At 47.3% G+C, this 267469-nt stretch overlaps 6 protein-coding genes and 1 long non-coding RNA gene across 23 annotated transcripts; 3 read left to right on the top strand and 4 right to left on the bottom strand.

The window, feature by feature from the left end:
- Positions 1–13743: 13743 nt before the first annotated feature.
- LOC114011851 (uncharacterized) lies at positions 13744–18425 on the bottom strand. The gene is made up of 4 exons (XR_008745482.1): positions 17522–18425; positions 16866–17014; positions 16476–16582; positions 13744–13933 (listed from the first exon to the last, which is right to left on the bottom strand). It is a non-coding gene; the product is annotated as an uncharacterized LOC114011851 (long non-coding RNA).
- Positions 18426–40782: 22357 nt separating this feature from the next.
- PHF21A (PHD finger protein 21A) lies at positions 40783–173660 on the top strand. 10 transcript variants are annotated; one of them, XM_055792524.1, is made up of 20 exons: positions 40785–41720; positions 53655–53784; positions 53862–54072; positions 73809–73849; positions 77903–78038; positions 82602–82634; positions 84756–84842; positions 145901–146101; positions 149766–150020; positions 151787–151873; positions 154087–154383; positions 156164–156262; positions 156968–157019; positions 157830–157909; positions 158369–158429; positions 160861–161024; positions 167771–167926; positions 169568–169643; positions 169956–170059; positions 172018–173660. In XM_055792524.1, the coding sequence occupies exons 5-20, from the start codon at positions 77985–77987 to the stop codon at positions 172270–172272; spliced, it is 2061 nt and encodes a 686-aa protein (XP_055648499.1). In that variant the 5' UTR covers positions 40785–41720; positions 53655–53784; positions 53862–54072; positions 73809–73849; positions 77903–77984; the 3' UTR covers positions 172273–173660. The 10 variants fall into 10 exon arrangements, with proteins under 10 accessions (XP_055648528.1, XP_055648534.1, XP_055648541.1 ...); XM_055792533.1 differs by having other exon boundaries at positions 53862–54081; XM_055792544.1 differs by having other exon boundaries at positions 40787–41720; positions 53862–54081; positions 84777–84842.
- An 8519-nt stretch (positions 173661–182179) lies between these two features.
- LARGE2 (LARGE xylosyl- and glucuronyltransferase 2) lies at positions 182180–207155 on the bottom strand. 5 transcript variants are annotated; one of them, XM_055792482.1, is made up of 18 exons: positions 207060–207119; positions 205537–205656; positions 201274–201440; positions 197930–198028; positions 188848–189021; positions 188292–188548; positions 187801–187883; positions 187402–187525; positions 186732–186903; positions 186472–186576; positions 186097–186209; positions 185856–185981; positions 185551–185706; positions 185280–185443; positions 184735–185013; positions 184252–184398; positions 183898–184093; positions 182180–183796 (listed from the first exon to the last, which is right to left on the bottom strand). In XM_055792482.1, the coding sequence occupies exons 5-18, from the start codon at positions 188945–188947 to the stop codon at positions 183599–183601; spliced, it is 2220 nt and encodes a 739-aa protein (XP_055648457.1). In that variant the 5' UTR covers positions 188948–189021; positions 197930–198028; positions 201274–201440; positions 205537–205656; positions 207060–207119; the 3' UTR covers positions 182180–183598. The 5 variants fall into 5 exon arrangements, with proteins under 5 accessions (XP_055648457.1, XP_055648440.1, XP_055648447.1 ...); XM_055792465.1 differs by lacking the exon at positions 197930–198028; XM_055792472.1 differs by lacking the exons at positions 197930–198028; positions 205537–205656 and having other exon boundaries at positions 207060–207155.
- PEX16 (peroxisomal biogenesis factor 16) lies at positions 192726–213609 on the top strand. The gene is made up of 14 exons (XM_055793671.1): positions 192726–192781; positions 203913–204031; positions 204469–204609; positions 207021–207374; positions 207516–207551; positions 207808–207884; positions 209156–209289; positions 209595–209701; positions 210191–210271; positions 210738–210887; positions 211207–211279; positions 211578–211697; positions 211908–211972; positions 213086–213609. The coding sequence occupies exons 1-14, from the start codon at positions 192726–192728 to the stop codon at positions 213142–213144; spliced, it is 1572 nt and encodes a 523-aa protein (XP_055649646.1). The 3' UTR covers positions 213145–213609.
- Positions 213556–216081, top strand: FREY1 (Frey regulator of sperm-oocyte fusion 1). Of its 3 annotated transcripts, none has more exons than XM_027785117.2 (5): positions 213556–213668; positions 214266–214473; positions 215078–215151; positions 215265–215476; positions 216039–216081. In XM_027785117.2, exons 1-4 carry the CDS (start codon positions 213638–213640, stop codon positions 215399–215401), a joined length of 450 nt encoding a protein of 149 aa, XP_027640918.1. In that variant the 5' UTR covers positions 213556–213637; the 3' UTR covers positions 215402–215476; positions 216039–216081. The 3 variants fall into 3 exon arrangements, with proteins under 3 accessions (XP_027640918.1, XP_055648552.1, XP_055648549.1); XM_055792577.1 differs by lacking the exon at positions 213556–213668 and adding an exon at positions 214752–214866 and having other exon boundaries at positions 213747–214473; XM_055792574.1 differs by lacking the exon at positions 213556–213668 and having other exon boundaries at positions 213747–214473.
- MAPK8IP1 (mitogen-activated protein kinase 8 interacting protein 1) lies at positions 215726–239989 on the bottom strand. Of its 2 annotated transcripts, none has more exons than XM_055792500.1 (12): positions 239885–239989; positions 232450–232555; positions 225696–225920; positions 222290–222371; positions 221190–222065; positions 220504–220579; positions 219301–219473; positions 218912–219021; positions 218656–218775; positions 217617–217687; positions 217164–217262; positions 215726–216739 (listed from the first exon to the last, which is right to left on the bottom strand). In XM_055792500.1, exons 1-12 carry the CDS (start codon positions 239968–239970, stop codon positions 216667–216669), a joined length of 2097 nt encoding a protein of 698 aa, XP_055648475.1. In that variant the 5' UTR covers positions 239971–239989; the 3' UTR covers positions 215726–216666. The 2 variants fall into 2 exon arrangements, with proteins under 2 accessions (XP_055648475.1, XP_055648481.1); XM_055792506.1 differs by lacking the exon at positions 239885–239989 and adding an exon at positions 234490–234607.
- A 4253-nt stretch (positions 239990–244242) lies between these two features.
- CRY2 (cryptochrome circadian regulator 2) lies at positions 244243–266958 on the bottom strand. The gene is made up of 12 exons (XM_055804525.1): positions 266716–266958; positions 263779–263887; positions 260149–260291; positions 252967–253151; positions 251560–251648; positions 250382–250522; positions 249573–249884; positions 248335–248486; positions 247982–248184; positions 247424–247513; positions 246767–246908; positions 244243–246277 (listed from the first exon to the last, which is right to left on the bottom strand). Exons 1-11 carry the CDS (start codon positions 266913–266915, stop codon positions 246769–246771), a joined length of 1764 nt encoding a protein of 587 aa, XP_055660500.1. The 5' UTR covers positions 266916–266958; the 3' UTR covers positions 244243–246277; positions 246767–246768.
- Positions 266959–267469: the final 511 nt, after the last annotated feature.

Genomic DNA, 267469 nt, shown 5'->3' with positions numbered 1-267469 from the left:
AACCTGGCTGCAGGTTGCCAGCCGTGAGGGTCCTGGTGGCGAAACGCTGAGTTGAGGCTGGCTGGAGCCTGTGTTTGAACCAAACACTGGGCTTCCATCCCTCCCTCCCTCCTGGCTCTCGCTCTGCTCCCCCCGGGTCTCAGGACTTAACTGCACAACCCAAGGTGGTCCTTGGCTACTTGTTGCACAAGCAGCCGCGTGCTGCCTCCTGCACACAAAAGCCTTTATACCCGCACGCACAATGGGCTCTTTCAGTTACATTTACTTTTACTTTACGTTTCAGTCAAGTGTAAAGAGCCTTTGGGTAAAAGGTCAGAGACATAAATTCAGCCAGGACAGAGCTGTGCTGAGAAAATGCTGTTCCTCCTCCTTTAATGATAAAGAAACCTCTTTGGCAGTGTGGGTGCCAGTGGGTTTAAAGGGGGACACACACAGCGAAACCTTTGCCACTGCATGATGGGGAGAAGAAATATGTCCAGCCCCTTCAGCAAGAAGCAAACCTTCATCTGCAAGCAAGGGGAAAGACGTCTTTCCTTAACGCCCCAGCCAGCAGGGTCCTCAGCTGCGAGGGCTGGGAGGACCGAGCCCTTCGATAGCAGCAGGGTGATGGACACCCGGCCCAGGGTCACGGAGCATGGGCAGAGCTGCAGCAGGGGCAGCATCACCTGCTGCAACCACATGCGGGTATCGCTTCCCTGACTACAATGAAACCAAGTGAAACCAAGAGTTCCTGGTTCAGTGCCTCACGCAAGTTAACACAAGGAATCATCTTCTCAGGCCACATGCTGCACTCATCCTCAGCGCCAGGCCAAGGAAGCTCAGGTGGTGTCAGCTCCAGCGACTGTTTGCGCAGCATGGGTGGCAGTGTCATCAGAAGAGGTCAAGCAAAGCAAACCTTCAAATTTGTCTGCGCTCTGAAGGAAAAATGCTTTGGCACATTCAGATAGGGATTGTGAAGTCCATTTGGAAGATTAAAACATCTTGGAAAAAATGAAATTGCCTGCTCTGAGACCCTGTTTCTATTTAATACTTTTAGTACTGAGCAGAACTGCCCGGACACAGCTCCCTTGTCTATCGCTGCTCACCTCTGCAGGCAAGGAAGGATTAGAACACGCCCTCCTCCTCAGTATTGCGCTGCAAAGCTGCTCTGTCCCATCTTGGAGAGCTCTGATGGGACCCCCATCCCCAGAACTTGTGTAGAGCTTAGAAACGGACATTTTGCCCACATCAGGCACGAGTGCAGTCCATTAAAGGCGACGCAAGTGTTACCTCTGCATTCAGAGAGTGTCACTGCTGACCATCTGCAGCCAAAAAGGAGAGGTATTTCTGCAGGCGAGCAGTTTTGTGCTCCAAAAGAGACCTGGGGACAGGGAAAGTGTTGATGGTGTGAGGGAAGTTAATTGCAGTTCAGAAAGTCTTGGACATGCTGCTGCAGCTGGCAGGGAGTGCCCACAGTGGGGGGATAGGACAGGCTGAGCGGCACGGCTGCAGCAGAGACCTGGCAACTATGGTATTTTTCCTGAAAAAAACATTTTTCTCTCTTCTTTTTAAGAAAAAATCTTGAAAAGAAAAAAATTACAGTTTTTTTACGTTAGAAACACTTGAGCATCACATGGCTGTGAAAAAGGCAAATGCCATGCTGGGATATAGATGTAGGAATCCTCCTGGGAAACCTTTACGACATGAAGTTCCCCTTCTGCTCTGCAGAGGACCAGCGCAGGACATGGCGTCAGCTCAAACACCATGCCTACCCCGTCACCCCTCGAGCAAGGCAGGGACTCACTGGGCTGGGTCCAGAGGAGGGCAGAGGGAGCAGCTGGAGAAAAAGTGAACCCTGAAAAGGGACCGAGGGAACTGGGCTTCTTGGGTCTAAAGAGATGACTCACGCCAACAGCCTAGGCACTCAAAGAGCTGCAGGCACAAATTGCTCTTCTGTTGCCACACTGGAGGGGACAAGCAGTAAGAGACGAGCGCCTGGGAAGCGGCAATGTCACCCTCACCGGAGCATCTTTAAAAAAATTGGGAAAAAAATTTCTTTTAAAAAATAAATCTTTAAAAGTTCTGCAGCCATCTCTTGGGACATAGCTATGGCAGATCAGGAGGTGACCGTGGGGCAGGGGCTGAATCACATGATCGCTCAAATTCAGCCCTATTTTCTCTGATTTTATATTTAGATTTATTTTCAATCTGATCACAGCAGGAGACTGAAACAGCAACCATGTTTAGATTGCACAAGTCTCAAACTGAGAGCAGATAAGCTATCCCGGCCTCGCAACGTTTGATACTGCAAATGCACATATACAACCAAGCTCATTTTATCAGTGCTGAAAAGTGAATCAGCAGCCCAGTTCTCATAAGAAGGGGCTCCTGCTCTCCTGTGCTCCATCCTGCCTTGCCTTCCCGACACTGCCTGCGTTTATACCCACGGAGGGAGAACCGCAAGCCTCTCATCATACCATTTTCCATTTTCTTTGCCTTCACCCTGCACTGTTGTGACCAACACATGCAAGACAAGGGAAGCAGCCCCTGGCCTTGGACATGCCGACAGCAATCCAGGCCGTTTTGCAGGCTGCAAAGCTGAGGCTTTCTGTTCCCCCACCCCAGACCAAGCCAGGAGGTTTCACAAACTCATCGAGGATGAGTGTTTCTTGAGGAATGTGGGGCGAGTTGCCTATGTCAGTGACTTTTGTTTGGCTGCGTGCAGGCCCCGTTGTTACAGGAGAGGTCGCCTGCCTGGGGTTCACCCTGATCTGCAGCCTGGAGAGCGGTACGGGAAGGACTCACGCTGTCAGCGCTGCTTGCTTTGGGGGTCAGGCTGCCTCCAAGGCTGCCACCACAGCAGAGCTTTTACTTCGAGTCTGGTGAAAGATACCATTTGTCCTGTTTATTTTTCCAGCTTTGGCGTTCATAGGGATGGAATAGCTGGTTTCTGCCACAAGCCATCTTCCTAGCCACAAAGGCTTTCTGGAGCCGTGCAGGCTCCACGCTTTGGCTCTTCAGTAGCTCTTTATAGCAGCCTTGCCTTTATTTCTCTCCATTTTTTCTCTGGATTCAAATTACCTCTCACTATGTTGTTTGGGGGTGGTTTTGCTCACCATTTTGTGCAACACAGACAGAGGGAGCAACTGCTGCGTTGTAGGTCCCCTCTGCTCCTGAAGTCCCACTGAGAACAAGGTGAGGATGGAAACGGGACTTTCAACCCGTCAAAGAAGAGGCACTGCAGTCCCCTGACAGCCCCGTAAGAGACAGGCCATGTGTGATGGCACGAGTAGTTGCATATCCAACCCTCAGGCTGTGATTTCTTCCTTTAGGTTTTGTGGGAACAATTCAAAACCCATGAAAAAGTCAAGACAGGAAAGGAGGAATCCAGCAGAACGTTCTCTAGCAAAAGGTAACTTTCGAGGAAGGACTCGCAGGCTCTGAAGCCTTTCTCTGCCCTCTGCTCCGCCTCATCTGGGAAATCCGGCTCCCTTTGATTTCCTTCCAGATGCTGGTTTAAACTCTCTTTCACACACGTCTCCCTCCAGCCAGCTTCAGCTGCTTTGCAGTTCCTCCTTTCTCCTGGGTGCTGCCTCCCAGCCAGGTGCCCAGCGCACCTGCTCCCACCACCAGCGAGCAGCAGCAGGGCAGGGAGGGCAGCCAGCGAGGAGATCACACCTAGCCCAGCTCCCTGCTAAAGCCGGGGGTGGGGGGGCACCTGTAAAACCAGAGCGTTCATAAATCCGCTGCCCCAGCTGAAGGAGGACACGAGTTGTGTTCTGCAGGTTGCTTCGCGTGCAGCTACACAGAACTGGTGCTGCATCAAGTTAAACGCCTGCTTGCAAGCAGACATGTTTCGTCGGTAACCAGCGAGCCCAGCTAGGTGTGAGCCATGCCGGAGCACTCAGGCGAGGTGCAGGCACACACACCTGTGCGTGTGCTGAGGGAACGTACACTGCGACTTGTGCTTCTTTCCTCCCTCTTGTAGAGGGGAAAGTGAAGAGCGTATTAATTGCATGTTTGCATATGGCAAGGATCCATGAATGCTGTGGTTTCAGTGAGCACCCTAATGCTATGTGGGGAATGAAAGGGAAGCCGCAAAGCTCAGCGCTGCAATTATTATTCTTTCTGGGGTGAACTTAAGGCCCTTGGATAGATTTAAATTGGCCTTGCAAACAGGAGTGAGTGACAGGCAGGGAAGCAGGGAATGCAAGACCTGGGGAAAGGAAAGCCTTGAATAGAAGACACCAGACCCTAGGAACATCCCTCCACGGAACTCCTTCAGCCTCCTGGGGATGCAGTTGAGCTGCCTGCAGCAGGATTAGGTATGTCAGAAAACAAAGCCTCCAAACTGTAAATGGGCACTACAACACAAGCTGAGAACTGAAAACTCACCACTTTGAAGGTAACTGATAAAGGAGGAGAAATCTCTTTGTACCTCCTTCACTTCTTCATGGCGGGCTAAGAATGTTGCCTTGCCTTGTCACACACAGTCTGCCCTCTCTGCTCTACACCTCAGAAAGAGCAGAGGCTCCCTGCACCCCCCCAACCCCCATCCCCCTTTTTTTGTTTTTCTGGCAATCTCCCTGGAGAACCAGACAACTTTCAGGGTGACTAATAATGAAGAGTAACTTCAGTATGAGGGCATCTCCTTCCAGCAGTCTGCTGCTAGCATTTGAAGATGCTGTGAATAACTCTCCTTTGGGAAACCTGGAAAAATGGGAAGCTGCAGGACAGCAGGGGAGGGTGGCTGCCTCAGCTTCCCATGCTTTAATTTTTATTTACCCTACCAGGCTTCTAGACTGCACGGTTGCACAGCCAGCTTGCAAAAGGGACCCAGGCAGCCTTCGTAGGGTTGCACACAACCTGCAGAGCCATTCTGAGGGGGTTGTACTGCCTCATTTCTCTTAACTGTTTCCTACATCTCAAACCTTTTCCTAAGGATGAGGGGTACAGCTGCACACCCTGTTTGACTGAATTTTGCCCCAAGAAAATACCTCGCATCAAGGAGCAGGAGACAGACAGCTTTGGTGTAGATGGGAGCTGAAGAGCCAATTCCAAACCCCCAGTTACCCGCATGATGACTAAGGGGGCAATCCCCGCTGATCTGTGCCACTTGACCCCTCGGGCACAGGGGAGAAGCCAGACAACAGGATCTGCCCCCATTGGAGCCAAGCAGATGTGGGCACAGGCAGGCTGGTTGGGGGAGTGGGGGGGACAGTGTTCCCTGCCCTGGCAAGGGTTAAAAGCAAGGTCTGCATCCACAAGCAGTCCTGCGAGGAGAAGAGCACAACCCAGCAATTCAGGCATGTCTCACCACTGTTTAAATGACATTGTTTCGGTGCTGTCTGCCTCGCCCCTCGCTGGTAATTACAGACTTTCACTACGGGGGAAAGAGAGACACCGAGGAGGAAACCTTCATTACAGACTTATCTCCTAGAGCAAAAGCAACCCCAGTGTAATGTCTGGGGCACGCTGCCAGGATCAGCCACTAAAGCGAAACACTTACATTTAGGACAAAAATAAAAGGGGAGAAGTGTTAAGTGATTTGGGAAGATCAGAAGCCCACCAGGTTGGCTGCTGTACAGTGCTGGGTGGGGGGAGAACTTCGGAGGAACTGGAAAGCCGCCCTGGTTTTAAGCGGTGCGGTTTGCATCTTAACATTCTTCCTTCCTTCCTCCTTCTCCATGTGCTTGTGTCCCCTGATGTCTGCATGTGTCCCTTTGTCACCCCTGGCAAACACCAGTGGGCTGGGAAGGGATGGTTTCCCTAGGCGTCCCAGCTTGATGCTCCCCAACAGAGCAGATAAAGCTGTACATGTCCTTGGCTGACCCCTCTCCCCTCTGCACACCTGACTTAGGATCTACATTGAAGAACAGGCTTCTTGTCTCCAAAGCTGGGGGCTTCTTCGCACCTTGTCTATGTTACGGGGGCCAAAGTCTGAGCTGTGTTAGAAAGGCTGCAGGAAGGCTGCAGGAGGGTTTCCCTTCCCAGAAGGACACTCCTCTGCTACAGCCCACAACCATTTCCCATCGCCATGGTGCATCTCTCAGGGCTGGCGTTGACTTGCCCACAGGTGGCTGACACCTCTGGTGAACATGATCTGATTCCCACTACTTTTTTCCTCATCCCAACTTTATGTCGGCTGGTGATGTAGGTACAAGCTAAGTCGCTCTTCTTACCCCTGTGCATTCACACGAGTGAAACTGGGACCCGCTATCGCGGCACGGATAGCTCAGTGCTTGTGGGAGAGCTTACTTCAGCCACAGAGCTTTCCTGCAGAGCCCATTTTTGCTGCCGGTGGTGACACCTAGTTCTTGAAGGATCTGGGGTTTGATGCTGCATTAGAAAGATCCTTCAGACCAACAGGCCTTGTCCCCAGCAGCTAATGGCAGGGATGGGAGAGGGCCTGGAGGAGAAAAGCATTCAATCAGATTGCTATTAAGATGTGTCTAGGGAACTGGCTGAATTTTAATTGTTCTTTCCTACTCGGTGAGTGAGCACAGGAAAAGATTTACCTTCTGGCCTTTCCATTTGGGCATGTTGACATTTCCAGGCGGCACTTTCCTCTGATGGAGAGGTTTGACGTCAGGTGGGCTGATTAAAGCCTGCAGTGCCTCTGACTCATGTGGCTACGGCCTGCGCAAGGGGATTTGTAATGTGTCTCTTCTCTTTCTATCCCTCGTTATGGTCGGGTTTAAATAAATAAAGCTAAGCTCAATTCACAACTTCAGGGAAGATGCAGCTTGGCTCAGGCTCAAATACGCATTGCCATGGCAACAGATGCTGTCAGGCGCACGCAGATGTGTCACTCCCGGCAGCGAACTCCCCTGGCCCCCTGGCTGGCTCTCCCTGCCCAGGCGGCCCGTGGGGCTGGGGCTGGCTGTGGGAGCGAAGCTGGCACTGCCCACACTGCTTGGGCACGCAGCCGCTCCCGGCAGCAGCCCGGTGCTGGCCTTGCTGCCCTCCTGGCCTCCACCTGTGCCAGCCAGCTGCCCCTTCTGAGCAAGAACCTCCTGCGGGGGAACCCCCAGTAAGTGGGGTTTGCAGAGCTCCCCGCTTGACCGGCATCTCCAGCCTGAAAAGCCCTAGACTGGCTTTGTCAACCTGCAAAAAGGAAAAGAGGGACTTCCAGGGTCAACAAGTCTCATACAGCTGCAGCCAAGCATGTAATGCAACCCTCTTCATGCACTGGCCGAGCTCTGAAATAAAGAGATAAAAATTATCAGCTGCTTTTCAGAAGACGCACTGAGCAACCCCCTCTCACTTGCTATCTAGATGCCCAGCAAGGAAACAGAGACGCAGAGATGTGGTTTCTCCAGCTGACCAGGGGGTAGATAGGCAAGGCAAGGTGAGGCAGTAGAGTCCCTGGCTCCTCTGTCCCAGAGTACCTGTCACCTCGGCATGCTGCACACGGTCCCTTTGGTGCTGCCGCATCCTGCACAGCTTTTGATTCATTGAGAGCTTGAGTGTGGCAGCAGCCTAAAACGTGAAACACGCCCAAAGGCAGCAGAAGGCTCTTTGAAGTGCTGAAGAACTCATCGCCCGCGGCACTGCGCCTGCGCATGACTAACATCCACTGGTGTACACGGGAAATGAGAGGTTCTGCTTTGAGTGGCAAGCGGGGATAACGGCCTCGCCAGGTCTTTCTTTCTCCAGGCATCTCAGGACATTTAGTACTTTTCTTAAAGCCTGAGCACCTGGAGTCCTGGGAACATGGAAGCTTCTCACCTTCCCTGCTTTTTTCTTAGGTGACTCTGATGGTTGCAGGGAACCAGCTGAAAACGCACGCCCCTAGCGACGGTGCTGGTGGGCAAAGCCAACAAACCACCATTTACTGGTTTCAATCCTATTATTTTTAGGCCACCCCCATTAACTGAGCTCTGAATTATGGTTTTCATTTTGGATCATGGGCAAGCACAACATGCGCGGGGAGGTGCTTGGGTGCTCTCCCGCTGACCTGAGCTGCACCAAGAGGCAGCATATACCCCATTAGACACTTCGGAAGGGGCAGAAAACCACCTGAGCCAAGAATCCAGTCTTCTCACATAGATCACTAGCAGTGGGGAAAGGTTTCTAGGTTAATCCTCATTTTGTAGGTTTAATGCTTCCGCAGCTGCGGTGCCAAGTCATTTTTCTGCCACAGCTGATTTGAAATTAACCTTACCTCCTACAGTCACTGTACCCCGCCACATCAGGGAAGTTAACAGCACGAGAAGAGTTTGAACATGTGAAATGTTTTTATGACTGCATAGATTGAGCCACATTTCCATGACAAATCACCGAAATTTGAGAAATCTAATTTACAACACAAATTCCTTTCTTTTGTGTGTCTTTCCCAACTCAAATTCAAGTCAGAAACTCTCTGGGTTCTGCAGTAACTCTAATCTAGCAAAACTGTGGGTGTAAAAGAGATGAAAAACAATTGCATGAGGTCTCCAGGGCTGGTCCACAATGACTCCAAACCCTAAATTGCTCATCCCTTGAGCATGGTTTATGACTGCAATGGATCCAGGCGGAACTGTGTAACCAGCACTTACATAAAGGGGAGGCAACAAGACCTCCTGAATCAGTGGCATCTGTTCTGGGAAGGGCTGACCCAGAGACAGCCACAGCAAGAAGGTACCGAAACCCACTGTCTCCTCCTAGAAAGAATTGAAGGTCACAGAGTAAAGACCCCTGCAACCAGTGCTGGCTTCTGATTAAAAATAAATCCCTTTCATGCACAGACAGTGGTTTGGGAAGGGGAAACACCGAACTGGTGAAAGATTGGAGAGTTGATGGCTGGGCATCTTAGAATGGAAACACAAGTGGCATCAATTCAGGTACAGCTCTATACCCCCAGCCACTGGCATCCATGTACAGGCGTGTTCCCTCCTATTACCCTTCTTGCACAGTAAAACTGATTTTTATGGTAATTTCATCTGGGAGCAAATGTGAAAGCAACTGAGTCTTGGGAACGACAGAGCTGAAAGGCCACTCGGGGTCCTTCCCATGCCACCTCTGGAGCCAGGAGAATCAGGGTTCTCTGTAGACAGTCGGTGCTTTGCCCCAGTACAAGAATTAGCATCATTATTTTCCAGTGATGGGGGCTGCCACTGTCTCTCACCAGACTGCTAAACAAAACCAGTGCTGTGGTGTGGTCCTCCTACCCACGGTACTGTGCTCTCAGAGCTAGGAGACAGCAGAGCCATTTGGGCACTTCCAAGGCTCACTTCTCCATTTAAAATGCACTACAGAAAATCCTAGTAAAATATGTTATACAATTGGCCCACATAACTTACTGCTGTCAGTTGTAATTGAGAAGGAACTGAGGAAAGGATCCGACATTTATAGGGGTGAAAACATCCTCTGCTACAGCACGCGAGGGAAGGGCATGGCTTGCAGCCCCACAAACCCTTTGAAGAAGACAGGTTTCATCAAGTACCTGAAGCAGGAGACTGAAAATGGGGAACTGTTAAAAAACCTCAGCACACTAAACTCCAGACCAAACCAGAAATGTTCCCCATGAGCAGGTTAATATATAAATAATTTCACATCATCCCAGTATTTCTGCGGAAGACAGTTAAATTCCCAGGAAGCGGCCAGTGCCAGCTCCTGGCAGAGGCAGGGCTCCCGACCCAGGGAAGCTGTGACCCCGAACAGCAGCTCTTATGAACCCATCACAGCCAGGGAAGTCTTGCAGTATCCTACACAAATATGAGTCCCAGTGCCAGCAAGTAGTTTTGCCTGGTCTTTTGCTGTCTGATCAATCCCGTGTAAGTCCCTCTTCCCTCCCTGCCAGCTGCCATCCTCTCCTCCTTGACCAGATACCCAGTGGATTATTTTTGTCTTGAATCACACAGTCCCAATGTTACAATTACACGCTGACCTCAAAGACTTGCTTTTAAAATTACCCCTCTTTAGCAAACCCTCTGTCTAGTGGGTTGGGTGGTTTTCTTATTTTTTATTTTTATATCTAAATGGTTAAATAGTGGGTGTGGTTGAGGAGAGAGGAAAAGAATAAAGAAGCAGACAGAGCACGCAGCGGGGGGGAGGGTTGTGAGGGTCACAAGTGTCCTCCTCAGGATGGGGAAGTCCATGTGCTCCGGAGAGGAGACACTTGGATTCCTCTCTTTCTTCAGCGGCATCTTCTTCTAGAGGGTCAGTTTGCCTTGCCAACACATGTCATTTCACAACGGAGACGGTGGCAGTCCCTCTTCCCCATAGCTACACCCAGGGACTTGCTCTTGCAGCTGCCACCCAAACCCAGAGACCCAACAAACCAGTGTCCTTCAAACACAGCGTGGAAATTGGGACTGCCCTGTAAATGCTCACTGACGTCACAGATTTTCTAAACAGAAGAGACAGAAAAGCAAGTCAGAAGTGCTCCAAAGCACCTAAAGGTGAACAGGCCTAGGAGAGGGATAGGGAGCCATGGCTGTAGAGGTATGCTCATGGTGAAACCCCGTGTAGGATAGGCATCACCCGCCAGTGCTGCTGCTCAGCTGACAGTTCCATCAAATCCCTGCAAAACTTCACAGAATGCACAGAAACCTCTGTGATGAGACGAGAGATGAGCATCTTCTTTGAGGATGGAGAATAGGAGGGAATAGGACACCAGTTCATCCTAGCGAGGCAAAAAGGGAAGCAACTCGCAGGCTGACAGGAGAAACTTCAAATCTGCAGCAACATCGCAGGCCCAGCTTGTGCACACACAATTTTTTCAGTTTGCTACACACCCGAGCTTTCCTTCCATGCTCTAAATAGCATTAAAGCCCAGCTGAAATGGTTTCAAGGCTGACTGGAGCCACAGTGAATCAGCTCCAAATGACACAAGGAGCTCTGGCTGGGCTGGTTGTGAAAGCTGGCCTTTTGACAGCCTTCTGTCACCTGGCCCGGGGCTGCTCTTCCAGCCACCTTGTCCTCATCCCAGTCTCACTCACTTTCAGGCACGCATGTCACTTCCACGCTGTTCTGCACACCTTCTCTTCCCGTAGCCTTTCCTGCGCACTGGCTACGTCTCAGACCTGACAGGGTGAGCTTCCACCGCATCAAACCTCACCAACAAAATGCCCAGTAGTACTCGCAGAGCAGCCCTGCAAACAGTGGCCTGAGCTTCATGCATATGAGAAGGTGGCATCTGTCACTCACCTGAGTAAGCCTGAACCCCTGCTCCCGGTGGGGGTTCAATTGTATTAGAGTGATCTGAACACTGTCACACTGGGAAAGATCTCAGCATTTTTGGTGAAGCCAGTGTTCCAGATATTTGGGAGGGGATGGTCTTCTTCCCTTCGTTCTCCCTGCAGCTCCCCTTGGACACAGGCTTTTCCCCCCTCTCCACAGTAGTGCTGGGTGTTGAGCTGTGCTGTTGCAGAGCTGGCCTCACCCACACCTGCAGCAGCTGCATTTTATGGTTGGTGAACTGATTTTTGGTTTGACAAGGGTTTTTTTTGGTTGATTTTGTGAAATGCTTTTAAAGCCTGTGAAACTGAAATGGATTTGATACCCGCTGGAAGAGACTACAGGCTGGTTAGCGCAGCCCAGGCTGGGGCAGAAAGTAGTGCCAGAGCTCCAGTTAAGTGATACCTGTAAATGCTGGCAAGGGACACAGTGATGACGAACAGGCATCTGAGGACTCACCACTTCTGTCACTCAGATTTAAAAAGCCAAATCCACCTACCAACATTTGCTGAATAGTGTTTGTTTCACTGGTATCAGTCAGCAAGACATCAGTCAAAGGTATTAATCTCTGAAATAAAAAAACCCCAAATTCCAAACTCTGTTCTTTTCATGAGCTCTGGTAAATTTGCTCCCTTTTGCAGTCCTGGGGTCAATCAATTAGTGACTGCCTAGGGAGAAGCTTAATTAGGCTCAGATAACACAACAGAGGTTTCATCCCCTTGCCCTCCCTCTATACACATCCTCCTTTACACATCTGGGTAAAAGCTTCGCTGCAAAGCCTGGAGAGAGCAATCGCTTCAAGCATAGAGTACCCAAGAGCACATCTGAGCTCCCGAAAAGCATTGCAAACTCTTGCATCATGCAGACGCAGGAGAAGCCAGAGCGGCGAGGAAGTGAGAAGATCCACCCTGGCAGCCACTGCCACAGGGATAGTGTGTCACTGGGAACAACAAAAGGTGTTTTTACTGAGGAAACGTGGTGCCACGAGTTGTTAATCTTCTCGCAGAGGCAGAAATCCTAGCGCTGCTCTGATGGGGCTGCTCTTGCAGCAGGAGCGAGCCAGCCATTCAGGACTAGTCTGACAAATCTGGCTCCAGCTGCTCAGCTTTATTAACGACAGAAGCCCTCGAGGGGTGGGATCCAGAGGCATCACAGAGATTTTTTTCCCCTTCCCTAAGCACAAAAGACAGAAGTGGAATGTAGCTGAGGAATGCTTCGCCCTTGGAAGGGATGTAATAAATCTTCTTGGATGTGATATTTGGTTTATTTTGTGGGAGTCATTCAAAAGGAAAATGTAGATTGTGGGGCTTAGAGCTCAGCCTATGCTGGCAAAGGATCCCCGACAAAGAATGTCCATTGGCAGGGAATTTCCTGACTTTGCAAGTGAGCAAACGCCTCTTTTTCAGTTACTCTAAAAGCTGTCTTGCTATTATATAAAAGGTTGCTATAAGGCAGACTGCGATCAGTTCTTCTCCAGATCCACCAGAAGGAGGACAAGTAATAATTAGCCTGATTTGCAGGAGGAAGGATCCGGGCTGTACTCAAGAAAATGCTTTTTTTTTCCAAGGAAGGTCTCCTGGGCCGCAGGGGGCTGCTGGGGAGGCTGCGGCGTCCCCATCGCCAGAAGGATTTCACGCACGCGTCAGGCACTGCTCCTGGGTGACTCCACCTCGGCGAGGGGGGGGATGGCTTCAGACACTTCCTGAAGTCCCTGCCAGCCCTCTGGTGATTATTACTGTACGATTATTATTTAACAGTGGGAGTGCTGCCTTTGGGAAAGGGGCTTAAGAAGGATTCTTCCTGCGCTGAAGGCCACCGGACATGGGGATAGCTTAGCAGGCAGAGGCCAGGAGAACAGAAGGGAGCGGATGTGCGGGTGGACTCAGTTTGCCACAGCAGCATGGCACAGAAAAAGCCCAAAGATGACTGTGGACCTACCGCAGAGCAAGACGAAGCCAGGCTCACTGACAGAGGTGGGCAAGGAGGAGGCAGGGATGCCCTGGAGGTCTCCGGTCTACCACTGAGCTCCTTGGGGAGGCCATGGCAGAGGCCGGCTGGATGGCAGTAAGCCATCTGGGAACCCTAAGCCAGGTTTAAAACGGACCTGGCTGGAAGAGGAGCAGACTGCATGGAGCCAACCACAGCTGCCTGCAGCGGTTCCAGCCTTAAGGGAATCACCACAGTGGAAGGTAGAGGGGGCTACCAGCCGTTAGTGGTAGACACGCTGGTTTTAAATGCATAGAGTTAGTTATTGCCCGTGGTGGGAAAGCCCCAGCTATAAAAAGCCTGAAGCCCTTCCACCTGCAGAGCTGCCACAAGAGCTGCAGGATGCCTGGGAAGAGGTGTAAGTGCGGTCCCTATGCACACTCGGTGAGCCCCGCCGTGAAGCCCAGGCCCTGCCCAGGCCATGCCCTACGGGAAGCAGTGGAACGGCACTGACAGGGCCACAGTTCCGAGGGGTCAGCCACACTAGCCGTCATTGCGCCGCTCTGTCCATCCTCCAGAAACGTCATTTTGCTCACTCCGTCAGGTTACTGGAGTTTCTCCTTTCTTGTGTGGTTGTGAGAACAGATGAAAAAAAAGATCCCATTAACGAGGAGGTGTTTGTTAAGATTTTAATTTCCTAGAAAAGGAAGCATGTTTGCAGTGCTCAGTGGAGGGGCTAAGGCCCCCCCAACAGATTTTAAGCGAATCCTTCGTGTCTTTGCCTGCCATTGTCACCTGCTGGAAATTACATGTTTTCAGTGTTTCCTTCCTTGTCAGGGAACACAAGTATCTTCTGTTCCACACCCTGTGTTTTCACATGGAGAGGAGGTGCCTGTGTTAGTGACCTTATCAAGAAGTTAGCAATCTTGGGTTATTACCAGGGCTGGACTAAGCACTTTGCTGCTGTTATCATCACTATTGATTTTACATTTATAGAGAGCTGCAAATTTACACAGTGCTTAATAAACACAAAGTTTCCTGGACTGCAGCTAGTGATTAGGAGAATTGGGAGGCCTTCATTTTTTTTAAAAAACAACACAATTAAAAAAAAAGAAACAACCAACAATTACATGATATTTCTGTGTTGTTTTTTTCCACTACGGTAAGAGGCTTAAGATTAGAGGAGTTGCTGCCACACTCCTCTATGGCCACACGCATCAGGACACTGTGAGAGCTAACAGATCTAACATCCTCCTGGGCAGAATGGCAATTTTATACCAGTTATCCCACTGATGTCACCTAAAGTTTTGGACAGACAAATCCAAAACCTGCTGGGTAACAAGTGAACCAGCAGAAGTCCTTTGGTTCTGCTCCTCCTGTGCCCCTTAAGAGTACACCCAAGCTCTCCAAAGATGCAGCATTTTCCTCCTGCAAGAGCAGGGCTGTGAGTTTTGGACCAGGATATGGGATATCTCTGGACTGAGGTATCTGCGAGCAGGGAAGTCAAGTAAATGTAAGATAGGCAAATTAATTCACTCAGGGCACAGCACCGTTATCAGCACAAAATATTTTGACTCTGGACAAATTATTTGTTCATCAGCTTAAAAATTAAAATCTTTTGGCTTAAATCTTTGTGGGTGTTTAAAGAATATTTTTTTCTAAAGGGACCTCTGAGAGCAGGATGAACGTTCCCTGTCCCCTCCACTGTACATCCAAAAGTATGGCTTTGTGCAACACCTTGCCACAGAGAGACTCAAAAGAAAAAAAAGGAATGGCAAACAACCATGGGGACAGGGAGGCTGGAAGATGCAAGGAAAGAGTGGAAGTCATTGGCCTTGAAGAAAGGGAAATCTGCTGAATCCAAACAATCTCTGATGAATTAAAGAGGGAGGTTGAACAACTCCTGGAAGAAAGCACTGGGTTAGGCCTCAGGAGATCCGAGTCATCACATATTAGTGCTCAAAGGGGACTAGAAACAGCACCGAGGTTAAGCCCTGTGTTTGGGAAGCACTCAGGAAAGTGGAAACAAATACCTGTAGGCGACTTTTGGGAAAACCAAAACAAAGCAAAAAAGGCTTTAAATGCAGAGATGACATGTGCCAAGGCTGTGCTATGGCAGAAACTATGTCAGGAAAGCCCATGAGATACATGCTCCCTGGAGGTGGCAATATCCTCCAGGAGTTTGGCTCCTCCACTGAGAGTTCTGTCTTCAGCTCCTCACAAGGAGTTAAAAGTTCTGCCATTCTTCACTCAGTGCTTTTGCTCTGGAGATCTGGCTGTAAATCGAGGCACACCGCTCACGCAGTTTACCTTGGCAGGCTATAAACATCCTACCGCTGGCTACAGGGTGTGGCCAAGTGCGCCCAGGCCCTTTCTGCACAGCTTCTCCATAGCCTCTAGAGGCTGGCATGGACAAATGGCCCAGCCTTGGAAAATATTACCACCTCCCAGAGAATGCTGGTTCTGAGCTGTACCCAAAGGAAGCCAGGCTGCACTCGGGGAAAACTTAATGAATGGCTGGGTGAAACTCCCTGGTCTCTACACACGGATAGAAGCAGAAAACTTAGCGTTTGAGACGTTCACCTGAGAATATTCCCTTACACCTTAGCCCCTACTCTATGCTTTCACCGGTACTTGCCTATATGCCACAAATACAGCGTCCCCTGATTTATATTTTTGGAGCGCTGGGCATGTGCGGATGTAGCATATTTACTTGCCTGTCTCTTCCACCAGACTATCCCCAAATACCTGGCAAGGCATTAACGGCTTGAGGCTCCAAGGTCCCGCAGCAGTATTTTCCTACCAAGTACTGCTTCTAACGAGAAGGACCCTGAAGCAGGTTTGAAGCCCCTTGGCCTTACTTCAGGCACACCCAAGCGCAGCTCCGCAAAGCCATCTGCCCAGATAGCTTCCTGAACCTCTCATGCAGAGGCCAAAGGCATTCTGTCCAGTTCTACATCATGATCACACAGGGAATTACATATTGTTCTAAATATTAATTTTTCCTCTGTATGCTACTGCAGATCTTAGCAAAACAATCGTGAGGGCTAAGCCACGGTGATTCTGCTGTGCACAATGTTATTGTGGAGTCCTTGCCAGCAGTCCCCACAGAACATTTCAACTTCACTTTAACCCACCGTTGCTCCATCTGTATCTCTCAATGCATCTGCCACGCACATATAATGTGATTCAATTTGATCTCAGAGTTTTTCTACATGGGCCAGTAGATATCGGAGTCTGAGTATATGAGTTATTTTCAGCTTGTCTGTGACATCCAATTCCACCCACCAGGCTTGCAGAGATATATAAATTATGGAAGTGTCTAAAATAACAGGCCCCGAGGAAACATCTGTCACCTCCAGAAGCTTGTGAGGGAGGCAGATGAAGCATTCAACTCAGCAACTTACTGAATTTTCTTTTAGCTCCAAGAAAGCAGAGAGCAGCAAGTCTTTCTGACACAGCCCAGATGCCTTGGCAGTTAAGATTTTCACATTGCCTTCACACTGCATTTGACCTGTAAACGTAATGCAGAGATGCTCAGCAATTTGGATGACATTTGTGCCGCCTTCACCTTTACCTTCAAAAGGAATGGATTGCTTCAATTTCTTTTTGTTTCTGCCTATTTTTTTTCCAAAAATGACTGGCTGGTCAGCCCTTTGCACCCAGTCTCTTAATCAAAGGAACACAGAACTTGCTGTGCCAGAACCTACTGGTGGCTGCTCAGGTCCTGTATCCTGCCACCTCCTGTGCTAATGAAGCATGTGGGCCAGAGACTTCCATATCCTACAGCTATGCACCTTTTTACATGAAAAATCAGGATGAGAGCAGAGAAGTTAATTTTCATTCTCTCTCTCCTCCCTTTTGAAGTGATCTCATCGTCTCTCATGGGCCCCAACGCCACTCATTCTTTGCTGCTCTTCGTAGTGGAGAAAACAGCAATGGAGCACTGGAAGAAGAAAAGTAAAAAGGCAAATTACACGGTACGGAGTGCTACTTATAGGGCGAACACTGGCAATCGGTGAAGCATGTATGCTTTGGAAAAAGAAAAGCAGAAGACAGATGGTGCTGCTCTCCTTCAGCTGGTAGAGGCAACCACTGGAGGCGAAGCAGGGGCTGGGGGCGAGCAGGATCCACCTTGGCTCGCCACACTCGCCCACCCCTGCCCCAGGCACCCATTCGACCTGCCCCGGACCCACAAACGGGGCAACGGGCAAACCTAGGCCCTTCCCACCCCACCTGCTAAGTATTTACGTTGCGGTGTGTGGAAGTGTGACAGAGCGGGCGGGACACCGGGCTCTGGCCCTGTCAACAGGCCAGACCCCCCAGGCCCGAGCCCTCCCCGCCGGCAGCACCGCCGGCGCCGCCTCGGCTCGGCTCCCGGGGGCCTCCCACCGGCGGGCCGCCCACCGAGGACCCCTGCAGCCGGCCGCAAAGCCAGAGCGCCCCAGCCTACCGCCGGCTCCCTCAGCCCCCGGGCCGCCATGAGGGGACGCACCGCCCCCGCCCGCCCTGACGCCGCCGAGGCGCTGCGCGCGCAGCCCCCGGCCCGGCCCGCGCCGGCGCTGCCCCCTGGCGGCGGGCGGGAGGTACTGCCGCCTCCGTGTCTGTGCCCGTGTCGGTGTCCGTGTTCCTGTCCCTGTCCATTTCCGTGTCCGTGTCTGCGCCGCGGGCGCTGAGCCACCGCCGAGGGTGTTTCGGCAGATGAAGCGAGGGACCCGCTCCCTGCAGGTGAAAGCAGGAGGATTCCCTCCCCCGGCTTATTTCACGGCCCCAGACGCCATCGGTGATTTTTGAGGAAAGTTTGCGCGATTTCTAGTAAAAACCCGCTGGTATTTAACGTCATTTTAGTCAGAAAAAAACCCAAAAAACAAACACCACCAGCCCGGAGCCAACCCCCCCTGGCGCTGCGGTACCCCATCACCGGAGGGCGATGACCACCCCGAGGCGGGGGCCGCCCGCACCCCGCGCAGCCGCCAGGGGGCGCCGCCGCCGCGGCCAAGGCGGAAGAGGGCGGAGCCGCGGCCGCCGCCATCAGCTGGGGCCTGCCGCCTTGCGCGGCCGCGCCTCGGGGCGAGAGGGGCTCGGGTACCATCTTATTTTTACAAATATATAGTTGGGTTTTTTTTATGAGGGGATCGGTCCTGTAAGGGTGCGCCGCCTGCATTAAGGCCGGGATGAGCGGTTTTTCTCCTGAGCGCCCGAGGCGTTCAGCTCGGCGCCTGGGCATTAACCCCGCCGCAGGCCCGGGCCCGCCTGGGCCCCCCCAGCGGGGGAGTGCTGCCCCCCCAGCGGGGATCGCTCCCCCCCCAGCGGGGATCGCTCCCCCCCCCAGCGGGGAGTGCTGCCCCCCCAGCGGGGATCGCTGCCCCCCCAGCGGGGAGTGCTGCCCCCCCAGCGGGGATCGCTCCCCCCCCAGCGGGGAGTGCTGCCCCCCCAGCGGGGATCGCTGCCCCCCCAGCGGGGAGTGCTGCCCCGGCCCCCCCACCCCGGCCCTCCCATCCCTGCCCCTCAGAGCAGCGCCGTGGTAGAGGAGGCCTGGAATGCTTGTCCAGGCCTAGGGACCGACTGCGTCGCCAGCATAACATTTTCTGGTTTTACTAAGCCGTCCAAGAGGGGAGTTTTCCTTGGGGGATGGAGGGCAGAGGTGATGCTAAAGCTGCCTCTTGTAGTGAGGGGCTTTGCATAGATCCTACCTGTCTTCGTCTCACTGCACTGGTACGTGAGCACCAGCCTCATCCAGATGCCAAGACAGGTCCAAGATGTAAATCTGGAGGAAGATCTTGAAGGAAGAGAGAACCGTGGATGGCAATTAGCCATCCAAGCTGGCTGTTCCCTACTGAATAAAGCTGACTCTAACTCAGATGTCACAGCAGTTCATATGGTAGAGCTGGTTTTCACTGACAGCTTGGCTACTGACCGGTATGTTGTGAGCAGCGTGACATTTCATGCCAACTACAAACTCTGAGAGGCTGGGGAAAGACCCGGGCACTGAACCCCCAGTGGCTGTGGCTATACTGGTAGGAGTTGCTAGCTGGCAGCTGGCCCCAGTCTGTCCCCACCACCCTGGCAGCAAGGTGGCTGTGCAGTGAGAAGTGCTCATGCTCACTGTGTGCCAGTATGCTGATGGTGTCATGTCATCTGTTCCCTGCAGGAGCCTGGGGTTGCAGTGCAAAGGGATGGGATAAGCAAGGAATTAATTCTTTCCACTTTTGCAGCCTTCTCACTCATGTTCTGAATTCCATGAAACACCTACCTTTTGCAAAACCACTGAATATTTGAAACAAAATCCAAACAAAGCTAGGAAACAAAGAAGTGCAGGGTTAACCCAGGTTAGCTCCCTGCCCTTGTAAAAACTAGGAATTATAAAGGGGTTCATAGCACTTGGCTAAAGCAAAAAACTCTGTACTCAAGAAGTGATCAAACTTATAACAGGTAGTAGATAATTATGAGAACATGGAAACTTTCACAGACATTAATGTCCTTGCTAACAGCAGACCAAACTGGCAAATATATATATATATTTGGCAAATTGATGTAAATGGTAGCAGATCACCTTAATCGGATAGAAGAAGGAGATGCATAAGGACATCCTTACAGATTCTTCACACGTGCAAGAGCTGATTGCCAGTGCCATTGCTGTGTCAGTATCTTTAATGTTTTATCTTTGATGTTGGCTCAGCACACTCTAGGACCTGCAGTTTCTGCATAGAAGCAGCTCCTTAGGCTGCCTCGGGCTGCCAAGCTGTCTCCAGGTCATGCAGAGGAAGGAACATCCACAGAAACATGAGTGGAAATCAGTGGAAAATCTATAAAGGGATGGTAACTTAGGGAAGGTCTGCTAGAAAAAGGGGTTCAAAATGTGCCAGTGAAGCGAGCATGCTAAGTTTGTGTATTGTATTTGGTAGGAAACTATAAAAGCAAATTGTCTGTGGACCAAAAGGACAGAAATACAAAAGATTATAAAAAGCATGTCAGGGCTGAGCTGTCTGCTTCACAGAGGGCATGGGCAGAGCTTTCCCAGCCACAAGGCACAACAGAGATGGCAGTGAGGTACAGCAAGCTGGGTATCAGACACGGAAGACTTCAGTCTGAAGTCTAAATCACGGGCATGTGAGCTGATGATGTGAAAGAGCGAGCCAGGAAGCTGCTCAGGAGCAGCTTGTCCTGGAGCAGTTCACCAAACATGCTACCCCTTTTAACAGATCTTCAGCAGTCACTTTCTCTCGCACATATAGCACGTGCTTATTTAAAAGGGGAAATATCTGGACAACTGGCCAGTTCTTCAACAGCGGGCAACTAAGTTCAAACAAGTTATATACTAAATAAAGATGTAGATTCCACTGAGCTTCTAGTGACTGCAGATTTTGATTTGGTTAACAAGGAGCCGAATCAGAGTCTGGAGAAATTTAGCACTGGAAGGTTTTTTTTCTGCCTACCACAACACCTGATTACTGTTTCTGATATTACCATCTGCTTTAATAAGCAAATTCCCTCAAACAGCAGTCAGCCCTAATAAATCCTTCTTCTGTTCCCTTCTCCTTGGCCACATATCGCTTACCGTGCTAAGTGTTAAATGGCTCCTGGAAAGTGCGAAGAGGGTGTTGTGAAAGGGCTGAGCCGAGTTTCACAAACAATTTCCTGTACGGAGAAATACTCCCATTGCTAGGGTGGTGCCAGGAGCCCAGCAACAGTCTGGTTGAAGACCCTTGTTTTGACAAGGCTGGAGAACTGAACTTCACAGTTGCCTTCTTAAGATAATTTAAATGAGACATTTTTACCTTGTGGAAGTGAAGTTTTTTTGACTCGAACTGAAATAAACCCACTGGATACTTAGAAATATTTGATGAGATCAGTGTGTTCCTGCTAACCAGGTCAAATTCATCTGCTCTGCCTGCTCCACCAAAAACCACCTCAGCCAGCAATCTCAGTACTCGATAATTCTCAGAAGTGAAGAGCGGTTCCTGGAAGGATAGGGGAGGAAAGCCCCAGGCCCACTGTTCCCGATGTGAACTTGGCTTCTGAAGCCCCAGCCAAAGTCAAGAAGAAACCCAAAGCATCCATCCTGCAAAGAACCGCTGAGGCGCCAATGCCAATTCAAATGTTCCCCAACTAATCACCGTTGTCTGGCCATGGGCAGAGAATAAAACGGACCGAAGTTTTTTATCTTCTCCAACAAATGGCAGCATGTTGGGGCCACCAACAAGCACTAGCCAGTGTATAAACTTCCACCTGCAAGTAGAGGAGAAGCTTCACCATATAAGAAGCTGCTTATTTGCAAGAACATTTCAGGAAGAGTAGACAGGGTCTTTTATGTGAAGCAGTTTCCCCAGGTGAACCAGCTCAGCCCGTGGTTGCAGCTTATTTATCTGCTTAACTGTTGGAAGATCTTGTGCCCATGAATTGGGATCACAAGACACCTCTTTGCCCCCTTAGTCGCTGTCACATGGGAGATGTCTCGTTATGCTGGGCTGTGGCACGTGGATTTCATCCAGTGAGTGCTGGCATGGACTGGCTTCCAGCCTGAGTAAGCAGCCACTCTGTGACTAATGGGTAAAGTTACTTGTTTTAACTCTAACCCAAAAAGTTTGCAAAAAAAGCCCCATCTTCCATTAGTATTTATTTTGTTTCTTTTGTAGGGTGCTTCAGATGCTATGAATTTCTGCATAAAATGGATGAATTATGAACACTGAGGGCTGCTTTGCTAATTGTTTTAATTTTGCAATTAAATTTTTGCAATTAAATTACTGCAGGTTAGATGCTTGCTAATACATTTAAATCAGTCCAATGAATTGTTTTTTTTATACTAACAACACATTTTGAAAGCACATGTTTCCCTTAAGAAGCATAGCATCTGTAACTGTTTTACTGAGCTATTTGTGTTCGGAAATGTGTGTATTACAAAAAAATGCCACAGAGCCTGTTATGTCCTATGTAGTATTTGCCGTGTAAGCTACTTATAAGGCAAGTTATTTATAAGGGAAGTCATTCATAAGGAAAGTTATTTATAAGGAAAAGCCAGGCTCGTTATCTCATTTTACAGTTGGAGCTGTTGTGACACGGGGACAGGTGAAATGGTTTCCCCAGTGTCATGCAGCAAGTCCAGTGAGTCCCAGCTCCCGCTACCTGCCCATCCAGCCCTCTGCCTGCTGAGCCACACGCTCCTCCACAGAGCTATTTGGTCTTCTCCCCCCACTCCACAGCAAGGAGTTCAGTTTTGTTGCATCCTACCAGTTACAGTCAATTGCAGAGGACACAGCTTCCTAAGTAACGATGGATCTCCACAGAGCTTCCCAACTTCCCAACTTTTACTAGAACCCTATGTTCTAGTTTCAAGACCAATATACATCTGTTAATCCCATGTCATCCAAAAGAAAGGAGACATTAGTCACCAGATTTGGCCAGTGGAGGTTAGCAAACCTGTATTTGCCACTCACCATTGGCTATGTTTCCTTCTCCAGGTCAAGAAACGGGGTGAAAAACTCACTGGGTTCCAGAATTGTTCTGCGGTTTTGGTTGGTTTGTTTCCTCAATGAAATTCAAAGCTCTGGTATTTAAAGAAAGTGCAGCCAGCTCTAGGGAGAATTGAAAACGCGGAGGAAAATATTGTCAATTTTTTTCCCCAGTTAAATCACAACAGAGACTAGCAGCGACTGAAACGCAAAATGTCCACATGGATATAAGCAGACAAGCAGAGACTGCCTGCACTGACAAGGGCTTAGGCACTTTATATTGCCTCTGGGAAGCCTCCCGGGATCTCCTCACCAAGATGTTCAGAAACAGCTCAACAGGAGAGGCCAGGAACATAATTCATGGCCTTTTTCCATCAGCTGCCACAGGGTTTCTCTGTAATTTGGCAGGTAGGAGGAAGCTGCTCTGCTTTCACTGTCAAATTAAATGTTGGTATCTGAGGGCTTTACAGCAAAATAAGTCATTTTGTCTTCATATCTGGGGTGGCACAGTTCAGTTGCGGCCACCCTGAGCAGGTGCCTTGAGCTTGTCTCCGTTGGCATCCTACATTTGCTGCCCACTGGCAGGCCTGACCATACCTACAGAATCCCCAGAAGAAGTTGGTCCCAACATGAAGAACACTGTGCACAGCCACCTTAGTAGCTCCACAACTTCGTTCCCTTATGCCTAAATACCAGGGCATCTTCCCAGGGTTTCTGTTTTGAAGCAGAAACCTCTTCTTGTCCCACTCCCAGCAGTCAGTGAGAACATTTCATCTCCACAAGCCAACGGTTACCACATCATTCTCTAGTCTTGCCCTTCTTAAACAAACCGTCTTAACCTTTCTTCACAGGACGTGCTCTCAAAGCCTCTTCTTAGGTTTGCAGCTCCGCTGTGAAACCTTCAGTTGGTGTCTGGCCTTCCCCGTGCCAGGCAGAGCAAACCGGTCACTTGCTGTGTTGTGCACCCAGCTCCCCACAGCAGTTCTGCCTTTTTTCTGGAACAGCACCATACTGTTGACTCCTGTTCAGTTCATGGCTCACACCCCCAGCTGCCTTTCTGCAGTACTGCCGCCTGGCCACTTATTCCCCATTTTCTCTTTGTGCTTTTGATTTCCTCCTCTTAAATGTAGCACTTTGCACTTTTCTTTACTGAGTTCTTGATTTTCTCCAATTTAGCAAGATCATTTTGAATTCTCAGTCCATCCACCAAACTGTTTGCATCCTCTCCCAGCTAGATGATGTCTGCAGATTTTATGAGTACTCTTTATTCCCTCATCACAGGTTGTTAATGAAAATACTGCATAAAATGGATTCCACGCAGATGTTGGAAGGACCCTGTTCAAAAATTCCTCTAAGTCTGACAGAGAACAATTGTTAACTGGTTTTTAAAGCTATTTTTTTAACCAGTCACGCACCTACTTTTTTAGGATTTCATCTAAACTATATTTTCTTTGTTTGCTTAGGAGAATGTCATCTGGAATGGTGTCAAATCCTTGTAAGAATCAAGATATATGACAACTGCTACTTCCTGCTTACCTGCCAGGAAAGGTGTATAAAGCCCACACTGACCTGAGCTGAGAAAGGTATTTTTGTACAGGCTTGAACTGCTTTATCAGTTTCCAATCTTCAGTTCAATCACCACAATTTTGTGTGTAGCCATAGCCTGAGTAATTGTCTCCAGTATCTCAGTGATTAAAGCTCATTCAAAATTCCAGCAAACTTCAATAAAACATTTTCCTCCCTCACTAGGACAATATATAGTTAGAGATCAGGGATTTTTTTGTAATTCCAAATTCAGTGAGGGAGAAGTTGGCACTAATACACATGCAGTCGTGAAAAACTCCTTTGTAAAACCACAAAGATGTAGGTAGGTTATTGAAGATACTTCCTGCTTTGTAAAATCCACATTCAAGGAAGCACAGTGATGCGTGCTAATAGTTGTGTATCCCATCAGTCTAATGATTTTAATTTATGTACTGTTCTGCACTACTATGAAATTCCTGATGCAATCAGTATCATTGCAAGAAAGTAAAGCTGTTCTTACAGATGAGTTACAAATCCTCATTAGCCATCAGATGTTACATTAGACAAGCGTTTGCTATATCCTCAATATATTATGCACTTCTTAGTGCTATTTGTTGGTCACCTCTGTACTTAATATCCTCCCTCACCCCAGTATCTAAGCAACTTGATCCCGCAGACCCTTGTGTGAAATAGTGGCCCACCTCTCAGAGCTGCTTTTCTTTTTAGGGAAACTAGTACTCCATCTGAAGGAATGAATGGTTATGATTCTGTAATATTGAAAGTGACTAATCCGGTGTTGTAAATGGGATAAAGGGAAATGGAATGTATTTTGAGAACAAACAGTAATCATTGACACAGTAATTTGCATCCCTAGATGTTATAATAATGACTAAGTATCACTTCCCCTTGTTTGCATAAGGAAGAGTAGGCAGAGAAATCCAGTGATTTGGCTAGCACACCACCAGCAAGCCACTGAAAAAGAGATCTGAGCATAGATCGCTTGTCTTGCGGCTTGTTTTCCTGCTCTCTGCTGCACGCTTCACATACAGCGTTACAAAAGGTGTGATCCCTTCCAGTACTGAAGCCTCTTTAAGGGCTTCACTAGGTCATGCCAGAAATAGCCAACAAGGGTTGGGCAATACTTGTGGCGGATTTGAGAGAGACGGGGCAGATTTGAGAGAGACGGGGCACAGTCATCGCCTTCGGCAGAGCTGGTGTCAATGGGTGACTTGGGATTCCTGACAATTTACATATTATTAAGTGCCAACAGCCTCAATCTGTGCTGTCTTGCTGATGGAGCTAACATATTTTTGCTGCCTAAGGAAACTTTCTGCTCTTCAGAAATTGATTGCAATTGTACAGACCAGAGTGTATTCAGTGACCCTTCTGCTTCATGACCAACTTATGTGGATTTAAATGGGGAGTACTCGCTACGAGTGGATCCTAAAGGTGTATTTGTACAGTGAGCAGCTCTGCACAAACATTTCTAGACTGGCAGTCCCCAGGAAGTCAGAACCACTGCATCAGAGGGATGGAGTGTTCGCAAGCTGAAAAGCAAATATGTTTAATGTCTTAATTTTTTTAGAAGAAAATTAAGCACCTGAGGTACAATTTGCTTTGTACTAAATAAAAGGAGTGCAAAATACCATCAGTAGGACTGGTGATAGCATTCTAAATTGTCTTTGAATTTCACCCTGGCTGCATACTACAGGACCAGGGCAAATAGCAGTTAATACAACCTTTACTTAGCTTCTCCTGACAAATACAAAGTAAAGGGCGAGGCAGTCTCACACTGACATATGGCCAGATATAGGCAAGACGTACCTAGAAAAGGTAATCAATTTTTATCATAACTATTTATTTTCATGTGGTTGTGAGTCTGAAGAGAAGAGCAAAATGGGTAGATCATACAGACTTCACAGTCCGAGAATATGATAATCATTAATGAGGGTCAGTCTTGCACTTCTTTCTAGTTCACGTACCTAAACACTGAGGTTAGGCTTTTACCAAATATACAAGGTGAGAGTTATCGGGAGCATGCAGGGTTCAGTTATGGGAAGCAAAGGGCAGAGGAGCGGAATATCTGGCTGCTGGACATCTCTCAGGCCAAAGAGGAGTACCAGAGCTGGTGAAAGGCAGGCTCTCCTGCCAGGGGCATCATCCTGGCTCATCTGTGGGCACGCATCTTCATGTGTTCCAGGTTTGGTGAAAGAAAACAAAAACAAAACCCCCAACCAGTTATTAACCCCCCTGCCTGACAACTTTGCAGGTGTGCTGTACCCTCCTACTACTCTTCGCCTTTGCCTTACAGCAAAAGTGCTGCCAGGGTTGTGAGGTCTCTCTGTGCAAATAACCCCGCTGTGCTGTGGGTTGATTGGCACCCCTTGGGCACCACTGCAAGAAAGATGAAGAAATATTTGTTTACATTTGAATAGGAGATCGGAAACTCGGTGATTCTGACTCATTGCCACAGCGCCAGATAACTAGGAACACCCTTATCTTTTCTACTGCGTTTTCCAGCTGTTTGGTCCCGCCCCCCCCCCCCCCCCCCCCCCCCCCATCTGAGTGTTTTTGTGACTTTTATTTCTTCTCTCTAGTTTTGTCTCCCTGGTCTCATTTCCCTCATTTCCCTTCCTTTTCTTTCTTCCTACACACTTTGCTTCCTTTTCAGCTTTCCACATTCTTGTCAAGTTCTCATTGTAAATCCTTCTTTTCAGGCTTGTCTCTCTCACAGGCTATCCCAAGCCTGTCTTCCACAAGGAGGAGAGACGGAGACATTCAGGCTGGAGTGGGGCATCGCAGGAAGGGAAAGCTGGGGGGCAGGGGAGTTGCAAGCGAGCAAGGAAGAGGGTGGAGGGAGAGGAAGGCAGGAAGGGACACTCATCCAGGCAGGAACAAGGAGAGGAAAGAAAAGTGTCAAGGAAGGATGGAGGGAAAGAGATGGGAAGCTAGGGGAGAGGAAGGGGAAGTAGGAGGATGTGAAAGAGAATGTGCATTAGGAGGCAGGAGAGAAGGGAGATTTCATGGAGAGGAGTAATTAAAGGTAGAATTACACTTGCAATGAGGAAAGCACTTAGGGCTGGAAGGGAAAGAAAGCTGGAAGAGAAGGAATGAAAGAAAAAAGAAATTCAAATCCTAAAATAGGTGAGTCTATGAGAAATAAAAGGAGCTAGAAAAAAAAAAAGACAACAGTAATCCTAAAACATAGCATGGAAAAAGGTGAAGACTGTTTGAATCTTGGGGGAAGACAGAAATATGGGAGGAAAGGAGAAAAGCTGTGGAGTATTTCAGAATTCCTCCCTACAACAGCTCTAAACTGAATCTTTATAAAAATATTACAACAATATGAACACACACTTTCTTAAGCATGTAAATGTTTTCAAGCACACTCAGTCACTTTTCCTAGTCCCAGCCCTTACTGCCCTTACTTCAGAGTAAAATCCTTGACCTACTGTAGAGCCCTTCCTTATACAAAGGTCATCATGTAAAGCCAAACACTTGTTACTGAAACAGCAGCAGGGAGGCAAGAAGATCCCTCCATGTGTAAACCCCATTATCCTCCCCATTACTTAACATAATTTGTCCCAGGCAGCAAGTCAAATCCTCCAAATATTCACCGCAGTGAGGGATAGGGAGTGAGGAACTCACTTTTCGGGTGGATTTCAGAGTCTGGTTCTCTCTCTTTGTTCTCACTTTCTCCCTGGTTATGTTGTTTTTCTTTCATCATTCCCTTTCACGTTTTTCAGCCCGATTTTACTTTCTGCCCGCTGTTCTCAAACAACTCCGTTTCAGATTGTATTTTCCTCATTTTCCTCACCCACCCTACTCTGATGCCCTCTGGAGGTACTTTTGCTGCCTATGCCTCCTCTTCATCTCTCTCCCTCTCCCTCTCCAGGTGCCCACCTCTAGAAGCCACCTCCTACCTGCCCCTGCCAATGCATGTGCCCCGCACGTGTCACTGGGACTATGTACTCTCCCTGATAAGCTCATGCAGCTTCCCTGGGTGCCTTCAGTATTTCGTTCCTTCTCATCAAAGGGAAATATCTAAAACATTACAGTTCCTCTCTGAACACCAGTAGAAAGGACTATGCCCCTCCACCATGTGCGGGCCCATCACACATCTATTCTCTACTCACTTTCAACACCTGACCTTATGGTCTTTGGTCCCCTCTGCTTCATATTCAAACAGGCCTAATCTCTTTTGACCTTCTGTTCTGATCCAAATATTTGATCTGAATTAGGAAAAGTTCAGGTTCCTTTTTCTCTTTTTACCCTGTTATGGCTAGCGAGCCTTCCCCCACCCTGGGGTCCCTGCCATGCTTTTGAACTGGGACAACGGTAAAGCTGGAAGACCAGGAGCCAGGCAGGAATGGCAGTGCCTCACCGTGAAACTTTCTGAGCCTCACCAGGCGACTTTCTGAACCTCATCAGGAAACCTTCTGATCCTCACCAGGAAACTTTCTGAACCTCACCAGGAAACCTGTGCCTCACCAGGACACTTTCTGAACCTCACCATAGCTTGCGGTGCAAGCCCCCACCTTGGACTGCAGCAGGGGGACTAATGCATAATGCACAGCGACCACCCTCTTGGTTTTGAACACGGAGGTGCTTGCCATACCCAAGAGTGCTGCTCAGCCCGGTCTTTCCCACCAGACCCTGCCACTAGGTCTGAGCGTGGACATGGGAAGCCTGTATAAATTTGGACTTGGATATTTTCCTACACTCCTCCCATCAACTGCATAAAGGTTGCCAGAAGTACTGTGTGGAGCAGGGGTTTCACAGGAGATGAAGGCACAATGGTATCCTCCCAAATTAAGAAGCCAGTGACGCAGTGGAGATGCTGCTCAGCACCATGTGTGCCTTCCAGCTGAGCTGCCTGGTACCCTCCCAAATCCAAACACCCAGAGACCTCCAGGCTCTGCTCTTCTGACACCCACCATACTCAAGTATCCTGGCACCACCATGGAGGTGCTCTTGGGCAACCTCACCTCCACGAACCGAGGTTCTCTGGTCCCCTCTGTATCCCGCAGTCCTGCACTCAAAAAACTGGTGTGCCTCGAGCTAGCTCCCCATCCAGATGGTTGCATCCTGACCCTCAATATTCATCTATCAAGGCAAATGGACTGAGGTCCAGAGACCTGCCCAAATGCGGAGTGTCCCCTCAGAATCAATGCACGGTGTGAATCCAAGGTGTCAGTGCCAAACTGAGATGTCCCACATCACCCCAAATGGAGGCTTAAGGGATGCTTCTGAACTGTGGCAGTCTGGGGTCTCTTTCTTGACGCATCATTGCCATCATCATATCCCTGGGACTGAGGAAACTCTGCTGGTCTCAAACCAAGCAGCTCAGTCCCCTTGTAATTGAGGCAACCAGTCCTCACCTTAAAATGCTGAGGAGGCAGCCCCCAAATTACTCTCTTCTGAGTCCCATCACATGGGAGCACCCTGGACCACTCCAGATGCAGGTGTAACCCCCAGGCACCCCCCTGCCCCAGCCCACACACTGTTGAGATATCCCCGACCCCCACAGACGAAAGTGTCACAGGGACCTTCCTCACTCCTCCCCACCTGGAGCCTCCTCAGAGTGACACAACCCTAGATGCCCCCGCTGAGGCCAACAGAAAGGAGCTTCCCCGCACGCACTGCGCTGTGGCGGGGGGAACGCAGCAGCCAGCAGTTGTAGGGGATCCTCATTACTGTATTCGGGTTCTGCTTCCAGGGGGAGATAAGGCCCACATCTGAGCCATCCTAAGGTGGCACGCTGTGTTCCGGCACGAGTGTCTCTCCTCTGCAGATGTTCAGCTCAGGGTTAGGGTTAGGGTTGCCACTAGCAGCAAGGCAGGGAACGGCAAAGGGCACCTTTTCTCACCGCATGCAGTTTCAGACTGAGATAAGGGCTGGAGCGTGTTAGCGCCAATGCTGTATATTATGTTTTCAGGGGTGGAAATAGTTTTTTCCTTAACTGCTTGCACAGTGCCCCAAACCCGTGATTCTCATCTGAATCAGGTGTTGGTGCGGCTGTGCCGTGACAAGTGTTGTACAGCTGGGACAATCCCACCTTGCAGTGGAGAATCCCCCTGCTTCCCAGCACAAGCTCCTGTGCCTGTATCATTTCAAAGCACATCAAGGGGGCAGCTGCATCTCGAGCCAGAGGATGCAAAATGACACTATTGTTTATCTATCTAATCACACCATTTTAGCCTCAACACTGAAACAAAGAAGAAGCCTCTGAACTTTTCAGATGCATAGCAAGGGAAGCAGGACAGGCTGGCCTCAGAGGCAGATTCCCCACCAAGCAGTTCACACCAGCAACCAAAGGAAGAGAGACATTGAGGTAGGAAGCCAAAAATCAGCAAAAAAAATCTCTGCTGCTTCTGCAGCTGCCTGATGGTGAAAAAGAGCCATCTCGATGCCAGAAGGAGATAATCCACTGACAGCCGGTTATGCTAGTGAAGATAAATAAACACAAGCTATTCGATCCCCTCTGAGGACTCCACTGTAGAAGGGGTGTACCTTCCTATCCCTTAGCTCTTTACAAATAGCTGAGAAACATTTGTTTCTGGGAAACAATTAATTTTTTTCAGTTCTGGATGAAAGCAGAATTGCTGAGGGGCGTGGCAAGCTGGAAATGGTCTTTTAGCACCTTTATGTATTTTGACATTTTCCTTTAATTTTTCCCTAAATCTGTAGAGGTGGCATTTCTTCTCCATGAGGGTAGGCAGAGTCTGAGGTCTCTCATTTTATCCATCAAGGTTAATATTCCTCATACAGTCTTCTTATCTTTGCCAGGAGGGATTCCCTAAATAATTTTAAACTTTTGAGTGAATTCCCCAGAAACAGCCATTGATATAATTACTCACTGGCCCTGTAAATTCAGTTTTGCTTGTACTGGAGCCCTAGAAAGCAGCAAGCATCCCATGCAAGAGAGGGAAGACATGGTTCACGTGAAACTAGGGAGTTAAAAATACATCTTACAAGTCTCAGTATTATATTTAGTAGTGCTGTCGTTGCCATGGTCTAAGGATAAAGAAGGGCAGTCTTGAAGGTAAGATTATTATGAGATCAATCACTACCTCCAGAAAACACTAACCAGCTTTTAGGCACACAAGCCTTTCTTTAGGTCCAAACTGGAAGCTGCAATCTGCATATAGATATTTGTAAAGAGAACTTGATTATTGTTATAATATGCATAGCTTCCTCTCTGAAGTGCTGTCGCATGGGACATTTCACCTCCCCAGCCTCAGATGTCCCCTCAGGAACAAGGGATCCACTTGCTCCTCTAAGTTCACATGGTGCAGGGAGAAGGGTTTGGGAAGAGGGGTGACTTTTCCATCCCTGCAAGGAACACCTGAGGTGGAAATGAAGCAGCCCCTGCAGTTCCTAGTGGTGATCCCTTTCCTCTAGTGCAGCTCAGCAGAAACAGTAAAACTTCATACACATTTGCCAAGCCGTTTACAAACAGATGTCCTCATGCCTGGAAATAAAACCTCAAGAAGTGTTTAACAAATGCGCAGATGCGGTGCTTAGGGACACGGTTTAGGGGTGGGCTTGGCAGTGCTGGGGTAATGACTGGGCTTGATGATTTTAAAGGTCTTTTCCAACCTCAACGATTCAATAATTCTATGATTCTAAGACTGTGATGCTTTCTGAACTCTTCCCTCTCCTCTTCTTAATTCTCCTTCTCCTTCTCTCTTCTTCTTCTTCTTCTTCTTCCTCCTCCTCCTCTGTGTAGCAGTGGCCCCTACTGGAAGCTGCGGGGTGGATGGACACTGCTCTCCATCTGTCCAGAGAAGAGGCTGACTGGGATGGCAGCGTGCTGGTGGGCAGCAGCAAATACACCGCAGGGGCCCGGCAGAGCCACGCTGGGCACTGGGCTCCACCAGCATCCCCCCGGGCTGTCTCCCAGCCAGCTCCTGCCTGCACCAGCTGCCTGTGAACAGTATTTCAAGTGGCAGAGAGCAAGGATGCTGTTTTGGTTTAGTAGGAATGTGTAGCCCATTTCCTCCACAGCCATCGAGCAGCCCCCTTATGTGATTCCCGTTTGAACAGTGTGTTTTTATTAAAAGATAAACTGCCTCTCATTCCAATAAATGTGATATGAATGACAATGCAAGGCCTGTTTTCATTCTCAGAAGAAAAAAACCCCAACCTACAGTACAAGAAGTTTCACTCTATTCAAATAAAGAGCAAAGTCTATACCATTGGCACATGTGAATTGAGAAGAAGCCTCTTGCACTGATTTTTTTTCCTTCTCCACCAAAATATTTCTACTTCCTTTATTCCTGAACTCATAAAAGTGACAATACTGAAGGAGACCAAAGATGTGTCTTTCTCAGATAATGTCCCAACTCGGGTACTAAAGGAGGACTGTAAGAAATGGGGTCCAACCAGAAGGATTTTCTTGCTGGTAGCCTCTGGCATTCAGTGGTAAAAAGGCTTGCTGAGTCAGATGTTGCACCCTTCAGTGGACTTGTTTCATGCCTTTCTGAACCTGTTTATACTTTCAGGCTCCATGAAATCTTGCAGCAATGAGTTCCAAACGTAATTATGCATTGAGCGAAAAAGTATTGGCTTTTTGTTTGTTTTAAACGTTGTCTAATCATTTCACTCGGTGCCACTCACTATTGCATCTTGAGGAACAGTGAGCGTGAGCTCGCTATTCTCCTCCTCCCTGCCGCTCTCCATCTAGCAGCCCTCTTCATGTTCCCTCTCAGTTTTCTCTTATTTCAGCTGAAAAGTCCTAGTTCCCATGGGTTTTTTTATTCCCTATCCCTTCTGCTGCCTTTCTAGTTCTACCACAACTTTTTTGACACAACATCATTCAGCTTGCTCTGATGGGTTGGGCATGCAATGGCTTTGTAAATGGGCAAAATACAAGCTCCCGTGGAATTGTATAGACTTTATATAGATTAACTTCCAAGTCCTTCTTTAACTATCTGGCTGACGGCAAGCACAAAGCTGATGCTTTCAGGAGCCCCACTGATATTGCCAGTGAGACTAAGGTGACCTGCAACTTTGCAATGTTTTCAGGCTATCGTAGGTTTTTACTGAAATTCACTATGGTGTTTCCAAGTCCACTGTGAGAAAAATTAATCAAATTATGTCATGTTTCCACTTGATGGCCTAATAGAGTTTTGAAAGAAACAGCCTTTTCATTCTGTCCCTCCTAGTGAGAGAAAAATATGTTTGTGCTTATGCGTACTACTCCCATAGGGAAGCGATACCAATGAGATTTGTGAATATATTGGCATTATCTAACTGTCTTTTAGCTGAAAAGCGTAATGTTGGTGTATGTTACTGTTATTAATCAATTTTGAACACAAAGAATGCACAAACAGGCTTAATTGCTGAACTCCCTAACTCTTGAGTGATATATTTTGCAACTTGCCTATCACTCAAACAACAGAAGACTTGAGTGGAAGATATTAAAATCAATTATAAATAAAATATCTGTGTAGACCTCTCTGTACGTACACGTGCCTCTGAATTTACGATGCCGTAGCTGTATTGGAAGACATGACTGAGTAAAAAGGGCATCATCTCGCTGTGCAGGCACCTTCCATGTCCATCAGTACTGACTCTTTTTTGATGTTTACTTTGCCCCTTCCCAGGCTGTTGAGAACACAGCCAATTCACCTCCGGATTACCTGAGAAAGCGGCAAGGTGAGATAATGCAGCCAAAGCAGAAGCCCAGAAATAGCCAGACCTGCCCAGGAAGCTCAGAGAAGAGGGTGCCACGCCGTCAGGAAGGATTGGTGACTCTGGGGACTGTGGAGGGCAGGAGGTCACAGCTCCCCAGAAGATGCGATGCTGTGTGGCACAGTGCTGCGTGAGCATGGCAGCGCTCCCATGAGCCCACACTAGTTCAGCATACTCACCTCGGGGGGCATCTGCACCCTAGATACACTTAATCCCAGATAATCTAGAGTTGACTAACACTATTTATTGTTAGGCCGTGAAAACCCACTCTGAATCCCTGCACTGGCACTGACCTCTCTGTCTACTGAGTCATTGTTAACTCTTTCATTCTCACACACATAGCCAGGCACAGCTCCGCTCCTGGATCCCCCTTCCCCATCCCTCCTTCAAAACAGCTGTTTCAGAGCTCCTCTGCCCTCCCCTCTCCCCGTGCCTATGCTGGGCTACTCTGCGGCACAGTGAAGTCAGAACAACACATAATAAATACACAGGAACCCAGTAGTCTGATACTTCCCAAAAGCTTACTACTTCTGCATGGCTCCTAAACACCAATACTCTTCTTGCTGCATCATTCTATACGAGAAGATGCTGCTCAGCTGATAGTCCCAAACTGGCAGCTCAGATATACACCTAGTTAAATACTTAAAGGGAACTGAATTGCTTTCTAGGTGCTCCATCCACTCAAACCCCAGGCTCTTTATGTATCTAGCGATAGGGAAGGACTTGGGGACCAAATTTATGCAAATATTTTCGAAAACCACAATCAGTATTTATACTTGAAGTACTTAACATCCTGAAATTATCATTATTACCTAGTTTTCCTAAGGCACCTGGGTTCCTTGCCTCTCCCCTGTAGTGATCTTTTACATTGTACGTTCCTCGGGCCAGGCTCTGCTTCATCACATCTCTCCTGCGAGGTGCTAGAATGACCACTAACACCCGAGAGAACTAAAAAGACGTGACGTCCTGTTTACCGCTGTTATGTCGCTTACAGGAATGGACTTCTTTTGTGGACACTGTTTGCCACAATGTCCAATTTCTGTGCATGTGGCGGAAGGTCTACCTGTTGAGATGTCTGTATGCCTGCATTACAACCTGGCAGTGAGTTGTCATGGTCTGTGGCTTGTGCCCTTGGTGTAGCACTCTGCACTTGTATTTACTTATCAGGTTAGTGACACACCAAAACGTTCCATTACAAAAGCTGTCATTTCCTTTCAGTGGGTCCTTGAAAACTTGCTCAGTGGTTTCATTGACATCCACAGCTTTCTAATTCTACTAAACTTTCTCCCCTCCAAGCTCCTCAAAAATAAAAGTGAGACAATTCTGGTAAAGGGTATTTTGATGAAGACTAGATATCCCTGATCACTAGTGGTCCAACAGTCTCCAGCTGCAAAATCTAGCAGGGCGACCAACGTTACAAAAAATCAGCCTGAATTAGGGGACGTTATGTTGTTTAACAAAAAGGGCGATGAGCCAAAAAGAGCTTCTTTTACCTGATAATGGAGCTGCAATTGCTCCTCGGATACTTCATACCACTGGCTTAAAAATGAGAAACTGTTCCCTGGACCGTTTGCATCTTGGCACACAATTTCTAGCTCATTGTGATTCTAAACAGTGTACAGGATCCGTAAGCGTGCTTAGTCAGCCTGGCCAGCCACCTGAGAGCCATGAGCAATGTCCCCTTTATGATTGCTCACATCTACTTAAAGAGAAAAGATAAAAAAAGGGCAAGGAAACCCATTCCTCTCGATTCCCAGAGACAGTATCAATGCTCAGATCTTCCTTCAATCTGGAAGCGGCCAGACCACCAGCCTCTCTGAAAGCAGATGCACCTCCAGAAGCAGAGAGCAATGGCTTGTGAAGGGTAAGAGACACTCTGCCCCCCGTGCCCCCTCCCCACCCCCCCAAACTGCAGATGTGACACAGAATTACTGCTTGAAATAGTCAGCATTTTGCTAGAGGTCAGATCAGATAAAGAGCTGCCAGCCTTCCTGACTTTACATACGGAAACCTTAAGATGACTGAAACCCTAAGAAGGGAGCCAAGGAAGAAGAGCTCTGGGAGCTGCTGGCAGGTACAAGATGATGGTGGGTCCCCACAGGCCCCCCCTGCTCTCTGATGCAACAGGCCAGGCCACCCCCTCTGAGCTAGAGCCCTCTTCTTTCTGTACACCATAACCAGTATTGCTGGTAAGCAAACCAGTAAGCGATCAGGGGAAGAGAAAGCAAGACGGAGTCATCCCTTCTAGGCTGACCTGGGAAGAGCTCGCATCCCCGGTGAAATCCTGCTACAGACATGATGCTGTGCTGCACTGACAGGCGTCCTCTGGCTCTGCTGCTGGGGGGCAGCCTGGAGAACATGCATTTTGCAAAAGGAACAGGGCAGCCCAAAGGCTGAATTACCTTTCCTGGAATATAGATCCCAGGCAGTGAGCTCCTATGACTGTTTTTAGCTCACCCAGTCAACTGTTGCCTCCCAGGCAGAGCATCAGAAGAGCTGAGATTTGCAGCTGCACTGCTCCCAGCTGGACCGACCGACAGCTGCCAAAGCCAAGAAGTCCTTTCAGATGGGCCAGGGGTAAGCAGGGGTCTGTTGCAGTGGCTGCTGTAAGCAACAGCTCCTGTGTAAGGCAATAACCCGTGGCCGAAGTCGGAGGTGGCTGTGTTAAGCAATGCAGTTTGTGCTTAGGCTGATGCCCTTAATGGCGAGTGTCTCATGTTTTCAGGCTCCGGCCCCAACTGGTAGGCTAAAGTGTCTGCTTAATTTTCCTTATCATCTGGGAGTGAGTGATGCCCTATCCTTCTCTGACCCTGGGAAGAGGAAAATATTTGCTTGTAGAAGGAGCTCTCTGCCTGGATCCTGCTGGAGAGATAACCCCGTGTTCAAACACCGATGAGAAAAACAGGCAGGTTCCCGACTGTTTTCTTAGGCTGGGGCATGTCTTGCCTGAAATGGTCTTACGGCTTTCTCTTTTAAGCATGGCTGCACAGGCTATCTCCCCTCTTATTTGCAGCCACCTAGCATCCCTGCCAAAAGCACGGTGAAAACCAGCAATAGGCAACTTACTGACTCTTGGGTTAGTTTTTAAGGTAGTTTCGTTGCTGAAAATCAGGGGAAGAGAAAGCGTGCTGCGTGGCTGCTCTGCTGTCACCTCCGTCCGTGACCTGTAGCTTAGGAGTCTTTGCGCTTGCTGCTAATTCCTTTTAACGTGAGTTGCTACAAGACTGTTTCTGCATGTTAACTAATGTCTTCTTCTCGGGTTGTGCTTCGAGCCTTCTCAGCAAACGGCTCTGTGAGATGGCTACAGCACAACTAGCACGTTATGATGTAACTTGTTATTTTGAACACTTGGTGCAGCAATTGTCAGTAATGACAACTGATTACTCTTAAGATGCCCCTGCATTAATACTTTACACCGACTGTGCTCCTTTCTCTGAAATTCACCCAAACTGACAAAATAACAGAAACGTCGTCGAGCAGCTGCTTGCAAGTTCTCACTAGAAGCTGGATGATTTTTGTGGGTTTTCCACTAACTTTGGAAAGACTTTGGATTTGCCTCGTACTTGTAAGCGCTCTTAGGAAACAAACTTGGCAAAGGGGAGTGGGTGAGCATCCAGGGTGATGCGATCAAGCAGAAAGTGGAAAATCTGGACAAACGGAACTACGGCTTTTGACAAGGAGCAGATTTGGAGGCAGAGGTGCGGAGGGCAACTTTATGCACAAAGACTCAGAAAGTGAAGAAGGGAATTTTTTTCCCCCTAGGCTTCTAGCAGGATTTCCTTTCACTGCAAGGAAAGCATGCTAGGTATCTCTGTATGAAGCCAACAAACGGACCCAGCCAGTTTATTCAAGCATTGAGCTGTGCCTCTGATGGTACCGTTGCTCCCAGTTGCATACATGAAATGACTTCTAATGCTGCTGGAAGGTAAATGCTACACTTACACCTCTGGAGGCCCTTTTTGCTGACATGGAAGTGAAGCTCAGTAGCATGGAGGTTGGGACCACTCCTTTTCACCATCACAAGTCTGAGAAAAGGAGTAGCATATGTGCGCCATTTTTAAAGGAGAAACTCTCAGCTGGTCTGTGATCATCAGGATCTGTGGCTTAAACTACAGAGTTCAGGGTATAAAACGGTCTGAGCCACTCTACCCGGCTTGACCCAGGTGAAGAACACTGTGGGTAGTGTGCACCGAACGAATATAGCCAGAATCATGAGATACCCATCACTGTCTGAGTTCTAAGACGAACCATGTAACATTTCTTTGCACATCTACGGTAACAGCTAATGATTATTTTTTTCTTTGAACTTTGTCCAGAGTTCATCTCTAAAACAAACTTTAGTCAAACTGTGTGTATTGACTCCTCAGCAGAATAAACACACCAAATCTCTAATAACGCTTAATCACTCGTTCTAGCTTCTTTTAACTTGCTTGTTAGCCAGAAAGATAAAAAACCAGTGAAATAAGCAGGCTTTACTAGGTATTTATTTTTTCTGGTGCCTCTATCAAAAACTCTGAAGGACAAAAGCAACTCTGGTCTGATTGTTTTCAGAGTAAGCTGAGCCCCTCTTCTTGCTCCAAACCCTAACTGAAGCTAAAATTAAAATCCAGGCTGTCATCTGCATTGTAACACTTGGCCTCGGCAGCTTGAACTGCTGGTAGTAAAACTTATGCATGGAGAGGGGAAAAAAAAAATATCTGAGTACCGGGGCTGGGATTTTTGGAGGGGTTTAAAAATTGGTTATGGACTTGAGACTGGAGGGCTGAGAGGAGGGAGGGGGCGGGACAGTGCCCCAGCCCCAGGAGAAATCTCAGTAAACTAACGTGCAGATCTGACAGCACCTGATCCCGGTGCTACTTGATGCATTGAATGGCTGTAGAGAAGGGAAGTAGAAAGAAGTCTAAAAATCAAATATACATTTATTAAAAATAGCGTAGTACCTTTATTATACTAACCATAACACTTCTTGTCACAGTTGGACATGTTAGAAAACCTGCTGTGATGGCTGTTAGAATTTTTGGTAGTCCTATGCACATGACCTTATCTGTTAACCCATGAAATGTGCACCTATCAGGAACGATTTGATAAGCACCCCAGTATTTTCTGTGTTTTTATTTTTTTAGCACTCCATCAACCCTGCTGTTCAGAATCATATCCAGCTTGGGGGGTGTGGGGGGTGTGTGGAGGGGTGGAGGGGGTGGGAGAAAAAGAGAGAAAAAAAAAAAAGGGGAGGAGGGTATACGAGGGACTGCCTCAAAAAGAAAAAGCCAAATAATGTGACATTATATATAGTAAAAAAAAAAGGCACTTTCGGATGCCTCTATTTGCTTCATACCTTTTCCTTTTTGTGCCTTGAAGGTTTGTGTCTTCAAGCTCATATCTACAAACCCACAGGCTAGAAACTTAATTAAAAAAATATAAACCCAAGTTTCTTGCATAATTGTGTGAGTCCAGAAGCTACAGCTTTAAGAAAGGCACCAAATGTTGTAAAGTTCACAATTAAATCACACAGAACTTGGCAACCGACTGATGGAAAAAAAGTGGGAAATTAACAGTAATTAAATAAACAATGGTTCAGTAGCCCAGTTTTTTGACAGTTGAGAGGGAACCTTGCTGTAAATCCCCGCTCACGTTGAGCACACCAGAATCCTCCAGATGATAAAACTCTGCATTACTGCCCAATTACGACGAGTCCCTGAGTTACTCATCATGACTGCTTTATGGATTTAGTTTCACAACATAATAATGAGTTCATCGTGGCTTCCTGAAGCATCTGCAGAGATAATGCAAACACTTACTTTTCTTCCCAACTTGTGAACATTTTGAAGTAATAAAGCGATGCGAGAGGCTATTAAAAAAAATCGGTTTTGCATTGCATCAAACGCCGTCTTTCTGTGAGAGCTCATGCAAATCCCACAGCGTCCAGAACATGTCCCACTGCTTTAGCAATGGTGGCTCTGATAGAAAGGCGAGGTTTTCAGTATTTCTGACACTCTGGAGACTCTCAGGGGCCGGAGATGCGCAGGAGGTGCATGCCATGCCTGTAAACTTAAGCTAGTTTATTGCAGATAAGGACTGGTCCTGCGTGGGTTGGCTGCTCGGCTTTGGGCAACCCATTGCGCCGGGGCTGGAAACTGGGGGGGGGGACGACGACGACGACACACACGATGGCCCCCCAGCTGCCTTCTCACACGCACCCAGGAACGTACGCAAGGCTGAGGAGCCTCACACCCCTGGTCCTGTTGTTCGCGAGTTGAATTCACGTTTATTTGCCTTTCATGTCAGCGGGCACCGCAGAAACGTTCGAATTTGTGATATGCAACTTCATTGCTTTGAACCTGCCTATGAAACTTTTTTTTTTTTGGTTCTTTTGGGAGGGGAAATAAATAAATAAATAAAAAGTAAAAGGCAGGGAAAGCTGATGTGCTGCTGATCCCCGCTGGTTGCGCGAAAGCAAATGGCAGCATCCCCCGTCACTGGAGTAGTAAGTTAATAAATAAATAAGCAAAGCCCGTTGCACGAAGGCGGAACGCAGCGGCGGAGGCCGGCGGAGAGGAGGAGGAGGAGGGGGGAAGAGGAGGAGGAGGAGGAGGAGGAGGAGGAGGAGGAGGAGGGCGAGCCCTGCCCGGCCGCTCGGGGTCTGTGCGGGTAACATGGCAGGGCCGGCGGGGCGCGGGGGGGTGCCGGGCCGCCCGGCCGCGCTGCAGCAGCAAAGCCCCTTGCATGGGGATGAGGATGGGGATGAGGATGCCGCTCTTCCTCACCCCCCCCCCTCTCGCCCCCCTCCCCCCCCCCCCCGCCGCAGCGGCAGCTTCCTGCCCCCCCCCCCTGTTGCATCAACTTCCTGTGCGGGGCCCCGCGCGCCTCCTCCCGCCCGCCCCAGCTTCCTGCGCGCGGCCCCGCGCCCGCGCGCCGCCCCCGCCGAGCCCCGCGCGCCGGCCGGCCGGGGGGAGGGGAGGCGGCGGGATCAGGCGGAGGCGGGGGGGGGGGGGGGGGGGAGCAGCTCTCCGGTAACCAGCACCCCCAACCCCACCCCGGCCATCCGCCTCCTCATGCCCTGCCTGAGCCCCCCGGGCCCCCCGCGGCGCCGCCGGCAGCGGCGGGGCTGGCCGGTGCCCCCCGGTGGCGCGGCCGGCGGGGCCGCTCCAGCAGAGTTTGGTGCCCTACTTCACTCTACTTTAGTTTCACTCACTTTACATCCGGGCTTTTTCCCTAGGCAATGGGAGCCGCAGCACAGCCCGTTCCTTAGGCAAAGGGAAATAAATTCGCCGCACCGACACGTCAAGTAGTCCCCCCTCAGGAGAAACGCCGAGCCCGCCCTCCCGGCTCAGCCCCGGCCCGGGCCCGGCCGGCGGCCCCCCGCTGGGTGACAGGAAGGGGGAGGCGCGGGCCCCTCGCTCCGCGCGCCCCGCCAGCACCCCCCCGTGCCCCCCCCGCCGTGGGTCTCCGGCGGCGGCGGCGGCGGCGGGCCGGGGCGCGCGCGCGGCGGCGGCGCGTCGGGAGCGCGCCTGAGGCAGGCAGGCAGGCAGGCCGGCGGCGGAGGGATCCCGGAGAGCGGTGCTGCGGCCGGGCCGGGTGAATGGGATTGAAGAAGAGTTCAGCTTCTCGGCTTGTTTTTGTGTCACAGTTTCTCTCCTCCTGCGCCTCTTCGGCTTCGTGCCTCCCTCCCCGCCCGCCCCCTCCTCCCCGCCGCAGGAGGAGCCCCCCGCGGAGAGGGGGAAGGAAAAGGACCCCACAGAGGCGAGAGCGAGCGAAGAGGAGGAGGAGAAGGGAGCAACCTACCATCTTCCACTCCCCGCTTAGCTTAAAGAAAGTGAGAGGAGGAGAGAGAGAGAGGCGCCCAGAAGAGGGGGACAGGGAGGCCCGGAGGAGCGGCGGCGCCGGCACCCTCCCCCTATGAAGAAGAGTCCTCCCCCTCACAGAGAGGTCCTGCCAGGGGGACCCCGGCCGGCCCGCAGCACCACCGCCGCCGCCAGCAGGGTGTAGTATCCCACCTTTCGGATTCGCCTCCTCCTCCTCCTCCTCCTCCCTGCCCCCCCCCCGCCCCCCGGGCGCCGGCCCCCCCCCTTTCCCCCCTTTCCCCCCGCCGCCGCGGGGCTGGGGGCTCCCGGGATGGCGGCGGCTCGCCCCGCACTCTCCGGCCAACTTGGCGATGAGGAGCAGCAACTTCGCCGCGGCCCCGGCCCCTCCCTCGGGGGGGGGGGGGGGGGGGGAGCGGAGCGTCCCGGGGCGCCGCCGCGGCCCCCCCCGGCCTCCCCGGCAGAAGTTTGTGAGCGGGAGCGGGAGAGGTGGAGGAGGGTGACACTTGGGGTGAAAGGAGGAGGTGACACATTGGGGTTGGGGGGGGAGGAGCAGGGGAAGGAGATGACACATTGCACTGGGGATGGGGTGGGGGAGGGAGGCTTATCCCCTCCCCTCCGGTTTCCTTCAGGATGATTATTTCCAGGCCCTTTTCTCTCGGTCGGGTTCTTCGCCGCGATGCTGTCGGGGAAGTTTTATTATTATCTAGGAAATGATGCCGCTTTCGGTGATGGATAATTCGTAGTAAAGCCGCTGCTGCGGTGGTGGTTTGTTGTTTTGGTGTTGTATTTTTTTTTTTTTTTGCCTCCTCTCCCTTTCCTCTCCCCTCCTCTCCTCTCTCCTCCTTCCTTTCATTCGTCTTTGTGGCCCGAGCAGCGCCGGGAAAATTCCGTTTCTTCTGCAACTTGTTATTGGGGCCGGGCCTGCCCCGCGGGCTGCCCTTCCCGCACAGGTACGGGCTGGGCCGGGGCTCCGCGCCCGCTCCCGCTCGGCGCCGGCGGCCGCGACGGCCACTTCGGTATTTTTATTTTTTCCTTTCCTCCTGTGCCTGTGTAGGTGGAGTGGGGCTCTTATGTGGGACTCTGCCATTTGGTCTAGTCCTCTTGTGCATGCTCCTTTCTTCACTTGCCTTCCTGCAGGATTTTTATTTTTTATTATTTTGGTGGTGGTGTGCGTCTTGTTTTTTTTTATTTTCTTTATTTTTCCGAGCTTTGCTGTTGGTAGAGCTTTTCCCACAGCCACCTCTGCAGTTTGGTGGGTGCTGGCAGGATTGTACGCCGAGGTTTTTAGGTGAATTCGTGTCGGATTAATGCATGGAGCCCTTCATTCAACTTCTTCTCAAGTGTCAAAAAATGAGGCTATGAACAGATGTGTTTCAATATGGAGAGATTTCCAAGTTCCTAATTCTTGGGGGGGTGGAGGGAAGAGTGCCATTGGAGAGTGGCTTTTGTTTTCGATTGGTGAACAAATGTCATCACATTTCAGTCACGTGCTGTAATATTCTTTGTTCAGCTATCAAAGTATGATATCTGCTACACCTGTTCCCACTTTTTAATTGTAAGTAACGGTGATTGCCTGCAAATCTGAGAATTGTGGATGGGAGCGCTTCCCCTCTTTCTCCCCCTCCTACCTCCTGGATGTTTGTTTGGGCCCAAGCGCTGAGCTTGACAATGAACTTTTGTTCACTGCGGAGACTGCATGTAAAAAGGTCCCACTGGGGGTAATAACTTGCGTGTCACGAGAAAGTTGTGTACCGTGGTGTACGGTAGGTCTGAGCGTTGGAAAAATCAGGTGGGGATGTGCGCTCGGGGTAGGCTCCTTTGGGCCAGTGAAATTTTCTTAACTAGATGTGCTGTTGCTTGCTGTCAGGTTAGAGATACTCCCACACACCCGTATAGACAGATATCTTGTCTTTTTTTTTTTTTTTTTTTTTTTTTTTTTTTAGCATAGCTGTAGATTTTTCAGGTATCAGAAATAGAAAGGATTTTGCCAGTCTGTTTACTTTTTTTTTTTTTTCCCATTGTGCTCACTTGTAACAATGAAGACACCTGCTTAGTTTCAGTTTTGTAAGTCAGCTTCCTCTGGCTTTCCTGTGCTTGCCTGGAGCTAGCTGGTGAGGCTGGATACACTACATAGCGGGGGAATGTTTAACTTTGATGAAAAGAGGCTTATTTGGGGGCTTAATTTGTGAAGAAAATAATGTGCTTCTCAAAACCTTGGGGGGAAAACAAACCAATGACACTAAAAATCAAAAATTCATGACTCTACCCAGTTAACGCATAATGCTAAACTTTTATATTAAGCTTGTTTGTGTATAACATAACTTTATGTTTAAATAGTGACATTAAATTACTAGTAAGAAAGGAATAAACAAAAAAACCCCGGTGCATAGCTACCCGTATTAGTTGGAGAAGTTAATTACCACACTTTAGAAAGATCACAGGCTTTGGGATTTTTATTTATATCTGTGCATGTCTCACGACAGCTATATGAAACTATTTCTTTGGGGGCAGTTTTTATTATTATTTTCTAGAAAGGAATTCTGTAGCTCAGTAAATGAAACTTTAAAACTGTATTAAAAATTAAAAACCAAAACAGATGCAGTGCTGCTTGCATGTTTTCTAAACCTTTCAACCTTACTGTGGTAGAGGAATAAGATTTATTTTATGATAGTTACATCAGCTAGAAGTTTGAGCTGATCCAGAAGGGAGTATGAAGCAACTTCTTTATCTATTGATTTCATGTTGGGTAGTAGCATGTATAGAGTATCACTTCAAGGTCTTAAGAGACCCGTTGTCCAGCAGAAGGTAGGTGCTTGCTCACAGAGTGCTTACCTCCAGCTGGGTCATACCCCCTGTTTTTAGCTGTACTGACCCAAGCAATAAGAAACTTGGAGCAGATCCTATCATGGGGTTTAGTGATTTTTTTTTTTGTTGTTTGTTTGTTTTCCTTTTCTGTTAACTAATGAAGCTAGCCAGCATGGTGTAGAACTCAAAATGTCACGTTAAGGAATATTTTATTTATTAATAATTATTTTACCATTAGTCATTGCAACATTTCACCTGCAAGCTTTTCATCTTTGTTCTTCTCTATGTGCATCCTGAACTGGATTTGTTGGAGGCAGAAGAAAGCATTAGAAAGTGCGGTTCTTCCTTTTAGGGAATGAAAATACAAAACATGCCTTCAAAGAACTTAAATAAAGCAAAAGTAGGAAACTGAAACTTAGTGGTGCTGAGAGGAAAATGCTGTTGTGTTTTCCAGCTTGAACAATAAAGTCACTGCTTTCAGTTCAGGTTTTGTAAAGACCTCTCTTCACCCTAGGCCATTCAGCTTCAACTGTGTTTCAAGCTTTGGGCCTAAATAGTTCTTATTCCAGCTTTGCTTCTCTCTTTTTAGAGATGAGGTTTTGTGTGTATCTGTTAAACTTCACCTTAGAAATTATAATTAAAAAAATAAGAAATCCTTGGACTGGATCTGTACAAAGGAGACTATTTTCATGATTAATTTTTTTTTTTTTAGTGAAATAAAATGTGTTTTAATGACTCCTTAGAAAGTTGTGAAATTCTGTGTGCGGTTGGAATGCTTTAATAGTGAGCCTGGCTATCACTTGGGTTGTTCATGCACTTTGTTTATAACAGTCATAATTGCGTTACGAGCACGTTGTAGCTGTTCGGTTCCTTTATACTTATTCTTGGAGCCATGAAGAGCTTTATTCAGTCAAATGAATTGATACTGGTGGAATTTGGTTACAACAGAGATTTCTCCTTCATTTCAATACCAGTTTGTAGGAACCTTCATGGATTGTCTTGTTTCAGACATTGTGAGCATTTTGCGTGGGTACCAGAAACTCAAGATGAACGTCATGTTGGTGACTTAACCTTTTTACTCTTGTTTTGGGTTTGTTGTTTGTTGGTTTTGCTTGTTTCAAATCTTCCAGAAAGAACTTCGTGGTGTGACAGGGCTTTGGTTTTCGGAGGGCCGTCACGTGGTGGTGTGAGCTGTAAAGCAGAGCAGCCTTCGGGAGAGGTTGCTTGCGTAGAAGAGGCAGTGCTAAACACCTATTATTAAGCTTCTAGTAGTATTTCTTCACTGTCCCCTTCACCCTTTATGCTCATGACTGTGCAGTCACATGCATATACTAGAAGAGTAAGACTCCACAAAAGGCCTGGCTCCTGTACGTTCGTGAATCGCCCTTGTTCAATTACTCTGTGCCAGAAAGCAGCTTGCATCCTGTTTCTGATGTATTTTAACTGCACAAAGGTTATTTGGGAATGAACCATATACTGGAAAGGTGGGGCAGCATGCAGAAGGGTTTTGAGATGTCCACCGTATGCAAGGGGCGAGATACTTACTTCTCTACCCTGTAAATAGAGGGTGAACTGAAGGATAGTTTTTTATAGGTAACTTACATTAATATTTCATGTTCAGTATAGCACAAAGCCGGTGTCTGCCTTGTGCTGGTGGTAGAGATATGCATTATGCAGGCAAAAAAGTTTATTTACATTTGGGGGTGGGGACTTTGTATTTTCTCCTTTTTCCTTCCTTTTTTTTCTTAATACAAATACAGTCTCATTTAGGGGAAAAAAACCCACCAAAACAAGCCCCTGTGTTTCTTTTATAAGTTCTAAATAATTTATGGCTCCTGCACCTTACTGGGTTCCTCACCTGATTAAAATCTGTACGATTTTAAGTTTGTTTGACTCTGCTTTTGTGAGGTTTTGACATAACAAAAGCCAAGTGGTGAGTGTAGCTATAGAATGGCTAGAAAATGTACAAAAATCAGAAGAGTTGTTTTTTTATAATACACTTAGTGGAGGGGAAGGGTGCACCTGCGTGACAATCTGACTTTACAATTAGCATCATTTGTCCTTAAAATAATTTTTAAAGTAGAAAGTTCTAAAAGGTGCCTGCCTTTGGTCTCAGAGGATCACCATGCCTACTGCCCTAACAGAGCCCCAACTTTACCACAGAATCTTTTGTTTTAATACTTTGATGATCCCAGACTTTTAAGGAAAGAATGTAGCACTTGATGTAGGCTTCTCTACAGGGTTTTCTGGTTTACTGTTTACATCATTTTAGTATCTCTGTTGGCATTGTCAAGTACCCAGTGCCTTAAAAGCTCTTTGCCTAGATGGTTTGACCTATTGTTCGTTCCCTCTTACCTGAGATTTTTTTTTGTTCACTTTCATTGCAAACACTCGCTTTTTGATTAGAGATGGTGTGCTCAAAGCATGCTTTAAAAAACCTACAATGGAGGGCAACCCCCCCCCCTTCCCAATATGACTAACCCCCCCAGCCCTAGCCTAATGTTTGTTGTTACTGGTGGGAATGTGTTTATAGACAGTGTGCAAGGAGCGAGGCTCTGCTGTAGGCCATGTTCACGCAGCTTCAATGTTTTTTCTTTTTAATGTCAGATTTCTTAAAATGTGTGTTTTCCAGATTCTGCCCTTCCACCTGACGGTGCTGCGCTTGTAGAATGAAAGGGAGTGTTACCAGTTTGCTTGCTTCAGAAATAGTGTTGTGTGCCTCTGAAGTAAGGGACTCTAGTGTTGCGTATGTAATTAGAAATAGTTTTGAAAATGTAGCTGGTGTGTTTCTGGAACGGGAGTATGGAGATGTGAACGGGTTAAAACAAATGAGGGCATGGTTTTGAGCCCGTGACTCTAAGATGGCCTGTGCTTTGGATGCGGTCTCCAGGCCTGCGCGAGAACTCTAGCAGAGCAGCCGAGCTTGCAGTCGGTTCTGGTTTGGTCGTTTCTGCCTGTGAAATGCAAGCAGTCGGTGTGAAAGGGCGAAGGAACATTGATTCCTTCCCTTGTTACCCTCTGACCCCGCAGATCCAAGCATTGTTAACTATGTGGATCCCAAAGGCAGTGTAGTTGCAAACAGTTAATTGAAGAGATCAAGTGGTATCCTATTGAAGCTTTAGATTGTTTTAACAAAACTTCTGAGTAATCGCAATAATTATTTTCTGATAAGCTGGCTGATAGTAACTATGGCAACAGCTGTCTTTGGCCTATGGACAGTATTGCTGTATTGACAAAACCTTTAGATGCTCCTGAGGCCTCTTGCCTCTGTAGGGAAGTGCAATCCGGATGACTTTGAGGTGACTGAAGCATTGCCCGTTTGTCTTTCTGTTGCAACAGGACACTGTCTTTCTCTTGGGTCAGAGTCTTGGTCCTTTCCCTTTCGCGTGTGTTTGTGGGTGCTGCCTGCTAGCCTGGAAACGCTGCGAAGGCTGTCTTGTTCTGCAAGGACTAGTGCTCAGATGGAATTATATATGCATGTTATTGTGGGGTTTTTTTTGGTAATAATAATCCAGAACTCGGTGAAAAGGGAGGGAAAAGAAAGGAGGACTTACTCATTTTGATCCCTGGTTGTTTCCTTCCTTGATCAAAACCTTCTTAGAACAGACTGGTAGGGGGAGCTGCCCTTCCCTTTACTGAAGTACAGCGTATTCTTCTCCGAGGCCTACGCTGAGATACAGCTATTTAATTTTCAGCTAAGCTCTGCTGCTTTTTGGAAGAGAGGCAAGCTCCTGCTTCAGTACGTTGTAGAAATGGAGGAAGAGAGTAATTTGTTTCCAGATTACTAAATTCTGGACAGGGAGAACATGCCCCTCAGCAAACGTACTTTTCCTGTTGATGTTCAGAAGAGCGCTCCTTTAATAAATGTAGCAGTCGGGGGTGTTGGGGGGGTGGGGGGGTGGGAATTAAAAAAAAAAAATTACTGCCCTTTAGAATGAAGATGTTAAAAAGCTATGGCCCATTCTGCATGTTTGAAAGTAACTAAACTGCTAATGATTCTTTGGGAATTACTGCTTAGCTGATGTTTATTTTTACTGAAATCTTTGTCCTCTTAACTTCGACGTATGAGAACTCGGTATCGATCCAGTTTACCTGGTGATTACTATCAGCGCCTCCCTGTACGGGTGCGTGCGTGGTTTGCTGGCCCGTGGAAGTGTGCAATATGGCCTACATCTGGTTTCATCTTCAGTAAGAATGTGGCTTGTGGAAACTACGAGCCCCAGTATGCAGTGCTGTGTTTTTAGCCACATCGCCTGCCTGGATGGTGATACACTAATGCATCCTGGGACCTGTAGTTCTCGCCAGCAGAAGTTAGAGATTCGTGGTGACAAGTGGAAGATGCTATTGTGGTGTAGGAAACAGAGTTGTTGATGCAGTTCTTAGTTGGTCAGCTTAAACTTGTACTGCCATTACTGTGCAGCAGCACGTATTTTTATTTACAAGTCGAAGGCAGTTTATAGTTGGGTATTGTGTTTAGGGAAAAGCAGTCAATGAAGGAAGTCTTCCAACTGCCTATGTGGTTTTGTACAAAGAATATACTAATAATTGCACGAATACCTTGCTTCATCTGTGATTGCAAGTATCCTGCTTGATATTCTGGAAACTTCTAATCTTTCAAGGCGACGTTGTGGATGGCAGTGTGGCTGCCCTGTTCTCCTTTCAAACTGCTGCCCAGCTATCATCATGGTGGCTTTCTGGCAAAGCGAAGGGGGATTTGAGCGGCTCTTTACCCACCAAGATCTCACTTTTCTGCTGTTTCTTGAAGTTGAAGGAAGACGTAGTTGTCTTGCGTAAGAGAGCAGGGGAGCCGGAATGTCCTGCTGGGGGGGTTAGTGACATCATTGCTGGTCTCACACTTGGGTACCAGTGCATCTGGTGCTGGTCGGTGGTCCTCCAGTGTGTTTGAGCTCTCACCACTGCGCTCGAACTTTCACCAAAGGTGCAGTGTTTCTGAAGTAGAGGTAGGGGAATAGTAACCTTCGGAATGCTCGGGGTTTTAAATATCCATAAGAATTGCATAATTTCACACAAAATGCTAACTAATAACGTTCAGTGGGGTTTGTGAAAGTTAATGTGGACGTTAATTTGATTTCAATTGTTAGGCCTGTAGCAAATTTAGTACTTGCTGTAGTCTTGTGTGCCTTGTTTTGCAGTTGTCTTCATTTTTAAGCGAGACCAGTCAATTTCTTTGTTCCTCAGTTTGTGCGGGATAGTAACATATAAAAATATTCATATTCAGGTGCCGAACAATGTGAAATAAACCTTCTTGATGTTTTTTGAGAAGTTAGTTAGAGCTCTGGTCTTGCAAAAAGTCATGTGTAGTTTACTTTAAGTCCTGCAGAAGTCAGAGAGAATAGCTGAATGCTTAAAATCGGAACCTGTATAAGCAGCAGTGGGATCAAGACCTCCAGACTTCTGATGTTGGAAAGTAGCTTCTTTGTATTCACAGTAATTAGCTTGTATCTAGGTCTGTGTGGCAAAATTCTTCTTTTAGTAAGTGTCCAGAAATTCCACTCAGTATAAATTTAGCATTCGTATTTGCTTCACAGCTGGCGGGGGGGGGGGGGGGGGGGGGGGGGAGCTAAGTAAAAGTTGTTCTCTCCCTCACCTGTACGGTTTATAAATATGACAGATATTTAGGTGGTAATAGCTTCTTTGAGGGAGGGAATGTATTTTTGTCATCACTGATGCATTGTACGCGCAGTACATTGCTGATACTTCTGTTTAAAATAATACAAAAAGGTAAATTATACAGATATTAATCTAAAACCTTACATATGCTGTAACTCTATTAGAGTTTGCAAACAGTAATACAGTTTTCTTTTAAGTGTTTGCAGCCCTTGTGAAGCAAATTCCTGGCAGGACTATTACTGTTAGCTGAAATAGTTACAGTTAGTATATTGGCATGATTAGAAATGTCGTTGTTGCCATGTGAGGATGCAATTCCCTTTTGCTGGCTGATGGGGCCTACACAACAGTCAGGAGAAGAAACCAAGATAAATCTATATGTAGTGGAATGATGATGTATCTTGTCCTTCAAGGACATTTTACCCTCTGTGGAGAGCCTGCGACAGTGCCCTTTGTAACGCTCCTGTATCAGAGTATTCTAGATAAGGCACGTGGGTAATAGGGATGTGCAAAAGAGTTTGAAGCATAGTTGTAAAGCAAAAACTCTTCTACAAGTACTTCTTATCTCGTAAGAGCAAACGTGTCCTGATCTGGGAGGAAATCCTGGCCCTGCTCAAGTCGATGGGAAGCTTCCCTGTTGAATTGAGAGTACCAGGATTTCATTCTTTTTTCCCCACAAGGTAGTTTAAAGTGGGTTTTGCAACACTGAAGAACTTGACAAAGTTTGAAGAATCTGGTGTCAGTTTAAGATGCTGCTGCTGGCCCTTGGGGGATCTTGCACTGGGTGCTTTGTTTCCTAGTTTTTTTGCTGTTCCTTTAAAAAGTGGATAATGTTGAGCTCTTGTAATGCTTTGTAAGAACTTGGAATGTATTTATTCAGGGCTTTTGCTTAATTTGCTAAAACAACAAAATTTCGCATGAAAGCCAGAAATTAGTCCTTGGTCTATCTAGAATACTTTCTGTCTCTGTCTCTTCCTTCTTGCCAGTGTGACAAAACTGCCCCGATTGAGATGTTCAGTCAGAAATTTGAATAACCTGGCTTGTGATGGATTAAAAAACAGAGCAAACAAAAAAAACCCACCACAAACCAAACCTAACAAAAAAAAACCAGCCCCCCTGCCCCTCCTGAACTAACAAACCTTTTTCATAACTTTATAAAAGGACTACAATGGCCTATATTACTAATAATGAAGCTTTTTGCTAATTTGCATCTAGTGGGAGCTACGGACACCTTACTATTTCACTGCTGCTTAGCTTGCAGTAATTGTCTCTGATAAGCATCTTTATCATGTAAATCTATTGTTGTGTGTAGTCTGAATTTGCTGTATTAAGGATGCTCTTGTCACTGACCCCCAACGGAAAGGATGTGACTACCTGAGCTTCCCTTATTATTCCTGACCAGAATGTACTGTCTGAAAGGGTAAATTGGGAAGCACTGGTGAGGTTTGCGCTGCTTCTGAACGCTGGGTACCTGTCCTTGAGTTAACTGCAGTTCTTCTCCCAGGGAGGAATCCCACTGTACCGTACCCCTTATTTTGTATTCTCAAAGAATCCTGCTGAAATTGGTGGATTTGTCACCATAAAACTTGTTTCAGAATCAGAGACTTGGTTTCCATTTCCCACCTGCATTTGGGCATATTCCACCAGCTCTGCTTTTCCTTTGAATTTCATGCTCTAAAGTAAACATGAAAATCGCCCCCCTTTGCCTTTAATTCTCATCCCTGTATGGCAATTTCTTCTTGGCTTAAAACTCGCAGTGTCTTCTCCCACCTTACTTCTTGCAGGAATTATATTTGGATGCCTGGCTGTTGATGCAGAACGCTAATAGAATGTGCAGTGTTTAATTTAATCAAACGGTTTTTTCCTGTGATTATGAGCTGCAGTTTTTGTAGTCAGTCAAAACCTGATGATGTTGGCCTGTTAAATGCATGTTCCAGGTTAGTTCCTCACTGTAGGAACAGTAGCTTCTCAGCTGCAGAGTTGATTAGTTCAGCATAGGTCTATGTCTGTGAATACCGGTACCTCCAGTTGTTGTTTTGCACTGACACTGTCATTGCTGCAAAACTGCATGAGTGAAAATACTGATCTTTGGTTTGCTCCTTCCTGATGTAGGAGAAACATGTATGATTCCTCAAAACTTGGGGCCTTCTTTCAGATTTCCCTTTTTAACTTAATCTACACTTCTCTGACCATGATTGTTTCTGTCAAAAAATGCTGATTTTTTTTTTTTTCCTTATGCCAAATACATTGCTAATATAATGGATGATTTTGTAATCACGTGTATAAGTTGTTTGACTCTAAGGCTTTGGAAGACTTAAAGGAAGGGGACAAGTATCTGTTAAATCCCTGTTTATTTGTATGTAGAAAGTACTATATACGACATGTCTATATTTTTCTCATAAGTGTATCAGAAACTCCTGTAGCTTCTTCAGAAGCTCTTGCATACCATGGGAAAAGTGGTAAATACTGTCTGCATATGTTTTTCTATAATTTTTGCCATTTTCCCACAGACGCAGGACACATGTTAAGCCTTCAGCTATGAAACCTTCATTGTGTTACGATTAAATTTTGCTTTGTCAATGCTGCTTTCTATGCTGTGGTCTTTGGCAGTCCAGTAGGCAGTAGGACTCATACAGGCTTCTTAGGGTTCAGGAGTTGCATTAGAAGGGACTTAAAATCACACAGTAAGCTTTCATGTATGTTTCTCTTCCTCATATGGCTTCCCCCCCACACCTTCTGTGTAATAATCGGAGTCTAAATTGAGAGAAGCTGGGATTTTTCTCAAAGGCATTTTTAAAAGGAGGGGGGGGGAACCCATCCTGGAAACAACAAGGAGAGGAGCATGTAAGGATGATGTAATGAGAAGCGTGCATGAGAATTTCTCTGTCTGTGGAGGGAGATATGTTAAAACATCTCTTCTAGCACAGCAATAGGACCGTTAAAAATCTGGGAATTAATTTATAGGTAAGAGAGTTTCTTTATAGAGTAACTTTGCAAAGAAGTTACTGTAATGATTTGCACTACACCGATACTGCAGCAGTGCTGTGATTGTAAATGTTACCGTGAGTGTTGGTCTTGATACTACTGTGGCATATGCAGGACTAGTTTAGTGCCCTGCACCGTTTTGGTTCATCTTAGTCTCCACTATTATGGTAAGCCTTCTTGCCACGTGGTGGCTGTCTCCATCTCCTAGGACGCTGTTGGAGCAGGGCTGTTGTGTACATGGAATCAGGAAGTCCCAGGAGAGCAGGTGGCGGTTGTGGTTGATGTTGGTGTGAGGGCACGTGAGAGAGGAGTGTCTGCAGTGTGAAAGTTGGAAATGATAACGCTTTTCAGTTGATTACAGTAGCCACTAAAAATGGATAAATCTACAGCTTAGTCTTCCAATTTTAAGTAAATCAGTTAAAAATCCAAGGCAATCCCTGTGGTAAAAATGTTTTGGATACTTTGTTTTTCTTGTAGCCGAAGTCTGCTTCCTTTGTACAGCAGTCTTGGATTCGCATTTTCTTCCACTAAACACTAATTGTGTACTTTTGTGATTCCATGTTAGATTGGCACAGTGATTGTGTTACGCTGATGTGATATAGCATGTAAATTTTTTACTTATATTGACTAACCATGGTTTTGAGAAGAAAGGAACTTCTATTAAGTGTACGGTTACTTGAATTCTTCCTTTCAGATTAGTGACTACCATCAGCACTCCCACACTGAGTGTGACTACCCCAGCTCCAAATACCATTCTCCAGATGCTAAAGTTCCCATTTGTGTGCTTTTGAGGAGAAGGAAGGAAAAAGCAAAGCTTTTAAGGGGTAAGGAGGGATATTATGATAAAAGGGGAAGGGAAGACAGGATCTGAGGTTGATACCTGTGCCTGTTACATTTACAGGGAGCAGTGAGAGTGCCAGCTGACTGGAATGTAGGGGAAGGAAGATCAGAGCACATCAGTACAGTAATTTTGGAGTGCTTCCTGTTGACTTGTTAATACTGCATGGAATTTGGCCCAGGCAATCTGCTGTTGTGAATCAGCATCATTTATTCACTTGAGTATAGGTGTGCCTGTCATTATTTGAGAATCTGCTCCACTTGAGAGATAACAGGTCAGTCTGGTAAGTAGTATTATTCCCATGTTTTGCATTAGAAACTGAGGCAGAGAGAAGTGGATTTATTCTGCATTGTGGTAAATTTATTGAAGACCTTAAGCTAGGAACAGAGGCCCTCACTTGTGTGTTTAATCCAGTAAACTACCTGCTTCCTTCAAGTCCTGAATGTTGCTACCAAAATGAGCCTAAAAGTGATTTACTGATTAAGTGTGAGTGGTGTACAAATAAATAGTGCTTGCTCCAAGGGAGGTGAGATTCTTGTAAAACTGGTTGTACAAAATAAATAGGGTAGTTTGTTTTTGATGTTTTGGATATATTTTTCTATTACGTTATTTTGGGTTGAAAGAAAAGTAGAGGTTTGAATGGGGATGAGAGACCTTCTGATGCATAGGGGAGATGATGATTAATAAATGTGAATTTGAAATCCAGTGAAATATGAGTTGCATAGGTAAGCAGTGGTGCCAAGAAACAGTCCTGATTCAAGTTCTGCAGAACCTGAAAAAATACAGAAGAAGGATGATGGTGGTGGTTGTTGCTGTTGAATTTTTTTTTTTTTTTTTTTTTTTTTGGTGGCCACTGTTCTGGCACCCTTACATTGTACTGCAATTAATACAAGAAATTGCCTATTACTGTGTAAGCTTGATTACATTTTTACAGATACTGTTACATGGGCATACATCCTAAATGTATGCAGAGGGTCAGAGTTAAGGTTAGTGCTTACATTTACCAAATTAAAGCATCTCCAGAATGTACTTTGTCTATGACCAGTGTGCGAATGATGTTCCGGTAACTTAGTATAATATCACTGTTTCTGTATTGTACTTTCCAAGTCTGGTGTAAAGGACTTGACATAGCTGGTTGTGTGGACTGGTTCAATGCACAGCAGAAGTAACACAGAGTAACTAGTGGCATCAGTGCTGAAGTCTTAACCACTTGTTAAAACTATTCTGTGTACAGCTGATGTGAGCAGAATTCTCCAGTCTTCCCAAGTGAGTACTGTTTAGGGACAGATATCTTGTTCTGTTAATTTGGATGAACGCTCTTTCCAAGTAGAAAATCAGTAGAGGCAGCAATACCCAAATTTCTGCATCTGTCCCAGCTGGCTGGGTCCAGCATTGCTTCCGCTAACTCTTTTAGTGCCGCTTAATACAGACACTGTATTCCAATGCAAATGTGAAAGGTATGGCTCCCTTTTTTGTTACGTGCCTACTGTAAACAGCTCACTTAAAGGTGTGAGTCTCATGCATAGAACTCCCATGTGATGGATTCTGTGATTATCCATGGCATTAGGTGCATGGGCTCTGGTGGGATGTTCAATCATTCTGGAGTATCTCCAGTTACAGCCCTTAATGGCACTGCTTGTGATGTCAGCTGGTGTCTTAGAGTGTGGAGCTCAGGCAGTTTGGCACATGCCCCTCTAATGTTGCATTAGAATTGTTCACGTTTTCAGACGCTGGTTCTGTGTAAGCCTGGATTGACTTTCGGTGGTAAGCTAGTTTAAGTACTGTCTCTTTACTGAAGTATTTTTATGTTGTGACATCTCGACTCTGTAACTGTGGAGACAACTTCAAGGCCAAATACAAGGCAACTTCAGTAACTACCATGTGTCATACTCTACAGTGTGACTTCTGTAGTGATCTCTTGATCTGGATGGGTGTAATGAAACTTCCTGGAGTTAACAATTCAGCGATTGGCATGCTTCTCCTGTTCATGTGCAGTTGGTCCCGCTTACGTCACCACTGCTTCATGAAATGATGTTTCTAAAATAATTCTGAGGTATGTTGCCTTGGCATTAAAGGTCTGAGATCCAAAGAGAGAGTGTCGACTGGCACTGTGTTTTATGGAGAGAAGACTTTCCAGTTTTGTTCTCTGTGTTGCCAAAGCAGCAGCTCTGCATTGTATGCAAGTGTCAGCGACATGTGAAGTAAACCAAGATGAGAACTGTATTGCAATGGAAAAGTCAGCCTGCATCATCACCGAGGCGATTGGCTTGGAGCTACGGGCAAATGGGCATAAATCTGAGGACATCCATACAATTGTCTGGTTCTTCCTCCGTCTCCACGCAGCCTAAGGTGTGAGAAGAGGATTCATCAGACTCATTACCTGTATTGGAATACATCGGAATCAAGTGAGCTTTCCTGTGTAGTAGTTGAAGTATCAGCAGATATGGAGGAGAACAGAAACTCCCCTTGAACTTAGGGGGAGAACAAGAGGATAAGCATTTGGGTTTTATTGCGAGCAAAAAATGTGAATGAATCTCGAGAGGTTTCTTGGTACTGCTTGGAGCTCTTTTATACCTTGCTTAGTACTAGAATTTTCTCACAGTGAGAGATGGGGCAGTTCAGAAGAAAACTTTCCAAGTCATGTATCTGGAGACAAATTACACATTGGTGATGCCTTTACTGGTGGGATGGAGGGGAGAAATGTGGCCCCACAGATGATCAGCAGAAGCACCGAAGCATGAATAAACTCAGTGTGCGCACACGTTATGATTAAATCTTCGTACGATTCTGTCAGAGATACCAACAAATTCAACCTGAAACATTCAGCCTATGGCAGCGTGGAGTTAGAAAACATCTAGTAAATCTGAAGTTCCCAACTACAAATAAGAGTGCCAATTTGTTTAAATTGTTAGTTTGTAGTGCTATTTGTTGCCAGTGTAGTTTGCACAAGTGATCTTTAGGATGACAGGGGTATTATATTGCTGTTTTCTTTCAGCAGGACCAATTTCAATGCTATTACTGGCCTAGGTAACAAGCCCCTCTCCCAAAACAAAATGAAAGAATCCCAAACCAACCTGTGTGATTCCATAAGCAGAAGGTTATTTAAATAACAAAATTATAAGTATGCCTTATATGAAGTGAAAACCAAAATGTAGTGCAGCCTGAAATTCTTATTTTGTTGTCTTTTTGTGTGACTTAAAAGATGTCTCATGCAAACTGGATCGTGGTCAGCTTCTTTACCAGTGTAACTGAGCAATGATTTTATTGGGGAAATGTCTGCATCGTCACAAAACTGATCACAAAGCTTCTGCTCTTTTTTTTTATACATTTTTATACTTGATACTTGCTTCTTCCTGATAAGGATGATAAGCTTTTGGGTACATGCATCTTCACCTTACTGCCTACAGCAGTACTTAATGGTGGTGTATACTGGACACTTGCTTTGTTTCCTAGACCCATTGTAATTTGGGCTCTAGAAAATGAAACTTCTGTGTTTCTTACAGATTGAGACCTGCTTGTTTATCCTACATGGCTTTCAGCTTGGCTATCTTCAAAAGCTCATCTGTCAGAAGAGAAGGAAACTGACAGTGATGAGAAACCAGACATTCACCAAATTGTTTAGGCAGTCTTTCTAGCAGGATGAGCAGTACTTCCTAGCAGAATTCTGTTTGATGTTTGTTCGTTCTGGGCCTCGGCTTGAGGTTATGCATTTTCTGCGATGGCATTACTGCTTCAGCTAGACTTCTCTATTAAAAAAGAGAGCATCCAGTACTGCTCCAGGGTCAGACAGGACCTGATGACTTTGGCAAGTTCAGTTTTCTTGGAGAGGAGTCAGACATTCGTCTACATGTTCCCTCTGAATCCATTGGTTCAGGAGATCTTTCCTCTGGTCAGCTGGGAGGAAGCCAGATTGTTGCCAATCTTAAACGGGTCTTGGCAGTTTTTCCAGCAAGCATCCATGGCTTATGTTTCGTGCTGCTTTCCAACTTTCTGGGTCTTTCTCGGTTAGGAGAAAGTAACTGCCTGAATCTCCTTGGGTTGACATCCTGATTAGTGAGGGGTTTATAGGAGAATTTTTCGGCGGTGTGATGAGTTATGAAAAAAAATAAAGCACCACAAGCCCACACCCTTGAATATTTGATCATGTCTTTGTTTATTTCAGTGTTGCGTTATATTACACAATAGGCATAAACCAGTTTGATTTCTGCTTCAGAAGTTAACATTTTCTGCCTTTAACATTACATGCTTGTATTATAGCCTGGTTTATTTACCAGAAGAACCAACCTCCAAACCAACCCAAGACGCATACTGGTATGGCTGCTCAATGTGATTAAATATAAGAACTAACATACTGTGCTGGACCAAATGTCCATCTAATCCAGCATCTTGCCTTTATCAGTGGCCAGCAGCAGCAGCTGACTGAACAGCGTAGGAAATGGGTGAATTCTGTCAGCTGCTGAAATATTAACAGTAAATTTCTGACAGACACTTGTTTAGCTGCTGCCTGAGATGGAAGCTGCGTTTGGGCTATTGCACTGTGAATAGCAACACTAAACTATTTATAGGTGAATTTGTTTGCTGCCTTTTTGAACTCGTCTTAATCTGTGACTTCCATGCTGTTGCACAGCAGCAAGTTCTATGCAGTTTAACTGCATTTTCTGTGTGTGTGATGGGTTGATGCGAGAAAAATAGTTTCATTTGTTTTAAACATGCTGCCTAGTTGTCATTCCTCTCCGTACCATTTCTAGCTTTCCCCTTTTTGAGGTGAAGCAGCCAGAATAATGTGCAGTGTGCATCACAGCAGAACGTTCCCTGTTTGTTCTCTGTTCTGTTTCTAATACCTTCTGAGATTTTCTCTGACTTCTTGCTGCTGGGAGTTGAACTGTTTGCTTGCAATAATCCCAAAATGTTTTTTGTAAGTAGTAATGCCTAGTTTAGACTCATCGTTGTATATTTATAGCTAGGGTTATTTTTTTCCTCCGAGTGTGTTACTTTGCACTTGTTGACACAGGACAATAAAATGACGAATGAAAATCAGTCATTCAGTATTATCAGATCCCCTAGAACTCTTTGAAGTTTGCTTTAATTTTAACTATCTGGAATAATGGAAAGCATCAATGTCTGCAACCTCCTTTTTTGCCAGATCAGTTAAAAGTACGTTCACAGACTCAACCCTGATTCTTGTTATGGTAACTTCCCTGCTCTGTGACTGTTTACTTTTTTCTTCATTTTCAGTCTTTCAATGTATTCCTGAGTAGGGGAAGGTCCTTTCGTGGATTTTGCTCTGAGGTGGTGTGACATGTGCAGATGGGTTCACCTTCCTTTTGTTTGTGATGCAACGTGGTGTATGAACCTTTTGCTGTTCAAGATGTATGTATTCGTATCCCTTTGCTTTTGCTTTGAAGTTGGATGTCCAAAAGCTTCATTTCATTGAGATTGCAATCTATTATGAATGCTTAGAAGAGAATGTTCCTCAGAGATGTGATTACTTTTTTATTAAATGGTAGTTTATAAATGGCCAGTGCTTGGTAAGCTTAGTACCATGAATTGTATCACTTCTGGTAGATAGTGGCATTCCCTGCCTCTTTTCAGTTTTTTTCTCTTCCAGTTTGTGTAAGTCTGTCTTGCCTTTTTAACCTAGTCTGTCATGTTTTTGTTATGACCAATCATAAGTTTACTTCTTGAATAAATATCAAGAATCTACTGTTACCTCTTTTTGTCATCTTAGTAGAATTTTCATTTTTATTTGAAGCTCAGGTTTGAAAGGCAAAACTTCTCGCTCACCCAGCATTGATCTCAATGAGGAATATTATGATCAGTTTTAAGACAGTTGGATTGTCAGGCAAAGGGCAGGTGTTAAACTAGGATTAAGCTTTTAAGAATTAACTAGAACATCTCAGTTTCATGATTTTTTTTTTTTTTTTGGCAGGGCGAGTTTGATTTAACTAGTTGAATTTTTAGGCAAGTGGAAACGGACACTTTTTCAGAGAATAAATATTGCTAGAAATTAATGCTTCTTTTGATTATTATGCTTCTACATGTGAATTTACCTTTCTCTTGCTGCTCTACATATTGATTGGGGATTAAATAATTAGACTGACAGAATAGTACATGTGTTCTTTCTTATCATATCTGAGGGGTAGGAAAAAGGGCTGTGACAGACACTTCTGTCCAGAAGGCTTCTAGCCCAGAGGACAAAAAGACTAATGCGTTGTGTATGAACATGCAGATGTGACATCCAGACTGTAACAATTTGCCTGCTGTAGGAATTGCATTCTACTTCAGCTTTTCTCGGTGTGTACTGTACGAATTTTCCAATGTCTAGAAGGTTTAGATTACTGTTGTGGGAATCAACCCCTTTTCAACTTCCTTGCTCTTTGTGCATTTGGTAATTTGAATTACAACTTTACATTATATTCAGAAGCTCTTAGCATCTTGTGCTCTCCTGTGGGTGCATACTTGTGATGCATCACAAGTTGGGGAAAAAATATTTTTTTAGTAGGTTAGTATTAATCTGTTGTGGAATTTGAACAGTCTCTAGCATACTGTGTGACTGCAGCAGGAACTTAATAACTGCAAAAGGTTTAATTCATAAAAATTACGGTTATCTTGACTGCTTGTGTAAAACTTCTATGCAGATTTTGTAGAAGTAAGACTGACAGTTTTAGGTGTTGATGAATGAGAAGTCTGAATAATGTGTTTTGGTTTTACAGCATGTGTAACCTAAGCAGCTGAAGTTTGCTTCTCTGCCTCTACCTGGACAAACCATTGTGTTGTGTATTAGTGAACTTTATTCAGACACTTGTGAAAACATATAAAGCCAAGAAATGAATACTTGCATTGTTATAAACCAGGTATTATTGATCTGTGTTTGTATTTGGAAGACAAGAAATGCTCTTAAAGTTACTTGAGGGGGGCTGTTCAAATGAACGAGTTTTGAAATTGGCAACACATGCTACTGCTGGTCTCAGGGTCCTTTGGCCTGTTCGCTACACAACTGTCCAGTCCTCTTCAGAAAAAAAAGTAAAAGTACTGCTTAGCACTCTGCCTTCTTCCAGGTCTGGAACATGCAGCACGTGTGAAAGGATGGTATACAAGCTACTTCGGCACCCCCCACCCCCACCCCTGTCCCAGATATTATGTGCTTGTTAATGCAACTTGAGAAAATAAAGGGCTGCAATAATTGAAATTCTTAATGTTTTTCCAATAGATGATTTGAAAAACATGCCATTTAACACAGGGTAAAATGACAATAGGGACTGTTATTCTCTAGGAGTGACTTCTAAGGCATTAAATACCTCTTGGTTTAGAGTTCTGTAACATGTTCGTGTTTGTTTTGGGAACTTAAATATCTTCTGCCTGGTACAAGGATATATGTTTTCTTACAGCAGAGGGATCTGAAAAGGGTGTGGAGCGTAGTGTCCTGCTTTTCTCTCCTTTTAGGGCAGATGTTTCTTGGAAGACAAGGGACTGAAATAAAACTTGTGCTTTAGTTCAGGTATATTGTGCAGAATAGAGGGGGGGAAACAGCTGCTCAGATTTTGAGATCAGAAAACAAATCTGTAATGAGGAAGAGAAAACAGGTCTTTCCAAGGCGCGTATATAAACCTCTATATAAATTTGTTCTCACTTGTCCATCTTGTTTGTGTTTGTTGGTCTAACAGTGAGTTCTTTAGGACTCTGTCATGAATGTTTTATGTATCAGGTGTTGTCAGGGTTTCCATTGCAATGAGCTAGTTAAATCGGTATTTAAATAATTATATGTTAAAAAAAAATAATTTCATGTACACTGGATTGTCTCGGAAATCTTTTATTTTTTAATTGCTGTGGACCGTTCTCTGCAAGGGGCAAGCTATGGTGTTTTTTTGGGGGGTTGATTCTTTTTTTTTATGTGTGTGGATTTTTTTCTTTAAAAAAAAAAAAGGTACAGTGAAACAGTTTTTGTCTCCAGTATTCAGGTAAAGCATATATTTCTGTACTTACCTCTAAGTGTTACTTAAAGTGGTTTCTTGTGTTTGGTTGTCTTTGGGTTGTGGTGGTTTTTTGTGGGTGGGGTTTGGTTTTTTTTTTTGATGCAGTGTTCTGATATACATTTGACCTCCAGAATGTTACCTCTTTTTGCTTGGCCTGTTGTGTTTCCCCAGTAGTTTTGTGTCAGTCTCATGAGACTGTTGCATCAACTACTTTACTCAAAAGATCATTCAGAGTAAAGCTATTAGGAAATGTGGTTTTTATCTCAGTGTTGTTCTATCTTGCCTGGATGAGAAAGTTCATGCTATATAGAGACAACGCTTTACTTCTTTTTCTTTTTTTTTTTTTTTTTTTTTCTTCTCCAGAATCTGGGTGTTGCAAAGCTACAAGGTAGACTGGGAATCCTAAGAGCAGAAAAATGCTGATTTAGATAAAGTAAAAGGCTTAAAGTAGTTGTCAGAATGGGATTAACCTGGCAGAGAAATCATGTTCTCTAGGAGAACACTTGAGGTACTCGGGCCACCACTTAATTGCACTTTTATTTAATAGCATTGTATGAAAATAAACAGGGGAGTAAGGAATTGGTGTTGAAAGAGAGAGAAATGTGTGACTATTGAACCAGTGCTGGACTTGTGTACCTGTTAGGAGAGTGGGGAAATGTGTTCACAGAGCCCCGCAGGGAGCAGGTGAGAGGAGGGCGTTTTCCCCGGTGGAGGTGTGCTGTGAAGCCGGGGATGCTGCCTGGCAGACCCAGTCCTGTTGCGTCGAAGGAACAAAAAGCAACAGCTGACAGTGGCTCAGAACCTGCAGGGTAGCCGGTGTGGTAAAGAAGAAAAAAATCGGGGCCAAATCTCACACAGTAAATTGTTTTTCCCTTGTCTTTTTAAATACATACACTACAGCTAAAGGAAGCGGAGGAGAGAAAGCTGATGCTGGAATGATCTGGTAGTTTCAATCTGAAGCGAAATGGGGAGCAGGGGTGGGCTCCTGCGCCTCTGCAGCAGCGCTGCACGCAGACCTACCTGATTTAGGCCTGGTGACAGTTGCGTTGGAGGCCTGGGGAAGGCAGGCGGCTCAGCCGGCGTGGCTTCGTGGTGTGACGTGCTCGGGAGTGTGTACAGCCTGCATGCTAAACGCGAGTGGCTGCATTTGACTTGCTTATAACAGTTCTAAGAATGTAATGAAATCCCTTCTCACTCACGCTTTTATTTTGGGATGGAGGGGGAGAGAAAGGAGGTTTCAATATTCCGTTTAGTTCAGAGTTTGAAACAAGCATGTTTTACCTAATTCTGTTTACTGCCTTTTTATTTAGACCGCTTGTAAATGTGTTGATGCCTTTAAGTGCTCTATCATAACTTACCAGTATACAAAAACCTGGAAACTCATGAAAACCCTAATGCTGTTTATTTTCTTGATTTAATCGATACTACAGAATACTGTACTTATTGTTAAAGGGCCTTCAGCTGGTCTTTTTTTTTGTGGGTGTCTGTGTGCAGGAATGCCAAAAGGAAAACATAGCATCATGAAATAATAGCTGGTGAAACAGAATGAGTTTGACTAAAAAGCAAATCAAATTAAAATGTAGAATGAGAATGTTTTTTAGAAAAAATTAGCAGGCTGTACTTGGAACAGATGTGGTACTTATTCAGGAGGAGAGGAAAATGTGATACCTTTCTGGTAGCAGCAGAGGGTCCCAGCCACCTTTTACAGGGTTCAGAGCACCTAACAGAATCAACAGAAGTCTTGAGACTTTTTTTTTGCACAGAACTGCGTGAAATCAAATTCCTAATATTCTTTCTAGAAAAAAAATCACTTCTAGCAGGTGAGAAGCATTACCTTCTCCATCTTGTTTGTAAAATCTGAAGACAGATTAAGAAACAAAGAATTGTTCTTTGATAGTTTTGTCATATGAACATCTGTTCACTAACAAATAATTTTTATATTGTCCTCTGACAATTATTCGGAAGCCTGTGACATATTAAAGCCAGTGATCTGTAGTGTTGTAAAGGCAAGAATTTATGTATAGTTTCTCATTTTGAGGTATCTTGCTTCCTGGCAAAAAAAAAGTTAAAATACAAGAATGTACGTTAGCAGCTAATTTTCAGGTTTATGCTGCTGTACTTTATATACATGAAATGGCTTATTTTTAATGCATGTGTTAAAAGAATTAAATTGAAGAGGCCAGTTTCTTGTAAGAACCGTGCCAGGCAGGAAGTGTGGACCAGTACTTTTTCCAGTATACTGGCATGAAAGTTGACCCACAGTACAGACTGATTTAATTTTAGTGTTTAAGATATAAGTCTTAAATGATGATTTTTCTCCTTGACCTCTTTACACAGTCTGTTCCTGGACAGTACAGTAAACAAGTAAAGAACTGTTATCCCTTGTGCCATAATGAGGATAAGCAGAAAATAATAGCGATGTCTGTTCTGCCTGAGTAACAAGCACAACATACAGAATTCAGATGCCTGGCAAATGCGGATGCCTCTTTTTTTTTTTTTTTTTCCCCCAGTTGTCCTGTAGGTCTTCCAGTCTCAAAATTAAAACAATGTGTCTACGTGACTGGATCACTGAAAACATAACTCATTGAGCCAAACTTGTCACCAGGTGGGGAAAGTGAAAGATGATTCCATGCTGGTTGCTTTAGTTGAAAAGCAGCAAAGTGCTCAGCCTCTCGCCCGCTATAGCATTTGGAACCTGGAGGCTGCTGAAGGAAGGAAGGAAGGAAGGAGGGCTCCCTTCAGCTGCTGGCCCACTGCTTCTGCTGCTTAAGCCTGTGCTTGGTGCTCCACAGACCTATTTGTGAATCACTTCAACTTTCAGCAGTGTGACTGACACCCCCTCACCCACTGTTCCCCCCAGGAAGAGTGGGGACTGCTGGGGGGGTAGGACTGCGCAGCTGGAGGAGGACACAAAGGAGAGAGCCGTGGTCAGATAGATTAGCTGCCTGTGGGAGTGTTCCAGCTGCAGGATAAATTAATGGAAGCGGAGAATCAGGAGGTAGACCTGTAAACTCTGAGCAGAATTGGGATTTACTTAAACCTCTTGATATACTGTTAGTCTAATCTTTCCTTGTGCGTGCTTGCAGAACCGTGATTCAGTTAGCAGGTTTCATGGACACACTGAGAGAAGAGCTTTACTGGAAGTACAGCATCTGATTTTGAAAGGGCTCTATACATACGCAACTATATAAAAGATTGCACATTGTTATAAGGTGCCCTACCATATAATCACAGTTCATCTGCATTTTTAAATGCTTGCTTATTATTACATGTGTACCTAGCTTCTGTCTGATATCTGTGGGAAGGTTAACATCGGTAGAAGCTTGTGTAGCTAATCTCCATACATCTGTCACTGAAAATCTCCCCGTTGTTTCCTATGATTCTTAGCCTGTGATGCTTTAAACGAAAAGTCCTTGTCATAGCAGGACACTTCTGTCTCTTTTTTTTATTTTTTTTTTTTTATTGTAAATGCATTTTAAATTTCTTTGATCAACAGATTTTTGTATTTTGGGTTTCTGTTTCTTAATTTTATAATGCATTGTGTAATTGAGTCTTTCCCATCTGTTGATTGCAAGTTACCCTTCATCAAAATATCTTTTACACGGTTTTATTCCCTTAACTGATGCTTCCTTTAAGTATTTTTCACTATACTTTGTAAGCATGGAAATAGTGTACAGATAGTATTTATAAGGTAGAAGGAAAAACAGAGTGTTTAATGGGACCCCTGCTGCTCTGAAATCTTTTCAGCAAAAAAAAAGTCCAGACTCTTGGGATTCTGTGTAAATGTCATCGGAAGTCTTCTGTCATGCAGAATGATTTTCTGGAATATATGTATTCACTTTAAATAAATTAGTTGAGATATTCATGTTGGATAGTCCTTTAAAAATTTGTATTCTTTCACCTCGGTGTTCTCAGTTGTGTAATAACAAAACTTTGCTCTGTTGAGATGGTAGATTTAAGAGAACTTTAATAGATTTGAAGTCACTCTGTGCTAACACTGAATCCGAAAGCTTGTTTTTGCTTGCTGGTGCTGTTCTTAAGTGCTTGTATTTTGAACTAGCACTTTCACTGTTTCCTCTCTAAAGCCTGGAAGAATGTGCAAAATACTCCGTTACTTTGAATTGTATATACTCCCTTTATCCCGCCTCCCCTTTCCAGGAGGAGAATTTTTCCCCTTATCTTCTGAGGATGGGGTGTGTGTGTGTGTGATTGGTTTGTTTTGTTTGATTTTATTCCTCATCTTCAGTGTATTGCTCTTAACTTTTTTTCACTTGTTTGGCATTTCCCCCTGCTGGCAGATTGAGTCAATAGCACTGCTTTCTGCTCTGGAAATGGAAGGTCGTAGCCGCCCTTGAATGTCACTGTTTTGTGGTTGAGGCATTGGCTGCTTTTCTGACATCACCCCCACCCCCCTTACCGCCGAAAGTCTCTGATAGATAGATGAAATTCAAACTAACAGTTTGTACAACCAGAGGATATGCATATACCTGAAGTTCTCCCCATTAGAAGTGCAATAGCACTTCCAGTGACAGTCAGAGGTACCTCTAGTTTTGCATTTCATGCCTGCAGTCTTGCATCGCTACCCAGATCATCTGCTTTTGTACTCTGGATGTCTTCCCAAAACTCTTAAGGCACTTCTGCCTCACTAACACATCGTTCCTGCAAGCCAGTTCTTTCCAAGATAAAGTGGATTGCTAGAAGGGGAAAAACAGTTTGGTACTCAATGTGAAATTTCTCCTCGTGTTTAAAAGAATAAACAAGAAATCAGACATCCCTCCATTCTTCATGGAATTTGAGTGGGGGAAGAAAAAATCCCAACCTAAACCAGGACTGGAGTAGAGTTTTCTTAATTTTTTTTCTTGTTCCTTGCATCTTCAGTTGTTAAATCAGTTACTGTGTGTGTTCTTTCTAGAAATTAGTCTTCTGTCCTCCTCGCAACTCCTCCTCCTCCATCTCCTTTTCCCCAAGTAGAGATCTGAAGTACAAAAAGGAAGGCAAAAACTTCTTAGTGACTGCAATGAGAAATTTACAACACACCTTAAGAACAGTAAAGGTTAATGAACTGATTTTGCTAGGTATGTATTTAAAAAAAAAAAAATCACCACAAAACACCACCCTCCAAATAACTTCCCTTTGAATTTCTTACAAATTTTGAGCCAAAGCAGTGGGCTAGTAGAGGTAGGAGAGGACAACTTCTGTTTTCTGTTGACCTTCCATCTTCTTTTTCCTTCCCAGCTATATGTATACATTGTAAATAAGCTGAAAATAATTAAAAAAGAAAAATTCCAGTTTTAAGACTTAACAGATTAACTGACTTCTTTGAAGTTTAACTGATAAACTTTGTTTTCTAAAAACACCCACCAACCCACCCCCCCCTCCCCCCCCCCCCAAAAAAGCCCCAACAATCCAAGTTTCCAGCAATTTTGTGGAATGTGACAGAATGCAGCAAAAAATCTTAGAAATAAATGCCAGGCTCTGCCTTCCACTGAGTTGCATCTTTACATCATGTAAATCTTTTAATTTTTGCAAAAAATTGCCTAGCTCACTGCTTCAAATATGAAATTTTGCTGTTGCACTGTTGGTAAATCGTAAACTCTACAGACTTTATTAGGACTTGGGGTTCCTCTTAGTATATGTGTAGATTGACAGTCCTTCTAAATAACAAAGTAATTCACTAAAATAAAAACTCGGGTCGTCCAGTTTTTTACAGGAGTGGGAACTTGGCTTTGCTGCATACAAGGTGGTTTTGTGTTTATCTAAAAACTGGTGAATGGTAACTCACTGAGCAAAGTGCAGCTTGGTGTTCATGTTTCTCTGTCTGCAGTACCAGAACTTTAGTATGCGACAGTGCTGTAAAACATTCCCCATACACTGTTTTCGAGGTACAGAAAGCAGAATTGTACTGGTGATAATTTCATGAATGTTAGGAGGGGTTAAATGGGGAGCACATCAAGCCCTTGGTGTCAAGTCAGGAGGAACTTTTGCCAGGCTTAATAGTGGTCACAGGTTAGAGGCAGACTTTCGGTAACCTTCTAGTCTAGTTTTTATTAAAAAATAAATATGTTTCCCTGAATGCCATATTTATCATATGAAAGGAAATATAAAGTCAGGGAATTGAAACTGTTATGGGTTAGTTTTGTTTTATTTTAAAGATGGCTTAAACAGTTAATCGTGGGTGAGTTAAATTATGCAACCCTTTTCCCTTTCAAGTGTAAGTGGCTTTAGGTCGGGCTGAAGAAATATACTAAGACTGTTCAAAGAGGAGGGGTTTGTGCATGAGTTAAAACTGCAAAGGCGCATACCTTCTGTCTGCTTAGGTGAGAGAGGTGATCCTGAGATTTTTTTAAAGCATACTTGTGCTAACTTTCCACTAGGCCAAATGTGGTTTTTCATTTTGCTGAAGAGTGTGATGCCAGGAAAGACTTAATTCAGGAACAGTGACTAACGCCTGTCAGAGCTGTAGTCATAGGACAAGCGCAGCTGAGAGGGTAATCTTCATCTGTTTACATGTGTTTGACTGCCATGGCAAGTTTTGATGGATGTTTTAAAAATCAGCTTGTGAAGTGGTTTTGCTTTTACAACAGGGATGGTCTCTTTAGCTGTAGTAAGTATTTTTGCTCATTTTCTAAATGTTAAATATAGTACTGCGTCTGCAAAGAGGAATGATGATGTCACACGCTTCCATTTAAACTTAGTTTGATGGGTTTTTTAAGGCCTTGTAGAGAAGCTGAACCAATCTATCCCCAAATGAAACCTGCTTCTGCTGTCTTAAACTCCAGATTGTGTCTGTTTCATGGCTAATCACAGCAGCAGAAGGAATTCGGAGGCAGAACTGAAGCGTGTACTTTAAATCCTCTAAATTGTTTGCATGCATCAATAGAAAAGCCAGGGTCCTTGACCATTTTAGTGGCAAGTATCTACCGGTATTGTGTGAGGATAGGGAAGAGGAAGAGAGAGAAGTTGCAAAGGAGTTGTGCAGACCGACGGACTGGAAGGCATGGCTAGTATGCTTCAGTGCAGTCTCAGTTATCTTGGGCAGTCCTGTTGGTCCCTGTACCACCTGCCTGGCACGTGTTACTGGGACTGACTGGGAGTTCTCCCAGCTGCAGCACAATGGCAAGATCGGGTTCCCTGCACTGGCACACGGGTGGCTCGCTTTTAATCATGGAAGTGACAGCACCAGCGCTGCTAACGATGGTCATTGAAATGTGAGCCTTATAATAATGTAGTTGGAATAGCTTGTATAACCCACATATGGGCTGTGTTTGGTTTGTCTTTTTCTTGAGGCTGCCGAAATCCTGTCGGGTTAAAGAATATGAGTAGTTTAATTTGTGGCTTGAAAATCACAGTAAAGTAACTGTTACAACTTCTTTCCTGGAAGATACAGTCAGAGTGCTCTCTATATACAGCGTGCCTATCAAATACAGGAAGGAGAGCTATTGCTTTGAGGAGTTCACCTCTAAAGACAGATGTCCAGAGAAAACTGTTAATCCCTTCTGTGCACCGTGTATTTTGCAGCCCACTCCCCCCAAATTTTAAAATTGTTTTTTAATTAATGTTTTACCCTTATCATTGTCAAGTAATGCTCTGAAATATGAAAGAATGTCAGGCTCACAGTTGCCTGTGCACAACAATTAGCTCATTTTCATCCAAGTCCATCCTGGGCACTGAACAAGACTGAGGTCCTATTGGCAAAAAGTTAAAATCACATCATTAAATATTGTAATGTGATACGTACATATAAAGTTTCTGATTAAAGTTACATGGTCTAACAGTAGACATGTGCTAGCTTCTAGAGTTAGGAAAAATGCTAACAAAAAATGGCTAACATGACTTTCATTTCTGCCGTTTTTTCCACATGAGTCTCTGGTTACAGTAACATACGCTTTATTATATAACTTAAAGGTAATAATAAATGTCTGATTCATGTGACCAAACATCTTAATATACAGATACTTTGCATTTAAATAGTCTTAAACCTTCAGGTGCTGTATGCTAAAATGTTTTTAATCGTCCCAAGGGGCTACAGAATGTTGAACAGGAGTTTTGTGTTTGAGGTCTTCGTTTTCATGACAGGCCTATGAAATGAGTGACTTTTCTCCTTCTTTACATACTTCAAGAAAAAGTTGAAAGTTGATCTGCAGAATATGATTTCGGTAATGGTGGTGTGTTTTTTCCTTACATATATTGTATAGAACTGTTGAAAAGGTTAAGAGCCTTTTTTTTTTTTTTTTTTTTTCCTGGGGTGTGGGTTATACTACTTTAAATGTATGTATATGAAACTACCCTTTCTGTTAATAATACATCAGATTCTCAATAGTCAGTCTCACTAAGAAAAACAATTTCTAAAACTTCTTATTTGGTTAATGCTAATGTTAATTGGGTTTTGGTTTTAGTATATAGTAAACATAGGTAAGCATTGCTCAAACTTTTTCTTCTTGTATGTTTTGGGAAGAAAGCAGTGTTCTTAATAGAAAGCAGAGGTGGATGTAGAAATATGACTTCCAGAGCTGGGGTTTTAAAACCCCGCAAATATTGCAGAATATCCTGTAAAAATCTGAGATTTAGCTGTGCAGATTCATACCTCAAAACAACTTCAGCATGTGTTTCTAGAGCCTTCAAAAGGCAGCCTCAGTAAAATGAGTAGCTGAGATTTTGTGGTATGCTTCTACTTGCTGAAGTTTTTAAGAAACCCTGCAAAATGCAAAACTCTTGAGACTACTGATATGAGTGATTGTGAGCTGTATAATCTTAACTTCCTAATGTGTTTTGTAGTAAGAGAGGGGCAGTGTGAATTTGTGTATGTACTCTTGCTGTAAACAAGAAATAATCTCCATTCATCTACAGAGCGGGTTTTATCTGGTACCTTTTTCATTAATACTGTTCTGGGTTGGTTCCCAGTAGCCACAAATGCAGAGAATTTTCAGGAACCAAAGCTATGGATTTAGTTGGTCATAACACTTTCATAGTAGAGAACAGTTTAAGAGCAATGGGAGACATAAGTCTAAGATGCTCAGAGTTACCAGTCTTGGATGTTCTTCATTTCTCTGTCTCAACTCCCTATCTAAGAAAACTTGCCTGTATCAGGCACAAGTTTTTCTGTGGCTCTCATCAATGTGCTGCTTATGAGGAAACCAGTTCTTTGTTTGTTGTAGAGCTTAAATGTTGAATTTTAAAAAGCATGCAAACTGAAAACTCAGAATGAAAAGAAATTATTCAACTGATGCTTCATTCTCTAAGCTTGTCTTCCCTGCTAAATGAGGCAGAGATGCCAATAAAAATACTGTACTTGCATGAGTGCAGAATTAAAGTATTTTGTAGTTCCAAAGGCTTGACTTTCAAACATTAACCTGTTATAAACACTTAAGAAAAAAGCCTGTAGTAAATTATGTACAGAAGAGGATGTAAATGTATTTTCATTCCCTGCCTAGGTCCTCTCTAAGTGACTTCTCCAAGGCAACACAGCAAATCACTGACATAGTCACGATTAAACTCCTGGTTTTCCTAACTTTGTCCTCAGGAGCCCCTGGGTTCTCAGCCTGGGGTTGCAGCCCTTCAGAGTAGTTAAATGCAATCCGAGGGCTTGTAACTGTGCAGCTTTTTTCTGCACGGTTCAGCCTTGATGAAGCTAGGGTCCCACTATGGAGGTGAGTCTCTGCGTAGGGGGGGAAAAAAGGAAGGAAGGAACAGTTAATCATGCTGTTATTTTTAAGTACAGTTTTCTCTTCAGTTTATGTGTGCCCTTGTACTACAAGTAAATGGCATTTTTCCTTTAGAAATAAAAATCTTGCTCTCTTGTTCTAGGACTGTATTTGCAGATGTGCAGTACTGACAGTTTTTGTGAGCTTTTCAAAGTCAGTCATCTACAGCAGTGAGATTTTTTTTTTGTAATCATTTCTTATCAATAGTATGGAGATGTAGTTGTTTGTTGAAGACAGACTGTTAGTGCTTGCATGATGAAAGAGCTTCCTCTATAGATTTTTGGACCAATTAACTGATTGATAGTGGGAGGCGGAGGTGACAATTAAGGCTTTAATACGGAAGAAGAAACAGCTAAAGTTTGAAAATCACACCCTTTTCAGTACCCTCAACAGGTGCCACTTCAGGTGTCTCTTCAGCACCCTCAACAATGAGGGTATTTCAAGTTCTGCAGCATCAAGAGCAAATGCACTTGGTTTGAATATAGCCTGAAAACAGTCCATACTCTCAGGTTCATAACCTGCCATGTTAACAGTTGGATATTATTTGAACTAACCTGAAATTACTCTAAAATCAATATAACAACTTTAACTTCTGTAGTATTTTGTTTAAAATGTATAATAAAATTTGAGATTAGGAAAGCAACAATCCTTAGTCGCTGCCAGCAGTAGGCTTCCTGTTTTCTTTTCAGTTCTTGGTGTTCATCAGCAACCTGGCTCTGCTGGTGAGTAAATGTAAACTACTCCACTGAGCAAGAGATGATAATCTGGAGTTCTGCTGCTGCATCTGTTTATAAGGCTGGGTGTCCTGTTTTGGCTGGGAGAGAGTTAATTTTCTGTTCGGTAGCCGGTACAATGCTGTGGGTTTGGATTTAGTATGGGAACAATGTTGATAACACACTGATGTTTTCAGTTGTTGCTGGGTAATGTTTATACTAAGTCAAGGACTTCTTAGTTTCTCAGGCCCTGCAAGTGAGAGGGCTGGAGGGGCACAAGAAATCGGGAGGGAGCACGGCCAGGACAGCTGACCTGAACCAGCCAAAGGGCTATTCCATACCATGGGATGTCATGCTATGTGTATGAACTGGGGGACTTGGCTGGGGCCTTAGGATCGCTGCTGGGGGACTGGCTGGGCATCAGTCAGCGAAGGGTGAGCAAATGCATTGAGCATCACTTCTTGTTTTTTTTTTCCATCTGTATGTTATTCCTCTCTTTCTCATTACAATTGCTGTTGTTATTATAGATTTCATTTTATTTCAATTATTGTTCTTATCTTAACCCACAAGCTTTACCTTTTTCCCTGATTCTCCTCCCCATCCCACCAGGGGAGCAGGGGGAGCGAGCGGCTGCATGGTGCTCAGTTGCTGGCTGGGGTTAAATCATGACACTGGGGCTTAATCTTCAGCTCTGCGAAGACTGTGTGTGGATGGAAACGTACCTGCAAAGATTTTGTTAGCTGTGGAGGTGAAGCTTAAAATATGCTGATATTCTAGTATTTTAGTAGGAAATTGGAGTATTTTTGAGGCTTTTTTTAGCATTAGGCAAAGTAATTGAGCAAATGAGTTATCATTTATGTTTTAGCTTATCTTTTTAGGACTCTGACTCACGAGTTTTTTATGATTCATACGAGCATGATTTAAGAGGTACTACCTTGCTCCGCCGGTAAATGTTGTTCTTCCCATGACACAGGCAGTGTAATGGGCAGTCTTCCTGGCCTCCACAGTTCATGACCTAGCATATTAGCTTAAACTGCCATTGATTTCAGTTTACATTAGTACTCTGGGATTTGAGCTCTAGTGACTGTGCTGACACACCACCTGCTCTACCATCTTTGTTGTATTGGTGTAACCTCTAGCAGCAGAGGTGGTGGGCAAATGTCTGCGGTGGGTAACCTTGTCATATTTAGCTGTGGCAACTGTCAGGGCTTGTGACTTAGATGTTAATAAATGTGATGGAGAGGAGGTATTACTCCCAGGGGAGGGGGACACAGGCCTTGCACAGAACTATAAAAGCTTGTACCTGTAATCTCTTCTTCCCCTAGTGACAGTAATAGTTTGCGTTTTAATCCAGATTAGAATTGTAGGTCTCCTTGGCTTTCCCTGCCATGTCAAACAGATTTTCTTTCCATGTGGTATTTTATAGTTAACATCAGCAATTTAAAAAAAAATGCCAAAAACAAACCCAAAAAAACCTCCAAAAACCCCAAACAAAAAACCCTTCCCCAAAACCTGAATGACTCCTCTCCCCACCTTTCCAAACCTTTAATTTTTTTTTCTTTGTTTCAAACTGTATTAAGCTGTTTGTAACGATTTTTTTTTTTTGACGGTTTTCTTTTGTAGGAGGGGGTAGAGAGCTGAAGGGAGTAACTTTCTCAAAACCGGTAAGTACTACTTCTCAAGGCTAAGATGGTTTACCTAAGAATAGATGATAAGAAGACCTGGCATCCATTCCTGGAAAAGTTTGATGTTTACTGAAACTGAAATCCTATCTATTCTTATATTCAGGAATTAAATCCTAAAAAGTAAATGTTACTGATGGGAGCCCCAGTCCTATAAATAAAACCACTGTAGGGCTGAGATTTAGACCCAAAGGTCTGTAATTACAGTGGACGTTTAAATTCATGTGCTCAAAAATAATAAAGTTAAAATTTTTTCTGTGTAATGTGAAAAACAAATTTATTTGAAGGAATTCTGTCTAGAATTCCAAGTTATTCAGAGTCCTTTCATAAACACAGAAGGTATTCATGGCTTTTGTGTGGGTCCTACCTTTGTTTCTTACATATATATACTTTGACAGCTGTTTCTAGTGCAGTTTCCAAAATAGGTGTAGTTTAAATAGCATTGTGATACTTTAGAGGTTCTGATGTGGATTATATTTAATTGAGATAATAATAGAGAAGTGCTAATGCACTTATGTGATTATTGTAGAGTTTAAGGTTTCATTCAGTCTCTGAATATTTATATAGTGTATAAACATCTACTACCTTAGCTGCGGTGCATTGGGGTACTTATGTGAGCATGAAATTTGAAGTCTCGAAGCAACCACATAAGAAATAAGGGATTATTTATAACAAATGCGTGCCAGCAAGAAATTGAATGGAGGACTGCTGCTTCCAATAGTTGAAATCAATCCAAGGAATGGTAAATTTACCTCTTGCTCACAGTGTTCTTTCTGGCTGAGGCTTGGAAGTATGTCTGGATGTATGAGAGATACATGTACTCCACAATCCTTTGCTTTCCTTTTGGAAATCACTGATTCTAGCATTGAACAAGGCATTTGCATGTTTTCCTTTAAAAACTAATGGGATGAAGGATGTTTGCAAACCAACCCATCCATGCAATTTCAATCATCTACAAGCTTTTTAATTAAAGTAATTCCACTGTCGTAAGAGTAGAGTGGAAAATACAGTATGTTTTATGATTAATCCAGGGATGGATGGCTTTATACATCTTCTGGTGTGGTATTCTAGGTAGTTCATAATGCCACTAGACTTAAGTTTTAAACTCTTCTCTTGAAGTTCAGTCTAAAAGGATAAAAGTTCAAAAATACTGAAGATGTTTGCACTCATAAAATGTGTGAGACCACTTGCTTATGTAGTTCTGTACCTGCTTTCAAAGCGAAGTTTCTCTTTCCTCACGTATCACACTCTTAGTTTTTGAAGAGGAGTTTTTTTCCTATGTTTAAAATGTGCTTCAGTGTGACTTTGCTGGCAGAAGGTAACGGGGTAAATGATACTGCAAAGAGAGTTGCTCTGAGGCTATAATGGGAATGCTGGAGGAAGGGAAGTAGGAAGGAGGAGTCAAGTCAAGAGTTAGAAAACATACCAACACGCCCCACCCCACCCCCCAAAAAAAACAACAGGAAAACAAGGGGGGACAGGAATAATGATGACAAAAAAGAAGAAATGTCAAAAGTTTGTCAGTCTTTCACTTTTTCTTGGAAGCTTCAGTCTTATGAATTTAAATTAATTTTTCAGGATGTTATACTATGGCACCTATTTCAAATTTATATACGCTGAAGGAATAAATTTTAACACATCTTAAGATCTGCTATCTTTTTAAATTACAATGAAAGAAAAATGTGAAATTGTAACAAATATTTTGGAATGGAATTGAATGATCGGTATGTTACTAGAATTGTTTTGGGTTTTTTTTACTTGTCAAAATATATATACATCAATTTGACAGTGAATTACATTTGTTCATGTCTACACCCCTGTAAACATGGCTGAGTAACCACTTCTGCAAAGCACTATCACTTTTTTTCTTACATGTCTTCAAATTAATTTTGAAAAATCTTTCTAGCTGTTCAAGGCATCTATAAAACTGGGTTGGAGTAGTTTTTATGAACCATCAATACTACAATTTCTATCTGTCAAATTAAGTTGTGCATTAATAGTAGTCACTCAGTCTTTGGTTTTTGTTGTTTTGTTGGTTGTTTTTTTTTTTTTAATAGAAGTACCTGTGTCATTTTTCCCATGAACTAGTACAGGTCTATAGTTGCGTGTATTAAAATTATGGATGTTGTTTGCATTCTCAGTTGAGATAACACTCTCATCTGCTGCTTTGCACTTTAAAGTTACCGTGCAGTTACAGAACTATACTAGCTATTCATCACGAGTGCCTTCCCATTCATTGAAAGAAACGGTGGCCATATCTGCCTGTATCTTTACCCCAAAATTGAATTTCCAAGGCTTATGAAAGATTTTATTTTTGCCTCTGTGGTGGGTTCCAGTTTTCATTAGACAGTCTCCCCCATGGTTTTCTGAAGCATGGTTTCTTTTGAAACTGCAATGGTAGGGACTTAATGCAGGCTATAGTTGTTCTTGTCAGTGAGTGGAAGTAATAATCCGGGATTCTGTTTTCTCATTACTGTTTGTGGTAATAGAACAGGGAACTATATGTAATTTCCATGTATCCCTTGATACAAATTACAATTTTATAGAGAGTAGTGCTGCAAAGGCAGCTGTTTTCGTTTATCTGTGTCACATGTGGGAGAGGCCCTTGCAGAAGGTCATTGCATTCGTCGACTAGAAAGTCTGATCAGGCCTTTGTTATTTAAATAAGTAACTTTAAGCTAACAGCAGACAGCACTGACAAAGGATGACTGAATATAATGCTTTTTAAAACCCCTTTCTAGCCCTCTCTTTTTGTAACATCTTTCTGTTTGGAAAGAGAAACAATTACTTTAAATAAACAAAACATCACCACCACCACCGTTTTTGTTTTCAGGAGTTCACAAACTTGTCCAGCACTTCAGTTTACTTTAGTGAGACAATGTTAAAATAAATGTCTCTAACTTAAGGGAATTACTGTATTTTTACAGCCTACATGTCTAATTTAAACTGTCACTATCCTCTTGAAAACAATCAAGACCCATTACAAAGGCCTCTGAGTTGGCTACAATACCTGTGCAATAATTGTGAGGATTTTTCGAAAAAATAAAAAAAAAAGGAGCTATTTTAACACTCCAGCAATTCTTTAATATGTGATGTCTGGATGGAGAAGTGACTGGAGAGATTGCTATATAATGTTTTCTGATGGCTTTTATGTGTATGTATTTATAGATGTATTTACACAGGTTTCATTGTGATGTGAGCATATGGGATACAGACAGGAATCTTAATCCTGTTTCAGAAGCTGATACTTTCAATGTACGTCTGAACAAAAATCTCTTTTCTGACTTTCAAGGGTTTTAGAAGTATGACTGATAATGCTTTGCTATGTCAGAGGTTGGGAGATTAATTTGTTTGTAGTACAGTGAATATGGTAAACTCATACTCATGTTCTACAAGTAGAATTCCAGGATTAAAAGGATTTTAAAATTAATGGTTTTGAAAACATCTTGTGCTGCTTTATATCAATCTTGTGTTCCTTCAAAATAGGTTTCAACTGAAATGACTAACTCAGCACAAACTTTAGGCAGTGGCTTATTAATATATTAATGTCGCTCTGTCAAATTGCATGCAGGCCATCTCATCTGAGAACAGCTCTATAGTATCATGGAAGTATGTTAATGCAGTACATTCTGTTTAACAATTTATTGCTGTTTGGGTTGCAGAATTTTAGTCACCAGAATACTTTCTCATCTACACAGATTTTTAAAATGTTCTCGGTAGTTAAATTTTGCTAATTCAATATGCAACTGCAATAGGATATTGGTAGGAAATAGCTGCCTGCAAACTAAGATAAGGGACAAGTATGTCAACTTTGGGATATGTGGGAAGTAACAAATTTGGCTAAATGACTCTAAGGCGGCAGGCATTTTGTACAGTCTGTAGAATTTCTTGTGTTGGAAAGATTGTTTGTGTTTAGGCGAGAAAGCTGCAGTTGAATATAGTTCACTACTGAATTCCTGTTCTGTTATAATCTCCTTTTTTTCAAATTGACTTTTCTCCCTCACTAACCCAAAGAAAACCTTTATTTTTCTATAGCACTGGTGTTAAAGAGGAAACCAGAAACTCAAGGCACTGGAATCAGCAAAGACACTTCTAGAGAAAGTGGAGAAGGTAGAGAATGGAGCTGCAGACTCTACAGGAGGCTCTGAAAGTGGAAATTCAGGTTCACCAGGTAATTTGTATTTTCTTGCTTTATACGTTCAAGTAATAGCAGCATTGATAGTATTACTACTACTGGTAACATTAAGTAATAGCACTACAACTGTAGTAATAATTGTTTTATAAGCTTGAAACTGCTTTATAATTTTATACTCTGCATTTTGACCCCACCACCTGTTGTTTTTTAGCAAATGTGAAAAATCTACATATCAGGCTGTGGGTGGGGATATTTTTTTATTGTAGCAGTGATAAACGTTCTGAAAACTCTATTCAGCAACTTCTGTCTGGAAGGTTTTTCTAATGTTCTGAAGCCAACTTCAGTATTCAGTTGGCAATGGAAGAATATGGTGGAGAAATTTTCAAGTGAAATATACCTAGGGCTGCATAGTCTCATCTGGTGCTTCTCTTCTGCAATGTTTCCTGCTTTAGTACTTTCTAAACTTGTAACTGTATAGTTGTAGTGCTCGGGCTCAGAAATTTTTAGATGTTGGGTCTTTTTACTGGTAGCCCATCCAGTATATGGCAGTTTGCCATTCTGTTACAAGACAAATAAGAAATACCAAAAATAATAATAAAATCTAGCAAATGAAAGAGAACATATGCATATTAATTCTTGGAACAAAATTGTTACAGCCATAAACAGAGTAGCTGCCAACTTGAAATGTTAAATTTATCAATGAGACCTTTTCTAAAGACAGTTCTCCAAGTATTTCTGTTGGATATCGGAAACTCACAACTGTTGCACAGTAGACAGAAGAAATATGTGATAGGTTACATTGATCAGTGTAAGCCATCGTAAGAAATTTGGAAAATGTTTCCAAATGTACCTGGTGACTTGTCTAAACAAGTGTTCTAGTTGACTCGCTCATCATTGCAGCAACTACTGAACATAGTGCAAGAACTTGAATGGGTGGATTAGTAAAATTTTGTTTTAACAAAAAACAACTTTCAGCTAGGGAGAAAAACTTGAAAAAGCTAAAGATTAATTTCCAGAATTATGGAGAAGTATTTTATACTCCTCAAAAACTCCAAGGCCCTTGCATTCAAAACTGCAAAGAAGTTTTGTTATGGGTGTAAGGAAATTCAGAAATTACCCATGGCATTTTGCTGCAGGCATTAAAATGTTTAAGGCTAGTAAGTATTTTTTTTTTTCCAATTATTATCTGCTGTATGGTATCAGAACGCTAGCCATGCTTGTGTTTCCATAAAGGCATTTACCTCTTGTGTGTATCTGCATTCCCCTTTATGCCTAAGCTAACCAAAAATTTTATGACTGTGAATTTCAAATAATCTTTAGCATCTGTTCATAATGATGATAATGAACAGCGATGAAGACTGGAAAATGTCCAAAAAGACTTTTTTTTTTTAACAACTTCAAGGGTTTTTGGCCCCATTTGCCTTGGCTGTGCCCAGTCATCACTAAAAGTGAGCTCTGCACTGAAATCAGCTTTAATTAAATTTAGTTTTAGTTGGTGAAACTAGACAAGCAGACGATATCTGAAGGTTTTGTGTTTTTTTTTTTTTCTCAAGAGCCTGAATTATGGGAATACACAGTATAAGAACAAGTCTAAATGTTTACAGTGGAAAATAACACTTGCAGCAACATGGTGGGTGCTTCAGTAGACTTTTCTTGAACTGTGTGCGAGTGGATACTGCTGTGCTTGTCAAATGCCCACTGAAAAAAATGAAACTGGTTTTGGTACAAGAAGAAATCTTCAAATGAAATGCTTTGAACTGTATTGTGTATCTTTGAATTTTATAACTTAGAGATATAAATATATATCCCTTCTTTTGACAGTGCTCAGGGTTTGTAGAGAATTCCTGCTTGTCATGTTTTACTTATCTAATATTTATTTTTCTGAGGACTCTCAGAAAAAGCTTGCCAGCACTCTCACAGTCGCTGTTTGTTGTCCCCTTGTAAGTGGTGGGCAGGTGTCTATGATGTACAGAGTTCAGCTGTGCCCTGTGAGTAAGGTCTCCCCAGCTTCCTGATGCAGCGTGTCACCTGGGGCTGCTCATACAGCTGTCAAAAGTGACGCTCAGTATGACTGTATTTTTGTTCATAGAATAGCTCCTTGTTTCCTGCCTATTCCAATTCACCTCCAGAACTCTGTCTGAAGCTTTGATGATGATGCTTTGGCAACGTGTGTCTTAAACTACCAGTAAAGACCCAGAGGAGGTGTTTAGTTTAGAAAAAGCTACATTTCTTGTTTTGTTTCGATGATCAAAGAATACTCCATAAATGAAGTCTGACCAGGTCACTTGCTATATCAGAGTACAACTTCAATATTCTACTATTTTCCATGTCAAAGCTATATTGCATGTCCTGAGAAGAGATGCATCAAATCTAAATAGCTTATTCTGCGACTGTGTTGACTTAATTAAGGTTATTTTGAAACAGTCTGCTCTTCATAGTTTTGATCACAAGAGGTGTTGAAGAAGTTATATTTAGCTATCCTCACAGAAGGGTTGGGTTTCATGGATGACTTCTCGAGCTGATGTATGGAAAGAACCTAAAACATCCTTTTCCCTCTCTTATTTCATAGTGAAAAGATCAGTAGGTTTTAAAAATCTTAAATTTAGCTTGCATTTAGGATCAGTGCAAAGGAACTTTTTTCCCTGATGATTGGATGACACAGTATTGTGTGATCCATAAATTTAGCAATGCTTCATGAACAGTTTACAGTCACTGACTGTATTGTCTTATGACTGAGTCTGTACGAGCACCTTGTAGAAAAACTAACAGATTTGTGTCTTGTCAAACTGAGGCAGAAAGCACAGAGGAAAAATAAGCTAGGCATGTTAGCAAAAGGCTAATATGGTACCTTAGCTCTTGTGACACCAAATGGCAGCCTGACGAAACAATAATGCTCAGCGTAGGTAAACGCCAAGTGATGCGCTTTGGGAAAACAGTCCCGGTTTTACATCGGCAGTAGCAGGCTGTGAATGAGCTGTTGGCACTGCGGAAATCCTTGCAGTATGGAGTACTGCTGCATGCGGTTTTAAACTTTGTTTCCAGGTGATAAAAACTAACTAGAACAGTAAAGGGAAGAGTGCTAAGAGCGAACAAAAGAATGGAATGATTTGTGCGTGAGGAGGCTTTCAGTCTGAAGAAGCAATGACTGATGGAGGAATGTGGTGTGGTAAAAATGTAGGAAGAAGATAAATGAGAGACAGTCATAGAGTATCTCAAGTTGGAAGGCACCTCTAAGGATTGTCGAGTCCAACTTCCTCTTGACTTGAGTCAAGACTGGTTTTCCATTATCTTATTTGCCCCTCTTGTTTGTATTATCAGGAGACAGATTCAAAAGTGAAAGGAAGACTTTTTGCATGAGTCCTGTAGTTTAACTTTGGAACTTACTGCCACAGAATCCTGAGTGTTTTCCTGAGTTCAAAAAGTAATTAAGGCGGATTAATGGAAGAAGAGCATGTTACTAGCTATTAAACCCAAGACATAGTCTTTGAAGACATTAGAGATGTAAATCTCTGAAAGATGAGTGCTAACACGCTATGCTTGTCCTGCACAGACGTCATGCTGATGTCTCTGCTGTTGGCTAGTACTAGAAAGTGCAGCAGGTAGGTCTGTTGTCTGATGCAGAATTATATTGGTTATGCCTTTTTTTTTATTAATACCATTTTTATGACGTGAAATGAAATGACTTTTAAAGAGAACTAGTTAACAAAGTCTGAGTTCTGAACAGTATCAGCGTAGGTGGAATGAAACGTGGTTTTCTTGCTTGTTTTGTCCTTCTATTTCTCACTCCTTTTCCTGATTCTGATGAGCAAATACGGAAGAAAGTACAGACTTTACATTGTTCTTTGCATGTGTGGAAGGGACACGACAATGTGGTGAATAAGCGTGGCTGTCACCAAAAAAGAAATCAGGAATTCTTGGTTTACATTGTGGACTCTGCTTTTCTTTGGTGACAGCCTGGTAACTTTTTCCTCGCTTAGCAATAGACAGCATTCTCCTGCAGCTGCCTGAAGGAAGCGAAGGAGGAAGAATAGTGAATGGTAACCATCTGTCTGTTTTCCCTTGGATGTGCAGGGCATCTCTTCTACAATAATCTCAATCTCTCTCTGAGGGAGAAAAGTGGCAAAGATACTTCTGAACATGGGTCCTGCATGTGCTACCAGCCAAGCCAGCACACAGGCGGACCCTCAGTACTTGAAACATTCTGCTCTTGAATATACAAACAGCTTTTGTGCCTGCAGTGGTTATCTGTGATTTGTGCTTCTTGTGACTGCAAGCAAAAAAGGCAGCAGTTCTAGAGGAGATACAGCTATTAGATTATTTTACCCAGCTGGCTTAAATTGTCCTTAAAAGGCATCACTTGTTGCAAGAGCTGCTTATAAGGAGCAAAAATGGTGGCTTAGTGGCGGAGATTTGTTAAATTAGTAAGAATGGGTTTTGAAATTATATAATACTGGATTCCAGGCCTTGCTGTTAGATGCTGTAAAATGAGTATTTTGCTTTTGTAAAAGTTCTTTAAAAATGTTGAATTTTAAATTGTTCAACAAGATCCGTAATGAAAATCCTCATTGTATTGTTGCATCTTTCTTTCTTTCTTTCTAGAAACTGGTTGCCCAAATGAAGCAAGACCCACAGGTAACTGCTTATTTTTGTATTGCATTATTTACCTTTAAAAATACAGGAAATAACAGTGCATGAAGCTTGAGCATTTCAGATATTTCTTGATTGTGTTCTTCCTTGCTAACATGGTATTTAGAAGAAAGCTGTTATGAACAAATCTTTAATCAATGACTGTTGGAGAGTTAAAACAAAACCAAAACTTCTGCCTTTATGGAGCCTTTTGCCTCATATTCCTAATAGTTTAAATCAAGTGACTTGCAGGCTATGGTGCAGTTCAAACATGCTGTTAAGTTTCTGATTCTATTGGAAGCTGCTTTCCATAAAACCTGCCGTTACTAGAATTTGCTTTTTTCTTTTTTTGAGTATCAGAAGGCTCACAGTTGTACAAGAAGAGATAGGATATTCTGTCCGAGAAATTTTGTCCAAATAAAGAACATAGCTTAAAGCTTTGTTCAGATTGCCAGTCTTAGGTATCTAACTTCAGCACTGTAGTGCCCAAAGAGTGAGGCCATGGCCTTGGGATGTTCCATAGCTCCTGAAGCTGGGTAACTAGACTGCTTGCACAGACGGCCGAAGTCATCCCTTTCCCAGTGACTGTGTCAGGAGACTGGGTTACCTCGTGTGGCAATGAAGCACTCCAGTGTGCTGAATGGAGAGTTCCACGGACTTCTCTAATCGGTCCCAAATGTTGAGTAGAGGGATAAAGGCAGCTCACTTGAGGCTTGCTATTAAGTGCTTTTATCCCCATACAATGCTAATTTAATATTTAGCCCCGTAATTTTCTGAGCTCAGTGGAGTGGGAGGACAGCTCTTTGTAACAGTCAAGTAGACCCCTGACGGGGAGGGATGAGCAGGAAGTAGGGTGGTATTGGAAAATCTGCTTTCCAGAACTTCCTTATTATGATGGTATTTGGGTAAGGTCTGCTACTCTTGCTTGCTGGGCAGGCCGGCCTGCTAACGATTAGCCTGCCGAGCAGTTTGCTTTCAGTTCAGATCTGCTGAAAGCCAGGTCATCCTGCAAGCAGCCATGCAAAGTTCCTGAAGCCAGGAAGAGTAAATCTGGTCTCTGCTTCCGGTGCTCTTAATGCATTTTTATCCAAGATTATTAAGTGGAGCCTAGAAGAAGGGAGGATGACTGGTCAGTATCTGGTTTTGCTACAATTGTGTGTATATTGGAGAAGACTATCTACAAGCTGAGATTGTAATCCAATTCAAAATTCTTTGGAGGAATATAAAAATAGGGAAGTTGTCCTGAGCATGAAGTTCCTATAGCAATATTAGTCCTACATTTTAATAATTCTGTGTAGCACAGCAAACTTGTGTAATCTAGTGTAGAGTTTACAACATAAATGAGAGTGGAAAAAGAGAAAAATGCAGGGAAGCTCACTTACCTGTCATGCTTCTGTAGAGCTTCATAGGCTCTAAACTGAGGACAGATACTTTTTTTTAAATTATTTTTAGTAGGAAAGAAATAGCCCTGGTAAAAAATTTTCTGACCACATCTTTATAGTGATGCTCCTGGCTTTCAAATGTTAAACTTAAAGTGCTATTATAAGCAAAGTACAGATACGAATGGTGTGCTAAGGCAAATGTCATTCTCTTAAATAGTCTAAGGCATAATCATACATGGAAGTGAAGGTTTAGCTATGTTTGCCTTCATTTGACATGTGTGTCAATTAAGATTTAAGAGATATGTTTGATGGTGCTCTACAGAGTCAAATGTACGATAATTTCTTTGCATAAATACCATAGGTGAGAATGCTTTAGGTAGCATCCTGTACCATACTGTTGTATACAATGTGATGCTACTGTATTACATATTAACAAACATTTCTCATTTAATTTGTAAGCTTGATGAAATGTACAAATATGCTTTCTAATGTGGTAAGCACTAATGGATGTTTTAATGAAATCTTCGTTCCAAACTGGGTTGTCTCTCTTGAGTGCTAGAAGGGTCCTCTGGTGATTGTCGCACTCAGTGCCTGGAGTAAGGCTTTGTTGAGCCTCTTGAATTTTATTGGCTGTACATCCAGAGGTGCTGTATTTGTAGTAAACTATGCAAAAAAACCAACAACAACAAAAAAACCACCTTCCTGCTACTACTCTGTGTTAACAAATGGAATATCTTTCTCACAGATATTTTTTCTTTCTAATCAGAACGCTGATTTGAAGAAACAGCTTCATGAACTTCAAGCCAAAATCACAGCTCTGAGTGAGAAACAGGTAGGGAAACAGAGATGTATTTTTAACACCCTGTTCTAAATATGACACTTTTCCCAGCTTCCAAGAGAGCTGCTAAATTTTTAAATGCAAAAATAAGTGTGGGCAAGCAGACACTTCTGATTTTTACTTGATTTCTCAACAAAAGGTAGGGTAAGTTATTGCAAGTCTATCAAACAAGGAACTAGGGTAATCAGTGGAAGCTATAGCGATTTTTCTTGTGTTGAAACTAATGTTTTATATTAAGGGAGCTGGGAAAATGAATGAATTTTGTTACTTCCTTTATTATGATCTTGAAACTTTGCCTAAGCCAGAATGGTCTGGTTTAGAATATCTTAGCTGGTCCACCCTGTTGTGTCTGGATGAGTATGCTGGAATTTTTCTCTGTGTCTAGACCAGTTAAATTCATGTCAGTTATGGGAACCTAATAGACAATTCGGAAATCAGGTGTGTGGTTTTTTTACCACGTTAAATTATACCACAATTGTCTTATGTTTTCCATTTAATACAAATTCTCTGTGGCAGGTCTAAAGTATTGAGTAATAATTACAACTGAATGCTTCACAGAAAGATTGCAGAACTTGAAGATGTATCTTGTGGGTGACTAGAAGGAAAAAAAGTAACATTGAGAGATCTACAAAACTTGTTCTCACTTATGTTTGATGTTTTGTTGGGGTTTTTTACAATACACAGAGAAAACCCTCATAACACAGCCTCCCCAAAATCTAAACTGACTTAAGCGGTCCCTTAATTGTATTGCTGCTGTGTCAATAACAGAAGCAAATTAGGTGAATAGATAACATCTTTATAGAGGGGAAACATTTTAGAATGTGTGCATAGGTAAGAATATAGCTACGTATCAGTGTCACATCTAGATATATGCATTCACCTGTTATTACCTGCATGTGTTCTGTTTTGAGAATTACCTTCCCTAAGGAACTGGGGAGACAGAGATTTAACATTTATCTAGAAATTTTGTTTACTAAAAAATTATAGTGTGTTTTAGTAGTGGAACAGCGAGTCTAGAAAGGAACACGTAAGGACAATAAAGAAAATGATTTTCTTAATGAGAAGACTAATTCAACAAAAACTGAGGTTTTGCTGATGTGATGGCATGCCTCTCTTAAAGATGATTTATTCTCTAAAACCAGCATGAGCCTCTGCGTGTGGCTGTGTCTCACAGCAAGCAGCTTCAGAATTCTCTGGTAAGCTCTGGAGGCTCGTGGTAATTTCAAAATTAGCTTGCCTTGATGCCACGAAGCAAGTCGTGTTGGCTATCAGTTCACATGATCAGCAGGGACAAGCAGTGAGATAGTGAGTGGAAGGTAAGAAGTCAGTAAGTTTATGTTAATGTAGCATTTAAACATGGACCCTAACTCTTTAAAGTTATGTTAGAGCAGTCTATACTAACATGTATTTTAAATTACCCATCACCAGAAATGCAGCTGTGTCTGTTCTATGAAAATTGCAGCTCGGAGTACTAAAGCGCACTTGTCCATGGGATGAATGTGGGCTAAATTCCAAAAGACACTGAAAAGTAACTTTCTAACTTAATTTCTACCACACAGCGAATACAGTCAATGTGAAGCCACAGTCTAGTTTCCTTTGTATTTTTATGGTTTTGATTCAGAAGAATAGTGAACTTCTCTATGATTGTTAAATTTTAAATATTTTCTTGTATCTACCACTGGACCACAGAGCTGCCAGTGTCCCAGGTGATAGTGTTCCTGAAGTAGTATGGCTGTTAAAAATGCAATGGTCATGGCAAATGTGAATTCTAGAAAAAAACCCCCACAACTTTCCAGTGCAAAGAAATGCTCTCTGCTTATTTGTAGGAATCTGTCGTATAAACGTGTGTGGCTTAGCAATGCAGAGTTGAGCAGCATCTTGGAGACTACATCAAAGCCTTCCCCTCCCACCCCCCCCACCCCCGCTCTCACTTTCATTTCTCTTCAGAAGAAATAATTATTATCAATTGTTTTATGGGGAGAATTTTATCCAGCAACTGAATTTTCACACCGCATGGAGAAATGTGCGGTTTGGCATAGTAAATAAACACTTTACATTGTACAATGTATTTTTTGAGGAGTGTAACGTGTTATCTGTACTCTTGTTTAGAGCCAAGTAAGTAGTCTTGATGTCTGATGTCCCATGAACAAACTCTGAGGTCCTAACTCTACTGTGGACAGTTATGGGAGGCATAATTGTCACTGTTTGATAAGCTTTTAATGAAGTGTAAAAAACTGAGGTTCCAGCCTGTGTGTGGTCCCTACTTGAAGACAGCAGTGTGGAGCTGAGACCCTGGTGTTGAGAGGCACAATACTGAAATATTTCTGGCTTCTGAAATATTATGTCGGTCTAATGCACCCTTTTTCTTTGCTTTCTTATTTAATGAAGTTGCATGAAGGCTTGTGCAAGCACCAAGGCAATGGTAGGTTAGTTAAAAGCTTTTAATTGCTTTAGGACTCCTCTCCGTTTCTGAAGCATTGTGAGAGTAGTCACTGCAGTGACTCTTAGTGGTTTAGGTTTCGTGCAGAGAATTAATGGTGACAGCTCTGTTCAGAAGTTTGTGAAATTGAAGAGATCTGGGAAAGTACGAAAGAAAGCAAGTAGGCTGTGCAGCGTGTAGGCTTAAACCTAAAGAAACTTGTTAGCTGATGCAGGGCTAAGCTGTTACAGCATAAGGTATGTCCTGTATTCATATATTTTTTGAAAATGTAGAAGAGGTGAAAATAAATACTTTGCTTTGTTTCACCTGGGAGATGATCGAGTGATGTATACTGATGGTGTTATCATATGGAAAAAAAACTTAAAAAAGGGAAAAAAACTTACTTAAAGATAATTTGCGTTTAAAGGGCAGTAAAGGCGAATCCTTCAGACCATTATTTTCCTCTGCTAGTATCTTTATGTTATTACCATGGAGTTCTAAACTCTGCTTACCTTATTTTTCTCATCAGGGGACAATAAAATTAATTCGGTTTGTCTTGTTCCTCAGCTATACATGTGAGCGTGGCTGTTGGAAACCCTGAACACATTGGTTTAAAACTGGTTTTCACTTACTTCCCCTACCCCTCTCTTCAATAAAGAGAAGTTGTGTAACATCTTGCAAAACAGTTTTAATTGCCAGATCTAAGCTTGGGTTGTAAATATGAGTTCTGTTGCTGTGTAGCGCTGTGTTTTGTTACTTTCACATCTTTGTAAGACAATCATAGTCTTAGCACTCTTTCCTTCACTTGTATTCTACCATAGTGTCTTTCTTTGGCATCCTGTGTTGTAGACTTTAGCCCACAATTATCTATCACTACTCAGCTTTTTTCTGGATTAAATATACTCCTTACAATAAATAACATGAAGAACGCATTCTTGAATTTTTCCATGAGGAAGTTCACTAGCGTGTCCTTTTCTTACTTTGCTGAGGTGGGGTGGAGATTGTTACCAGTGATGCTAGTGAAACTGAGGGAGAGCAGGGCTAACTGAATGGAGCAGGAGGGATGTAATCTTGAAGTAACACTTTTTTCTGCTTCTTTCCCTCCACAGTTAATTAAAAATTATAATACAATCTTGCAGATACATCATCACTGAGTATGTATCATAAGAGTACTTTCTTCCAGTGACAAGGAAGAGGTCATATTTATTTGACTAAAGAAATTTGAAGAAGTGGGCGGCAAACAAATGCTTTTTAGCAATATCATGTCAAATACAGATGAATTTCTACATCTGCCTTTATCACAGTTTCTTCAAAAAGTTGGAGCGACATCCTGTCTTAAATGTGGAAGAAAGCTTAGAGGAATAGTCTTTTGGCCTTATAGTGAAATGGTGGTGGTGATAAGCATATGCTAAAGAAATTCCATGGCTCTTCCCCCTGTATTTGTAAATAAAATGAAAATGTCTCTTACTGTAGTTGCATTGGAATACATTGAACCTTTAGGAAAACAGTGAAAACTAGACTTGTATTCTAATGCATTTGCTCTTGACATGGAAAGAATAAAGCAGATTCCTTTTGTTATTTTGGTTTCTAAGGAGCTGTATACGCTTGTAGGGAAAAAGTACTGAAAAATAGTTGTTTGGCATAGGGATACTTGTGTGTTTATTTGTCATGGGGAAAAAAGTTTAACATACTTCACTGTGAAGAATATTTGAAACTGTAGAATATAATCGGAAAAAGTGCACACTATAAAAGCAAGCTTATCTCTATTATTATGAATAGGCAGATGTAGTGACTTTTGCTTGTATTTAAAGTTTACATCAGATTGAGGTGGTTGAGGTTACTTTAAATCCTGTATATTCAGGGTGAGATTCCTTTCAACCTTGCCACTAGGCAGCAAGTAATAGGAAAGGGAATTTGGGGAGCATTTTAAGAATGGTAGTGTAATTTAACCATGGTTTTGTGTAGTTGAATAAATGTAAACATATGGTTTAGACTGACAAAGGAAACTTGTTATTTAAGTCTTCAAAAACTGTCAGGAATAGGTTTCAGCATTAATGTTGCTATATTTATTACAGGTACCATAACTGAGTAATGAAAAGATTGGTAATGTGCATAAATTCATCCTGTGAGACTGTTCTTCTTGAATGCTTGTCAATCACAGTAAAGGTGAATTTTTATGGAGGCTTTTTGAACACATTATCAGAAAATTGTACCCGAAACATGTTCCATCATCCTCTGTAAAGATAAAAGGCAGTGTTTTGGTGAGAGGAAAGTAAGTGCAAGAAAGCTAGAGAGCAGGAGTGAAATTGGGTACAGTTAACGGGTGTACAAGAGCACCTTGAAATGCTTCTGCATAAGAAGGTAGGCAAGATATGCCTGTAATTTGTAGATACTGCTAATGAATACCATGAGAACTTTAGGGCTCAAAATCTGGAAATAAATAATGAAGCCGCTCGCTCCTGTCGGTTTTGTCTGGCGTTTCTAGTCTCTCATTTCACCAGAATCCATCAAGGGCTTATTAAAATGCCAGTTATTTTGTCAGTGATGGAGGAAGTGTGCAAATGTGTCACATGAACATATGGTAACTAATAACTTGAGGCAGGTGATGCTTAATTTCAGTTCCGGTTGTTTATCCGGAACTGTACATATTGCTAAACAACTCTCCTTTTTTAAGTAGATGGCATGAATGATAGGTATGCTAATTTCCATGTGACGGCAAGCATCCATTTATGCCAACTGTTTATAAAGCATTCTTAAAATACATGAGAAACTATTCTGCACCTTCCCAGAGTTTGGTTTTAATGATAAAACTCTGTGGTGATATGCTTACCTCTGCCTCCTCCCATAATTGACTGTTTGTAGATTCCTTTCTTAGGTGGTTTGAAGTAGCAGTTTTTCCTGTCAATTTAAATTCCTGTCAATGATGCTGGTCTATCTGGACGTAAGGAGGAGTAAGTTAACTGTGAATCATTAGACCCTTTTGAACCCTCTGATCAGTGTGAACAGCACCTGTTCAGAAGGTGAACGTTTGTTTGAGGAATCTGCATGAGCTTGCTATTTTAGTCTTTGGTATTTATTTAATTCGCACCCAAATATTGCGTGAAAATGTGAATATAATGACTTCTCATTATCTTCCATATTCTCAAGATATACTCGGTGAAGCAAACTCTTGAATGTTGTACAGGTGATTGTGGATAGGCAGAGTGCATGCATCTCTCCCTGCTGCCTCTTTTGCCCTGAACTCTTTTACAAAACTGATGTTATAATCTTCTGCATGTGACTGAAATATTGCTAAGCTTTCTCAGAGCTTTTGTAATGCTTAAATCGTGATTAAACCCATACTGGTATATAAACTTGGATTTCTTATTCTTCTCTTAATGTAACTCCACCTACACTTCTCACTGTTAGTTTGTGAACGTAATTTTTGCATATTTAATATACATTAGCACCAGAGTAACATAATTTAGGAAATGCAAGTGACCATTTCATGATAAAAGGAGAAAAACTCTCCTCACCTTCCCCTTGCTACCCTTCCTTCAGCACTGATTTTTCTGGCTCAACTTTTCATTTTTGAGTTCCTGTTGTATTAAAGCCAGACTTGGATGCAGCTGGAGAACTTTTTTAATTGAGCCTAGTTGGATACATCTTTCACGTTCATATAAGCCAGGGCATAACTCCAAAATAGCCTGCTCTGCCTGAAAATCAACACTGTAGATAGAAAACGGGCAGTTAAACTACAGTATTTCCTTGAAAATCCCCTACTGAGGGTGAGAGTTGGTTATCAGGTACTCCTGCGTGTTTTGACTTGCTGGATATCCTCACACATCAGTAGTTATTTCAAGACTTACTATTCCCTTTCCCCTTTTATACTGGGAGGAAAGGCAGGTGAAACATCAGACTGTGATGACTGGGATTTAGGTTGTTTGGTATAGCACGCTTAAAGGTGTCTTAGGTAGAGAAGACTGGGAAAAAGGATTCAATCTACTAATCATATAAGTGAAAACAGATTAAAATAGCCCATTCTGCTTTGTTCCGCGTGCCTCAGTGGAACAACCTCCCAGCTGCAGAAACAGTATTTTGATTTATTCCAAGTGTATCAGTATTAGATCCCTGGATTTGGTTCTCCTTCTGCTTTTCAGAGCTTTCTGGACCTTTAGTTCCTATTGGAGTTGTTTGGTTCCCAGCTCTTCTGAAAATTGTGTTGGATTTTGGAATGGAGGAGAAAAAGGCAGTGTGTCTAATGCCTGGAATACAGGCAAAACCTTCTCTTTGCTGTTTGTTCTCTGCTGCCTGGTACTTGATTTGAAAATAAGCCACTTCCTGAGATTGTGCTTTTCTGCACTGAGTTACCAAATGTAGTACAGCTATGGGCTACAGTATTTTTATTATTAGAGATTCTTATTTAACGGTACTATGCCAAGAACAAGACTAACATGGGCAGTCAGCATTAGGTGGTATTTTCCAGCATCTGGGTTACACATTACACCCTCGTAGTGCATTGTGGAACCACTCAGTTCAACTCCTCATGCTTGTTTTTGGAAAGGACCAAGGTGAATGTGATATATTGCATTGCTTCTGTAGTGCCAGTTTGGAACTGGTTTCTGTTACTTTGTACTGGCCTTTACACATGGGCTTTTGGAGTCCTTTATGGTGGACACTGGACAAATAAAGAGTCTTTCTGGAAGTGATTTAGAGAAAAGGTGGCATGCTACAGAAGCATGGGAAAGCCAAATGCATGTAGAATTTTTATAAAAGTTTATTTCAAGGTTTGACTTCTCTATTTGAATAAATGTTATCTGCACTTATTGCTGTAGTCGCTGTGAGTTGGTGGTTTGGTCGTGTCCGTGTCCCTGTCTCCCCCCGCCGCGCCCCTCACCCTCCCATTTTATTGTGGAGATAGGCTTGAGTCTTGAAGGGCTTAAAGAGAGAACAAACCTTAAGGATTAAAAGGGTAAGAATGCCCTTGATGGGGTTTTACTAGGTCTCTGTGCTTTTCCTATATTGACACTGTGGTAGAGAGAGAATGCAGTCTTCATCCTTAGGAAGCATCAGCGTTCACTGAAATTATAATCTAGTATATATTTTCTGTCCATAGAAATAATGACGTGTTTTGGTTTTTTTCAAATGTAGGTGAAGTCAATGTGAATTCTACTGTTTGTGGACATTAGATATAGTCAGTTTCTTTCAGTATGGTACTAATTTCTGGGTTAACTTTAAAAATACTTGTTCTGACTTTTAGAAACTTCAAAAAGTATATAATCTCTTCAGAGCAACTTTTCCCCTGCTGTTGCATTGCAATAACTGGTTAGCAGATACCTGATGGGATGTCAGGGAAGATAGGTGGTGGTGGAGGCCACAGAGCATGTAGGTTTTCTTGGTGTGTTTTTTGTTTTAATTAGGTCCGTTATTCTCTGAGCTTTTCCTACTTCCTCCTTCGTGCTGTGTGTCAAAACAGGTATTGCCGTGCAAGGTGTTATTCTCAACTTTCCCCCTTTACTGTAGCGTAACAGGTAGATTTAGGCAGTGGTGAGTGCTGAATTCTGTTGGAAATTTTGCTGAAATTAAGTTTTTGAATTATTATGGGGATCAATAAAGAGGCAGAGGAAAGAGTACTGCCCAGGAGGCAACTCAGACAAGCGAACCTAATTCTTACCATTCTGTGTTGCCCTTGCGATGGTCCACCCCTTGCTCCACTGACTATAGAAAATTTGTAGGAAGATTAAGTTTCAACTAGCTCCTGTTGAGTTTGTTACCTGCTTTCTCTACAACACGTATCTGATGTATTCTGTGGAAAAGAATTTTTATCCTATTCTTTCTCTTTTAATAGTGAGAACTTCTAAGTGTCGTCTTAAAGTAGACTTGAGAAAGCCCTTGAGTTGTGATGAGCATTTCTTCTTTGTCCTGTAAACTTCCTTCAAGGTTAGGTGAGGTGAGTTAGAAACAATTAAGTAGTTGTGATTCCTTTCTGCCCACCCCCTGTCTTTCTCAAGATTTCCTCAGTAAAATGTTGGCAGTGTGTCATAGTAAATGGACACTAATGTGTAAAAGAGTTGGACCCAGGCTGCCCTATGTAGCAAGGAGAAATAAGCCAGCTTTTTCCTTACCCACTAAGTAAAGCCTCAGTGATGGTGTTTGTACTGTTTATAGAAGGCAGAACTTGTTTACCTTATTTTTCTTTTAAAAGTAAACAGAGAAAAATTACATAGGAGCTCTAATATGTGATGTGAATTTTTGAAACACATGCTTTAGAGCTGTTTAATGTCCTGCAGAACAGTGAGTTGCTATCCTTTCATTTTATCCTTCCGAAAATTTGAATACTTGGCAGTATTTCAGCCTGTGAAGTCTTGCTCCACATCCATGCAGTCTCTTTATAAATTGCTTCATTTTTCGTTCTAGTATGGCAGCTTTTCAGAGTAACGCTTTGTCCTTTAGAGTTGCGGCCAGCCCAGAGCAGTGTGGAAGTGCCTGATTGTCAGCAGCCTTCTAACGTCAAAAGCTCCACGCACACCTTTGGGCTGGTAAACAAATGCTTCAGCAATCAGCTTAGACAAAACTGCATTCTCAAGTTCTCCAACTCATTCTAAACTTTGTCATATATGTCAAGGAACAGAAATATCCCATTCTCCAAGTAAATCATTTGGGGGAAGCAGTTTTACAGCAGCCCAGAACACTAAGCTCCTAGTGTTTGTCTGCTGGGCAATTAAAATTGTGTGCCCTAAAGGTACTATGTTCTCTGTTTGAAACATGGAAACAGAAGAACCTTTTACATTTCTGAAGCTTTTTTCAAATGAGAATGACTTACTGGCTGTCCAGGGTTCAGTTCTACTTGCCATATAAGATCTACTTTCTCAGCATCTTGTCTTCTGTAATATGCAGGAATTCTGCACTTGAAGGCTGGTTTGGTAAGTGTTTCTTCCATACAGTGAGACTCTTCAGAAATGAATTATTGGGATGCTTTAGTGTGTCAAAATTGTTCACTTCAAATAGATGAAAAGCAGCAAAATCTTGCTCTGTCTAAATGTTAGAATTTCTTCTGCTACCAGACCGGGACTGGTGCTTTAATATCTTATGGAGAGAATGGCCCTTTGTAGGGGAACTGGCTATCATATACGTATTCAATAATCCTACTATTGGTTAGGGAACTGAATATCGTTCCTTCTTTTGAACTCCTACTCTATTGTTTGGTTACCTATCAAGGTACTGTCATTTGGGACAGAAATTCATTGTAGGTCTGCTTTTAACATAGCCTTAGGAACTTCAGAAGTTACTGTGTAAAGGATTTTGGTGCACAATACAGTGCTGAAGTGGAGAAGATTGATTTTAATCAGATACTAGACTTCTTTTTTGAAAGCAAATGAGACTGATTTATATTTATAAATACAGACAGAAATGATTTGAAAGATTTTGTCTTGAAATGTAACTTAGTATATGTTAATCTTCAAATATTTGCTTAGGCATGACTATCACAAAATAGATTTGGAGTTTATAACAGTTTTCTTTATGGAGAACTGGTGAGAGACTTGATAATTTCTCCCAAATTACTTTTAAATGCGTTCAGGCAGTTGCGTAGCTTTTGTCTGACAGAGTTTCAACAGTCAAGAATGAAATTTCTGCAAAGGTCTTAATTTTTGAGCAAAATACAATACAGTTAGATGAGAAATGCAGATATTACAAATTCAATTTTGATCTGTTAATGGAAAGATCTTTCTGAGAGGATTTTTAGTTATTATATGAAGTTGTGTCTTTAAGGAGCTATTATGAATTTGTAGGTCACTTTGGGTGCTTGAATATTCTGTGCAGCCTGGAGTTGAGCTATTTGCTTCTCCTGTTAACAGGAGCATTGGGTCAGGCCCTCAGTGAGTGTTCAGATTTCAAAATCCAAGGAACCCTATGGCTAGCGTCCAGTTAAAATATGAAGCTATTTTAATTTTTAGCCTTGTCTCTGTTACTCTAAAAAGAATAACAGAGCCTTTAAATTCCGCTTACGTGGAGAGCTATAAAGAGAAAACTCTTCAAGAACCCATAGGAATTGACACTTAGAATGCAAACGATTCTGGACGTTGCAAGAAGTCAAGCAGACACACCAACTGCCGGCAAGCAAAATGGTCTGTTGGGCAAGGTAGCCTGAGAGCTGGATGGATCTGCAAGCAGAATGATTTTTTTTTTTTTTTTGAGGTCACCGAAAATTGCTAGATGTAGTGTCAGTCATAAAATTAAAGCACTTAAAAGAGAGGAAATAAATAGCCAGACTTTTTTGAAACAGCTGTGCTAGCTGGGTCTACCTTACTTATGCTCTACAATGCATTTTTCCTGGATAAACCAGGTAAAAACACAGCTGATAATTTTGTTGCGTGTGTGTTTTTTTTGTAGTAAATGCCAAATGCATCGCTTTTATCCTTTGCATTGGGAAGATGCATTATGGTAATATAAAAATGTGTCGGGTTCTGTATCCATAAACCTTAATTTTTCTGACAAGAACACAGGCGATAATCACAAGTGTTAAGTAGGACGGCCCTGCAGCAGCAGGGGTGTGGCACTACGTGGGACACTAATGCAGTGTACCTGCTTACTTTCCTGTGGTAATATCACCTTGGACTGCAATATGGCAGTGCTAGGTTTAACTCCATGTATAATATGCTGGGGTTTATATTTAAATAGTAAGAGACAGTTACTGTCTTTGTGTTCAAGAAGAAAGTTTAGAGCTTGAAATACTGCATGCCTTTTATTCCGTTTTTTAGTTTTGAATATAAATGCTACTTTTAAACTAAATTCCTTCAGAACAAGAGTTAGTATTTATTAGGCTTGTACATCCTCTATGATAATCAGGCATGCTGTCAAAGCACTGGCATCGGTGTACAGTGCATGTTAAGTAATCTGTGTAGCACTTCTAAAAGGTAAAGGGTAAATAGACAGGTTTTGCCCTTTCCTCTCTTTATCCTGCTTATCACTTTCTGCTGTATTAAGTGGTGTAAACACTTTTTATTCCATCATTTCATAATGGGTGTTACATCATTTGAATTTAGCTACGTGGAATTAAATGTGATGTACTTCTCAGAAGAATCTTTGTGGGTTCCAAATTATTCAGAAGTTGCCTGGCTGGAAATCACTGATCATTTGAAGCCTTGCAGGGGATAGAATCTCCTTCTTCTTCATAGTTCACTTATTTGTGTCTTTGAACAGTGGCTGGTTTTGCTAGCTTTTAAGGTATATACAATTTCTCTATTCAGGAATGTGTTTTTTAAGCAGTATGTGTATTATGGCATTTAGCAGATAGATAGTTTCCATTCTGACCTCTCCTGAGTTAGCAGGAGACCCACTTAACTGACACACATACAGTCATTTTGAGCCGTGGCTTTCAAAAATATTTTAGTGGGTCAGATGTCTCAAAAATTTCATTACATCCTTTATTTGCCTTTAAAATATTAATGATCTGTTCATGCAATATGCTGATTAAGACTAGAAAATGCTGAGACAAAAAGTCAGACAAACCCCGAGTACCATAAGTGGTAAAACTGTGTTTAGTTACATGTCTCAAACCATATTTAAATATTCTAAGGCCCCCTGAGTTGAAGTCTGTTCCTCAAAAAGACAAGGTTTGACTAATTGGTCACATAATCTCTCATAAACCTCTGTACAAGAGATGAAATGGATTGTGGATTTAAATTTGACCCTGGTCTGAGGCATGCAGGGGGAGTGGGTGGTGTTTTCTTGTTTTATTTATTTAATTACAATTGTACCTACAGTGCACAGGATAGAGTGTCTGTACTCTCTTGGACTTGCTGGGGTAGCCAATAAATCTGTGAAAACAGAGCCCTTGCCCCCTCCCTCCCTCCCTCCCTCCCTCCCCATCTGGTATTTTGAAAACTAGTTGTATAAATATCTGTAAAATTAAATTTTCCTCTAATAGTGTCTAATAACGGCATCAAATTCTAAGGACACACGGAAACGCTGGGCACTGTAATAATCTTGGATTCACTTGATAAAACCCTACACTAAGACTTGGTATCATTACTACCACGTCAGGCTGAAAGATGAGTGCAATTAGCTTGGGCCAAAACGGGGACAGAGGAGTGTCTGAACCAAAAGCAGGAGGAAGGCAGGACTGTGGAAGCCCTGTTAGCAGCTGGCTCTGGGGAGAAAGCTTGTGCTAAGGCTGATGTGTCATTGGGGTATTTTTTCTATTCAGCGGGTTTATAGGGGTGTGTACTTCTGTCAGGAGATCTGGCAGAGGCTTGGCCCATCTCAGGTGGTCTTTGCCTGCCTTGCTGGGGCTGGGGGCACGAGAGGCAGTGTTTGTATCTCTGATTGTAGCTTACTCTACCCTACTGAAGAAGTCATGACACAAGATGTTTATTGATGCCAAGAGAATAGTTTGCCTCCGGTGCATGCATTCAGTTTGTAAGAGCAGTTGTACCCAGAAGCACTTTAAAACTCTTCAGAACAGTTGCAGTCCTGTTAGCCCATCTAATCTCGGTTTGCTTAGCGTTTCCCGGTGTCCGTTACTGCTGTTGTATCTGCTGTTAAGGGAAGCTGTCCAACTGTGCCACGTGTTTACCTCATCCATACTCGGAATAGTCCTACTCCCTGGAGATGAAGCCCTTTTTGCAGCCCACCTGTTGTTTCTGGAGGTCAGCAGAGAGGAGAGCTGCAGAGAGAGGAGTGGGATGCATCACCTGAAAGGGTGGTCTGGCAGCTTGTGTGGATCCTGTGCGTGCTGACATACGCTTGGGGGGCTTTGCAACTGTGCGATGGCCCCAAAGCAGGCCTGTGCCTTCAGCATGCTGGGAACGCTGCAGAAACAGTAGGCCTCAAATGTAGAGTCATAAAAAATTAAAAAAAATCTATTACTAAAATTTTCCTGTTACAAGACTTTAGGTAATTTGATAGCTGTATTTAAACTGCTTTGGTAGGGAGTCATAGTAAGTTCTATAGGAAACAAGGTAATAAAGTATCTTTAAAAGTAATCTTCACACACACACACACCCCCCCCCCCCGTATATTGTGTTACCTTGCTTGTCTTAAAAATACAGGCTGTTATGAAATCTTTTATTTTGTAGGGCTGAGTGCATTTCAATAAATCATTTAATTGATGTGTGGCATATAATTTATAGAAAGAGTTAATCTCTGCCTGTGTTGCCTATTATAAAAGAGAAACATTTTGAAAGAAGTTTTTGTAGGTGTATTTTTGCAACAGGCCTTTGTAACTCAGACTAGACAAGTACCTGGTTTGTTTGTTTTTTTTTTAATAAATGTTGTACTAAAAATACCCTCTAAACCTACTCTGTAAAAACTGCTTTTTTTCTTTATCTTTTCCTAATGGTCCTTGAAAGACCGTAAGCAGGTTGCTGAAGGAATATCTATTTAAGAACATCCTGTGGCTGGGGTGACGGTAACACTTTGTAGTATCGTTATCTAGAGTTACTGAAGCACTGTGCAGGAAAGTCAGATTGCACTTCTTTACTGCTTTGTCCTCTGGAAATGGTGGTTCCAGTGCTGTGCTTCCAAGGCACCAAACTCCCCGTGTTTTGGAGGCAAAACGGAGTCAGGATCCCCGTACCTTCTGGTTTTGTAGGTTGTGGTTATATGACTGCTTCAATTAAACTTCAAATTAGACTGCTGCTCTGAAAGTAGAGTCTTGCCTTCCTGCCTGGTCTAACTGCTTGCCCATGCCGCTGTCTTGTGCCAGAATGAGAGCTTGTGTTGCTGTGCAAGAACTGGAGTCAAAGTGTTGGCTGAAGACTAACTTCGAGATGTGCTGGTTTTTGAGCATGATCCAGTTTGCTCACTTGGCTTGTGTGCAGTTGAATGAACACTGCTGTTAGCATAATGTAAGTGGCAGAACGGAAGGGCGAAACAGCTCTCATTGACAGCTGCCTGCATTTATCCTGGACTAAACAGCTGTGTTAACCACAGCTTCGAACCTGCTCTGTGGCTTGGTAGTCCCCTTTTTCAGGGACACAGTTACGGTAAATGTCCGTGCAGCTCCTGAATGGCGGAAGGGAAGGCAGGCTGTGTCTGTGTTGCTTCTCCCACTGGAATAAATGGCTAATCCACGCAGTAGCCCTGTGCATGAAGCTGGAACAACACATGTGACAGTACACCTGAATGAGGGACTTGAGTATAGAGGATGGAGATTGTTACAGTTGCACATAAAAAATTTCTGCTAAAGCTTTGCACTTTGTTTGTCATCATTGATACTATTTTCAGCATAACCTAACACAACAAGTGTGTGAAGTACAAAAAGAAACCTGAAATGGTTCTTGAGTGCGCTTTGAAGAACTGAATTCATACAACTTACAGGAAGAACAGCTGAGAAGGTTTTTTGGAAGCTTTTTGACAGCAGAGAGCAGCCTGAATTCTAAGGCATTATGATTTTTGTTTAGTGAATTTCAAACTGAATTAGTCTGAGACAGAACATTTAAATTCTGCCTGAGAATTTAACATTGCAAGTCCTGAGTGCTTCAATTTAGATCATGTACACTGGGGCCAAGCAGAAACCAATGAGGTGTCTGAAATCTCACAGTCACAGCCTTTATGTGTTAATCTCTGCCTTTGAATAGAACTATTCATGGACAACAGAAAATCGGACCCAAATGGTAGACCACTGTGGGTATCCTCACTCCTGCTGCCCAATTATGAAAAAAAAGAGGAAACCCTGAATTCTACTGAAAAGTATGTGAATTTTCCACAGCTGCTTTTGTTTTCAGTGGTCTTACATAGTCATAGCTGCAGTGAGAATTTGTCCTATACTTGGAGACTGGTTAAAAAGTATCGAGTTGTTCTTTATGCATGAATTGGAATAGAAACAAGGCTTTTTTCCTTCTAAGTTCTGCAGAGTTGATGCAAGGTAAATAAAAATACCGAAATTATTTGTGTGGGGTTTTCTTGGTGGGGTGTTTTTGTTTTGTGTGTTTGGGGTTTTTTTTAGATTTTAAATGTGTGTAGGGATTTAAATGTGTGTAAGGAAGACAACTTTTCTGCACTCATGTTTCAACATGTAACTTAATAACAAAGCTAGCAGTATGACTTACACAAAATCACTTCCAGAATCAAGAATTATAGAGCGTAACTTCAGCCTGACTTGGCTGTAGGGCATCTTTATATTTTGGATCAATACATAGCAGTTACTCTTAAGAGATTTTACTTGGTCATTTTAAAAAAGCTGATAAAACTTGAAGAACGTTAAAGTATGGGCATTCAGATTTAGTTGATCACAGGTGTGGATTTTAAAAAAAAAATTTAAAAACATTCTAAAAATTACTTTCTGGGGCAGGCACTTGTAAGAGGTTTTCTGCCTTTTCCAAGCAGGGTAGCCTCAGATTTTTTTTTCCTGCTGCTCCGCTCCCTGCAAGTCCTCCATCATAACTGCTTTATATGGTAGCAGGATGTCTGAGAGGAGAGACGTGAAAATTAATGTTCAGTAATTTTTTCACTGGTGTGCTGATCCAATCAGGTTGGTTCTGAACAAGCCGGCAGCCAGGTCAGTCAGAAAGGAATTGTAAATGACAGATTAACATAATGGAGCTTAAAACCAAACAAACCCCTCCCTTCTCCCCCACCAAGCTATCACAACCACTACAATGAAAAAATAAATAATAATAATAATAAAAAAGAAACTTCAAGAAAACTGTCTCCTCCTATCGTTAGCCTAGCTCCTCACAGTCTAAAGAGCAAGAAATTCTCTGACACTGACAGCAGGCAGAGGTATGCTCCTTTACATGGAGGAAGCAGGGAGCATCCTTTGACCCTAGCTCACATTTATTATATTCCAGCCTCCTCAAAGCACACTGTTAATAGAGCACATAGTTCAACTCCAGAGACACAGACAGACTCCTACAGGATGCTTCTCAGAAGTGAGTTATGCCTCAATGATAAGAAATAAGATTGTTTTGACACAGGAAAGTGAAAAAGATGGAGAAGTTCAGGCATGGGGTACGCTCAAGAGCACATAATGCAAGTTTTATTTTTGTAATGTGCATTCAGGGCTGATACCGTAATTGGTGTTTTGATGGGGTATGGTAAATGGAAGACTGTAGGTACAAAGGGAGCTTCAGAGGTCATCTAGTCCAACCTTCTGCTCAAAGCACATATGTGCTTCATGAATACAGAGTGATACCAGTCTCCCAAAAGGGACTGATGGCCTGGACTCGCATTATTTGAAGTGTAACAGTTGTTTTCCCATTTGTATTACTTAGTATCCCTGTCTGAACTCAATGCATGTGCCATCAGTCTTAATATGTTCACTCATACATTTGGCAATTTATTTTCCTAGGTTGGAAAACTCCCTCCATTGCAGCATTTTATGAAGATGTTTTAAGAACACTGTTTTGGGTTTTTTTCCTAAAACTCTTCTAGGGTATTAACATTGCTGGAGCTCTGCTGGCACTAACACCAAGAGGAGTGGTGCTGTATGCAAAGGGTTTTGTTACTGTGTTGTCTGCTAACTCTTAAGGTGAAAGTAAGCAACCAGTGCTTTCCTCTTGTGCATCCAACCATTATTAACTGCAGTAGATCTGGGCAGGCCTATGAGAAGGAGACAAGTGTTTTCATTTGTCCATCTGCAAGGTCTTATTCCAGTCTGAAAAGAGGCTTAAACTGAGTGTTCCAGTGTCAATGTTTGAGATGAGATCTTTCTTAGTCAAGTCTAGTCTGGAGATGCTGCTGAACTTGTGGGGTTTTTTGTTGTTGTTGTTTGGTGTTTTTTTATTTTTATTAGTGTCTTTTTATAAGGAAGTGAGCAGTGCAAAACCTACTGCGTTTTCCCTTGAGTGTCAGCTCTGTTTATTCTCTGTATATATGTAAAAGATAGCTCTAGAGCTAGCTCTGTCCCTTGTACAGTTAATTAACCCCCCTGCTGTGGGCCTAGATATGTGCTCTTGCTGTTCAATGATGTGTGTGAATTGACTGAAGAACATAGACTCCTGTGCAGGCATATACAGAGACAGAGAAAGCCTCCAAGAAACAGAGAAAGATGATGGGGTAGCATGTGGCTTCGTAATCTGTCATGCTGAATGCTAGCTAAAGCTTGCAAAAATTGGGGATTTCAGTTACAACAGGTAACTATGGAAGGGCACAGCTTACCATTGTGTGGTAACAACTAGTCAGTTTTTAAGGTGTTACTTAAGGAAGAAATAATAATAGATAACTTAGAAATGTCCTTCAGTATTTCAAGCATTTGAAAACTCATGCAGGTAACTGATAAAGGACTGACTTGTGCTCTTAAAACACAGATGCAGGCAATCGTAAGACAAGATTCAAACTCTGGGAAATCGGTAAAACTTCACAATAGCAAAGCTGCCTGTGAAGGTTAATGAAAATTGAAAGAGAAATATGAAAAAGATGAAAAAGAGAAATAAAATTGTTCCTTTGGTGTGTATTTTTATTGCAGAATTAACCCAGCTCATTCTCAGGAGTTTCACCACTCCTGTTTCCACACAAACTTCGATACAAATACACAGGCCAAACCTTCCCTGAACTTGGCATGGTTTGAAGCTCACTTTTGCCACTGCAGCCTAAGAGTCTGTATTAAGTATGGACAGTATCTTTTTACACTTATCCTCTTAATCAGCCACTTCTGAATAACATTTAGTCATTGCATTGTGGTGGTTCTGTAATGGCTTTTTGTAGTTTCTCTCCATTGTGTGTCTGGAAGGATAGGCAAGTTCTAAACCCGGGAAAGATACACCACTTAATGCATACAACACAAAAGGGACCTGTGCTAGGGCCTGAAATCCTATCAACAAACTGTAGGTAGTTTGTTACCTGTGAGAAGACAGTAGCTGGGATATAGCAATGGTGTCCCTGCTCACACATCAATCAGCCTGACTCTGGATGCCAGTCATTCTAGCAAACTGCAGTGATAATACGCAGGGTGCTTATCTCACCTTCAGGGATGTGCTGGTGTAGAAAGTAAAGCCCTTCTTATGTCCAGCTTGAGGTGGGAGTTTGAAGTGAGGCTTAAACTTTCCCTTTGGTCTCTGCTGTGGTGGTGGTGGGACTACGTGATAATGCGTGCTGGGCAGCCGTGCCTGCCGATTGTATCGGTTCCTTTGTGTGCTTTTGGCTATGGAGACTGCCCTGCTGTAACAGGGCTTGTGACCTAGTGCGGGTTGGCCCCTGAAATTAAAAGTTTATTCTGAGTCCTATTACAGTCCTTTCACATACATCTTGTGTGATGTAATTTAATCTCGACTAGGTTGTTCACTGGAGATGTGGATTCAAATGTGAATTTTGCTTAACTGTGAGCTGGCAGATGCCAGTCTACAGATAAGGATGCATGCTAAATAATGCAAGATCTCCAGTGTTTTCCTGTAATTTACATGCTGCTTTATCCTACCTGCAAATGCTTCCAGAGTTTGCACAGTTGACTGAGAAGGAGTCAAAAGAGTTTTGGTAAAAAGAGCCAGGGGGTATTCCCTCTGATGCTGTGGAAGAGGGCGTATCAGCCCACTGGCTGTGTGGAGAGGGCACATGGATGCTCTAACGTGGACAGCCCTCAGAGCAGGGATACTCGCATTTGAAAGTTTGATTTCTAGTGCTGTTGAAATGATAAAAATACAAAGGGAAATAGTGGGCTTTCTGTTTGACTGGAGTCCCCAAAAGGCTGGTTTAAAACTTAATTACACTTGCAATACACTGATTTCTGTTGTTCACCCTAAAGCATCTCACCTGCTCACAGGATGATTTTCAGTTGCTTGGGAGGAGGGAGAAACTGAGAGGATATTTGTGAAAGCAAGCGGGGAAAGGGCGCGCTGCAGTTTTGGTCATCTTCATTGTGAAGTTTGTCAAAAGAGGGGAAAAGAAGATGTTTACTGTCTGTATTTTCCCCTTACTATTTCACCATATTCTGTCTTCACAAAACACTTTTGCAGCACGTTCTGTTCAGTGAGTAGGTTAAAAAAAAAAACCAGTCTGGAAGTTAGGAACTGCTCTGAATTCTAATTCCTACTTTCCTGTCATTCACTGGAGGTACTTACAAAAGCGTTTTGCTTCTCTGTGCCAGATCCCTGATCAATTAAACATGGCTCAGAGTATTTCATCAAGTGACTTAGTAACTGCAGATACATTAATTTCTGTTTACAAACTACCTAGCTTATGCAAAGAGCTACATTACTATTAAATATAAGTGATCTGATGCTGCATGCGTGGGCATGAACGCAGAAGCACCCTGCTGTCCACATAGACTCTAGCTATGTATAAACATTACCCCAGTATGTCATCTAATATTTCAAAAGATTTCTTTTTCAGGATTGTGGTTTTAATTTCCTTCCTCTATGTGGAAAAAACTTTCAGGTATATTCAGGTCTTCCAGAGGAAAACAGGCACAAGGCAATAAAAGCTTTTTCATTAGGCAGTAATGTTTGTGCCAGTGCTGTGGAGTTGGTGTTGCTTAAATAGTGTATTGAAGGAAGGGAAGAACTTCTGCAGGACCCCTGCTCCTCTTTGTCCTCTCCCCACAAAAGCAGTTAAAAAGAATTTTAAGCTAATTGTAAATTTAAACATTGTAAGATGCAACATTTTAACAGTACACACTTTGCAAACAAATATGCCTTAGTATTAAACTGGGTGTTTTTAAGCTTGGTTGTAGCTCCTTGGAGCAGGATGATCAGTTCAAAGAAGGCTGATCAAAGCCTAGCAAACAGTTTTACTTTCTGTTGAATTTAAAGAAGGCATAATCTAGATAGAAAGAATGTCTTGATGTAAGGATTTTTTTGTGCGGAATTTGGTAGGATGTAATGTTTCTCAGCTTATTTTCTTAAAGTATGCTGTATTAAGAGTTGTCAGAATCAATCTGTCCTCAAGCAACTGATCTCAGGTTTGAACTGGATTTCAGTGTCACTGTGACGTTTGTGCTGGCCTGAACCATAGGGCCCAGCGAGAAAGCTTTGTTAATGTATGGCAAAGATAGAAACAGGCTTAAGGCCGTTAACCACAAACCCAAACTTGCCCAGTTCCCTTGATTTCCTGCAAATTCAATTATTAAATGACCTGATATAAATCATTAAATGCACATTTTAAGGTTCTAAAAGAGATTAATTTTTCATTGTTTTCCTCACACGTAGCCACCCGATCCGCAAGTTATAGTTCTGGGGGCTAGGAAAATTATTAGAGGATTGTCCTTCAGGATGCTGAAGTGAAATGCTCACATCAGTAATCCTGTTTGGAATGTTTGCTTCTAGCATCATCACTTTCAGATATAAATATTCATATTTCACCTGGAACAAAAACCTGCTGATTTTTGAAAGTGGGTCATTTTCTTTAAAAATTAATCTTTTGGCAGTTTTCATTGTGTGTGTGTGTAATGCTACATCAAAATTGGGGAATTACGTGGCGGTGTTTGTAGATGTGTTCAGCTGAAACTTAGATACCTTGACAGCCCCCCCATGGCGAGGAGAGAGCTTGTTCACAGCCATGTGAAGGAGGCTGCAAATGGGAAAGAGCAATGGATTGTGGTATGGACATCATTTGCCTTGTTCTGTTGTTTTCTTATTCACTTTTAACTAATTTGTTCAGAAGTAATTATGCTGGAAGTCACATAAATGAAGATTTTATTCCCCAGTGCATGAAATGAAAGCAGAAAAAACGTTCTAACATGTAGAGTTGTAGAATATAGACTTTCTACTTTGTAGAATTTAGTTCTGTAGAATAACTTACAAAAGGCTCTCCAGATCAATTTGTTAATGTTTGTGTGGTGCTTTGAAGTATTAAATTGCCTCATAAGCAAGAGGGACAAAATAGTGTTATAACCTACTTTGGTTGCTCGTACATAAGGAAGGGCACGTTCTGTTACAATGCCGTTAGCTTGGTGTAATGCCGTAGTGTTTGCACACCGTCGAGACGCGTATAGGTGGCGAACCGTCTGTGTAGACACACCTACAAAAACCCCACCTATTTAGGACAAGGGTTTGGTGTCCAGTAATGGAACTGGAACATACTTTCATGCTTTGTTTTGCTACGAAATGGAGGGTGGAGGGGAAGAAAGTAGAGTCAGATCTACTCCTGATAATCTTCACTGACATACGTACTTAATCTTATTTAGAAAGTTTTGAGCTTCTTCAGAAGAAAAATACAGATCTTTATATTCTCCAGTGCTTCTTTATTTTCTGTTTCTCTGTAATGATGGTTTTCCTTTGCTTGGAGAGGAACTCCTAGAAGACAGTGGAAATGTAGTAGTAGTTTTTGGTTATTTGCTAGTGAGGGGGTGCTCTCATCATTTTGTGTCAGAAGGACAGAGGAAGAGTGAGTGGCAGCTGTACAGGTAGGGCTCTGCCTTAAGGTAGCCAGTGTATTTCTGTGTTGCAAGTTGCTGCCTGTCAGTAGAGGGAAGGAACATGCTGCGTGCTTAGACTGCGCTAGTTCAGTCCTGTATCATATCTCCAACTCATGCTAATAAGTTTTTATTTACAGCAAGGTGTCAGACTGCGAAGAGGCATGGTTGAGGAACAGAGTTATCTTCCGTTCTGTCGACTGATTTATTTTTCCAAAACTATATTCAGAGAAATAATAGGTTAATAGACGCAGTGCATGGAATGGCTAACTTGCGCATCAATTTACACTGCTTTCAGGAAATGTCAGTGTACTCCAGACCACCCATGAACATCTGAATAAAAATGGCACAGATAATGATACTTACAAGTTTTTTTGATTAAAAGGCTGATCTGTTTACCTGTTGGTATATATGTTGGGAGAGCTAAATACACTACACAAGTCACGCAGTATGGGAGGGAGGAGTTAGTTGCCGCAAGCACCGATGTACTATGCTCTCTGTAGTGCCCTTGTGTTGTTGGTGACTATTGAACATTCACTTCCGATCAATTGTAAGGCTGCCTTACCGTACTGCTAGTGCAGAGATGAAGCTGAGCTAATTTTACAAAAGGACAGACGACTTTTTTTGTTAAAAACAGTCATCTTGCTTTCAATTCGGGAGGAGAAATTCTGGACCAAAAAAATACAATGTCTCGACAAATATTTTCCTGCTTTTTAAAGCAGGTTGAGTAAAATGACAGAAGATAAAAAGATTAGATCAAAATTATTGAACAGTATCTTTCAAAGTTTGTTTAAATGTGACTTGATATGAAGCAAAAATACATTATTTTTATTGACTAAATTTTGCATGGATGGATTCAGCAGTATTTGACAATAAAAGTTTACAAAACTTTTATGTAACTTTTATAATTTACAAGAAGCCAGATCTGCTAAGTGGACCAGAATATTTACATTACATTACATAAGTAATGTATCAAAGAGCTTATCTGTAGGTATTGCTAATTATTTAGTACAATGTATAGCATATTGCAGCTCCTCCCCAGGCTCGATTCTCATCAGTGAAAATCAATAAATTTTCTATACACTTGAACTGGTACAGAATCAAGCCTCCTGCAGAAAATTCGTGGGTTTTCTGAATAATATCACTAAGAAATAAAACAATTGAACTCTGCGTCTGCCTTCATGTTTTAAACGGTGAAGTTATCTCCGTTGTCAGAGAAATGAAACAATAGATCATGAAATGGAAAGAGGCCAAAGGAGAACCCAGAAACATACTCCAGGCACGCACAGCCTATGCAAAGCAGCCCTCGAAGCAGCATTCCCAACAGTCACCGTGAACAGTATTGATAGCTTATTCTTAAGGATACTGAGTAGTAGAAAGGTGACAGTGTTCATAACACTTATAATCACTACACCAACCACAGAACTTTATGAATATTTTTAAATTGTTATTGTTAATGACCAGATTTAAGATACACATGTAAGGCACAAATTAACTATATTGTGTATCCCTTTCATTAATGTGAAAATACAAGCTTTTAGTGAAGTGGGTGTGTTCTTACACTGTTTTATTGGTCCTGCTCTCAATTTTCACCTATTCAAAAATGAAACTCTCAGCCCCATGTGCAAAGACGTCAGTTACAAAATAGAGCCAATTCTTGAAGTGCTGTTTGGGGTGAATACCCACTGAGTTGTGAGAAATTTTCTTAGAATATTGGGAATGAGAAACAAGTGAGTAGCTCAAGGATTTATTTCATATGTAAAAGAGAAAGTAAAAGAAAAATCCTTGAAACACACCATTAACAACTGCCCTAAGAGCAGTTAAACCAGGCATTTTATGAAATAACATTAATTATTAAGTTTTTTTGCCAAATTCTGTATTACATCCCAGTTGTGTAAAGGTAATTTATGTTTCTGATCAGCTTGGTTGAGTCTAATAGGTTATATGTGTTGCGAACACAGGAGTTGCTCTCCAAACAAACCTGCTTTTAATAGTAAGGCTTTTTGAAATTGTAGAATCTTGCTTTTTGTAGGTATTAGTTCTGGATCAAATATATTTAATTTGTCGTCAGTGTGGGTTTGTCCATTTACTATTTGAGAGGAGCCACGGAATAAATCTCCCCAAATTAGGACTTGCTGGCTTTCATAAAGGTGCAGACCTTGAAGTGCCTACTCACCTTCTGCAAATGGAAAACAGGCTTTGTAATAATTTGGGACCACTGTGGAAAATTTGTCTTTATTTAACTTTCAGATTATTCCTTAAAGATTGCAGAAGGTGTAATGGAGTGTAAAACTATAGCTAATCTGTGGAGTTTGTTGGAATAGAATATAGAACAGGCCTTTTGCAAGATTTTTCAGTGTTCATATTTTACTCTTTTATTGGACTAATACAAGTGCAATCCTGTTTGTTTCTAAACGTTGGTAAAATGGGTTAATTAAAACTGCATAATCTTCTTTAAATTAGAACGTAAATAGTGAAAATTGGCTGAGGTTTGGTACTCAACTGATGGAGGGCTGAAAAAAAGTTTTAACTCCTTGCATAATCTCTTGAATCTCCCCTAGTTAGTTAATGAGCTCTTACTAATATGAATATGTTTAGAAACGATGTTTTATTCTACTTCCCCATGGTAGCTCCAGATCTGTTTTTCCAATATTAGGCAGTCATTCATCTGATGGTTGTCAGATAACCATGTCATGAGTTGAAAAATGGCCAAAAAATAATCCTTCTGTAAAACTCAGATACCAATGAAGCTGGTGTACATTTTGCTGTTTCAGTGGGGCCAGTTTCACCTCTTGTCTTCTTTCTGTCCCAGATTCCTAGTTTTTTGTCTTCTTCTGCTACCAACAGTACAGTCTTCAATCTCTGTATTATTCGCGTATACAATTTTTAGAAATTTATTTATTTATTTATTTATTTATTTATTTATTTTTAGTATGTTCATTCCATTGGTTGTAGTCATTTAGGTCAGCTATAAATTTGGTGCTTGCTTTCTTAGCATCTTAAGACATGCTTTTCTTTTTTTTTTAATCCCTATGGGCAAACCTCATTTCATGCCACGTCTTAACCACTGCACTATCTTCAGCTCTGTTCTAGACATGTCTATTATGACAGAAGGAATAGAGACTTCTTTTACTTCCTAACATGTAGCTGTTAAAATAATGCTTCCTGCTTGCTGATTTAATTGTCACTCTTATTTTTGTATTCCCCCTACTGTTCACCACCCATATTTGCATCAGATTTCATCTCCTTTCGGTATTTTGAAGTTCTGTATAATTCTGCCCTTCCTTACTTATGTTCCGTTGTTGAGTTTCCTGTCTCTCCCCCACTCGCTCTACTTCTTTAATGTTCCCACACATCCATCTGTCACTTCTTGAGCAGTTGCTTCCATGTCATCTTCCATGTTACCATGTATGCATCCCGTGACCTCCCAGGTCTTATCTGTAGAAGTGCTTAGCTTGGCCACATTTAAGTCCCATTTAAGAGCACGCTTCTCTGCTGCTTTTATGGAGCCAAGTTGGATTTTATTGGAAAAAAAAACCTGAAAAAATCTTTCCTGTTCGTTACTCCTCCTTCTGTAACTGGTGTTGCTTTTATCTGTAAACTGTATGCTGCTCATATTACCAACTCCCTTTAAGTGCCTAGACAGATACCCTTTAGCAAAAACGTCTAGAATAATTTAAGGTGCTACCAGCAGCAGTTAAGTGTTCTGTACCCTCAGCTAATCAAATACCTTGAATATTTTACAAGCTGATAGTGACAAAACTTGGGGCAAAGTGGCCTCAGGTTTTCTTTGCAGAAGAGCAGAACACAGGAGTGAGGAAAAGTAACTTCTAAAAGGCTTGTAGACAGAATTCTGAGGTGATTCTGCTGGAGCCCAAGCTGCCTGGAAAGCAACTAGTATGTTTGTGTATTGGTGCTCCACAACGGGTTTAAGCAGGTGTAACTTTGGAACTTGCATTATGCTTGCAAAGATTACTGATGAATTTCTGTCTGGTGTGTGGTAGCAGTAAGTGCCTGCGCAGGAATAGGGATCCATACGGGCAAATACTGACAAAACTTGAAGGACAAGTGAAAAGCACCGCATATATATATATATATATATATATATATTTTTTTTTTTTTTACATGTCTGTGTCACCTATATTGATACTGGAGTCGTGGTAGAATTTAGGTGTTTATTGAAAATTTTGGCTCAGCGTGATCTTGCTAACACTGTGTTTAGAGTACAGGTAGTTGGATCTTGGGTTTGGGGTTTTGTTTTTTTTGTTTGTTTGGTTGTTGTTTTTCTTTTTATCATTACAACACTGTTTTGGCTCTAGACGTAGGATCCTGCCTGAAAGAATCTGAAGCAAACAGGTCTGTCTTGTGTTGCCCTAAAAGTAGACATCAGATTAACCCTGATCAATGTCAGTGTTCTATAGCTTGATGTCTTTTGCTGAGAGCATCTGCTTCCAGCTTTCTTGAACTTTAACTTAAGCACCAGTAGGTGCATTGTATGTGTTGATTTCAATATTTTAATGGAAGTATGCAGTAGGAAAGAGAGTCTTTAATTGATCCCACTGAAAATTCTCAAATACAAGCTGTGTAATAATGTATATGTGTATTGAAATGAAATGATGTGCCTTTGCTGGAAATCGCCACTAAACCAACTGGACTTTGAACTTCTTGACCAAGGAGCATGTAGAAGAACTGTGTGTGCATTCCTGATTACTTGGAACATTACAACCATTAACAGCCCTTCAAGAACATTTTCACTTGTGTACTTTGTCTCAAAAATACCGCTACGATTTGTAAGCATATAGCCTGATATAGTGGTATCTGAACATACAGTTTTGCCAACAGGATGAGATAAAACTTACACTTATCTGACAAAGTGTTTTTTCTATAGGCAAGATAAAATATTTTAAGGACAGAAAGTGTTCAAGTGGGAATAGTGTCAAGACTTAATGTGTTGCAAATACAAAACCAGAGATCACTTCTTGTAATTCTTATAATAAGAATTGTACTGTGAGAGTCATCCTGTATATAATCACTCCAGAATATCAATTATGATAAAAGTACGTTTTATGCCATTTCTGTGCATAACACAGAAAAAAGTTGGGTTTAATTATGTTTGATTTTTAGTTTGTATGTAGTTTAAAAATGAGCTAGCAGACTTTTGTTGTGCTGGTATTAAAGTACCTCAATGGGTCGGGTGGTTTGTGTTGCTTGGGTGGTAGAAGCACGGACTGGTCTGTCTTGCCGTTGTTGCTGCAGGCTTTGATGTCCAAGTGCTTATGTTATTTCCCAGTGTCTAGTAGGACAGGCAGTTTAGTTGTTCTTCTAAAGACAGCTGAATTGTAGTACTAAATGTTTAATTTGTAACAGACAATGCAAGTGTGAGGCCAGTTAGCCTGTACATATATATATAAATCAAGGAAACGGTAACAGGTTAGTATAGAATTGCATTCATTGTGAATGATCTTAAAAACAAATGTATTTCTGCTTGTGCCTGTCACACCTATTACAGAGCGTGGAGAAGATATGCAGAAATCACTATATCATGTTAGGAATCTAATAGAAATGGAGGGAGAAAGCAGAATGATGAGAGACAGCTGCTGCTGCTGCTGCCTGGATTGGCAGCCTATTTATAATCGGTCAGGCTGGTAGCTAGATTACTGTGCTTGGCTGTTTCACATCAGATACCAGGGATAATTGTTTGTATATATACGCTATGCATTTTATTTTTGTAAAGCAATGCATATTTTTTTGCATTCTAAAGAAATAAATGGACCAAACCAAATTTTCAGTATTTTAAATAGTTTTGGATGGATGCTGTAGGACTTTCATATCAGGAAACTATTTAACAGTTTGTTTCTGAATTTCTGCATGAATCAAACATGTTAGCGTAGTAGTAGGGGGGTTTTTTACATGTCCTGAGTGCCATCTGAAATGATAATGTTAGGTGAGATTGAGCATCACACAAATCTTGGCTGTGTATGAAAATAAGTCTGTAACAGGTACCAGTCTGTTTCATGTTTTGCTCCACACACACAGACCCCCACCTACCCCCCCCCCCCCCTCTTATTTTTTAATTGATATTTTAAAGACATGCAGTGGTATTACCTTAAAAATACTTTTTTTACAATTAGGGCAATTCCATTCATAAGTCACATGGGAGAATTATAAAGGCAGGCATTCATTCCATTTGGAGGTGATTTCTGGCTGGATGTCTGCGTAGCACGCGAGGGTGTAGAGCCTAAGTGACTTGTTTCACAATTCAGATGCAGGAGTTTTACCAATTGATTTGATTTCATGTAAAGGTCAGTTCCCTCCAGCCTCTCAGCTTTCCCAGTACCCCCAGCTCCTTTACCCTGAAACTCTGGTAAGCTTCAGAAATCTTAAAAATACCTGAAATTTTTATATTAGGAATTGTTCTATGGTAAGATTGTTCTAATTAGGCTGATGCACAACTAAGCGGCATAGAATATTGCATTATTACATCTTGACCTGATCTGCTGTTTGGAGTATTCCCGACAAGGGGATAGCCAAAATATTTTTACGTATTAGAGATAATGTAGTTAACTACTTTATCAAAATGTGCTATGAGATTGGAATTGCTTTGGTACCTTAACCCTTGAGAAAAATCAGATTTTCTACCTTTGGGGGAGAAAAGAGGAAATAAAGGGGTAGGAGGAGTTGTTTTTACATAATGATGTCTTTACCTAAACAAATATGAACGTAAGGTCTTCACCGTGCTACCTTGTGGCTGCAAGTTCTAGAAGTTATTATACAAAATGTGTTTATTTCCAGTCAAAATTGTTTACTTTCAATTTTTTTACTATTCCTTTACTCTTCAATTTTTAAAAGGACTTAAGAGGACTTTGTTTTTTCTGTAGCATTTATTCACTTACTTCATGTGAATTAATTATATAAGGCTAATTTTTTTTTTCTTCACATGAAAATCTTTCTAAGCCTTTTATTTATTTGTGTTTTCTGTTACTGAATTAATTATATTTTGGTTTTTTCTGAGAACAGAATTAGGGAAAATACATATTCAGCATCCTAGGCCCACTGCTGATTTATATAGTGCCATATGATTTGTGTGTTACACCTTCTTTGCTTTGCTTTTTAAAAAATAATTTTTCACATTGTGTAAAAACTGAGATTCCAAAATAGTCCAAGTTTTTCATTTCAAATCTATTTATTGATTGATTTTGCTATGTCATTGCTGACTGGATTGTCTGCGGTAAGCATTCAAAGTGCCTTACACTGAAGCTGGTTCTTTTTGGATCTTTAAGATGGGTATAGTGTTTATATTTTAATATGGTGGTGTATATAAAATGCTTGTGTCTGTCACTTGCTCAAGTCCTTCATGTTAAATTCCTTCATACTTTCAAGATACTTTATACATATTCTCAGTGACCATTTCTCATGTAATTTTATCCTCTTGATTCCAACTCCATCTCTTTGGCATCTCAGTTACCGTATCAAGATATATACACAGCACAGTTATAGGCATGTATTCATCTTCTGTCAAGAAGACCTGATAAAAGGACATAATTTTGTTTTCTCTACAAATTTTTGGCCTTGGTGTTGTGTCGATTCTTCAGCAGCCCAGCAGACTGGTGGCTTCCTGCTTTGATGCATTTCAGGAATGCCTCGGTGTTGCTGGTGGAGCTGTTACTCGCTGTCCACATTTCCTCTCGTGTGTCCTTATTTCCATCTTTCATTTCACCTGTCATAGTTGATACTTCCTGCTATTGCTTTGCTAGGGCTGAGTTTCCCTCTTTTGAAGGATATGTGTTTGCCTCTAATAACCTCTTCAATCACACCACTAAGGAAACTGGTTTATTTCTCACTTTTTTGCTTCTCATTCTGTATGGGATTTTTTGTTTGTTTGTTTGATGGTTTCCATGAGTCCTTTCTGCCTGGTAAAAGGCTTTCTGTTAAGTACTGGGGTTTTAGTTTCCCTGCTTTTATTTGTGAAGCCTTTTGACCCACGTCGTTTTTCTGAAGTTTTACGTTAGCAGTTCGTGTTTGGAATTCCAGGTGGACAGCACCTGCCCTTTCCCAGAGGGATGCTTTCTGGACAGTACGCCTGCACGTTCGTGTGTAGGTGTCCCGTTAGCTGTGTGTTTGAGGAGCTTCCAAGCACAGTCAGAGAAACTGGTGGTGCTTGTGAAGTGAGCCAGGGAGGTGGTTCTGGATTTTTTTTTCCTCCCCTTCTGAAACCTGAAGTAAGACAATGCGGGCAGCTGTGGCGATGCTTTTAAGGTTTTGGCGTCGGTTCAGAGGGAGTGCTTTCCATCAGAGCATCCCCTGCCCGGCAGCCCGAGGCCGGGGTTGGAGCCAACGGCCCCATTTCATGGCTCTCCCCAGTCAGGCTCTCCCTCCCTTTCCTCCCTGCTTCAGTGACCACCACCTTGTGTCATTTTTCTGCTACTGCACCGTCTTTTCTCCTTGGGTTTTGTGTCCCTGGCAGGAATCTGTTGCAGCCCAGGAACAAAGGCAGACCAGCTCTGGGCGAGTACGTGCATTTTGCATTTGCCTGTGCTCACATATCTCAGCTGCATGTTGGAATGTGTTCCCTTTCACCGCTCCCCAGCCAGCACCCACGGAGAAGTGTTTCTTTTGTAATTATTCTCAGGAACATTTTGTTCGTGGAGGTGGAATAAGCAAAAGTCTTAGTGAAAGTGCTGACCTAAAGCAATACCAGGTTTTGTTCCAAAAAATCAAAATGTATGTCTAAGATATCAGCTGAGGGGAAGTTTGTTCACTGGTTAAGAATTATATTGGGGAAAAAATGGCAAATTAAGAGCAGCAGTGTCCAGCTAGGAAGTTACTTACCTTGAGCTGATAACAGCATATATATATATACAGTCCGTTTTCCCGTGGTGAATAACCATAACAGCTGAAGGAGACAGTGGTAGTCTTTCTATTTCCCTGCAACAGAAATCCGTGCAGGATTACTTACTTCATGTAAATTTGGAGCCACCTTTGTCTGGCTTTGCCTTAAAACCAAAAGAAAAGTGAGCCCAGGCTGGCGTGCTTGGTTGTCCTAAATCTGAGGAAGCTGGCATTGACTTGGAGTATGATTCTTCGTTCTTCGTAGGGTTAAATAAAGGCCTCTCTGTGCTCGTATAGCTGAGGAACTAACATGCATTTTCAGTGGAAACTTAATATTAAAAGGTAGGTAAGATCATGGGCTAGAAGCTGGAACAGGCTAATCTCACTGCAGAGCTGGACATACCATTCATAAATTATGGAAAATAATGTAACAAAAATTTAAAAATAAAAATATAATAAAAATGTTAGCCAAAACTGTCAAATGTCTAATGTTATACTCCTGGAGAAAACTTGTTTTCACAAGCTCGGAGCCCCATCTGCTTTTATTGATTTTAGTGCCTTTAAAATTAGTCTTTTTTTGCTTAGGCCTTGACTTTACATTTGAGGGACCCACACTTGCATTTTTGTTTTTAAATTAATCTCTCTGTTTCAGTTTTCCCATATGTGAAGTTAAAGAATAATGAATACTTTACTCCCTACCAACATTACAAGGTTATTGTGAAGATTAATTATGCTTGTAAACATTATATAAAGGCCTGAATATTGCCAGCAGTATTACTGTGCTTTATTATGTATTTGCATGGTTCATCCTATAAATAAATGTGTAGTGTTCAATGATGAGTAGTTAGCAGTTGATAGTTTAAAAAAGAAGGGAAAAAAAGGTTGTTCATTTAAATTCCTCCTTTTATTTTAAAATGTACGTACTTAAAAATATTGCAAATCAGTGTCATGCCCTGTTTCAATGTGAATAAATCTAATTTTAATAAAGGTAATATTAAACAGCGCAAGGTTGTTTCTGACATCTTAAAGAACTCAAATGAACCACCTCATGGAAATCACTTGGTACACTGCTGGAATTAGTATGAATGTGTTAAATTGAATTACGACAGTAGTAGTCCTTTCTTCAGGTAAAGAGCGTATTTCCTCATTTATGTGTATTCAGTTAATTTAGTTTTATAATTGCTTCATAAAGAGCTGAAAAACAATGATGGAGAAACTGGCTTCTATCTTAATCTACAAGTGAAAAGCAGCGGAAGAAGGGCAAGATCTACTAATTCTAAAATCTTGAAGGACATGTTCGCTACAAACCGTTCAATTTTGTCTTCTCAGATGGCCCTTCTCTGTTTTAATACATCTGTTTTAAATGCAAATCGTGCCTTGATAAACTTCCATTTTCCCCTCAGAGACACAATGCATTCAATATAGTTGTACTGATCTTCTTTAAAATGTAGTGTTCCGGTTCAATATTGATATTCTTCTTGCCACAAATTATAGTAAGAGATTGAAAGAGTAAAATCTGGTAACATGAAATAATAATTTTTTGAACATAGTAATCTATAAGTGAATAATTTCAGTTCAGGTATTTTTAGCTTCCTTTTTACTTCAAAACTGTATCAATCTGAGCTACTTTCTGGTTAGCAAAAACAGGTAAAAATTTTAGGGACTGTTTTTGTTCCTCTGTTTTATAGATTCACTGCCAGTGATAACCAGCTTTTTTTCTGAAAAGTTAAAAAGAAATACAAATTCAGAAAAGATTAAAACCCAGCTGTTTAAATGAAGTTTTTCTGTTCAGAGGAAAAATCAAAATCAAAGCTCGCTAACTTCCGTGTGTGCCCTAAAGCATAAAATATGCCCTTAGATTTGAGTTGATTTAACTCACCTGTTAGTGTAGGGGTACCTACAGATCTTTATGTCTAGGAGTCACAGAGGGTGACAGCATTGTCTGAATCTTTCCCTTTGTATCCATATGATCTGTTTTGTTTATAATGTTGCTAGTGGATGTTTGCTTCTTTATCTGAATACCTGGAGAGAGATGTATGTTAGAAGCAAAGGTCAACAGCATTGTGCTTTTGCTGCAATGTTGTAGGTAGCAGTTTCTTGTTACTATTCTGTTGGTTGTTAGATTACCTCCTTTCCTTCCCTGCGCCACGTGTGTGTTTTATTCCAGCCACAGCTGAACCAGCAGGACTGAAGAAATGAGTAGCCTCCAGAAACGTGGAATTTATCAGTAATGTAGTAGGGTATAATAGTAGCATGTAACCGCAGCCTTGCCTTCAGCATCCAGAAGTGAATGTGTAAGTCCCCATATTTGAATTACACCAGCGTGATAATTTACATCTTGCTGTTTGATTTTATTTTTTTTTTTTCCAGAGGATGATTCGACAGTGCATGAGTTTTTTAGTGAACACTTCTGTCATTTCAATATGTTCAGTAGGGTTTTTTGTCTTTTTTAATGGATGGACTTAAATGAAGACTCTTTTGGGGGGCTTGATATGAATTAGAATTTCACATTTTAGTCACTGCATGGTTTTGTCACACCTGTTTGTGCATGCTACCCTGATTAATATTCAGCTGATGTCATTTTGATGTAACTTAATTTGAAGCTGAAGTCCTGAGCTCATCAGAAAGAGCTTCTAGTGGCAAATGAGAATGCTGACACCCCAGAAATGCTTTAGAAGGCTTTAAAAAACATGAGAAGTAGCTTTTCTCTGTATATTCAAGAAGTTAAAGCCAACTATTTAAAATGAGAAGTTGCAGGCCCTCAGACAATATGATGCATATCTCATAGTGTGCACACAAAGGAAATATATTCATTTTTAATCATCAGGAACATAGTTGATACCACATGAAGAACTTTGAAAATAGGTATTTAAAAAAATAATGCTGTGTTGATGTATATCCTAGGTCAAACTTCAGAAAATGCCTCAATACCCATTGGTAGGCCTAGGCTTTCAAGGCGTCATTACTTCACTCTAGGGCCTGACTTTCAAGTAGGTAATGCTGGCCTCTGTATAGTTCTAAGCATGTTTTGAATTATTGCGTAGTCTCCCTGGTTTTGCCTAGCTTTAACTGAGATCCTGTCACAGCAAAGGTGTACTTTTGCTACGGATACATGTGATAGGCGTTTGTTCTGCCAGTTGTCACGACAAGTCGTGCAACTTCTGCCCATGCCCTGCGCTGAGCTGTGTTACTGTAGTTTGTCATCTCGGTGAGAAGCAGGCTTGGGCACCTGAGGTTATTAGAGATGAAAAAAAGGAAAGTGTTACCTTACCCTGCCATCGTGCATTCGGTTACTGTTCCTGTTGCTTTCACATTGTCTGCCTGAAGTTACACAGTGCGTCTGCATAGGTACACAAGCATTCGTTACCGTTCTTTGGGGAACTGTAGTCATTTCTGCTGCAACTGAAACCAATGATACAGTTTTTACTCTTTCCAGCCTCAGCTGGCAGCAGTTAAACCCAAGTAAAGCTGTTCAGGTTGGTGACAGCATTGGCTGAGTTGACCATACAGCTGACTCCTTGAAGTTACTGTTTTGTGCGATGTTGCAGTGTGTTTCAGGATCCAAAATGTGCAATAAATGTATTATAAATTATCAAAAGGCAGCATTTGGATTTTCCTAGTCCACATACATGTTTGGGAGTTTTGTAGCTGATTTAAATGGATTCTGTGTGCTGTGCTGCATGTACCTGATACTGGAGTTCACTTTAATGTGAAAATGATCTTGAGAAGCTAATTTTAGAAGAGGTTTAAAAAATATTAATGAATGTGGTAGATATTTCAGAAGAAGTTTTGTACAGACTGAGAAGGGACAGCAGCTGCTGCTCCTCAGCTTGAATGGCAGAGGGGGTTGTCGTGACCTGCTGGTCAGCCATCGGGTACGGAGAGGGGCCTCAGAATTTTATCAGTAGCTTCTGCTAAAAGCTACTGCTTATACTTTGGGTTTGGAAGGAAGGCTTTTGGAGGGGGAGAGACAGCAGTTAGCAGCGTGTGTTGCATGAGAGCGCTCAGTGACTCTGTTACAGGCAAAAAGCAAATGAGAAAGCCCGTCGGATTCATCTGACACTGCTTATTTGCTGGAAGCTGTCATCTTCTATAGCATTTTTTCCTCTCCTTAAGAAACGGGGGGAGGGGCAGAAATATTTGTAGAATTAGGGTATAGTTACACCCAAATGACAACCTAATTTTTGTTTTTCAGAGGCAACTGAGAGTAGAGAATATTTTTAAGGAAAAAGGCTGTGAGACTTACTTGAACAGCTTTAAACAATTTAATGCTGTGCATATTGCAACACAGTCGTCTTCTGCTTGTAACTTTGTAGAGAGTGCGCTTTGCAGACCAGAATTTCTGAGTTGTGATGTCAGGGAAGAGCCCAGTTCTCCTCAGTACACTCTGTACGCATTTTTTCATTACTTTCTATACAGTGTTTCGAGAGGAAAGTAAAATAAACATGCCAGAAGTATTTGATACAGAAGTTAATAAATGAATCCAAACAAGACCTAGAAATAATATTGACTTAATTGGTTCTTCTAATGGAGCAGATAGAACCTGTAGGTAGCATGTAGCTTTTCCAAGTAGAGGCTCAAGACACAGCCCTCCCATTAAATCAAAACGCGGCAGAAGCCCTTGTGTGTGATTCTCGGTGGAATCTGGGTAGCAGTATGCCCCTGGGATGTCTTGCAGAGCTTTGTTCGCTCCAAGGGAGGAGATGTGGCAGTGACTGAATGATTGTCGAAGATGGGATTTTATAGTTGGTGTGCAATGGAGTGGAAGAGAGGGGGGTCCTGATAAGGCAGGCTATATGGGAATACTCATATGTACGGTATCTGGTGGTTTCAAACACAGAATTGAAACGAACAGATGCTGGTGCGGGGACCAGCATTCTCTCTCGAGGGAAATCCTTCTTTATTCTCCTTCTTCCCTTCTCACTCCATCCCAGGGAATCTTGGGTTCTCTTCTACGTTGTGGCTAAGAAGGGGAGATAAGTAGTGTCCGTGGCTCAACTTCACGTACTACCAGGCACTTACAAAGCTCTTGGGAAAAAGAGATGTACTTTTGCATTACCTCAAGCTGAAAGGGGAAATGAATGTCGTCTGTTAACTTTTTGGGCAAGTACTTCAACCACAAGGACATGTGCAGCCAAGCACTGCTGGAATAATGTGGGTAGATGCCTAAGTGTTCAGAAGAGATGGGATTTCAGGCATTCTTTCCCTTCAGAATTTCCTTTAGGCGGAATTGGACTAATGGGACTCTAGGTGTTGTAAATCTTTCTTTGTGTTAACTCTCCTGAAGCGCTGCGTAAGGTATGGAGGTGCCCCAGCATGGTCGTCTGAGTCTGTGTGCGCCGTAGTCGGGATGATGCATTCGGTTCCACAGTGTGGAGCTGAGCTGCACTAGCCAGTAGGAAAAAAGGATAAAAAAGTAAGAATGAAATAACTTGGAACTCGTTAGCTCCGGGAGCTAGAGAAGCAACTTTTCTTGTGAGACAACTCATCTGGATCCAATTCAGTACTGCTGGTTATTCCTCACATTTCACATGCAGGTAGTGTCAGGCAGACTTTGCTAGCCTATTAGGTATCTGAGGCTTATGTATGATGGTTTTACCTGCGTTATTTCACTTTCTTACCTTACTTTACCTTCTATTAGTTTAGAGGAATCAAAAGCAAAGGAGATTGGGTTGGTAAATTGCCCTTGCTTTTCAGTTGCTCATAGGTGTAAAAAGTGAAGGCTGAAAATGTCTTTTGTACAGCATTATTACTGTATTACCAGGTATGAATTGTGGAAATTGAATTTACAAGAAGTAACTTCTTTCTCAAATTGAATGCTTTCTTTTATTTAACTGTTGTGGTTAGTGTATTTTTACTGTTTTATTTCCTTTAAAAGTATTAGCTTCCAGGAAGATTTCAGACAAAGTTAATATTAATGAATAATTTTAAAAGAAAAGTTTAATTATTAATAACACTTCAGAAAGTCAGTAATGCACTGGAACAAAAACGGTAGCTTCCTGAAACAAGATTGTTGGAGTAAGGCTCTCTAATCACTGATTTCCAGCAGTATCCAGGAAGACAATTTAGCAGAGTGTGTTACATTCAACATCTGGCATTCTCATTTTAAAAACCTCCGTTCTTTCTGTTTCCATGCTTTCTTCAAAAACTGCTTCTGTTTTAAGCAGAGAGGTGTTCTTCACTGGAGAGGAGACAGAGAAATTGTTACATTTCTGTTTGATTCCACCTGTTCTGATACCTTTTTTTAATTACTATTTTGTTATTTTTAGCTAAGTTCATCCTTGCACTTTCCTTATTTGAACTTCCTTTTCACGTGATTCTAATTTTATCCAGATTTTTTGGTAGCATATTTCTTCTTAAGTGTTCAGGCTCAAATTGAAATGAAGAAAGTTTAATGTTTTCAGTCTTTTTGCATTCACCAGTATCAGTTTAGCTCAGCTCTTCCAACTGTTAAGGGCTTTTATTTTTTGCTTATTAATGTAAACAGCCAGAAGACCTGGTTAAGATTAAAGCCTTAGTATATTAAACAATTGCACTGACGGTTGTTTGTTTTTTTTTTCCCGAAAACAGTGAGAAAATGTTAGGAGAGAGGAAAGGAGGAGTTTTTTCAAAGTGTGTGGGTACATTTAACTGTGGTTGGTTTTGGTGTTTTTTTATAAAGTTTGGGAGCAGCAGATTAATCCCAGAACTATGAAGTTAAGACAAATGAAATCTCATTCTCTCCAACACCAGAGCTCCTGCTGACCCACAAGCCCCATGGGCTCCTGCTCCCAGAGGGCTGCTGGGACAGTGGAGGGCGGCGTGTCTCAGCCTCCACACAGGGTGACATACGGTGTGTGGGACATAATCAAAATACATGAGAAGTGACTGAAATTTCCAACACCTGTCTTCTGTTGTATGTCCTTGTAATTTCAGTTATGGTATTTTTGTCAATGATTTTTTTGAAGCAAATATTCATGTGGATTAAATCAGACAGTTATTTATGAAAGAAGACTAGGGGAAAAAAAAGAAAACCCCACCATATTTTGCTATTGGCTTACCATAATAAATACGCTACTTTCTGTCCTTGTGCAAGTGGGTTGCAGGAAGGTTTGAAACAGAGACCTTTTGTTAGCGCTCAGCACAGCTCTGTCTCGACTGAGTTAACGGGATAGTGGGAGAAGTAACAAAAGCAATTTGTTGGTGCTTTTGCCAAAAACGCAGCTATTTTTAAAGTAGCGCTTCAATGTGCAGTGGATTTCCTAGAATATTCTGTTTTGAGGAGAGGCACCTGATTAGAGCTGTGGTTTTATGCAGGATAGTCAAATATATGGATTTGACGCATCGTCTTGAAGGCTGGACTCGGTGAGTCTTACGTCTTTTGTATTAGGACTGTGTTTCATGACTGATACCACAGAAATACCCTTGTGCAATCTATGTTAATTCATTTATAAGGCAAAAGAAATAATTTGTCACCCTTGCAGGTTGATTGGTTTGTGTCAGGGCTCAATAAGAAAATGTTAGAATGGAGCAAAAACATGAATAGCAGTGCGTGGTCCTTGCCTTATAGTTCACTGCACCTTCCTTAAGGCCATGTATTTTGTCGAACACCCTTTTTCTCAACTTCTGCTAGCAGAGATGCATGTCGAGGAGATGGATTGACTCAGGCTCTGAAACATTGAAATCTGCAATGCTTGAGAGGTCTGAAGTACCTGTCGGACAACTGATTCTGGTTCACATCTCTGAACAGTGCTTGTTAGAGGCCTGGCTGTCAGTAGAGGTCTTGAACGTGAAAGCCTTTTTGTGTACACTGGCAAGGCTAGAGAGATTGCTGGTCTGGGCATGTGGAGATCAGCGTGTGTTTTCAGGCATCGGGGACTTGGTATGTAATGCGGGGTACATTTAAATCGTACTCTGCCGTAACTCACAGAAATGCAGAACCATATTTGTATTAGCTTACTCACATGCCTTATATTTTTATATGTATGTGTGTGCGTGTATTGGTTATGTTCTCATGTAAGGACAGATGAAACCAGACTGGTCTTCGCTGTAAGTTAGAGGGGCCTGGAAGCCCTTTGCCAGACATCTGCTTGGCTGGCCCCAGTGCCATGGGCCACGGGGGCAGCTCAGTCTCAGAGTGGCTGTAAAGTTCTGCTCTGGTTGTGCCTGGGCGCCTGAGCTTGTGTCCCAGCTGTGCCACATCTGGGGTGGGACCCCCCCACCTTGCTGGAGTGCCTGGGCTGCTGTTCTTGCTGGCTTTCCAGCTGCCTGGAGCCACTGGAGCAGCACACAGCAGCTGGGGTGGGATTGGTGATGGGAGTCTCTAAAGTCTTGTTCCGTCTTCAGCTCGAGCCTTGGCAAACAGCGCACTCCATGTTAGGAGTGAATAATATCACGCAAGAGGGGTTCAGTGCTAACGGTGGAGTTAATTCTGGGAGCGACTTAGTGGGGAGATCGATGGCAGCGAACACAGGGAGTGCCAGGAGAACAGGAGGGAGAACGTGTGTCCCTGGCGGGTGGCGGGGCGCTGGGCCGGGCTGCCCAGAGCGGCTGGGGAGGCTCCTTCTGCGGGGCCATGGTGCACCCTGCGGGGAGAGCCTGCGGGGGGGGATGGGGCTGGGGGCTCGGGGGGCACTGCCCGCCCGCGCCGGTCGCTCGGGGGTTCCCTCAGAGCTTCCCAGCGGCACCGCAACCACGTGTAGATGTTTCCCAAGATCTGAAAAAAACTCTTGGGAACTGAAGTGTAACAGCGGTGGGTTTGGTTTGGTTTCATACACATATACGGACACACATACGGACACACATAGACACACACATATACATTGCCGCGGGTTTCCATCTCTGCTGGCGCCGAGCGGGAGCCGGCAGAGGAGCGCTGCCCGAGCCGCAGCCGCCGCGCAGGCCGGCCCGCCTGCCCCGCTAGGTGGCGCCCGTCCCTTCCAGCAGCGCGGGCAGGGCTGGCAGGGGGCAGCGCGGGCCGGACGGGCACCGCGCCCGGCTTAGCCGAGAACCGGAGGGCCTTTTGCACCCTCCGCACGTAGCAGCGCGGGGCCGGGCGAGGAGCGCAACGATCCGCACCGGGCGCACCCCGCTGCGTGTGAACGCTCCCAGCAGTGCTTCTGGATGGGGCGAGCCATGGCCCGGCTGCTGACCCCTTGGATGCGTTGTGGTTTTGGAGAGGACAGGTGGAATGTAGCCTTGCTCTGTTGAAAGAGGGATCTTCTCAGTGTCTTCTGAGAAAAAAGAAAGTTTTATAGTAGCTGCATTAACAACGAAATGATTTGTTAGCCTTATCGGTGGTTTGTCCGCTAGAAGAGTGGAAGAAATGCTGCTCATTTACCTGTGGAGTGTTGCATTGGCCATTACTTTCAATTCTGTATAAAACAGATAAATTGGTGAGGTTTTGTTTGGGGCTGTTTTGTTTTGTAGTGTTTTCAGCTCATTTTAAAGAATGCAAAACTTTGTGCAAGTTTTTTGTGTTTCTTTCTGGTTTATTTTGCGCTTTGTTGTGGATTTTGTTTGTTTTGGGTTTTCTTTTGGTGTTTGTTTTGGGGGTTTTCATTTTGGTTTTTGTTTTCATATTTGTTTTGTTTAGGTTTGGTTTGTTTTGGGTTTTGTTGGGTTGTTTTTTTGGGGGGGAGGTGTCTAATGTGAAATACCATTTTATGTGCACTAAGTAGGCCCTTCCTTGGAAGACTAGTTCTTGAGGATGTCAGGGTTCCTGCTACACTAACTTCTGTGTTCTGTTAAAGTAATTTTTGGTCGGATCATGCAAACACGCTCGAGGAGTGCAAATTCTTCCAGATGCACGGAACAGCCAGTACTTTGAACAGCATGAGCTTATCTTTAGTGCTTGTTTGGCACTGACAGATTGTTAGTGTTCAGCTTTCTTACTTTTAAAGACCATTCCGACCCTAGTTAATTGAAAATTAATACAGAAACACTTGTGGAGGAAAGTTTTTGAGAACATATGTTTTTCCCATGTGCACATACATAGTATAATTGAGTAGATTTGGGAAAAAATGTACAAAAGCAGAAAACAATAGAAGTGTTTGGTGCTGTAGTTGGGTTTTGAACAAAATACAACAGTAAAAGTATTTAGCTGTTACAACAATACTTACTTGCTCAATGGTGTTAAGACTTTGCGTAACTGAAAAGAGGAACATCAATTTGCTATCAGTGGTGTTAAGACTTAACAGAACCCAGAACATGAACAGTGATTTTCTACCTCTGAAAAATGTCGAGTCCAAAAGAAGGATACATTTTACTTAAAATGTTTTGGCATGTAAAAGCTTACTTTTAACTATCTTTTGGTTTTAATCTGTTTGTGAAAAGGCTGTTAGAAGTAGGTAAGTTACCTGCTTTTCATCTGCTTCATCCTATTCTGTTCAGCAAACTTTGATGTATTTTGTGTGTTTTTATTGGATGTGTATTTAACAGAGGTTGTCTTGTTTACTTCATTGTTTGTGCATCTTCAAGACTGATAATACTGGTTCAGTTCTAAAATTATCATTTCCCAGCTGCTAAAAACAGGCCTCTTCAGTTTCTTGTGCAGGTGATTTTCTGTATTTCAGTATAGTCATAAAGTGAAGATGATGGAAAAGCTTGAAGTCTAGTGATCCTTGGTAGTTCTCTAGTCTCTTGTACTTTAACAATTCAGGAGAGTTTATCCAGGTTTTTTATTTCCCTGGCAAGTGTGTCAATTCTGGCTGAAACTCAGTATGTTGCAATACATATATCAAAAATACGAACAGTGTTAGAAGTTTTAGTACAGGTTTCCCAATAGGGTCTTGGGCCCTGGCAGAAAGTTAAGTTCAGCAAAACTCTCTTGTTAGGGTCTCCGTTGGTGCTGGAGCTAGTCCGTAGGTGTATTTGCAAATACTTTAGAATAAACCCTGAAGTCAGATAAAAGAGGGTTCAAAATTAAATATATTCAGCTGGATCATACAGCAGAACTGTTTTAAGGGGATTTCCTGGGTGCTTTATGAGATCACCCCTTTGTTTCTCCAGTGTGTTCATTAACCAAGCAAGCAAGATGCATGTATACCCAGGGAGATCGGCTGTGAATCATTTCACTGTGGCAAAGTTTGTAGGAAGTGGTAATATCTTTGATTCAAAGAAATTACGCCCAATCAGGAACGCAAGCCTTTTGTAGTTGCAAAATGGAAAAAACCCGTATTTCAAGCGAGGAACACACTGAGAACAGTTACTTGGGGTTTTAATTGAAAACTCAGTCGGGGAGGAAGACGTGGGTGGTATTTGTGAAACAGAGTGAGTGTCAGCAGGGGCAGAGGTGCTGCATTGTGTTGCCTCTGTTAGCATCAGGATACACATCTGTCAGTGATTGCTGCTGTCAACAACAAAGCAGAGGATGAGTGCGGTTGCTGCTTTTAATGATGGACAGATTAAGTTATAATATCAAACAGCAGTATATGCATACAAGTAATGGGGCTGTAAAAGAGGGGTCTGTGAAGCCGAGGAAGAGATGTTCTGTCTAGGCAGTCAGCTCAGGGTTTCTAATTTCAGCTGTGTAAAAAGTAGTCTAAACTGTTGGGAATTTGTGAAGAGAGGGCACATGCCAAGCATTACTTGTTCAACTGTCCATCTCTGCTTCTGTTGTCTATATATGGAGGCAAAGGATGATTTATTTTTTAATTACAGTATTATAAGAGTTGAATACCATCCTAGGTACGCAGTGTAGATGGCTTTTCTGAAAATATCTGTGCTGTGGTCAGCTAAGGTACTGGAAGACTACAAATACATTCCCTGCTACTTTAAAAAAACAATATTTTGTGCATTTAGCATTGATGATACCCAGGTACCCAGAGCATGAGGATACAAGAGGACAAAAGAAGTATGCTTGGTTACGTACCCTGAACACTTTCTTAGTTTCAGATACTTGGGTTTCACTGAGTTTGATCATCAGCAGGAGCACCAGACAGCTATAATTCCTTGTTAATAAAGATTTTTGTTGCTTAATTTCCCTAAAAAATTGATGTTTGTCCATGTTCTTTTTTTTCCTGTCATTGTTGTTTTTTTGTAAAGAAAGAATTCCTTAAAGGGTCAATAATCAGTTATGCTGTTGTGGTTACATGAAATCGATAGTTGAATAACCCAGTGGAACTGTGCAGTTTGCAAGTGGAACTTTCTTCCATGCTGTATCTCTGCAGAGTGGAAGTTCATGCTTTGAAATGTCTAGGGTATCTGACTGGTGATAGGGTCTGCGAGAGGAATCCAGTGGCCTGGTCATTTGTCCCCGTCTCTTGATTCTTACACAGAATTATTAGAGGAACTTTGACCGTGTGACATCAAGCAGCTTCTTTGTTGCCGCTCCACCATCCCTTGCAACTTACAGCTTCTTCGTCCTGTTATTTCCAGTTCATTCTGTTCTTCCCATCAGACTGTTAGAATTCTAGTAAACATTAGCACTTTGCAAATTCTCTTTTTCATTACGCTGTTCCTTGTCTTCTGCTTTATATGCAAAACACAGGTAGCAGTTATAGGATGCAACTGCACAGGCCCAGCTGTATAGCTGAAGTTTAAGCAGCGTAGGCCAGTTTTAAAGCTAATGATGCCCAACTGTGTCCTTAGTCACACTTCTCCATCCTAATTCATCACTTCCAGTTAATTTCCGCTAGCTGAGCAGGCTGGTCATGTATTTTGATTTTTATTACAGATGTGTAATTTCAGCCCTCAGCTCTTCACACCCCTCAGTACTGAGGCACTGTGGTCATTCTACAGGAGCTCCTTGCAAATCGCTGAAGCACTCCTGCCTGAGATGCTGATACCATCCTCGCAGCGTGTTTCCCCTCACCGTGTCACAGGGCAAGGGAGTGCAGCAGAGCAGGTGGCTTTTGTTCGGCCTCGGCATGCCCTGCCACATGCCAGCGGTGCTCCTGTCAGTGGCAGCAAGAGCCCTCGCAGCATCAGGCTCTGATGTTCACAGGGGAGATGGCTTTGACCAGGAGGCTTGGGGTGAAGGAGGAAGGACAGGGAGTGCTAAGAAGTGGGTGACGGGCAGGTGCTCACTGGGGTGTCTCAGTGCCACTGTCCCCCAGCCCCAGTCTCGCTTGCTAATTGCAGGGTCCCTTGGTCCTCACTGGTATGTTAAACCTGGGGGGAGGCTCAGGCACCAGCAGGAGGCACAGCCGAGGGTGCCGGGGACGGGGGATCTCAGCTGGGAGCACCGGCAGCGCCCGGGTGATGGGGTGGCACTTCCAAGCCAGGCCGGCAAGCCCTTGTGTCAATAGCACTGGTTAGTGGTGCCGCAAAGGGGAACCATTTCTGAAAAGTGAGTGTCTGCAGCTTGTAATAAAGTGTTCAAAGATATCTGCACAGACCCAGATTTTAAGGCTCTCTGTTCCAATTTTAAATGTTACAGTCCCTCTAATTTTGGATTATTTTGACTAGGCACAGCTGTTAAGCCTTTCTCTCCTCTTCTGCCTCTCCTCTCCCCAAAGAACATAAGCCTCTAAAAGTCCACGGTTATCTGTCTTACTGTGAGCCCTGCTGGCTATCGCATATTTAATGAAGGCTATTAACTACTTGGTGATTAAGTTGTAAGAAAGAAAAGAGAGTAACTTGAAATAGGACAGTGGCTAAAAAGAAAGGCAATACCTAGCCAGCATCAGAAGTTTTAAAAAACACACGTTTTCAAAATAATGTGCCTTAAAATGCACATTTATTAAGAAATTCTTTAGCTAGGTTTGTTTTGGGAACCACATCTGTGTATGTCACATCTGAAAAGCTTACAGAAAGCTTTCACAGGTGTTCCTTCAGGAGGTGTTTTACTTGTGTTACCTGCCTTCCCAACACGGAGTCAATCCATGGAGAAGAAAGCTCACCTCACCTTTTCAACAACTGACCAGTTGAGTTACTAAGAACACACCTGAAATGTGTTCACAGTTCGCAGAGATACTAAAATATCTTGCTGTCACTAATTTCCCTTCTTCAGGCAGAATTATGGAGTGTTTTCTACATCTGAGAGTCTTTTGCAAAATGTCATAGAAGACCAGATCAGGGGTAAAGAGCAGCAAAAGAACTATCACAAAATATAATTCATGGCGTTAAACAAGCCATACAAAACAGTGGGACAACAAATTAGCCAGTTCATGAGTTAAATAAATTAATAAAATCGTGTTGGGTTTGGGACCTGTTTTTTGCTTTTAATGTCTGATGGTAATTTTCCAGTAGTCTAGTTTTAATGAAAACATTTACTCATGTAAATGAGGGTTTCAGTTTGTTTGTGTTGACATTATTATTATTTATTTTTGTAGAGAAAAATCCTTCCTTTCTTTATCATCTACTTTCAGAAATCTTTTGGAATGTGCTGAGGAAATGTCATCCTTTCTTTGACGTTCATGTTTTGTTTGGGTTTTTTCTTTCATTTTAGTTTCTCTGAAGTAGTGTAAACTCTAGCTTAATTTGATCTGGCATCCCCGCAGTCGAACATTTGTAAGTATCTTGTATTGTGGCCCATCTGGGTTGTCATAGAAACTGGAGACCTCCATCCTCCTCCTTGTTGTTGGAAATGGAATGCAAACAGGGCATCAAAGTGACGTTTTCCTAGTACAAGTGAGAGCCCTGTGAAGAGCCAAACAGAAAGGTTTCTTACTGCTTTTATGCTCTTGTGGCCTGTTGTAACAGTTGTTGTAGTACACTCTGTTTTCTCTTGAATATCTAGCAGCTGGGTAATAGGAAAAATGTGAGCGTCATGACAAAGCCAAGCTTGTGCGGTTATTCTTGTCCACAGCTTTTTCCTCTCTATCTTTTCTTGATATATTTGTCTTGGATTGAGCTTCTAACTAGTGAGGAGGTGCAGAGCATGTTACTGCAAATCATTTGCTCGGCAAGGGGCTGAAAGAACCAATTATGTAGCACGTACATGTGGCTTAACATTTCTCTGCACTGATCCTCTATCCTCTTGCAAGAAAAAAAAGCCAAATAATTCTGGCAAACGTGTTAGAAGTTTGCAGTCGCAAAATAGTAGAAATGCCAAATGATCATTCTTCAAAGCTGTACGGATTTAACAGATAGAATTGCAAAATCAGACCCCGTTTCCCTTCCCCCACGTAGGCTCCAGCTGTGTACTCAGCAGTTCTGCTGGCATGCTGGCGAACGGTCGTATCTCCTTCCCAGGACAAAGAACCTTTGAAATCACCGCTGAATACTAACCAGGGCAGCCAATTGTACATGATTGTGGATATCCAAAATAGGTTGAGAAATTATTTTCTAAATAGCAACTTGCTCATCAGCCGAGAGACAGGCTCCGTCAGCACAAAGGGGGCACAGGAACAGTTTGGTTTTGTGTGTGGGAGAAAAATCTTAGTACAGTCTGTTCATGCTGAGCAGGCTGTTGCTGGCCTAAAAGCAGCGTGTATAGCCTCCGCTGCTGGTGCAGCTCCTCCAGCAGCGTGGGTCACTGGCCAGGCTTCTGGTCGTCTTTAAATTGATTGAGGAAATCGGTTTCTACCCCTGGATCCTCCAGTTTGGAGAGCTACGCAGTGTGAGAATCCGTGCTGAAAGTGTTAAAGGCTTGGAGCAAAAACTCCTCTTTCGTCATTGCTCTGGTAAACTGAAAGAGGAAGATGAGGAATGTGGAGGCAGAATGCTACAATCCTGCATTATTTGTCTAGCTCGTAATAAATACATCCGAAATACAGAGCAGGAAAAGGCCACTGAATTATTATTACTATTTACATAGTACTAGTACACATGAAATATCTAAAAAGATTTTTGGAGGCTAGGTTTTTGGCCTGCAGAGCGTACAAGCTAATTGTGCAACCTGCCAGTTGGGGAAACAAAAGAGGAAAACAGTTAAGAATGTGGATCTGTGGGGTTACAGCGAGCACAGTCAGTCTTTGCATATGTGTATATGAAGTGTGGACTGACTTTCTGCAATGAGATAGTTATTTCTAATACCCTGAAAAAAATCTCAGAGTACGCCCTGCGCTACTTGTGTCACCTTAGACATCCCTCTGGGCGCGATGTGGCAGGGAAACGGGACTTCCAGAGAGGCTTGACCAGAAGCATGCCCTTTTTTCCAAGTCAACCTGATAAAATACAACACTTTCTCCTGCGAGCCTTGCCTGCCAGTGAGAAAGGACTAATTTTTGCTTGTCAGACTTCACTACTTTTCAGTTCAGCTTTGCATTGTCTGTGAGTGCCCTTTGCTTGTGCCAACCTGTTTTGTCTTACTCCTATGTTTTCCTGATAATTATTTTTTTCAGAGCTTTTTTGTTTTCTTCTGAGCTTCCTTGCAGTCAATGACAGCTTGACTGTCTTCCTGTGCAAACTGACAAACATGTTTTGGATTAAGTGTGTTTTTGATACAAACATATTTATATAATCCTCCAAGCAATTACGATGAAAATCCTACTCTGCTCGTAATGAGTACTGCCCATACAGCGCAGAGCTGAGTATTTCTGTTTGCACGCTATTTTATTTTACTGCTGCAACACCTAGCACACATTGATGTTTTTATCGTTTTCATTAATTCATATAAATTCATTAATATTTTCTCAGCCTTTGGTCATGGCCTTTCTTTTTTTAGAGTAACGTTAGATCACTAGTTACTTACATGCCCTTGCATGTATTTACTGATCTAAGTGTGTGCGTGTGTAGTATAGATCTTTTCAAAGCCTTTTTCTGGTGCTTATATCCAGCCCTAACCCCAGATGAAATACAATAGAGGATGGTTTTATCAAAACGAACAAATAAATGTGCCATATTTTCTTAAATATGTGCCCCATCGTATTTGTTAGAAAACAGCGAGAAACCCTGAAGCTTTTTTCCCTGAAGCCTTTTTCCCTGAAGCACCCCCGCATTTCAGCATCAGTTTGGTTTATTTGGAGGTAATATGAGGGGAAATGTTCTCTCAGCTGCATATTTTCCTCTAATGCCCCCCCCCCCCCCCACACACACACCTCAGAGCCCACAGAACCTGCTCCTTAACGTTGAAGCCCCCCTTCTGCTTCTCATTTTGTGGAGGTTATCCAAGAAGGAGGGTTATGCAACAGCTTATTTTTATGGACTGGAATTTACAAGGGTATGTGTTATGTGTATGAAACTTTAATTAGCTTCTAGTTGCAAAGACGGTGCAGCTTTAAGGTAGTTCTCTGGGTTAATAACGGAGCTTGAGATCCCAGTAGGAGCAAAGTTACCAGACCTGAGGACACAAAGCAAGATGGCTTGCTCTAAGGGCCGTGTTTCAGTTGCTAGGTTTCTATAATCTTTCAGCCTTTCTCAACAGCACAACATGTGTTTCCTTTAAAAATAATAATGATAATAAAAAAAATCCATCAGTGCGAAACCATGGGGAGGAAAACTACCGCTTTGTGATTTACAGCTCTTAGAGGCAGGTGTGATAGGTGTTTTTAGAGATACTCAAGAGACACATGCCAGTGCTGTTTTTAGAAGTCTGTGCATTCTGAGCTAATGCTTCCAAACATATTCACAGCTGAATTGTCACGCAAGAAATGCTGAGTGAGGGCCAATGAAATAATACTTTGAGTTTCACTAAGACTGATACCTCTGAGTGCAGGTTTAGCTGGTCAGACCAGTTTGTAGCATGAAATGTGTTCATCTAGCAGTACATTGTATGTTCTCTGCAAGAGGAAGCAAGTCAAGCATATGGTGTGGAAAAAGAACTTGCACTTCATTATGTGATGGAAATATACAGTAGTTTTTGTTTAATCCTTTTTTTTTTTAAAAAAAAGGTCAATTTGCCTTTTAAATCTTGTGCAGGCCTGCAGAGGCAAAGAAGAAATCTTGGTCTCCTCTAAAAACACGCTTATTATATATGTTCAGTATTGCATAAAGAGGAATTACAAGAGAGCTCATTTTCTATTTCTTACCTCTCTTTGACGGAGAACTCCTTGGAGAATTATAGAAATTCATAAAAGGCTCTTCAGAGTTCATTTTACTTCTATAGCATTTACAGTCTGTCTTTAAAAGTTTTAACAAAATACTACTAACAAAAATAATCCCCCCCTGAAAAAACAAAATATAGAGAGTTCTAGCCAGTTGCACTGGGACCCTTTTCCCACCGTTTAAAATGAGGTTTTCATATTTGTATTTGTGAGTCCCTCAGTCCTCAAGGGTTATTACGATGACAGTATGAAGAACCTCAGCAATTCTGTTCCAGGTGTCCTTCACCAGACTGCCTGTATCTGTATGGGCTAGGTTAAAAGATTTGTTCACCCACCTCATGGCCCACCAAAACCCTCAAGAGATCTTCTTTGCTGACAGAATGAAAAAGGAAGGTGCTTGCATCATTTCTGCTCGTCTTCTGTAAAAAGAGAGTGATGAGCCAGAGCAAAATATTTCCTTCTGAAATACTTTCTAAGAGGTGTTGGGAAAAGAACAAACATTACCCAAAAGTTGGGAAGAGGCACATTTCTCAGGTGATTAGTTAAAAAAGGTGCCATCAGCTACAGTGTTGCATCCTTTAGAGGCGAGCGTGGCCCGCATGTCAGAAGGCAGTGTTCCGCATGGCGTTAGCCGCGAGGGCCGGGGCTGCTGGGGGAAGCGGTAGCACCTCTGCAGTGCTGTGTTCTGAAAGCAGTTCCAGTTCTCAGTACTTACAGCCAGGAATTTTGGAGCTTTCAGTCATCATTCTAGTATGCACTCCAGAAAAGGTGAGGGAGCAAATTATAGTGTCATTAAATACAGTTCATGTGTACATAAATTGAGAATTCTTTTTTACAGAAGTAAGAGTTAAGCGTGGCACCAAAATGTGGTTCTGCCACCCGTAACACTGCTGTCCTGACTGTCCTGACAGATTTTAACGCCAGCTCAATGCCTCACAGCACTGAAACACTATAGATACACTTTTACAGAACAAGAGATATGGACGCTTTAGATAATTTTATTCTATGTCCTAATCACGTTTGTTTCAGATTTATTATGTTTGAGAGTGAACGTCATCTTTAGTAGAGAAATTGTATCTGACAAAACTTGTGTCTTTGTTGATACCATATGCATCCCAGCGACAACGTTCATCCCAGTAATTCCCATTACAAAGGGGCTTGTGTTTGCACTTGTTTGCCTGTCTTAGAGGGAGGAACTGACTGTCCTCTGGCTGCTCAGCTTTCCTGAGGCAACCTCAGCTTGACTGTTTTGGAATCGCTGTGTTCGGTCACATCCACAAATTCTGAATTTATGTCATCTATTATAGGCTTAGATGGCACAAGTTAAATGGCATTAAAGGCTGAATTGGCATCTTTAGATTAAATATAAGGAAATTTGGGAAGGGAGGTCCAAAATCTATTAGAATCTATTAGAAAATTACTTAGATGTAGTAGGTGGGTCGTATGTTAAAGGTCTTTAATGATCACTCTGAAAACCAAGTCTCCTCAGGGTACTACAGGCGCGTTCCGTAGCAGTGCTTACCTTTCTGTGTTAAGAGAAGGCCACCTCGGCTTCCTTTGTACTGGAGGGGATCTTGGACAACATCCACCAGAATTCGCATGTGAAATTCCCATACCATTCTGGACAAGGACGGTGCTGGATTCATAGCATGGCTTGTAGCACAAGCATCCTGTTTCAGACCCTTCAAAAAGTTACTAAGACCTAGAAAACATCAGATAATTTTAAAATATGAGCTGAAGCCTGGGAAACTTTCTGGAGAAGAAAAGTGAGTTTGTTTATTTATGGAGACACGTGCAGATGCGAGTATCACAGTACGTTAAACAGGAGAGGGATGGGAAAGGATGAGGGAGGTAATAGCAAAAAGGGTATCACCATCACTCATTTTAACACAGGCCAGTTCCGTATACAACTTTATGTTGTGAAGTCATTTGAAACAGTTAAAAATGCCAACACATAGTATAAAACATCATTTGAAAGTGCAGATTTTGTAGTGTTTCATTTATTTTTTAAATAATTTGGATTCTGTTCCAGATTGTTTACAATCCCGCCTTCCAAATTTGTTTCCCTTTTATCTGTGTAAGCATGTGCCGACACTGTTACTCAGTATACACAAATGCTAATCTACCTTCGTGCACATGGAAAATAGCTTTCCTGGCACTGAGTTTAAAACTCCCATAGAATACATTATTAATCGAAGAAGTCTCTCTTTTTAGAAAAGCCTATCATTTATGTGGTCACTGTTGAGAAGGTTATAGATAAATACAATGCTGTTTGTTAACAGTGTGGTCTTCGGAACATACAACAAACAACCCCAGATACTGAAAGTGCATTTAAAAAAAGATTTGAATTTTGAAAGTAATTTTCCTTCTCTGTACTCCGGTCGCATATGTTAACGTGATCTAATTATAATGTAACGGCAACTTCTTTTCTATTGCCCTGCACGCTTTAATGCTCTAAGTGCATTTCTCTTGGCAGGTCTCTGCAGTGAGGTGAAAGCATGGTAACTGTTCCATTCCCTGCAGTGAATAATGCCCTAGTTCTGCATTTGGCTTTCAAATGCTAGATGATGTATCTATGAAGTTCAAGGAGCAGAGTTGTGAGGGGAGTGGGTAGGGTGAGGCTGGTGTCCGGCGCTGTGTAATTTAGCTGAATACGGCTGTGGCTCCGTAACAGAGCTTCAGCCCAGCTTCTGCTACGTCTGCAGTGCTGAAGTGTTCCGTTAGTTACACGTGCTGGTCTTGCAGACTCTGCTGAGCCTTATCAAACACAGCCAGTTGGTGCTGCTGGTATGAAAGCACAGGGGAGCTCTCATGTGGAAGGTTAATGGAGTGTAATTAGAAAGAAGAATGAACTGCTCAACCACTCTATCTCCCTCTACCTGCACTGAGAGTGACAAGTGCTCTGATCTTTATAAACCCTAGAGCAGAGGTTTAACAGTCTAAAATTATGACAGTATAACTGTCAAACAAGCAAGCACACTGTGAAAAAGTAGTACGAACTTACGGATAGGAATGTTTACATTCCCTTATGTGGTCTTTTTTAGTTTTGGTTTTTTTTTTCATGCCGGATATTGTCCATATTGATATAACAGGTCTCACATGCATTTTCCTGTGAGGTGTCCATCAATGCCAGAAAGATCTCCGTGTTTCTTGCGTGGCTTCTTCATGTCTGTGCCTCGTGCAACTGTTAGCTTGCAGGATGAAGTGATGGCACCATCCGAAAGCATTTTGATACCAAGGAATTAAGCTTTCATAAAGAAGAGTTGTGGTGGGAGCAGTGACAGCTACTGGGTTCACATTCCAGGAACTAACCAAAATTTGAAATTACGTACATAGTTTGAGATTAGATACTAGTGTCTGATCCTGTTAATTAACTTAGGTACTATGTACATCTGTTGAAGTCTAAACATGTTCATAAAATGTTTTTTTGTCTTTCATCTAGCACACAGGTGGGGTTTTTTTCTTTCACAAGAATACTGATAAACTGTAGTCGTGAAACTGCATGTAGGAAGTAGAAGGAAGACACCGCATGTCAAATCCAAAAAGGACAAAGAGATTAAACGGTTCAATTTCCTGCATGTTGGAGACTGTTATATTCTACCTTGGTACCCTAGTGTGACGTCTTCTGACTTCAGGGAGACTAGGACCGTTTGGTTATTGGTGTACTAAGTTTTTGTCTTCCACATCTTTCTGTTCCAGAAAACAGGTGGTGGGTTGGGCTGCCAGCGATTCTGAAGGCCCTTGCAATGTCAGCAGGTTGATTAGGGGAAATTTGCCCAGCTAATCCTAGCAGGCAGTCCACATCCTGCATTGCAGTGGAAGGGAAAAAACAACAGCCCAGCAAGTCTGACCTGGGGACATATTTTTTATCCATTCCAAGTCTAAAATCAGTAAGAATCTAAGTACGCAAAGAAGACATACAATAAAAGGTATCAAAAGAAGAAGATAAATTTGCTTTGTTTAGCTGCTTTTCTCTAGCTGTGGCAAATACTTTGTCTTTCAGAGGAAGGTGAAAAAACAGCCTTGAGTATATCTGGTTATTCGTGCCTCTGGACATATTAAAATTCTGAAGAGTAAAGTCTGTCTTTGTGCAGAGTTTCGGTGCTGGAGAAGTGTGCTGGGACCAGCACTGGCGCGGGCACTGTCCCTGGTGAGGGGTGAGAATGAGCAGAGGCTTCCCAGAGCCCTCTCCCCCTCACGTGTATGATACAATCTCCTCCAAAACTTGGGGTAAGTGTTTCCTTTGGAGAGCTGTATCACCTCGTCCTGGCGAGTTCAAGCCGCGTCAGGCCGTTACATCTCGTGTTAGGCTGTTCAGCATTTAACCATCCCTGCGTCTTATTTCAAGGCTGAATTTGTCTGCCTTCAACTTGCAGCTACAGAATCATCGTTTTATATTTCTCAGAGAAACTAAACCCCCTCTCGTCATCAGATTTCTTTCCTGTGTATAAAACTCTGTTCTCAGTGAGAAGTTCCCTCCCAGCAAGGGGGACGAGCTAGGCTCAGTGGGCCTCGTATCACACGGCGCTGTGTGTTGGGTCCTTGACTGTGTTTGTGGGTTTCCTTTGAACTGTCGCCGGTAGGTCTGCATCCCTTGTGAAAAAAAGGTAGTTTTCCGTTCTTTTGGCAAAGTGCCTGACCCTGGGCGTTTTTAAGAGAGGTGGAGGTTCACCGAATCTTCAGTTGTTGAGTAGTTTTGGCCTCAGTTATGAGGCGCTTTTTAGTGCTGGGATGAATAAGCAGAGGGGCAAAGATCCCCTCCCCGTGCCATTTAAATCAGGAGGCCACGGAGGAACTGTTGGTTTGGGTTTTTTGATGCACAGACCTTGATACAACTGAAGACCAGCAATGTGGGTCTTCTGCAGTGATTTAATTTGATGTCTACTCTGTGAAGCAGGCATTTCTTGTTGTTTTGATCACGCTCGGTTAACTAAAGAGAATAGTACAGCAGGTATATTTAGCTGGACAGAACATCTGTATTTGATACACTGTTTGAGGGACTAGGAAGGAGAGAAAATCTCTCATTTGAGTGAGGTGAAACCATGACGTTTTGCTCCGAGAACTCATTCTGCCTGTGAAGTGGAGGCCAACAGTGAATTGCGATGTGATGTTGTTAGTGATGGCTTTTAATTGAATTGGTGCTAAACAGTGTTTGGTTGACAACGTAGGGAAAAAGCCTTCCTGCCACTGTTAGTTTGTGGTGTTGGTAATGCGAGTGTGGAAATGAAATGATAGCTGCTGTTAACAGCATCAGGGCAATCAACAGGTGGTCGTACGATGCAGTTAGAGCTTCCAGAACTTTCTGTTCACAAAAGAACAAGTTTGCATTCTGGGTGAAATAAAACCAGTCATCTTGCTTGATACTTCTGATCATGTGTGAAGTGCATGAGCGTGAACTGTGTGTGTCTCCTTTCATGAGGAGGAGAGGAGGTGTGATTCAGTCGTGAGAATAGCTGTAGGATGCACAAGAATTCTGCTGAAGCTGATTCATTTTTAGCCAAGGGACTGTGCTACTGTGCAGTAGTACGCTGTGAAATTACTTGATGACTATCCTTTCCACTTGGGCTATTCAAAAAGATGAAGTGTTACCAGATTAGAAAATAGACTTCTATTTAGGCTGATTGTTTCTAAAATGTGAAATAAGTGTACTGATTCGAATTGCTCTACTGCGCTTGCTTAATTCAGACAAATTCAGTTTAAAGGATGCCACATTAGGAGGTGAATCAGAGGTAGAGGAAGAGAAGCAGCAGGATTGCCCTGGCAGAGGGAACTGGCTACCACGTATAGATGTGAATGGCTTTCTCATGGGGGTGGTTGTCCCTGTGTATTCTCCTGCACAGGAATAATAATCCACAGTATTTTCTGTGCTAAGATTTTGTATCCTAAGCTTCGGTCCATGACAGATTTTACAAGACCACCTTATACACTTCTGGAAAACTAGGTTCAGTCAGAGATCATAGAAACATACTTTATGTTGAAGTGCAAAAGAACCCTTGTTTCATTCTGCACAATCTAGGTGGCTTCCCCCGCCCCCCCCCAAGAGATAACCCCCGAAATAGACAAATGGAGGTGAAACAATACGGAGATGGGCAAGATAAAATTAAAAAGAGCACTTTTTCCGTGGTAGTCAGCAGTTTAATTTTTTCATTTCTTCAGCCTTTTCATGTTGAGGTGATCCCCACCTCCTTTGACCAGTTTGTATTTGCACTCTGAAGTGTTTCTGGGAAGCAGAAAAACATAAACCAAATCAAATCTTTCCAAATCTTGTCAAATTTAAAAAAATATAATTTCATTCCTTTCATTCCATTCCTCCTTAATTACATTCAAAGTACTGCACTTAACTGTTTTTCCCGTTCTGTTGTCACACACTTAATTCTCAATTCATTAATTGCTTCATTGTTTAATTATTGTAGCTGTTCTTACAAGTTTCTTTCCATTAACATAAGTACTGGGCTAAGAAGGTAGATACTACATTTCTTTAATACATAAGCTGCAGGAAAACGTATGTGTGTGGCTCCTACTAGTTCAGTCTCTGTTCCCTACATTGTGCAAGACTAAAAATTCTACGAGAAGACAGTGATGCATAAGGCATTTCACGGTACAACATTCCCTTCCAAAAATTAATTGGTCTGATGGTGCTGCAAACAGTAAAAGACACGGTACTGAAAATAAAGCAATCAAGAAGTCACATAAAACAGAATGGCACAGCAGCTATTTTTGGTCATTTTCATTTATAATTCTAGCTATATTTAAGGAAAAAAAAAAGGCATTCTCCCCCGTTAAGAATGAAGGAATGAATATTATTTTCAGAACTTACATAATTCACTTCTGAATGATTTCCAGCAACTTCAAGCGGTGTTTCTCATAAAGGAAAAATCCCACATTCTTTTCTGAAGTACTTGTTCATGTGTGAACTGTGTGTATTTGTTTCAGAATCACACCTATAGTAATTATTGTAAATAGTCTAAAATATAATGAAGTGTAGTAAGTTTACCAGCATTTTTAATGGCAAAAGTACTTCTCACATCATGCCAATGGTACATAACGGTATTTATCTGACAAAATGTCAAAGTAATTTTTATGGAATGAAGATTTTTTTAAAATTGTTTTACACTCCAGGTGTTGGCAGTGCAGCTGTTGACTGGGTATGCTGGTGTGCTTAGATACCTGTGTATTTAACAAATGCTTAAAAAAAAAAAAAAAGTTTTTGAACTGTAAAAGGAAATGGTGCACATTTCGTTAATGATGCCCAGTCAGGCATTAAGTGAGAGGCGGAGGTGGTTCCCTGTCCCACTGCTGTGTTCCCATTCCGCACACAGGCACCCTGCCCCAGAGGCTTTGCTGACTGAAAGATTCTAATGCTGCTTTGATGACATTTAAGAAGTAGAAAAATGTACCATGCTTCTTCCTTGGAATAAAATTCTAATTTAGTTTGTTTAGATTTTTTTCATTGGTGGAAAGATCTGGGTATGAATGAGGCACAGGCAGAAGTGCAAAATTTCATAAAAATCTAGGATGACGACAGAAATAGCTGAACACGTTTCTATAGTCCTTTGATCGTTCTTTCAATGGAATTCAAGTTGTTTTGTAGAACAGGTTTTTTTTCCTCACTGGTGTAGATTCTGCGTCATCAATTTCTATAATAAGATTTCACTTTTTTAAATTTGAGATACTGTGTTAAAGCACTAGATGAGCGTACACTTACTCTCCTCACTGGTACTCTTTCCACTCCTAAATTCCGCTCCCCAAATTCACCCTCTTCGCAGGTCCAAGACTAACTGTGCCAGGGATCCACAATCTTTTAGCTTCTTTCTGCCACAGAAGTTTTGCTGTCTTTGTGTTCTGTTGAAAAGCAGGGGTATTTCACTTGTCTTTGGGTAGCAACAGGGACTGGGGCTGGGAAGGAGAGGGGAGGGAGGCTGGAACGGGAGACTGCAGAGCAGTGAAATTCCCTCCATCCTCCCTGCTCCCTAGTTGGAGCTTATTTGAAATCCGTATTTTCTCTTACCATTTCCTTCGCAGCAGTTGGCAACTTTTATATCCTAGAGAAAATTTCTTGGTTGTAGGAGGGAAAAGGTAGCAGGGCATCCATAATATAGCTGACTTCCCAGAATCGGTGGAGCAGGAAAGCGGGTCACTAGTAAGCGGGTAAGCAATTCAAACCACATCAGCTTTGGTTTTGTGATATAAACACTGTGCATTGCGAGGCTGGTTAGTACTTTACTTTTGTCTCATTTTTAGACTATTTTTAAATTTTAATTTTTATAGATTTTTGAAGTTTAAAAGCAGACCGTCCTTGAGGTATGTGTGATTTTCTGCATGTGTTCCCCAGATGAAGAAAATGTGTCACCAAACATAAAAAGGGATCTAGTATTTTAAAAATCACTGTACTCTGAGAACTACTTTGATTGCTTGATTGCTTAAAATTAAAATCACAGTTAGCTAATAATGTTATACTTAAACCTTACTAAGCCTGCAGTTTGCTCCAAGGACCTTCCTTATCTTATAGCAACATATTCATGATAGTTTTTTTATATAAGCACAGAGAAGACACCTTTTGACATGGACATATGGCCAATAGGATGTAGAGGCAGATCTTCTGCTTAATCAAACCAAAATAATCTTCTAACGCCGTGTTAGGATCTGGCCTGTGGCATGAATGAGAAGGTGGTATCACTAAATGTCACGATATTGATTACAATTATTACCTTTAAGAAAGGGTCATATGAGATGTCTAGGGCTGTGTGAACTCGGTGGTGTGAACGGTTCTTGATGAGACTGGTGATAAAGATGTCAAGGCAGCAGGAGCTCTGCGGTCGTGTACTACGCTTACGGGGCACTGTTCGGCAAATGGATTTTGAAGTAGCCTGACAGTAGCTGTTGCCGAGAGCTAGCAGGTACTTTTGGGGGAGAATGCAGTTTGGAAGAAAGGATGTGATCATTCGTTTCTTCCACCTTCTGTACGTAAAGAAAGGATCGGCATTCGGCTTTGAGGAAAATTCAGTAAACTTGAAAGACAAATGCTTTTCATCCGTTTGTAGTGCTGCTGGAGAAGAAGCTATTTTGGCAATATGGGGCGAGTTAGAGCTTTGACATGCAGAAAACTATTCTGTTCTGTTTGTGATGATGTGTTTATGATTGAGTCAATCCCAATTTAAATTTTTTAAGTTGTCAGTGAAAATTAAATTACGTCGTCTTAAATAAGAGTCGGAAGGAAAAATGGCAATGATTACATTTAAAGAATTAGGAATATTTCTGAACACTTCTGTGATACTTTTCGATAACCTCCGTCTCCCTGGCACTCGGCCTCTGAGGCACATAGCTGGGGCTTCATACCAGCTGTGGCATGTTCCAGTCATGCACGTCGTACTTCCTGCAGCACAAGCTGCCTTCAAAATGCATTATGAACAGTCAAATATGAGAAACAAATGTCAGATACACTTGTAATGAAGTATCGAGTCTGACGGTAGGCAAGAGTTTCTCTCACGCTGCCCTCCCCTTCAACCCCCTGCGACACGAGGCTGTGCTGGCATCGCAGCGGGCAGGCACGTGCCGGGGCGGCCACAGAGCATCGGTCCCAGCCGGCTGAGCCGCACGGCCTCGCCGCAGTGGGGGCTGAGCCGGGCAGGGGGGCACGGCCCCGGGCAGCGCTGGAACGGGGTGCAGGGCTGCACTGCCTGCCTCCGGCCCTGCAGCCCCCACAGTCTCCTCTGCTGGTGCTAATTAAGCAAAGCAACTTAGAAATACGTTGTTCGGAGTCTCCCACTTGGTAACTACCAACAAACAGACGATCCCAGCAGTCTTGCAGAGAGTGGAATGATTTCTGTAGTTTCAGTGTGGTATTTTTACTGACAGTTGGTAGAAGCAGATTAATAAACTGCGTAAGCAATTGGCATGCGCTGCAAACTTCAGTTTTACTCTCTGAATCTTAAAAGCATTAGATGTTTGTTCCAATTTAATATCTGCATAATGGATATGGATGGCAGGATATGCTGCTGCCAGGCAGCTCTCAGCAGCCTCTAACAGGCTAGCGTAGACTTCCAGAGCAACGGCGTTTTTCCACTCACGTTATCCATCTTGTGCCAAATGTGCTGAGCTTCGGTTTTTGCACAAGGCACTAATAAAAGTTGTGCTTCAGCCCTGCTTTTCAGCGGCTCCGCACCCCATGTTTGGGCCCGGGGGTGGGACAGGCAGTGTGTGAAGCACCGTGACTCACCTCGCTCCTGCTCCCTGCTCCCGTCCTCACTGGCTCTCGCCCTGCCGGAGCAGTATGGCCAAGGAGCCCTCCAGCCTGCCTCTCCCTCTCCTCTTGCACACTCTCTCTCTCTCTCTTTTTTTTTTTTTTTAAATCCTTTCGCTAATGTTCCTCCCATTGTAAAGAACAAGATGGAAACGAATTCTTGGCCCGTTGCTGCTGATTTCCTCCCGTTAGGGAATCAGTAGAAGAGCACGATTATCACTGAATTCCATACAGGCAGCTGTGGAAGACAAAACCTCCCTTCCTGTTCACGGCGGGTACAGTAATCCTTTAGCCTCCTGTGCAGTGTCTGTGCAGTCCATTTTTTGGCAGGTATTCCATAGGCATGTTGCATTATTTCCTCTCCTGCTTTGCTCTGTTCTCCTCACCTCCCCCTCGGGTTACTCTCTGGAAATGTTTTTTCAGCTCGTGTATCTGCTTGCTGACATGGCACTTTGGTTTGCATGTTAACGTGGTTGATCTTTTCAGAAAGCAATTTTAAATGATTGTTCAGTTATTACATATATGAATGAGCTGATAGACACAGGCCATTTAAAACTCTGTAAAATATCTGAATTAGAAAAATGCCTTCTATGCTCCTATTGTTTTCTCCTTGTTGTAGAAGGGAACAGACAATTTACAGCTTTTAGGCTTTCACAGCTTTTAGCACTTTTCTGGGTGCAGCATAATGTGGCTCCTTCACGCTGCTGTCCGTTACCAGCTCCCTGAATTTTTGGTGAGGCTGGGTCTTTGTTTCTCTTGTCATCAGAGCTGAGCGTGCATCCCCAGCCAGGGCTGTAGGTTTTGCAGAAGCCGGGCAGTCCTCCTTCTGTACACCTCTGAGTCACTGAATTCAGTCTTTTCTAAAAAGGTCAGTCATGAGCTCACACATTTCAGCCTTATGAAGCAGGGGTGGGGGGGGGGGGCGGGTTGTTGCTTGTGTGTTTTATTTGGTTTTTTAAAGTTCCAGTTCTCAAATCTGCCCGTTTGGGACTCTGCACCTTTTGTTATCTTCTTCTGGGCTAGAGGTACATGTTCAGCATGTGAGGCACCACGCAGTTTTAACTCATCATAAGCAAGATACTTGGAATCAAAAGCCTACAGTATGCCCACAAGAACTATGCAGAGAACAGGTATCATATCAGCTCAGAATTTCATAACCCTGCATGAAAGAAATTTGAGGGAAAAAATTGTTTCAGTTGGTTATAAATAACTGGATTGGTTTTGGTTGGTTTTTTTTTTAGCTCCCTCTCTCTGTTTTGTGCTGTGTCTTAATACTAGTGCTTCAAAACAAAAACTGAAACATTTGATATTGTCAGAAAGTTTTTTTCTTTTCCTTTCTGTGTAAGTGGACCTGCTCGGGATAGCCTGCTGTCAGCACCTGCCTCTGGCAGAGGTTTCCTCACTAGAGCTTTCTCAGTTGAGCCCCTACCACATCTGGTGACTTCATTGTCCTCTTCTGAAGCCAACCTTGTTGCACAACTGTTCCGGAGTACGCATAGGCTCTTGATCAAGGGCACTTAAGTATCTATCTAAATCTTTTTAATCTCTCCTAATTTGGGGGTGGCTCGAGTGTAGGAAAAAATGTCTGTTTTCTATCATGCCCACAAAAGGCAAAAAAAGTCTCGTGGTGTTTTCACCCCTGTCCACATCAAAGTATAATGTGAACATAAATTGTGAGCCCTTATCACCCGTGTGGAGACATGGCATCTTATCCCGCAGGTCGCCTGGTCTGCTCTTAAATCTGTTGCGTTACCGTCTGAATATCCACAATGGCTACCAGAAGAAATTTCCTTCTTAAATAATTAGACTTTCGTGGAAGCGATAATGCAATAGGAAGCCTTTAAGCTGGGAGAAATAAATCTGTGCCGTTCCCTTCCCATGTAGGCAGCCCTGTCTAGTTTTCTTTCAGGTGACAATAATAACTGAATGGAATGAGCACACACATCCATGCCCTTCCCATTCCCCACTTTGCACTCAAACTCGCCATCTCTCCACTCAGTTTCGATGCCTGGTACGAAATGGCATCCCCGTTGCCCTGAAGTCAGCCCTGAGGCTTCAGCCTGCAGTCCTTTTTCGTCCCTGGTCAGGAGCGGTGCGTGTCTGAAGGAGTCAGGAACCTTGGAATCTGAATGCTAACGCATCTCACATGAATGCAGCTTAATGAGGTCTTGCCACAGTTTGTGAATAGGCTGAATTTTGGTGGGTGGGTTTCTGTGAGGACAGTGAGGTCACGCTGTTGGGCAGCTCTACTCCTCTGTGGCCTTTTTTGACGCTGTGCCTATTAAATAACACCGATACTTAAAATTCCAAAAGGAGAAATCCCACTAAGATTTTGAGCAGTTCTTTATTTACATTAAATAAATGTAACTTTAGGTGTCACTGTCTTCTCTAATACGTGCAGCTAAATAACTGTCATCATTTCTGGTTTTGTTTTTGTTTATCTGGTAGAAAAGAGTGGTGGAACAGCTTCGAAAGAATTTGATAGTGAAGCAGGAACAGCCAGACAGTAAGTTTCAAATACAGCCATTGGCACAGTCAGAAAACAAACTACAGACACCACAGCCGCAACCACTACAACAGCTACAGCAACATCACCATCAACAGCAGCAGCAGTCTACTGCACCCTCTCCAAATGTGATTGGATCACAGGTAAAAGCCTCTACAGTAATTATTTTCCTTGCTAAAGGTAAAGTTCACAGGACAAATAAAATATTAAAAAAAGCTCAGAGAGAAAATTGCAAACTTTCACTTATGCACATGAGTATACCAATATGAGTTTCTCCTTCTATGCAGATGCAGATATGGGTCTTGTGGGTTTTTTTGGCAATAACCTCCTATCTGAGTAGAAAAAATCAGGTAGTGTTTAAAAGTTGAATCATAACCTCGCAGAGAAGAAGGGTGGCAGTATCACCTTTCTTAAAAATAAATGGAAGTTCAGCAAATGAACCTATCTTCCGTAGGTGCAAGAAAGATCGTCTGTCCATACCCGGTAGGTCTCAAGAAATAGTAAAGACTTTACACATGAGGTGTGTGATTTAAATACTTCATTTTTAAAAGACTAACAATGCCCACTGTTTCAGTGAACAAAATGTAAGAGAACGGTTCCCTCTTCTTCCTGCTTGGTTCTTTTAAATCCAATGTAACTCGTATCGTATAATACTTACCTGAGTTTGCTGTGTTAATGGCAATGTTTGAGTTTTAGAAAGTAGTGTCTTCATTGGGAGGGTACACTGAATTTCGGTACGGTATAGGATTAGAGATATAATCCCAGCACTCACCAGAGAAAGTGGCCTGCTTCTGCTGACAGGGGAATTCCAAGTTTCTCCTGTTCAAATATTTAGAATCCCCAAAGTGTGCTAATAAAACAGCTAGAAAGCGCAGGGAGGTGTTTTGTAAAAAGAAATGTATGTGAGGTCTTTTTTCCTGTTGATGCAGTCTCAGCTGCTCCTGTTTGCCTGGGTAGGCAGATGTCAGGAGTCACCTGTGAAGTTTACTTTCTGCACGTTGCAGTGAATCACAGCCACAGCTCTGACCGCTTGTGATTCTTGTCTTCCCTTTTCCTGGAAGCAGAGGAGGGGAGAAATGTTAGCTCTCTCATGAACGCAGCAAACTGTTTTGGATGTGCTCTGGAAATGTGTTTGTGAGGCTTAGGTAGTTGTATTCTTGAGAAAACTGAAGAAATGGAGCAAACTTAACTAAGCAAAAGATGTTTGTGAGTAGCAACATCAATATCAAAGTTTAAACAGAACGAAGTAGTAAATATTACTGTGTCCTAGAATATTTCTAGGCAAACAATGGATCACTCTCTGCTGTATCACCAGTCTTTGTTTTCCAGCCAGGGAATATGACTGCAAAAGCAGTTTCACGTGTTTCTCCGTATCCCACACTTGGCATTTATGCATTAACTTCCAGGTCATCTCCTGGGTTGTAAAAATTGAGGTTTTGTTCAAAGTTAAAGAGCCCTCTAGTGAAACAGTCAAAAAACTGCTACACCCTTCTGACTATCACTGATACAGTTGTACTTGGACAGTAATTACAAACTCAAAGGCAGGTCATCCTCTCATCTGAATAAATAAGCCAGCTTTTATCCTTAACACTTTCATATTTTTATTTATGTTGGTATAATTCTGAAGTAACCTCCCTTTCTTCTGTACACATCTTGCATCTAAGATTGTGCCTCTGTCCTGTTGCCCCTCAATCTCTTTCAGCAAAGAGAAGTCAAATCTTTTGTCTCTCTAGAAGGTGTTTTGGTGCCTGCTTTTGTAAATAATACATCTTTCAAGGCTGTGTCAGTAAAGTCAGTGCTTTCAGTGGTTATTTTCAGAGTAATTCAATTTAGGAATCAGCGTATATATGCTGCCTTAATAGTGACATTTTAATATACTTAATATAGTCCAGTAAGAAGGGCTTTTTAAATCTTCATAGAGCACCAAGCCTGCTAAAAGGTCATATTATTGCAGTGTTATTATGTGAAATAATGCAGACTTACTATGAATGCCACTTCAGTATGAATTCATGCATTGAAAACTTTTTAGAATAAGCAAGGTAATTAATGCTCAGCACAGTAACAGGGATCTTCAAGCTTTGTGATCTGCTGACATCTTTAGTATTTACAGACCTAATAGAACCCCTTGAAAGAGTCACAGTCTTGTATTACATGATTGATTACACTTTTCTTTAAAATGTTTATGGATGAATGTAATGCTTGTGAAAATGATACCATGTTACATCTCATTGGAAAAGCTTGAATAATGTTACTGCATTAGGGGAACGGAGCCTCTTGCCCTGGAGAAGGTGCAGCAGAGGTCGATAAGAAGGTCTTGTATCACGGATGAAAAGTTAAGGGAATTGTTCATGTTGCAACAAGGAGAAGTTAATAACGTCTGGATCTTGTATAAATTATAAAATTGAAGCATGAATTATCCTTTGATTTGGCATTGTACAGTGTTTGAATTTTTTTCACACTTGTGCATAATTTACAGTTAGGGGATGTAGTTTAGGCGTTACGAAATTAGAGGTGTGAAGGTAAACCGTTTTTGTTTAAGGAGATGATATTGGTGAAAATACTGAAGAATCCAGCTGGAAATACTTTATTAGAAGGAAGAGAAAGGTCTTGTGCAATTAAAAGCAAGCAGTCTAAATCAGGCATGTTCAGAACATGAAAAAAGACTGCCTGATCCCTAGTTCTCCATTTTTTCCTGTTGTAGAGCCTAGTGCTGACATCAGGAGGGAGTGGTGGTTATTTCATGCTAAGAGCATTTGATCATGCCACTGACTGTTCTGAAGGTGCGGTGCCATTGGTACAACAGCTTTTTTTACACCAAAGAAAAAAGAAATAAGCTCACTTGGCATTCAGTTGGGTGTCACTTGTGAGCTTTCTGTGTACATTGTGTTCTGGTTTTATATGGGCACTCTCTTGCCTTGTTGCTTTTTGAAAGAGATCCGCAGTTGTCCATTGCCCTTAACATCTTAGAAGACAGTACATTTTAAAAACAAAATGGTGAAATTATAGTTGTTTTAACTTTGGAGTTTGTGGGCATAGTGTATTCAGGCATTTCAGGTAAATGCTGGCATTGAGTCGAAACCAACTCTCTTTAAACAAGCGAAGAGCAATCATGACATGACATATATGTTCCAAACCCAGCCCATTCTACAGAAGTTAAATATAATTGCCTGCAGCTGGGGAGACTAACGGCCAGCTCTTATACCTTCAGAGCAGCTCTACTGATATTCTCAGGAAAGAAAGTTAAAGGCTAAATAACTGTATGTGTGGCTAAAGCTAAACTTTGGGATAGCCAAAATCAAAATATGTTTCTGTTCTTAAAGAAACCAATTAATGAATGGGGTTTTTTTCCCTCTTCTCCTGATTGTGAGGATCTCTGTAAACAAAGTTTTCATTTGAATATTTGAGTTTTAGTTGGTGAGAAGCGAGTTTGCTGGTATGTTTCAGAAACCTCCACCTTATAGGTCTGATATTGACAGTACGTGTTTGGAAGTACCGTGAAACTAAAAGGTCCAAAAATACATATGCCACTAGTTACACTTAATTGTCGTTTTCTCAGGAATTTCTTTTGAATCGGTCTGTAATGCTGCAGATGATTAAAGCAGACCCAACAGGTGCCTCAAACATGAATCCTTTCTAGCTATCCAGTTTCCAGAGGCGTAAGATGATGTGCTTGTCTGAACAGTAGGTAGTTAGACTCGGTGCTGCCTTTTCTTTCTCTTGCTGTCTATTGTTTCTAGCTAACCAGCCCACGTCCTGTCTGATATGAAGTGTCTCTGTCTCTTACAGTGTATTTTCTGTTTCCTTTAGAAAACTGTAACTACAGCTTCTATGATCACCACTAAGACACTACCTCTCGTCTTGAAAGCAGCAACTGCGACCATGCCTGCCTCTGTTGTGGGTCAGAGACCTACCATTGCTATGGTTACTGCTATCAACAACAATCAGAAAGCGGTCCTCAGCACTGATGCACAGAATGCACCAGTCAACCTCCAGACAACAAATAAGGTCACTGGGCCAGGAGCTGAGGCAGTCCAAATAGTGGCAAAAAACACAGTAACTTTGGTAAGCGTTTCATATGTGTGCCCTGCAGATGTGTGGGGGTTTGGTTTACAAGAGGACTGTTGGGGAAAAAAATAATCACACTGGGGTTTGCACAGAAAGGAAAATAGTAGGGACATGTCGTGAGTCTTCACTAGTAAACATTGTTAAAATCATAGTCCAAGAAAATCATTTGCTCTCTACATGGGTTGTTACTAATGTTTTGCTTAACAGAATTAAATCAGTGCTGTCATCACCTCTGTGTAAAGCTTCCCCTGTCAGTAGTTGTTAGTCCTGGGGAAATACCACTGGTTTCACCCCTACCTAATCTATGTGGCTGTGTTTTGCAGAATTCTTAGTCTTTTCTTTGGCAGTGGTGATGTCAGACTTTCTTCATTTGATCAGTTTGGGTCTTCATCTTAGATTTTTTTTTTGAGTCAGTCTCATGCCCTTTGCGTGATGAAGTCTCTGGTGTTAGAGACATCACTTAACTCTGCCCACTACCATGTCTTCACTCACTGCTTCTTCATACATATATACAGATCCTGTTGCTTTAAGCATGTATTTTGGAAAGTGCTTTAGTTATATCACACAGAATAGTTAGCCACCTAGAAATAAAAGCAGCAATGTTTTAGAATTGGGTTGTATGGGCTTCTTGGTCTGGGAACCAGGAGTTGTATAGCATCATGACAGGGAAATTTTGCTTCTGGAGTAAAGGCTAAGGCTTCACTAAACATTTATCTTTATTAAAAAATGCAGTTTAATAATACAAATGGAAGTAATTTTGCTTCCTAATGGGGCATATGTTTGCAATCAGAATAGAGAAGACTATTTGAGGAGAGTTTTTTTCTACTGTTATCTTTTCCTGTGCCATCCGTTGCACCACTCTCATCTGTCCTTTATATCTGTGCTTCATTTCTTTGCTGAATAACTTAATTCGGTCTGGGGAGGTGATTCTGTTTTAATAATAGTCCATGATTTATGTTTCTGTAGCAAATTTCATCAAAAATCTCAGAGTTATTTTCCCAAGCATTAATTAATTGGTATAGGACCTTTTTGAAGTAAATTGCAATCTTTTGTGGGTGGACAGAAGTACAGAAGGCTGGAAGCTAACCTGGATGTTAATTTCAGGGAATGTCACCAGGTACTCAACTTAGGGTAGCTAGTAGTGCTATTCAGAGGTTAATCGTGTGGCAGCTCCATCTGACTGCTTTCAAACAGGCGAGTACTTAGGATGCCTTCAAGTGAGGTCTTAAATGTTTCAAATGAGCGGCCTACTTTTGGAATTTTCAAGTTGTGTGTTAAGAGCCCCTCACAGTGTCATTAATATTGCTAAAAGAGTTGTAACTTCCAGATCTTTTATATTTGTGTGAGATGCTTTCGTTCTCCTGTGTGCCATTCAGCATGAAAGGACAGTGGTTCATATAGTGGGCATCAAAGTCTTGGTTATTTTTTTCGGTTTGTCGTAAAGCCGATTTTTAATTATTAAAACAAATAGGATTTTTTGTTATCTTCAAATGAAATGGGTTTAGATTGCAGAGCACAGTAGTTAGTACAGTTGACCTAAAAGGAAAGATGCCTTCAATATATGGAGCAAGGTGTGTAGGAACAGGCAAGTAACATTAGCGCTGTCTTTAATGTATTTCTAATGAGGACCCTGTTACTGTGAAAAATTATTTACAAAGTGGAAAACCGGGGACATCAGGTCTGAAAATACATTGGGGATGTTGATTCTGTTGAACAACTTTGAAGCTATTTTCCTCTTACTGAATTCTCTTACCTTCTTACAGCAGGTTCAGGCTACGCCTCAGCCCATAAAAGTGCCGCAGTTCATCCCTCCTCCCAGACTTACTCCTCGTCCAAATTTTCTTCCACAGGTGAGTGTACAGAGAGCAAGCAATAGAAGAAGGAACTTAATTATAGCATAGATAGGAGATACTTTCCGTGAGCATAATTTTTGTCAGTGTTTATTGGTGACCTGGTGGAGGAGGCAATTCATCCTTAACGTGTTTACGGATGATGCCAGATCTGAGGGTGCAGCCAGTACTGGAGGGCAGCGCTGACGTTCCAGGGGCCCTAGGCAGGACAGAGGAATGGGCCAGCAGGAACCTCTTGAGCTTCAGCACAGAAAAAGGCAAAGTACCGCACCTGGAGTGGACGGACTAACCCCTGCGTTGGCACAGGCTGGGGACTGGCTGGGGAGCAGCGCTGCTTCAAAGGTCTTGGTTGACAGTAGGTAAAGCAGCGGTGTGCCCTGGCAGCGTATTGGGCTGTACCGACAGGACCACAGCCAGGAGATTAAGGGAAGAGATTATCCACCTTTCCTCAGCCATCACAAACTGGGAACTGATATACAGTGTGCAGTTTTGGACCCCCTGGTTGATAAATTTGAATGAGTCGAGGGGAGGAAGGCCACTAAGATGTCTAGAGGGCAGGAATATATGACCTGCAAGGGGAGGCTGAGGGATGTGGGCTTGCTCAGTTTTGGAGAAGAGGTTTTGGGGACAGCCTAGCAGCAGCTTTATTTCCAATATCAACAAGGAAGTTAACAAGAAGATGGAGACAGAGGTGCTTGGCTGGAGAGTTACAGACATGATCACAAATCGGAAGAGGGAAGGTTTAGACTGCATATAAGGAAGCAGTTCTTTCTTTGAGGACAGTTAGGAGTGGGAGAGGCTTCCCAGAGATTTTGTGGAAGCTCCATCCTTGGAGTTTTACAAGACCTGTCTAGACAAACCCCTGAGCAACCTGGTCTGTGTTTAGTGGTGGCTCTGCTCTGGGCCAGAGGTTGCGTTACAGGCCTCCTGAGCTGCCTCCCAACCTGCATGAGTCTGTGATTACAAAATTGGCATATGATGATCATATGTGATCGTATTTACATCAAGTGAAATGAACCCACTGAACAGGTGTCAGCAAAATCAAAGTATCGCCCAAGGCCTTAAATTGCCTTAATTAGTGTTCGCTGGTCATGAGCAAAAAAGGAAAAACAACATGTCTCTAGATTGTTCCCCAGTATTTCTGCATTGCAACAGAGGGTGACCTCTGTTTGCAGCTGACACTAAAACTTGTGGTTTACTTTTTTTCCCATGGTTTGGGAAAGGCACAGATTGCTTCTTCATTTGAAAAGACATCTTGGAGGAACTATTTCATTTGTAAGAAATACGTGGTGCTGTGAATAAAAGTCTAAATCTTTTACAAAAGAAAAAAGGAAAGTGTAGGCTGATATCTGATTAAGATTTGGAGATGGTGTGATCTGTTGGAATGTGACCTAGTTTTCCATGATAAAATGCATTATGGAAATATTAAAGGTGGATAGGACAATAGGAATCAAATAAGGAAAAAGACTATTTTCAGAGTAATGTATTCTACTTTTATACTTTGTAATGATGTGATAAGTAAAAACTTAACAATGGGCAGGAAACAAGCAAGCATTGGCGGTGGACTATTGGAAGATTCTCGTGGCTCTTCTTCTTGTGAAAGAAGAAAAGAGTAATGACTGCATTTACCTGTAGCCTTCAGCACTTTCAATGAGGGATTAATGTATAATCTTAACAGTTTTTTTTACTTAGCAAGATTGGTTGTTCAGGTGTCTAAATAATATATAGAGTTGACAAAGGTAGCAGGTATTTGCTGAAAAATTTAATTATTTCTTCCAGGGCACAATCAACTACTCATGATTTCTTGGAAGCTCACTATAAAGCCCTGAGACACACTTTTAACATGAGAGCCTCAGCTGTGCCTGTAAATATTACATGAATTTTTTGGCATGCAAAACTGATATGTTGATTTAGATACAGATAAGGCACTTGGCAATAAACCTGCAATGTAAGTGTCTGTGCATTCAAATACCATTTCAGGGTCAGTGACTGCATATGCAGATGTTGTGGTTGGGTTGTATGCAAGTAGGTTTGAAAATGTGGCTTTTCCATCTCATAGCATACTTAGGACACTATGCTAAAAAATTACATTCTATTAAAAAATCAAGCAACCTTCTGCAGATTATACAGGCTGAACTGAAAGTAAGAAAGTGCATCTGAAATAGTCATACACAAATCTCTCTCTTTTCTTTTTTTTTGGTTTTTTTTTGTAGGTTCGACCTAAACCAGTTGCCCAAAATAACATTCCTATTGCCCCAGCACCTCCTCCAATGCTTGCAGCTCCTCAGCTTATCCAGAGGCCTGTGATGTTGACGACAAAGTTCACGCCCACCTCTTTACCCAACTCTCAGAACTCCATACATCCAGTTCGTGTAGTTAACGGGCAGACAGCAACCATAGCCAAAACCTTCCCCATGGCACAGCTCACCAGCATCGTGATAGCAGCGCCAGGTACCAGGCTCGCTGGACCTCAGACTGTACAGATCAGCAAACCAAACATTGAAAAACAGGTACGGGTAAGAAAGTGGCTACTAATGCAACAGACTGGGTTTGTTGCTTTGCTGTGCCCATTTGGAGAGGATGACAACCATGGAGAAATTTTCAGTGGGTACTGGAGATACTCATGTTCCAGCAACAGTACAAATCATGGAACAACTTGCAACTCTTGGGGTAGAAGTTACCATTTTCTTTAATATGGGCCGTTGGAATCTGTTTCTCACCATCGGTGTTTTTATGCTCCCCCTAATGTCTTAACTTGAGTGGGTTATGAGCACGCCACATTGCAGGACTGTATTCCAGGATCTTGGAGACCAAGTACAAACTGAAATCCATGTTCATATCAGGCTTGTAAGAAACATTGGAAAAATATTTTCTGTGTTTCTGTTTTTCAAAGGGTGCCTACATGAAAGGTGAAAATTATGTGAAAACATAGGGTTATTTAATACGATCAATGTAGCCATTTCTTCCTTGATCTTGCAGTCTTCTGATTGGAGGCAGAATAGTCTCACTCAGCTTCCGAGGACTGATAGCTCCCCGTGACTAAGTTGGATTGATTGAGTGGAAAGGAAGCCCTCGGAAACAGAGAATTCTAGATGTTTAGTTTTAAAGTCTCTCTCCAGAAAAGACTTCTGTATCATAAAACATTCCTTTAGTCAGCGTGGATTGCAACTGAGAGCCTTTGCCATTCAGTTCAAGTAAAGCAATCTCTGTTCGGCTTTTTACTCTTTTGTATATTTTATATTAGTCACAGTATAACATAGTATGTTATATAGTACACAATCTAGAACGTATAATATTTATGTAGCTTCTATAAATAATAGTAGTATATCTTTCACTTAATTCTTTCATAGACTAACGTGCCTTGAAGTTGCCTTCTGCTTTTGAAGTCACCTATGGAGACTGAAAATCATGTGCATGAAAGTTATGCTCATGCTCAGTTCTGCTTATGAATTCTCATGAGGAGGTTCTTGCGTACCTCAGGGCTGTTCCACGAGTTACTCAGCAATGCGTTTCCTTTTCGTGTGATTTGAAGTTTTACTTCTACAATACCATACTTTTGATGCCTATTCCTTTTGATGCCAGCAATATTCGTTTGTGCTTTGAATAATTACTGGCAATTCAGCTGTTGAAAAACACTCAGAAGAATGGTGGTGTTTTAACATGAATTTTTCTCTGTATTTTCTCCATACCGTAAAGGAGAAAAGTTTGTCCCTGTGTAGCTTACTTCACTCGGTTTGTAGCCTCAACAGCTACGCCATGGCCAAAGATGGGTTGGGTCATGCAGGGTTTGTGATATCATCGCAGAAGATTATGACTTAGGAAAAGAAATAAGCTTCAGAAACATCTGTGATTGTAGGAGTCAGAGAGACAGAGTCTGAGCCATTCGTAATTCTATGACATATAAAGACTGAGGAGTGAGAAGTACAAAATGCATGTGCCATGGGGAATGGTTTCTACCTGGAAGTCTTCCATGAGATGTTCTTAAAGTGTCTGTTTTCCCATACTGTATAGTGATTTCTGTAATGGAGTTAACTCTTAAGATTACTTCTGTTGCTTGCGTGGCTGCATGGGTTAATGCAGTGGTAAGGCTGTTTGATCCTTTGTTAAAGGAGAACACTTTATTTAATATTCCTTTCACATAGATTCCTCAATTAAGTCTTTGCTAGTACGCTGCCAGCTTTAAACTCTTGTTCTCCTGAACCTGCAAAAGTATTTGTTTTGCCTTACTAGTCAAAGTAAAGAAAAAAGTCATTCTTATCACTGAATGGGAGAAACACTGTTTCTTTTCAGACTATTAAACCACATGTGGAAGCAGAAGAGAAGCAAACAGAAAGTTGTACAGTTACTCCACCTGCTGCACCGAAGCCAAAACGAGAAGAAAATCCACAGGTATCAGAACACACCGAGCTTTCTTTTAAGAAGAAAAGGAAACACTCAGCACTTTAGAAAACATTTTCCCCTCCTCTGTTCCTTCAAGTCTCCTTAACTTGAACATTCTATACATTCCTGTTGGACAGCAGTAGTTGATAAGGCTAGAGAATAAGCAGAAGAGAATAAGAGAATAAGTTGATAGAGAGTAAGTTGTAGAGAATAAATTGATTTTTACATGTCTGTGCACTTACTGCATTAAAATTGGGATCCTTTAAGAAGCCATAGCATTTATCGAGAGGCACATGTAAGCCAGAATTGCTCCTTGTAGTTCACAATATATGGAGAATGATCTTTAACTAGCAATATTTTGCTGGCAATTAAACTGTGTTGGTACTTTCTAAAAGTCAATCACTTAGTTGGTTCAGTGCTGGACTGGAAGTAAAGAAACTGCTTTCTTGTTCCCAGCTCTGCCAACTCTGTGATCACGAGCAACTGGCATTTCCCTGTATCTCAGCCTAGGTTCCCATCTAGAAAATGGGACTACTGTCTATCCCCTGTAAAGCAGTTTGAAGGTATGAATGAAAAGTGATTTACAGAAGCAAAGTACTACTAATAATATTTTTGTTACTTACTTACCTGTCAACTGACTTCAGAGGGCCTAAGTGACATAGCCCATCCTATCGGTTTGATTTGTCATTATCTTTTTTTTCTCCCCCTTCACAGAAACTTGCCTTCATGGTGTCTCTGGGACTAGTTACTCACGACCATCTGGAAGGTAGGAAAAATGTCTTAACTTGGTTCCTGAACTCCTCTTTCATGGCCGTTCTGAATTGGAAGTGCAGGTCCAAAGTATTTCTGGATTAAATGCAGTATTTTCTTGCACAGAAGTACATTTGGGATGTCTGTACTCTTGGTCTAACTTAGTTTGTTGTGCATACTTCTTTATTCCTCTTACTACACTGAAACAAAGCAGTTGCTTATGCAAGCAGAGATCAGTGGTTGGGAAGAAGGTGTATGCTCTGATGTTAGGAAGGAAATTTGTGATAATCCCATTGTTTTCTGGACAGCCCCTGTATCTGCCAAGTTACACCATGGATAATGTTACTGTAACCCACATCTAGAGATTTTTCATTTATTTCATGGGACTGTAATCTGTAGTGAATGAGTTAATAGATTACAATTGGGTTTGTAATTTAAACTCCTTAATCGTATACAGTGAAATACAGCCTAAGGTTTCAATGGCTTGCGTATTTCTGTACTGTATTTATTTTTAAGTATCAACAGGCTTACCAGAGGCTTTTCATTTTAGATCCCAATTACACTGACCATGAGTTTAAAACGTCTCAGGTGGGGGGTGTGAGAAGATGGCAATCATTTCATTAATTAGTTGAGCACTGTATATGTTCCCTGTCAGCTCTTAGGTTTCAAACCTTCAGAAATTAGAAGTATAACAAAGTTGCCTATGTTCAAGCATGATCGCTGTTCTGTAGAAATCGTCACAGCTCTCCTCACATGCAAACTGAATTCTGAGGACTTTATATACTGAGACCCGTTGTTTTCTAACCTGAATGCTTTGTTTTACAAGAAATCCAAAGTAAGCGACAAGAGAGGAAAAGAAGAACAACAGCAAATCCAGTGTACAGTGGAGCCGTTTTTGAGCCTGAGGTATTTATTTTTTGCTGGGGGAAGCTGGTATTTTCATTCTGAGCTTGTGTGTCTTTCTGCCTTTTTGCTACCTCCTAAGCTATCGCAGTCCTAACTAGACAGGCAAGCTATCATTTATAATTCAAAAGGCCATTGTGGTGGTAAGACCCTCAGATTTTTAAATAGTAAAGACATTGGGATGTTCTTCAAATACTTACATCTTTTTCTGCCTTCTCCTGCGTAACTCTGACGTTAAGTGGCCACGTGTGTTACTCTTACCATTAGGTCAGCTTGCGTATCAGCCTGAAGCAGTCCAGGTGTCAGAAGTAGTGTAAAAAAGCTCACCTTTCTGAAGCGGTGCTTCAGCAAACAGAACAGGCAGGAATCTCACTTTGTACTACCATGCTGTTCCTCAGCTATCGCATGTAGTTGTTGCCAAAAAATGTTAGCCAACAAAAATTGTTATATTCTGCCCTGCAGCGCAAGAAGAGTGCAGTCACGTACCTGAACAGCACAATGCATCCCGGGACACGCAAAAGAGGTGAGGTATACTTAGACCTGTCTCCCTGCTCTGTGCCTCTTCTTCCGTCTTGCATTTGCAGTCCCCTTTTGATTTGGAGAGCAAAACAAAGAAGGACACTACAGTACTTCATTTGTCCAGTAAATTTCCACATTAGACAAATCTAGGGATTAGCATAGCACGTTTTATTAGGCAGCTCAGTGTTTCATTTCAGTTTCACTCTCAAAAAAACCCCCCAAAAATACAATAGATAAAGTGAAAGGTGAGATGTTTGAACATCATTTAGTGGTATAAAGCTGCTGTCAAGATACTCTTGTTAATAACTAGATTGTATTGTTACTGTCAAGAAGAAGGTAGTTATGGAAAAAGTGTCTGTGCCCTGAGGAGGGGAAACTTAGTGTAACAAAAGCCTTGTTCCCCACTGGGAGTAGAGATGGGTCCTTCAAAAGAATTTATCATGAGCAAGAAAGGCTATCATGCTCACACTGAGCACTTTTCTGCAACCAGAGTGACAGTCGTCCTGAAATGAGAGATGATCTTTCATACAGGTATGCGGTGTTATTCAGTAGAAATCCTTCTGTAGAACAGATGAAATTTTAAGACTTAGATTATGGTGAAACAGATGAGTCAGAACAGCACAGGAGAGAACATGATAACATTTTTTGAGCATGGCATCAACCACACATATATGTCAATCTTTCCCTGATTTTTGATGATTTTCTGGAGTCCTTAAAGACTCGTAATGCCTTCTTTACTCCTGAGTTTTCTGCTAAAAAAAAAAAGTAAACAATCAGATTAAAAAAAACCCCACAGTTCTACCTAGCACCGAGCAGTTCCATTATCTTTGGGTTTTGACTGCAAGGTCAAATATTCACTTGGCACGTGCTCTCCTTGATACACCTCTTCAGTCCAGCAGGCAATGTGGCAAAGCTGGCACTTCTGCAGCTATGCTGCCTCTAAATAAAAGGCGTTGGTCTCTATGCCATCCTCTAATAACATTGAACGTATTTTTTTTAAAAGATATGATGTAGATTTTATAGAGAGAGTTTTGCATTTACTGTGTGGATAAGTAAATGTTCCTTCTTCTAGTAATGATTTCTTAATTCTGTTTTATAACTCATTGTGAACAATTACTGTATCAATGAAAACAATTGCATGCTTTTGTACTTGATACTCTCTTAGCCTGTTTTTGCACACTGACTGCTATTATACTTTCTTTTTTTCCCCTCACACTCTTTTGTGAGCCTGTACCTTGCATCAGTACCAAATTAGTAGCACATATTATTTTCATTTGACAAAAGATTTAGAGGTATACATCTGTTTTGTGATTTAGTATAGCAATATATTAGGTGAAAAGCTTATGCAAGCATGTGCCCTTGAGAGCTTTAGTTTAATTCTAGATGGTGCTGAGCATGTCAGAAATTTCAGCCATGGACATCACTATGAGAAATCCGTTTCCAAGGACATACTTAATTCTGGAACATATCCAGACCTTAAATGCAAGGTTTAGCATGTTAATAGGTATAGACTGACGATCTGTAAACATAAGATCTGGGGAGTTATTCCTAGATCCTAACTCCTTTATGTTTACATATCCATAAATTACCCTGGAGAAGAGAGGCAGAAATGGTGGTTACATACCGGGTTTTTGCTTTCTTGCTTTGCATACATAAATTTATAAAAATTGTTATGAACACCTTTTTGCACTTCCACTCATCCAAAGGAGCATACAGGAGTTGTACATAATCAGACATACTTGACTGAGAAAGTCTAAGAAAGAACACAGAATGGGGGGGGTGTTACAGTGGCAGACCAGTGGTAGGTTACAACTGGTGGTAGTTACGGGTCAGGCAGCAGGTAGCCTAATTTTAAAAACGTGCCAGTGGGGTAGGAAGTGCTGATCTGTGGGTGAGTGGCTTTAAAAAAGAGGGGAAGAAAAGGAGGGGGTTGGTGAGTGTTGGCCTCTGGTAAAGGACTTACCTTTGCGGAGATTTGTGCTGGCACTAGAAAGATAGGGAGGGATGGGAGAACAGTGGAAAGGATTTAATAGTAGTTATCGTAGCTTCCCTCTAGGTTTGATGCCAACCTGTTTCCCCTAAAAACTGAGTAGCCTCATTTCTAGGAGTGGCAGGGGTCCCCATGCTGCTTTTGTGGGGTTGATTCTTTGATTCTCTACAGAGCTTATTTCTGTTTCCTTCTGAAATACATCTTTTAAATGTTCCTTCCTTGCAAAATTCTACTTAAAGATTTCTAAAAAATGTTTAAATCTTTGCTTCTGTCCTTCCACTTGTAACTTTTATATTAACTTCCTCTCTGTGCTACATCATTTCCTTTTTCATGCTAGCCAATGAGGACCACTGGCCAAAGGTATGTAAGATCATTTTTCCTTCTTTTTTTTTTTTTTTTTTTTTTGTGTGTGTGTGTGTGTGTGTTCCCTGTTGTTAATATGTAGGTCGTCCACCTAAATACAACGCGGTGCTGGGGTTCGGGGCTTTGACCCCCACATCCCCTCTGTCCAGTTATCCTGACTCCCCCGAAAATGAAAAGACAGAGACCACATTTACTTTTCCTGCAGCTGTTCAACCCGTGTCCCTGCCTAGCCCCAGCTCCACAGACGTAAGTAACTCTCGGGGAGGGGGTTACTTGTAGAAAGATATGTAGAAACAGCCACAAGGAAAATCATTGCAGATTTTGTTTTAGTCTCACTCATCGTTTGTCCTGACTCAGTGCAGTGAAACAACCCAGCATTCTTTTAACACCCTTCCTTTTTCCTCCTGCACCTATGTTCTTGTCCTGTAGAGATTTTATTTATAACTCCTTTGGTGGATTGAAACATTGGGAGGCACCAGGCTTGCTAGATGAGCTCATTTCCTTTGTGCAGTGTCTGAGATCTTGTCTGACTGAATTGAATCTGTCAACCATGAAAAAGGGGGAAGGGGAGAATGGAAAGTATTACTTTCAGACCATAATAACAAAAAGTTGTGGTGTTTCTGTAATGAGAGAAGGAGGGAGAGTGCTTGGGTCACACAGAACAGGCAAGAGAGCAGCATTTGCAGCCCTGGTTTGGCAGTTCTGGTGTACTGGCATAGCTAAACACACCGCCCCTGTGGTCAGATCGTAAAACCTGGCCTGAGTGAGGTCCGGTCATATTGTTATCATCTACAAAGAAGCAAGTGTCCTTATTTTAAGATAATTTGAAGGTAAGATTTGCTACTCAAGGCACAATCTTTTTTAAGTTGCTGAGAACTATCCAGTTATTTCATTGTTTCTATTCCTTGCAAAAACATTATGGAAAAAATTAAAGGTCATACGTAAACTTTAGAAGATAAGTAGTGTGGGAAGCATTGGACTGAGTCGCTGTATAGATCCAAAATGCCGTAACGAAGGGACTGTACACTATGGTTTGTTCTGAAAGTGTACTGTGACAGTTCAGTACGGGTGAAACGATTCATTGCGCAAAAATTCTCCAGAGCTGCATTGTCCTGGAAGCAGCACTTCCAGTAAAGCACTTGCGTTCTAATGACTAGTACCTACTGGGCACAGTTTAAACATAAAAAAGGTGCATGCTTATTTCTTCATACTAGTGCTGCCAAAGCTCCTGCAAGCTGAGTTAGAGCAGTCTCTTCTTTTGTTTTTCACGTCCCTCTTTTTGTTTTTCTAAACGTATTATCACACATAATTGAGGCCCAACCATTTGAAATGGGCTTTAAGGGAGAGTTGGGCTGCTTTATTTCCATCTATGCAGTTGCATCACTGTAAGTTTGTAGACCAAGAGACCAACTCAGCTGGCCACTTACAGCAGGGAATAGAAGCCAGCTTCTTGCCTCTGAACTGTATTTGTTCTGCAGAGGTAACAGGAATAGAAATAATACAAGTGTGTCTGAGTCACTGAAATAAATAGATGCAATTCTGATACCCAGGGAATATGTATGTGAAATTAAAAGGTTCTCTTTCATATAGTAGTTTTTGAGAGCAGAATAGCACTTGATGATAAAAACCCTTTTCTGACAGTCAAATGAATGGGATTGTGGAACAGCCCCTCAGGGAGAAGGTGGGGCAGCTCCATCCTTGGGGACTTTTAAAAGCAAGCAGTACAAACAACTAGCAAACATGCTGGAGAGCGTGTTTTTTACATTGGCCCCAAGAGAAGGACTGGGTAATGTGGTGGGAGTCTTTTCCATCTCTGACGTGTGTGTGTATACTGCTGAGTCTTTTCCCACTGTGCAAGAGCTCTCAAAACAGTATAATGAGTTGTTGCCCTGTTTTCTGCAGTGCCTGGTAGCAGCAAGCTGAACCAAGAATAGTGAATTTCTGTGCCATTCAAATCTAGTTCTGAATGCCCTGAATTTTCTGAATTTGGATAGTATTTGGGCCTGGATTCTGGACTGCTTTAATATTCATTAATTAATGAAAATAAAAGTATTTTAAAGGAGACAATGTAAGGTTATGCAGCAGGTAATTAACATTCTCTCTTACCCGAGTGTATTATAATATAGCGCAGTAACCTTCTTTCTCTTTTAGAATCATATAGAAATCTCCTTAAACATGTTTCCCGACAAATTGTTTAGTTTATACATATACAACAGCACTAACGTTTTTGTGGGTTTAATTTTTTGAATGAACTTTATCCCAAGGTCCCATTCAATGCATATTTGCTATCAATTGGCCTAATTTGTTAAGACTTTTCAGAAATATTTGGTATTGAATTCTGTATAAAATAAAATACATGTAAAAGTAGAAAATATATTTCAAAGACTATTATGCAAAATTTGAACCTTCAGAGACAGCAAAATATTGGAAACATAGTAAATACGATACCTCTTCTTCTGTCATTACATGTTATAATTCTTACTTGCTAACCATAAAAAGAGGAGTGGTTTCCCACTGCCATCACGAGCTGGAAGGTAGTCTTGTGTTAATATGTCCTCATGAAATTGCTGGATAAACTTGTGCAGTTACATCCCTTTTTTGTGATTCGCTTTCCCCCATTTATACATTTGGCATGGTGCTTCCTTTTCCCATCTAAGTTTTGAGAACTTAGCAATACTTGTAAAAACCTTTAGCATCCTTGGCTGGAAAAGTGCTATATAATGCTGGAAAAATACTATATATTTAAACACCAAGTGCGAGTCATGCTGGAGGTGAAGACAAAGAGGAAAAGTAGATCTCTGGGATTTAAGGAGCTTGCAGCTTAATTACATGCAGAATGCAGGCTACACTGGAATGCTCATGCCACAGTTTATGACTGGTGCTACCACCAAGAGGAACTGTCCTGCCTGTCACAAGCAGTCTTTTCTCATCCCTGAAATGCCTCCTGTGTTGTTCCAGCACTGATAAATCTGAGGTCACATTTTGATCTCCATAAGGAAACTGGCATAACTAAAAATTGTTAGTCTTAGCCAAGACTGTGCCCTAATCCAGTTAATTTTATAGGCACACACATGCTTGTGCCAGCCTCATGCAGGGGACAGAAATGAGTGTCTGGGCATACAGAGGAGGCAGGATCACTTCATTTGGCCATGTCGTGTTGAAGAGGGTCTGCCTTGTTACCAGGTGATGTGGCTATGGAAAAGTCTCTTTATATCAGACAGAAAATACTGTCTCTAGTGACAGCCTCCAGCTTTGGGGACTTAAAAATGAAAGCACAAGCCGTGCCTGAGTAAATAAGGCTGTTTCAGAAGTTTCAGTTAAAACAGTTTAGCGGTTCCTCAGATACAGAAGAAAACTGCAGTTTTGCCCATCTTTAAAATACTTTTGCATTAATTTGCTGAGAAGGCCTAATTCCTATAGGCTTTAGAATGGGAATTTGGTATTTAGCACTTGAGTAATCTTTGACTTTAGCCAACCTATGAAAATTACAGATCAGGCCAAGCACTTGGTGCCAGGCACCATGGCCCAGAGCAGCCTTCTTGCCTTTCCTTACCGCTGTCATTCTCTGAATGACAGCGATAAATTTTGAAGGGAGGATAAAGCAGGAACTGGAGATGGGATTGGTGATAAGGATGCAGGGGTAGAAAGAAGGAATAGAACCTGGGAAAAGGAAGGAAGTAATGCAGTAGGCAGGACTGAGCAAAACTCTGTGGGTTTTTTTTCTTTTTTTCTATTTAGCAATTAGCTGTAAACCACTTGGTTATGTGTGATTTTCCCTCACACAGTCGTGGCATGTTCACCTGGAAGGTAGCAATTGCCTTTGAAAGTCAATTACTCAGCAGTAAAAACAGTGGAAAAATCTCTTGTTCTAGTGATGGTTCAAGTCTGTGGTCACAATATGTCTTTTTAGTAGTAAACTTTTTATATCAAAACAACATTTCAGTTGAGGGGAGCATTAGGGAACATCCACATTGCAGTCAAGCCCATAAAAGTTAGGAAATAGCAGAATTATTATTGCTTCTGATAACTTAATTCACTTACATCATACATTATGATCCTCTTTATTTATATGGCCATGAACAATTCCTGTTGCAGAGTATTTACTTCTCCCATGCTGTTGCAGTGGAACATACATATAAATATAGATATTACATATTCAAAGACACAAACTACATATACTTCTGATTTGATACTGTTATTATTTAGTTCTGTTGCCTGAAGTCAGGCCCTGCTGCTCCAGACACTTTAAAAAAAAAACCTGAAGAAAACTGTTAGCTGTCCAGAAAGCTTTCATTTGTTTTCCTGGTCTCTTGGTGTGGAGGAAGTAGAGCAAAAAGCAATGTTAAATCACCTTTCATGGTCTCTGTTCCAAAATTCTTCAGTCTCTTAAGCCTGTAGCATGTGTAAGAGCAGCCTCAGGAGCTCTGCCCATACCCCCTCCCCCCTCCCCGAGCTGCTCCATAAGCTGGGATTAGTGGGGTTCATGTCACAACATCAAGCCCAGCCCCCCTTTAGCATATATTTATTAACTGTCTGTAGAACCTGGGGCATTTTTTTGGAATCAAATGGTGACTGGGATTTTGGTAAGGCCAGCTATTAATTCTGAGGAAATGCCCTGAATTTTGCATGACCAAAGCTAGGGCTGTGGATTTGGGGCGTGCATGTTGTCATCGCGATGCATTCAGCCGCACTGCACGCTGACCAGCTGTGTCACCTCAGGTTTTGCAGCATTCAGTTTAGAAGGTTCTGGGTCTAAATTTCTGAGTATCTCCCCCTCAGAAAGCAACTACACACGTCTCTTTCTGCAGAGTATTAGGCGAAACAAGTTTGGTTCTCAGCAAATCAATCATTTTGCACCTGAGCCGGTTACCAGGCACCATCGTGTAGTCTGTGGCAACCAAAGCATCTTAGCACATGTCATTGTCTAGAATGAGAATTTTAATCTAAAATGTGAGGATTTTCCCCTTAAGTTTTTCCTTAGGTTACAGAGGATTTTGGTTTAGCTCAGTTGGTGTCTTCTGCCTGCCTTCTTTTCCTTGTACTCACAGAGTGCATGCTAGGGGAAAAGGAGTTCTTCCCAGCCTGGTTACACAGATCACAAGAGGCATGAAATGTTGTTCGTTTAGTTCTTCATTTAACATTGAGGAACCCTTTGGTATTAAAGAATGAAGTAATACCCTAACCCAGCTCTCAGTGATACCTGGGAGTTAACAACCAAAACATGGCACTGAAAATTTGCAGAAGATTGATCCTTTACAACACATGACATCAGCACTAACCGTGAGAATTAAGAGAAGAATAACCTTCCCTTTGACGGAAGGCCTCATCAGCAGTAGAGCCAGGAAGCAGAAACCCAAGCAGATTGCTTGTGTGTCATTCTTCTAATATGTTTAATATTTTATCCATAGTAAGAGATTAGTGTCATTTTTCTTGCCTGGCAACTTAATGTGTAAGTGCCCAGCCAAATCTGCTGTCCCTCCAAATTGATACAACTTATTCACACATGTGACAAGATTGTGGGGTCAGAACGAAGCCTCGCACCCGCGGATCTGCCTCATACACGCAGTTTGACTCCACACATGCATTTTACGTTGGCGGCCTTGCCCATCTTGCTTGTATCGGACTCCAGGTGGGGCACTGAATACGTCAAGTTGCCAGGACAGGTGGTGAGAGGAGAGGGCTGGGGTGCAGAAGGATGGAGAGGGCTGGGGAGCAGAAGGATGGAGAGGGCTGGGGAGCAGGAGGATGGAGAGGGCTGGGGAGCAGGAGGATGGAGAGGGCTGGGGAGCAGGAGGATGGAGAGGTCTGGGGAGCAGGAGGATGGAGAGGTCTGGGGAGCAGAAGGATGGAGAGGGCTGGGGAGCAGGAGGATGGAGAGGGCTGGGGAGCAGAAGGATGGAGAGGGCTGGGGAGCAGGAGGATGGAGAGGGCTGGGGAGCAGGAGGATGGAGAGGGCTGGGGAGCAAGAGGATGGAGAGGGCTGGGGAGCAGGAGGATGATTCTTTCACACCTCTCTGTTCAAATATCCAAAAAACAAAGAAAAACAAACAACCACCACCACTCCAAGCATGAGATGAGAGTAACAGGAGGAGAGAGAGAGAAGAAAAAGTGACAAAAATCAGACCTACCTTTCTGGGAAGTTAATGGCTGTAGGAATAATTCTTTCTGATGGTGATGCAGTAGTCACTAAACCTAGTTTGTTTAAGAGATGCTGCCAGTAGTGTTTTCAGTACTTTCTTTTAAAACTCCCTTACTTAGAACAATTTCTCTCGGTATTCCTTCATCCTGGCTCTCAGCCTATGTTAGTGGTGAAACACAACCCACTCTATAGGGAATGAGAAGTTTTGAGTCCCGGCTTTTTTGGTGCAGTTAGAGGTAACCTAAGTGAAGTAAGAAGAATTGTCTCGGAACATGCAGTAAAAAGAGTTGTCTCGGAACATAATTAATTTTGTTCTTTTTCATTTACAAGCACAACACCTCTTCCTTCCAGTTTCATTTTTAAAGGTGACCTAAATATCTTGACAGGGTTCTTGTAAGTCACTCGGTTGGGGTTTCTTAGATACCATTACTGGCAAGACTCAGCTTGGCAGCATTCCTGCAGCGGAGTTGGGCCTACATCCAGAAATGAGAAGGGTTGAGAAAGTGGGTTGCTTATCACCTTAGCCAAAGAAAATAGGCAGGGTGAAGGGGTAATCTTAAGAAAGGCTGTGGGGTAGCCCTTGTTAAGAGAAGCTGTGGTAGTGAGTGTTTGCTGTATGGTTTTGCCTTGGGAGGACAGAGGGAGTGTTTGGGAGGACAGCTGTCAGTGTTTCTGCCATCCTGCCTGGTTTTCCTGTTTCGCAGCCTGCAAAGAGCTGGCCCATTTGGAATCCCCTTAGAAGTAGTTTGTGCTGTAAACTTTGTATTCAACTAGAATGTGATGTCAGAGATCGAAGTTCACTTTTTGCCTTCTCTCTCTCTCTCACCCACACCCCTTCCCCTGAATTTTATAGGGCGATATCCATGAGGATTTTTGCAGTGTTTGCAGAAAAAGCGGGCAGTTGCTGATGTGTGACACGTGTTCACGTGTTTATCACCTGGACTGTCTGGACCCGCCTCTGAAAACCATTCCCAAGGGCATGTGGATCTGTCCCAAATGTCAAGACCAGGTATTGTTTGACAGACAGGGAGAGTGATATACAATGCGCTGTAAAGGTTTTTCAGGGTTAAAATAACCGGTTCACTTGGCTTGCTTAAATCAAGACAGCCTGACACGGAGCAAACCTATTTGATCTGTAATAAGGCTTGTGTGAATGTGAATTACCTCGGCTGGAATGCATCCAATTACAAAACTGTGAGGCCTTGCTCCCAGATTTGGGTCTTTTATTTGTTACCATTGTGTTTTTACTCTTTTTTCTCTGGGCCAAAGCACGCAAACTTTTGGGAAAGGTTCTTTATGACCCATAGAAATTTTGCTGTTCATCTTAAGCTCGTTGTTTCTTCAAAAGCCATTAGTATATTCTTCTGGACAAATAAATAAAACATTTGCACAAGCCTCCCTCAATAGATAGAGCAAATACAAGCCCCTGTTTGTTTGCTCATATAAATCAAACATCAGGGAGGTTGTCTTCAGTGATCTCTTTAATAATATCATCTAGCATCAGTATAATGAGATGGGCGAACAGTTGGGTGGTTCTTCCTTCCAGATCCCTCTCTGAAAGTACACAATTGAAGTGAACAGATTATATTTTAATATTTTGTTTATAATTGCATTGAGATTACAACACAGAGAAGTAAACTATTGTATTCCTAACCCTTCCGTGGAACTCCCGGAGTTGGGAAGGATTGCTGATAATCGGCAGCCTGAAGCTGTTAGTGTTCTGTCAAACACAGCATATTGCTTGGTCGCCCACGTGCCCTTCGGTTAGCCAGATGGTCACACAAAAACCCAGCCTGACGTACGGTACACTGTTCAGAAGAACGAAAATGCAAAACTCAAGTGGCTTGGTCAGTAGTTTCAAGAGAGGAGGGAGCGTTAGCACTTCCCTATTCCTGCCCTTGCCTGCTCTCACCTTGTCCTTCCTCTTCATAGTTCCATGATAGGTTCCCACAAAACTGGGCGGGTGGGAATCTGAGTAATTTCCCTGTAAAGTGACCGAGTCCTCGATCTTCTGAGACACTTCTCTGATTCATTTATTAAAAATACATGTCTTTCCTGTCAAAATAAAGCTTCTTGGGAAGGAGTATGTAGGAGGGATCTGGAAGACATAATTGATGTTTACCCTATAAAGAGGGTTTGACAACTCTGTTGAGATGATTCTGATAAGAAAGGGAGATAGGACAGTTTTGTGTTTACTAGCCAGGAAATGTGATGTCTGAACGTATGGTGTGGAGACTGGTCTGTGCCATGAAAACTTTTCTCCCAGAACAACTAAGATCAGCAATTCATCTGAGCCATGAAATAATGTTTATGTCTCCTGGCAGCTCTGAGTTCAGATATATTATCCTTTCAGTCCTCTTTTAAGTTGTTCAGTTTCATTAGTAGACTTTTATTTGTGGCTATGGAAGGAATTTGAGAAAATGCTGACATTTGTAAGAAACAGGTCTGCTCTGTGGGAGCCACAGTACAGTTGTGAATAATTCCCTCTGTTAAATCTCAGAACAGGTCTGTGAAGCTTCATGTTAACAGGGCTGAGGCTAATGACAGCCATGAGGGAAAACCCTCAGCCTTTCCTCCTTTCTCTCTCTCCTTCTTGCTTTTTTAGGGGTAGATTGCATACCAGCTAAATCTCCAAACACTTTTCTTTCAGATGCTAAAGAAGGAAGAAGCAATCCCATGGCCAGGAACTTTAGCAATCGTTCATTCATATATTGCATATAAAGCAGGTAGGAAAATGGAGAACACTTTAGTTTCACTTCTAATAATGGAAGATTTTTTTGGGGAATGGGATAGAATGGTTCTTCCTTCACAAAAGGAAATTAAAGGGGAAGAATCTTACGCACTAGCAAAGTGCAAATAGTGATCTAAATATTTCTTAAGCCTTCTGTGATATTTGTATATGTAGGTGGAATTTTGGGGGTGATTTAGTGCACAAGTTGTTGAATTGACTTTAAACACAATTAACCTCTTTACATGAAGTGGTTTAGACCCTCTGTCCGCTGTTGTAACAGAAACATTTTAAATACTCCGTTTCGCAGCAAAAGAAGAGGAAAAACAGAAACTACTTAAATGGAGTTCAGATTTAAAACAGGAAAGAGAACAACTAGAGCAGAAGGTTAAACAGCTCAGCAATTCTATAACGGTGAGTATTGCCCTCCCAAAAAACTCTGCACCTGTGCTCTGGTGCCAGAATGCAGAGAGAAAACAATAGAGGGACTCCATGCGTTAGACCTGGCTTCCACTGGATTTACTGAGAATTGAGTGAGTGCTCTGCTTTGCTCTGCTTTGCTTTGCTTTGCTTTGCTTTGGGGAGCCAGAAGGAAACACAGGCAGCATGCGCTTACATTGAGTCACTTACACGTGATCCATGCTGACCATATATTGTAGACATAGAGTGACCTCTAATATCAGCTAGTGACAAACATGACTCGAAGCATTATTGTCTGTGGGCAGTAAAGGAAGTCAAATTCTCCAGTGGCTCACTCAAATAAGAGTAGCTGGGCCTCTTTGTGTAATAAGAACGACAGTCTTGGTGTGCTTTCCAGACCTTCCTAACAGAGGAGTGACCGTTTGCTCATGACCGACTCTCCACTGCTGACGCGTTGCCGTAGCAGTCAGCAGCCGGACACTGGGCATGCCCCGGCATGGTATGAATTGGGCGATGTCATACTTCAAACCACAAGCTGTAGTTTCCACCTTAGTTTAGTGCTGTAATTAGAGCATACATATTCATTTGCTCTCTCTTCTCACCTCAGTATGCAAATCAGGATCTTGAGTTGCCAGTGTAAGGTGTGAGCTGCTCACTTAGTGTAGCCCCGGTCAGCATCACGGAATGAAAAATACTGACATCTCTTCTGTGTGGCAGCATCTGTAAGGCTGGATACATAAGTACATACGTATGTACTTTTCTTTTTAAATACGGATGCACTTCCTGGTCTGCCTGTCTTTACCTGTTAGAACAAAAGTAAGTGTCCCGTGTTTATAGACCCCTAAATGCTGACGATACAAATAAAACGATTGTGAGCAAACAAGGGGTGAGAGGTGCTGGTTAGCAGGTCTGGAGACTGGTCATCTTCTGGTTAGTAGCAGCTGGGTGTAACCTGAGCAGCACTGGAGCACTGACACTGTTTCTCAGTGGCGTACCCAGGCAGATGTAAGCCCTTAACGTGAGGTTCTGACGGTAGGTAAGGGGAACGGTTTATCTTCTATGACCAAGTCATTGTTTATACTTTCATTGGAACTGTCCAAAAAAGACGCGTTTGGTCTAAATTTTGTGGTGTTTTTCTGATGCCATGAGCTGCGTGCGAAAACAGTATAGCTGAAAGCAACAGTGTCTGGAGATCAGCGTGGGTAAAAGGTTTAAAATATGTAAGAACCTGAATGTTACAGACATAGCTACCATCTCCTCCTTTCTGAGAGTTCCCAATATAGATATAAGCAGGTTTTCACCTCTGAAACATCATTTGTGGGCTTTTTTTAAAGTTAACTTACCCAGACTCTTAACTGATGAGCTAGCTAGGTTACTACTGCTTCTAAGAGAAAGACATGGCCACAAATAGGATTTTGAAGTGAAGAAGGGCTTGTTTTTCTTTTCAAGTGCCCCTTTATTTATTGAGAGGAGGAAGTGATGTTCCTGCTAAAATGTATGTGAAAGCAAAGGCTGTATCCCATTAGTGGCATGCACGTACGCTGTCAGCAGTCAGCTGCAGTAGGATGCCTGAGTTTGCAGATCTGAGCTAAAGAAATTTCAGCAATGCGATACTAGTGAAAAAAATAATAAGAGCATACACTTGGAAGTTTCCCTTCAAAAGGAGCACAAAAGGATGGAGCTGTCTGCGTTCATTTGCAAAACACCTTGGGATGAAAGGGGGCCGTACCAGGTGACAGCTACGTACTGGCAGTTTAATTCCTCAGCCTGCAAATATGAGTTCTCCTGTGAACCCGGCCCTGAGATTCTTTTTCTTCTGGGCCGGGAAAGTGAAATTGTAGCCGCAGTCTTTTCTGCGTACTTAGATTTAGATCTGTGAATGTCAGTATTCCTTCTCTACCTTCGTAGATTCACTAGCCTGAACTTACTACTGCTTTTCTGTTTTGCTGCAGAAATGCATGGAAATGAAGAATACCATCCTTGCAAAACAGAAGGAGATGCACAGCTCCTTGGAGAAGGTAAAACAGCTGATCCGCCTCATCCAAGGCATCGACCTTTCAAAACCCATAAACTCTGAGGTCAATTCAGTAGCCATCTCCAATGGCATGGACTCCACTAACAATACTAATGCTGCCACCTCCACCTTAGCCTCCTCCCCTTCCCAGAGCTGCATGGTGAACTGTACCAAGGGCGATGAGACTAAATAACACAGTGAAGTTAAGAAGGAGCCGAGGGAGGTGGCGGCGAGGAGGAAGAGCAAAATAATGAAACTCTAGTAAAGCAAAACTGGATTTCTTCTGGAAAGTGCAGAATTCTTTAGTTCTTTGGTTCCAGAGAGAGCGTGAAGATGCTTGTGCCAGGCGGCACCGGAGTTTGCCAATTGATCCTTCTTATTCTGTGTGTACATGCAAAGTTTGGATCATGTTACATGAATAGTGCCAGCTGGGGGTTCTTTGCCAGCACCATGCCAAGTGAAATAATATATTTACTCTCTCTATATTTTACACCAGTGTGTGCCTGCAGCAGCCTCCACAGCCACTATAGGTTTGTTTTATTTTTGTTTGGGGTGAGGAGCAGGGATGAGGGAGGAGAGCAGGTTTCAAATCCTTATTTGCAGAACAGTTTGTTTAGCTAGGGGAAAACAAAAACAAGTCCAAAGAGCCTGTGGGCTTTTCCTGTTTCTAAACTCTCAGTACTATTAAACCAAAAAAACAGAATTATAAATTATCAAATCCCAGTGCCCAGAAGGGACGAGTCTATCAAATAAGCAGTATTTACTATTGTTTAGACAGGAGATGTACAAAAGGAAAGGAGATGGACTTTTCACTGAGTAACCAGCACATGTACAGGCTGAGGATCTGCTGTCCCAACAGCTTTGGGTTAATCCTGTTTCTTCACGTTAAACAACAGACATGCTTTGCAGAATGGGTTTGGGTCCTCACACTCATGCAGAAAGCCTGTGTTGGGAATGGGAGAACAGAGGGCCAGAATCCAGGGTCAGCTTGGAGCATTGGACGGAGTGTCCCGAGAGAAAATGTGCATCGATTACTTGAAAATGAGATTCCAGCCCTTTTCTATATTTATAAACAACAAAGGTATCCTGAACAAAGTAGCACATGACCCAGATGTGTGAACTGAACAGAGAAATGTCCTTTTCTTTCACTTCCTTTCTCTTCTTTTGGTAACAAGAACTAAATAAGGAATAGAAAAGCTGTTTTTCAGGCTGACAGTCTAATTAAAGAGGTAGATGGGACCTTGCATGGTATAGATTAGAAGTAATAGTGTCAGTGAGATACAGTGAGTCTTTGTGAGTCCTTGTGTCATCGTTTTGGGCACTGTTTTTTTATGCAAGGGCAAAATCTTTGTATCTGGGGGAAAAAACCCAACTTTTTTAAATTAAAAAGGAAAATAAAAGATATTGAGGTCTTCCTAGTGTTACTTAAAATAAGATCAAGGTAAGAAACATTGTAAAAAAAAAATTACAAAAGTGCTATTTGTTTCCTAAACAAGTGATTTCTATTAAAAAGGTGTCAGAACTGGAGAAAATGCTGTGTACTTAGAATTTTTTAACACAGACTTTGCTTATTTATGATGACATTCTGCTGTGTTTTGGTTTTAAAATCCAGTGGGACAGTTTCTGTAGACGATACCATACATGCTACTGGCCAAACTCTAAGGAGAATCAAATCCTGTGGTGCTGGGTGTCACCCCACCTGGAGGATGTGCCGGGCTGGTCCCTGCTGTTGCCGATCTCCCCCGTTCTCCCATGTGTTTGTAACCCAGAGGAAAGCAGTTGGCAGCGTGCTCATTTAAGGCTTTTATAGTTTTGTGATGTGGACTGGTTAGGGCTTGAGAGGACCGACAGTGAGTTGGTTGGACTGAAACCGCCTTGTCACCGCCTTTTGTTTGAGACGTCCATCTCTTACGTAGAATCTTTTTGCTGTAGGTGGCAAAGCTTGCCTTGTGCTTCCAGTTGTTGTGAGGTCTGTCCCAGTTCAGAGCCCTCCTCATCCTGGCCGCTCAGGGTTGTGTGCCAGAGCTGCCTCGTCCTGCTACTGCCTGTAAACATCTGGGCAAAGCCCTGTTTCCACTGGAAGTACTGGAAAAGTCCCATTACTTCCAGTGGGAGCAGAGCTGAGCCCCACTACAGGCACAGCACGAGGCAGAGTCCCTGGTGCGGTGTCCTTGAGAGCGGGTGCTGGGTGGCAAGGCACACCGGCTCAGCTGTTCCTAGAAGACAGAAAAGCTTTGGATTTCAGGGACACGTTTCTGAGCGAGAAGAAGCGAATACTCCAGGCACTACATCGCCTGGGAGAGTCTCTCTGCTGCCACGGCCAAGCATGCGTCTGCGGGATTTTTGGAGCTGTTTCCTTCCCTCTCCTTTAGACTGCCCTTCTGCCCTTGAGAGACTTCTAGTCCTCCTGCAGGAGTGTGCACTATTTTCAGCTCTGAGCTCAGAACTGATACCCAAGTTCTCACATTTGTCTGTAGTTGGGAAAGTGACTCTTACATGCACTTCTCAGCTGAAGCTGTGATAACCCCCACTCTGCCATTTGGTGCTGGGGTTCTGTTCTGGAGCTAGCAGAGCTGGAAGGAGGAGTTAGCACAAGTGGCAGGGAGGCAGCTGGGTGGACCACGTCAAAACCGATCAAACTAAAAATGTCCTTGCATCAACCCGGCTACCAGTGGGGCCACCGCCATAGGGCGGGCCGGGCCAGCAACCCAGAGCATTTTAACAAAGGGCGAAGTATTTTGAGGGACAAAGAGGAAAAGCGAACTGAACTGGGCACCTTTCGTTAGAACGTGACCAGCAGCTAACAGCCAGGCGCTCGGGGGGAGCTGCCTTTTTGGCCAGGTTGTTCTCTAGCTGGGTAATTCTTAACATCGACTTCTGGAGCATTGAGCACATTCCAGTGAGAGACAGTCTCTAGGGGCAGGTGCGCCGAGTCTTTGTGGTTCTCATCATCTTGTTTCTGGTGTTATCTTCTGAGCTCTCCTGGAGGCTTGCTATTCCTTCGGTTTTCTTTGCCAGTTCAAGAGGGGATGGAAGTGAAATTCACTGGTAGCCGTATTTAAATGTTAGTGCCGTTACCCAGCCAGGAGGCGTTACAACAGCTATTGCTGCTGTTCTGAGGCATCTGCTTGTCTCCAGAAGCTGAGTAGATAAGTACAGACTTTTATGTCCCTTTGGTTACAGCATTTTTGTTCCAAACTGTAAAAGGATGACTTTAGTTAATCATTACCTGGCAGAGCAATGATATTAACTTAGTCTTTTTGGTGCTGCTAGGTAGTTTTCTGTCCTGCTGGCTGATCCCGCTTGGAAGTTTTCCCTCTGGCTCTGCGGCAGTATCCGTCAGCAGGGCAAGGAGCATTCCCAGGGCTGCACTGACATGGCAGTGACGCTGCTACATGGACGCAAGTCCATCGGGGGCATCTCTGCCCAATTAGCAACAATAGGGTGGAAGGGGAATTGGCGTTTGCTGAATACAGAGGGAACCGAGGTTCTTTTTTCTAGCAGCTGTGAGAGGTTCTAGTCAAGGGAGAAATTTAAACTTTGACAGCTTAAAGCTCGAGCTTGTCTTCTGGGTTTGGATTGGTTTGTTTCTTTTCTCATGTAATATTTGAGATAGAATGCGTTTGTACTGAAACTTCTGCTCTTTGGGAAGCTGTCATAATGACTGGCATTTTGTATTTCCAAACCACCTTCAAGATACTAACTAATTCTTATGTCATTGCTTGTCATTGGTGGGAAATAAGTGGCTTTTAAACCTCTGTTGTGAAGGAGGAGATGAGACCACAGAGGAAGCTCAAATCAGAGACAGTCCTGGCTCTCAGCCCGGTGCTAAGGGCTTTAAGAAGTCACCCGGCTTCTTTGCTCAGAAGCAGAGTAAGCGTTGCAGTAGTGGTTTATTCCCTTCTCCTTGCAAATCTGTTCTTTAAACAGCTGGAGAGGTGCGTTTTGGTCAGAGTGGGAAAGCGAGCGGGTGACCTGGCTGGAAGAATGAGTATTATCATTAGTGTTCTCGTTATCTTCATTTAGAGCCAGCAGTGGGTTTGGAGCTGTACAAAGCGCGGTGAAGGCATCGCTTCCAGGGATGATTGGCAGGTGGGGCGAGTAGCGAGGCTGATTCTTTGAGGACGTCATTAGCCAGGAGTTACTGTGCCGGTAGGGCGCACTAATGGTCTGCAGGAGCAAAACAAGGACTTTGTTGCAAGCAAGTTTCTGTTGGTGGGGATGTGAATTAAAAGCCGCTAACCCAGAAATTAGAGGTGATAATTTTCTGGGCAGACCTGTTGGTTTTGGTGTCGGTAGGAAAAACAATATTGTATGTTAGCCTTCCTAGCTGCCCAGGCTTAAGAAAGCAAATCTGTATTCCAGCTGTCTGGAAATGTGAACCCTAGTTGTCGGGCTCCAAATCATCATCTTCCCTGTACTGTTGCAGAGCCAGCCCTGAAAAGCAGCACGATCAGCGTTCGGGGGGGACCCGGGGTGAAATCTCCCCCTTAGCCCCGCCAGGCTGTGGCAGCCCACAGTACAGGGAGTAAACTCTGAAATTTCCTTCCCATGCGGATACAGTGGAAAATATTTGTGAATTTGCAGTGCACGTGTTTCTCTTTCTTTTTTCCCCAGCTGGGTCGCACCCTGCCCTCTTTGCTTCTGAAGCACTAATGATGAATACATGTTTTTTAATGAAACACATTTTTAAAATAGCACATTCAGATGGCAAACCAAAATTCGCTGGTTTTCTCTGAGGGCCTCTCTGAGTGAGGTGCTCAGGTAACCACTGAAATACCGATACTGCACCTCCTTGTGGACCATGCCCCTTTGGGTAGAATTTGTTGTGTCTTTCCAGAACTGTTTTGACCCTTCTTCACCTCCATTTGTCCTCCCTTGGGATTCTGAAGATCCAGGGCAGGCTCAGCGCTGCTGGGTTACCGCAGAGTGTTTTCTGATGAGTGTGTAGAAGAGTCAGGAACCTGGAGAAAGAGGAAGACGTTTTGTCGTGCAGCTAAATTCCTTTTGGCGCTTAGGCTCGCCTGGCCAACAAACTACCTCAGCAGAGGCCGTTCCCAAGCACTACGTGGATTCTGTAGTTTCTGGCATTCAGAAGGCAAAAGGTCTGCGACGAACCCTTCCAGCAGCCCGCCAGGCGCCGGCCCCGCGGGCGTGCGAGCGAGCCTCGCAGTGACACCCTGTTGGATCCTTGTTTTCAGACCTGGACCAGGGAATGCCCTAAAAATCAGGTGGGATCAGGAAGACACGAGAGCTGCAGGCATCTTGTCTCCAGGTTATTGCCATCTTACTCAGATCCTTCTTTAAGCCTCCGTCCTGTTTGTAACACCTACAGAATGGAATGTAATACTTGAAAAGTATGACTCTCTGTCCTTCACCTTTAGCTCCCACTTCCCCCGTGTTTATCTTTTATCTGGGACAAGAACTTTCTGCATCATTGTGTCTTGTATAGGCTGAGCACATAGTTGAAACTTGCCAATAAAGAAAACTATTTATACCATGCGCTGGTAAGCTTGGTAATTATAGACCCCTGAAGAGACAAGCTCCTCTCCTGGAGGTTCATTTAAGACATGGGTTTGTTTTAGCAAACCAAGACCTTACCTGTGTGAGGGTCTCTCTATCCCCCGTCAGTGCTGCTAAACTACCTGAGTAGGGGATGGAGAACAGGCTTGCCAAGAGCATCAGTGCTGTGAAAATCAAGTCCCCGAAGTGCGTCACGGGGGAAGAGCCAGGACAGGGCTTCTCCTCTCCCCGGGCCAGGGGTGGGTGCCGCAGGGACGAAGGAGAGGACAGCAGCTGCCGCTGGGAAGCAAGGGCAGTGAGAAGGGGCGCAGGGCTGCGGGCAGGGGAGGGGAGGGGAGGAAGCACAAGGAGCAAAGGAAATGAAGATTACGTGGGGTGAAGCAGAGCAGAAAGAAATGGAGATGAGAAGGAGGGAAAGCGAGGGCAGGAAAAATCCAGGAGCGAAATAGGGCTCTGTTGTGAGGGGACAGGCATTCCTGCAGTTACAGGGCGTGAAAATTCAGTGGGGACTGGAACAAAAAGGCTTTTTATCCTACCTCGAAGTCTGGCTGGGGTTGATCTGTATTCCAAAGGGACAGAGTGTGGTGGGAGAAAAAGAGCTGCTCAGCCGCAGGTGGGGAGGGAAGGGGGCACCAAGGCACCCCTTGCCCTGCTGCTGCCGCCGAGGGGTCCCGTCCTGGCGGAGCCTTGCTTGGCTGCTGTGTGCAGCACGGGGTAAGGCAGATCAAGCCGACCTTGGGGCAGCCAGAGCCTGCTCTAGTCTGGATCGCATTAATTAGAGGTTTTCTTGGCTAGAAATATTCCTGAGATGAGCTAACGGTTCAGCTCCGCCGGTGTGGTTGCACCTTCTTAGTTTGAGTGTTACGATCAGCCCAGTTGAAACCAGTGTCAGCTTCCAGAGGTTGTGGGTCCTGAGTTGAGCAGAGAAGATGGTGCTGGGCAGGACCTGTGACTCGGTGACTTCTTGGCCACCTCTTGGAGTGTCTGCGGGATTGCTGCTCCCTGAGCCGTCACAGCTGGCGGTTCTGCGCCCAGCCCCCTCTGTGCAGCAATGCCTCCCTCTTTGCTTAGGATCGGTGCTTTTAGGGACACATGCAGTGGGATACTTCACCAGTGCAGCTGGACTGGGACACCTGGTAAGTTGAGTGTAACCCCCTGGGAGCTGAGGGGCTGCACCAAGGCTGCGTGAAGCAGCAGCCCGCGGGGCACCCTCCTGGGAGGGTGGCTGGCCCAGCTCACCTGTGTTAGCCCCGAGTAAGCTCTGTGGTGTTGTTCTTCACTCTGTAGTATCCAAGCAGGTGCCAAATGCATTTTTGCTTTTTCTCTGAAGACGGAGAAGCTCAGCCCAGTCCCTGCCTAGGAAGGAGGACGTACTTAAGGGTGTGTTTACTGTCAGGGGTGCCTGGAGAACCCAAAAGCCGTGTGAGCTCGACTCTGTGCTGGGTGGAGAGGTGGCAGCGCAGCGGCAGTGAGCGCTGCCACTCTGCTGGCGCTCAGCGAGTCCTCACCACCTGGGGAATCTGCACCTTTTTTTCTTTTTTTCCTAAATTGATGCTGGCAAAAGTAGACCTCGACCAGTTCCTACCCCTTTGTCACCTACCCTGTTTTGTCCATGTTGTTGCAAAAGAAACAAAGGATTGTTGCCTCTGAGTTTTGAGAAAGCCCTTTTCTTAGCGAGCGCCCAGAATGGCCTTGGGGTCAGCTCCGGGGGGGCAGTGGGTGGGCACGGGGCAGCCCCAGCGCCGTGCCCAGTGGCCACCTTTGGCCTCGGGTCCCCTGCACAGAGGGCTGATCCTGCAGCAGAGCTGGGAAGATGCTGTGCACGTGTGAGCAAGGGCAGGGGTTCCTCTGCTCCTTACCCAGATCTTGGCCTCTCAGGTGGGGGCATGCCAAAATGGAGGGGGGAGAGGGCACTTAAATAATTAAGAAAGCAAGCCCTCCATACCTGGCGTTGCCCTCCATAAAGCGGGTGCTGGCAGTTCTGACGCGGAGCTGGTTTCCTGGGCTGTGGGCAGCGGGAGCAGGCGCTGTTGGAGGAGGAGGCACAGTTGCGCCCAGTGCCGGCTGCGGCAGGAGGCTGCGAGTTTCTGCTTGTTCTGGGCTAACGTGTAATTTCTAATCATAGTCTCATGTTTCTTTAATTATCACTGGCATCAAAACGGTGTTTGACTCTGGAGCCAGGAGCAGCGTCTTACCCGTCAGTCAGCTCTCCCTTCCAGAAGGCACGTTGTCTCTGCGTCGTCCCTGATGCCACACGCAACAGGCGGCCGAGACCCTCCTTAAGGAGGACTTTTGCTGCCACAGAAGCCGCCGTGGCTGGGGCAGGGTCCTGGCAGCCCCACACAACCGCAGCCAGCAGGCAGTCGTGGCCCACCAGCCGCTTCGCTCCGGCTGCAGCTGCGGGGGCCGCCCAGGACCCTGTTACACGGGCGGAGGTGTCTGGCCGCCTCTGTAGTCCCACAGAAGCGAAGCGCAGGTCGCAAAACTTCATTAAGTGAAGATGGAGCGAGGTCCCAGGGGCCGGAGGCTGCCAGCACCGCCTGCTCGGGCTGCTGCGGAGGAAGGAGCCCACTTTGCTGCACAGGGAGGGCGCTGAGCCGCTGCTTGCCTGGGTGCTCCGGCCCAGCAGCAGGGTGGCTTCCCATGCGGTGCTTTGTCTTTCGGGGCCGAGTGGCTCTAACCTGCAACCACCCACCACGTCGTCCACAGCCGAGGGCAGGTGGGTTTGTGAAGGTTTGTGAAGGCGGCTCTGCTTGTATAGAGAAAATACTCGGGCCTCGATCGTGGCTTCGCATTCCTGCGATGGCAGTGGCACCACCTCGGTAGGTGTGTTGATACCACCGCCCCGCCGGTGCGCCCCGTCCCCCACCCCAGCATTTCACCCTAGACCAAGCCATACAGCAGGAGTCCTGGCGTGGGGATGACCAGGAGCTGATGCTGCGGGTGCCACGGCGGAGCGCGGTCCCTCCCCAGCCCGCCCGACGTCTCCAGGTGCTTTTGGTGACCAGCACCACGGGCCTGGCGCTGCGACGGGACAGGGGGTGGCAGCTTCTCCCCCAGCTGGGTTTCCCTGTGGTGAAGCACTGGGTCTGCTCTCCGTGGGCCGGTGCCACCTATGGTGTCCCTCTCCCCGCCCCGACCTCCATCCGTGCAGGCCCTGGTGTAAAATGCCCTTTGTGACTGGCACTGCTCTGTTGTCACAGAATCACATCAAGAGAACACTGACTCACGAGCTGGTTTGGGGTTTTAAAATATCTATTCTTTTTAGCCTGATGCTCATAGTGATCTGCAGTCTCTTTGCTGCCTTCAAGTCTCTTGTGGTTTCAGTTTTGGTACAAATGTGTTTAGATTTTAGCCAGTTAACAGGGGTGGTGGGGTGGTACAGAGCATCTGATCAATTTGTATTTATTTATTTTAACATTTTACTAAATAAAACAGAATAAAACCTCACGTCTCCTTTAGCTGTATGTACCAGGCGGGGACAGTGGGTCCCGCAGGGGCTGGCAGGGTGCCCCCGGAAAGCCCCCAGCCCCAGGAGGGGTGGCTGAGCGTGGCTGTGCGTGATGGCTGTGGCACGCTGCGGCTCGAGGCTTTGCTTCCTTGGCAGGGAGAAGGGTGCTGCGTTAGTAGAAATGAATTTTAGCTCTAAAAGGGGTTGTGCTGGGTTAAAAGAAAAATTCCACGGGCTCTGGCTCCCTGGCTGCCTCCAGCTGACGCTGCCCGGCAGAGGGCACACGGAGACCAGCACCGAGCTGGGTTTACTCCAAGTACCCACACCCCTTGTGGGCACATTTTGGGCTAAGGACTGTCTAGGTTGGGAAGAAGTACCCGAAAATGATGGCACGCGGTCCTCCTGCTGTAGGCACAGCTGTACACCTTCCAAAAAAACCCACAGAGCCAGCATTTTTGTAGCCACCTAGCCATCCCACAAACATGCCGGCACTGCTCCAGTGCCGCACCTCTAGCAAAGACAGGCTAAACGACTGTCTGGATCAGATCTAAACCCATCATGTCGCGTAGCGTGGCGGCGGCGCGATAGCGATGAGCTTTGACTCTATTTATTAAACAAGAGCTGCCTGCTGGGGACTGGCAGGGTGGAGCTGCGCCTGCTTCACAGCTATTAGCAATGTCTTCCCAGCCCTTTCCCAAATAAAGCCTCAACCACTTGCTCCTGGCATACCACTCGTCCTTCCCGCCCTGCAGAGGCCAGGCTGGCAGCCTGTCTGCCCTGAGCACCAGTTTTTATTCCCAACAGCCTTGTAAAGCCAAGGCTGTTCAGGCAGGAGCCCCGGTCAGCCCCGCTGCCGTGCCAGGAGCCGGCAGGCCTGCCACTTGGTGACACAGACAGTTCCTTTTGCCTGCTGTTGCTCCCTGCTCCCCAACCCTCCCGCTGTGCCAGCCAGAAAGGGAAAAAGCTCCAAAACGTGCCAGGCAGAGCAAGCCCAGTGATGCTTTTCCCCAGCTGAGGCTCAAGCTGCCCCTGCGTTGCTCTCCTCCCGCTGCCTTCCCTCCAGGGGACACGTGCAAGCTCACAGCAGAAAAAAATATTAATAACCAGGCAGTTGCTAACAAGGATGTGAAAAAGAATAAAAAATGCTTTAATTTAAAAATTAAATTAAAAAGAGAGAATAAGCAAGAGGCGCTTGTGCCCTTTCCATACCCCGCGCTTTGTATGGCTCCTCCTAGCCGCTCCCACCGTGGACGGAAAATTCTCACACCTGCACAGAGCTGGCCCTTGCAGCCCGGAGTAACACGAAGGAGAGAACAGCGGAGACTGCAGCAGCAACTAGCCCGGAGACCCTCCAGGGCCACCAGCAAAATCATCCAGGAGCAAGAAAGGATTAAAAAAAAAAACCCCAAAACAACAAAAAAACCCCAAACCCCGACACCCTAACCATTTAATTTTTATGAGAAAAGTATTAAATAATTTAAATAGCGTGAGGAAAGCGATGCATCCTCTGTGCTCCAGTGTGTGATAGCGGTGGAACAGTGCCCGGCCAAGCTGCTCTGGGCCCGGGGATCCCGCCACAGCGCTCAGCTACCGTCTTGTCCAGTGTCAACCACATCCCTGATTGTCGATGGCAATGTCTGCACTGCCAAGAGCTGGTGGGGAGCAGGGTGGTCCCCTGTCAGGAATTTCTCCAAGCACGTGCTGGCCCACAAAGCTGCCATTTTGCCCGTGGCAGCGGTTTGCAGCCCTGCCCCGCGGGGCAATGCCAGCCCCTGCCATGGCTGCTGCCAGCTGGGAGGCACCAGCCCGTTCCGGGAGCTCGCCGCTGGGGCCAACAGCCAGCCTGTCCTGCTCCAGCGGCTCGTCCTGCTCTGGGGGACTCCCACAGCACCAGTACTGGGGCAGCTCCGCTGGCGGCTTTGCACCCATACAGATGGGGAGTAACAATACCTTGCCCTGTTAACCAGCCAGCCTTGATCGGGGCTTCAGCCAGGTCTCCGCAGCTCCCAGTACTCCCTGGCCCCAACTCCCAGCGGCTTTCTCGGAGCCCACTCCATGCAGGACCCACAGGATGCTCTGCAGCCTCACCTCCCACTCCCCAAGGCGCCGGAGGGGTGTGGGGAGGACTGGGACCTGGGGCCACCGAGCAGAGGCAGAGCAGGGCAAGGTACAGCTCCCAGAGCTCTCCAGCTGCCAGGCTCAGGGAGGTGAGCGAAGGAAGGCTGAGAATCCACATCTGCTAAAACAGGGGAGGGAGGAGACCCGGCCCCCGGCCCCCCGCCCGGGGAGGTTCCCCTGTACCGCAGTTAGGCTGCTGTTCCGAAAAAACCTTTGGCCACGCCGCAGCAGCTGGCCTGCAGGCACTGGCTGCTCTCGCGGCTGGCGTCTTCCATCCTATCTACGGGCATCCCTTTGCCGGGCTGGAGAGGCTGCGCTGCCAGCTTGGATCCCCGGGGCCAGGCTGCGGCGGTGGGCCGGGGCAGGAGGGGCCCTGAGCCCCCTCTCCAGCGCACTGCTAGCACCCCGTGCCCACTGCACCCAGGCGTCAGAGGCTCCTCTCGGCGGTGAGGTATTTGAGTGCGGCAGCCCCGTACCGCCGCGACAGGTCCTGGTGGAACTCCTCCCGCAGCGTCTGGAGGCAGCCCCGGTACCCTGCGCTCAGGCGGAACTTGGAGATGTCAAAGCTGGGGGCGTGGGGCATGTGGATCATGAAGGCGTTGGGCAGGACCAGCAGCTCATACTCCTGGGGGCAGAGCGGCAGCCCTCACCATCAGCATCGGCTCGGCGGTGCCGGCATGGCACTGCCCAGCAGCTCCACGGGGCCCGGAGCAGCCCCTTACCCACCTGCGCATCCAGCTCCATGATGTGGGACACCTTGTTCCAGCCGAAGCCCACGAACCTCTGGTCATACTTGGGGCAGTCTCGCCTCACTACAACGTAAGGCTCGAAGTCCGGCTGCCACGCCACACGGTACGGCACGGTGGCCGTCCGCCACTTGGCGTAGTCAGTTGGGGCATGGCCTTTTGGCCACACGTGGTACCTGCGGGGAGCGACGGAAATGGGAGAGCCGGGAGAGGCAGAGGATGCAGGGCGGTCCTCTGAGCCGGCTGCCCCGCAGCCCCGAGGCACAAGGGTACAAAACTGGCTTCTGCCGGGCGTGACGGCCCCGTTGGATGGTGGGGCAGCTCCAGTTCCTACCTGAAGGTGTAGAGGGATCCCATGTCCAGCATGGAGAGCAGCTCTGCTTTGGATTTGGGGAAGGTCAGGCGATAGTGCAAGGTCTCAAAAGCCGGCACGATGAGAGCTGCCTTCCTCTGGGGCAGCTCCAGCTGCTGGATGGAGTTCCTAGGGTGGTAAGAAGGGTGTGAGGTCCCCTCAGCTGTGAGCCACGGCCACAGCACCCCTTCCTCAGCCCTACCAGCCTGCCCGCCGCTCTGGAAGGGCATTAATTGGTTTTGGACACTTTGGAGTGGTGCCATGCAGGGGCAGGAGGAACTGGGCACCCCTCACAGCTCCTTCCTCACCCGGTGGCATCTGACAAAAGCAAGGCCAGGATCCCAAGGCTGAACACAAAGGAAACAGCTTCTGCACGTTGAAAACTGCTGCCCCGAGGTGTTTCCTGCAAACCCTGGTGCTGGGCAGCCTGGCAGGCTGAGCGAGAGCAGCTGGAGAGAGCCTCACCTGAGGTAATCGTAGAGGCCGTACATAGGCAAGAAGTCAATGTCCGTCAGAAAGACGTACGGTGTCTGCGTGTTGGCCAAGGCCACGTTGCGCAGCAGGTTGATGGGGTAGAACTGCCCCTCCTTGTAGACGATGTGGTAGGCGACGTTGCGGCGGGCGCTCAGCACCTCCGAGGCCTGGGCGTAGCGCAGGAACTGCTGAGCCTCCGCATCCGACATGTACAGCGCCAGGCTGATGGGGCCTGCCCAGTGCTTGCAGATGGCCTCCAGCATCTGTAACCTGTGAAGCAGCAGGCACTGCGTGAGCTTGGCACATCGGCCAAGCTCAGAACAGGGTGCCTGCCCGTGAGCTGCACACACCAGCCGAGCCCAGCGCAGGGGGCAGTGGGAGGAACGCTCCTAGCCTGGCGTCTTGCTCCCCACTGCAAAGTGCTGGTGTGAGGGTGAGGAACCCGTATTTCAAGATCCCTGGTAGCTCCCAAGCTGCGGAGCCTCCCCAGGGGAGCGGAGGCAGGATCCGACCTCCCACCACCCCAGCAGCAATACCTGTCCATGGAGAGCTGGGCCACAAGGGTGACATCGGTGGGGCCAGGAAGGGCCAGGAACTCGTACTGCAGGAAGAAGAGGTGGATGCGGTGCTGCGTGAGGTGCTGCTGGCGGAAATCGTAGCAGGGATCGTCCTCGTCCAACTCCTCCAGTGCCTGCTGCAGCTGCAACGCCACGAAGGTGAGGGAGAGCAGGAGCCCCACGGGGCGGCTGCGTGGGGTCTCTGCCCACCACATGCTCTGGGGCTGGGGACAGTCACAGCCGCCCTCACCTGGTCGCTGGGGGGGCTGGGGAGGCTGGCACAGCCAAAGAGCTCCCGGCGCAGCAGGTTCCCATCGTACTCCAGGAAGGTCAGGTAGAGGTTGCGGAAGAACTCCACGTGCTTGTTCTTCACGCGCAGCTTCTTGGGCGAGTTCCAGTGGATCACCTGAGGGCAGCGGCACGTCACCCCACGGAGGGGAAGTCAGCAGCACCCGACACTTCCCCCAAGCCCCCAGACCCCTTGCTGACTCCTCCAGCGCACGTGCCGTCTGTCTGGCCCTCCCCAGGCTCAAAGGCAGCAAACCCAGCACCCACCTTGAGATCCGAGAGCTCGGTGTAGCACTGCTCCGAGCGGGTGTGATCGGAGAGCTGCACGTTCCAGAAGCAGGGGAGCCGGTACACCAGGGCCGGGTTCTGCTTGATCACCGCGTTAAAGATGTCCTAGGAGAGAGAAAGGCGAGTACAGAGGCAGATGAGGAGGACGGCACAGCCCTGCCACGCCAGCAGCGCTACGGGAACACAGCAGGGCTGACCGCCCTGGAGAAGGGACCGTTACCTGGTCGGCCAGCGAGGTGGAGAGCATGCTCATGAGCTCCCGCTCCGCCGTCAGCCGCCACATCTGCTCCCAGCCCAGGCGACGAAGGCGGTCCAGAAGGAGCAGGATCACCCCTGGGTGCCAGGCAGGAGGCCACTGGGTCACCGAGGGAGCACCCAGCCATTACAGAGCTAGAGCACAGCAGCCTGCATGCCTTCAGTCCCTGGGACACGCCACTTCCCTGCGCCCAACCATACAACCCCAGGACGCTGTAGCAGCCCCCTCGTGCTCACCAGACTCTCCTGCCTCACCTCAGCCATCCCCCGCCTCCCCGTGCCCAGCTGGATGCAGAGCCCTGAGCTGGATGCAGAGCCCACCCCAGCAGCCCACACTCACCCGTGTTGAAGCCACGTCCCAGGGCCGGCCACGGTTTGTGGTTTTTCCACAGGTTGCCCAAATACCAGTCGCTTTGGTTCTCCACCAGCCCAATCACCTGCTTGTCTGTGGAAACAGATGGACAAGGACGCAGCCTGTCTTGCTGTAGGTTCAGAGGGCCCGAGCAAACCCGCCGCGTCGGCGCTGCGGCAGATGGGGACTGCCACCCTGAGCCCAGCACCCAGGGACTAGCCAGGGCCCCAGGGGCACCCTGTCCTCACCAGAAAACTTCCCAAAGACGGCCCAGAGCTCGGCGATGTCGGTGGCGAAGGTGATGTCGGTGTCCAAGACGATGACCTTGGATAGGTTGGAGGGCAGTGCCTTGGTAAGCGTCAGCTTCATCAGCCCGTAGATGCCGGAGTAGTGCTTGTTGGGGATCCAGGACACCTCCGGCTGCAAGGCAACACGGATCAGGGCTGGGCACAGCCACGCCCTCCCCTGCCCGCGCAGGACGGCCACGTGTGCCCAGTGCCCCATGCAGAGGAGCAGCACACCTGAGCTGTGCAGCCAGCCAAGGCTGGAGCATCACCCCCAGCTGTGTCACCAGCAGCCACACACCTTGCCCCGGGCCCTTCAGGTGCTCACTGGCTGCACCCACCTCCTTCTCCTTTGCTCTCACCCTGGCCTGGCTCTTCCTCAAGCCACCAGAACCTCTACCTGGACCCCAGTGTTTCAGTGGGGGACCCAGCTCGCTGCAGAGGCAGCACTACCCCAGGGGCCTCCCCATCCCTCCAGCACCAGCCCTGTGCCCCCTTCTCAGCCAGACCAGCAGCAAGTCCAGGAAAGGGAGCAGGGGAGTGAAGGACCTGCAGGAAAAGTTAATATCCCCCCCTCCCCCTTGTCCCTCTGAGCACTGGGCTGGGACACAACAAAGAGGCTGCAAGTGCCTGCCTTCAAGTCATCGGCGTTGTAGAAGCTGACGTGGACGGAGGGCACCATCCAGGACTGGAAGAGCATCTGGAGGATTCGGTGGGCCACGGAGTCCGTGATGAAGTGGAAGTGGAGGGGGTTTTTCCTGCCAAGGGCAAGCGCAGCAGCACTCAGCACCACAGCGGAAGCAAGAAGACATGGTCCCCATCCCTCCCAGCCCTGCCAGGGGCTAAGGGGGAGATGGAGAAAAATCAGCCATCTGGGGGAAACAAATCCCCCTCTGGCCCCCTAAGCAGTGGCACAGGGGCTAGATAGAGGCCCCAGAGCCCCTCTCCTGCATCACTGCCCCCCCTGCAGCATGTGGCAGCTCATCTGGGAACCCCAAACCAGTGGGCTTCTGGCACAGCACCTCCCTGTTACCTGTGGAAGAGGATGGATTTCACCAGGGTGACCACATCCCGGCTCGCGTTGTGCCCGGCGCACACAATCGCAATGTGCAGGAGCTGCCCAGAGACAAACGGCACCTTTTTGAGACTGGACACCCCCCTCCTTGCAGGTGCCTGTCAGCTCCTCCCTCGGGCCGTGCTACGGGAAGAGACTCCATAACCCAGCCCCTCCCCTGGGGAAGGAGCCCCACAAGGAGATAGGAGTCCCTTGGCTTGCGAGGGAGGATAGGAGTCTGGCTGCCGCTCCTCCTGTCTGGCTTCCCTCTCTAGAGAAGTCAGACGCCCTCACCCACCGACTGTGGCCCGTTGAGCACCATGGAGAGCCAGGATGAGGCCCCAGCACAGCCAGAGCATAGGGCGAGCTGTGCCAGGTGGATTGCACATACATCCACGCTCAGCCAGGGTCCCAGCCTCCCACCCGACATCCCCTATCCACCATGCCACCGTGCCGGTGCCACCACCCACCTCACACTTGTGCACCGTCCGCTGCTTGGGGCAGGCCGTGCGGTTGCTCCTCTCACCCCCGTGGGGGTCCCCATCCTCGGCAGAGGTCCCCCACTGCGGGCTGCCATCGCTGCCTTCCGCCTGCGCCTGGCCGAGCTGCAGACGGAGCTGCTCGTTCTCCTCCTCCACCCTGCGCACCCGCGAGGCCAGCGCCTCCCGCTCCACGTCCCGGGTCGGCTGCTCGCCCAGGCAGGGCGGCAGCAGGAGGAAGCGGCCATCTGCAGGAGACAGGGGGCATGCGATGGGTACGGCAAGGCAAAGCCCGGCCGCGAGGGACAGGGTGTGGATGGCGGGGCAGACCCCGGCTGAGAGGTCCTGGTACATCCCACATGTGCCCAGCCAACGTCACAGCTCTGCTCCCCTGATCCCCAGGGATGCCCCTGGAAACGCAGAGCTCAGATATACCTGCAGCGACTCGCACGGCTAGAGAGCAACCACCCCAGGCCCCAGCCTCCCCTGCCCACCCTCTGTTGCAGACTGTTCCTTGATCTGAGGAGGAAGAGAAGGACCCACTCACATTCGAGGCTGCCCACGAAGAGGTAGAGCCAGGAGAGGAGGATGGCCAGGGTCACCGTGGCGAGCAGCAGCTTCAGCTTCATGCGCCAGGAGCGCAACATGGTGTGGTGGCGGGACACGGGCGGCGAGGATCAGGTGGGCAGCCCGAGCCCGGCTGGCCCCGGCATCCTAGAGCCTGCGAGGGGCAGAGGAGCAGAGAGAGGTGTTAGCAGCAGCCCTGCAGCTCCAAGTGCCTCGACAGCCCCCGGCTCCTGCTCCCTCCAGGACACTGTCTGGGCAAGTGCAGCAGCGAGACGGCCACCCTTCACCTCTCCAGCACCGTTCACCTCTCCAGCGACAGCCTCTCCCAGCCAGCACCCTCCCAGTCCCCCTGTGCTGGGGCACCCAGACCTCCCCTGGGCTTGCCCTGCCACCCTGCCACGGCCACACAGCCCTCGGGGGGAGGACCTCAGACATGGGAGGAGGGAAGGAGTCCCCCAGGTGATCTCACTCCAGCTCGGGTCCGTCCCACAGGTGAAGGGGCAAGAAGGGCAGGCGCCCAGGGGGGGAGAGGCTGTGCCGGCGAGGTGCGCCCGAGCTGGGTGGCCGGTCACGCGGTGGTTAATGAGCCTGCCCTTGGGAGGGAGCGCAGGTACCTGGGTCTGCAGACGCCTCCCCCTGCTGTGTGGCGAAGTTTGGTGGAAAAACCCCAAACGCTTAGGTGAAACTCACTTCCCGGCACTGCTGACTCAACGGGGCATGCCGAGGGGCTCCCCCAGCCCTGCCAGCCGTGCGGGCTGTGCTGCTTCCATTCCTCCCCCAGCAGGCAGAGCACCCTGCTCCCCACCTCGCTCCTGCGCCCAGGCCCATCACGGGGACAGAAAGATGCCCGGGGCAGACAAAGACCCCACAAAGCAAAGGCACACCAACCTCCTCCCACCTCGCTCTGCACCTCTGCCTGCCTGCTGCAGCGAGACTGAGCCCCTGCCCTCAGTGCAACATCTGGAGGCTTAACAAAAGCTGCCGTAGAGATGAATGGGCCGGATTAGGGGCTGCTCACCCCTGCACACACCCTGCTGGAGCCCCCATTGATGTGCAGATGCCCATGGGGCCACCAGCGCCTGGGGGTTGGAACAGGCAGCCTGGGAGGACATCACCCCGAGCAGCCCCTGGGGCCGGGGTGCAAGTCCCGGCGGGTGGGTGGCAAGTTGGCCAGGAGCGAGGGGGAGGCAGCAGCAAGGGGCTCGGGCCCTGCAAGGGCTGGGGCAAGGCCAGCCCCAGGGAGCACAGCCACGCTAACCACTGGGGGATGCCGCCAAGCCCCCGCGGCAGCGGGCACGGCACCCCAGGGCTGCGCTCCTTTTCCTGCCGGCACCTCGAGCAGGGCCAGCCATGGCCTCGCTCTTCCACTCCACAGAGCGGGCCAAGCGCCGGCGTGGCGGGGAAGAGGGAAGCTGATGCACGGAGCACAGCAGGCCCAGGCACCCCTTCTCCCAGCCACGGCCAGGAGCTGGGCTGGGCCTGGCGAAGTCTCTGCGCACTGTTGCCAGCCTGTCTGCCACCCCACAAGCTGATCCCCACCCCTCCTGCCTGGGCACCCCCCAAACTGTGTGCCGAGCTGGCAGCAGGAGAGGCAGGATGAGGGAGGTCAGCCGGCACGGAGCAGCCTGGGAAGTGGAGGGATGGGAAAGGGACTTTAGCACGTATGAAGGCAAGAGGAGGTGGTGGTGGCACACAGCAGCACCCCTCGTGCTCCTGCTTGCCCCCGTGGCCCCTCTGGGGGGGGGGGGGTCTCACTGCAGGAACGGCACTCTGTCCCCAGTCTGCACGTGAGCACGCTACTGGGGCGGCAATTTTGGGGGACAGGATGGGACCAGCAGCAGGTCAGTTGCCAAAGAGCCTCCCGGAGGCACCCAAAGACTCCATCCATCCCCCCCATAGCACCACCACCCCTCCTGCATTGCCTTCTCCCCGCCTTCACCTTCCTGCCCCCCAGAAGCTGGTTTCCTTACCTGCCTTTCCCCTTCTCCTCCTGCCCAGCCGCCGGCAGCCGCTGCTGCTGCTCCCTCCGGGGCTGCCTTACCCGTCCTCCCTTCACTCCTCCCTTTCAGATCTGACACTTCCCCCCTCTCCTCCCCGCTCTCAAACCCAAGCTCCCCCCGCACCGGCCCCCCTTTCGCAGGAAGAAAGAACAAACAAAACAAGAGATTAAATTCGCTTTCTGCTCAAGAGCCCCCAGCGCCAGGGGCACGGAGTTGCCCAAAGTAAGTCGGGAGGAATCCGCCCACCCTCGGCCCCCTTCCCACTCCCGGGCCTCAGATCCCCTCCTTTGCTGCGATTCGGGAAGCGTCAGGATTATTTAGCCCCTACCCAGCACCTGCCTCCTGCCTTCTTGGGGCAGGTGCAAGAGGCTTTGCCTACACCGAGAGATACCCTGGGCGGGGAGGGGGCTTTGGATGGTAGCAGAGCCCACCCCATCTCCCCTCGGCTGGCAGAAAGGGGCTGCATGGCCAGCCCAGGATGCAGGCATGGCAAGGGGGCCGGGGGCAGTCCTTGCTACGCAGAGAGAAGAGGTATTGACTGCTGCCTGAACGCTTGGACAGGGTGCAAATGCCACCGTAGGTTTTAAAAAGAAAGAAAAGGTGCCCCCACCATCGCCCAGGCTTGCTCCGGACCCACCAGCCCAGGAAAGCGGGGCTCCCCAAAGGAGTGCAGCGTCCCCCAGACCTGTCCAGCACGCTGGGAGCCAGCAGGATGGCAGCGGGAGGAGTGGGAGGCCACGGCCGGGAATGCTAACTATGCAGAGACAGCCTCTACCTGCAGCTCCCCCCACGCCTGGCCCCAGGGCTGGGGAAGGCAGCAGGCTCCTGCCCAGGGCCCGAGCGTGCCCTCCTGCCCGCCCTGCCCTTGGAGGGAGCCAGCTGCAGGATCCCTGGAGAAGGCAGGGTGTGCTGGGAGGAGACCACCACCGGCAACAGGCAAAGGGATTAGGATGCAAACTGCCTGCATAGCAATTTAGATGAAATGTAAATTGCCCCCCACGCCATAACCCAAGGGAGAGCTGTGGCAGCAGGCCCTGGCCTGCCTCGAGAAGGCAGAGCAGCACCTGCAAAGGCAGCAGCCTCTGAGCCCCAGGGCAGGGGAGGCTGGGTCTCCACCCAGGCAGCACTGAAATCACTGCCCTGGGAGATGCATTTACCTCCCGCTCAGGCAGCTCTTGCTAGTCCTTGCAGAGCCCCGGTTACAACAGGCAATTGCTCCTCGGCAGCACTTTTCTGCCCAGCCCAGCCCCAGCAGGGAGAGGAAACCGGGGCTGCCCCACTGCTCCCTTGGGCCAGCAGCTCCCCAGAGCTGGAGCCCTTTGCTCCCCTGCCTGGCCCAGGGGCACGTGGAGCTCAGCCCCCAACACTGACCCATCCCTGCCCAGCAGTATCCATCACCTAACAAGTGCTCCAGCTCAGGCGTTCAGGGCTTACCCACGCTCCTGGGAGAAGCCCAGACCTGCCAACAGCACCGCTCCAGGGGAGGAAAGCACCTCCTGCTCCGGCTGGCCACCGCCGCCTCTCCACACGCTTTTCCTGGCTTTCCCAGTCTTGCTCGTTCCTGCAAGCGAGGGCCCAGCACCAGGCCCAGAGCGGTGAGACCCAGCCAAGCCCTCGCCAGCAGCGGCAGGAGCAAGCGGGCTGCTGGGGAGGCCAGGCCAGGCAGAGGCCTTTTAGGATGTTTATGGCAGTTGGGGAGGAGATGGCAAGCAGGAAGGTAGCCACACAGCCTCTCCTCCCCCATGACATGTTAAAGGCACAGCAAGCAGAGCGCAAGGCTGGAAGCGGCTCCCAGGCAAGAGGCGCGGCGGGTACCGGCAGCCGTGGCACCGAACACAGCCCTCCTGGCCCGCCCGCCATGGCTCAGCGCCGCCGCCCGCACCCCTCGCTCGCGCCAGACAAGCGCAGCCGGCAGTAAGACGAGAGGTTTCCCAATAGCGCCGGCTTCCAACCTCAGCGCAAGGGTGTGGGGCAGAAGTGCTGTTCACAGCAAGTTATCCTCCCTCTCCCATGTCCTCCCCGGGAGCGGGGCAGCTCCCGCTTTGGTGGGGAGTGGGGATGTGGCAAACGGGACAGAAAAAGGCACCCGTGGCCCCCGTCTCACTGGGAGAGGCTGATGGCAGATCCCAGGGAAAAGGCAGGCAGGACACTGGTCTCACCTCATGCCCGGACACCCCTGCCTCCAGGGCTGACCAGGCGATAGCCAGGGGAGCGGGAGAGCGGGGCCAGCCGAGCCAGGCAGCTGCACAAACGCCAGCTGCGTGCTCACACCAACCCCGAGGCGTGGGCAGGAGCCCGAGGCTGGCTGCCCCCCCCCCTCCCATGCACAAGCAGCCCTCGCTCCCAGGACGGGGCACCCACCTTGCTTGCCCCAGGGTGCCCCCCGAGAGCTGCCCGTGTGCTGGCACTCTGCTCCTCCAAGATCCCTTCTTTTTTGTAGGAGCGTGGCTCAGCTCAACCGGCCTTCACTCTCCCTGCCTCAGTGACTATCAGGGGAGCAGTTAATGTTTAAGGAGCGCTGAGTGCTGGCAGCGGGAGCTTTCCCACCGCAGCAGCGTGTCTCCTCCAGCCCTACAAGCGCAGAGGCGAGCAGCCCGTTTTCCCACAGCACCACAGCTGGCAGCAAGGCCCATGCATGGCAGGGTGGACGTCTTAGCCTGTTGCTCCTCCTAGAGCTACTCTGCATCTGCAGAAGGGATGCAGAGGCACAGCAAGACTGTCCGTGGGTCACTGAACAGCAGCCCTGAGGGGCACAAGAACAGCCCTAGGCTTGCTGTCCCTCTACTGTCACACACATCCACCCACCCACAGGCATTAACAAGCGAAGAGGTGGCCTAGCTGTTCCCAGGGCAGCCAAGAGAGGAGTCATTTTGCAAAGCCACACTGCCTTACCTCACCATAGGCAACGGAAACTGCAAATCCTTCTCCCAGGTCCCAGTTTTGGAGCTGGGAGAGCAGCAACAGTTTAGCTGACCTGCTCAGACTGCCTCAGCAGGAGCACAACACAGCAGCTTCCCAGGCTCACAGGAGGTGAGAAAGGGCCTGACAGCCACGGCAAGAGCTGCGCAGCAAGACTGGCAACTGAGAAGAGGCACCATGCTTTGAAGAGAAGCAACTGGGGACAATCTCCTTTGGCTCTTACGAAGAGATGGGAGGGGACAAGCTGGCCCCTCATTCAGCAGGTCACCTTTACAGCATGTACCGCAGCACCCATCTGTCAAAGTGCCTTACAATTTGGGGTCACCTCCCCATCCCCCTCCCCATGGCTGAAATGCTGCTACTTGAGGGGGGCTGTGCCAGCCAGTGGATACCACACAGAGCGGGGCAGCTGCAGGAATTTACAGAGGCGGAATGGAATTTGGCCAGGAGAGCAGGATTAAAACCCCATGCTCCGGATTACCACGCTGTCCGTCCCTCCCTCCCCAGTCTTATGATAAGCAAAACTTAAGTGAGAATTTCACCTTCGTATCTCCCCGGAAAGAGCAACCCATGGCAAAACGGCCACCATATTCTACAGATGGGATTGAGCAGTGGCCACAGTCGGACACCAACACATGAGCTGTAAAAGAACACGTCCCCAGCTCTCCACTGCCCCCACCACCACCAAGCTGCAGATGAAGTCCCAGAAAGGTGAAGATCTTCCTGGGACAGCAGTCAGCTGTGCCTCAGTTACAGCTCATTCTCATCTGCATCAACCTTTCCCCAGGCCCGTAAGATTATCACCACACACAGTCCTGCTGCTCTAAGAGTTCAGCTTTTTTGTTCTGCAAAGGTCACACTGAAAAGCTAACTTCTCTGACAGAGGCATAGCACTTGGGGAAGAGGAGCTAACAGTCTCTGAAGGGTGTTAGCTGAAGCTCTGAGCTTGGCTGAAGCAGGGACTTTCATCACCAGACTCTCCTTGTCTCCAGACAAGCAAGTTCAGGCTGGGTCTGACACAGGAACACACTTCACTGCTTACCTCTCCATGTCTGAAACCCCAGGAATGCATCAGGGAGTAATTCCTCTTGGCAGGGACTCCAGTCACAAGGCCCTGCTAGACAGTCGGCTTTTGCAGAGCATCACGGCAGCCAGTCTCCCTGCCCGCCACCGGCCACTGGGTTCAGCTGCCCAGCAAAGCCCCAGCTGGAGAGAGGGCTGTGCAGGGCACTTGTGGGGAGCCGCTGCCACCGCAGAGCGCACAAGTGTTGCGTAGGAGGTTTAAGTCTACCAGACATCCTGCAACGCTTACCAGTTGGGCAGCTGCAGTTTGCCACAGCTCTCAGACAAGGCAAGAGGGGGCCACCCACCCAGCACCATGGTCCCGAAGTGCTCGCAATCCTGTTCGGCCCAGGAAGAAGCTGCAAGGATCCAGCTGGCAACAGCCTTCAACCATGTCTGTGGGGACAGCAGGGCAGCAGAAAGCTGTCTTGCACCCCTCTGCCTATGCTACGTTCGTCCCTCAGTGCAGCACCAGACCAGCAGTATAGACCCTGAAAGCTTGTGTGTGAGCAGAGCTGCAGGACACCGGACACCCTGCCCAGGACACCCACCCAGACATGCCAACATCACCAGCTGAGTCTCACCCCAGGCTACAAGTAAGGATCACCTCTCAGGGACCAAATTATAACTCTCAACCAAGTCAACCCCTGCTGGCAAGAAGCCCCTCACTCAAGGGCTGCCCAACCCTCGAGCATGGCTCTGCAGCAGACCACCTTACCCCAGCACTTAGCCAGCCCTATGCCCGCAGCGCCAGGCTCGGGGCGAGGGAGCACCCTGCATGTCCATACCCATCGTGGTTTTCCTACCCAGCCCATTTCCCACACAGCCCAGTGGGATACACCAGCCCCACAGCCCGCAAACTGGCACCTGGAGGTGACCCCCAGAGCCTCCTCCTGCTGTGAGACCCTGCCAATGTGCTGCTGAGACCCTCAACAAGCTCACAGAGGAGATACCTGCTCAACACACTGCTCCCAGCTTTACCTCCCTGGTCTGCAAGGTGCTTGATGCCAAGAGGATACTCGGCAGGTGAAACAGCAATGCCGATTGGCCTTTTTCTGGGTCTGATGGAGCACGCTGCTGGAGCGCATCCAAGGAAGGGCAATGAAGCTGGGGAAGGGGCTGGAGCACAAGTCTTATGAGGAGTAGCTGAGGGTTGTTTAGCCTGGAGATGAGGAAGCTTGGGGGGGGATCTTCTCACTCTCTACAACTACCTGAAAGGAGGTTGTAGGCACATGGGGGTTAGTCTCTTCTCGCAAACAAGGAGTGACAGAATGAGAGGAAATGGCTTCAAGTTGCACCAGGGGAGGTTTAGATTGTATATTAGGAACAATTTCTTCACAGAAAGGGTGGTCAGGCACTGGGACAGGCTGCGCAGGGATGTGGTGGCCATCACCAGCCTTGGAAGCACTCAAAAAATGCACAGCTGCGGTGCTTAGGGACATGGGTTAGTGGTGGGCTTGGCAGTGCTGGGGTAACGGTTGGACTTCATGATTTTGAAGGTCTTTTCCAACCAAAATGATTCTGATGCTACATGCCTGACTCAGGACAGCTGCTTTGACACTAACACACAGGCTGCAGAGTCCTGCCTCAAATCTCTTCCACATGCTCCCCTGGCCAGCACAGCGAGGCGCAGGAGGGATCGAGCCTGGGCACTGTGCAGGAGCACTACAAGGGGCATGAGGACCCCATCTGCCTTCTGAAACAGAAGAGGAGCAGCAATTGGGCTGATCTCCAGCTCCCTTCCCTCTGCCGGTATTAGGTTTCTAATATCTGCATTTTTGCTGACGTCTGTGCTGCAGCTAATGGCTAGCTCCGAATCCATTACGTTCACCGTGTCCCGGTCTCCGGATATGCTCCAGGCATCAATACCTGTTCACCCCTGCCATCTCCTGACACTTCCACTGCCGCGGGCCTGCGGCAGACGGCAGTTCCTGGGGTCACAGCCGAGCAGGGTCAGCAGCAAGTCCCCTGCCACCTCCAGCTTTGCAGCTGGAGCACCCAGCAGGCATCATGCCCCATACAGCAAAGGGCTGGGAATTCCACCCCGTGAACTACTGATGCCTTAAGTTTCCAGCAAGCAGTGCCCACAGGTAGGACTGAGAGGGGATCCCCCCGCTCCTTTGACATGCTCTTGAACAACCTGCACCAGGAGCTGCTCCTCAGTGGGACAAGGCAGACCATATCCCAGCACATCTGACCAGACCTAACCGCTACGCATGTTGTGGAGTCTGCATCACCTCCTGCAAAATTAATTAGGTTAATTACAGGAAAAGAAAAAAAAAAAGATGCAAAGGGACTCCAACAACCCCAGACCAACATTCTGCCTGGAAAAGTCCACAAGAGGCTTGACACCATCCTCCCTGCCACCTCTGGGAAGTTGCCAGGGGCATGGCTGTGAGCCAGGCCCTCAGGTGCCTGCCATGCATTCTCACCGGCAGAGCCGGGTAAGTGTTTTCAGCTGAATAGTTATTGATTGAAAACTGCAGTTTCCAGACCACTCAGAGTTATTCGCTACTTCACAACAAGTTTTGGACAAGAACAAAATGCTTTGTTTTCCAAGCAAAAAGTCTCATTTTGCATTGTTTTGTTTGAAATTGAGCTGCATTACATTTAAAAGAAAAGATAAAGGGTCTCTCAAACTTGGCTGTGTTGGGTTTTTTCCCCTACAGCTTTTCATTTTGGGCACTAAATCAAGCAATTAATTATTTGTTCAGCTCTGCTCTCCAGACAAGCTGCGAGCATCACGAGCCAAAGGGCCAGAGCAGCTCTGCCCAAGCAGCAGTGCCGAGAGGATGCTGATGTTTTCTGCGCTGCAGGCTCCTTTCAGACCTCAGCTCGGGCTACCTCGAGGCCTGCAAGCGCTCCCCTGGGGGAAGGGGAGCAGGACCCTGGACGAGGAATGAGGAACGCCAGGTGCCCCGCTGAAAAGGCATCCGCCTGTCCCAGTGGGCAGCAGTTCAGGACACACAAGAGGTCACAGCCAGTGCTTGAAGGACCTTGTAGGAGCAGGGCTTCCCACACAAACTGCCCTCCACGGTGCATGCACATCACACCAAGGTCCCTCGCTAATCCCACTGGTACCTGGCACTGCAGCAACTCTTCCAGACGCCATCTCTTGCAGTGCCGAACTGCTCCGGCAGCCTCAGCAGCACAGGGGAGCCAAGCACACACACAGGGCACCTGACAAGGAAAGGCAATCCTTTCACTTCCCCGGCGAGAAAAGCAGCTGTGCCACAGAGGAGGCTGACGCTCACCGAGAGCCAGAGCTCACAGATGCAGCCCGGTGCCTCTTCCACCAGGAACCGGCCTGAACTGGGAGCCGTGCTCAAGCAGCCAACTCCCAAGTCCTCCTTGCCCAGAGCTATTCCTGGCACCAGTGCCCTCAGTGCCCAAGCAAGGCTGAAAGCAGAGCTCGTCCACACAGGAATGGAACAACCGCACTATAAATAGCAGACCAGGATGGCTCAGGACAGGCTCTAAAAAACCCAAGCAGCAATAGTGCTGTCCACTCAGGGTGCCCTGGGCAATACCCGAGCTATAGAGAGGCTTACACATTGCAAATAGGCTCTGACAACATTGTGAAGGAAGAGCTTCTGCTTAGGCTAAGAGATCACAAACTTATCTGCAAACAAAGCATTTGGGGCATTCCACAAACCGAAAATGAGGTAGCAACTGAAAGGGGCAAAAAAAAGGAGGGGAAGTGGATCCAAGAGGGGAGGCAGTTCCCAAAGCCAGACAATGGAAAGGAGAATGCTCCCAAACTCCTTACTGACCACCCCCAGCACTCCTCCCCTGCTGCTGCTTCTTGTGTTCCCATCCCTGGGGCTTCTCACACTGCTGAGCTAAACCCTGAACTTGCAAACACCAAGGACAAAGGCAGGGAAGAAACAGCATACCTCAACTCAAGCAAGCAGCAGATGAGTGGCTCAGGACAAAAGCTCATGTCTTCTGCAATCCACAGCAACCTCTGTGCAGCACCCAGCCTGCACTAGGAGTGGGACAGAGGCATAAGAGCTCAGCCCATCCTCTGACCATCAGGGTCAAGTTTCCCTCCTACCTCCAGGAAGAGTCTTACCCTTCCCACCACACTGGCCCTCCCTGCTCCCTCTTCCCTGCTGGTGCCTCCATCTGGAACAGCAAATACTCTGCCTTCCCCTTCACACTGACAGCATATGTCCTATAAAGGGATCTCAGCCTCCACAAATGAGGATACGACCGGCCTCACGCAGCACTGCCAGGCACCAGCCTCCAGCTCTCAGTGGGGAGCCCTGTGCTTTCAGCAAAGCTGCAGCACGGCTCACTTGGGCATACACTGGGAATAAAAGCGCAGGAGAGACAGTTGGGAACATGGGGAGAGGTGTGCGTGCACAGGGAAGGCACAAGACCTGAACTGAATCACCCAGCAAATAAACACGCACATACAGGGAAGCAGTTGCTTCCTCCAACGGAAAGTTTGGGTTTTTTTGCCAGAACAGGAAGAAAGCACTCAAAAAAACCCAAAACCAAAACATCAAACCCTTGCTTTACTGCTCCTGGAGCACAAAACCAGCCAGGGCACATGAAGCAAAGACAGCCAATGCTGACTACAAACCCACCTTGAGAATTTTGGAAGCCCACAGCTCACTTCCCTCCTCCCCCCCAACTCTCCTGTCACCCCTCACCCTCCCTCCTCTGAGCAGCAATAAGAGGAGAGGTACAGGTCTCAAGTTTGGCTGAGTTTCCACTCTGGGGACAGAAGCTCGATAACAGACTGGGCAGGATGTGAGCACCCGTTAAGGAAGAGGATTAGTAACCCCTTAATCTGCACATTTTGGAGTCTAAGCACTTTACTCCACTCTCTAATTAAACCACAGAGCATAGAGATTGCCAGAAGGCAGAGAACAAGGAGAAAGAAGGAAAGGAAATAGAGGCTGTGGCTTAAAGGCTGTTCCTTGTGGCTTCAGTGAAAGGGGAGGGGGGTCACTGGTAGGGCTGTATTTCACCTCAAGTGCTTTATGCCAGGGCTGCTGAGCATCCTGTTGCCTCCCCGATCCAATCCGTAGCAGGGCCGAGGGCAGGATGAAAGGGAACATGCATGATGGCCCGGGGATGGCACAGGAGGGAACAAAGGGCTCCATCAGACCGGACAAAGCTTTACCTGTGGCAGCTTCACCTGGCCGGCCAGGAGTGCCCCGCTTCCTGGGAATGGGAGTGCCAGACCACGCTTCTCTTCGCTTCACAGACCTGTCTGCACAGAAGGGCCTTGTTCGAGCGCTTATCTGGCTCCAGGCTGGGGAGAGGCCGGTGCCTTGCTGCCCTGGCACACAGCTCTGCCCCGGGCTCATTCGGGACTGCCTGGCAGGGGAATTTTCCTGGCACAGGTAAAGAGGGAAACCTTCTACCGAAGCCCATGACAAACAAAGCAGTTCAAATAATGGCCCGTTTCCCTCGAGCTGCATTCAGACCCACGTGCCTGTGTCGAGAGGAGGCAGCAAGCCTGAGCCTTCATCTCTTGCCGCTGGCACGCAGCGGCGACAGCCTCACCGGGGAAACTACCTAAGCAGTGGGGAGAGAGGCCTTCCAGGCTGCGACACCCCACGGATCCACAGCATGGAAAGCAAGAAGGCTGGTGGTGTAGCTGAGAACAGAAGTGCTGGGGAAGGGCTTCGCCTCCCGAAATGCTCTGCCCCACTAGACTGAGGTGGGGGGTGTCTGTGCGCAGGGGCAGCCTGTCACTCCAGCGTCTCTCTCTTCCCTCACTTCTATTCTTTGGAATTCCTCTCTTCTGTTTGCTTTGTTTCAGCCTTCAATGAACAGGAAGAAAAGGGAAGGAGCCTTGACAAATCCGATCAAGGAGCAGACACGCTGAGGCTCCCTCCTGCTGGCATGCCAAGCCCTGCACTAATGAGGGGTAGAGGAGAGAGAGGTGGCCACTGAGAACAGTGGCCCCACAGAAATGCTTGGTGTAAGGGACAGGGAGAAAAGAAGCTGCTATGGTAGAATAACACCAACAGAAGCTCCCAGCCTCCAGGAGGGAGACTTCCCATTTCTCCTGGCCCAGTGAGCTTGTTCCAGCTCCCAGTCACCCGCTGCCCGCTACACCAGAAACAAGCAATAGACCATAGTAGCATTTGGAGAGAAGGATCCCGACATGCACATTAAAGGGAAATTCAGCTGAAACAGCCGTGAAGATGCAACCACACTTTGTTCCAAGGATTCTCGCAGGGAATCTGGTCTTTCCCTCCAGAAAACTGGGCCACGGGGTCTTACAAGTGCTCCAGAACCCACCCCCTAAATACCCACATGCCCAGTAGAGAAGAAACGCCCAGAGCCAAGACCTTCTGCCATGCAATTATCACCCGTTTACCAATTTGGGTACAGAAGGACTAAGACAGGAAGGGAGCGAGCACATGTAAACCACCTACTTAACAAGCAAGATAACTAACCTTTGGAGGCTGCCAATGTCGCAGGGATACCTGGCAACAACTGGAGAAGCTGGCAGGACCTGGTGGCGGTTGTGAGGACCACCCTTAACCAGGGATTATCAGCTTGCAGGGCAGATAACACATCTCAGCTGTACTTGAGGGTTTTGGAGGTTGCTGTCACCTGAAACCTGAAAGACAAAACAGTCACGTGAAGATCTACCACGTAAGAGAGCTCTGGGGACAGGGCCCTGAACAGCCAGGAGTGTCGCAGATCAGCAGCACCCAACACCTTGGTCCTGTCCCTTTTCTCCAGCCTGTTACAAGCACAGCTTGGTGTCACCCAAGGCTACCCAGACAGCCCACGGGAGAGTATCTGCATGCTGCACGTTCCTAGTCCCAGGTCACTGCACTGCCCCGTAGTGCGTGCCCTACCCCCACAAGGAGGACTGGACACGTGTACCCAGAAGTGCTGGCAGAGCCACAGCCACCATCCTCCATCACAACACATGCGAGTTCTCACACTCATTCTTCAGCAGGAGGAGCTGGGGGTGGGACGCAAGTTCCCTGGCCCCCTCCCAAACACGATAGCAGCACCAAGTGTTTGGCTTGTGAGGCAATGAAGGGATCAACTATCATGTCCCATAACCCGAGTCCTGTAACATGCCCTGGGCAGTCCCAGAAGGGATCTTTCCAGGGAGATGCACAGAAGGGAGAGAGAAGGAATAAAGGCAGAGGAGACAGAAGGCAGGCAAAAACTACCAGGCAGCTTACGATGCAGAGAGCAGAGCAGCCTGCACATGTCACTCATCCTTAGTGGAAGAGGGGATCATCCTCCTCCTCCTCTGTTGGGATCTTTACAGTGCACCCCTTTCCTCTAACTCCCACAGAGCTGGGCGCCCGCACCCCACAACGGCAGGCTGGAATGGGTGAGCCCTTCTCCGGGGAGGCTACAGGGATTATCATCTCCTCACGAGGAGAAAGCTTAAACCAGAAGCACAGAGCCACACAAGTAAGTTGGGGCAACGGGATCAGAGAAGAAAAGGGAATTGTGATTTAAAGCCCCTCCATCTGTGAGGGCAGGAGGAACAGGACCTGCACCAAAGCAGGTAAGACCTACCAAAACCATCTTTCTGGTCTGTCCCACCTGTTTTAAAATCCCAAACAGAGAAATAAGTGTACAATGTGCTGGGCAACAGCCCTGTTGCACCCCTCTAGCCACAGCAAACCCCAGGTCAGCCTGGCACAGCACAGTATGAAACAAGGGAGGTGACATCAATCTCAACAAGGGCAGGAAATCAGAAATAATTTACAGCAGCTGCTACCCAAACGGTGAGACCCAGCAGCTCCAACACACACACAGCACTGCAACTGATCGGCAAAACCCTCCTCCAGCAGCAAAGCCTGACGCTACTTCTGCTTTGGGAATCTCTCAGAGTCTGGCTACAAGGTGGCAACCAGCGAGAGAGGACACGTATGGACACTACGGTACATGTCAGTGAACAGACATCTCTCCCCTTCGTCATCCCCACCCAGCCTGTCCTAACCCATCAGCTTCCACCCGAGACCAAAGGGGTCTAAGGGGGCAACTTCAAAGACTGATACTTTCTGGAGCAGGGGGCACAGGATATGAACCAGAGCACCAAGTCCACTTGGCACCCACCCCTTTTGCAGTCACAACCTTCCCTCTGGTGCTACTAGAGCCCTGCACTTCCAGGGAGCTGTTCAGCAAGTAAGAGCCAGGCCTCCAGCACCCACCTGGGATAGGAAGAAGCAGCTGCTGGCAACAAGACCGAGTAGGTTCAATAGCAAAGAACTGGAAAAGCAAAGGCGCCTTCAGCAGAGCTAATACTGAGCGGGGAGAGGCAGGCACGTGCCTGCCACACACGGCGTGCTGCTCGGTGGGGTCTGCCACAGCAGTCGCCAGCGTCACCAGGAAAGCAGACGTCCCATGTGCACGTGGCAAGAGCTTCATCTCCAGGGTGGAGCCCACATCCAACAGCTGCAACCCAGCCACCTGCAGCTATTTACACAGCACATGGGACCTGCAAGACCTGCATGGTGGGACTGATCTCCACATCTGCCGCCTTCTCCAGGTGGGGTGAGGGGAGCTAGGGTGAGGCTGGAGGAAAGGCAGAGCAGAAACCACAACCAGTTGCCTCCCTCACCCAAAAGCAGTTGCAGCACTCTCTCCCTCAGGGCCCAGCTGCATCTCTCCCTTGGAGTGTTTCCATTAACTCAGGCCACCAGAGAACTGCATGTCCAGAAGTTTTTTCCAGCTGCATCACATGGCTATTAAAAGATACGGCCTCTCCCTCTCAGCCTTTAGCACAGGCAGATTTGGGATATTACAGGAGAGACTGCACATTGCCAATGAATCAGGGAAGGGAGTTACCCAAGTAACAGCCTGGGGCTCTAAATGGCTTTCTGGAAAAAAGGCATCTGGAGGCAGTCGCTATCTCACAGCAGGGCTCTGAGCATATTGCCAGACGTGTTGTTCCTCCTGGGAAGCCAAAAAGACTCTCTCCTGAGATGCCAAGTCTCAGCTAAGCTGGGAAGGGCAGGGGCACCCTGACAGAGAACAGCAACAAAATGCCTCCGAGTCAAAACACACATTAAAAGGCCCCTTAAGCTTGTTTGACCCGGGCTTCCCTTCCCCTCAGACTACCGCTTCAAGCAATAGACCTGTCAGCAACACTTCAGAAACTCAAGGACTACACCACCGACATCCCCTGCCAGCTGCTGCTTTTCCAGGCCCCAGGGGGCCTGTTGGAGATCAGAGGTGCAAGCTGCCACCACCAGCAATGCTGTGCTTGGAGCCTGGTGCGCTTCGTTGCCCTTGTCTCCTCATTTGGACAGAGATTTGGAGCTGTCCTGAAAGGTGCTGGCCACCAGTGAGAGATACCATGAGTGAATCAGGCCTTCCATTCTAGGCAGGGCTCATGTGTCAGGGACCAAAATACTCCTTGGACATGCCTCTATCTACAGGTTATTTGCAGCGAGTCACAATTTATCCCTAGCTATCCCAAAGTATTGGCTGAGCTCATCCAGAAGCACAGAAAACAGACGGCCACACCGCAGTGTGGGAGCTGAACAGGGCAGGAAGGGATGCCCCAAGGCGACAGGGCCAGAAATCTCATCCCACACCAGGACTGCTCCCTTCCAGCCACAGCTGGAAAGAGCCGCATCCTTGACCTCACGCTCCTTCCCTTCTGGCAGTGGAAGGACAGCAGGACAACATGGTTGGGGAGAATATCCACTTGCCCACCAACTACCAACCTCCCAAGACAGAGCCAAGCATCGACACACTGAGTCTCCTCCCCCACATCCCGCTGCCCAGCTCTAACGCTGTCAGGTGCTGTAAGAACGCATCCTCACCTACCCCAGCACCCTGCACGGTACGTTTTAAGCCAGGCTTACTCGGAACGAGCTGCCTCAGATCCACAGCAGCACTCTGCCTGGACTCAGGCTCCCCAGAAACAGCATGGTCTCGCAGATCTGAGCAAAGAAGGAGATGCTGGCAGCCAAGCAAGCTGGACTTCAGCACTGTACCCACTGATGGGCTGGCAGACTGTCTGCTTTTTTTGGTTTGCTTCTTTTCCTACTATTAGTGCTGAGCCTGCACCCCTCACCATCACAGCATACGAACTACTTGGCCTCAGTTACAACCAGTGGATTTCCAGTAAGCACAAGCCCTCGGCACCCAGACTGACAGTTAAGTGCTAAGAAAGGAGCTGGTCAGAGACCTTTCTGGGTATGGCTGAGAGAGAAACCAACCCCTCAGTGCAGCCTTTCACCTCCTACCACCCCCAACCTGGGCACCATAAGCCAAGACAATTTAAGTCTCACCCAGTCTCATGGGCTCGCCGCTGCTCTGAGAAGCCAGCCCTCCTACAGTGCTCCCTTGCAGCGTATTTACCATAAAAAGGCAGCATGATGCTACTCAAACTGTCCTCCAAACTCGCTCACTGCAGGAGAGAGGTGACCAGAAAGGGGGAATGGGACAGACAGTGGCAGGGAGGGAGGCTGGGTATGAAGAAGAGTGTCTGCCAAAAAGCTGCTCACTCGGGGACAGAACTACACTATCTGGCTATGCTGTTCGGAGTAGCCCAAGGACTTTGTGCATCAAGCTTCACCTCTGGCTGAAGACAAGGTGTCTTTGAAAGTCTCCTAGGCAGCCGGGTCTCAGATTGCTGTCTGGCAGAGATAGAGCTTCTCCTTGAAGGAGAGCAGCTCCAGCAGTCTGCACTGGATATGCCCCTAGAGTCACCAGTAGCGCACACCTACCCTCAGCAAGCTGTGCTCCAGACCTCCGTCACAGGCTCCAGGTGTTCTCTCACCCACCTTGGTACTTGCACCAGCAGCTCAGCCACCATAAAATTCAGAGGCTTTCACAGGTAGCACTGCCTGTGAATGGAAAGCTGGGTCTAATCCACGTGATTCTGACTAAAAAGGTTTGTTTAGCACCAGACTGTTTGCCAGCAGTATCTCGTGCCCTTTTTGAACTCAGCCTGCTGGAAAACAAACCCTCAGGGGAAGGGGGGGAAGAAAAGAAAGAGATCAGAAAGGATAAAGTGCCTGCCCATGCAACTGTAATTCTTGCAGAGGAAGCTGCAGGCACACACTGTGTCCATTGTGTGGAGGTAACTGGACAGGAGGAAGGAGGGGCAGCTTGGCAGAGCTCTGTTTGCACTCCGGAGACCTGCCAAAGGCTGTGAAACGCCTTCCTCACTCATGCTGTGCGCCCTCGGAGGATCAGCAGGGAGGCAGGCAGCCGTGCCCATGTGCACCGCTGCCGATCTTTGCACTACAAGGTGTGCCAAAGGCCAGGCCCAGCTCCAGGGAGCGGGACACAGCACAGAGGGGACAGCGGGCAGGGTGGTGATGGCCAGCAGCCTCAGCGCGGCGGTGCCCTCCAGCTGAGCGGGATGCAGAGCTGGAGCACAGTCCGTGCAGCCCAGCATCGCTCAGCATGGCAGGGGGGTTTGTGGGACCCAACACAGGTTTGAGCCCCCTTCTGCAGCCAGCCCCCAGCCTGTAAACCCGGGGTTAGTGCAGTAACGAGTACAGCGTGAGTGTGGCTGTGCGAGTCCGGACGGGCTCCGGGAAGGAGCCGGGAAGCACCAGCAGCGCGGCCCTGACCACCTCCCTTGGCACCTGTGCCCCCCTCCCCCCACCGCCAAAGCCTCCCCCCAGCCCCGGCAGGGAGAGCTGCTGCCACGCTCGACAGGAGGCAAGCACAAGGGTGGCAGGCCCCCAGCCCCAAAGCCCCCTCCCCAGCCCCTGCCCGAGTGTGCAGCCCCTTGGCCCAGCACCTCCTCCGCTGGCCCGTTCCGCCTTAGGAAAAGGGGGGGGGGGGCTGCCCCTGCCCGCCCGACGGCACCCCCCGCTCCCCGCAGCGAAGCCCCCCGGCGCAGGGGGGTGACACAGGACGCTGCCCGCCGGCAGCCAGCCACACACGGGGCCCGGTGTGTGTGTGGGGGGGGGGGGGGGGGGAGGGCAGTAAATCCCCCGCCCCGGGGACGTGGCGGCGGCTGCTCCAAGCGCCCACGCTCCCTCCCGGGAGCTTTTAACCGGTGCCGCCATCAGAGCCACGACCCCCGCGCCGGGAACGGCACCGCCAGACCCACGCGTGGGCCGACCCCCGCCCCGCCGGAGGAACGGCTTACCTCCCGGAGCCCCCCCCAGACTGACCCGTGCCGCAGCTCCTCGCCCTGCGGCTACCACAGCCCCGCCTGGCCCCCCGCCCGCCCCGCCAGGGCTCCCCGCAGCCCCCCGGCCCGCCGCCGTGGCCCAAGCCCGCCCCGTACCTGGCCCGGCCGCCGCTCCCGCTCCTTTAAACCCCCGCCCCGCCGCCCATCGGCCGCTCGGCGCTCGGCCGCCGCGGCTGGCCCGCTCGGCTCCGCTGGGCTCGGCTAGGACGGGCTGGGCGCGCCGCGCAGGCGCGGTGGCGGCCCCGGAAGGCGCCGCCGCGGGAGCCATGGCGGCCCCGGCCCTTTCCCGCGGCGGCCCCGTGGCCCGGCTGCGCCTGCTGTGCCAGCGCTACCAGGAGTACGTGAGACGGCACCCGGCCGCCACGGCCCAGCTGGAGGGCACCGTGCGGGGCCTCTCCTACCTGCTGCCAGGTGCGGGAGGGGGGCGGCGGGCCCGTGACTCCCGCCGCGGCCGGGGCCTGGGCTCCGCTGCGGCACCTGCCCGAGGCGGCGGGGTCTCCCCCCGGGCCGGGCGCTAGCCGGTAGCCGCAAGCCGCTCTGCTCCTTTCGCAGGTCGCTTCTCGGACTCGCACGCGCTGTCGGAGCTGGGTAGGTGGGGGCGGGGAGCCGGGGGCGCCGGGCACCGCGGGGCGGGAGGGGGGGGCCCTGACGCGGGGGGGCCCTTCCCCGGACCCCTCGTTTTCATCGCGCCTGGCTGCGTCCTCTGGCAGCTACGGGGGGATCTGCGTGACGTGCTGCTCTCCCTCCCTCCCTCCCGCATCCTCTCCCGGGGGAGGTGGCAGCGGGCCCGGTTTGCTTTGCTTTCTGTGCGTCCCGTAACCGCGGTGTTCTCTTCCTTCTGTAGTGTATTCTGCCTCCAACCTCCTCGTGCTATTAAACGACTGGATTCTCCGAAAGGAGTTGCAGCGGAGCCTGCCTGTGGTAAGGCTGGAATGTGTGGGAGGAGGATTTGGGACACATGTTTTCTTCCCTGCAGCGGCTTTCAGGGAGTGTCTGTAGAAACTAACAGGTCTTTGCTGTGGCCTCTCTTTGCTGTCAGGTGTGTCGAGGCCAGAAGCAACCCCTGCGTGCAGGTAAACAGCAGCCCAGCCCTGTAGCTCGTGGTTTGGAGTAGTGGCCGGAGCGCTCCCAGGACCACAGAAATCAGGCTCTGTCTTGCACCAGGAGTTCCGCTGGGTTTTTGAGAGGCCCAGAACTAGAGCTAGGCAAAGGGGTTGCTCAATAACCATCACTGCATCCAGAGCAGTGATTCTGGAGCACCAAAGCTCTGATTCCGTCTCTTAGGCTCTTCCCTTGCACATGCTATTTAGCAAAACAAACATAAGCACCTTGTTTCTCCGTCTCTCTTGCAAGATCCCCAGACTGGCTCCCAGCACTTGTTGGACCCTTTGGGAAATGAGGAGAGTGTTTTTTTCCAGGCAGGCCTCTTCTGTTGCAATCCTGCCTACTGTGTGGGTTTGGGTGTAGGCAGCTTTCTGGCTGGAGTGTCAGGTGTGTTAACAAACAGGAACGCAGAAGACTGGCTTCCCTGGTTGTTAAAGGCCAAAGTGAATTTCAGCTGTATTGTCTTTTATTGATGCTTTTCAGTGGGTTAAGTCCTGTGGTTGACAGCACCAGCAAGGTCCCGCATGGGGAGCAGGGACCCAGGCTGGAAGAGCACGCGCTGTTTTGGGGTTTGTGCCTGGAATCTAGGCTGATGCTGTATTCAGCAGGCATTTGCTCTGGTGTGACTGTGGACTCTGGGTCCCCTTCCCTCTAATCCAAGTGTCCTCCCGCATCGACTCTAACTAGAGAGGAGGTTTGTTGTGTATCCCAGCTCCAAGACAAGGAGAAGGAGAGAGTTTTGCCATTGAGTCGGGCACTGTGTCACAACCCAGGAGACGGTCCTGCTGTGTCAGATGGGGTAGAAGGCAAGCTGAGATACAGCTGTGGTGGTTTCCCTGTTTCTGGGGTAGCAGCTCTGTGCGATACTGTGATGTCTCAGTCTGCCCCTGCTTGGAGGTAGAGAAGTCGGCTTGTGCGTAGACTCTGGCTGCAGCAGAGGCACCACATTTTGTTTCTGGGGCTGTGACTTCCGAGGCCATCTGGTGCTTATTTCTGAGGATCCCATCAAACTGGGCTGTGCTTCTGCCCTGTTTAACTCCCAAGCAGAGCCTGCATCCTGTCCCCCTCCTCCCCTCTGTGTTTTGCAGTCGCTGCCCCAGCAGAAGCTGCTGACCTGGCTGAGTGTGCTAGAATGCGTGGAGGTCTTTGCAGAGATGGGGACAGCCAGGGTGTGGGGGGAGATGGGCCGGTGGACCATCATTGTCCTCATCCAGCTGGCTAAGTAAGTCCCGTGGGCGGAGGGGAAGGGGCAGCTTGCGCTCGGAAAGGGGATCTGGAGGGGACTCAGGAGTACCCCAGGAAAAAGCCCACGCAGAGCTGAGCTGCCAGTTCCTGAGGCTGGGGGAATTTGGAGCCCCATGGCATGCTGGATACTGTGCTACAGAAGGGGACACTTACCCCGCTCGCCTTGCCAGCTACCCTGAGCAGACCTGAGTGTTTCCCACTTCTGTGGAAGCCACCTTTCCAGCACAATGGGAACCCAGCTCCGTAGCCTGATATTGAAGGTTTTCATGTGTCTGCTCACAGAGCCATCCTTCGTCTCCTGCTCCTGCTGTGGTACAAAGCTGGCATCCAGATGTCTCCTCCTATTGTGCCGTTGAACAGGGAGCAGCAGCAGCCTCTCCATCCCCAAGGTGAGCCCATGGCACTGTCGTCATCAGCTTGGCTCCTTGGTGGGCCACATGTCTTGTCCTGCTAGCAGTTACTCGTCAGAGCAGCAGCCTGGGCAGCACAGGGAACTGTAAGGCTTCAGTACACAAAGCTGAGCTGTGCTGAACTTTCTACCCTTGGCAGAGCACGAGTTAGCTTAGTGGCAGAGTTGTCCTACAGTCTGGATGGAGGAGGTGGAGGAGTCTAAGCCTGGAACCACTGGCTGAACTGTGAGTCAAGCTGAGTGTCCTCAGGTCTGATGCTGAGGAAGAAGATCCTAGGCCTGGGCAATGTCAGGCAAATTTACCTTTTCACCTTCTGCGTCATGTTAGCCCCTTCAGGCTGGTCCGGTTTGTGCTAAATCAAACTTTCAGTCTGGTCTTCTTGATGGCAATGCAGGGAAGGATGCTGCCAGCTCTGGAGTGAGGCATGTTCCGTTGCAGCCTGACCCCTGTGGCTGTTTTCTCCTGCAGACATGGAAGACAGCTCCTCAGGGAAGGATCAGACCTATGTTGGTAGGCGTTCCAGCCGTGTTGTGCGCTCTCTCCAGAGCAGTGAGTAGCTGAGCCTGTTTCTGTCCTTGCCTGAGCTGTTTTGGCTCGGTGCCCTTTTACATATGACCTGGGTGTGGGCAGTAAAGAGCAGAACCTTTTATTGGGACATATATTGCCAGTCACTGGGCCCTGTTGTTTGGGGTATGTCAAAGCCACGGGGATTCAGACATGTGTGCAAGGCTAGCACTTAAATAGTATTTTCCCAAGCAAGCTGTGCGACCGAGACAACCCGTCAGTGTGGTTATGCTTTGAGAATCATGGACCTTTACAAGTACCCCTTCCCTGCTCTGTCCCCTCTGGAGACAAGCTGTGAGGGTGCTGGACAGCCACAGCAGTTCCTGCGCGCGCAGCTTTTCAAGCTTGCCCATTTCACACCTTCACAGTGCAGAAAGCAGCGGGGTGGTGGCATGGGAAAGCACAGCAGGAAGGTTTTACTTGTGCTAATGTGCTGATCTGCTTGTTTCAGCCCCATCCCTGCAGTCCCGGCACTGGGGGTCCCCCCAGCAGAGGGAGGAGTCGCAGAGCCGAAGAGCAGAGAGGAACCAGCCTCCCACCCCTCTGGGTCTCCAAGAAACCATCGCAGAATCCCTCTACATAACCCGCCCTCTGCTCCACCGTATCCTGCCCTGGCTGCGTGCGTGCGGGTCTCGTCGTACCCGGGTGCTGGCAGAGGGTGGTGCGGGTGCGGGGCAGTGCCACGCCAGGCTTCTCCCTCCCTGCCCCTGCTCTGCTGAGGCAGGGACCTCGGGACTCCCCCCTTCTCTTAGCCTCAGCCGCTGGAACTGTGGGCACCAGCCCTCCAGCCCCTCCCCTGGGCCCCTGGCACTGCCTTAGTGTGTGTTCTGCTCTCGGCAGAGCTTTGCTGGCACCTGGGGGATTGCTTGTCTTCTTGCTTGGCACCTCTGGTTCTTCCCGTTCCTTGACTGCCTTCCTAGTATTAAGTTTAGGAGTGTGGGGCCAGAGATCGTGGAAACCCTGGCTCCTCTCAGCAGTCCTGGACATCTCGAGGTCAGTCTGAGGAAGAGTCTTTGTCGGTGCTTGAGGTTGGTGGTGGCTGAGCGTCACACTTCCCCCTGTTCCTCAACCCTGGACAGGCCCTACTGAGAGAAATACGCACAGGGGCTGGTCTTTAGCTGGGAGATTGGCACATTTAGGTATCTTCTGCAACACTTACGGTGCTCTCTGTTCTGAGCTGGTGCAGCCTGCTCTGTGTGGAGCTGAGAACGGAGGGCATTTAGAAACCCACTTTCTTTTCCCCTGCTGGCTGCTGTTGCCGTGAGTTAGCTTTCTGCCCTTCTCCTTCCAGTCTGAGCTTGCTGAGTGATCTGAAAGACCTGAACAGGCGAGAGCGAGCGGAGCTGAGGCGACGAACCATCCTACTGCTGTACTACCTGCTGAGATCTCCTTTCTATGACCGATACTCAGAGTAAGGGGCCCCTGCTGGGCTTTTTCTGAAAATTTCCCTTTTAACAGAAATAGCGTCAGGGGACTGGGTGAGTAGATATGAAGAGGTGCGGGTGCCTGTGAGCAGGTTGATCTCGAGCCCTTGTGTAACAGCTGCCGTTGCTGTTTGTGCATTCAGCAGCTGGGGCAGGAGGTGTCCTGTTGGACTCGTACATACTCTCTCCCTTCTTAGGGGCAGGATCCTTCTCCTTCTGCGCTTGCTGGCTGATTATGTGCCTGGAGTTGGCTTTGTCACACGTAAGTGGGGTCCCACTACTATACCCCCATTTATTTTGGGTGGAGAAAAGTCAGAGAAGTTGGACAGAACATTTGTCAATTGGTTTCCAACCGGAGGAAAGAATTGAAAAGTCCCTAGAATGGTTAGCACCAGTGCACCCTGTGTTGATGCTTGTGTTTTATTTTAAACTGGAACAGGAAAGGATTAATTGTTTCCTGGCTCGACCACAGTGGGTAAACCTCTGTGTGCCCTCCCAGGCTGCAGAGCTGTGTCTCTGCCACCTAGGCCTGTTCTCCTGCGCTCCCTTTCTGCGCCTCAGCTGGTGCACCAGAGCCCTGCTCTGCAGCCCTGTTTCTGAACTCTTTTTCCCTGATCCCTAGTCTGCAGTGCAGACGTGAGGGGTAAACAGGTGCCTAGAGGTATTGACCCAGGCAGGAACCAGTTGTAAATCAAAGGGCCAAACCAGGTCTGTCTTCTAGTCCTTCACCAGAGGGATCCCTTTATTATGGGCCAGAATTCCACCTCCCCCTCTTCCCTGCTGATGTGAAGCCTTTCATGGAGTAATTCATGGCAGTGATGTGGCATTAGATCAGCCTGGCATTGTGGGATTGTCCTTTCTTTGGGGAGGTCACAAATCTGGCTAGCTCAGGGGCTGCTTCTTCCAGTTAGTGATTTCAGAGAGGCTTTGGAGCCTGCATTAAGCCATGTGCTACATAAGCATTTTCACTCTACAGCAGTTGCTTCTGTGCCTGCACCTGCTCGTTATTGCTGAGTCGTCTTCTCTCTTCCCTGTGCCACAGCAGTGTCCTGAATCACTGCATGTGGGTTTTCCCCTTGCACGTTGTAGACCCCTGCTTCCCACTGGAGCTGGGACATGTCAGCTCTGAGGGAGTGGTGGTTTGCATCCCACTTGGTCCTGCCCTGATCTCTGGCACCATATCCCAGAGTTGTCTCCCATCTTGGCAAAAGTAACTGTTCTGTTCTTGGGCTCATCTGAGTTGTATAACTGGAGATTTGGGATTGTTTGGTATCATAATGAAAGGGGGGGGTGGTGGTGTAAGAGTACCCTGTGTACATACAGCTTCGAGTTCTTGCCTTTCTATGTGTGTGATCCCTCTGTTCTCTTGTTTCAGGGCCGCTGATGGATTACTTGCCTGCTTGGCAGAAAATCTATTTCTATAACTGGGGCTGATGCGAAGATGATGATTATTCTCTGCTAAGATCATGGCTGGACATTTCTGAGGAGGGCAAGTAGACTGGGGGAGGGATGTTGATGATCACGTCTAATTTTCAGTTAAACCATCAATGAGAAGCTCCTGTTCTGCAGGGTGGGGAGGGGTGTGTATGTAATTTTTTTCAACAGATCTAACTGTGAATGATGGACACTATATGCGTGGAGAGACCCTTCTGACCTCTTTCTCTGGACCATTCTGTGGCTGCAGCGATGGTGATGGGACAACCTCTTTTTTTTAAGCACTTGATTTTTCTCGTTTTGTACAGCAGCATTATAATGAAGCCAGGCAGCGTAGTGGTTTTCTGGAGAGCATTGTCTCCTACCTCATGGCACTGAGGTTGACCTGCAGCCTGCTTGTGTTGGCCGTGCCTGGCCTATCTGCTTGGACCTGGCTTGTCTGTCAAATAAACTGAATGGAAAGAACCGAGCTGAAGGACCTCTCCCTTATTGCATGGGATCCCCTCATATCTGGTTGCCAGCAGGTCGGTGTCTTGTCTACCCTGAGATTGCGCTGTCCCTTAGAAGCCCTTTGCTCTGGGCTGTGTCGGGCAGGGTCTCGCGTGTGGCTCAGCCGATGATTGTCACCCCTGTAACTCCAGGGGCCTGGTTCAGTCCCCAGTTTCCTGGGATTCCCCTGGGGGGAGGAAGACCTACCTACAGGCTGCTTTTGCAGCACCTCATGTGGGCTAACAGACTTTGCGGAATGGCTGCCAGCCTGTGCTCAGGGGCTTGGCCGAGGGCAGAGGAGAAATGAAGAGATTAACTCAGCAAATACTGCTGTGCCACACTTAGTGAAGGGCCCAGGAGAGGCCTGGACAGCCTGGACAGCCTTGTATCTCCTCTGCTGTCTTGGGGACAGTTGAGGCATCAGTTTGCTCAGTGAGCTATTGTGGAGGCTCCCTTGGCGGGGACAGAGCAGTAGCCAGCTGGTGGCACTGGGTTGCCCCACAGTGCAGAGCTGGGGAGCTGGAAACTGCCTGGTGTGTTGGCCTCAAGTGGGCAACTTGAGGGACTCTGGGGCCGCAGGGGGCACAGCCTTCATCCTCAGCACCTGAAACAGGGGATGTAGTCCCCCACAGACACCCCTAATGGGCCACCACAGTTGGGGACCACGGGGCTTCGGCAGTGTGTGGGATCTGTGTTGCCACCTCAGCCGGCAGCAATGACCTGTAGTGCAAAAGGAAAAGCTGTGAGTGGGGGACTGCGCTCCCCTCGCTTGGGCTTTGAGCAGAGGAAGATGCTGAAGACTGCAAAGTGTTTGGCGGGTTTGCTGCTGGGGACAGGCAGGTACTGAGATGACATGAAGAAGGGGTTTGGTTTTGGAGGGGCCCAGAGGGAGGCACAGGGTCGTGGCGAGGGACCCGGGCAGGGAAGCAGCCCAGGAGCTGTGGCCGCACTGGTGCAGGGAAGGCTGCGAGCGGCTGGCAGGGCCTGGGCAGGGCCAGGCAGCCCAGGACCAGAACCGTGTGTAGCTGGAGGGGGTAGGCAGCAGTGCCAGGGTGGGGGCCTGCCCCCCCATCTCCCCCATCCCCCCCCCACCTTCTAACCTGGTGCTGGTGTTGGAGGGTGGCTCCTCTGTGACCTCACCGTGGAGCTGGTGTCGGGGTGCGCCATGCCGTGCTGGCTCCTGTTGCTTGCCCTGCTGCTGGGGCCTGCCCTCTCACGGCCCTTGCAACAGAGGTAATGGCATTTCCCTCACCCTCCTCCTCCTCCTCCCTGCCTCGGTACCTGCAGAGGTACCCAGGGCTGCTGGCATGGGCTGGCACTCGTGACACCAAGCCGAGAGCTGGCTGGGCTGGGTGGAGACAAGTGGTGCATGGCAGCTCTTGTGCCAGCATGGGTGAGCACTGTAGGGTCTCGGCTCATTCCTGCCCCTGGTTTTCCTCTGCAGGGCCAGCTACTCCATCCCTGAGGACTTCTCTGCTCCCCTTGAGCTTCCGCAGGAACACTTTGGCCTGGTGGATGGTACAGCAGTCTCCTCACCCCTCTGAAACCCCTTTCCATGCACAACCCCTGTGGTTGCCCTCAGCCCTGTGAGCAGCCCTGGGCTGAGCCCCGTCTCTGTGCTCCACCTGCAGATTACGGCATCAAACCCAAGCAGCCTCGCCTCAGGACGCATGTGGCCCAGAAGCAGCCGGCAGGGCTGCGCAGAGCTGGCAAAAGCAAGCGTGACGAGCTTGATCTGCTGGAGTACTACGACGATGCCCACCTGTGAGCTAGCGTGCCCCTGTGCCCACTGCAGCCCAGCAGAGGGGACACCCCTGCCTGCCCTCTGCTGCTGCAGGACAGTGTAGGTGGAGGAATGGCGAGGGGGTGGGGGTGTAAGGGTATGCCCCGGGTTGGGTGGGGACTGGAGCCGAGGACTTCCAGAGGTCCCCTTTCCGACCATTGTACGATGATCTCTGGCTTCCAGGGACTGCAGACTGGGGCTCTCAGACCAAACCTGAGAAGCTCCAGTTCCCCTTGGGGGTCCTACGGGAAAGAACGAGCCAGGGGCCAAACCCACGGCGGTGGGACGCAAACAGCATGGCAGCCCCGCTCCATGAACCATCATATTTAATAGTTGTTGCCATCACAGCAGATCCAGCTGAAGCACAGCGACCGCTGGCTGCAGCGTCGAGACGGGGAGAGCTCTTCTACCTCCCTGGTGCTCTGCACGGCTTCCCCGCAGGCTTTAGCCCTTCCCTGCCCCACCTGTGGCAGGCACCCAGCTCTGCACAGGGGCTGAGCCCCACTGCCAAGGGGTGGCCCAGCCCTGCCTCCACCTCTGCAGCTGGGGAAAGGGGGGAAAAGGGGCAAAGAGGGTGTAGTTACTGCAGGGAGGTACAGGGGGTATTTTTCTCTCTCCACAGAGCACGGATACAAGAGGGACAGGGGGGCAGAGGCAGGGGTGAGCTGTCACAGCTCAGCCTGGCTCTGGCAGAGGAGAATCCTGGGCCTCCCTTTGTCATCTCTGCCCAGCAGCCTTGTTCCCCAGGGCATGGCCTGCCCAGGGCAAGCCCATCTCCCAGGCAGGAGCCAGCGCGTGGTCTTGTTTGCTCTAGCTGCTGTGTCTTCATACTGCGCGAGTCCGACTCTGCCACTGCATTAAAAGTCACCCCAAAGGGATGTGACGGGAAGCTGGGCCATGGTCACAGGGAGGAGATGCTGTCACCCCAGCCTGCAGCAGGAAAGGGCGTGAGCATGCTGCTGCTCCCGCCTCCACCGCTCACAGGCAGGGCACCCAGCGGGTGCTTTTTCAATAGAATAAACTAAGAGTATTTTGTACAATAAACACGATTTGTCCAGCCCTCCCCCCTCCCTTCCCCCCAGCCCCAGCCTGAGGAAGGGGAGTCACGAAAAGAGGTGGTGCTCCGTGCCCCGGGAGCCCTGCCCCGGGCCCACTCCTCCTCCAGGCTCAAAGCAGCTCTTGTCCATGCACGACACGGGGAAGGGGCACGACCGCAGCCCTGACTGTGCAGGAGGTGCCTGTGCCAGCCCCTACTCCAGGTAGATGTCCTCTGTGGGGCACGTGTACTCCACATACTCCTTGTAGAATTGCTGAAAAGCCCTCCTGCAACACAGTACCGGGCAAAGCTCAGCAGCGTCCTCCCTGTGAGGCATTTGCAGAGCCCCGCTTCTATTCTCACCCTCACTCCCTCCTCTGCGGCCAGTGTGACCCCCAGCCCCCGTCCCTCCTGCGTTAGCACCCAGAGCTGCCCCCAGAGCCACAGGGTCTCCATCCTTGCTTGGATCCCCTGCGCAGCGCATGACTTCCAGCCATCTGCCTGCGAAGCACTGCGCTGGGACGTGTTCCAGCACTGTCAGGAATATGCTGCCCCTAGCCCTGTCAGCCCTGGCTCCCGCCCCAAGCCTCTCACATGAGGGAAGAGGCGCCAGCCTGGGGCCACGGCCAGGCCCCACACGTATGGGGAGATGGCAGGACTCAGCCTGGCTGCCTCGTTCCTCCTGCCTGGCAGGAACGCGTCAGGACTCACCCTACAGACTCCGCCAGTGGCTTTGTGGACTCCTCTGAAACAAAGACGTGGCAGGCAAATCTGTGGTCAGCAGGGTGCTTGGTGATGAATCCAAAATATCTGAGGGCAGAGAGAGGGGAGGTGACTAGACCAGCAGGCACAGGTACTGCAGCATCCCCAAGGGGTACCCCCTCCTTAAGCACAGGGGTTTGGGACCTGCACCCCCCACCAAAACCTCGTGGCCACCAGTTGCCACGACCCATGCCCAGCACTGGGATGCAATTCCCAGCCAAGGCTGCTTTTGCATGAAGCTGCACCGCTGGGCTCACAGGGGAACGGCAGCCTGCAGGACCGGGTCGCTGGGAAGCCTCCCCTTCCCGCCCCAGCCCAGTCGTGCTGCCCCCCAGGAAGGCAGCAACGCCTCTGTGCTGAGCTGCAGCATCGAGAGCCACCCTGCACCTCCTCACTACTCACTTGTTGTTCTTTGGATGGTACCCACAAAAGGAAATGTTCTTCAGCTGGAAAAAATGGCTACACTTGTTTACCTGGTCGAGGGGAGAGAGAGAGAGAGACTGTCAGAACTTTCCTCCCCACCACGCCAGGGGCAGCTGGGCTCTGGCCGCTGGAAATCTGCACTGGGCCTCAGCAGTGGAGCCCGATCCTGGGCTGGACCGGCAGCGGTTTTGGGATGGCCCCAGAGCACCTGCATGGAGGGTGCTCCTCCAGGCAGCCCCGCTGGCTCCCACCCCAGCTGCCCCCACAGGTCTTCCTTGGGTTAGGCTGTGCTCAGGCTACAGGCAGCGCTGCTGCTCGGCCAGCACACGCAGCCCCTCTCCCTCACGAAAAGGCTCTCAGCAATACCAGCAGGTGGAAGGTGAATGGATAACTTAGAACTAAAGCCATTCAAGCCTGGACGTTCAAAGGGTCCCAGCCGAAGACAAGAACTTCTTTATATGACTTTAAAGAGCAACTGAATTGATGGCAACCCCTAGATACAGGCAAGACTTGCAGAAACCCCAGCCCAGCTCTCCGTCACGGCACTCAGAGCCAGGAACTACTCCTATCCCACAGCTGCAGGGCAGGCTTGCCTCTGCCCCGCGCCTCGCCGGGCATTGCTAGACTGCTTATGCAGAACGCTAATCAGCAGCCTGCTCTAGCCAGCTAAAGGGATTACAGGGCAGATCTGGAGGACACCACTCAAAATAGCAGCAGAAAGGTTTAGGAGCAGCTGACAGATTACCAGTACGGCTCAGCTAGCAGCATCCCAGCGCAGCGACGTGCTGGGCAGCTGCAAGGGCATCAGCTGGCAGTATGACCCAAAGCTGGGATCCTGTGAGGGATGGGGGACCAGGATGGTGGGCCCACAGCCCCGCTGATCATGTTCCTCACCCTCAGGTGTGGGGTTGAGACCCTCAGTTTTCATAGGCAAACATGACCTGCAGCAGAGCAGGCAGGAGCCAGCTCACAGCAGCAGCCGGGGAAGGGCCAAGGCGAGCGGGGAGCGGAGCACTACCTTGCTGTGCTCCTTGGAGTCATCGGCTTTCACAGCAATCTTGACCCCACGCACGCTGATCTCCAGGACGCAGCTGGAGGGTGGGTTAAAGTGCACAGTGAGGCGGCGTGTGGTGGCAATCTGGGGGAGAAGACAGAGAGACAAAGCCCTGGAACTCGTGAGCAGTGGGGGTGGCTCACCCCTTCCCCACGGAGGCTCTGCCCTGCTGCCAGGAGGAGCAGGCTCTCCTGCTCCCACAAATGGGGTGGGACGCTACCTTCTGCATGGCCGCACACAGCACGTCATTGCCCTTGTGATAGGGAACCTGCACCGAGCCAAGGAACTTCACCCGAAACTGGTCCACCCAGTCGCTGCTCTTGGCCAGAGCTGGAAGACAGAGCACGCAGCGGGGATCACCCCCAATGACCAGGCACGTGGGCTGAGCTCCACCTCCCCTTTCCATATTCCCACCCTGGCACATTTCCCTGCCCAGGGAAAGCTTCCTGCAACACCAGGTACCGGCTCCAGCATCACACTAGAAGCCGCCCATCGCTCCCTGCCAGGTGCCCAGCTTGGTCCTCCCTCCACCCCCAGGCTCAGCACCAGCCTCCACTCGGTGGAGAGGAGATGGGGGGACATCACAGGCTGCATGCAGAGGCTTGGTACCTGTAACATGGTCTGGGTCCTTGGTCACCTCGATAGCGTAGTAGGCAGGAAAAATGCCCCGGTCACCCGTCCGCATGTTGTAGGCTTCATACCAATAATCTTCTGCCTGCACCTCCACCAGCAAAGGATCGTCCACCTCCAGCTCCAGCTCATCCGCGTGGCGAGGCACAAACCTGGGAGGAGAGGCACTAGCACCTGGCCAGCCAGCACCACTGCCCCTCTTGCCAGCACACTGCTGGGGCAGGGGGCATTGCAAACCCCACCGCCCGCCCAGGCTGGCAGTGCCCTGGGTTGTGTAATTAGCCACGGTGACCTGAGACGCTTTATCGGGGCAGGTTTAGGCTCAAAAGGTGGCAGCATCCTGGCCCCTAAGGCAAGGGTATCCCCTATCGCCCCACTGTCCTGGTTTTGCCTGGGATAGTTAGTTTTCTTCTCAGCAGCTGCTACTCTGCTGCATTTTGGGTGTCGTGTGGGAAGGATGCTGACAGCACCCTGATGGCTCAGCTGTTGCCAAGTAGCGCTCACCCTAAACCAAGGGCTCTTCTGTGCTCCGTGCACCGCCAGCGCAGGGGCACAAGGAGCTGGGAGGGAGCAGAGCAGCACAGCCGACCCCAGCTGGCCAAAGGGATATTCCACAGCACAGAATGTCACACCCAGTATATAAACTGGGGCAGCTGGCCGGGGGCAGCCGATCGCTGCTGGGGGACTGGCTGGGCATCGGTCAGATGGGGGTGAGCAACTGCACTGAGCATCACTTAGGGGTTTTTTTGTCTTTTTTTTTTCCCTTGGATTTTTTTCCTCTCTCCCTCTCCTCTTCATTACAATTATTATTATTGCTGTTATTTTTACTTTATTTCAATTATTAAATATCTCTTATCTCAACCCACGGGTTTTACCTTTTTCCACTTCTCCTCCCCATCCCACCTGGGGTAAAGGAGGGGGAGTGAGCGAGCTGCCACAGGATGCTGAGCTGCCAGCAGGGGTTAAACCACAACAGCCACCCACGCTGCTCCCAGAGGTCCCGGCTGCCCTTGGAGGTTTTGCCCTCACAGCAGCCTGAGCAGGGCATGAGCTACGGGCAGTGGTTTGGTCCCCAGGGCTTCCCACGCTGGAGAGGCTGGGCTTTGGGATGGCTCCACCGCGGTGGGAGGGCAGCACCCGCTTTCCAGAGGCTGGGGACACCGCTTGCGCCCGCAAGCTCACCTGAAGACGGCACGGTGGGTCTGCTCCTGCTCCTCCCCGTTGATCACGCAGGAGAACAAGCCAAAGGACTCTGCACCTGGGGACGAGGGCAGAGGGGGACGTGTCAGCCCCGCAGCCCAGGGAAGGACAGGCTGCTGAGGCTCCCGGGGGGCAGCTCGGCCGAGACGAAGCCACACGGTGCCACGGCAGAGGCAGGCACGGCTACAGCTGCCGTGTTGGTGCTCAGCGGTCCCCACTGGGACCACAGCCTCCCTGCGCCAACCCACGCAGCCATGGCAGCTGGTGGCACTGGCACTGTGGGACCAGCCACCCCATGGGAAGCCCTGCCTGCCGGGGCATGCCACCAGCCCTGATGCTCCTGTGGGCTTGGGGAGGACGGTGGCACTCCAGGAGGGATGCTGTCCCCCTGTGAGACCACCCAGCCTCCCCCTCAGCGTGGCCACACCTCGGGTTAGCCAGAAAAGCAGCCTGAAGCACCTCTGGCCACCCCCGCCTGCAGCTCATAAGGCTTTTCCAAGCCCCCCCAGCCACCAGGGACAAAGCCACGGGCCGCAGCAAGCAGAGCTGGGGCCAGTGTCCGCTGGTGGCTTGCCACCCGAGCGTGCCCTCAGCCTAATACCAGGGACGGGCAGGGCTGCCTCGGCAGGTGGCCACCAGCCCACCTTCCCCCGGTGCCCAGCACTCACTGGAGGAGCGCGCCCGGCCGCTCATGAAGACGTTGAGGAACTTCTTGGAGAAGTGGATGTCTGCCTCAGGGGTCGAGTCCTCGGAGAGGCAGACCGAGTCGCGCTTCAGCGCATCCTCCTCATACTCCTCACCAATGGCCGACTCGTAGGGCGAGGAGATGCAGTTGTCGTAGACAGTGGCCGAGTCACTCTCGTCGCTGTAGCCCGAGTAGCACTGCTTGAGGCTGACCAGCTCCAGCTGCACGTTCTCGTCCACCACCAGCGTGTATTTGACCGAGTCGTAGGAGAGGGCACTGGTGTCCGAACTCACCGAGGCTCTCTGAAGGTTGTGCCCTGGCCGGGAGCCACTGCTCCCACCACCGCAGGTGGCCCTGTGCAGGTTTGTCTTGTCAGGAGAGGACATGTAGTCCAGCACCTCATCCTCCTCGCTGATGGAGGGGTTGGTTTTCCCTGCCAGAGCCGAATAGCCAGAGGTGTCGATGTCGGAGCTGATGGACATGCGGTTCTCACTGGACTGAGAGAGGAACGGCTTGTCAGTCTCCAGGGGGTCCGAGTTCTTCTGCACGGGCGTCAGGTAGATCTCCTCCGTGGCCTCCAACCTCACGTCCGTCTGGTAGTGGATGCGGTCCCGGTGGGCCTCGGGGCCCCTTGCTGTCACCACCACCACGCTGGCACCATGCGGTGGGGGCCGGCTAGTGGCCTGGTGCTTCTCAGGTGGCCGGGACGAGGCAACGCAGGCAGGTGCCATCTGGGTGGCTGCTGTGCGCCGGCACGGGCTCTCTGTGGACGTGCCACGGTCTTTGGTGGAGGTTGTGCTGTTTTGGTGATTGACCTCATCACTCAGGCAAACGTGGTCGTGGGGAGGGGTCTGCTCACCTGGTGGGGGATGAAAGCGGCATTGTCAGCCCCCAGAGGGTGATGGTCCCTGCCAGGGAAGGTGGCCAGGGATGCCACACAGACTCAAGATGGACATGCAAGATGGAAAACATCCTTGTGGGATGTTCCCCGCAACCTTCCTCTCTGGTACCACTTGCCCCAGGCTCTTGAGAGCCACGGAAGGGTGCAGGGAGCTGCCCCTGGCCAACAGCCCAAGGACTCACCCGTTTTCAGAGGGGATGACGACCGGGACACCCGCTCCTGCCAACTGTGCTTTTTCCCCAGAGAGTTGTTATTCAGAGTGTCCTGAGGAGAAGAACAAAGCCGCCTTGTAGCCCGAACAGTAAACAGCGCGTGGCACGGCGGTGGCACCCATCCCTCCCCGAGTCCATAGTGCCCAGCTCAGCTCCCTCACCCCCTGGGCACATGGTGCTGCGGGGGACCCCCCTGCCGGCCCCACATCTCACCACGCCACTGCTGTGAGAGCTGGCGCGGTGGCCAAAGCAGGGCGGGCAAGGGGCCAGCCGGGAGGCAGACAGCTTGGTCTGGATGGTTGCACTCATCCACCCTGGGGAGACTCGGCTGCAGGAGCCCACGGATGGACAGTCCCGAGCCAAAAAAATAAATAAATCAAGACCTGAGCCTGCCCGGAGCCCGCCTGTGCTGGGCGGGCGTGCCCGGGTCCCAGCCCCCTGGCCCTGCCTACCTCCCAGCCGCCGAGTGTTATTAACTGGGGGAAGCCCCACGGGCCAGGGGCTGTGCTGCTGCCCAGCGGGGAGCCCGATACTGGACAGATCAGTGCCTGCTACTGGGGTCACCCCTATTGAGTGTATATGGGGGTATACATATGCACACACGTATATTTGTACGGATACATACCTATACATGCACACAGGCACGTATATGTAGTTCAGCAGCAGACATCAATCCTGATCAGCTGGAGAGAAGAGGCAGGACCAGGCTGCCCACGCTTGGGCGATTGCTGCAGGTGCTGTGCCCTGCCTGCCTGGCCCGGGGCGGCCGGCCATGCACGGGGCGCGTGCACAGGGGAACGTGCACTGCAACACCCGGGACCAAAGGCCACCAGGTCCCCTCTAACAAGGGCTCTCCCGCAGACAGGGGACATGCCCTCCCCGCCTGCCTCAGCGGGGCACAACATCCCGCCTGCTGCAGCCCCAGCCCGGGTCCCCATCCTCTCCTCCACCCCAAAAAGCCCCCCCGGCCGCCTGCCCCCAGCCCCTCCTGCGGGGCACCGACTGGCTCTTCCCTGGCATTCTCCACACCGCTAGTTTTTGCTCAAGAACTAAGCCCCACTGGGACTCCCTGGGTTTTCGCACGGCCTTATCACCAGCCCGCAGCTATCACCAGCGGGGCAGGAGCTGCCTCATCCTTACTCTGCTTCCGCACCTCTGCGTGCTGAGTGCCATGGGGCCAGCACAGGAGCCAGCCAGGCTGCCTGCACCGCAATGCAGCCGGCAGAGCCCACCCATCCCACCCATCCCGCAAGGCTGGGGCTTTGTAATGCCCAGCCGGAGGGCAGCAGCATTCCCAAGGTCTTAGAGGATGAACCTAGCCAGCCACAGCAGCTGCTTCTTCCCCTCTGGAAAGTTGGGGATGCTCCTCTTGCTGTTTCCAGGCCACCTGCCTGGGATGATGGTCACAGGGAGCCCAGTGGCAACCGAGACCTGACCAAGCTCATGAGGAGGGGCTGGAGGGGAGGGTGGGACGGTGCCTGGCAGGAGGAGGCTGGAGGCACGGCAGGGCTGCCCAGGTGGGCCTTCAAGAGGGGATGCACGGCCACAGTCACCTGCGGGAGGATGGAGCTGGGCAGGCCAGGAGGGCACAGGAGGGTCTGGCGCAGGCAGAGGCAGTTCTCAGGCTGATGCCCAAGGGATGCCCTGCACACCCTGTCCTCTCCTCGGGGCACTGCACGTGGGCAGGGAAAAACTGCCTTTGGCTAGAGGTAGCCATCCTGAAGGGGCACCCCAAGCACCTTTGAGCCAGCCTGTCCCTCACTAGATGCCACCGAGAGCATGGCCCTCCCTGGCCAGCTGTGCCCCGGCCCTGCTGGCCCCTGGCTCCTGCTGCCAGCTGTGGCGAAGCCCCCATCTCCCATTCCCTCAGCCTTGCCTGTGGCACCCAGTGCAGCCCCACAGCCCCCACCATGCCCCTGCGAGGGGACCGCCAGCTCGCCCTCCCCAGCCCACCACCTCTGCAACCCCCTCTGCCCCAAATGCCCCTCCAAAGGCCTGCTGCCACCCCTGGACATTGGTTGGGACCGGCAGCCTGGGAGGGGGGCCCTGCTGTCCCCCACCTCCCCAGCTGGATGTGGCTGCCACGTGCCACTTGCTTCTCGGGGTCCCTGCACAGGGTGGGACGAGGCTGTCACCGTCCCCTTGTCCATTATGCTCGGTGGGGCTCCCCCCCGCCTCCCCAGCCCTGCTGTCTTTGTCCCCAGTGCCAGCTGCCCCCAGGCGCCCATCCTGGCTCCGTGCCGCCTTCTTCTTCCTCCTCCTCCTCCTCCTGCCTGTGGCCTCAGGCAGAGAGCTGGCATCAGCTGCCAGTAGCTGGGTTGCTGACACCCAGCTCTGACTACTCCCCATCTGTCACCCACAGGGACACCTGCCCCGCGCTTCATGCTCCTCAGCTCAACGTCACTGCACTGAAAATCCTCCTACTTGGCAGAAGGCACAGCTGAATGCAGGAGGGTGGCAAAAATAGCCCTGCGCATCGCGCACCTCGTGTGGCTCCGCGAAGTTTGCAGAGGAGATGGGGCAAAGGGACCCCAGCCCTGCTTGGAGGGTGCGGGGCACCCAGACACGCCTGCCCCGTGGATGGCAGCAGCCCCATGGCTGTGTGGGCAGGCAGTTTTGGGGAAAACCATCCAAAATCTCGTACAAATCTGAGCGTGAGTGAGACAACAGACCCCCCTCGCCCTCCCAGCCACCATTTTGGGTGTTGCCGATCTGTCTTTCAAATTTTGCACGGGGCACTGACATTAATACCGCTTTTGCCTGCTGCTCGGGAGGGGAGGCCACTGTGTCCCCAGCGCCGGGCATGGGGTACCCGGCGTCACCATCCTGCCCGGGGCTGGCACTGTCCCACCCTGGGACAGCTGGAGCCCAGCCGGCTGTGGCCAGCGGTGCCAGCCCCGTGGTGCGGTGCCCCGTCCCATCGCTCACTCTCCATCCCCACAGGGTCCCTGCCCCGCTCCCCCCTGCCCCACGGCTCTGCCGGGGCACAGCTCGGTCCTGGCCCCTTCCCTCTCACCTCGACAGTGGCGATGGAAGGTCCCACCAGACCCCTAAGCCCCCCTATCCGCCCGTCAAGCGCAGTGCCCAGGCAGGGGGGGCCGGGCCGGCAGCGAGCGAGCACATCCCCGTGTGCCCCCGGTGCCCCCCCCGGCCCGCTGACCGCTCCCCCGGCTCCGCAGCAGGGACCGGGCTGCGCCCGGTGGGGGGCAGGGACGGCGGGGGGGGGGGGGGGGGGCCGGGACACTGCCGGGCATCGCGGGGAGGGGCAGCGGAGCCTCTTCCCTCCGTCCCTCCAAGACAAAAGCTCCCGGCGCAGGGAGCATCCTCCCTCCCCCTCCCCTGCACGCACTCCCCCACCCCCCCGGCCCAAGCTCACCTGGCTGCGAGGCACCTGCGGGAAGAGGTTCAGAGTTGTGGGTCGCTTCGGCCTGTAGACCTCGGTGGTCCCGGCCGGGGGCGGGGGCTCCTTCTGCAGCGGCTCGGGGGCCGTCTGCTCCTCGGCCGCCGCATCCCCCGCCGCGTCGATGAGATCGAGCTGGAGCATCTCGGCCTGCAGGCGGCTGGGCTCCCCGCGGGCCGCGCCCGGCCGGCTCACAGCGCCCTGCCGGGTCAGCGCTGCCGTCAGCCGCGGGGCGGGGGCCGGGGCCGGGGAGCGGGGGCGGCGCGGCCATCGCCCCCGGCGGCCTCTGCCCTTTAAAGGGGCAGGGATGCTATTCCCGGCGAAGGACGCCCCTCTGCCCCGGCAGCACCGGGCCGCCCCTCGGCGCGGGGGACACCCCCATCGCTCACCCGGCGGTGCCCGTGGGTCCCGGCGCGCAGCCGCGCACGCCCGGGCTGGCTCTGAGCCGCCGAACGGCCGCCGCGGCAGGACGACCCCCCGGCCGGGCAGAGGCCCCCGCCGCCGGAGGCTCTCCGGGGGCCAGCGGGCTAGGCAAGACCCCCGGCTGCCCCCCCGCCGAACGCTGGGCCGGGGGAACAGCTGAGGGCCCTTCCAACCCGGGCTGCCCTAGACACGGTGCTTGGGGGCACGGGTTAGGGGCGGGCTGGGCAGTGCTGGGGTAACTGGTCGGGCTCGATGGTCTTAAAGCTCTTTTCCAACCTCAACGATTCCATGGTTCTATAATTCGATAATCCTTCCTCACACGACAGACCGTGTCCTCGCCCCGCTCCTGCCCTGGCACCAGGGGCCCATACAAGCACACACCATCCTGCTGGGGTCTGGCCAAGCGCTGCCTGGGTGGGGTTGCTCAGACCCTGGCCCATCACACCCAAATATCCTCATGGACAGAGAACCCACCACCGAGCCGGATACCAGCACCCGCGCTGCACTACTACTACTTCTTCTCTCTCTGGGGTTGAAATTGTCGCTGCACACCAGGGAGAGGAGTCAGGCTCCTTCTTCCCTGCAGCCGTCAGGCAGCCAGGGACAGGCATTACGTCCCCTCAGCCTCCCCATGCTGAACAGACGTTTTCTCACACACCCAGCATTTGCACTTCTCGGACCTGAAGCCATGCTGAAGGGATGCCCAATGAGCCGGCATCCCAGGGCTGGCTCTCCAGTCACCCCGTCGTGGCGGCTGTGCTCTGGCCAGGGGCAGCCCCATGCTCCCCTTGCGCCCTTCACTCCTGAAGCAGGGTGGCCACCGTGGCCCTCGTGGCTGGTGAAGAGGCACTGATGTCCCTGTGTGGCTGCAGGTGTTTAAAGGTCAACAGTTTCCTTCCCAAGCCATCTTCCTTGCAGTAACGGGAGCTTGCACATGCACAAGGTGCTGCAGCCAGCAATAACGGCTGTGGCTTGGCGTTAGCGAGTCGAATCCCATGGTTAGCAGCTGTTTGTGGGGACTGGAAAACTCCCATCAGTGGGCAGAGGTGGAGAATGGCGTTTTTTTGCAGCCGGCGCTATCCATGTCTCTGGCTGCACGGAGGATGCCCCTTGAGCCGTGGGAGAAGCCCCTCCAAGAGCTCTCACTGCCACCAGCTCCTGACCTGCCGGACTGAAGGCAGCATAGGCATGGCTCTGACAGGCACAGCACGAACTTTCTCACGGGGGCTGTTTCACCCCAGTGTCCCTGCTGCAGTCCTGGCAGGTGCTGAGTGAGCCCCGGGAGGAGCGCTGCCATCAACACCCGTCCTCTTGAGGCTTTAAACATTTAACTCCCTTGGTTTTAACACTGGCCTTCCCACAATAAGTTCAGTGTTTCCGTGGCACATCACACGGATTTTAACAAGGAAACCAAGGCACAGGAAAAGAACTGGGGGGAGATGCCAGTAAAGTGGTTTATATCTAGCCTGGGTAGGTGTATTTGAGTCAGCTGGTGACGTTCAACCTAGACTGCCAATGACACTGCCTCAGTGACCCTGTAGCTGTAGCCAGCACAACAAAAACTCTCAGAGGAAGGTAAGTCCCAGAAGGATGCAGAAAAGCAAAACAGTACTTGTCTTGAAGACAAGCGCACCCTAGGAGGGATGTGCCATCCCAGGTTCAATAGCTAGGAGGGAACTACAGCCACTGCAGGTACTTGTTAGTGGCTGGTAGCAGGACAAAATGATTTTGAAACCACAGAGCAATAGCTGACCTTACCATCTGAGTGGGACCTGTGGTGACTTGCAAAGCGAGAGCAGGGACTCAGCCTTGGGAAGCTTTTCTGACTGGAAGGATGCTGCCTTGGGAGCTCTCTAGGGACAAGTTAATGTCACCTAAGGCCAGCTTGAGAACACTCATGCCTCAGCACAGACACAATGTTGAGGTGACTTCCCAACGTCCTTTCAGCCTGTCGGAGAGACTAGGGCGTGTGGGAGAGCAGTACCAGTGCCCGAATCTTGCAGCAGGATGTGCACAAGATGCACACCCGGACCCTGATGCAGTCACAGGGAGGCTCACACCTCCATTACAGAGCCAGCCCTGGGATGGCCGTGACACTGGCTTGCTCCTGCTGATGCTACCTCCAACCTGCACAGCACCATCCCAATGGCAAAGAATCCCAGTATCCAATGACTGGCCTCTGATGGTCCTGATGCTGTGGTCTGTGGGCCCTGGGGGGACCGGAGCAGCGCGAGCCTTGCTGCAATTGCAAGGTGCCGGGAGCACCCCTGGGAGCACCAGTCTAGTCGGGGGAACCGCCTGCATGGGGGCTGCCGCCGAGCCCAGCAAGGGACGGGTGCTGCTTGCTTCCCTAGGAACCAAAGGCTCTTGCAAGAGGAGCGGGTGATGTGCAAGGCGTTGCTTGAGTGACCCTGGTCCATACCCCATATGGTTGAGCAGGCAAAAGGCCTGCTCCCCAGCCCCTGCAGCCTTCCCTGCCAGAGGAGCGGCAAAACCTTCAGCTGGGAAAAGCATTTTATGAGCATGGGCAAGCGAGGGACACCTGCTGAGCAGGTGTCCCTGCTCCCTACCCCCCGGCCGTGACTGCTTTGCTCCCTACCCCCCAGCCGTGACTGCTTTGCTCCCGGCTTCAAAGCTCCAGGAGCAGCCTCTCTGCCCCCAGCCTGGCACAGCCACAGCCGGCGATGGATCAGAGGCGGCTTCACAGAGCAGCCTTTGAAAAGTCAGCAGCCGCCTCGCTGCGGCATCCTGTGCTCCCAGCCCCCGGGGGGGCTCCCCCCCACTCCCCACAGCAGCAGGTTGGCCGGCTCCTGGCAGCTGCTCCCCCCTTTGCAGCGGGTCCCGCCGACCTGCCCAGGGCAGCTGCTGCCAGCGGTCAGCGATGGTGAACGGCAAGAGGGAGCAGTCCTCTCATGCTGGAAAAACAAAGTAGGCTTTTTTTCTCCCCTCATGGTTGGTTCAGGCCTTTTCATGCAGGCTGTGAAGGCTCAGCACAGCCCTAAACCAGCTCCTTTCCTTCGGGCACTCATTTTTATGCTCTCAAGTATTTCCAAGAAGGGTATTTCTTACGTTTTGGGGTTTTTTTGTTTTGTTTTTTTTTCTTCATTCCTGCATTAACCATTTTCTGGAGCTCCTAGAAAACAGATGAGGCACCGAGCCTATAATAACTGCAGCCTGGCTGTTTGCTGGGATCCATCTTGCTGAAAACAAGATTCATCACACCGGGTTTCCAAGCCACCAAACCGAGGTCAAGTCCAAAGCAAAGGCCTCGTGCTTCTGTCACAACTGTTCCTCTCAGTGCGCTGAAGTGGAGCACTTGCCCCCGCTCCCCCCAGCCAACCCCCTGCCCTGCTCTTCAAGAGCCCTGAGGGCAGCTCTGCCTCTCCGCTGAGCCCTCCTCTCAGCCCACCCCTTGCTTCACTCCCGGTTTTCATTCACCTGCAACTTCTTGTTGAAATTACAGATTTTTTCAGCCACGCTTGGAGTTATTCCTCATTCTGGGTACATGCTCTTCCTTCCCTGAGGTGCCTGGTCTGTGCACGGTTCCCTCCTGCACAAACATCAGCCTACACGTCCTCACAGTTTCTCTGTGGCTTAGCCACTATTTTGGGAAAGCTGCTAAAATAGCCCACGATGAAATCATCTTTGTTTTTCCAAGACCAGAAAAAAGCCTCAACCCCCACCTCTGGGTGCTGACCTCTGCACCGGCCGCCCGTTCCTGCCACGGGGTTTTGCCACCCAGCATCTCTGCCAGACACCCTGCAGCGCCAAGGTCACCGGCTGTCCCCGTGCAGCAGCCACCTGCCCAGCCCTCTGGCAGGGTCTGTCCCCTCACTCCCTCCTGGTGCTTTCCTGCTCACCGCAGGGTTGCTGTGCCTGCCCACCTCTCCGGAGACCTGCCACCGAGTCGGGAAGCTTGGATGCCCCCAGCCCCGTGGGTCACCGCGCTCCCCAGAGCCTGCGTTCCCCCTTCCCCGGCGCTCTTCCCCCCGATGTGATCTGGCAAGCCTGCAGCTCTCTCTCACCCCGCATCCCTCACTCCATCGCCGGGCTTTTGCCAGGCACCTGGCACTGCAGGGGCAACCGGGGCCAACCTTCCATCCTACGTACCATGGGTGCTCTGCGGCACCGGGAGCTCACCATGGGCAGGGCACAGCGCGGGGCCGGCGTCGGGCTGCCTTGCCAAGCCAGCCAGCCCCACGTGATGCAATTAGCTGGCTGATGCCGGCTGCGGGTCATTACTGATTTGCTGGCCCCCGCACTGTGCAGACCCGGCCAAGCTGCTCCCTCTGGGCCTGGCTGCTTCCATCAGGCAGATCCCACAAGCCCATCGCTCCGAGCTCGCTCCAGACGGCAGTTGGGTTGGAAAGCTCCCCAGGTCGCGCCTTCGATGCTTGGGATTGAAAGCCCCTCATCACCATTGCTGTCATCACTTTCGGTTCTGCTCCTCAGGCAATCCTCTGTGCCCCATATAAACCATTCAAACGTATTTTTAGTAGGCATTTAGTAGCCATCTGAGCGTGGCAAGCTTCTTCCTTTGCTGTGTTTATGAATAGCTCCTTGCTTCCCCAGGGGCAGTTTTGTACCCCCCTTCAGCCCCGGTGGACCCTCTGTGCACTCAGCCGTCTGTGCAAGGCAGTCCTGAGCCCCAGGGACGGCGTGGGGCTCGCTGCTGGAGCCCGAGAAAATCCTCTGCCATGGGTCAGGTCTGCATCGCAGTTCAGGGATGCAGAAACCCTCCGGTACACTGTTTTCAGTGGGTGAAGCAGTCTGTTTTCCCTCGACCTCAAGGAAGGGCCGCAGCAGCTGAGCTGCAAGTCCCCCCCTCCACCCTTACCCTCCCTGCCAAACCTCAGCCAAGGGCTGGCAGTCCGTAAAATAAAAACAAATCCTGTCCTAAGAGCCCGGGAGAACTGGGACAGCTGATGGGAAGCACCAGCAGCACACCCAAAGCCCCTGCCGGCCTCACCTACTGCAGGCAGGAGGATCTTCCCAATGCCCTGCCCTGGCTGCGGCTGTGCCCTCGTGGACCCCCAGCACTGGGTTTGCTTTTGGGTTTGCAAAGATCAGTGTTATCTCTCCTCCAGTGTCATCCCCCCTTCCTTCGGCGTACGCAGCCCATGAGCCCAGGCTCTTCCCGTCCTAAGGTCCTGGCGCAGGAGGCGGCGGTGGCCGGAGCAGAGATGTGGAGCAGTAGCCTCATCTCCAGGAGCAGCTGAATTTCTGCTGGGAAGGTCCCGAATTAGACCAGGAGCACAGCAGGACGCACTCACCTCCCAGGGATGAGGTCTGCCTGTACCCTCCTGCCTGCAACGAGGGATTCCCAACATCACAAATTCACTTTCTAATTTTAAATCTGCGACAAATTCCTCTGCTTTTCCCCTCCTTGCTGGGTCGTTAGCAGTTTTGCAAAGGAAGTATTTCTCCTGAGGGATGAAAGGATTCTCAAACCGTCTGGTTGCTCCTCCAGCATTTGCATCCTTTTAGCATGAAACACACTGGCAAAATGCAGAATCCCTCATACTTCCAAATCCAGTGTAATTCTCAGTTTACCTCCACGTTTCTGTCCCCACGGCCTTCTTGGGCAGTTTGAATACTGGCGTGAACCCCGTTGGGGTCTCCACAACATGCCCTGAGGTACTTAAGGTGGATGGGAGACCCGCCTGCAGCATCTGCACAGGCTTCACAGCTCCTGGTTTTATTTCATCTGCTGCCTGCTGGGTTCAAAGCCACCTCCTCCAGCCCTGTTTCACCAGCCTTCAGGTCTCCTGCCTCCTAAAAGCCTGAGGACAGCTCTTGCTAAAGACAGCTAGCAAGTCAGAAGGAACACCGAGTGAGCAGAGGAGAGCTGCCAGCCCAGACACACCTCCAGACCCAGGGATGCACATCTTACTCAGGACCTTTGGTGCCACCTCACACACATCCTTGCTTCCCAAGGATGCTCATCGGGTGCCAGAGGCTCACTGGCCATCCCTCTCAAATGGGAGATGTGCCCCTGCTTGCGCTCAAAACCCTAGGCTCATCCCTGAGGAACAAACTCAAATCCCTCCAGCACAGTGGGAACCAAACAGCACCGGCTTTGAGGTGCTCTTCTGTCCCTTGGGTCTGGCTGGCTCAGAAAGGGTCTGTGCTGTGCGGTGGTGAGGCAAGGGCACTGCCGAGCAGAGGGGATTAGGGTCGTGGCAAAGGGCACCTTGAGGAAGCATCACTGGCCTGGGGACCTGGTGGTCCTACATGGGAGCTGATGGTCCTGCCAGCCCCACCAGCACTCTCTGCCCATCCCCATCCCCGTCCCCATCCCGCTTACCCGGGTGGCCAGGCTCTCCTTGCAGTGCAGGCTGATTCCACACTCATCAGTGATCTCAGAGAGGTCTTCATCCTCAAATTCCTCGAGGCTGATGTCGTGGGTGAGCCTGGAGGGAGTGGAGATGCTGTGATCACCCACTGCACAGGCAGGGAGCAGCACTGCCCACCCCAGGAGAGGCTCTCCCAGTCTTTACTGGGAAGAAAGACTGGGAAGGGGGCTCCTTCCAGAAGGCATGGGTCTGTGCCCACCAAATGGCTGGGCTTGGCATGGTCTGTGGCGAGGCAGGAGGAGTGTGCCCCACACCAGCCTCTGCCTGACCAAAGACAGTAGGGATGTGCAGGTGGGAGAGCATGGGACAGCCAGCCCTGCCAAGGAGGTTCAGCTCCCACCATCCAAGGGAGGCTCCCGGGCTGTCCCAGCTGGGCACAGACACCCAGCGGGGTGAAGTCTGGGGTTACAGCGAGGGGACAGCTGGGGGTCCTGGCAGGGCACAGCGGGAGGATGGACCTGCCGGGACAGGTGACCACACCAAGACCCACAGACCTCGCCAGCACTGCAGACCTGCTGGCCATGGCACCGCCAGACCCCGAGTCACGGCTGGGAGGGATGTCCCAGCCAGGTGCCTGCAGTAAGAGAGAGCAGTGAGTCCCTCCACCAAAAATCATGCCCTGGGATGACCACGGGCATTCCTGTGGCCATCTATCGGTGCTGCCTGCATGGCCTCAGGGGTCCCTCAGGGCTGGCACCCCACAGGCTTGTTACACCCCTTCAGAAAGTTTAGAGATATCCTTCTAGTGGCTGGAAACGTGCTGATGAGCAGGCTCCTCGAGTGCTTGCTTGTGTCCCCGGGGGGGATGGCAAGGTGCTCCTGGCTCTAAACATTTCTCTGTGGTGGTACCGCAGTGCTCTTCACACTTATTCATTACCACAGGGGTAAGTAAAAGAGCCCAGCTCAACAGCCCTCTGCCAACCGATACAACCCCACCACGTCCAGTCTGGGGCAACCACGGGCACAGCTCTCCATGCTGCCATTCCTGTTTGCTCCCAGCTCCTTGGGTTGGGAGATGCTTGGGGGAAAAGCGCCGCACTGAGCCCATCACCCTTCTCTGACTTGGTCTGCACCGCGGGGAAGGAAGGAAAAGGGGATTTTGCGGCCTGCAAAGCTCCCACCCTCGCTTTAAGCATTGCTCACACACCCTGGGGCTCCATCCCAGCAGTGGCACCAAGCTGGTGCCACCGAGTGGTAACACCTCCTTTGTCCCAGCTCCCAGAGCCGGGAAGGAGCAGGAGAAGCCCACGGGGGAAGCAGCACCTCCCCTCCATGTTTCTGAGGACCCCCCCAGCGGTGGGCTCCCACGGTGAAGGTGGCCGGGAACGATCACGCCCATGGGGGCAGCACCCACAAGACACATGGGGAGGCAGGGACACAGCCTTCAGCACAAGGTGGGGTGTCCAGACCCCCCTTGCCCATCTGCTGCTGCCTGTGGGAGGGAGGGAATGCAGAGCAGGAGGCTCATGACGAGCCTTCAAAGCACAAATTGATTTCTTCTCTGGTTACGTGGGTCGCCAGGGTGGGACATCATCAGCCGCTAATGCTGGGGGCCTCGGCACGCCAGGGCCGCCGCGGGGTCCCAGCCGGAGGCACAGCCTTGCCGAGGGGCTGGCAGGGGCTCCCCGGCTCTGCAGGGGCAGCTGGGAGGGGTGGCAGTGCCCCCTGCTTCGGGGAGGGGACAGGCAGCCCTGCCCGCGTTCTCGGGGATGGGGAGATGCTGTGTGGGTGCCCAGCACCAGCCCTGCCTGCAGATGCTGGTGCGCGACAGAATGCGGCCGGCCGCCTCTGCCGCTCCAGCGCCCGGCTGCCACGCAGCTCCCTGCGCAAGCCGGGAGAACTTCGGGCTCGACTGGGTGCCAAGTTTGCTCCTGTCCTGCAACCATCGCTTGCAGAGAAGGGTGACATGCCCAGGGGCGAGGGGCTGCCCCTTGTCCCCCTGCACGCCCCTGGGACAGCCCCCGCTTCCCGAAGCCCAGCCGGTCCCCTACCATTTCTCCCACTGATCTTCCAGCCAGCTCTCCTCCTCGGTGCTCGACTCCATTTTCAAGGGCAGCTGCATTGAGGAGGACCCCCCTTCCCTGGGGTACACGCTCCCACCCCAAAAAAGACCCCCCAGGCCCAGGGCGAGGAGGAGGGAGGGAGATGACGACTGAGCCCCGGGTGCCCGCTGCCTCTCCGCCTGCCCCGTCGCAGTCTGTGGCTGCCGGCACTGCTCTGTCTCCTCACTGCGCAACCTGGGGAAGCTCATTAAAAATAGATGGAATCAGCTGTCCTGGAGGGGAAAAAAAAAAAATAACCTCCCCAGCTGAGCCAGTGCCAAGTCCCTGCACTCTGCCGGGGATGCTGACTGCCTCTGCCTGCCAGCCAGCCCGGCTCCTGGTCCTGCTCCAGCACCCACGCCCCAGCACCCGCAGCGGGCACCCCGGCACGGACACCCGCACCACCCAGCCTCTGGTTCCACCTGCCCTTGCGGCACTGCTGGCCACGCTGGGGCTGGGGGCTCTGCCCCGCTGGCAGGTGCATCCATCCAGCTCCTGGCTGGGCAGAGCGGGGCTGCGCGACGATGCCAGGGCCAGAGCGTTTCCAGCACGGCAGGACTGCTGCTCTCCCGGCTGCGCTCCTCGAGCCGAGGGCAGTGAGGGCAGCTCCTGCGCCCAGGGAAGCCCAGGCCCAGCTGGCACAAAGCAGTGCCAGGAGCGATGCCCCTTCCCCACCTGGCCCCCAGCCCCGCTCCCACCTCAAGCAGGGCTGCCTGAGAGCTTCTGCAACCCCCAGCCCCCGTTAGGGCCAGATAAATACCAGGTGAGCTGCTCTGCCAGCTCCCACCCCTCTTCTGCAGCTGAAGATCGGGATCTTTCCCAGGAGGGGCTACTGGGTGTTGGCACGGTGGCCTCAGGTAATCCCCCACGACCCTTGGAGCCACTTGCCACTCACCGTGACCCTCCGTGGAGTTGTTCACCCCTCACCCCACTGGGATGGAGCCAAAGCAGCTCTGGGACAGAGGTGCCCGTGCCCATTTCAGGACGGGGGACAGGGCATCCCCCACCCCACCAGCTGCACATACACTGCTCCAGAACCCAGTGGGGTTGCACCCCGCTCCCCCCTACTGCAGGTTTGTCCCCCTGCCCCTCGCTGGCACCCACCCCAGCAGCTCTCCCTGGCCCCCCAGCCCAGGGGCTATGAGTGAGGGGTGCATCTCCCATCGGCCTGACCAGCACTGCTGGCTGCCTGGGACGCAGCTTGGCCCCTGTCCGGGCTAAGAGCCTTCCTTGTGTCTCCTAGGAAGCCCTGGAGCACCAGCTGAGCTAACCTGTTGCTGGCTCTCCCTGTCAGTGCCTTGCCACCAGCCAATGTCACTCATGATACTGTGTTCGTTGTCTCTCAGCTCCTCGATAACTGTATCCGGGGCTCCATCTTCCCTATCAGCTCTGCCCTGAGGCACCTCATCTGCTGGAAACCTCTTCGCTTAATGTGATGAATAAAGAAATCTCTATTGCTGTGTTACTCCTGCCTTTTTCTCACTCACATGGATGCTCCAGGACTTCCTAGGAGATACAAGGAAGGCTCTCTGCCACCCGCCCCACCCCCCACCAGCTCCCTGTGATGGAAACACCCCTGCCTTTCTCTCTTGCTTCTCAAAGAGGATAAAAATACCAACAAAATGAAACAGAGAGCTCAGCTCAGCTCCACCATCAGCAGTAAAAGTCTGAGCAGGACCTACACGGGTATTGTAGCCAACCTCCCTCTCCAGCAGCAGCAGCCGAGGCCTGGCTGTGTGGTGCTGCAGGTGGGCACCGTGGCACCGCAGGTAGGTGGGAGGTTGCCCCCGGCTGAGGGGGGTGAGCCCTGCCTCCGCAGAGGTTACAGGTGTGTGCTGAGCGGCACCTGAGGCTGGCAGCCCTGCCGAATGCATGAGAACTGATAAACTCATGACACCCTGGAACAAGGAGCAAGGAAGCACACGTGGGCGCATGAGGGGGGGCAGCTGTTACCTGTCCGCAGCAGGAGCAGCCCGATCGCAGCCCCAGTAACAGCCTTGTAACCAAGCCTGGCTGCTCTGCCTCCCTCGGCTCCATCCTGCCAGGAAAATGGGGACTTACGGCATCTCCTCCCCAGCCCGCTGCCACTGTGCGGGACTCCCCATGCGGGGACCTGGCCAAGGCAACACGGCATGATGGAGCTGGGGGCTCCAAGGAGCCCGGCTGCCCGGGTCCTGCCCCGACACCGCTCCCAGGCAGTGCTGTGTGCGAGTCCTGCAACAAGCGGCAGCAGGAAAAACAGTGCTACCCTACACTTGGCTGGCCCTGGGTTTTGTCTTCCATCGCGAGAGCCACAGAGACTCTTTTATTTGACCCCTGGAGAAGGCACCTCTCTCTTTCCAGCAGAAGACATCCCTTTCATCTCCCCCCCCCCCAAAGAAAGCAGGAAGCCCCGCTCTGACACCCAGCTCATCGCCTCCAAACAGGCTCTTCTGGCAGCTCCAGGTGAGCACGGCAGGCACACAAAGCAGCCCATAGTGCCAGGATTGATTTTTGCCCTCAGCCTGAAGACCCTCCTTGGAACTTCCCAGGGAGATGGAGGGGGCTTCTCCCCCCATAGACCTCCTCCCCTCCCGAGCCCCCCCCAGTGGGACAGGAAAGGGCTGTGATTTCCCACAGGGCTCCCCAGGGAGTGGGGTAGCCCCCTATCTCTCCTGACCCACACCAACAACTCCCTAAGGATTTCCATCCCTAGGAGCCTGCCTGCCCCAGCAGCTAGGTGGATGCTCTCTGCCTTTATGAGGGAAACAGAAGGCAACAGAGATCGGTTGCTGGACCCCCACCTAGGTCCCAGCTACCTCAGAGCTGTGCACCGGGGGGCAGCGGGGCAGGCAGTATGGCGAGTGCTGCAGGGCCCTGCACCCCAGTTGTGCCAGTCCTCCCTGCCCCTCTTATACTGGCCAGAGGGACCCCAGCCCCAGAGAGCCCCTCACAGGAAAGCATGGCCTGAAGCACCAGCAGAGCTGCTTGGCAGGGCAAGGAGCTGCAGCACGGTGTCTCAGAGGGACGCCAAGCAGACCCACGCAGCCCCGGTCACAAGGCTTTGGGAGGCTGAAGGACAGCAGAGAGGCTGGATGAGAACAACTTTTTTATTGCTGTCTCCTAAAATGCTGCTGTTCTTGTCATGGTGAGCAGCCATCTCTGGAGGTCCTCCTGGCTAAAGGAGGGCTCACCTCACCATGCTTCTCCTCCCACCTCTTCTCAGACAAAACCAAGCCATCACCAGCAATGAGGACACGCCAGCCCACCAGCCCTAGCCTCTTCAAAGCTTCAGACCCCTGCCCATCAGGCTTGCTGGCCAGGACCAAGTCCTCTCTTGACTCAAGCCAACCGATCACCCAACGTGTTGTGCCGTTTGTGCCGGCGTGTTGCCTCTTTGGGAGCTGGAAGAACAGGTGAATGTACCAGAGGGCAAAAAGCTGCAAGACCTCATCGTGCAGGCAGCAGGCTGGGGCAGCGCTCACGCAGGACCTCACCACCAGCCGCACACTAAGCCTTCACCCCAAGCCATGCTCATCACTGCTGGCTCCAGCTCGGCCACGGGGGATGCCCCCCCACTGAGCCCCCACGGCAGGGACGCAGGACCAGCACCCGAGATGTGCCATGTAACCCAGCCTGCAAATATTTCACAAGCAGGGCTCCCTCCTCACACGATGCTCCCCACACAACACCACCTCTGGGTTGCCAGACCGTGCCCCACACTCGGGAGCATCACCGGCATCTCCTTCCGCTCCAAGGCTCACACCATGAGCTCGGCACGCAGGGAAGATCTTGCACCCGCCACCTGGACTCGCCAGCTTTCCGCATGGCCTCCCCTGCCAAGGTGTGTTCTTCCCTGGGGCACAGGCTCCTTTTCCAAAGGTCTGAGGCACGGCAAGAAGCAGCACCTCGTTCGCTGCCCTCCCGGGACATCACTGTTTGCTGGGGAGCAGGAGGGTGCCCAGGGGACAGCCACTGCATCCAGGACGGCAGTGAGCCTGGCCCTTCCACGGGGCTGGAGCCGCTTGGCAGCTCAGCCTCTGGCTCCTGGTTCAGTGGCCAAGCTCCTTCTCCGTGGTGGACATTTCCAGAGGCAGCATTTCATGGCTTGATTTGCAGGGTTTACCCAGCCATGTTGCAACAGCTCCTAGCAGCTCTCGCAGGCAGCGCTGCAATAGGAGGCAGCTGCCGAAGCCCTGGAACCACCCGGTAAAGGGGCTGATGGAGTGAAGCCCCTCAGGGGTAGATGGCCTGAACACCACCATGGCTCGGCTGCACCTGCCGGCGGCCTAGCAGGGACCCACTGGTCCCCAAGCCCCCTGGCTGGTCCCCAAGCCCCCTGGCTGGTCCCCAAGCCCCAGGGGCCAGGGCCTGCCGGAGGCAGCCGTGAGCTTGGCTGCGGCCCCAGGAGCAGACCAGTTCCTCCTTTCCCTCCCCAAAAAATCTCACCGCCCAAAGCAGCCGGCACGGCCCCCCTCTGCCCAGGCAGCTGGCCCGCAGCACCCCTGGGTGCTAGTGGCAAGCAGAGAGCAATGGCTGATGCTGGCACAGCCGCCAGAAGCAGCGAGCGAACACCACCGGGCACCGCACCCGTGGGCAGCGGAAGAGCTCCCTTACCCAGCGCATCCCTGTCCTGGAGCCGCTGTCAGTCAGGGGGCTCTGGAGGGTCCAAAGCCCCCGGCCATCCCTGGCCTGGCCCAGGCCGTCGGACGGCCCCGTGACCAGCCTCGCTGGGTTTCGGGGGAGACACAGCCCCCTGCATCCCAAATCGATGGGAGCGCTTGGTATTGCTGGGTTGCTGGGAATATCAATTCTGGCACTCTCCCACTGCCTCCCTCGGGGTTCCTGGTTCGCGGGGGGGGGGGGGGGGGGGGGGGGGAGCGGGAACGCCTGGGATTTCTAGGAAAGGGCTAGAAAAAGGCTTTCCTGGGGGTGGGGAAGGAGATTAAGCTTTTTTTTTTTTTTTTTTTTGTGATGATAAGGTGGTTGAAGAGGAGATAAGACAGGTAAGGGTGTGGGGGAGGGGGACATAGGGCCAAGCAGGGGGCTGATAGGAGCTGCTGTGGTATATGGGGTGAGGGTCTCATGGCGGGGTGGGGGCTGGCTGAAGCAACATATGGGGTGGGCGGGCTGGGCAGCGATGGGGGGGCTGGAGTGATGGATGCGGTGGGGGCTCAGCGGTGCCGGGGTGGGGGGCAGCAGGGATGCGGGGGGCAGCAGGGATGCGCAGGGAGGAGGCAGAAGCGCTGGAGGCGGCGGGGGCCCGGCCGTGCGATGCGGGGGCTGCAGGGATGGGGAGCGCTGCCTGGGGCGGGGGGCAGGGGCAGCCCCGCGGGGGTCCCGGGGGTCGGAGGGCGGCCGGTACCTGAAATTGGGGGGTGAGGCGAGGTGCAGCCCCAGGAAGGGGGAGGAGGCGGGCGGGGATGCAGCTCCTTTCTCTCGCTCCGCCATTCCGTGGCTCTCTCCATGCAGGCGGAGGGCGGGCGGGAGGGAGGGAGGCAGGGAAGGAGGGATGGAGGGAGGGGGATGCTGGCGGGGAGGGACATACCTGCACCGGGGCGGGGGCGGGGGGTGGGGGGGGTGAGCAGGGGACGCGGCCCGGGGTCTCCTTGATGTGGACCCCGGCGGCAGCTGCAGGACAGATGTGGCCGCAGCTGGAAACGACACCCCGCACCCTTGTCTCCTGGGAAACGTCGGTCCCGGCGGGGCAGATGTGCCCACAGCTGGAGGCAGAGCCCCCCTCTCGCCGGACAGATGTGGGGGGGGCTGGCCACACAGGGCCACTTGCGGGGGTCCCCTCCGGGGACGTGCCTGGAGGCAGCAGGAGCAGCAGCTACAACGGGGCTGTGTGTCCCCCCCCCGCAGGTTTGCAGCCCCAGGCTGGCAACAGGTCTGGCAGCCCCAGCACAAACCCTCTCCCCACTGAAGAATTGAAGCAGCAGCTTATACATGCGTTCCACAGGCACAAGGTGGGGGAAAAAACCTGCACCTGGAGGCTGCAGGTCTCTCCCCGTGACAGGCAGCCCCGCTCCTGCACCCAGCTGTGTCCCAGGGAGCATCGCACCTTTGGTGACCGCTCTCACTGCCACCCTCTGCAACCAGAGCTGCAGGTTTCTCTCCTCACCTCTCCTCACCCCACTTTGCAAGCTCTGAAAACTGTGCAGGTTGTGCTGTGTGCAGAAGCCAACACCATCACTATTTTTAGGTCCCAAGGCCACCCCTGTACCTGAAGGTACCTTTTTATACCCCCTGCATACTCACGGTGCTCCGCGTTACCGCCTTTGGGAGCCCTGGATGGGGGGGGGGGGGGGGGGGGGGGGCTTGCTTTAGCAGTTCAAACTTCAAAAATACAGCAGGTGCCATCAGTATTTCCCAAACCATGGAGCTGACTGTCATTGAGGCAGTGGTATTGGTTCTTGGCCAAGACCCAGGACGTCAGCTGCTCCTCCAGAGAAGAGCAAGCAGAGCCCTCCGAGGCACACAGCCCTGCTCACTCTCGGGAGCCTTGGTCTCCTGCCAGACAAACTCAAAAAAGATGTTACTCCTGGGCCAGCGTGGAAACAAGCGCACACCCACAGCATCACCATGTGCAGGTACCCTGGGCCAGCCTCCTGAGGCGGGCACAGGTCCCCTCCGCGGTTTGGATGCACACACTGAACTGTCCTAACACACAGGACGCAAGGGACTTATTCCCTCGGGGACTGGGACACAGCTCTGTCCCCAAGCACAACCCCAGCTACCAACACACAACTCCTCGGCAGCATGGCTGTCATTTGGTCCCTGACCCAGGGCAGAAGGTAAAGCTGCTGCCTGCTGCGGCCAGATCAGCACCAGCACATCTCACCTTCTGCTGGGACGCCAAGAGCCCCCCCCAGTCTGGCCACTGGGCCTTTCACCCCAGTCCTGGCTCGAGCCAGCCAGGCAGGAGACCCACCTGGGCCTTTCTGGCTGCGCTGCTGCTGGTCACGTCCGCCTCAAACGCACCCTAGCACCCACGGCCTCTGCAGTGCACGCACACCTCCTGCTAACAGACCACGCTGCTGCCCCAGCCAGCATCCCGGCCCACAAGGCATCTCCTCTCTTCTTTCTCTTTCAAGCTGTCCAGTTGACTGTCAGGTTCACTTCAGGGCAACCATTCTCAGCCTCAAGCCGGAGGACAACTTAAGTGCCAAGAGAGTTTTTCCGGCTGCTCTCCCCCAGCTGAACCACCCGATCGCCTCCCCATGCTCTGCTCTCTTTCCATCAACCATCCTCCTCACTGCCCTGGTTTCCCCCTGCCCCCATGGCCACAGCTCTGGCTCCCATCCCTTCATACCCAGGTGGGTTTTCTGCATCCAAACACTTCAGCCAGCCCCTCCTGAAGCCGCTCCAGCTCCTTTCTGCAGATGGATGAGTCATGGGGGAAGGGAATTTCCCCAGCCACCAGCACATGGAGCAGACAATCACTCTCTGCTAGAAATCCAAGGTTAGCCAATTCCCATCCTTTGTCCCATGTCACCATCATTCCTTTGACAGGGAGAACAGATGCCCTGGCCGGCACAGAGGAGGAGCCTCAAGCCCAACCTCTCCAGGTTTAATTGACATTATTACACTCTGAGTAGAGAAAGCTAGACTGTTTGCTGTCATCCTGGCTCTTCATTTTCTAAGGCACAGGCTGCTATTTTCAAAAGGTTTTTTTGTCATGTACAAGCCACTTCAAGCACTGACCCGTTACTTTCTCAAGCCCGAGAGGGTCTGGAGACAAGGGAACAGCTCATCAATAGCAGGAACCTCGGCTGCACCCCACACAGCTGACCACCACCAGAAGTGCCACCCTCCCTGCAGACCAGGCGTGCCCTTTTATCTCCAGCACCTCTTTGAAATACCCCAATCTGCATCTTCAAAACCTGCCTTTTGCATCTCAAACTTGCCAAACAAATTAAGGCTCCCAATTTTAAATGCTTATAGATGCAAAATATTTTTTGTGTGTCTTGGCTTTGTTGGATTGCTTGCAATAATGACTTAGCTGGTGTTTGGACTGGTGCTACCTGAACACACCCAGCTGAGGCCAAGACTGTAGCCTAGCAGTTCTGGATCAGACCCACTGCCGAACCCGGACAAGAAGCTGCGTGGCTACTCACGCTTCCTAGTATCCTGCTGGTCACTGAGAAAGTGATGTACCTCACGTAATTCTCCAAAAATAAAGAAAAGGTTCCAGTAACTTGGTCTACACAGAGGCACCGAGGAGGATGGCATAATGCACAAGCAGAACGTTATTCCAGCTGTGTCCTAGGCTAGACTGCTAATCATCATGGTATCCCGACCGGCGCGGGCGGGCAGCGCCCCCCGAGCCCCCATCCCCATCCCCCCCCCGCAGGCTCTCCCCGCAGGCTGCACCATGGCCCCGCAGAAGGAGCCTCCCCAGCCGCTCTGGGCAGCCCGGCCCAGCGCCCCGCCACCCGCCAGGGACACACGTTCTCCCTCCTGCTCAGAGGGAACCGGCCGTGTGGCGGTTTGTGCCCGGTGCCCCTCGTCCCGCCGCTGGGCACCGCTGGGAAGAGCCTGGCCCCGTCCCCTGGGCACCCGCCCGGGGATACCTGCAGCCATGGGTGACATCCCCTCTCGGCTGCTCCTCTCCAGGCTGAACAGCCCCCGCCCGCTCAGCCCTTCCTCCCCGGGGAGATGCTCCAGCCCCTCACCCCCTTCGCAGCCCCCGCCGGCCCCTCCCCAGCAGCTCCCCCTCTCTCAAACTGGGGAACCCAGAAAATGGTGTATTTGGTGTCAGCTCACAACTCAGCTGAAGATCTGTAAAAGAAAAAGCTCTGTCCCCGACAGGAGACCCATGTTGGACAATGTTCACACTGTCCATAGTTGCGTAGCATTGCTCTGCCCCAGTGCTCACCCTCGCAGTTGAAAGGAGCCCCCACACCACCCTGAGGAACATCTCCAGAGCCTCTGCTCTCACGGCATCAAAAGCCAACTGCTCCCTCTCCCCAGACAGAGCTCACGCTATGCTTGCTTTGGGGGTGCCTGTTATCAGGTCAAATATTGCCACCTACCCCTCAGGCACAGAAAACAGTCGTTACCCCACAAAATGGAAAGCCCCAAGCTGGCATCCATTTCCTGGTACTTCCTTTATCTCAGCCTCCAGCATCTTCTGCTCCTTGCTGAAACAAAGACGGCATCTTCACTCATGGTTACTGATGGCTTTTTCTTTCCCCATGAACTGGTCAAGCCTTTTTGAATGCAAGCTGTTAGCGCCCACAGCTAAGGAAGAGCTTGCCACCAAAACTAAGGCGAGCCTCGTTCAATCTGCCATCTCGTAGTTTAATCAAGCATGTCCAATCTTAAATGCTACAGAAAACAGCGAACAATCATCCTCTACTTGTTTGTCACAGGGTTTTCCCCACCTTTATAATTTCAGTTTGGAAAAGATACCAGAGCAGATGAATCCCAGCCTACTTAAGTTTCTTGCAGGAAGTTTTCCCCTTGTCTTTGGCTGGCCTTGTGTTTCTGTGTGTCCTTCCCAGTTCTACTACCCAAACTGCAGCTCTTCCATGTGCCACCATCCACGTCTCAGGCGCTGACACAAACCTTGCAGACGGGATTTCCTCCTCACCCACAAAGCCTTCCAAGAGATCACTTGGGAGTTTTGGCCTCCCCTCCCTTTGGCTCCTCACCCCCATGGATACAGCCACCAAAATGCCACTTACCAAACAAAATAATTTGGATGACAGCAAAGACAGGGTTAAAGACATTTATATAAAAAAAAAAGAAAAATGTCATATGTACAGACCATTGCCTAAGCATCAAACCCTCCAACTGGCAGAAGTCACTATTTCTGTAACCAAAGTGTACAAAGTGCATGTCTTGCCCTTCTTCTCTCTGTAGCAGGACACAGGGGAGGGGGAAAGGGTCTCTTTTTCTTTTTACTTTTCTACCCTCAAGACAATGAGAGTAAGGTCTGGGTCAGACTGAAGGAGACAAAACCTGTCGATTACTGGGTTATTCACCAGGCAGACTCTAGGAATAGTAGTTTAGAAGAAAGTAAGGGCAGGAAAAGTTTATTTACTTACTTACTTGGTCAGTCCACCCAATGGATTCCCTTAGGAAAAGGAATCTAAGGTCAATTCCCCAGAGAGATGAGTGGGAAGGAAAGCTTATTCAGCTATTCAATAATTTAACTCACAGACCCCATTCAACTACTTCAGGCTTCCCAGATTCATGAGTCAATTTGCAGCCCCACTGCTTTGGGTTTAAACATGGACTCCAAAACTGAATCCAATTATCCCTGTGGATTATCAGAGTGGGAGACAACCTCTGTGTCCCCCAAGCTGTTAGTTGCATAAGCTCACATATGGCCCCACACCACTTGTGCCAGGTGGGGATGAAAGGTTTTGGATAGCAAATGAAAACAGCGCCAACAGCAGCTTGTTGCACCAGACCAGCTACTTGAGCTAATCCTTCTTGAAAATGGCTAAAAGAGGCTCTTCTGCAGTACTGCCCTCCCCTGCTCTCTCAGGTGGGAAGGCAAGCAGGGGTGCTCTGCCAGCACCGCACTGAAGCGACATGGAACAGGACGAGGCCCAGGAGTGTATGGTTGGTTATGAGCCAGGAAAGCGATGCCATCTCCCTGCTAGGCTACAAAGCACCAGCGTGAGTGCAAATGGCAAGGAGCAGTGTGCAGGGTATGAGGTACTGCAGTATACTGTGCAGAAACTCAAAACAGATGCCAATACAGGAAAGAGCACACAGAATGGTCAATGGACTGAGCCCGAGGAAGACTCACTTCAAGGAGCTGATGTGTAACACATCCCCTATCAGTATGAGGCCCTCCACAGGCTACACACCAGACACCAGTCACTCTGCTTGAGAGCTCTCACTCGGGGAAGGAAACGCTATAGAGTACAGGGCTCAGGTATAGCTCCCTTATTATTTGGACCAGTAAGCTTCCGGGAGACTGCTTTACTCCTATCAAGGCATGCATGGTCTTATTCTCTAAAGTATTCCTCCTTCTCTCAGAATCCCTCCCCTATAGGTGTCAAACTGCTCTGAAGCTGCCCATTCCAGGCTACAGCACCGTGGCTCACCTTGCAGCAGTGAGGTTCTCCTGCAGGGAAAGCAGTGCCTTTCTAATGGACAGTTTGTATCCCTTTGTTCTCATGCTACCATTTTCCTTGTCTTTGTTTCCATCCCACACAAATACCACCATGATTTACCCAAAAATCATTTACATCGCTGTCAGTCTAGCCTAGTGAAAGAAATACTGAGTTTTTTCCTGTTCTCTTACCCTATTCTGTAGAGTATTCTATTTTTGACGTTGTATCAGCTTCCTTCTCAACCCCTACTATGATTTAAATTAATCAGCGCACCTCACTGCCTAGTACTAGTGATGAGAAAGGATGTTCACTATTTCTGAGATGTGCAGGTGTTGCTGCCTACATCAATGCACCAACTCACACGCGCTGAGCCGTTGTCAGAAAAGCCAGACACACCTGGGAGCAAACAAGTTGAGAGAAGGCTCTGGCACCCTTAAACGCGGGCAGATTTCGGGCACGGCTGCGGAGAGACGATTTGGCTCAGAGAGCAGGAAGCCAAATGTTCCCAAGCACAAGTAACGCAGCGCCCCGCTGTGGCACCTACTGGAATTACACATTTATATGACACCCCCGACTTCCCGGTGGGATGACGAGTTCCAGTCCCTCTGCGCAGCACTCCCTACTCCTCTGGTCACCTCTTCAGCACTCTCACTCTTCACTTACAAGGTGCTTGTCGCTGGCTGTAGAGAAAGCAAAAGACAGAATTTGCCTTGACCTCCCCTCTCATACTGAAAAGCTGGCAGAACATGCGACCAGCTCCTTTCCCGCCTGGGATCCGGAACATTTCAGCATTTCAGGGAGGACCTGCGTCCTCCCGTCCTCTAGCCCATACACTCACTGCACGGGTAAACCTGGCCGCAAACCCACTCTGTGGAAGAAGAACCAGCCTCACTACAGCAAACCCATGAACACCTGTGCTCTGTGATTGTTCTAGCAACAGGGTACTGCTCTCTGCCGGACAGCTGAGTTAACAGCTTGTCAAGCAAAAGCAAAACAACCAGAGGGCAGACCACTGCCAAATTACAGGGCTATGGAATTACCGTTAGGAGCCACCTCTCCCCACAAGCAAGTCCATTTTGTTCATTAAAATGCAGGGAGCAAATAAGATTGAGCCTTGCTAGCTGCCAGAACAAGGCAGTTTAAGCCAGATCACACTAGGGACTACTCACAATCACAAACTCTTGCCAGGGATCTCTGGAGCGGGGAGACCTGTCACTTTGGCTCGTTTGTACAGTTCTTCAGCGCACAGCTCTTCTGCTCCCTCGTGTTTGCGCTTTGGAGAAGCCTGGTCTGCTTGCGACAGCCTCATTGCTGTAGAGGAAGAAGAGTCATTGCAATGGCTCCCCACCTTTAGATCCCCTCACAAGTATACCCTAGCTCAACCTGCCACAGAGCTGGGAGAAAGAAGAATACGCAGTGCATGAGCCCTGAGACACGTTGCCAGAGCCTCCTTGAAAACTCTTCAAAAAACTTTGTTAAAACCAGAATAATTAAGTTCCCCAGAACAAACACAAAGGTATCCTCCTCTGGCGGAGGACAGCTTAATTATACCTGACTTGCCCTACAGTGATCTGTACTTCTCCTTTAAGTGGCTGCATATGGTCCCATACAGGGAATAAAAGATTCACTTTAATGAGCTCCTATTCTTCAGCCCTTTTAGAAATGAAGGCTCACTGGGGACTTCTGAAGGAAGCCTAAAGGAAGGTGAATATGATCTATGTTTTCCTAGCTAACTATTCTTCAAAGAAAAGGATCTCTCTCCCATGCCCACAGCCTTTAAGTCAACATGAAACTACCTCAGAAGCACACAAATAGCTCCAACTCACCTGTACTGGTGCTGCAGCCCTGCCCTGAAGCCGAGTCTGTGACTGGACCACTGAGATCTTCCACACACGAAGGGACTGATGCCAGTAAACCTGGAGAAAGGCACGAGGATCACGGTTCAGCAACAAAACACACCTGGGGGGAGAGAAGCCTTTCACACTGAAACACCTTAGTGATGACCGACCAGCCCATCCACATCCTAAAGCAGGATGGCTTCTGAGCTGCACCCGCTGAGCTGGCACAGACAGACACCACGATCCAGCAGCATATTTCTTTACTTAGGATGCTCTACCTCGGGTTTTTTTCCCGAAAGTGAAGAAGGGACCATTGGTGGCACGCAAGTAGTGCTGTGCCATCACCAGCTCTCAAAACTACTCAGACTCCACTCCTACGTGTCCAAGAGCTCAGTGGAGCATTCCCTGAAAACCAAGTGAGCAGCTTTGGCAGGGACTGCTTCCCCTTGCAAGAACTGGCCAGAGACACAAGTGCTATCACAACCTTTCCTCCTAGCATTTTATCTCCTACCAAAGACACGATCTTTTGCAACTGCTGGTACTTACAGAGCCCCCTGTAGCGTGACAGCTGCTGGTATATCTGCTTCATGCGTTCGATGTTCAGTCGGCTGGTCTCTGCGTGGTTCACCATGGGTTTGGGGTAGTCCACCCCAATGATGCACTTGGCTGCCTTCTGCACAGACTCAGGCGCATTCCACGGTTCGTAGATATATCGTGAAGGGAAACCCTTTAGCTTGGGCAGATACCTCCTGCAACGCAAGTAAAAAGATTCACAAACACCACTTGAAGTGCAGCAACGCAGCATTCACAATGCACAGAAAGCACCATGCACCTGTCAGCCACTGAACAACTTAGGCTCATAGATCGAGCTATAAAGAAGCCCCAGTGGTATCACTTACTTAACATAGTCACCACTGGGGTCTGTGCGACGTCCGAAACCCACAGGGCAGTAACAGTGGAAGAACTGCTGGAAGAATGCGCTGCATGAAAGCCACATCCAGCTGCCCGCATTTACGCTGAAATCTGCATCCAGCAACAGTTCATCAAATACCTGCAGCAATTTGAAGAAAAGGCAATGACAGCTTCCCCAGGCAGGGCTTCGTGGCAGGAGGACTCAAGATGCTATGTCAAATGGCAGGCACTGAGCTGCAAGAACAGCTCCTAGGAACCCAAACAGCAGCAAAGAGGCAATCTGCTGGCTGAAGCCAACTGGCTGGTCAATACATCTCACTTCCTGACGCTTTCACATAGGGAGGTATGTCTGCTCACACTGACAAGAGCGCTGGCTTCTCTCTCATGCAGCTACAGACTAAATCACTACCTAGTGTTGCAGCAAGCCTTGGGTATTGATTCTAACCTGGGAGGCGTAACAAGTGCAAAGCACCAACTGTGGGAAGCAGGCAGATGCTGCACAGGAGAACAAGCACGAAAGCAAGAACCCCTCTGAAGGTCCGAGAGCATCCTGCCACCGAGAGGCAGACAAGTATCAGCAGTAACTCACTCACATCCATGCACAGATGCTGTGCTTTTAGCATCTGACCCTATGGCACGCTTTCAGCTATGCTTCGCTTTCTCAGCTTTGTGACCAGATACCCCCACCTCCACTTCTTACCGAGGTCAGTATGTACACTGGGATGGGCCATCTGAAGGGACAGACAGCTTGAACCTAAGAGGAGCGTCTTTTACCTCTTTCCTCGAGAGACTCTAGGCTCAGATTTCACACTCATGGAGCACTCCCTGACTGGTGCAGTGATGGATTATACAATGAGGAAAAAGGTCCAGTTATAAAGTGATACTGAACTTGCCAAGAAAACAGATGGATTGAGAGAACTTTTACAACAAACAAACAAAAAAAAAAAAAGAAGTCCCCAAACCCCCAGTCCATACTTACTACTGGTTCCGCTAACATTAGTTATGGTTACCGGAAACTCTTGATACCATCAGAGCCTCACGGCAGAAGGCAGAAAGAAGTCAGGCTGTTGGCAGGCCAAGAGCCTGGCTAGCAAATCCTCTCTTCTATGCAACTTTTACATGCAAAGCAAAAGCCATACCTGTGCGCCCATCCTTGCAGCAAGTGCCAAGTAGACTTTTGTTTTCCTTATGGCCTCCTGCAAGTCTCTGGAAATGCCAGACTCACCCTGACTCCTGACTCCCAGCTGATCCAGAGGTCACCCCTGGTCAGGAAGCAGGCCACCGCGTGCCTGGCCAGATGGTGGATCCAGCCTTCCTGTCTCAGTTGGGTCATGATCGCATCAATCCAAGGGAAGCCTGTCTTGCCCTCTGCCCACTTCGCCAAGGCTTCAGGGTTCCTGTCCCAGGGGATTTGGATGCAGATGGGGTTCCCCTCCATGCGATCAAACTTTGGGTTGTTTGTGGCTGCTGTGTAGAAAAACTCCCGCCACAGAAGCTGTCCGTACAGAGAGAGGGGGGGCGTGCTGTTCCGCTTCACCTGTGGAGGAGGGAACAAGGGTATCCACAAGCAGGGGAGGACTAGCTTCATTAAGCTGAGCTGTAAGCCACCCATGCATTTACACACAATTCCCAAGTCAGTTACTGACAACTGCCATAAATGACCTTAACTCCAGATCATCCTTTACCAGAAACCCCAGGTGGTGAAATCAGAGCACTGCTTTTAGCTCACCTGGCACACTTACCAGCAACTCAAACAACACAAAACTAACAGTAAAGAGCTCTGCATGGCTTGTGACACTGAAGTCCAAACTGAAGAACAAGCACCAGTAGATTTAAGGTCTGCTCGACTACTAGAAAATTAACTCTGCCTCACCCAAGATTCTCTTCTGTAGTAACAACAAGCTTAGCCCAACTGTCAAACACAAGGGAGGCAGCAGTAACTTCTGCAGTTGTTCTGGCACACTGGCTGGGAACCAGCACCGTGCTATCTATGCACAAACCCAGCCTGCTCTCCAGAGGACCCTTTAGTCTTACCTTCTTATACAGCTCCCAGAGACGATAGTAAAACAAGCGGCAGGACAAGCAGCCAAAACGCAGGTAGGGACTGAGTCCTGTAGGGCTGGCCAGCAACGAATTGGCGTTCATCCTTGGTCTTTCATAATTTGCAACCCAGGCCTAGACATATTCAGGAGAAATGAGCCAAAAACCCTACAAATTTACAGGACACTGCTAAAGGCCAGGCCTCTGCGTGGGTGGTGAGGATACTCGGGTCTGACAACAGAGTCTCTTCCACTCACCTCCAACCACTGCTGGGAAAGGTCTCAAGTGGGCAATCCCGATCCCCCACCCCATTCAGGAAATGCAAAACCTTTGCTCCAGGATTTAAATCACTCATTTTGGCCAAGAAATGGACTAGATTTGCCTTGCATGCAGGAGCTACTAACCCTGAGAGCTCCTAGGGACACAAGCTAATGCAACTGTTTATGTCCATGTACGTTTATCTCATTTCACACCCTAAACAAGAAAAGTGTGGAGTTCAGAGCTTTTTGTGGAGCACTACATTGACAGTTTGTTTCCCCTTCAGCACAAGAATTTATGCTTTGACTTCTACAACTGCCACCAAGCCACCCAGCATTAAAAAGATATAAACTGGTTAAAACCGAGTGATGCCTCTGCACCTGGGACATCTTTCAGTACTTTGAAATTGTTTGCCTTGTGCACTATAATCAAGAACATGTGCCCCATAGGAAAAATTTGAGTATTTCAGCCTGGGGCTCAAGGAATGCCAGTCAGTGAGAGAACATATTAACAGGCTGACGTGCAAGGGGAAGGTGTCCTTTTATAAACACGTACTTGCACTAATACTTCAGCTAAAGACAAGATGAGATGGCCTGCAGCACGGAGCCTGAGCAACGTACATGAGATTTTCCAAGTTTGCACTCCTCTAAAGGAAACTGAGGGGTAGAAATAGGGAAAAGAACCTTGTGTGCTTCAAACAGTAGCATAATTAATATACAGCTCTACTTCTTTGGGTCTGAGGAAGCCCAGGAGCTCCCTGCTCCACACACAACCCAAAATCACAGGAGTACTCTGATACTAAACACTCCTTCCAGAGGTGAATGCTGTGACCATTGCTAGGAAGAGCCAATGCTCAACATTTTTCACTTGGAGGCACAGCCTGCAGGAATCACAACTTAAATAACAGGGGTTACCTTTCTTTCCAAGTGTTTATCCAGCCGCGCTAAAGCTTCTGTCTCCCCTCCTTGCCAAACTGCAGGGGCAAGACCATCTGTAGGAAAGCCTGAGAGAAAGAACTTCGTAAGATTTGAAGCCATACTTAGACAACAGGTATAGATAAGATTAAGCATTAATAACAGCAATAGACTACATACTGCAGTTGCCTAACATGGCTTACTTGCTGCTCTAGTCCTTGTACAGCAGGCAAATCATGTGGAACATGGGGAGAGCCTGCTCATGACAGTGCACTACAAGGGCCTCTCCCTGCAATGCTTCAGGCAGCCCTCTGGGGACTTTTCCCACTGCTCACATGCCAGCACTCTCTGGTTCCTCAGCACTACCCACCCCACAGGGCTCTGCTCCAAAGGCCAGAGCAGCTGGCAAAGAAACATATGCTCCACAGCTCTGTCTTACAAAATACCTTGCCATGGACACCAGCAGCTCACTAGATGGCCTGGCTACTCCTGGTGAGGCTCCTTATTCTGCTGAAAGCTGGTGCTGGAAAAGGCACTGGATTAGTGCTGAAGAACCAATGCAAAAGCGGGAGCGGGTTCCCTGCACTGCTCCAGGCTGACAGAGGAGCCTCCCCCCGCAGCAAGCAGAGCAGTGTAAGGTTGCAGGCAGACTCACATTAGGCCAGACAACAAAGGAAGTTGATCCACCCAGAACTGCAGCCCTTAGGATACTCCTGTTGGGAAGGCCCCTGCTTTTATGTGACTGCTGAAACTATGCATTATTAAGGTACAAGGTGATATGGAGGTATGACTGGAGCCTCCAGTCACACACACGCAGACAGTATTCTGCATGAATCCTTTCTTCCCTTCCATTTAGCTTCACCTCCCTGATGTAGGCCTTGCATTCCTCATGCCTCAGCTCTCTATTCATCCCCTTTCTACAAGGAAAATACAGGACCGAAAGGCATAGCGGGATGAGTGAAAGAAGTTTCTATAATAGCTTTTGTCTTGCTAAGCTCCCAAATCGCTGCTGCTCTGCAACAACTGAATGAAATGACCTAAGCCTGGAACACTGTTAGTTTACTTCTTCAGGTCAGTTACACAATGTGTCAGAGATGGCAGTAGGAGGAAAGCAGCTGGCAAGGACATGAGACATGTGGTTACATGCTCAGTATAGCAGAGAACATAAGGACAGATGCAGAGCATTTCAGAGCAATGCTAAAGGGGATGCTGTGCATCAACAGCAGTGCAAGGGACAGCATTCTGTTTTCAGAAGGTCTAGCACTCTCCGAAAACATCAGGCTACTTCTAGGGCTAGAGGCAGCCCAGGTCAGATGAGAACACTGGAGTTGTCTTGGGCACATGCCAGCCATCACTAAATCCGCTTTCAGCTGGCAGTTAACCCTTGCCTTCACTCTCAACACATACCCAGCTCTTCCAGGGATGGAACCCCATACACATCGTCATGGTTCTCCTGGATGTCCACTTTACATGCCTCCATCTGCTGGCTTATTACAGTGCTCACTGGCTTCTTTGGGAGCTCCATACGGCTAATGATGGCCTGGAAGCGCTTGTAGGTGAGGGGTGGCTTGTGGCCATTCAGCTCAATTATTCTGGAGACAAAATAAGCAAGGTGAAACAACACAGCCTCACTACCACAGAAGACATGTGGAAATGACAGCCAAACTGCATCCCACTATCTCTGCCCAGGACAGCCTTTCACTTTGGATACAGAAATCCTTACAAACCTAGCTTCCACCTGATGTATCCTTCAAAGGAGTATTAAAAATAATAATAAAAAAAACAACCAGCCCCCAAATACCCCAGAAAACAGAACCCCAGATACTATTTCATCTCCATGGGAAAAAAACCAAAACAGCTTCAGCTGAACCGAGCTTAGCATTGCATCTCTCCCAGGGCTCCTCATCAGACCCCAGTATGAAATCTCAATCCAATTATTGCCTGTCTCCCCAAGATAGCAAATGCCAGACCTGCATACGTTCCCCCGACACCCTGTGATATCCTAACAGTATTCTGACCTGACTTCCTCCCCGTCTGACACAAAGTCCCAGTCTGCTAGTGACGCCTCCTCCACCTATCTCAGATGAGACAAATCCCAGTTTGCGTCATTCCTCTCTCCCCACGATTAGGGATCGCCATCCTCCCCCGTGCCATGCGCTCACGAGCGGACCTGCCTCATGTTATTCTCCTGCGTCAGATCATGCTACGGAAAAAAAGACTGCCACGGTTCCCCATTCCTCCACTTCACTAAGCATCCACAGCCTGCCAGGGCCAGGCAGTCTGATTTTTCCCGGGATGGAGGGCTTTAAGAAGCCCCCCGGCAAGGTAAGCTTCCCCAGGGTGAGAGATGCCAGTTCTAACCCCCGCTCCTGCGGGGAGAGGAAGGAGTTAACAGCAAAGCAGCCAGCCCAGGGCTCGCCGGCATTACATAAAGCTGAGGCGGCCAGCCCCACCGCCGCACCGGGAGCGGCAGCGCAGCACAGCGCCGTCCCCGCCCCACAGCCAGCAGCTTACGCAAGGGCCGGGCTGACAGCCGGGACCGCGGGGCCGGCCGGCGCCATGTGCCTCCCCCCCGCGGCAGCACGTGTACGCGAGGCGGGGCGACACGCCGGTCCCCAGCGCCTCTCACGTGTGCTGCGGGGCCACCGGGGCACCCGCGGCCGGGGACAGGGCCCGCGCCGCCCCTCCCCCCGCCCCGCAGGCCGGTCCGTCCCCGCAGGACGCGCTGATGCGCGCGCCGCTCCCTCCCGTTTTCCCGCTGGCGAGTTGTGAACACTGGGAGAAAAAGCCGCTACCGAACAAGCAGGGGCAACCCGGCCGCAGGGTGTGCGGAACACCGCACGTCGCCAGTGGAGGCTGCAGTGCGGGCACAGCACCGCCACACACGGCACAGCGGGCAGCCTCACAGGCAACACTCGGTCCTGTACCTCCATACCAGAAAGCACGTCCTCTGCTTTCACACACACACACACACTTTTCCCGCTGGCTGACCCTGTACCACCCCAGGGATGGCAAGAGACCACAAAGTCTCACAAACACTATACTACCCACCACAGTCTTCTCTGCAGCCTACGCTTGTCACTGGGGTCCCCCCACAAAACCAACCAGAGATCCCCAGAAAATCAGCGTTGCCACTGGAAGAGAAGTGAGGCACTTCCAGTTACTGCATTCTGGACAGGCTCGCATGTTCCCAGAGAAGTTCAGAGCTTTGAAAAACGTGACAAAGCTGCACCATGTTTGCCCTGAGGTGCTGGGGATAGGCACAGGGAAGCCACTTCTTTAACGCTGGCCCTTTTTTCAGTCCTCTTCCAAACATCTGCTGAGGCTGCAGCTGTCTGAGATCTACACTATTATACCACATCCCAGATCCACAGCTAAAATTTTTGACAACAGCCAGCCACTTGGAGCAGATCGCTGTGACTTGCAGGTGGATACCAGTGTCTTGCATTTGACATCCTCAAGCACATGAATACGAGTGAAGTTACCTAGTACAGCTCCTAAATTCCTGAACAGACAGTTACTGGGTCTGGGACGCAAGTCTTTTAAGAGATAGGGCTAGGACAAGCTGCACATTTCACAGCACCCGACACTGGCATTACGTGTAACAAAATGTGAACCTTCCGCAATACTGCCATGAAAAGAAGTATCAAATATTGGGTATTATACAATACTGTCCTTCTAACCCAGGCAGTACAATCTCACAGGACTTTCCCCGATGACAGAAAAAGGGAGCTCCCCTGGATTTAATACTCCTGTTTCATCCGTCTCCCCCAGTGCAATCCACAGACTACATGTGGCAGTTATTCTTCTAGTTTTCTTGAAGCGGAACAGAGAAGAGCAGTATCACTGCACTTGTCACACAAACCCTAAGCTTTCTGGCGTTAGTGAGTACACACTAAAATGTCTGTGTACCAGACTAGCAATATATCTGCCCAGCACTATCTGCCAGCAGCAGCTCGATGCCAGAAGTTACAAGGGTCTTTTTGGCTGTCAGTCATACAGTCACACTTTACCTCAAGGAAGCAGGCAACCAAAACCTGATCAAACACAGTTCTGGCGCTTCTAAGATTATACAGTATCCTACAGTCAGTCACCTGTGACAGAAGTGTCTGCAGACTTCAAACACACACCCTCACAGGTGTCACCTTCTGATTCACAGCAGTGGCCCAGCGGGATGGCTACCAGGCAAGGGAAAGCTGCTTGCCTCAAAAAACTGACGCCTCAGCTCGCTTGCTAATGACGGGGCCCAGTTCTGGCATGGTACTGAATGTGCCCCCCCCTGCTTCCTTCTGCAAGGAAAAGCTGGCTGCCAGCAGCACTCGGCAAGCAGGCTGCTCAACAGCCCGCCCCACTACCAACTCACGCAGACTATTTAGTTAGCCTCGCCAGCTTATGCAATTGCTCTGATCTAAATCCTCACTCCGGAGAGCGCGTGTAGGGCTACGTGTAAGTAAGACAAGGGGTATTTCTACAGATTCAAAGAGGAGACAGAGATAACCAGCAGATATTTCACACAAGGCTGGACAAAGGACAAAGGACAAACAATTCAACTTCCACAGAATCACACACATGAGCAGATGAAAGATGAAGACCTGATGACAGACTAAGTACCAGCACAGGGGGAAAACACGTGACAGCACAGCACCAATGCAAGACAGACACAGATAACAAGATCTGGCAGGCAGAAGTTTGACTTCACCTTTTTAGATGGAAATAAAGCACTTTTTTGGTGTAATTATGAACTGCAGAACCAGCAAGGTACTCTCCCTTCTGCAGGGCTTGGTTCCTTTAAGTTAGTATGTGCTCCTATTAAAATGCATTTTACTATCATTTCAGCCTTAGGCTAGAATATTTGAGGAAAAGCTGCTCCTGACGCATACTGCAAACATACAAGCTCACAGTATTCTTTCCTGACCTAAACCACTCCCCCTGAATAACACAGGCCTGTCCAGGATTACAGAAACCACAATGCTGACCATCAGCAAGCAGACTACAGAGGATTTAGATGCTAAGGAGAAAACAGGCAGATCCAGAGAAGAGACAAAACCACCTGTCAGCTGGAAGCTGTCAGACAGAATGATTGTTGAGTAAAGGCTTCGAGCAGGCTAAGCTGATACCCAAGCGATTATTTTTTCTGTCTGACTTCTACAATCTGAACATCACTAATCTTGACTGGGAATTCCTAGATTTTTAGGAGTATTTTCCAGCACTGATGCTGATTTTTTTTATAGCCCTCTCCTTGTTTTGAGGGAGAGGACAAGAGGACAGAAAAGATGCTCTGCTAATCACAGAGCTACGCTGGCAGTGCCAACAAGGAGCATATTGTAATCTTCCTCCTGGGTAAAACCGGTCACATTCACAAGTGAACTGAACAGGCTCTTTGTAAATGTTTACAAGGAGCTGGTGGAGGTGGTACTGGGAACACGGGAAGGACTGCTGGAATCATTTATGTAGAGGTGAAAGATTAGTCTAAATTGTTTAAAACCAGCCCTGACAACCTTGTCAGAATCTTGATTAAAGAAAGATGAGAAGTAGGATGCCACGTTACTAGTTACGCAAGAAAAACAGTAGGGTGAGCAGAGGGACAACACATACACAAGTCTTCTAACTCACGGTAGCATGACTGGAGAGTGAAATATTCTAAGAGGGGCTTCCAGGAGAAATACAGTATTAGAACTGTATTACCACCTGCTGAGAAATCTCAGAGATGCCAAGAACCAGGAAATGTCAGAGTAACTGGAGACTTCAGCTGTCTCCACACAAACTGGGTAGCTGTCACATGCTGCTGCCTGCCAAAACCCAATTTTCTAGTTGCCATAAATGACTGCTCCATGGAACAATTAATCAAGAACCCACAAGGAAAGGCAATTCATTATTTGATCTTATGCAGTGCTAAGGTATAGCTGAAAATGTTAGTTATCACTTGCCTGCTCTAACTGTGACTTTGGCATGCATCAATTTAACATCCTTCCAGGAGCAACAATAGCATAATGCATAAAACCAAGGAAGTGTGCTAAGCAAAAAGAACAAGCTGAGATGCAAAACACTGACAGACAACACAGAGATGATTTGAAGATGATGTTGGGGAGAAAAAAAATTCAACAATTGCACACAGACCATCAAAAAAGATTTCAGAAGGATCACAGGAGTCAAAACAATTAAGGAATAGCATCAGCAAAGGTAACAGAAGGCAAAATCTTTCTGAAAAATGAAGGCCAAATGAAGATGGGAAACCTCCAGACTTTGGTAGGTTAAATCAAAAACCACAAAAGCAGCCTCCCTGCACCTCCCAACCCAAACAAAACTTTACGAAACCTTTTAAAAAAAGCCTAAGTAGTAAAAAAATAAAGTAATAAAAAAAATCCATTACAAACACTTCAGTATATTTGTAGGGCTGAGAGGTGATCAAATCAACAACAACAACAAAAAGCAGAGACCATAACAACACAGCGAAAATACCTGCATTTATTTTTGCAGGTGTATTCACTATGGAGGTATACAGGGAGGTTATGACTCCAAATCTTTTCCAGGGAATTTATCAGATGTCACAGACTGGGAGGTCAGGAAGAAGTGCCACAAAACAAAGCTACACTTAACAGCAACAGCTTGCCAGGACCAGCGAGCATTTACCAAGGAGTTATGATGGACATAAAGAAATACCCAAACTACATGTTACAAACACGCTGTGTGTAACACTTGCCTTAAACCTGTTCAGATACTAAGAGGAAAAAAAAGGGAAATATGACTCCAGATTTAAAAAGCATTTCAAGGGCATCAGAGGGACAACAGAATAGAGTGATACATGCATTAGGCAGATGGGTAGAAAATACTAATAGAATCAGTGAATGCACGGGTATACGCAATATGCTGGAGGGTTAATGTGGCCTTTGTAAAGGGAAGTTGTGCCTCAAAATCTATTTGTGACATTTAAGCCTGTGGCAAGGGAGATTCAGTTGATACACTTTACCTGAATTTTCAGTAGCCATTTGACTTTCTCTCTCACTGGAAATTTTTAAAGAAACCACAACAAATTGGGATAAAGGAAAAGGTCCCTGCAGACAGAAAATTCTTTGAGCCACAGTACAGAGCAAGAATGAACATTTCCAACAGGAGGAGAAATCCTACACAGAGTTGAGCTAGGGTTTGTGCTGCTCAACATTATTCATAAAGTATCTGGGAAGGCACAAAAAAAAGAGCATGATGATAAAGTTCACTGACGCAATAAGCTATCTGGGATGGCTACAGATGAAAGGCAACTTGAAAATTCCCCTTATACACCACATGACCAGCTGACAAAAATATCAGATGAAATGCAGCGTTGGTCTCGGTGTTTCTCCATATTCATAGCTATGCAATCTTCAACTTACTCATATAGTAGCAGCCTCTCAAATAGCTATGACCATTCTGGAGGAAAGCTCTAAGATATTAGTTAAGCAGCACTTGGAAAAAGCAAGAAGAATGCTAGTTACTATTAGGAGAAGACACAAAACATTATAGCACTATAAAAATCCATGTCACTCCTACATTTTGAATGCTAGCTAGAGATTTCACCACTGCTCTCCATCTCTAGAAACACCCAGAAGTATAAAGAAAGGTGACAAAACTTAGAAGAGATATGGAACTGATTCCACCTGAAAACTTAGGCAAACTAGGAAAGATGTGAGGGGCGTTGACATCGAAGGGGTGAGAATGTAATAAGCATTCATGGCCTCTCTCTTCTAATGCAAAAATTAGAAAGCAGCATCTGCTCATGAGACTGGTTCAAGAAGAATCCCTCTCGCTCCAAAGACAAACATTTCCACACAGCACGTGCTAACTGCAGAGCTTCTTCCCATACGAAATTATGGATGCTGAAGATTTATAGGCGGAAATCAACATTCAACATTTCTGTCACAAGTCATCAAAAAAAAAAAAAGAAGCAAGCAACCTGTAAGAATAGTATTGAAACATGGCTAAGCATACCTAGAGTCTTAGCTGAAAGACTGTCTCCACTGTTCAAGGAGATCATATATATATATATATATATGTAAATATATAAAACTCAACATAAAGGCAAGGCTCCCCCATACCAAATACAACACTACAAAAAACCAACAAAGACAAAGCATTCAGGTTTTAGAATAAGGTAAGTTTGCCCCCATCTACCTTGTTCTACTTCTTCCAGCTGTCCTGGTACATCCATCAGTTAAAAGCTCTGCCTTCATAATCTGAGACAACAGCTCAACTACGTTTATTACAATGAAGAGGGAAAAAAAAAAAGCAGCCCATGCAGTGAGGACATGCTGAAGGAGAACAATCAATAGAACACAGCTGAGCAACTTAAATGACTGCCAAGTACAGAGTTTAATAAGCTTGAGGCAACACCTTTCTGTACATTCACGTCACTGTCAGCACTTTGACGTGCTCTAATCAAAAGTGCAAGGGCGCAGAGTAATCCTGTTGACACCTTCCAGGCTCACACAGGATGACAGTGATCAACATACAGCGATCAGCGTAATGGAGGAGATGAAGTCTTCCCAGACGTGACAATCCCAGTCTAGCCCAGGCATCACCTCTGCCCTTGCTCCCCCACCCCCCCCCACCCCGTACCTGTCCAGGTCATAGAGGGTGTGGGAGTTCTCTATCACCACCTCCACACCAGCCTCCTTGGCCAGTTTGACGATAGCTGCATCTCTCTCCTTACCAAATGGCTCCGAGTCATATTCGAAGGTGAGACGAGTGACTCCCCATTCCTGCAAGAAACACAATATGCACAGCTGTCACAGAAGACTCTTTCTAACCAGCACGATTACGAACAAGGATTTCAGAATTCCTGGACAGTGTTACATCCTGGAATCTTAGAGAAGGCTCCTATGAGCAGTCTGGAGTCAAGATAACCAAAGAATCAACAATTTTATCAGCTCCAGCAAGCACTGCATCTGCTATGCAAATTCCTAAATTTCAGGTTTAAAACACATGACAGGAGGTTTGAGTTCTTCTCTATTAATGTTCTTAGGTTTCAGCTCAGTCCCCAAGCCTAACAACAACTTGTTTTGTTGCACATGCTGCCCATGAGTAACCCTACCACCCTGTTCCAAAACGTGCAGAGAAACCATTTCAGAGAAATCTTTCAATAGAAGTTCCACTCAAAACCCTGTATTTTTATGTGGAGACTACCATTAAGTAAGACCAAAACACTCTAAATTTTTTCCAATGTCTCTTTAAAGTCATCACATCATAGAGGACCAGCAAAAAAACAGGTAATGGGAAATGCAGGACAAAGGATGGCAACTGAGTGAACCTTTCTGGTCAGCACAGTAGAGTATGATACTGCAATTCAGATTTAAATTAAAGTCCTAACTTTGGGGTGTTATTTTACCCTAGTCAAGCCATGTACCTATTCTATATCTTCACACCTTTAAGAGATCCCTCACAAATTACATGGAATAGGCTTTATGAAATAGTATTCAGCCTCTTCCAGGCTTTTCCAGAGCACAGTTTGCTCTCAAAGACTATGGCCTAGTTTTCCTCAGAAAATGAATCCTATGAGAAGAGGTTTAATGGTTTCCACAGCGACTCTCCCGAGACATCCACCAAGCAGAGCAGCAGCCCACAGATTTGTTTAGCAAACACTTTAGTCAAACACAGCCAGAAATCTAGAAAGACACTTAAAAAAACCCTCACACAGCTAAGATACAAACCGCATTCTCCAAGTGAGGCAGTCCAAGCCATCTCTGTATATAAAGTACAGTCTTTTGGAACCAGAAAAAAGCACGAAGAACGGATGCAATTAATTCACTAAATGCCACTAAAAAATAATGCTGAAGATGGGGAAGGGAATTTAGAAGCAGAAAACAACTGTACAAGTCCCCTTCTTTTCTAAACTTTCAGATTCAATCCTAAAATTAGTATTAGGAAGGACAGAGAACTAAAACAGTTATGTACCATTGAACATGCATTTCAGAGATGTCCTCCACTCCTTTTTCAAAATAAGAACATGACAGCGTCTGTAACTCAGAGCAGGGGTCAGAGAGACATGATCCATCCCCTGTCCTGCTCCCGTGTGATTTAACAGCTTCGTTTTGAACTTTTCTTTCTTTTATAAGACAGACAGCATCAGCTGGAAGGCTTGGAAAAGATTACTTTGGTCTTGAACAGATATATAAAACTAACAAATGGAATAAAAACCCATTTAAGGCTAAGAGAGATTTTAGGTAAGAATACAGAACTTCAAATTCAGGTATTTCCTAAAGTTCTGAGAAGCCCACCACACTGTGTGCTACGGTAGCACACAATAAGCAGAGCACAACCAAACAGAAAACAGTAAGCTGTATGACAATGAATTGCTGCAGATACACAAAAGACAAGTCATGACTGACTTGTCTCTTAGTATCTAGCCTATAGCAAAGAAAAACTGCTGGGGAAAAAAAAAAACAACACACCAAAGGGACTGTGAGCAAACTTCAGTGAACAAATGACACACTTTTCTTTGATAGAAGAGGTAAAATTACAGATGTTTGTTCAGAGGAAATGAGACAAAAAACACCCCTGCAAAGGTTAACAGAGAGCTGACAGGTACACTTCTCCTCAGGGTACCCGTGCATAATAGTGCCTTCGCAGTGACTGTTACCAACACCATAGCTCAGCTACTGGCAGCAAGAGCAGGAATTATGTTAGTTCTAAGTGATGCATTACCACGTGACATAACTCTCCTCTCTACAACAGCTGACAGCAAGGCATGAGCCACTGCTAATTCACTGTTCAGTGCAGCAGCTCTGGAGAGGCCTGAATCCCCAGCAAAGCCATACATTTACCATATAACAGCATAACACACACCCCCTCCCCACAGACGTTCTTTTCAGCTCTGCTGCAGCACATCTAAGGTACTCATCAACTCACCTGCACAGGCAAAACAGACTGCATCAAAAGGCAGGTCTGTCCGATTTGACAACCACCTCTCCCAAACCTCACACTGCCAACTATGTTTTCTTCTTTGATGAAAGCAAGCATTTTTCTCAAAGTTTCAATTATCCTGTGAATCCCTGAACTAAACTAAGCAGGGCATGAACTACTACTAGTGAGAACTTATTTACAGATCAAAAGATAAAAATAACCCAAGATTCTGAAAAGGCTAAAAACGGCACATCGTTTGTGTCACGTTAAGATGCGGAAGCCAAAATAAGTATCAGTGCCCTTTCTGACCTGCATAGTCTGATTCCCCTCCACAGTACTGCCCTCCTTGAGAAAATATGTATCAGAACCACTTACAGCAGGAGGGTATAGATTCAAGTTTACCTTTCCTTCTCAGCAGCTGGTCTTTAGCAGGCTTTGGGGACACTACTTCTGTCAACCATACGTAAGGTACAGTCCACATGATAAACCCAACTCCTAAGACTATTGTGAACCATGTTTTTTTTCATTTAACTTTGTCACTCTAACAAAGACACCATCAAAAAGCTTCAAAGACAATGGGAAATACAATCTCAGAGCAGGACAGAGAAAAATGATACTGCTTGATGAACCCTGATATTCAAGGAGACACTCCTGCCAGCCCTGTTTCTTGATCTGCAGCACTGACATATTGCTTCAGAAATGTATCCCACTAATTCATCATCAGCCACTGCGTATTCCAGCATCCTAAATGGTACATCAGCAGGAAGCTCGGACCCAAGCTTTATTCTGCTGCTGAGCTGACTGAACTGCAGTCTTGAATAGGAGGAGGAAAGGAAGGTCAGCTAACATAAAAGCTTCTGAATTTTGAGATTTTAACACAAAGCCCTATTTGCAATTCACATACAGATCAATATGCTTTTTCAGTCATCTGTAAAGGTGTATGGACATAGCAGTCTTCCTGAGTAAAAACTGCCAGAAAAAAAAAACTGCCAGCAGGAAAAAAGCTCTTAACACAGAGGAGTCAATGTGTTACAGTGCAACTCTGTGAGACCAGACTACAGAAACTAGGACCACCATTCAAAAAGAGAAGCTCAAGCACCCTGGTACTACATTACACCCTACTACTATATTTCTTTCCTAGTCTGAGTTCAAGAGTGTATCTGGCTCCGAAGCTGGCCCTTAGGGATAGTAGTTCGTTGCAGTTACAGAGAAGAGTTTGTTATAGTGAAGAATTAGGTATAGTTAGAGAAGCTGAGGGGATTGCCAACAATCATTCGTCAGTGACAACAAGGACAGGACCAGGACATCAATTTTTCTTCACTATGTTCCAGAAAATTGTTCTCTTACTTTAAAGAGCCTTGGGAAGACATCTGTTGGTTGCCCTCGCACAACAAACAAGCGAGAGCTGAGTTTCCTTAAACTGTTGTCCAGATCTTCCAGAGATTGGAGCAGAAATCTGCAGAGAAGAAACAACCGCAGTTAGTGTCAGTCAGTCCAGTTACAGCTAAAAGACAAATGAGGAGAATTTGCATGGGACTCCAGCAAACCTGCAACACCAAATCAAACTAAAAGTTAGGACAAGAAACAGAAAACAAGAATTCACATTCATCCCTGGTCTGTCTGCCAACTGCTATGAGACTGCAGCACTAGCCAGCTCCCAGCCATTCATATGCACATTCTGCTTGTCCAGCTGCAAGAGGTTTCCAGGATTTTCTTTTTCCTGCAACACCCTTCCCATGTTCTCTCTCAGAGCTGGCAACACCCCCCTGCCAGCTGCTCTCTCCACATTATGATACGGAGAAAAGCATAAACCATGTAATTCCCTAGTATATTCGTTCATGGGTTCTGGGGCAGGAGGGATTTTGCATACAAAGTAGAAAGATGTTTATACACTGCTCCAAGGAAAGTAATGAATTACTACAAGAGCCGTGCAAGTTTCACAGTTCTGGCTACGAATACACAAGCAGCAGAGGAAAGTACATTCTTAGCCCATCAGTAGCACAGGACTGGGCACCAAGATCTCCCAAGGCAAGAATTACGTGTCCTTAGAACAGCTGCAAACAGAACTGCAATTTATCTTCCACATGAAGCTGCAGAGATGACAGCATGCCATACATTAATCTATTCCCTCCTACCCCAAAACTGTAAAAAAGTATTTAAGTGCTTTTTGCATTTAATGGTGTGTCTTACTAACCCCCCACTACACTATAAACCACCAATTGTATATAATCTTTGCTTTCACAGCCACACATCACCCCATCTATGTCGTAACTTCACTTTGTTTTGTCTAACTCTGAAAAAAAGACACCAGCTTTAAAACCACAGTCCCTGCGACAGCACGTGGCACTGCTGGCAAACTCGCAACCCTTTGTAAACGAGCCTGCCAGCCTCCACCTCTCCGTCATTCCTGCATGCCCGCTCTGCAGCGTGACCTGCAAGACATGAGTATCTGCATCAGCTCCCTTAAGAACACACACAGCTAAGGAAACATAAGCTACAACTGCCCTGCAAAGTGGGTAATTCCTCTCTCCTCAGCTGCACTGCCTATAATGGGAACTGCAAACTTTGAGCTAGAACAAGCTCCCTCTGCAAGTCCTGAGGGAGAAAGGGACTCGGGGTTCATGGAAAGAAGGGCCCAGTATCACAGTACAGAAGATCCAGAACCAGGTCTGGGTAACTTAAACCATTCCCCTACCCCCGGCCCACTTTCCATCTATTAAACATGAATTATCAACTTTCTAAAAATTAATGTTCTAAAATGTTCTAAAAATTAAACAAGGTTTAACCCTATATGGCTTACACATGCTGTGCACTTAAATAACAAGGGATTTTCAACATGATACGTTTCTGAAACACAAGCATTTGCTTTTGGAGCATAGAACTCTGAATACAAGTAATCACATTAAAAAAATAGCAAAACAAAGCCAAGGCTCCCAATGGGAACTCTGCTAAATAAGTAACTCGCTACCACATTTTTGTCTAACAGGCAGTGGTGCTAATCTCCGACATCTGCAGTAGCCACATACCTCCAGAAAACATTTTTTTTTTTTAAAAAAACTTCACCTGCTCATATATTCCATGAGTACAACACAAACAAGACCGCTACCTGTTTCCTCCTCTCCTCACAATGCTGGTTGAAAGCAACAAGGATTAAATGGATCAGGAATTAATCTTCTGGGGGCACTGCTTTGGTTCTTCGAAATAAGGACAGTTAGCATCAACAACAGCACGTGAACGGCATTTCAGTCTGCTGCTGCCTGTAAAGAGTCTATGGAAAGATCACTTCAGGCTCCTAGATCTTAAGCTGTTACAGAATCCACAATCTTCTATACTTGGAACAGCTACGTTGTGGTCATTTCTGCGCATTTACAGTTTTTAAGCCATCCTCTGATGCAGGTTCTAGAAACGCTTCGAAACCCCCCACGCTGTTTCATTCCTTAAGATGAAGCTGAGGTAGGTGCACAGCAGAAGCCATCAGTCACAACTACAGTCTCCCTTACGCACAGCCACGTGACATTTCAAAGAGTACTTAAAAGGATTTTTAGCCAGGTGGCTGCCCATCCGACAGGGCAGGGGGAGATCTGCTCTGCTTGTACAGAGAGGAGCCCTGCAGAGGAGAATCCCTACCTGGATTGGGTTGCCAAATGTTGAGACAGCCAAGACCCAGCACGATAGCATTATGTAATGTTACAGGAGGTCTGGCTCTCCACACATTTTCCTATTTGTAGAGAGGGGAAAACCCCAAAGCTTCATCTCTACCACCCTAGCAACAGCCAAAGCATATTTCTGTAAAAATCTGAGGGACAGGTGGAAGGCAGGTGTGTGCACATGCCTTCGCGCACTCAGAGGGCAGAGGGAAGGCATGGTGCAGTCTCGCAGCTCTAAGCATTCTTTGCGCTTATCTCTAAATTCAGAGGAAAACATTTCCTAAAGGTAAACGTCCATCGGTCTGCTGCTCTCATACATTCGCCCAGCTCGTAAGGAAAAAGTCTAATGCCATTACATAAAGTTGGACGGCTCCATTCTACACGGTCAGGCAACAGAGCCGTGATAAACCGTGCCTAGGCCAGCCGGGCAAGGCGGCCTCTCCCCTGCACGGAGGGGACCGGGGGGAGGAATAGGGGGGCCGGGGGGAGCAACAGCGGGGCCCGGCTGGCCAAGGCATCGTGTGCTGAGCGGCACAGCTCACCCACCGCCCCCGAAAGCGCACCGACTGCCGCGGGAGCCCACACCACCGCCCCCCCTCGGGCCCACCCGCGGCCCAAGGGCCCGGCGCCTCCTCACCGCCAGCGGTTGATGCCCACGGCGGAGGAGGCGGCGAACCAAGGGTCCAGAATATAGATGCAACGGAGGGACGCGGCGTCTCGCAACGCTTCCTGCAACGCCGGGTTATCGTGGAGACGCAGCCCACGGCGGAACCAATGCACCGAGCAGCAAAGGGCCGGGGCCGGGCCCGCGGCCAGGCCCAGAGCGGCCGCCGCCATCGCCGCCGCCAACTGCCGCCGCGGCCCCTGCGCTCCGCCCGCTTCCGCCCCACCCCGCCGCACTGATTAGGTGCGACAGCAGCCAATCAGCGGGGCGGGGCGGGGCGGAAGCGGGCGGAGCGCGTGCCTGAAGGCGCTCTGCCGCCACCCAGCGGCCGCGGGGGCGTGTGGCTGCCGCCCCCCCCCAAACAGCGATCCCCGCTGCCAGCGTCGCTCCCACCCCTCAACAGATCCAGAGAGCGACCCCCGGCTTTATTCAGCAAGTTTGGCCGTTACAAGTCACTACGTGAACATAAAAGAAAAATAAAATAATCGTCAGTTTCCGTTAAAAAAGAAAAATAATTTCAGGGACCCTCAAGTGGCAGCCTGCACTGAAAAGGAGCAAGGTGGTGCCTATGGTCATGAAACATGGAGCAGGACACCCTCCCCCCCAATTAGGCAGAAACACATTCTGGGTTGAAATGGGGTGTCCTTCCATAGGAGCAGCCAGACATCACACACAGGGTATGGTACATCACGTCGCATCCATGGCGCAGGGTATGAAGCAGCCCCAT

This window comes from Falco peregrinus, chromosome 1 (genome assembly GCF_023634155.1).
Source record: "Falco peregrinus isolate bFalPer1 chromosome 1, bFalPer1.pri, whole genome shotgun sequence".
Lineage (NCBI taxonomy): Eukaryota > Metazoa > Chordata > Aves > Falconiformes > Falconidae > Falco > Falco peregrinus.
This window is presented reverse-complemented; position numbering and strand designations above follow the sequence as displayed.

What these genes read in the sequence shown, in the direction of transcription:
- PHF21A (XM_055792524.1), top strand. Translation starts at nt 77,985, where the DNA reads ATGGAGCTGCAGACTCTACAGGAGGCTCTGAAAGTGGAAATTCAGGTT. An exon ending in CAAATGTGATTGGATCACAG is followed by an intron (nt 146,102 to 149,765) that starts GTAAAAGCCTCT and finishes TGTTTCCTTTAG; the next exon opens with AAAACTGTAACTACAGCTTC. An exon ending in GTCCAAATTTTCTTCCACAG is followed by an intron (nt 151,874 to 154,086) that starts GTGAGTGTACAG and finishes TTTTTTTTGTAG; the next exon opens with GTTCGACCTAAACCAGTTGC.
- LARGE2 (XM_055792472.1), bottom strand. Translation starts at nt 188,947, where the DNA reads ATGTTGCGCTCCTGGCGCATGAAGCTGAAGCTGCTGCTCGCCACGGTG. An exon ending in GGACGGTGCACAAGTGTGAG is followed by an intron (nt 187,884 to 188,291) that starts GTGGGTGGTGGC and finishes GTCTCTGGGCAG; the next exon opens with CTCCTGCACATTGCGATTGT. An exon ending in GGATCCCTCTACACCTTCAG is followed by an intron (nt 184,094 to 184,251) that starts GTAGGAACTGGA and finishes CGCTCCCCGCAG; the next exon opens with GTACCACGTGTGGCCAAAAG.
- PEX16 (XM_055793671.1), top strand. Translation starts at nt 192,726, where the DNA reads ATGGCTCAGCGCCGCCGCCCGCACCCCTCGCTCGCGCCAGACAAGCGC. An exon ending in CTCTAACGCTGTCAGGTGCT is followed by an intron (nt 204,610 to 207,020) that starts GTAAGAACGCAT and finishes GGCTCCCCGCAG; the next exon opens with CCCCCCGGCCCGCCGCCGTG. An exon ending in AACCCGCCCTCTGCTCCACC is followed by an intron (nt 210,888 to 211,206) that starts GTATCCTGCCCT and finishes CTGCCTTCCTAG; the next exon opens with TATTAAGTTTAGGAGTGTGG.
- FREY1 (XM_027785117.2), top strand. Translation starts at nt 213,638, where the DNA reads ATGGGATCCCCTCATATCTGGTTGCCAGCAG. An exon ending in TTGCTGCTGGGGACAGGCAG is followed by an intron (nt 214,474 to 215,077) that starts GTACTGAGATGA and finishes TTTCCTCTGCAG; the next exon opens with GGCCAGCTACTCCATCCCTG. An exon ending in ACACTTTGGCCTGGTGGATG is followed by an intron (nt 215,152 to 215,264) that starts GTACAGCAGTCT and finishes CTCCACCTGCAG; the next exon opens with ATTACGGCATCAAACCCAAG.
- MAPK8IP1 (XM_055792500.1), bottom strand. Translation starts at nt 239,970, where the DNA reads ATGGCGGAGCGAGAGAAAGGAGCTGCATCCCCGCCCGCCTCCTCCCCC. An exon ending in GCCTCACCCCCCAATTTCAG is followed by an intron (nt 232,556 to 239,884) that starts GTACCGGCCGCC and finishes CACTCCCTCCAG; the next exon opens with GCTCACCCACGACATCAGCC. An exon ending in ACTCCAAGGAGCACAGCAAG is followed by an intron (nt 217,688 to 218,655) that starts GTAGTGCTCCGC and finishes CCCCTCGACCAG; the next exon opens with GTAAACAAGTGTAGCCATTT.
- CRY2 (XM_055804525.1), bottom strand. Translation starts at nt 266,915, where the DNA reads ATGGCGGCGGCCGCTCTGGGCCTGGCCGCGGGCCCGGCCCCGGCCCTT. An exon ending in ACCCTCTATGACCTGGACAG is followed by an intron (nt 253,152 to 260,148) that starts GTACGGGGTGGG and finishes TTTTGTCTCCAG; the next exon opens with AATAATTGAGCTGAATGGCC. An exon ending in GCTGGGAGTCAGGAGTCAGG is followed by an intron (nt 248,487 to 249,572) that starts GTGAGTCTGGCA and finishes AAATTGCTGCAG; the next exon opens with GTATTTGATGAACTGTTGCT.